Here is a 288,358-nt window from a genome sequence, read left to right on the forward strand (position 1 = left end):
CGTCAGTGATGGCTAACCTTGGCACTCCAGCGGTCACAAAACTACAAATCCCATCATGCCTCTGCCTCCTCGAGTTATGCTTAGAGCTGTCAGAGTATTGCAATGCCTCATGGGACTTTTAGTTCCACCACAGCTGGAGTGCCAAGATTAGCCATGACTGTCCTAGGTGATATTTTCAGAAATTGTAATAAATCACCAGCAAGCAAAAAAATACTTAAACTTATTTTGATAGTACCTTTGCACCTAATTTTTTGGTACTCTTTAAATTATAAAGTGCTAAAAAACATTTTAAATGCAAGATGAAAAATGTTCTCCTAGGAGAAAACCCAGGAGAAAAACTTAATTGCATATGGGCCTGGGAAGTAAAGCTTTGGCTTTCAAGTGATCTCATTAAATGGTTTATTTTTAAATGTATTTTTTTTTTTAAATCAGATAACTGGGTGTTTTTATAGACATTCTCACTCAGTGCATGTGGCACAGATGGCAATATGGATAGCTGATAACTATATGTACTCCCCTATAAACAGAACAGAGAAAAGTGTGCTCCAATGGTATATAGGTAAGTATCAGGAGAGTATGCAATATTTACAACAAGCTGCGCTTCTTCATCCAACTCTCCCAATGAGGTAGAAGGAGGATTCCCTGAAATATGAGTTAGAGATTGCACATAGTGCCAAGTAATAGTATTGCCTTAGGCTGAATAATACTATGCTCTCAGTGCTGCACTCCAGGGGGAGGTGACACCACTCCCGGGCGGTACGCTGACGCCGTTCCAGGAAGTGGGCGAACCTGGATGTGGACGTGCTGCACTTTGTTCCGCAGCCAGGGCCACCAACTCACTCTGAGGGGGGAGAGTTTTTGAGCCAATTCCTCCATGGTGGTGGCACCTCCCCCTGGAGTGCAGCACTGGGTGCATATTGTTATTCAACCTAAGGCAATACTTAGCACCATGTGAGATCTCTAACTCACACTTCAGGGCATTCTCCTTCTACCTCATTGGGAGTGTCAGATGAAGAAGCGATGCTTGTTGTGGATATTGTACATGGGCTCCCATAGTTATGAGTTTTATCATCTGTGAGGCATAATATACTGTAATAATTGCATATGATTGAGCTCACTAAAAATGTTTAACCCTCCTGGTGGTATGAAAAATTCTGCCAGGAGGCAGCGCAGCAGGGGTTTTTTTGCTTTTTTTTCTTATATCATGTAGCGAGCCCAGTGCTCGCTACATGATAGCCGCTGCTCAGCGGCATCCCCCTGCCCGCTTCGATCGCTTCCGGCAATAGGCGATCAGGAAATCCCGTTCAAAGAACGGGATTTCCTGGAGGGCTTCCCCCGTCGCCATGGCGATGGGGCGGGATGACGTCAGCGACGTCGTGACGTCATTGGGAGTCCCGATCCACCCCTCGGCGCTGCCTGGCACTGATTGGCCAGGCAGCGCACGGGGTCTGGGGGGGGGGACGCGCACCGTGCCGGATAGCGACGATCAGGCGCGGGGCGGCGGCGATCGGTGTGCTGACGCAGCTAGCAAAGTGCTAGCTGCGTCCAGCAAAAAAAAAAATTACGAAAATCCGCCGAGCAGGGCCTGAGAAAACCTCCTGCGCGGCTTACCGCCAGGAAGGTTAAGGGCTGGTTCACACTTGGGTGCTTTTCAACGCTTTGCTGATCACTGATCAGCAAAACGCTGTTGCTAATTTATCCCTATGGGATCATTCTCACTGCAGTGTTTACGATTTGCATGAATCCCAAACGTGCTGCATGCAGTGCTTTGGGGGTGATCGTAATGTGATTCTCGTTCTATTGGTCACTGACGCAGGCAGCAAAATGAACACAGGAAGCACAGATTGAGCTTGTAATCATTACACAAAATGTGCAGGGACCTCGGAGGGTAGAGCCGCGGGGTGAGGGGGTCCAGCAGTGCTCAGGGGCCAAATTTGCTGAAGGGGAGGGTGCCCCGGGTTCCCTTCGCCCTGACCTGGGGCCCTATAGGGCCTTGAACCAGCCCTGCTCACATGCTGTCAATATATAGAGACAGACAGACAGATGAATAGATAATGTATGTTTAATAACTTTTACTTTATTGAAGTAGTAATAAAAAAGAGAGATCTGATAGCAGGCTTTTACTGTGAACTATTATTTTTCTTTGATGCTTGTTTGACTAATTGAGCAATATAAATTATAGAGGCAGGCACTGAGCAGTGATTTTTTTCCCCTTCTCTTTATAGTTATTTGTGCTGTTACATTGAGCCCGGTACGCAGACTGCGTCACAAATCCATGAACACAAAATGTGAACTCAGAACTCTGGGGCTGGATAACAGGATCTCCATGGCAACATGCATTCTTAATCCTCATGAATAAAAGCTCCTAACCTTAATTTATAATCTATACAGCAAACCAGTGAATAGACACATTATACAACAACATGTTCATCCTTAAAGATGGTCCAGAATACTCATAGGAATATTGGCACAACCCATTCTTGTACCATTAATCTGTAAAATGTAGTCTATAGTAGCTGTTGAATTTACATTAGATTCAAGTAGGGAGCTATAGAATAATGTATTCAATGGCCCTCATGTATAAAAAGTGGTGTGAATGATAAATGTTTCTTTTATTCCCAAAGCAACACGTTAGATTTCAAGAACGTTACTTATCAAGTAAGGTTATGGCAGAATATGGCACTGGTCCAGCACAAATTATAATTAATAATAATAATTCCACCATTTGTGTAATGCTTTTCTCCTGTTGGACTCAAATCGCTTGAGAGGTAGCCACTAGGGTATGCAGAGGTATGCTCAGCAGGAATATTAGTGTTAGGGAGTCTTGCCCAATAACTCCTTACTGAACAGGTACTGGCTTTAAAGGAGTCAACAGGCAAACAGTGCTAGGTGAAAGACGCATATCTGCCTGTTAATCACAGTTTTTTTGTGCAGGATCGCCTTGTTGTCTGTTGTCTTCTAAAATGTCTCCTTTCTCCGCTATTCGCTCCGGTCGGGGACCCGACATCGAGGTCGGGGTCCCCCGCAGCCCGGAAGTAATTTGGCCACGCAGGTGCAGTAGTAATTTTGTCATAGTAGACATGAAGCTAGGCGGAGGCTGAAGGGAGGGTTTGGTGGGTAGTCACTGAAGCGGAGGGTTTGGCTTGTGAGCAAGGACGGCAAGCCTAAACACGCCTCCGACAGCTAAAGTATGCGTGCACAGGCGTACGGAAGCAAGCTATGCGTTCCAACTGCACCAACGTTCCCCATACAGGATATGTCTACAGCGCCTGCATGGAACCATTAACTTCCGGAGCACGGGGATATTACCGGCCCGAATAGCGGCAAAACGAGCAATTCCAGGGGGCAGCGGAGACTGCAATCCAGCTTGGCATAAACTATAGAACAGCTGGAGGTAGGAGATTGGAATGCTGCTTAACTTGCTTGATGCTTTATATAAGTAGATAAATACTACTTCTACTTACATAACAGATGTATTGTGCTATCTACGTAATGATTCCTGTGAATTGTATAAAGGAAAAGCAGAAAATCCTATTCTAGGCAATGGCCATCTTGCCAAGCTAATGCTGACAGCATATCCTCCCTGACTCTTGTTTTCCCCCTCCCTTCTCTTGCTCATTGGGTATTCATTAGCTGCCCTCCTCCCAGAGTCTTCAGACACTTCCACTGAGGTGTATACTAACAACCGCACTGTCTTTTTTTTATTTACACATCCAATCACTGAGTCACCTCAGCCTTGCTTGTAAACACAAGTAATCAGAGGGTGTTTCTGATAAGCAGCTAGGCGGGGAAATAAATGGAAGAGGAGGAATATATTATAGATAAAAAGAACTCCCAGCATTCAACGCTTTGGCACTGTTTGGCACTAGGGCCAGTGCTCCTAAAGCATGTGATAACTACAAACCATAACAGCAGAAAAAGTTTTGCAAGTTTTGAATGCAGGATTAGCATCTTTATCACTTAATACACTCATACCAGTTGCTGTTGAAATTTGATTTTTATGGTGACAATACAGCTTTAAGGACAACTGAAGTAAGAGGTATAAGGCGGCTGCCATATTTATTTCCTTTTAAACAATACTAGTTTCCTGGTAGCCCTGCTGATCTATATGGCTGCATTAGTGTCTGAATAACACCAGAAACAAGCAGGCAGCTAATCTTTTCAGATCTGGCAGTCATATCAGAAACACTTGATCTGCTGAATGCTTGTTCAGAGTCTATTGCTAAAAGTACGATAGCCAAGCAACTGGTATTGCTTAAAAGGAAATAAGTATGGCAACCACCATATCCCTCTCACTTCAGTTGAGTTCTGCTAACCTTCCCTCCATCCTATACAGAGCACTATACTTTAGATCAGGTGTTTTTGTGGCTATACTTGTTATGGGAGTGAAGATCACGATGGCCACACTTGTTTTATGAGCCTTGTGAGATGGGCCCCAAAGTCATAAAGGGCACCAAGGGGAGGAAAGGGAACATAGGGGAGGGGGGGGGGGGGGGGTGCATCAAAGTTTGACGGGGGGAGGGCATGAATTGTAGTTATGCCATTGGAGGGGTCCCTGCTTCCTTCTCTTCCTCCTTTTGACGCATGACTCATCCCCAGGGCCGGAGCTACCATAGGAAAAAATGGGCAATTGCCCCAGTGCCCCAGAGCCTGTAGGGGCAAACCAAGGTGTCCTCCTCTCATCTTAACTGTTGCTCCCCAGGGAGTCTGCAGAGTCTGTTAAGTTAGGAGGTGTTTGGGGGAAGGTCAGAAGCCAGTTCAGGGGCCCAGGAGGGAAATTTGGCTGAAACAAAGGGCCTCTAATTACGCTTTTTTGGTCGGGGGGTTGTCTGTTGGGGGGCCCCAGGCTAATTTTGCCTTAGGACCCAATTGTTACTTGAACCGGCCTATCTCATCCCTCCAGTGCAAGTGTTATCGTGGCCAAATTTGCTATGGTTGGGGGAGTCATGGTGGCTGTGCTTGTTAAATAATTTCTGGTGGGCAGGCCTTCTAGTTTAAGGGTTACCACAAAGGAAAGGTTTGTGAACTTTAGGTGAGGGGAGGCGGGATCCTAGTTTAATCCTAGTTTTGCTGAGAGACTAAATAATTTGTAGTTATGCCTTGCATGCAGACATAGATCAGCTGACGTTCTACTTCTCTTTTCTCTCCAACATTATAGAGCAAACCAAAACATTCTGGGATAGTTCTACTTTAACAATTGTCCCAAGTTTACAACTTGTTGCCTCTGATGAAGCGGGGTTACCCTGCGAAACAGCTGTCAGTCCATACATTGTGCAATGTATGTTGGTTGGTGTGACGATTAAATAAAAGGAGATGTTTTTGCAATATTGGCTGGTGCCCAGATTTCTCACTGCTGCGCTACTTGGTACCATTTACGCTGCATTCGTAGGCACAACCACCACATCTGCTCTCCTCAAACTGTTCAAATTGTGGTTTAATATATTTAGGTTATTTTAGTACATATCTTAATGTTCAGCTAGCAAATAACTCCATGATGATGAACAGGATCCTCGGTATATCAAAGCTCAATACTCCAGCATAAAGTGAAAGGACACCAATCTGTTAAAAGCCATTGACAGCTTTCAAGCTCTGTGCCTTGAGGGTCACAGGTGGCATCATTATCACCAACAGGGAGCAAGTAATAGAAGTAACAAACCATTCGCTACAGGGACAGAACCCCACTGGTACCCATTCATCACAAAGTTGTAGAGTTTTCAATTTAAAACTGACTTACTTACTACTTTAAGGACCAATATGATGCGAAAAAACCTGTAAACTGTAAAATAAATATATAAACAAATATATAAGCTGCAAAATGTTCTCAGAGCAAAATTATTTTCCCCAAGTGGAAATGACTTTTTTCCATTACCAGCAGGTATTGAACTAGTACTCTCCGGGTTCACTTTAATTTCAAAAACATCCCATGATTGGCCGTGGTGCTGTCCATTTGCAAGAATAGTGTATGGCAGGCTGGCTAGCTTCTTTGTATACATTCTTCTTCCTTTTAAAAGCATCAGGAGGAGTTAACTTGAAGGGACTACACCAGAAGTGACAGGCACCCATGTTAATCAATGGACTCATTCAACTCTAATTGCAGGAAAACAACTTACTGCAGCAGAATATCATGCCTTATCAGAGTAGCATAGTAAGCGCTACGAACCCGCAGGGGCTCAGGGCAGGACCAGTGGTGCTCGCGTCATTGCCAATTAGCAGGCATAAGTTCGCTATGCTACTCTGATAAGGCGTGGTAACTTTGATAAGGCGTGGTATCTCTGATAAGGCATGCTACTTGTCTTAGTGAATCAAGTTAGTTTTGAGGGACATAGGGCCTGTTTCCACTAGCCGCATTGCCCCGATCACCGCACCACATACACCCGCACATACTTCCGGTCGCGCTGCGATGCAGTGCGGCTCAATACAATCCCTATAGGATCCGCATGTGGACTGCAGGAAACTGCAGCATGATATCCATAATTAAACTGCACTGCACCTTATCGTAACCGGAAATTCACGTACATGGAAACAGTCCCATTGACTAGCATGGACAGCAGTTTCAATGAGGTGCAGCGATCGCACCGCGTGTAGTGAAAACGGGCCCTAAGGTACTGTATATCAAAATCATGCAAATAAAAAAATAATAAAATAAGTCAAAGTAAAATATATACCGTTGAGAATGTACCCAATCCAAGCAAGGAAAAGGAGAAGGACTGTTGGCAGTAAAATAGCGATGGGATGAAGGGAGGTAACAAGGGTGAAAGAGAGTTAAGAATAGATAAATATTTAGTGTAGATTGCAAAACTTCAAACCCAATCATGTTAAAGGACAACTGACCTGAGGGGGATACGGAGGTTGCCATATTTATTTCCTCTTAGACAATACCGGGTGCCTGGCATCCTGCTGATCCTTCATGCATCAGTAGTCTTTGAATCGCGCACATGAAACAAGCATGCAGCAAATGCAGTCAAACATAAGTCAAACATCTGACCTGCATGCTTCTTCAGGGTATATGACTAAAAGTATTAGAGGCAGAGAATATCATATTCATATCCTTCTCAGCCAGGTCAGATGTCCCTTAAAGAAAGCAGCCAGTTATCAAATATAGGCTTTAATGTTAACAATGTCCTCCCACCACTGCAAAAGAATCTAAATGACTTTAGTGTGTGTGTGTATGTGTGTGTATGGAAAACAATGATGAAATCAAAGAAGCTGCTTGACGAGGTCTTAGGCCTGGTCCACACTAGGTCCGGAAACGTATCCGTGGCTGCGTTTTTCAAACCTGATGAAAAACGAAGTCCCGGATACTCATGTTCAAAATAGCAGCCAGCCTCACCCAAGTAAAAAACGGATCCGTCTGCGTTTGCAGGGACCCGTTTTCAAAACCTGAACGGAAGGTCCGGATCTGCTGCATTTTCACGCAACGGATCAGGACCACGGATACACACAGGGGTAGTGAAAAGCAATGAGAAAACGCATCTCCAGCTCCACAGGCAAAAAACTGATGTGAAAATGGATAGCCTGAGCTTTATGATTGGCCCAAGAAAATCTTCCCACTCCTTCCTAATGATGGAGACGTTTTCTGTCAGGGAAAAACTGAACGGAAACTGATGCAAAACTGATGCACTTTCATCAGTTTGCAGTACGGTGGTACTTCCCCTAATCTTCCCCTGATCCGGCCTGCAGTGGCCGTCCTGCAACTGTGTCTAGTGTGGACCTAGCCTTACTATAATAACCCCAGGTAATCACACAGAATCACAGCAGCATGAGAGTCAATGCCTGTTCATCACTGCTATTCTTGTGGCTAGTAATGGTCAAGACTTTCTTACAGCTGATTAACTGACCTCTCCAGCTACATTTGGCACACAATTAAAGATGAAGTGGACAACGCATGACAAAATGTACATTTGATCATACAACTAGACACAGTAAAATAGCACTAAGCTAGTTTTTTTTACTATCTCCTTTACATCATCTTTTAAAATCTTAAAGTGGATCTATACTAGATTTAAGTTTCCTGTATTCAGTTTGGAGGAAGAATGATTAAGATTTTTTTTTCTTTTTTCTTTTGGATCATGTGAAAGACATTGGTAGTTTTTAAGCTTAACAATGCTTTCTGTGGCCCCACTGGGGTGATTATATTCCATTTCCTGATCCCGTGACCCCTTTAGACTACCATGACCTTAAAGGTATACCGAGGTGACATGTGACATGAATTAAACATCAGCTATGCAATAGACAGTTTCTGTCCAGTCGGGACCTGGTTGGGACCTGGTCAGACTATAGCGTAACCCTCACTGATAAGATTTCAGCTGTAAAATACTTTCCTGGTAAAAAATGGCTTCTGAGAGCAGGGGATAGATAAAAAGTTCCTAGATTTTAGCTCTGGCATACTTCAATGAATGTATTATTGAGCAGTGACAATGAAACAGTACAATTTTAAAAAGTAGAGTTAAATATAAAATAAAACTGTGGGGTATCTAAAAAAAAGGCATTTTTAGGAGAAGGAGGTTAGATACTATTGTTTATCTCAACAGTTTATTTTCACCTCTGTATTCCTTAAATGTTAACTCTGATGGTCCTATGGGCATGAAATGAGGGCCAGCGGTAAAAATGTGAAGGAGTAACTCTTCCCCACAAGAAAATGTTTTTCTTGTTGCTGCCTCTGCCCATGCTAGATGGATTTATGCACTTTTTGTCTAGACTGGGCAGTAGACAGACAGCAACAATCCACAGAATCGAAACTACAATAGAGTGGCTGGATAGTGTAATGGTTAAGGGCTCTACCTCTGACACAGGACACCTGAGTTCAGATCTTGGCTCTTCCTGCTCAGTAAGCCAGCACCTGTTGGGTAAGGAGACCTTGGGCAAGATTCTCGAACACTGCTACTGCCTATATAGAGTGTGTCCTAATGGCAGCAGTTCAAGTGCTTTGAGTCTGGCAGAAGAAAAGTCTTGTCTTGAAAAGTCACCCCATTTGTTTCCGCTGTTTCTCTCTTCCTGGCACCCATCAGGGGGGACAACTGACACTGCAGTGAGGGGCCCAGGGCTTCTGGGGGCCCTGCCCCCCCCCCCCCCAAGCGCTGGAAGGGCTACATGTGCTGGTTGTGGCTTACTAACCAGCACACCGTGCTCCAGCACTGAGAGAAGTGTGACGTCAGCGCTTGAATGTGGGGAGCAGATGAGTGAGCACGCTACAGCAGACTACCTATATCTGGCTACAGGCTACCTATACTTGGCCACCACCACTTATACTTGGCTACCTTTATTGAGGGCACCACCTGTACCTGGCTACCTATACTGGGACCCCACCTATACTTGGCTACTTATACTTGGGCGCCTATAGCTTGCTACCCATACTGGGGGCACCTGTACCTGGCTAACCTATACTGGTGCACCACCCATACCAGGCTACCTATACTAGGGCAACTATACCAGGCTACCTATACCGGGGCACCACCTATGCTATACCAGGCTACTTATACTGGGGGCATCTACACTAGGCTACCTATACTGGGGCACAACCTATAGCTGGCTACTTATACTGGGGGAACCTATACCTGGCTACCTATACTGGGGGCACCTATTCCTGGATACCTATCTGCTGGGGGCACACATGTACCTGGCTAGGGCAGGGGGACGAGCTGAGACAGAAGGGGACAAGAGGTAACACAGGGGGATAAAAGAGGCACAGGGGAAACAGAGGCGGACAAAAGAGACACAGGGAGAAAAGAGATAAGACGGGAACATGAAGTCACACAGAGGGACACAAAAGAGGCACAAACTGAGGTGAGACAGAGGGGGACAAAAGAGGCACAGGAAGAAAAGAGGGGGACAAAAGAGAACGGATAAAGGATAAGAACGGACCTCCAAGTCCCTATCTCATTTGTTAACCACGGACTACCTGTATTTTGCTAGTATTTGGCTCCACCCACAACATGCCATGGTCACGCCCACTTTTTGCCGCATCACATTGTGCAGGCTGCATTCTTCATTGTTGGACAATGCACATTTTTCGCTGCAGCTCACTTCGTGCATGGACACAGGGGTGGGGTGGCTAGTGGGTGGGCACAGCAACCAGTGGTTGGGCTCAGGGAGGGGGGGCCCCAAGCCTGATGATGTGTGAGGGGCCCCAAAATTTCTGATGGGGGCCCTGCTTCCTGGATCTGGATATCGCTTGGTAAAGATCTTGGAGTTAAATTGAGAAGCACCTATATATTTTTTTCTTTTGTTTGTAGCGTCATGCTTTGCCTTGATACAATAGATTCTGTTTACTTGGAGTCTTACATTGGGACGTAACCAAACATCTGAACGTAGACAGCTGAGATCTGCTTAATGAGCACTGTGTATTTAGGGGTTAATTTGCATATGCTTGTTAGGCTGAAGGGACCATATGTGATATATAAAGACGTTAAATCTGCATGTCAAGGGAGGGCTCTGATCCAGACCCCTCATCCTCTGCCAATCCCAGATAATTGCGGGTTGAGTTCCTCTGTTTTATAAGCAGTGCAAGGAAGTGAGGCAAGTCCTTGCTGTGACTAATTATACCTTCCAATCAGAATGTCATTAGCACAGTTTGTTGTGGCTGGATTGATAAACATGGGCTGGGGAGGAGGAGGGACAAGGTGACTGAAATTTTGTCACAGGGAGATAGAGGGGGAATGCGGTGCCCAGTGGCCACAGCCATTATTTGCCTTGCTAAAAGGCTTAGCTTGAAAAGCATGTATTGTTGCCAAAACAGACATGCACAGATCTGCAATCAGGCTTTAAAGAGCGCCTATGTTTTTGTCCATCCAATCTACATAATGCACGATGCTAAATATATCATAGTCCTGTCAGCTGTCACCACTATCATTTATATCCACAAGCTTTCTAAGACCTTGATCTCTCCTGCCTGTCGTGCTTGAATAATCACAAATAATACTAATAATAATCCTGTGCTCTCTAGAGGTGTGTTTTCCGGCAGGCAGACACAATTCATTAGGCCTGTCCCATTTTAGGCTGCACTCTGAATTTATTACAGTGGATCAATAAAGAGTCATTGACCATCCTATTGTGCTCTGTCCCGGTCTCGGTGTCCTGCGATTTACCCTTCTTCAGCTGATCAATTCATAAAATGAATGAGAATGATCTGTCCTTTAGAACCCTACTGAGCCCATTATCACGCCACTTGATTTCGCAAAGGCCACATCTTCTAAAGGAAAGTAGAAAGAATTGGGAGCATATGAGATGGACGGTTACAGGAATCAAGCTTAGGATAAAACAAAGTTAAAACAGAAAGGGGCAACATCCAGAGATGAAGCACAACAGTATTAATTAAAGAGTACTGTAAATTCAAATACATTTTACAGCAGAAAGATAACAAATCTGGAAATAAATAATTCATTGTTTTGGGATTTTTGCCAGCTGGTTGAACTAGTATGCTTTACAGCAACAACAGATTATTGTTATGAAACTGTAAAGATCCAAAGGAAACAAAACGTATAAGCACTCTTAACCCCTTTGGGACCAAAGACATTACAGTTACGTCCTGTGCTGCTGAATGGACGTAACTGTAACGTCTCTTGGTCCTGCTGTGCGCAGCTGAATGTGGAGATTCAGCTGTCATATGACAGTTGACATCTTCCCTCACTGATCAGGAGCCATGGTGATTGGCTCCTGATCATGAGATCACTACGATCAATGCCGGTGATTGTCGCTCTCCCTCTGCTCTGCTTGGCATCCAGGTTGCACTGCCTCTAGAGTTGGGTCCCGGCTTGATGACATCATCAAAACGGGACCCGGAACTTAGCGGCAGTGTGAGGGTAGATGGCGGGGAGAGATGATCCTCACTGGATCTATGAGAGGTGAGTAATTGCTGGCCACCTATACTAGGGACACTTAAGCCTTGCTGTCTATACTGGGGATACCTATTATTTTTTACCCCAGTCCTGAAGTGGTTAAAGTGAACCCGAGGTGAAAATAAACTGATGAGATAAACAATTATATTTATTCTCCTACTCCAAAAAATGACTTTTTTTAAAGTTTCCCAGGGTTTTCTTTTATATTTAAACATTTACAAAGTAGGTTGAATGTTTCACTGTCTCTAATCAGTGGCAGCCTATTAAGTGTCCCAGAGTTAGAAAAAGGCCAATCGTTCATGTATTTCATCTCTCCCTCCTTTCAAGCTATTAACAGTATGGCATTTTTGATCAATTTGACAACTGAAATATCAAATAAATATTGAACACCGACTGATGCAGGCAGTAGCAGTAGGAGCAATAGGCGATCTGCATTTCTATAGCTGTGTTCTACAGTATAAAGCTAGCAGCTACGAAGGTCAGATTGATATTAGACAAAATTTCTCATAAAACATTGGGGGATAGATATTCACCAAAATATGATAAAATCAATAATAATATTAACCTCCCTGGCAGTAATACCGATTGTAGCTCGGGCTAGCCGCCGGGAGCTCAATGCAGAGTACAGCCCGCAGCAGGCACCTTTACTCACCTCTGTAACGATAGGTGTCAGCACACAGAGAGAATCTGATTATTGGTGATCTGCAGTATCACCAAGAATACAAATATATACCTGATTATTGATGATCTGCAGAATCACCAATAATACAAGTATAACTAACCTCTGGACACCTGATAAAGTGTAAGTGTTTGGTGCAACAGTATATGAGCCTAAACCACCTGTGGAGCAGGTGACCCTAGACTGTACAAAGTCAGCAGCTCCATTCTGCTGAATGGAGCTGCTGACTTTGAGAAAAAGTCGCCCTGTGTAATACAATGTAACTATGGAAATATGGATATCATTTTAAAGCTCTCTTTCTCCTCTTTCTGACGACACATAAACCGCAGCCCTACGTCTTTTAGTTTTCTCTATTTTCGTGTTCGAATTCGCAGCTGCAGCAATTTCGATCACGAAAATAGCGAAAACTAAAAGGCGTAGGGTGGCGGTTTATATATCATTGGAAAGAGGAGAAAGAGAGCTTTAAAATGATATGCATCTTTCCATAGTTTCTGCACTGCTCGGAGTCCCTTTAACCAGTACACTATCCAGCCATGATGATTAGTTTGATTAGCAGATAGATTTGTAAGACTCCGATTCTCTTTGACCGATTTCTGCTTTTGTTCATGACCATCAGTATGTGTAACAGACGTTCTTCCTTCAGTATGTTTTCAGTAGTACTCATTCATTTCTCATTGGCTCAGAGTGATCACAGGTTCAGGAGCCAATGAAATCAGCTCCTGACCAGCTCATGGGGTTCTGCGATGGCAGAGCAGCACAAATGGCGAGAGAGATGGGTCCATGTGGCGTGACGTCAGTGAGCCCTGTTTTTCTACCCAGACTGTTTCTTGGGCAGTGCGAACAGGGCAGCCACCCTGGGCGCAGACCGGCAAGTAGAAGAAGGGGGCACAGGCAGATGGACATAAATGCTAGGGAGCTGGTGACACACGGTGCAGCCAAATGCAAGATGAAAGATTACTAGTGCGATCGCCTTCCTTAACTCCTCCTGGGCGTCCTGCGACTGCCTGCATCTGACGTCAAGTCATCATTATGTCACCACCGTGTGATGAAATCTGATGTCCTGTAGCGGTACTGCAGGCTGTCAGTGCGCGGCACCCATGGAGGAGTTGGCTGTCGGGGCTCTCTTTGCCTGTGTGCTCTTTTGGTCCCTGCTTCCTCCTGGATAAGCAGCTGGTCACCAGTAAGTAGGCAGATCTACTTATGACCTAAGGCTGTGTGACTGTCCCTAAAGAGTAAGGGTTTGCGAGTCCACAGGGGTGGGCTAGAAACTGCCCTGGTGGTTAAATCCCTTTTGAGAAATTTCCTGTAAACAGAAGGTGGCCATAAGTAAATTTGGACATTTGTACATTTAGTATTCAGTCTTATTACCTATTTGAAAACTTTTTTTTTTTTTTGTGGAACAAGGTAAACTTCAGTGATGAGCGAAAATGCCAATATTCATTTTGCATTCATTTTTGCAAAGATAATGTAAAATTGGATTTTTACGTGAAAATGCCATTGAAAAGAAGTTTTATTATTTACGTTTTGAGTGAATTTTCGCTGTGAAAATATTTATTTTTTGTGTTGTCGCAGTAAAATTGTTGGTGGTAAAAATATAGTTTTTTTGCATTTTCATGTTTCACGCTATAAAATATTTATTTTCAGACTTGAAACTATTTTTGGGAAGTTGTCCTCAAAATTGAAAATAGCTTTTTTGATATGAAAATGACTTTGGTGATAATTTGCAAGCAACACTGGTATACTTTAAGTAACAGTAGAAAAATTGCCACACATTTCCAATAAATACAATACAAGAATACCATGGGGTTGAGTCACTAAACCGTGCTATGACAAATAGCACGCCTTATCAGAGATAACACGCCTTATCAAAGTTAGCATGCCTTATCAGAGTAGTATAGTGAGTGCTACGAACCTGCAGGGGCTCAGGGCAGGACGAGTGCCATTGCCAATTAGCAGGCATACGTTTATAGCGCTTGCTATGCTACTCTGATAAGGCGTGCTATCTTTGATAAGGCGTGTTATCTCTGATAAGGCATGCTATCTCTGATAAGACATGCTATTTGTCATAGCACGGTTTAAAGAATCAACCCCCATAACTGTCTTCACTACCTCATACTCACCATACCCCATGCACTGTCTCTGACTCCACCCACCACCTTGGCACCAGGGATGTAATCCTAAAACAAGGATTATATCTTGTTGGGACTTCAAATACTCATCTGGCCCTGCATCCTTTAGAAGAAAAGAACAAAAAGCAGAAAAGTCAAGGAAGAACAGAAGCCCTTGCATTACTATTTACTTCACAAACGCGCCCATGCAAGAGTAAATATGTGAATCCAAGCTGATATGGAAATACAACATAACATGATTAATTAACATGTCGAGCTTCGTGTTAATTAAGCAATGTGACTACAGTAGGTAAATAAAATACATTTTTCCTCATGAAAATAATCAACAATGTGTGGCATCCAGTGAATTTTCATATCCAAAGCAGTCCATAGTACAGTTAAAAAACGTATAAGCATTTTACTTAAAATGTCCATTTTAAATTGTTTATTACTGAAAATAATGCCATCAAGCTTCCTCCAATGTGAGGAAAAACATCACATATTGTTATATTCAATAAAAATGGTCAACGAGGTGTGAATAATTATTATTATTTCTGAGTTATAAAATGCCAACATATTACGTGGCACTGTACAAAGTAAGAAAAACAAACATGGGGTACATTATTTGGGTCCATCTAAAAATGGCGCAGGGAGAAAAATGGCGCACCGTTCTGCCGATAAATGTATCATAAAACGCTATTTACCGAAAATACATTAAAACGGTAAATAGCGTTTTATGCTACATTTATTTCAGCACGGTACGCCAGGGGGCTGCGGGTCGCTAGTATAGGCAGCGGGGGTTGGGGGAGAGAGGCAGCGGACACTGAAGGGCATAGGCAGCGGACGAAGATGTGTGCAATATGCATACATTACCTTGTCCCGGGCCGCCGATCGCTCCTTCCCTCCGCTCCTTCACTTCCTAGTTTGTTTGCTGTAGTCCTGCAGCCGGCCAATCACCATGCGGAGAATGAAACCGCATGGTGATTGGCCGGCTGCAGGACTACAGTAAACGAATGGAGGAAGTGAAGGAGCGGAGGGAAGGAGCGATCGGCGGCCCGGGACAAGGTAATGTATGCATATTGCACACATCTTCGTCCGCTGCCTATGCCCTCCAGTGTCCGCTGCCTCTCTCTTCCCCCCGACCCCTCTGTCCTCAGAAATTTTGAAGCTTTATAACGCTATTTAGCGTTATAAGTGTAAGGCACACTGCCTGCGCCATTTTTTAACACTTATAACGCTAAATAGCGTTATATAATGCAAGTCTATGGGGCGCCCTTCTTATTCATCTGGCGCTGTGCGCCATTTTTAACTGTCCCGACATTATTTAGTAGAGACAATGGTATAAATCAAATATGGACACTGGTACAAAATACAGAGTTGGTAATTACAATGACAAATGCAACAAGATAAATAAAATGTATAACACATTGCAAGATACAAAATTAATAACAAATTTCAAGACACAAAAGTGTGAGAGAGCCCTGCCGTTGCAAGCTTACAATCTAAATGGGTTGGGGGTACAAAAGTTGGGGAAGTATGTAGGGATGGTCGTAGTCAGCCAACTTCGCTACGCTGGAACTACGCGTAGTTTTACGCAATTACGCTTCGCCCAACTACGGCTTCAAAATCAAATATTCGCTTTGTATGCATTTCGTAGACTAAGCATTAACCTCCCTGGCGGTAAGCCCGAGCTGAGCTCGGGCTATGCCGCGCAGGGGGAGATCTCAGCCCCTGGTGGGGCGATTTTTATTCTGTAAATTGCTGTGCGCGCAGCCAGCACTTTGCTAGCCGCGCGCACAGCTTGATCGCCGCCGCTCTGCGGCGATCGGCCGCACGCAGCGGCGAAAGAGGGCCCCCCCGCCAGAGCCCTGCGCTGCCCGGACCAATGAGTTCCGGGCAGCGCTATGGGCTGGATCGGAGGTGTCTGACGTCAGGACGTCGGCTGACGTCCATGACGTCATCCCGATCGTCGCCATGGCGACAGGAGAAGCCAAACAGGGGAACGCGTTGTATACGCGTTCCCCTGTTTGCTATAGATGCCGGCGACGATCGCACTAGAGGGACACATGCGCCCTCTAGTGGTGTTTCATGTAGCTACCACTCTGGTAGCTTTACATGAAACAAAAAAAAAAAATTTAAAAAAAAAAAGTTTTTTTGCCAATTTGGCAAAAAAAATTAACCGCCAGGGAGGTTAAAATACGCAATTACGCATAGTGCGAAGCGTGTTGTATGCGGATGGTTATGCCCATATGCAGAAAATTTTACGCATTACTTCCTCAGTAACTTCTTATGCTGGGTACTCTTCTATGCGTACATTCCCCTTTCCAATGCGTAAATTTGTAAGCATGCAACCGCACGTGGGAAATTAGACGCGAGTAACGCATTCGTAGTTCACTACGCAATACACATGTTAACTACGCATAGTGGGCGTAAGCTACGAGCAGCGGTACTTCGCTACGTGTAAATTCGTAAGTGTAGTTTTGAAACTTCACCTACGAACTACGATGCGTAGAGGTGAACTACGATGTGTGAATTCGCACTGGCATAGTTTCTGCTCATCCCTGGAAGTATGCAGGTTTCATACAGGCTGTGTGTTTTTAGGTTATCTAGTAATGAGTACAATTTGGCCAGAGGTCAAAAAGGGAATGGCCTAGGTTAGAGCATATGCTTGTCATGAAAAGTGAGTTTTGAGGGAGCATTTAAAGATTTCTAAAGTTGGAGAGTAATGGATGTGCTGTGAAAGGGCATTCCAGAGGAGGAGTGAAGCATGTGAGAAGTCTTGCAGAAGAAGCTCATGTGCAGATCTGATATAGCAATGTCGCAAACATAGAATTTTCTGTTTGTGAACGGCGAACGTGAACTTCCGCAAAATGTTTGCGAACAGGAGAATGTAGCGAACTGCCATAGACTTCAATGGGCAAGCGAATTTTAAAACCTACAAATACTTTTTCTGGCCACAAAATTGATGAAATAACACCTGGATAGTGGTATGCTAGAGGGGGATCCATGCCAAAATTCTCACCAAAAATTACGGAGTTGACGGAAAGTTAGGTTTTAAACCCTAATGTGCAGAAATCACATTATGCACAGCTCTGGGTGTCAGTGGGCGGTGGAGTGTCTCACACAGAGAGATACAATAATACAATCAGAATACAGTGAAATGATAATGCTTTGGAATGGTTCTGTGCCTGCCACTGAATGAGGCAAAAGCAGTAGTGTGCACACAGCTCTGGGTGTCAGTGGGCTGTGGAGTGTTGCACACAAAAAAACACAGGAGACAGATGTGTTAGCCCTCAAAAGGGCTGTTTGGAGTGCTTTCACAGCAAGTAAGGAACAAGAACACAGGCCTAGCTAATGCTTTCCCTACCTATCTGCAGCAATACCCTGACCCTGCTCTTGCTAACAATCAGCAACCAGCAGCCAGCAGAGAATTAATTGAATATTGCCACCGCAACTGCTTTTTGACAGGGGGGTGGGGGGCCCAGAAAGGGGTGCTAGCTGATTGGCTGCCATGTGTCTGCCGACTGTGAGGTAAGGGGTCCAAGTTTAGCTCAATGATGATGTAAAGGGGGCAGGTCAAACACAGCAAATGTTCGCTGCGAACAGCTGATGTTCACAGAATACTGCTCGCTGGCGAATGAATGGCCAATGAAGAGCTTGGTAGAGAGGAGCAGCAGAGGAAGAGCGAGAAGAGGGATGAATGAGACGAGCAGCCTAGTTGAGTGTAGATTGGAGCTGTGCCAGTTGGTTAGTTGGTAGTCCACAAAGCAGTAGATAGAGCTCAGCTGCACCTCGCATGCCGCACTGCGCACTAGCACAGAGCCAAATGGCAGTGTGGCAGTGCTTGTCCTCCTACAGCAGCATGGCTGCGAACTTCGTGAGGTCCTGTCGCTGGTACACTGAGGCGGAGGAGGATGGGGGAAGCCACTGAAGGATCTAGAGCCTTCCGTCTCCCGAGGTAAGTATCTCAATTTCTCTGGTTTTTTTTTATTTCATAGGTTTAACTTAAACATTTCTGTATGTGAATGCAGATCTGCTGTAATTTATGTAGTCAGTATGACGAGTACATATTACTTCGGCGCCGCTCAGTTCGGCGCGGGGAGAGCCGCATGACGTATTTCTCTGCTGCCGTTAAATTCACAGGCGGCATTAAATACTATTCCCCCTCCGAGTTGTCGCAACTCGGAGGGAGATGTAGTTCGGGGTCTCGCTGCCGCCGGAGCCCCGAATTATTGCATTGCTGCTATGACGGCGACCAGCTTCGGCGCTCGCTCTCAAAGCCGCACGCCGAAATGAACTGATCCGAGTATGACAGCATATTGGATTGTTTTACATCAGTCCGGACAATCACATAGAAAGCACTCAGCCGGGTCTATATGGAGGATGTTGTCATTGGAAGCTTCATGCATATGTTCATAAGCACAAATGGTCTTCCACATTCCTTAGACTGGAGGTCATTAGAAAGGTTAAAAAAAATTGAGGATAATGTCCATCCACAGTCCACACAGCAGGCTAACCAAGAAGCCAGGTCAAGCAGCTTGATCACACTCACATTCACTGTGGAGAGATAGTTTTTAAAATGCCTACATAGTACTGGGACATAAATATGTGGGGATGAAAAAAGCATGTGGCGCAAAAACAGGATGCAGCCGCTTCTCAACCCCCCGCTATTAGCACTGACAATGAAAATGAAAACATCAAGTACAGGCTACCCCACTGTTTGCTTATAATGTCTTATGATGTGGGGGGCTGTACAATAATTGCTTCACTGCTTTTGTGCTGCAGCACAGTGTACTCAAAGCACGGTCCTCTCTGAACTTCTGATGTGCACCACAGAATCCTGTTTTTCCTTTTCAGCACAGACTAACAATCAGAGGCTGGCTGGGTTCTTCTGACTACTGACTGCTCAGTCATCTGCTGTCTGACCAGACAGGACTTCTTTGTCATAAACTATACTAATGAAATGGAATTTTACTCCGTGGCTTGACTGAAGACACAAGGAAAGCATAAATCCCCAGTTCATGCTCATGTGCTTAGTAATGCATATTGGGCGTAACACATCGCAGTTTGCAAAGGACAAAACTGCATCGCACATGAACCATTTTTTGTCTTTCTTGTTTTTTTGTTTTTTCGTTTGCATTATTCATTTATTTTATTTTTTTTTGCTTAACTGGATGAGTTTGCAATTCTGGCTTCCTGTGTGATTTGGCTTTGCTGGACTGAAAGAGGAACTCCAGTGAAAATAATGTAATAAAAAAAGTGCTTCATGTCTACAATAATTAGTATAAATGATTTAGTCAGAATAGAAATAGATTTCTCATGTAAAAGGTGGTATCAGCTACTGATTGGGATGAAGTTCAATTCTTGGTCATGGTTTCTCTTCAACAACAGTCTGTGAACTGTCCATACCCTAGGGTGCTGCTTGGTGCAGGCAAACAATGCGGCTGCTTGGGGCACAGCAGGAGCCTCACATGCTGCAAAGGATGCCCTGTCTCTGGCATCTTGAACAGAGGGGAGAGCAGCACAGTGACCAGTACACTTATGAAGTGAAAGGGAGGTCATTGATCACTTCCTGCATTTGAAGTATGCTGCAAAGCTACTGTGTGTTGCTCTTTGGCTAACTATTATTATGGGAGAAGGGGCCTTTGACCACAAATTAAGTGCTGCTTGGGGCCACAAGAACCTTAGCAGCATCTCTCCCATGCTCCTCCTTCATATTATCCTTCAGAGGATGGTAGAGGCGTATCTGGATGACAAAACGCCTATGGCAAACTCTGAAATTGCGGCCCCCATCAGACCACCTTGTCCCATAATCTCAGCTTATTTTCTTGCAATGATAGAAGTCTCCCCAGTATAGGTTGCTAGAGTTAACCCCCAAGTAAAAGAAAACAAATGTAGCACCCTAGTATAGGTAGCCAGAGGTAGTTCACCTAGTATAAGTAGACCCATGTTTACTTTGCCCTGCCAGTATATTTAGTTAGTGGCGCTCAGCTTTGATGTTACTAGCAGATGCTTTTTTACTCCTATCTGTATTGCCTAAGGAAGCAGGTTTAACCTGCGAAACGCGTTGCACTTTATTTTGGAGTACCCAATAAACGTTTTTTGACTGAAAATCTACAATCGTGAGTTCTGCTTGGAGGAGGTAAGTCCACTACTGCCTCCTCTATTACCAAATTGTTTTTTAAGCTCATTTAGTCCCTTTTATCCTTTTGGTGCCTCTGTTATCTTATTGCTGAATTAAAACGGACCACATCTTGTCAACAACTCAAGTGAGAGTGGTAGTATAACGATTGGGGAATTATTTCCGTGGTCAGCGCACAAGATGCGCGCTGACACTGCAGAAATCCTCCACAAGCATATAAAATACAGAACCCGGCTATGGTGCTATGCACCTGTAGAGGGAAATTCCCACCGGCAGATGGAGCTGTGGAGTGCAGAGGAATAAACCCTCTGCACTGCCACAGATGCCAGGTGGGAATTGTACATTGTGAAACAATATAGGGCAAGATAGCTCTTGGAGAGAGAGAGAGAGAGCACAGAGACAGAATGTATATGTGTCCACTAATCTAGTCGCCACCCGGCGGCGGTGAACACACAACAACGAAAACGACGTGGGAACGCAATTGCAAGAATGGCGATTGCTAATAGCGACACCAGACTGAGTAATACAGAGCAAAGGAACAGAATAAAGACAGAACTGATAATAAACAGTAATCCAACACACAGGAGCAGACAGGACTAACTACAAGCGGTCACCACACGTTAGGCGCAATAGCAAAAAAGCACTTGCCACAAGAGAAGCACAATAGCGACAAAGCGTACCTACCCTGACTAACCAAAGAAGTACGAAAACAAAAGAGAACGTGTACGCTTGCTAAACGGTTACCACACCGAGACGACAGCAAGCGTTCGTTCCAGACAGACAGACACAGGAGCAGCCAGTAGCAACCGCTGCTCTGGCTACACTACCAGACAAAGTACAGAAGGAACCACCACCTCTACCGCTAGGGCGAATGCGATCCCAACAGACAGAATGATCTCTTGTCAACCGCCGCTGGCGACAAGACAATCGCAACACATAGACAGTACAAAGCAATACAGGTAACAAACAACCTGACTATGCTAACAGGAATGCTAGGGCACTCCCAAGGAACTACTCTAAGATAGCAATATTAGCAAACAGTAAGCAAAGGGTTGAGACTCCAGGTAAGTTAGCAGGAACAAACCATCATGACCAGCAAGGAATTCTGGGAGGAAATGGTTTTTATACTGCAAGCCATCAGAGGAAGCAGCTAAGCAATTTGCATGACAAGTGGATGCAAATTCCTCCCCAGAACAGCAACTCTGCAGCTTTCAGAGTGGAGACAGGTCTCTTTTCCAGGGACCTGCAGCACTCAGACCTAACAAATGGTCAAAAAGCTGTCTGCCTGTGCAGACAGCAGAGCAGATCATTACAGGTAGGATGACAGAAGAGGGGGAGAATATGTGTGAGGGCCTGTTTCCACTAGTGCGGAAACCGGTCTGAATCCGCAGAGTTTCCCCGCAGGCGAATAGCGCGGGGAAACCCTGCCATAGGAAACAATGTTGCCGCCGGCCGAATTGCTTACCTTAGCAATTCTGCCGACATTGCCACCAGTTTCCGTGTGGGAGGCTGTAAATCCCATAGCCGTGCATGGCACAGCTTCTGGGATTTGTCAGCGTTCCCGCTGAACAGGCAGTGCCACCGAGCGTCTCGCAGCAGCGCATGGTGGCTAGTGGAAATGGGCCCTCAGAAGAAAAACTTTAAAGTAAAAGAAAGATGAGAAGTGTGTTTGCTTTATCAATACAAAGAATACTTGAGTGAACATAGAGCAGTTACTCAAAGCAAACAATCACTTTTATGATTAGTTGCTCCAGGAACTGCTCGACTCGACTCTTGCGCCAGTTTTTTTTTTTTTAATGCACTGATCTTGAAATTACCAACTTTGAATTGTCTTTGCTACTAATTAAAAGGATGCACAGCATCCAGACTCTGGCAGTGCTGCTCCTCTACGGCCACTATTCATGCTGCACATAGAGCAAGAAAAGTGTTCTGTCACATTTAGCTGTCATAGGCACAGGTAGTGGGGTCAGTGCGTGTATTCCCTGTCTGTGTGACAGTTACTGTATTCTGAATAGTTATTTATTTACATAGCTGTATCTAGTGTTGGGCGAACAGTATTCGCCACTGTTTGGGTTCTGCAGAACATCACCCTGTTCGGGTGATGTTCGAGTTCGGCCGAACACCTGATGGTGTTCGGCCAAACCGTTCGGCCACATGGCCGAACTAAGAGCGCATGGCCGAACGTTCCCCGAACGTTCGGCTAGTGCTGTGATTGGCCGAACGGGTCACATGGTTCGGACCCGAACGCGCTCTGATTGGCCGAACTGTCACGTGGTTCGGGTAAATAAATACCCGAACCACGTCATATCTCCGCCATTTGTCTGTGGGTTTAGCTTTGGGTAGGCAGGCAGGGTAGTTCGCGCTCCAGCCACACTAGCCAGTCATTGTGTGTCGCTGCTGGGAACAGTAGTACACCGCTCGCTCAGCCACACTATATAGCATTGTGTTTACTGCCACTCTGTGTACCTCGCTCAGCCACACTATATAGCATTGTGTTTACTGCCACTCTGTGTCTGCTGGGAACAGTAGTACACTGCTCGCTCAGCCACACTATATAGCATTGTGTTTACTGCCACTCTGTGTACCTCGCTCAGACACACTATATAGCATTGTGTTTACTGCCACTCTGTGTCTGCTGGGAACAGTAGTACACTGCTCGCTCAGCCACACTATATAGCATTGTGTTTACTGCCACTCTGTGTCTCAAAAAGCGTGGCCTTCTCCTCCTGCGCCTCCTCCTGTTCCATCACGTTTGCTGCTGCTGCTGCTGGCCTGGGTTAGCGTTTCCGGTCCCTGTTTATTGAACCTCTCATCTGTATTACATTTATGACTGCATGGCGGCAAAAAGCATTGCTATATCCGCACGCTATTTGTCCTCATGCAAGGCCTGGGATGTTGTGTCTCAAAAAGCGTGGCCTTCTCCTTCTGCGCCTCCTCCTGTTCCTTCACGTGTTCTGCTGCTTGTGCTGGGTTAGCGTTACCGGTCCCTTTTCCTGGAACCTCTTCTCTGTATTACATTTATGACTGCATGCCGACAAAAAGCATGTTACCTGTGCAAAGAAACATGACATTTTCCACATTTAAAAGACAGTTTTTCCTTTGAAAATGTACAATCAATTTTCTCAAAAACTATAAGCTCTTTTTCAAATATTTTTTTTCCTCTTGTACCCACTCCCAAGGTGCACATACCCTGCAAATTTGGGGTATGTAGCATGTAAGGAAGCTTTACAAAGCACTAAAGTTCGGGTCCCCATTGACTTCTATTATGTTCGGAGTTCGTCGCGAACACCCGAACATCGCGGCGATGTTCGGCGAACGTTCGCGAACCCGAACATCTAGGTGTTCGCCTAACACTAGCTGTATCCTCTTCAATGGTGCTCTACGGAGTTCAATGCAAACAATAGTGGGTACAATAAATGCATACAGTCAGTGCCGTACCTAGTGTATTTGACACCCAGAGCTGATAATTTACAGACACCCACCCACCCACCACCACCATGCTAAGCGTGTTGCGGCAACATTTTTAAGTGTGGCAAAAATGGACATGGCCATGACAGAATGTGGGTGGAGCTAACTGTAATTTCAACAGTGAAACTCAAAGGCTAAGCGCCGAGTTTCTTCCCGAAACAAAGTTAAGAAAAGACCCTAAAGGTAATTACACAACATTCCTTATACAAACATATGAAAGTAGTGTTTCCCCAATGATGTGGTGGAACGAGAGATTTGCATTATGTATGTGCAGATGATAAAACTGCAGAAACCTAGCTGTATGATGCTATCATGCCAATTTGGACTGATGAATTCCAGGAAGAATTAATGCAGTTCTGAATGCAAAACAGGTTGAATCTCAATACTAGCAAGTACTACCTAATAAAGTGGCCAGCTAAATGTAGCACTTTTCCATTGTGTGCTTTTTTTTGGTTCATGTACAGCATTTAGTAATCGTGAGCCCCCACATGCCAGATGCTGCAACCATAACCCCAAGGTATCAAATGCAGCCACTATGACCATCAAATAAAAAATGCAGGAGACGTTACCTCTGAGTCCGACACATGAAAAGGAAGGAAATGTTACCTCAGACACATGCAATGCAGCAAATGTTAAATTCTGCCACATGCAACGCAGCAAATGCTGCTTCTGACACATGAAATGCAGACACAAGTCACTCCCCACACATGAACTACAGCAAAAATATGAAATTATGTCTCCTCTTGTATTAGGCATCCACCCAGTATAGCAAGATGCCCCCTTGAATTAGACAGCCCCCTTACCTGTATAGCCACATCAGGGGTGAGCCTGGGGTGCCTGGCACCTGGGTGCAAGATTTTCTCTGGCGCCTATGGGAGTGGTTAAATTAACTGCACCCAACCACATAACCACACCCATGTCCTGCCTAATCACACCCATATCCCCCATTTAGGTAGTGAGTGACAGGGAACCCCTTTAGGTAGTGAGTGACAGGGACCCCTTTAGGTAGTGAGTGACAGGGACCCCATTTAGGTAGAGAGTGACAGGGACCCCAGTTAGGTAGTGAGTGACAGGGACCCCCTTTAGGTAGTGAGTGACAGGGACCCCGTTTAGGTAGTGAGTGACAGGGACCCCCTTTAGGTAGTGAGTGACTGGGACCCCCTTTAGGTAGTGAGTGACAGTGACCCCTTTAGGTAGTGAGTGACAGGGACCCCGTTTAGGTAGTGAGTTACAGGGACCCCCTTTAGGTAGTGATTGACAGGGACCCCCTTTAGGTAGTGAGTGACGGGGACCCCGTTTAGGTAGTGAGTGACGGGGACCCCCTTTAGGTAGTGAGTGACAGGGACCCCCTTTAGGTAGTGAGTGACAGGGACCCCCTTTAGGTAGTGAGTGACAGGGACCTCGTTTAGATAGTGAATGACAGGGACCCCCTTTAGATACTGAGTGACAGGGACCCCCTTTGGGTAGTGAGTGACAGGGTCCCCCTTTAGCTAGTGAGTGACAGGGACCCCCTTTAGGTAGTGAGTGACAGGGACCCCATTTAGGTAGTGAGTGACAGGAGCTTCCCTCTAGCCGCCGCCGCTCCCCCCTCACCTTGCAGTGTCAGACCTCAGGATCAGCGGGCGACCCGACCAGTAAGAGCGGGTGCCGGACGCGCCTGCTCTATATGCGGAAGTGATATCAGTGCGGTGTGCTAGGTCCTAGCACCCGCATGATTGGTCGCCGCTTGATCAAGGTCTGACGCGGTTAGAGGGAGGGAGCGGCGGCTAGAGGGGGGTGAGCGGCGGCCGGAGGGGGTGAGCGACGGCCAGGCAGCGCCTGTCAGAGAGAGGCGCCTGGGTGCAATGCATCCACAGCACCCGCCCAGGCGCGGCCCTGAGCCAGATGTTCCCCCTTGTATTAGGCAGCCCCCTCAGTGTAGCCAGATACCCCCATAGCTAGATACCCCCATTGTATTAGACAGCCCCCCAATATAACCAGATGTTCCCCTTTGCATTAGGCAGCTCCCCCAGTATAGCCAGATATCTCCCTTGTATAAGCCAGCCTACCCCCCCCCCCCATGCAGAACAGTGTGCGCAGAGCAAGATGGTATATAGTTACCAGTTTTGGCACCATCGGGATCCGACTGTCTTCTTCACCCTGTTGCACAGTCACTGCGTCTCTTCGCTGACTCCTCACAATAGGGAAGAGACAGAGGGACTGCGCGACAGTATGAAGATAATGGATCCCGGTGGTGGCAAAACAGGCAACTATGCCAGCTCGATCTGGTCCACGCACCACACTTTGCATATCATCGGGTCGGGGAGGCACTGAGGGGGCACAGACAAGCCTCTACCTCGGCCAGCCCAGCCCTGATGGCACCCATGTCTCCCTGTTACCTGGAATGGCCCAAACCGGCCATGCCCCCATCAGTATGCCACTTCTTACAGTACATACCTCAGTCCAGTTAGCTTGGCTAACACTGGGGGCACATCTAGTTACCTATACTGGGGGGAGGTAAAACCTACCTGATGCTGAGTGCACCTCTTGCTATGTATACTGGGTTAGGGGCCTACTTGATACTGGGCACTAGTTATCTAAACTGGGGAGGGGGCAAGCTACTTAATACCAGGTGCACATTTGCTACCGATGGGGGGGGGGGCAGCACAATTTGGAAGGGGGGAAACTTTGGAATTTCTGCTACTAGTGCTGGAAAACCTTGTCCTGGCCCTGATGGAGAGATTCTAAAAGTAGTTGTGACAGCATAAAGCTGTACAGCGCACAGTTGCTATCATTGTCGCATGAAATGATCGTTGGAGATTGATTTGTGTGGTACTTTGCGTACCAGAGGTTTGCACACGCTCATCTGACAGTTTTCTGTTAAATAGCAGTATTTTGCATGCACCAAAAGTAAGAAAACTAAAATAATATTTGCTAAAATTAACTGAAAAGATTCACTGAAATGAACTTAAAAGATTGTTTATATGCTGTATATCCTTAATGTATGGGTAAGCTACAAGAATAAGGTAGGGGGTGCTTGGAGTTGTGGGGAGGGGGAGGCAATTAGTGATAGGTTAAATGTAGTGGTAGAGGAGAATCAGGAGGGGTAGTATTAGGTAATGGTCAGAAGGTTAGGGATAGTAGTTAAGTCTATAATAGGATATTGGCATTATGATACCACCCTGGTCCTGGTTCCAGGGCTATAGAATATTGGAAGACCAGTTGCAAAACACAACGTACCGTATATGCACAATGGAACAACATTATGGTCTTAAAGCAAACCTGAACAGAAAATATGAAAACGTATCAGAACATTAGTAGCATTGAACAGAGTCTCATAAGACCGAATTCTCAACAGCAGTCATGGCAGTCTGTTGTAAAATCTCCTTAACTCCCCTGCAAAACCAATTGAAGTAATGAACTTTTCAGCATCAAAATGTTATCAGCAGTGTTATTTTTCAGGGCAGCCAGCTGAATATGACTTGCTGTTTGCTGGCTCACCTGCATAAATACCAGTGCTATTTTTTTAACACTCTCAGTGCAGGAAAACAGAAGGGGACTTCAGTAAGTTATTAATAGTACTAGCACTATGCATACCTTTGCATCATGATCACACTATGCATCACACTTTTTGTAATGCATATAGTGTGGAATATATTGTAATTTGTAATGCACAAACATTTGTGCATTACAGGGTAAACATTTTCACATTATTATTTTGTGAGTTCCTGTGCCAAAGATGGATGCTGCTTGGCTGACACTGCTGCAGTCTTTTATGTGTCCACATTCTGTCCTCTGTCTTCTGAGCACAAAGCTGATCATCCAACCTCACCTACCTCCTCCCGCTGCTGCAGCTCAGCAGACTTTTATCAGTTTCCTCAGTTCCATCAGTTCTAGGAGGGGATAAATAAAATATCAGTAAGAAATGGGATCTAATTGCTGGCAGGTTCATGTGATAAAAGCTACATGTGGCTTTTATAAAAGTAAGAATGTAGGAAAAATGTAATGCTTCAATAAACACTGAGCAGGGATATACTAGAAAGAAAGATAGGACTCTGCTGAGCTGCAGTTGTAATACTGACCACAAAAAAAGTTAATGTCTCAGCAGCAGGAGGAGGAGGTTGGAGAGATCTTACTGAAGACACAGGATGTTATGCAGATGTATCACAATATGCTTACAAAGCCATTGCCTACCAGAAAAAACAGACATACCCACCTCAAAGGGACACGTACAAAAGAGATGCCGGAAAAAAATGGTGCAGGGTGATGCCCATAATGGCATCTTGCTACTTAGATTGTTTGACGTTTCACAAATGTCCTAAAACGTTAAATAACCTGACTTATAAGATGTCATTAGTGGCATCTGTGATACAAATTCCTTGGTACCGGTGATCCCGCCTCCTGACCACTTCCTGTTTAGTTTAGGGGACTGAAGCCACATGTGATTGGCTGGCTGCCGGACTCATTCAAACTAAAGCTGGCCGCTAACGGTCCAATTTCTAGCGAAAAATCGTTCGAGCGATCAGAAATTATGATCGGGCGAAAAATCGTTCACTACACCATCAACTAACCAATCATTGCTTTATCTATCACGACCACCAGGAAAATCCAAATTTTCGTTCGACGAAAATTCATTTGGGCGACATTTTTCAATCGTTCATAATCGATTGTGTCCACCAATGGAGATTATTTACAACCAATCCGATCAGAATTTCTGATCGCTCGAACGATTTTTCGCTAGAAATTGGACCGTTAGTGACCAGCTTAAGAAAAAGTAAATGAGACGCAATAGTCCAGGACCAGGTAATGTATAATTTAACCCCTGCCGCCTCTCACAGTGAAACCTATGTCTAAACCTAAGTGCTCCACCCAAACTGCCCAACCCTGGACTGCACCTCCCCCCGCTGCCTAAAACTGAACTACTCCACCCTCCCGCTGCCACCCTGCTGCTTAACGGTAACCCCCCTGCCTCTAGCTACTCCTTGCCACCAGAGCCGGCAATAGTACAAGCCGCAATTAGCAGCAAGGAGATTAAATTATGGTGCTCGAGAAATAGTGCTAAATGCCCACTATTTATCGGGTGCCATAATTTAACCACTTGATTACTACAGTGGTAAACCCCTAAAGACCATGCTAATTATTACTAAAATGGCCACTGCAGCTTTAAGGCCAAGCTGCAGGGCCGCACAACACAGTACACAAGTGATTCCCCCCCTTTTCCCCCCACCAATAGAGCTCTCTGTTGGTGGGGTCTGATCGCCCCCCAGTTGTTTTTTATCAATATTTATGTTACTTTTTTTTTATATTTCTTACTATTTCTTTAATTATTTTTTTTAAACCCCTCCCTCCCCTCACCCGGCCAATCAGGCGATCGGTTCTCTTGTCCCCATTGCAGCGCTGCTGCTGATCGCAGCGCTGCACTGTGTAAATAGACAACGATTGCGCGTCTAACAATCTCCCATAGCTGCTCGGAGACTTAAGATGGGGCGGAGCTCCGCCCCCCGAAAAGGAGATGCGCGCACATCCTGCACGCGATCTCCTTCACTAGCCGGCTCCAGGACCTGACGAATTGGCGATAGGCGGTCCTGGGGCTGACGCCGCGGCCACGCCCATTGGCGTGAAGCAGTCTTTGAGTAGTTAATCTTCTTGCCACTATTCACAGCTTGTACTATTGTCGCCTATGGCGGCGCCATTTTTATAGGCATGTGTCCTGCACCATTTTTGTCTGCCCCCATCTCAAAGACATCATAAGCTGGGGAAGCACTGTCCACTCTATAGCCAACTGCCAGTTTCCTGACAAAAATTACTGTATGACATGATTTACTTTTCTGAAGCTACATTTGTTATAATGGCTCTATCAGATATGAAAATTGTAAGTGTAGTAATGGCATAGTCCCCTATTTAACTTTACTAACAATAAAAAAAAATATAGGAGAGTGAATTAGGGCTTTCCAAATGCTTTGGGAGAATACAGTGTACTCACAAGAAGGTGTTCATGAAAATGAATATACCTTGATATAAATATCCGTTACAAGTTTGAGAGCTTACTAAGGCCACAGACATATGGTGGCTGAGGTAGTGAAAATGAGGGTTCTGCACCATCAACTGCCAAAGATGGTGTCACACAGGAAAAGAAGGTAAAATATGAGACAAGGATTCTGCTGTAGTATCTATGTATAAGGAATTGAGTAGAATAGACTGTGATCTCTATAAGTGAAAATGATTTACCTCCTGTGTCTGCCAGGTGGACAGATTCAAGATTCAAGCACTTTATTGTCCTTTCGTAACACAACAAAATTACTTTTCATGACAGCCCCCCGCCATGATCCATATAGTGATAGAAACAAGGGTAGAAATAAAGGAACTATACAGGTATGCCATGTATTACAATTTTTAAACAGTGCAAATTAACAACAGTGGTTGCTTGTAGGGTTTAATTCAGTGCCTACTGACAAAGTGGCTGATTTTATTTCTGAAATGTGGATTCTGTAGTTTAGAAAAGGAAGGGGGGAGCTTTTAACTTGGTCACAGTGACCAGCGGAACGTACAGCTTTGAAAATGTTTCTGGCATTTTTCAATGAATGATGTTTTTGCAGGCAGGAAATACTGGAGGTGATTTATCAAGAGAAGTAAAAAGGGATCCACCCAGAGGACCCAAGGAGAGTCCTTGCATCATTTATTAGCTGTGATCTGATTGTTGTTTTAGGCAGGTGATCCAGTTTTGCACCATCTTTCTTTGCTTTCCTTTTGATAAATCTGGTCCAGTACTTTTAACTTGCTTGCTTGGACGTCTCTGAAATATACTAATTCCTTATTTTGGCTCTGACATGAACTTATTCGGGGAACCCTGTAATTTTATAAGCTGATTTAAACCTACAGTTAAAGAAAAGAGTTGAGATGTAATGCTGAGTACACACGATGCTTTTTTTTTGGTCGATTTTCCGTCCAAAAGATTTACGATTCGATTTTCTGATCGATTTCCGATTTGATTTCGTTATCTTTCCTTATCTATTTCCATTCACTTCTATGAGAAATCGATCAGAAAAACAATTGAAAATAAGATCGGACGTGTCGGAAATCATCTATTGAGCCATCTATCTAACACAAAATTGAATGGTGTGTACCTAGCATAACATACAGATAAATTAATTGGCTTTCCACTAAAATTGGCCCTATACTACAATAGACATAGCACTATGGTAAGGATTAGATCTGAGGGACAGTTAGTGACATGACTATGTAGTCTGTAACAGCGCTGCAGAAGATGTCGGTACTATATAAATACTAATAACAATGAGATGTCACAGTGTTGTTTCTGGACATGAGGAAGTAGGGTGTAGGGTCAAAGCTGGATTTGTCATTTTTGTGCCCCTAAGCCTAGTATGTTGTAGCTCCCCTTTCTTGTGTAGCCGCACCCCTCCCATTCCATGTGTAGTCCCCTCTTCCATGTTATCGTGCATTTATTGTAGCCTCTCTCTTTTATGAACAGCTCCCTTGGACATCACTTTCCATTTTTCCATGTTTTGCTCCCCATTTTCAGCCTCCTCTTTCCTATGTAGGAACTCCTCTTTTATGTTCAGGTGCCCCCTTGGGCTGCTGCCACCCAAGGCCTTTGTGATCTTTCCAGAAATCTGGCCTGTTGTAGGGTATTATGCTGGAGATCAGGCCAAGACTATCTTTATGATTTACTGAATTCAGTGGTTCAGAGTGATGATGGTTTGCTCCACATCAGGCCCAAGTTTCTTAGCCTAGCCTGGGAAGGCAATGTTAAAGTCACAAAAAGATTCCCGTTTTAGCATTGCCCCTTTAACTCTGAGTTTTTGAAGTCCTACAGACACTAATGCCGCAGCTCCACCTTTTTTCTCATGCAATCTAAAAGTCCCTGTCAATGATGCAATCTTGATTGTACAACAATCTAACCATATCGATGTAGAAAAGAATAGTAAATGGAGTTAATATACTTTAGGTAGTCTCTCATGCTACACTGATAAGGTAAGATTATACAATCAAGATTGTAGAATTAATGGGCACTAGAGATGGAACGGAGAGTTCGCCTGGCCCTGGCTACCTCCGGGTCAGTGAGGACTTCAAGGAATACACAGACACTGGCTGGCATTGCACATTCTTGATTGTGCGCCTAAAGCCAGAAGCATGTGCATGACGTTGTCATAGATAGTCATGGGCATGCGCAGAGCACTCCCGGCCACGGGTGCACAATCAAGGACACCAACACGGTGTCGCCAACATGGAAGTAGCCGCAGGTACTGTTCGCTGGTGAACAGTTTATCACAGGGCCAGGCGAACTGTTCGACCTATCACTAATGGATGCCTTTTGTAATGGTAACTGCTACAATTCCTATGCTAAAGGTTTTTTTTTCTGCACTTTGATTCTCATTTGCATAGTACCCAACCCACAAAATGAACACTTGTTTTTCAGAGCTCCTTCTTTCTTTTGCTCCATTCTTCTAACAATGTATTATTTTTCTAATCCATACACTGTGCATTTTAACCGATATAATGCATGCACACAAAATGAACTCAATCCTTGTGATATAGAATGTATGCCGTCTACTCTTTGCACCCCATAATACAGTAATCTCCAGGCAAAAGATATAATATATGAGTCAAAGGTTTTTGTGAAAAGCTGATACCGTTCCATTCCATTTCTCTCACTAACGTACTTATTGTCATCACTGTTACATAACGGCAAGAGTTGAAAGCGCACAGCAAATGGTAAATCACAAGCTCCATCCAGTGGTGGCCGTCGTGAAGTGCAGCCTGTACGAGATTGGAACAGAACAATGCGGCTTGTGTAACCATTACGAGAAAAACAAGCCTCTTGTCATGGCTGTATATTGATGGAGCACCAAAATACATAATGTACCTCTGAAAAACAAAGCGAGCTGAGACATCATAATTCCGAATTGGAAATGTTTTACCAATACATCTTGTGAATCTGAATCAGCATTGTAAAGACACCCCGGCTGTGAGGAATAAAAGACAGAAGGATGTCCTCTGTGTTTTTGTTTATTTACAGAAAACATGTTCATTTTTTTCTGTGTGTTTTTGTTTTGTTGAACAATCAGCGCAGACTGTGCGTATCTTCAAAGCTGTTGGTGCCCATTCATTATGCACTTACTGGTCCTCTTCTCCGCTTGTGCCATGTTTTTGTGATTGTCTGTCTTGCATCTGTAATTTGCATTTCTTGTTATTTTGTTGTCCTGCGGTACAACCCCTTTTCTAAAAAAAAATGTTGGGATGCTATTCAAAATGTCAACAAAAAACATAATGTGACAATTTGACAAAATGTTTAATTGAAAATAGTACAAAAGCAACTTATTATCATATGTTGAATATTAGACTATTTGTTGTTTCATGGAAAATAATGACTGATTCTGAATTTGACAACAGCAGCAAATTTTTAAGAAGATGGCACAGGATCATCATCTGACTGGAAAAGGCAGTTAATACTAAAATAATAAAACAAAAAATAAATAATCTTTTGTTTAAACATTTAACATTTAATCAGGTTGATTGGCAACAGATCAATAGCAGGGTTGGAGGTAAAAAAGACTACCTTTCTTTCAATCCTTTCTATGCCCCCCACACTCCCATCCGACCACATCACAAACCACACCCTTATCTCTCGCCACCAATATCCCCCTTACTTAGACCGACAAAGATATATACTTATAACCAATTAGCCATATTTTAGCCTAAAGCCTGCACACACATTATACACTGGCAGAGTTTATCACTAAGTGCCCAAAAGATAGATACCTCTACGATCATCATCTGATCAGAGAGGTATCTATTGCTGCCACAAACTGCATATCAATTGTTAATAGATTTTTAATAGATTTCAGCATCAAATCTATTAAAAGCAAATACCACTGCTCCCCAATGTGTCTCCCCTCTTAATGCTGCTCACCCCATGCAGAATATTAGCGCATGTGCTCCCTCCTCTGTGCTGCTGTTATCTCCCAGTGCACCCAGTGACTTGTAGAGATGGCCCAAACATACCTAGTATAGCTACAGTTGCGCAGGGGAGCAGCGGTGTGTGGCGTCGGGTGCGTGGAGATGTTCAATCAACTTAATGAAGATTGGAAGATTAGAGGATATTGGCGTGGGACCTTTCTGAGGATATTGGGGTGGGAACTTTTTTTTAAAGGTACAGGTAAGTATTTCTGGTTAATTAAGAATATTAAAGGACTTTTTCATTGTTGTGATTTTATTTAATGAAACCTTTTGTGGAAATGGGTAAGGGTATTATGTACCACGATTTTATTTAATGAAACCTTTTGTGGAAATGGGTAAGGGTATTATGTACCACTATACACATTTCTCCTGGGAGGGGGGCTGGCATCTGGGGGTCCCCTTCATAAAGGGGACTCCCAGATGCCACCATGCCCCCCCCCCCCCGGGCATTGTTGTCCCCCACCTCCTCCTAGGGCACTGGAGGTGGGGAAGAGCCCCTTGTCCATGGATTGGACAAGGGCTCTGGGGGGAGGGGGAGGCTTGGCCGCTCCTCTCCCCTGGAGCCCCCTCATACCATGGACCAGCCTGCATGGACGACAAGGAGTTAAATAGGCTCAGAAGGGGTAACCCCACATCATTTTTTTTTATTTTCCACACTCTGAACATAAAAAATTGTTTAAAAAAATAGGTAAAGTCGCCAGGGATCTTTATACAGTCATATTGCGACTCTATAGCCATCCCTGGCCAAAGCGTTGCCACTTTCACGGGGTTTCCAGGAGGTCCGTACGCAAACCCCATGAAATTCATTGCTCTTTCTTTTGATATATGTAAATTTACACTACCGTTAGGTTGCTGTCATTTACCTCATTTAAATGTTGTTGTTTTTTTCCTATTGTAACTTTAAAATCAATGTTCTCAAAAACTATAAGGTTTATGGGCACCTTATCTCATACTGTTAAACTGTCCTTTAAATGTAAACATTCTTGTGTGCTAATTAGGGTTGTGGGTCTTCCAAGCAAAAAAAAATATATTAAAAAGGAAAAGGATCAACTAGCTTGTTTCAGCCTACATTCCATCCATGATGGCATTGGGGTGTATTAGAGCACATAATATGGGTAGCTTGCTCATATGGGAAAACAACACTTAGGGAGGGCTTAAAGGACCTTTGTTTTGCGAAAATCTTAAAATGTAAAATACATGTAAACATATACAAATAAGAAGTATGTTTCTTCCAGAGTAAAATGAGTCATAAATGACTTTTCTCCTATGTTGCTGTCACTTACAGTAAGTAGTAGAAATCTGACATTACCAACAGATTTTGGACTAGCCCATCTACTCATCGGGGGTTCTCAGTGTTTTCTTTATTTTTAAAAGCACTTTTTTGCCAAAAAAGTGTGCAGCAAGCAGGGAGGCTGGAAAGCCTCTTCGTATACATCTTTTTAAGGGAATGTCTTTATAAAGAATAAAGGCCATGCTGAGAATCCCCTATGGAGAGATGGACTAGCCCAAAACCTGTCGGTAATGTCAGATTTCTACTACCTACTGTAAGTGATAGCAACATAGGAGAAAAGTAATGTGTGGCCCATTTTACTCTGGAAGAAATGTACTTCTTATTTGTATGTGTTTTAAATTTTAAGATTTTCGCGACAGTTCCTCTTTAAATACACTACAAGAATACAAGAATACAAGAAGGATTTATTCGCCAAGTACGGTGGAGCCGTACTCGGAATTGCTTGTGGTACACATGGCTTAGGCAAAGTACAACAGCAACAGTTGTACATGTTACACACACGGCTACATTTACATATACTGACAGCACTTAACAATACAGTACATTTACACTACAATTAAACAGGCTGGCAGCATATACAGTACGATAACACTCGGAGTGGTATTAGTGTCAGAGTTGCAAGGAGAGGCGGAAAGTGCATAAGAGAAGGCAGAGAGTAGTGCTGAAGAAAGTAGTGCTGAAGAAAGGCAGTGTGAGTACGGATGCAGAGGAGAAGCGAAATAGACGCACCAGAGGCAGACATGCTGGTTGCAGACTAGGAGGTGGAAAGTCAAGGGTCTGTGTTGTTCAGCAACAGGACAGCCTGTGGGAAGAAGGAGTTCCTGCGCCTGGTGGTCTTGGATGGGATGGTGCGGAAGCGCCGGCCAGATCGGAGGGGCTCAAAGAAGCGGCTGCCAGGGTGGGAGGAGTCACGGGAGATCCTGGTGGCCCTCTTCTTCATCCTTGCCCTGTGAAGAAGTTCGAGCGGTGGCAGGGGCGAACCAATGATCCTTTCTGCCTCACCAATGACTCTTTGCAGTTTATGTCTGTCACTAGCTGATGCACTGGCATACCAGACGATGACTGAGGAGCAAAGTATGGATTCTGTGGTGGCGGTGTAGAAGCTGATGAGCAGCTCCCGAGGCATGCCAAATTTTTTAGAGTTGGCGCAGGAAAAATAGCCTCTGCTGTGCCTTCTACTGAATTTTGATGGTGTTCAGCTTCCATCTTAGGTCGGACGACAAGGTTGTGCCAAGGAACCGGACCGATGAAACTCTGGAGACTTCGGTCTCACCTAGGTGGACTGGCGGGCGAGTTGGAGGGTTTTTCCTGAAGTCAACGATCGGCTCGACCGTCTTTGTTGCATTTAGGACAAGGTTGTTGTTCTTGCACCAATTGCAGATTCTCTCTATCTCGCTGCGGTAGTCTTGTTCTCCGTTGCTGCCGATAAGGCCAATGATTGTAGTGTCGTCAGCAAATTTAATGACCTTGACAGAGTCCGAGGAGGAGGTGCAGTTATTCGTGTACAAGGAGAACAGAAGCGGGGACAGTACACATCCTTGAGGTGCCCCCGTGTTGGTGGTTCTCACACTAGAGGAGCAGTTGCCGAGCTTGACCTGTTGTGACCTATCCGAGAGGAAACTCTTGATCCATGCACGAAGCATGGGGTCGACGCCGAGTTGCGCCAGATTGTAGACCAGGGTGTCTGGGCAGATCGTGTTGAAGGCCGAGCTAAAGTCCAGGAACAGGACTCTGACATAGGAGTCAGGCTTGTCGAGATGCTCCATGATGTATGCCAGACTGACATTTATGGCATCCTCTATGGACCTGTTGGCCCTGTATGCGAATTGGAGTGGGTCTAGCAGTGCATCAGTGGTGCCTTTGAGGAGAGCGAGAACTAGCCGTTCGAAGACCTTCATGATGGTAGGTGTTAGGGTCACGGGTCTGAAGTTGTTGAGGTCTCTGATGCCTTTCTTTTTGGGGACCGGTATGATTGTGGACCTCTTGAGACAGGAGGAGACTTTGCCTTCCGCTAGCGACTTCCTGAACAGAGAGGTGAGCACCGGGGCCAGCTGTTCTGCACAGGTCCTTAGGCAGTTTGTTGAAACACCATCCGGGCCTGAGGCTTTCCTGGGGTTGAGCTTGCGAAGCAGCCTGAGAACTTCCACTTCCGGGACTGCAACCGGTTCAGCGATGTCTAGGTCTCTCGGTGCGGAGGGAGCTGCTGGTCTCATCATCGACCCCAGGGACCTGAGCTGCTGGGGCTGTTGCTCGAACCTGCAGTAGAACTCGTTGAGTTCCTCCGCCAGTTGAATGCTCGGGGTCACCTGTTGAGGAGGGGGTTTGAAGTTAGTGACCGCTTTGAGGCCTCGCCATACCTCCCTCGAGTTGTTTGACTGGAGTCGGAGTCCCAGCTTCTGTCCACTTTTCAGCAACACATCAACTTATACATATTGCTGAAAAGTGGACAGAAATAGAAAGAAGTGGGCTAATATGCTCAGATCCTAATGTTAAACCAGGGTTGCCTATTAGGTAGATCCCAAAGGACTTCTAGGTAGATCCCACATAGCCTGCCTGAGTGATGTATGTGCCGTACTCTGTCTCTTTGACTTGGATGAGCTTCATGCAATATGCTGTACTGATTGAAGTCATACTCAGCAGTTTAGTAGAGGTTTATGATGTAGTAAGGTGCTGATTACAATTTTGCCTAACACTGAGCATGATATTGTAAGCATGATAGTGAGACTATTTGGTAAAGCATTGTTCTATTTGGCTTACTGAGGAGCACTCTATATCTGGTTGACTGGTGGCTTGTGGTAATCACTGACAGATAGCCACTGTGCATGTGCTGAAGTTGTGCCTTGCCTCTGAAGGTAGATTCTGCCTGGTAGATCATTTTCAATTCATAATTTTCAAAGTAGTTCGCAAGCTGAAAAAGTGTGGGCACTTCTGTGCTAAAGAATATACATAAAGTTTTTATTACAGTATATGGTGCAATCCAAAATGCATCCCTTTAAGGGATTGCCTTGCTTAATTCAAGTAGAACATGCCAAATTACAATCTGCACATATTACAACAGCATTGCTTCGCAAGAAAACAGTTTAGGTGCTAACCTAGCCGGCCTGCAGTCCAGATCTGTCACTCACCCAAAAATATTTAGCTCATTATAAAAGAAAAATATGACAGAGCCCCCAAACTGTCGAGCAGCTGAAATCATACATCAGACAAGAAAGAGACAGCATTTCACTTTCAGAACTATAGCAATTGGTTTTCTCAGTTCACAAATATTTACAGAATGTTGTTAAAAAATGAGGGGATGTCACACAGTTTATTTATCTATAACACTATCGCCTTCCGTAACACTGTGCAGAGTACAATACAGATGATATTGGGTATCAGAAAAACACACAAATTGTATGCACAGTGTGGGACATCCAGTTACACAAGTACACAAACACGCTAACACACACACACACATATATTTTCATGCACAATATAATAACTTCCAGCATTACAAGTATACTGTAGGTAAGGTTCTGTAGATAAGTTGATTACTATGGAGAAATCCAGTGCACATGCACACAATATGAGGGGGGGGGGGGGGATAGGGCAAAGCAGGTCACCTGGGTACACGGACCAATAGCGCCTGATGTTCATGGGGCTATATCTGCAATGCGTGGCCGTGTATATGTAATTTGAGTTTGTATTTCCAGCACAACTTTTCAAAACTGTTTGGTCAAAGGTTTGCCCCCCCTTCCCCCCACACACACTTTCTGAGTTGCTACGATTTGGAGGCGGAATAGTATTTTTACAGTGCCGAGAATTTCAGGGCTAGCAGTGTGAGCAGTCATTCAACTCGCCCTTTGCCCAACTTCCCAGTGGCGTACTAATATGTACCAGGGGGAGGGTGGGTTGAGCGGGGAACAACGCTTCACCCAACATTTTTGAAGAGGCTTGCTGGAAATGCAGACAAAGGAAAAACTCATATTCCGTAATATACACGGAGTTTCTGTGTATTACATTGGCATTTTATAAATAAGGGATACTAATAATAATAATAATAAAAATGTTTGCTTCTCAGTAAACTGTACTTTTTTCTACTCTAAGGGCTTGATTCACAAAGCGGTGCTAACTGTTAGCACGCCTGTGAAAACCCCCTTAGCACGTCTAAACAAGCTTTTCGCGCATAAAACTTTACGCGCGCAAAACTTTATGCGCGTAAAACTTTACGCGCATACTGCACAGAGCGCAGGGTGCTCCGCGCGAAGTGCCCATTAAAGCCTATGGGACTTAGCTTAAAAAGTTAGCGCGCGATCTGATTGAGAAATCCGGTGCTAACCTACTTAGCACCCTGGTTAGCGCGTCTAAAGACTTTAGACGTGCTAAGTAGGTTAGCACCGCTTTGTGAATCAAGCCCTGAGTATTCAATAGCAGTTTGTAATTCTAAGTAGAAATGTCTGTTTGAGATCAGAACACACAGATAGATTTGGCTAGCACTTAATAAAACTGTATTAAAAGGGCCCACTAGTGGAGCATTGGAAAATGAAGCTGGTGGTAAAAGAGAATATTCTATCTAGGTACCTCAGCAGCATTCCACTCCTCAGTGTCATAATGGAAGTCTCCCAAGGCACAGGAAATCTTTGCTTCTGGTCCAGCTCTCTATCTCATGTGACAGTTGCTGTCTGTGACTGTGATAGTACCAGGGAACACAAGGTGGCATGTCCATTGTGGGCTATAGCATGGCGGGACAAGAGTCCAGCTGAATTGAAATGGTTTATTTAGGCTTTTAAGAATACTTTGGGTAATACTAACCGAACCTGTGTTACAGACTGTGTTTTAATGATGATGGATGGGGCCTAACTACTTAACTGATCCAACATCTTCAGGTAACAGGTGACAGCCCCCCCCCCCATCTCGGCAGTGCTGTCTAGTGTTGGGCGAACACCTGGATGTTCGGGTTCGCGAACGTTCGCCGAACATGGCCGCGATGTTCGGGTGTTCGCGCCGAACTCCGAACATAATGGAAGTCAATGGGGACCCAAACTTTCGTGTTTTTTAAAGCCTCCTTACAAGCTACATACCCCAAATTTACAGGGTATGTGCACCTTGGGAGTGGGTACAAGAGGGAAAATTTTTTTGCAAAAAGAGCTTATAGTTTTTGAGAAAATCGATTTTAAAGTTTCAAAGGGAAAACTGTCTTTTAAATGCGGGAAATGTCTGTTTTCTTTGCACAGGTAACATGCTTTTTGTCGGCATGCAGTCATAAATGTAATACAGATGAGAGGTTCCAGGAAAAGGGACCGGTAACGCTAACCCAGCAGCAGCACACGTGATGGAACAGGAGGAGGGCGGCGCAGGAGGAGAAGGCCACGCTTTGAGACACAACAACTCAGGCCATGCGTGCGGACAAGAAGCGTGCGGATAGCAATTTGCTTTTTGTCGCCATGCAGTCATAAATGGAATACAGATGAGAGGTTCCAGGAAAAGGGACCGGTAACGCTAACCCAGCAGCAGCACATGTGATGGAACAGGAGGAGGCGCAGGAGGAGAAGGCCACGCTTTGAGACACAACAACCCAGGCCTTGCATGAGGACAAGAAGCGTGCGGATAGCAATTTGCTTTTTGTCGGCATGCAGTCATAAATGTAATACAGATGAGAGGTTCCAGGAAAAGGGACCGGGAACGCTAACCCAGCAGCAGCACACGTGATGGAACAGGAGGAGGCGCAGGAGGAGAAGGCCACGCTTTGAGACACAACAACCCAGGCCTTGCATGAGGACAAGAAGCGTGCGGATAGCAATTTGCTTTTTGTCGGCATGCAGTCATAAATGTAATACAGATGAGAGGTTCCAGGAAAAGGGACCGGTAACGCTAACCCAGCAGCAGCACACGTGATGGAACAGGAGGAGGGCGGTGCAGAAGGAGAAGGCCACGCTTTGAGACACAACAACCCAGGCCTTGCATGCGGACAAGAAGCGTGCGGATAGCAATTTGCTTTTTGTCGGCATGCAGTCATAAATGTAATACAGATGAGAGGTTCCAGGAAAAGGGACTGGTAACGCTAACCCAGCAGCAGCACACGTGATGGAACAGGAGGAGGGCGGCGCAGGAGGAGAAGGCCACGCTTTGAGACACAACAACCCAGGCCTTGCATGAGGACAAGAAGCGTGCGGATAGCAATTTGCTTTTTGTCGGCATGCAGTCATAAATGTAAAACAGATGAGAGGTTCCAGGAAAAGGGACCGGTAACGCTAACCCAGCAGCAGCACACGTGATGGAATAGGAGGAGGCGCAGGAGGAGAAGGCCACGCTTTGAGACACAACAACCCAGGCCTTGCATGCGGACAAGAAGCGTGCGGATAGCAATTTGCTTTTTGTCGCCATGCAGTCATAAATGTAATACAGATGAGAGGTTCCAGGAAAAGGGACCGGTAACGCTAACCCAGCAGCAGCACACGTGATGGAACAGGAGGAGGGTGGCGCAGGAGGAGAAGGCAACGCTTTGAGACACAACAACCCAGGCCTTGCATGAGGACAAGAAGCGTGCGGATAGCAATTTGCTTTTTGTCGGCATGCAGTCATAAATGTAATACAGATGAGAGGTTCCAGGAAAAGGGACCGGTAACGCTAACCCAGCAGCAGCACACGTGATGGAACAGGAGGAGTGCGGCGCAGGAGGAGAAGGCCACGCTTTGAGACACAACAACCCAGGCGTTGCATGAGGACAAGAAGCGTGCGGATAGCAATTTGCTTTTTGTCGCCATGCAGTCATAAATGTAATACAGATGAGAGGTTCCAGGAAAAGGGACCGGTAACGCTAACCCAGCAGCAGCACACGTGATGGAACAGGAGGAGGGCGGCGCAGGAGGAGAAGGCCACGCTTTGAGACACAACAACCCAGGCCTTGCATGCGGACAAGAAGCGTGCGGATAGCAATTTGCTTTTTGTCGCCATGCAGTCATAAATGTAATACAGATGAGAGGTTCCAGGAAAAGGGACCGGTAACGCTAACCCAGCATCAGCACACGTGATGGAACAGGAGGAGGCGCAGGAGGAGAAGGCCACGCTTTGAGACACAACAACCCAGGCCTTGCATGAGGACAAGAAGCGTGCGGATAGCAATTTGCTTTTTTGTCAGCATGCAGTCATAAATGTAATACAGATGAGAGGTTCCAGTAAAAGGGAACGGTAACGCTAACCCAGCAGCAGCACACGTGATGGAACAGGAGAAGGCGCAGGAGGAGAAGGCCACGCTTTGAGACACAACAACCCAGGCCTTGCATACGGACAAGAAGTGTGCGGATAGCAATTTGCTTTTTGTCGGCATGCAGTCATAAATGTAATACAGATGAGAGGTTCCGTAAAATGGGACCGGCAACGCTAACCCAGCAGCAGCACACGTGATGGAACAGGAGGAGGCGCAGGAGGAGAAGGCCACGCTTTGAGACACAACAACCCAGGCCTTGCATGCGGACAAGAAGCGTGCGGATAGCAATTTGCTTTTTGTCGGCATGCAGTCATAAATGTAATACAGATAAGAGGTTCCGTAAAAAGGGACCGGCAACGCTAACCCAGCAGCAGCACACGTGATGAAACAGGAGGAGGCGCAGGAGGAGAAGGCCACGCTTTAAGACACAACAACCCAGGCCTTGCATGCCGACAAGAAGCGTGCGGATAGCAATTTGCTTTTTGTCGCCATGCAGTCATAAATGTAATACAGATGAGAGGTTCAATAAACAGGGACCGGAAACGCTAACCCATCACAGATGTTCATTGTTCATGTTACTTGGTTGGGGTCTGGGAGTGTTGCGTAGTCCTTTCCAATCCAGGATTGATTCATTTTAATTTGAGTCAGACGGTCTGCATTTTCTGTGGAGAGGCGGATACGCCGATCTGTGACGATGCCTCCGACAGCACTGAAACAGCGTTCCGACATAACGCTGGCTGCCGGGCAAGCCAGCACCTCTATTGCGTACATTGCCAGTTCGTGCCAGGTGTCTAGCTTCGATACCCAATAGTTGAAGGGTGCAGATGGATTGTTCAACACAGCTACGCCATCTGACATGAAGTCCTTGACCATCTTCTCCAGGCGATCGGTGTTGGAGGTGGATCTGCACGCTTGCTGTTCTGTGGGCTGCTGCATGGGTATCAGAAAATTTTCCCACTCCAAGGACACTGCCGATACCATTCCCTTTTGGGCACTAGCTGCGGCTTGTGTTGTTTGCTGCCCTCCTGGTCGTCCTGGGTTTGCGGAAGTCAGTCTGTCGGCGTACAACTGGCTAGAGGAGGGGGAGGATGTCAATCTCCTCTCTAAAGTCTCCACAAGGGCCTGCTGGTATTCTTCCATTTTGACCTGTCTGACTCTTTCTTCAAGAAGTTTTGGAACATTGTGTTTGTACCGTGGATCCAGAAGGGTATAAACCCAGTAATTGGTGTTGTCCAGAATGCGCACAATGCGTGGGTCGCGTTCAATGCAGTCTAGCATGAATTGAGCCATGTGTGCCAGAGTCCTGCCAGAATCCTCATCATCCTCTTGTGAGCGTTGTGATAGTTGTTGTGATGCATCATAGTCGTCACCTTCTTCCTGGTCTGCTTCTGCTGACCATTCGCGCTGAATTGTGGAAGTCCAACGTGCACTGCTCTGGCCCTCGTCAGTGGTGGCATGAAATTCCTGCTCCAACTCCAGCTGTTCCTCCTCCTCTTCTTCGTCATAGCTGCTGGGGCCAGTGTTTCCTAAAGCAGATGGCCTGATGTTGGTATCATCACGCTGATCGTTTTCTCCTTCAGATTCCCCCAGTTGCATCATGACAGCTGTTTCCTTGATTTTCAACATTGACTTCTTCAGTAAACACAGCAGTGGTATGGTAATGCTGACTGAAGAGTTGTCACTGCTCACAAGCAACGTGGATTGCTCAAAATTTTGGAGGACTTGGCAGAGGTCCAACATGTTGGCCCAATCGGATCCACAGAAGCTTGGCAGCTGTCCGGATGCGCCTCGGTACTGCGCCGTCATGTACTGGACCACTGCACTCTTCTGCTCGCAAAAGCGGGCTAGCATGTGCAGCGTAGAATTCCAGCGCGTAGGGACATCACACAGCAAGCGATGGTGGGGAAAATTGAAGCGCTCCTACATCTAGGCTAATGCCCCCGAAGCAGTACTGGAATTTCTGCAATGTTTGGCCACTCGTCGCACCTTCAACAGAAGATCGGCCACGCCTGGGTATGTCCTCAGGAACCGCTGAACTACTAGGTTCATCACGTGCGCCAGGCAAGGGATGTGTGTCAGCTTAGCCAACCTTAAAGCGCGAATGAGATTACTCCCATTATCACACACAACCATGCCCGGTTTCAGGTCCAGCGGTGCCAGACACAAATCCGTCTGTTCCTTTATTCCCCTCCAAATTTCCTCCCCTGTGTGCTGCTTATCCCCAAGGCAGATCAGCTTCAGCAACGCTTGCTGACGCATGCCAACAGCTGTGCTGCACTGCTTCCATGATCCTACTGCTGCTGGGTTAGTGTTTCCGGATGAGGTACAGCTTTGAGATGCGTTGGAGGAGAAGGAGCCAGAGAGGTAGGTGCTGCTGTTATCCAGTGGGAGGGACGGCAGTGCAGCTGTTTGCGGCGTGGGCAACACCCGCGCCGTAGCAGGTGAGGAATCGCTGCCAGGCTCCACAAGGTTCACCCAGTGCGCGGTAAGGGAGATGTATCGACCCTGGCCGAACGCACTCGTCCAGGTGTCAGTGGTGAGGTGAACCTTGCAGGCAACGGCATTCTTCAAGCTTCGGGTTATTTTGCTGACCACGTGCTCATGCAACTCAGGCACTGCAGAGCGCGCAAAGTGGTAGCGGCTGGGAACCACATAACGTGGGATGGCCACTGACATCATGCCCTTGAAGCTGTTTGTCTCCACCACTCGATATGGCAGCATTTCGCAGGCCAGAAGCTTGGCTATGCTGGCTGTTAGTGCCACGGCCCGGGGGTCATTTGCTGGCAATTTCCTCTTGCGCTCAAACATCTCCGAGACAGACAACTGAACCGTAGGGCTGCACACTGAAGGGCTGTTGGTTGTTGTGTTTGATGAAGACTGGGAGACCTCAAGAGCACTATTCCGGAAAGTGACAGTGTCAGCGTCGTCTGATATTTGTGAATGTTGTTGTGAACCACGCAATGGCTGGGCTACTGCTGCTGCTGAGGAGGGTCTGGTGGTGAGTCTGGTGACCCCAAGGGAGGCAGTGTTGCTGGTACCCTGTCCTGGCGCCCACAGAGTGGGATGTTTGGATACCATGTGGCGGGTCATGCTGGTGGTGGAGAGGTTGTTAATATTTTTCCCCCTGCTCAGGCGGGTCTTGCACACCTTGCAAATCACCATGGTACCATCCTCACTGCAGTCTTCAAAGAAAGGCCAGACTTTGGAGCACCTGCCTTGCTGGCGATTTCTGTTTGCGCCTCTTTTGCGTCTCACTTGAACTTCCACGCTTGTGGTGCCTGAAATTTCACGCCACCTACCTTGTGGCACAAGGCGAACTCGTGCAGCAGTAAGTTCTTCAACAGACTCATCTGTGCTGCTGCTACAACGGCAATGTTCTCCTTCACATACCAAATCTGGGTCTCTGTCAACATTGTCCATACCCTCCTCCTCTTCCATCTCCTCAAACTCGTCATATGTGATTGTGGGCCGCCGCCGTGGAGTAGAGCTCCCCACAACAACCTCTGCGCAGCTCACTCCAACGTCGTCTTCCAGATCTTCTCGGCCGACCTCCTGCAATTGAAACCCCTCCTGCCCAACTTGCTCTGGGATTTGGGTTTCAAAGTCACCAAAGTGGTCAATGACCTTGCCTTAGCTAAAGCTGAAGGTAAATACACCATTCTCCTCCTCCTTGACCTTTCAGCAGCTTTTGATACAGTAGATCATCCCCTACTCCTCCAGTCCCTCCAATCCATGGGCATTCACGATCTCGCCCTGACCTGGCTTTCATCCTACCTCTCCAACCGCTCCTTCACGACCTCCTTCAATGAGTCCTCGTCCACCCCCAACCACCTCTCAGTGGGAGTCCCCCAAGGCTCAGTCCTTGGCCCCCTACTGTTCTCCCTATACACATCCTCCATTGGCAATGTTATCTCCTCCATGGGTTTTAACTATCATCTGTATGCAGATGACACCCAAATCTATCTCCACACCCCTGACATATCCACCACTACCATGGACAAGGTCTCCTCCTGCCTATCTGCCATCTCCTCCTGGATGTCCGCTAGGTTCCTAAAACTAAATCTAGACAAAACGGAATTTATGATCTTCCCACCCCGGTCATCCCTGGACCTCCCAGATGTGCAGGTCACTGTTAACCACACTACTATTCACCCTACCTCTCAAGCCCGCTGTCTGGGTGTCACCCTGGACTCCGCACTCTCCTTCACTCCCCACATCCAAAACATCACAAAGTCCTGCAACTCCCACCTTCGTAACATCTGTAAGATTCGCCCTTTCCTGACCCCTGCCACCACCAAACTCCTCATCCATGCCCTCATAATTTCCCGCCTCGACTACTGCAATGCCCTTCTGTCTGGACTCCCTAAGACCCGAATAGCCCCACTGCAGTCCATCATGAATGCGGCTGCCAGAATTATGCACTCCTCCCATCGCTCCACCAGGGCGGCTCCCCTCCGTGAATCCTTGCACTGGCTTCCTATCCAGTCCAGAATCAGATTCAAGATATTGTGTCTGACCTACAAATCCATCCACAAAACCTGTCCAACCTACATTTCTGATCTTACTCAGAGATACACACCAAGCCGCTCACTCCGCTCCTCCAATGAACTTCGCCTGACCGTCCCCCGCATCACCCAGTCCCATGCATGCCTCCAAGACTTCTCAAGAGCCGCTCCGACACTATGGAACTCCCTACCTCCACCCATTAGGGCAGCCCCCTCCTTCAACACCTTCAAGAAGGCCCTCAAAACTCACCTTTTCACTCTTGCCTACCACCCCTCACAATTTCTCTAAACCCACAGCCGAACTCTGGTCCCCTACCTCTCGTGTCCCTACCTCTCCCTCTAGATTGTAAGCCTTTGGGCAGGGTCCTCACTCCTTTTGTGTCCTACCTGATCATGCACCTCTATTACTGTGCACCCATGCTATGCATTTGAGTGAACCTAACTTGCCTAACTCCATGCTCCCATCCAGTGACTGACTAAGCATTACCTTGTACTCATACTGTGCTGTGTGATCTGGTTTTCTTGTATTCCTGTATTGTCATATTGCTGTTTGTCACCCCTAAATATTGTCTGTAACCTAAATTAATGTCCAGCGCTGCGTAATATGTTGGCGCTTTATAAATACAACAAATAAATAAATAAAAATAAATAAAATAAACAAAGTCCTCGGACTCGCCTTGCATTTCAGTGCGCGGTGCATTTCCCACACTAAATGGTTGTGAATCCGGGCACAAAATTTCTGGCTGTTCCATTGACCTTTGAAAGGTGGAAGTTTGTTGGGCTGGGAATAGCTCCTGCAAATACCCCATTGTGTCCTGAGGAAATTCTTCGGACTGGTTATTTGGCAGTTGTGTGTGTGGTGTCGCTGCCGGTTGTGTCAGCTTTGTGCCCACTGGCTCCTTGTAACTGGCTGAGGACTCGGACCTCGTGCGTGATGTGCTGGTGCTGCTTAACCCACTGCTGGACGCTTGAGAGGTCATCCAATTAATTATCTGGTCCTGTTCTTTTGGATTTGTGAGGGTTGATTTCCTGGACAACATGGGCGGTATTGAGTGGGTTTTCTTCGGTGCTCCACTGTGGCCTGTACGTGAACTGTCAGGGGAAAGACCTCTTCCCTTGCCCCTCCCTCTTTCACAGGATTTCTTCTTCATTTCACTTATCCTTAAAGTACACGCTGACTGGCAGCAGTACAGTGGCAGTACAGAAATGCTATACAGTGGCGGGTGAGCGGTGTACTACTATTCCCAGCAGCGACACAGAGCACAATGCTATACAGTGGTGGATGAGCGGTGTACTACTATTCCCAGCAGCGACACAGAGTGGCAGTAAACACAATGCTATACAGTGGTGGGTGAGCGGTGTACTACTGTTCCCAGCAGAGACACAGAGTGGCAGTAAACACAATGCTATACAGTGGTGGCTGAGCGGTGTACTACTGTTCCCAGCAGCGACACAGAGCACAATGCTATACAGTGGTGGGTGAGCGGTGTACTACTGTTCCCAGCAGAGACACAGAGTGGCAGTAAACACAATGCTATACAGTGGTGGCTGAGCGGTGTACTACTGTTCCCAGCAGCGACACAGAGCACAATGGTATACAGTGGTGGGTGAGTGGTGTACTACTGTTCCCAGCAGCGATACAGAGCACAATGCTATACAGTGGTGGGTGAGCGGTGTACTACTGTTCCCAGCAGAGACACAGAGTGGCAGTAAGCACAATGCTATACAGTGGAGGCTGAGCGGTGTACTACTATTCCCAGCAGTGACACAGAGCACAATGCTATACAGTGGTGGGTGAGCGGTGTACTACTGTTCCCAGCAGAGACACAGAGTGGCAGTAAACACAATGCTATACAGTGGAGGCTGAGCGGTGTACTACTATTCCCAGCAGCGACACAGAGCACAATGCTATACAGGGTGAGCGGTGTACTACTGTTCCCAGCAGAGACACAGAGTGGCAGTAAACACAATGCTATATAGTGTGGGTGAGCGGTGTACTACTGTTCCCAGCAGCGACACGACTGGGGGGACCCTGGCTAGCCTGGCTGGAGAGAGAACTACCCTGCCTTCCTACCCAAAGCTAAACCCACAGACAAATGGCGGAGAAATGACATGGATCGGGTATTTATTTACCCGAACCACGTGACCTGTTCGGCCAATCAGAGCGCGTTCGGGTCCGAACCACGTGACCCGTTCGGCCAATCACAGCGCTAGCCGAACGTTCGGGGAACGTTCGGCTATGCGCTCTTAGTTCGGCCATATGGCCGAACAGTTTGGCCGAACACCATCAGGTGTTTGGCCGAACTCGAACATCACCCGAACAGGGTGATGTTCTGCAGAACCCGAACAGTGGCGAACACTGTTCGCCCCAACACTAGTGCTGTCGTGGCCAAGTTTCTGAAGACTGGCAAAGCATTTTGGAAAGCTCCGCCAGCTCGGCAGCCACCCAGAGCTGGGACAAGGTCCTCCCGCACCCAAGGCTGAGACACCAAAGTGCGCCCCTCTATCCCTCCCACCCCAGCCGTCACACACTGATTGCTATTAGACTGAGAGGTGCCCCAGGGCCCCAAAGCCTTAATCTCTAGTTATCTGGCTTGCAGTCACTGCCATGTATCTCCTTTTCTTATTTCCCTCTCCTTCAAACACAATAGGGGAATGATAGCCGAGTGAGTTGTGCACCCCCTCCTACACTGCCCCCTAAGGCTGGAGCCTCTCTCGTCTCTGCCTTAGCCTTGCAGCCACCAATTAGGCAGTAAAGAAAGGGACACCGAGAGCCCAATATGGTGTAGTATGTATAGGTATAGGTATAGTAGAGGAGTGTTAAGGTAAGTATAATAATACTCACAAACCAGGGTTAGCGCTTAGACAACCACTGGAGATGCAGGTGGGAAGAGCAAGCATGTTCCCACTCTAGGCTAAGAAGTCGCTCTCTGTAGATAGGATGAAAAAAGGAGCGCCAAAAAGTAAAAAAGTCATAAAAATTTTAAAACATGGAAGTGGCAGTGGTGGACTCTTACCCACTCCAAAGGACACAATGTTGGAGAGTATAAATACATTTCCTGTTAAACGTTAACACGTTTGTACTGTTGTGTCCTCTGGAGCGGGCAAGAGTCCACCACTGCCACTTCCATGCTTTAAAAATGTTATGACTTTTTACTCTTTTGGCGCCTCTGTTCACTCGTATGTAACCAATTAGGCAGTGACTGCTGAGCTGAGTATGGGCCACGGTAATGCAGATGGGAGTAGCCAGAGCCTCAGCGGTGATTTTGAAAGCAAAAATTTCCAGGGCCCCATCTCCGAGGAGGGGGGGGAGTTAGTTGCAACCACCTGCCTGGAAGGTGAAGTCAAAACAGGTACGTATTTAACTAACACCTCTCTATTCCTCTATCATTAAGACAGACCCTGTCATGACAAGCTCTGACATTTATACTTTCAAGGTTTGACAACTAAATGCATTCACAAGTATTACCCAATCACCATGCAGGGGGTAACATGGTATAAAAGAGAAAGGAACAAGATAAAATGACAATAAAAGCAAACCTGCCATGGGGAGGGGGACTAGAGTTTAGAACTTACTTTACCTCAGTATTAAGAAGCCTCTGGATGGTGCAGAGTCTGATATAACACAAGAAAGTGAAAAAACTTTCTCTGTCCACCCTCCAATACAATATTGCACTATATACATACAAAACAATTCGATTTCAGTGAAACACAATCCTCTTTCATGTGCATCCAAAAAAAAAAAAAAATAATAATAATATTAATAAGATAATATAATCTTTACCTAATAAATGTTAAACATACTAGTCCAGTATATCCACATTTACAGTTCCAATCTAAAAACAATCTTGCTTTAAGGTGCATCTCTCATTTTTATTACGCCTAATATATGTTTTGCAGCTCTCAGGCCACTTGATCAAAGGCAGTTTACATTTGTACTTTACATCACTGGCCAGTAGGGAAGGACCCTTGGTGCACATAGCACACTGGATGTGTAGGGCACATGTACAGTATGTGCTTACAGCACTGCTGCAGAAGCTTCCAGCGTCTTTGTCAAGCCCTCCGTTCTGGCACAGAACCTTCTTCTTCTGGTCATGCTCTTGGCTGTGGAGGAGCACATCCTGACTGGACATGCATGAGTAAGATTTGCGCATGCCCTGTAGGACAAAGCAGCTCATGCTGACCGTTTTTCCTCCATGCACAAGCGCTTCAATATATTGAGCTTCTGTGGACCTTACTCACACATTCCCAGTTCAGATGAGCTTATCCAGAGTGGGAATGTGGCCACAAAAACCTACATATTCAACAAGCTCAGTAAACAGAAGTGGCACAAATGATGTAACCAGATGATTACAAGGGGCCATGTCCTGTAAGCCCTCCATGCAGGGGTGTAACAATAGCCCCTGCAAGGGATGCAGCCGCAGGGGGGCCCTTATGGGGAGAAGCCTTAGGGGGGCCCCTGGCTCTGGGGTCCTCCAGGACATTTTTTAGGGGCAGGAGGGGATGCAGCACAGGAAGGGGGAGTAGCAGGAACAAACAGCAGCGGGGAAGGGAGTCCGACACCCCCCTTCCTCACCTCAGGCTACCATCAGTGGCGCTCCCTCCTCCAGCGATGACAGTGGAGGGGGGGCCACATCCAAAGTTTTGCACAGGGCCCAGCAATTTCTAGTTACGCCCATGGTTGTGTACAAGAGAAGAAGATGAAAAAGAACCAGGTGAGGAAGAAGATGGAAAACCAAGTGAGGATGACCCAGAGAAGAAGAAGAAGAAGAAGAACCAGGTGCCAGTGAAGAAGAAGATGAAGAAGATGATGGTGATGAGAAAAAAGATGGTAAAACAGAAAAAGAAGACGGTGAAGAAAAAGATGGAGAGAAGAAAAAGAAGAAGGTGAAGAAGAACAAACAAGAAATGCAGAAAAAAAGTTTTCCATCTTTTTTTTTTTTAATTACACCTATTTAATAGTGATTTCCCTTTAAAAAAGAAAATAGCTTTAAGGCCATCCGAATTCGTGATGACGAATTCAGGGTAAAACCCGAATTCAATTATCGATCACGGTCCGAACGAATTCGAATCGAATTCTACTGGTCGTGATCACGGCCCAACCCGAATTTGAACAGGACCCGAATACGAATGTACTCGAATCGCATTTGGGTACATTCAAGCATCACTGCTCTTTAACCTTCAGTATATTTAAAGGGACCCCTAGCAGTAAAAATAAATGAAATTGGTACTTACCTGGGACTCTCTTCAGCCCACCGTAGGTCGGGAGTTCCCCCGGCGTCCTCCTCGCTCGGTCCCTGCGCTGCATACCACACTGGCGACACCTGGGCCAGGTGTCGGGCTCCCACTTCCGTAACGGTGACGCTCTTCATAATCACGCCGGCTGCGGTGCATAATTATGCTGGCCGGCATGACAGTACTGCGCACGTGCGATTTTTACTGCTCGGGGTCTCTTTAAATGCTCCCTCAAAACTCTCCTTTTTTGACAAGCATACACTCTACCTTAGGCCTTTCCCACTTTGACCTCTGACCAAGTTGTACTCTTTACTAGATAAACTAAAAACACACGGACTCTTGGTATGATTATTCTATACTTGCCCACCTCTTGTTCCCCCCTATTCCTTTAGATTGTGAGCTTGGTAGGGCAGTGCTCGCTTATCATTTTGTCTCTTGGAATTTTTTACACGTTTTTGTTATCATGTTATTTTTTTTTCATTATAATTCCTAATTCTGCATTTTGAATATTGGTGTACACCGCTGTCTGTTTTATTATGTACGTAATGTTTGTTTCTTAATTCTTACTTTGTACAGCGCCATGGAATATGTTGTCGCTTGGTAAATCAATTATAACAGAACAAAAGGTCCCTATTAAGAAGGTTCTTTTTGAAATTAGTTTTCTATTTCTGTGGAAAGAATTGCATAATATAAAATTATGTTGATAAGATGATGCTACCGTCCCTTCTGTAATGCATGATGTATTAGTAGGAGCTAAGTATGTCAGTTGTGATGCAAGGTAACAAAGATAAAACAAGAGATTCTAGCCTTCCTGTATTCATAATAGGCATGTCTAATATCAACCCATGGGTAAGTCTGGATCATAAAACAGAAACAATCTCCAAGACAATTTACTTAAAATACCTTTTGGGCAAAATACAGCATGTACAGGGATCATTTTCTAGGACATGCAGACGCTTAGGAAAGAACATCATCATTATAACAATATTAGCATGACCCATAAAGTCCGTGGGTACATTTTTTCACTGATTTGATTTGCATTCCAAAATCGGAATCCTGGAATAATATCTTGTTTTATTCAAGGCTACTTGGTGTTTTGAGACATTATTCCCAAACAGCAAAATCTGTGAGATCAGAGATAACGTAACGGTAATTTACAACATTTGAATAAAGGGAATATATATATATATATATATATATATATATATATATATATATATATATATATATATATAGTTGTTGTGATCAACTTTGACCTTTAGAGCTGAGAAATTACCAAATCAGTGCCACAACTAAGGAAACTAGCACTTAGAGCATGTAGGGAAATTGTGTCTCTGGGGCCATGTCCTCAAACTTACAAAATCAGCAGGCATGTTTAACCATTTAAGCCGCCCGGACATGATCCTCACGTCCAGACAGCTGCTCTGCTGCAGTGCCGCACTTTGGCGCGCTTCTGCACGCTCCTGAATGGTTCCCGTTCACTGACCTAAGTCTCCAGCAGAAAACACGACGGTTTCTTATCAGAGGCCGCGGTCTTTCTAAAAAAAAAAAAGTTTTCCATCCTCCTTATGCTTCTGGGAAGTGAGGAGGACATTAAAAAAAAACTCAATGTGGCCATCTTGTGGCCAAATAGTAAAACTACATCTACATACATTTTTCAAGGCACTTTACATACGTTATAGCATTTAAAATTAACTGTTTATTTCCCACACCAAAAAATTACCCGAAATAAAATTTTTAATGTAAAAAAAAATTACAATAAAAAAAACAAAAAACCCATAAATAGTTACCTAAGGGTCTGAACTTTTTAAATATGCATGTGAAGGGTGTATACTATGAACATTTTTTAAATTATAAGCGTGTAAATAGTGATGCAAAAACTGAAAAAATGCACCTTAATTTCCAAATAAATTATTGGTGCCATACATTGTGATAGGGACATAATTTAAATGGTGTAATAGCCGAGACAAACAGGCAAATAAAAAACATAGGTTTTAATTACGGTACCATGTATTATTTTAAAGCTATAATGGCCAAAAACTGAGAAATAATGCATTTTTTCCATTTTTTTCTTAATATTCCTGTTAAAATGCATTTATAAAAAAACAATTCTTAGCAAAATGTACCACCCAAAGAAAGCCTAATTAGTGGTGGAAAAAACAAGATATAGATCAATAAATTGTGATAAGTAGTGATAAAGTTATTAGCGAATGAATGGGAGGTGAAAATTGCTCTGATGCATAAGGTGAAAAATCCCAGCGGGTTGAAATGGTTAATAAATAATACAATTAGTTGTCCCTCCAATAACATAGCTAGCCAGCATGTCTCCAGTGATAGAGGAGACCTCAGTTAAAGATCAGACCCTTGTGAGTGTGGTTTGCCTTCTTAAAACAGAAGGAATTTACAATAACTCAGCTTAAAATGAACAAATACAAGGGAACAAAAAGAGCACTCCGATGGTGCGTTACCACTTTAATTAATTCACACACTTTAAAATCAATGCACTTACAGTGTATGTGCAAGTAATGCACATTTAAGAAGCCACCAGCGAGTCCCCTCAGCGTCCTGTGCCTGGCCAAGGCTAACAGGGTCCGTGCAGATGGTAGGCAGGTGGAGAGGAGGACAACCGCCGGCTCATGATCCTTTCGGCAAGCCGTCTGACGTCACAACGCGTTTCGGGGCTTAGCCACGCCTTCTTCGGGTGACGCGACGGCTGGACGGCTGCCGTTTTGTAAGGGTGCTACATGAGCGTAAACCCGCCTGTTTAGGGCGGATCAGAGTGCAGGATTTGTTAAACATTTAAAAATTCATAAAGTTTTATTGAAAAATTTGTTAAAAAATATATATGGAAGAAATAAATTGAAAAAAGTTTTTTGAAAAAAATGTTAAAAGGATTATTTCATAGTTTAATAAATTTTATAATTTATAGTGAGGATTAAAAAGGGGCCTTCACTATCCCAATTGTAAACACGGAACTTCAGTGTGCAATGTTGTTGGCGCTGCGCGGGACTCGCTAGTCAGCCTCAGCCAATACATTAAAACCACAAGTATCTACATGTATTCACGTCAATAGCAAGAGATAGATAAATAAATAAAAACTTTCACGCTATATTTGTATATAAAAATGTCCTGGGCACCCCCCCTCCCGTTCCTCCTTTTCCCTTACCTCAGTGTGCATCTATTTACTTATACCGTTTTTTTTATTATTTAGTATGTTTTATTGTATTTCATACATATTTACCCCGGTGCACATATAAATGTCTGCACACCCATGTAGGATGAACAGATGGTCTTTGCACCTGTTTACCAGAATTACCAGTACAGACTGCCCATGTGGATGTATTGTTTTTAATTATTTATATACACCCTTTTTTTTATATACATATATTTTTAACATTATCAATCCTACCCATGCAGTATTAATTCCAGTGGACCTGTATTATATCAATTCATTGCATATTGGGCTCATATATGTTTAGATCAATCAATTAATGTTTCCAAATTCGGGACCTTGTAAGTTATCTACATGTATATGGAAGCGTTCCTTTTTTATATACAAGTATAATGTGAACGTTTTTATTTATTTATCTATCTCTTGCTATTGACGTAAATACATGTAGATACTTGTGGTTTTAATGTATTGGCTGAGGCTGACTAGCGAGTCCCGCACAGCGCCAGCAACATTGCACACTGAAGTTCCGTGTTTACAATGGGGATAGTGAAGGCCCCTTTTTAATCCTCACTATAAATTATAAAATTAATTAAACTATGAAATAATCCTTTTAACATTTTTTGAAAAAACTTTTTTCTATTTATTTCTTCCATATATATTTTGTAACAAATTTTTCAATAAAAAACTGTATGAATTTTTAAATGTTTAACAAATCCCGCACTCTGATCCGCCCTAAACAGGCAGGTTTACGCTCATGTAGCACCCTTACAAAACGGCAGCTGTCCAGCCGTCGCGTCACCTGAAGAAGGCGTGGCTAAGCGCTGAAACGCGTTGTGACGTCAGACGGCTTGCCGAAATGATCGTGAGCCGGCGGTTGTCCTCCTCTCCACCTGCCTACCATCTGCATGGACCCTGTTAGCCTTGGCCAGGCACAGGACGCTGAGGGGACTCGCTGGTGGCTACTTAAATGTGCATTACTTGCACATACACTGTAAGTGCATTGATTTTAAAGCGTGTGAATTAGTTAAAGTGGTAACGCACCATCGGAGCGCTCTTTTTGTTCCCTTGTATCTCCTATATCAGCATTCTGGCACCACCCAGTTTAAGGAGCAGCACCGAAGGGAAAAACTATTTAAAGGGCCATACCCAACTGTAGCCAGCGCCGGTACTAATAACTTTTAGCTTTTAAAATGAACAAATGTGGTTACCCATAATGCACCACTACTGAATATGCAAATTATCTCTTTATGCACCAGAAGCCAAGCTTGCATCCAGAAACGCTGTTGTCTAGCAAGCCTATAGCTTTACATTTTCCACAGCCATACCAATCCCACATGCAGACAACCTGTTTTAGAGTGACTTCAATGGTCCTCTTCAATGCATGGCAGGGATTGGTATGGTCTATGGGATAGGGTTTGGACTAGGGATGGGACGACGAATCCGGCGAATCCACGAATCCCTCGAATATTGGGAAATATTCGAGATTCGTGAATTCGAATCCTGACGACATTTTCAATTATACGAATCCGCCGAATCCCGACGCTGCATCGCTGCGCATCCGCCGCTCGCACTCGTCCTCCTCCGACCTCCTCCGACACCCCCCCCCCCCCGCCCGCGCCCCCTATATGTACCTACCTACTTAAAGGCACCTATACCTGCCTACCTTAAGGCCCCTATACCTACCTACCTAAAGGCCCCTATACCTACCTACCTACCTATACTTAAGGCCCTATACCCTGCTACCTATACTGAAGGTCCCTTTACCTACCTACCTAAAGGCCCCTATACCTACCTACCTAAAGGCCCCTATACCTACCTACCTACATACCTACCTATACTTAAAGGACTTACGAGGCCTGTTTTGTAAAAAACAAAAGCCCGGGTCGGGCTCTCCAGCCTTCACAAAGATGGCCGCCAGAGCTGGCAGCGGCTGCGCAGTCCGCATAGCCGCGAGTGCGGCTGCGCAGCTCTAAGGCCAACCCCCCGATCCACGCTACTGTTACGTGGATCGGGGGGTTGGCCTTAGAGCTGCACAGCCGCACTCGCGGCTATGCGGACTGCGCAGCCGCGGCCAGCTCCAGCGGCCATCTTTGTGAAGGCTGGAGAGCCCGACCCGGGCCGTGCAGTCGGGGGACGTTCGGGGGGATGTTGAGCAGCGGGGACCCGGCGGAACAGCATGAGGGCGCGGACGGCGCCCTCCGTGCCTTACAAACAGACACAGGTATCTAACTTTTTTTATTTTATTTTTTACAAAACAGGCTTCATAAGTCCTTTAAGGCCCTATACCCTGCTACCTATACTGAAGGTCCCTTTACCTACCTACCTATACTGAAGGCACATGTACCTTACTACCTATACTGAAGGCCCCTATACCTAGCTACCTACCTATACTGAAGGCACATATACCCTGCTACCTATACTGAAGGCCCCTATACCTAGTTACCTACCAATACTGAAAGCACATGTACCATGCTACCTATACTGAAGGCCCCTATACCTTGCTACCGATACTGAAGGCACATGTACCTTGCTACCGATACTGAAGGCCTCTATACCCTGCTACCTACCTATACTGAAGGCACATATACCCTGCTACCTATACTGAAGGCCCCTATACCTAGTTACCTACCAATACTGAAAGCACATGTACCGTGCTACCTATACTGAAGGCCCCTATACCTTGCTACCGATACTGAAGGCACACGTACCTTGCTACCGATACTGAAGGCACATGTACCTTGCTACCGATACTGAAGGCACATGTACCTTGCTACCGATACTGAAGGCCTCTATACCCTGCTACCTATACTGAAGGCCCATATACCCTGCTACCTATACTGAAGTCCCATATACCCTGCTACCTATACTGAAGTCCCATATACCCTGCTACCTACACTGAAGTCCCATATACCCTGCTACCTATACTGAAGTCCCATATACCCTGCTACCTATACTGAAGGCCCATATACCTTGCTACCTATACTGCAGGCCCCTATACCTTGCTACCTATACTGAAAGAAGGAATTTACAATAATTCTGCTTTAACCACTTAAAGAGACACTGTAACAATAAAATTCTGCGGCAACGCGTATTTTTGTACGTGTTGCGGCCCGCAATAGCGCTAATTACAGTCGGGAATGCGGAGAAAGCTACGCGTGGCCAGTCCTGTCGGGCCTGTCGGCAAAAATGAAACTAGTTGGCAGCGGGGGACCAGGGGATTAGTGAGTGGCTGCGAGGGCACAGGACTGCTGCAGGGGGCTGGTAGAAGCCCCAGGTGAGTAAAACTCATTTTTTTTCCTGACTTAAGGTTCACTTTAAAGAGGAGCTGTTAGGTATAAGGTCTCAGAGAAAATAAACACATATATCAGTAGCTAAATATAGGCTGTACTTACATTACATATGCATTTCACTGTCCACGTTTGGATTTCACAGAATTTTTATATAGTATATGCAGAGAATGATGCTCCTGACAGCTCATGGCAGGTTCCATGTTTGTCTGTCTCCTATGAAGCCAAATGTGCCATCATGTCCTCCCTGCTTCCTGATCACAGAAAAGCTCCTACTGAATAACACTAGTGTGCAGTGAATATTAATTAGCCATGTGGCTAGGAACAATAGCGGGCTCCTGCAGTGTACTCTGCCGGGAGATTTATCAGTGCTGTGTGCTGGACTGAGTTACATGCTATTGTTACTTGACCCTGTAACTTCTCATTAGCAGCCGAGGGGAGAGCCCCAGAATGCTTTGCAGTATGGTATGCGGCTTGTGTCTTCTTAAGAGCTTGGGAATAACAGCTTTGCTGATAAGCACACATCAAATGTAAGAGAGATTTTTATCTTCAGTAATGCCTTTTTGGCTTCCTTCTAAACTGTTTAACACAGGAGAATAGAGGTTTAAATTAGCTTTTGTAGCCTGACAGTTACTCTTTAAGGACTGCAGTCTTAAAACCCTTTAAGGACCAGACACTTTTTTTCCCATTCAGACCACTGCAGCTTTAACGGTTTATTGCTCGGTCATACAACCTACTGTCTAAATGAATTTTACCTACTTTTTTTGTCACTAATAAAGCTTTTTTGGTGCTATTTGATTGCTGCTGTGATTTTTAGTTTTTATTATATTCATCAAAAAAGACATGAATTTTGTCAAAAAAAATGATTTTTTTAACTTTCTGTGCTGACATTTTTCAAATAAAGTAAAATTTCTTATACATTTTAGTCTAAAGTTATTATGCTACATGTCTTTGATCAATAAATAGACACTTATTGGATTTGTTTTTTGTTTGGGTAAACGTTATAGCGTTTACAAACTATGGTGCAAAAAGTGAATTTCCCCAGTTTGAAGCATATCTGACTTTTCTGAGCACCTGTCATGTTTCATAAGGTGCTAGAGTTCCAGGATATTATAAATACCCCCCAAATGACCCCATTTTGGAAAGAAGACATCCCAAAGTATTCACTAAGAGGCATGGTGAGTTCATAGAAGATTTTATTTTTTTGGCACAAGTTAGCGGAAAATGACACTTTGAGACAAAAAAATAAAAATAAAAAAAATTTTCCATTTCTGCTAACTTGTGACAAACAAAAATGAAATCTGCCATGGACTGACCATGCCCCTCTCTGAAAACTTTGGGGTGTCTACTTTCCAAAATGAGGTTATTTGGGGGGGGGGGGGGGGTGTTTACTGTCCTGGCATTTTGAGGAGTGCTAAATTGTAAGCACCACTGTAAAGCCTAAAGGAGCTCATTGGACTTTGGGCCCCTTAGCGCACCTAGGCTGCAAAAAAGTGTCACACATGTAGTATCGCCGTACTACTACAAAGGATGAAAAAGTTCATTGTAGCCCCTTACACATTACTAGGAGTTCTGTTGAAATACGATAACAGAGGCGCCAAGCAGAATAAAATTAGTTAAAATTGTTAAAAAGGGGGAAGTGGGTGGACTCACCTCCCTTCTCAAAAAAATGGCCGGACAATGGACAGGTTACTTACAGTCTAAAGTAACATTTATTAGTAACTCCAAAAGTGCAACGCGTTTAACGGGTAACAGTCCCGCTTCTTCAGGCAAACGATTATTTGGAGGGTGCTGGGGAAGGGAAACAAAAGGAAAAAAAAAAAGGGGATTGCCAGAGGAACGCAAATACCAGGCACCCAAAGGTGCACCACAAGTCTACAGCAATAAAATGTGCAATATGCATTTAACAGCAAGATATGCATACAAAATAGACTGAGAACGTGTGCAAATAGCATGTATAAAGTGACAGTGCACATATCCATAATATAAAGGCAGAGTATGAGTCACTCTTAGTAAAATGATAAGACAGTAAAAAAATGAATTTAAAACAGGGAGAAACAGAGAAAGGTTTAGTTTTTAAAGGAGTGAGTGCAGCAGTATATTATGATAAGGCAAAAAAGGCATAAAAAAAAAAAAAAATATACTGCTGCACTCACTCCTTTAAAAACTAAACCTTTCTCTGTTTCTCCCTGTTTTAAATTCCTTTTTTTACTGTCTTATCATTTTACTAAGAGTGACTCATACTCTGCCTTTATATTATGGATATGTGCACTGTCACTTTATACATGCTATTTGCACACGTTCTCAGTCTATTTTGTATGCATATCTTGCTGTTAAATGCATATTGCACATTTTATTGCTGTAGACTTGTGGTGCACCTTTGGGTGCCTGGTATTTGCGTTCCTCTGGCAATCCCCTTTTTTTTTTTTTCCTTTTGTTTCCCTTCCCCAGCACCCTCCAAATAATCGTTTGCCTGAAGAAGCGGGACTGTTACCCGTGAAACGCGTTGCACTTTTGGAGTTACTAATAAATGTTACTTTAGACTGTAAGTAACCTGTCCATTGTCCGGCCATTTTTTTGAGAAGGGAGGTGAGCCCACCCACTTCCCCCTTTTTAACAATTTTAACTAATTTTATTCTGCTTGGCGCCTCTGTTATCGTATTTCAATATTATCTAGTCCACCCTTGGTGGAGGGGTGTATCCCCATTTTCTCCTATCTACAGAGAGCGACTTTTTAACCTGAGCGGGGTCAGGTTACAATTCTCCCCGCCGGCCTTTCCAGTGGTTGCCTTTGTGGCGACCCACCCTTGTGAGTATAATCATCTCATTTATTCACAACAGATCTCTCCATATTAACATACTGCACCATATTGGGCTCTCGGTTTCTCCCCCATTTTCAAGCTACTAGGAGTTCTGGTTCACCATGATTCACCATGAGCTTGCTGGGTACTCTGTAACTCTGGGTGTTTCAAGTCCTACCCCATAAAGCCACATTAATCCATGCCATGCATTTATGAGGATCAACCAATCCGAAACAGTCTGTATGCATGTTGGATTATTATGGCTCTGTAATATTAACAAGGTGACACATCATTGCATTCCAGCAGATCTGGAGGTGTGTTTACCTTGCAGGGACAACAATGGGAAATTTGCATATTTCAGCAGTAATGCACTGGGAGAAATCTCAGCGCTCACTCAAAGCTGAATTATTGCAAATACTTTCTGTATTAAGAAAGCAAACTTTTGTTTTCCATTTGCCAAAACAGAAATGGACCTATTTTTGAAAATTCAACTTTTATATATGAAAAAATACTGATGTGAGGTGTAGCCATGTTCCTTCTCTGGCTGCCAGCTTTCCATTGGCTAGACTGGATCACATGGCACTGGAAACTTGAAAAATTAGAATATCGTGCAAAAGTTCATTTATGTCAGTAAATTAACTTAAATGTGAAACTATCATTACATGCAATGACAGATATTTCAAGCGTTTGTTATAATTTTAAAGATTATGGCTTACATCTTATGAGAACCCCCAAATCAAAATCTCAGACCATTAAAATATTGTGAAAAGGTTCAATATTCTAGGCTCAAAGTGTCAGACTCTAATCAGCTAAGTAATCAAAAACACCTGCAAAGGAATCGCAATCATGGGAAATAATGCTGACCTGACAGTTGTGCAGAAAACCATCACTGACACACTTTATAAGGTAGAAAAACCTCAAAAGGTAGTTACAAAAGAAGTTGGTTGTTCCCGAAGTGCTGTATTAAAGCACATTAATAGAAAGTTATGTGGAAAAGTGAAAAGGGATGACCTCAGTCTGGAGAGGATTGTCAGGAAAAGGCCATTCAAAAATGTTGAGGCGTGTTGGGTGTGATTCTATTGCCTTCTGTTATTCAGGCAACCGTAAGTCTCAAATAAGAGGCATGTCTGAAGAATAACGAGGACTGTAGTTTTGGAGCATTGGGGGGATGGGGGGGGATTTGAAGGCATTCTAAATACCTACAGAGCCTCCAGCAATGTCTGGCAGCCCTCCCTGTACCTCCTCGCGGGCTTCTATCTGCTTTTCAGCACGGTGGACCGAAGCCGGCGTGTCACCTGACCCGATGCGGGTCAGGTGACACGCTAACTTCTGTGCACAGAGGATGCCAGAAAGCTGTTAGGAGCCCACGAGGTGGTGTGAGGAGGCTGCCAGTAGTAATGTAGCGAACATCAAGTTTTTGGTTTGCGATTGCAAATTTTCCGCAAATGTTAGCGAACAAGCAGTTTGCGATGGGCTTCATAGATTTTAATGGCAAGTGAACAACTTTCAGTGCATCTGTGCAGCAACAATTTCTTTAAATAAGGTGAGAACTAAGTGCACCAAAACCTGGGCAGTGGTATGGTGGAGGAGGATAAACTGGATACGTTTTTGCGCAAACACTTTTTAATGGTAATTTTAAAGTTTAATGGCTGCCGACTTTAGTGGTTAATAGCAAAGCCCCCCGTACGTGCTAGAAACACCACATTTGCAGGATATGTTACAGGAAACCAGGGATGCTAGGAGAGATACGTAGAGAGCACACTTCTATTGCGCAGACTGGCTGCGACTGGCAGGATTGGTGGTACCCAGTACCGGCAATACGGAAGGCTGAGGACGGTGGCGTGGGAGCAATCCGTGCGCATAGGGCTGGAGGAAGCCCCAGGTATGTGTAAAACTTTTATGTTCTAGCTTCTCTGGTACACTTTAAACCCTTGGCTTTATGATTCTTTCCGTTTTCGGGTCTAAAAGTGGTGCAATTTTTTTTTGCATGCTTTTAGATCCTAAAACCTGGAAAAAAAAATCATGCTACTAGGCAGAGCCATGACAAGGTCCTCCAGCACCCAAGGCTGAGACACCAAAATGTGCCCCTCCATCCCTCCCACTCCAGTCATCACACACTGATTGCTAATAGACTAAGAGGGTCCCCAGGGCCCCCAACCCCCCCAACACCTTAATCTCTAGTTATCTGGCTTGCAGTCACTGCCATGTATCCCGTTTTCTTATTTCTCTTTGCTTCAAACACAATAGAGGAATGATAGCTGAGCGAGTTGTGCGCCCCCTCCTACACTGCACCCTGAGGCTGGAGCCTCTCTTGCCTCTGCCTCGGCCCGGTGCTGCTGCTAGGGAGTTCTGCAGCAACCCAGCACTCATTCACCTCCCTGAGATCCAGCGATGCAGTTTTCCCTCCATCCTCTGGGTGATGCTGTAACCCTATAGTGAGATTGCCGACTGTCGTCGGCCGATGTCGACGTCGGGATCCCCCGGGAGGTGGGTTAAAATGCCCACTGCGCACATTGCTCTGCATAGACCTCACGGCATCTATCACGTCTTCAGCTCGGGGTTGCCGCTCCTGGCTTGTTTTTTCCACCTTGAGCTGAACTCGTGATTACCACTAAGGAGATTAACTACCTAACTACCGCGTCACACCGATGGGCGTGACAGTGGCTGAAGCCCCAGGACCGCCTAACGCCAATTGGCGTCAAGTCCTGGGGCCGGTTACTGCAGGAGATTGCATGCTGGCTGCGCGCGCATCTCCTGCTTGGGAGGCGGAGCTCTGCCCTGCCTTCAGTCTCCGAGCGACGATCGCTGCTCGGGAGACTGGCAGACGGCAAAACTGCCGTCTTTTTACTAAGTACAGCGCTGTGATCTGGAGCAGCGATGTACTGGTGACAGCCGTGTGACACGGCTTTCCCCCAACACACAGGAGAGCGATCGATCGGCTGTCATAGGCTGAGGCCTATGACAGCCGATCGCTTCATTGGCTGGCTGGGGGGGGGGGTGGTTTTCAGGGAAAAAGAAATAGTAAATTTTATTTAGAAAAAATTACATAAATATTTATACAAAAAAAAAAACAATGGGGTGGCGATCAGTAATATACTCAGACACACACATGCACACAATGATCCAGGAAGCGCCTCTCCTTCTGCAGGCAGCCTCAGTGAGCCCTCTGTCTCCCTCTCATCAGCAGGCATGGACAGTCAGGCTGTGTTGGTGATCTTCTTCCTTCACAGGGCCACCACATGCATAAGGGGGCAGGGCAGTGATTTAAAACACTGCCAAAGTCAGCTGGAGAGGATGCATACTGTGTCCTAGTGCCCTATCTCTCCCCACATTCACTGCTGGAACAGAGCTAGCAGCATAGCCAGGCAAGTTACACTACAGATATCCAGCCCCCCGCTTGCAAGTTAGTTTGTCTACACAGGCAAGCGGCGGCTCCTCCACCCGGGCCCCCCATGTGATCCCCTCCTTCCGGGCCCCCATGCCATTGCGTTTCCTGTAGGCCATATTGTTACACCACTGATTTGTTGAGCACTGTTGTTGAGGCGTGTAGGATGGCACAGTCAGGCTTAAAGTACCTCTGAACTATATTAAAACTGTAAAAAAAAATCTCATGGTGGGCCAGATTACCTTTTATTAACTGTGCTGCCGCTACTAGTTATCGTTGGCCCTCCCCCACCGTGTTTCCCGTCCCAGGTCCTCTCTGTCGCCACTGCTCCGCAGCTGCCTGGAAGTTCCTCAGAGAGGCGCAGAGCAATGAATAAACTTAACGCAGAGTACGGACACCAAGAGCCAAATATAGTGTAGTATGTACTGTTAGTTGAAATGAAGTATGATAGAGTAATAATAAGTTATACTCACACAGCAGGGTTACCTCAAAAGCAACCACTGTATAGGCAGGTGAGGAGATAAGACATGACCCCACTCAGGATTAAGAAGTCACTCTCCTGTAGATGAGGAAAAAGGGGGTAACACCCTCCATCAGGGGTGGACTTGATATAGCATAGTATAGAGGCACCAAAAGGATAAAAGCAAAAAAGGTATCTAAAAAGTTTCCTCCAAGCAGTCACAAAATTGCCAATGTGTTTGTCAAATAGAACAAGTTTATTTACATACGCCAGGGGACAATGCAACATGTTTTGCAGGTTCGATCCTGCTTCATCAGACAATAACAACGGAGTACTAGCATATGTGGTCAGTAAAAGAGCCAGGCACGGTGCCTGGCTCTTCTACTGACCACATATGCTATTACTCCGTTGTTATTGCTTGATGAAATACGTTTCATTGTCCACTGGAGTATGTAAATAAACATGTTCTATTTGACAAACACATTGGCAATTTTTGTGACTGATTGGAGGAGGTAAGTCCACCACTGCCTCCTTGTGTTTTAAACTTTTTAGATACTTTTATCCTTTTGGCGCCTCTGTATCCATACTACGCTAATGAATGAACTGTGCAGGCACTAGTTCAGATCTGCACCTGTGCAATGAAATAAAGTGCTCGTAAAAAAGTGCTTTGCTTTCACTGTGCTGGAGCAATTAGGAACTGCGTACAAAGCTACTTATTCGGCTGCAGCTTATTCAACATGCAGCACCTTATTCAACTGACGATGCATCCCTAGAAGAAGATAACTGCCGTAGGGGGGGGGGGGGGGCATGATGACAATGAGCTGCAGTAGTCCAATCAGTAAAAGGTAATCTAAACCAGTAGAGGCTTCATTTTACAGTTTTAATACAGTTCAGGGGTACTTTAAGTTGCCCACTAACAGTAAAATTTTAAGCGAAGAATTGCCCAAGCAATTGGAATAAAAACAACTTTGTTGAAGTACCAAATCACCTGTGAACAATTTTAAAGGTGATTACTCGATGATAATTTAGTCAATCGGAAAAACTGTTGTATAATCAAGAGGCGCCCACATTCGTTGCAGTCAGGCACTTTGTTATTGACCTGAGGAAGTGGGCCAGTAGCCATGAAACGTGTTTTTTTTTGGTGCATCATTACATTTATTTCAACCCATATGGTTTGTTTCCTGATGGAGGTAAGATCGTATTACTTCTATAATCTATAGTTTAAAGGTTAAGTTATATTCTTGGCGCCTCCTACAAGTTTTTCCTATGTAGCTGTCACTTACAGTAGATGTTATAAGCTGATGCCTCTGAAGCTCTCATGCACAGCTTTTGGACTATTCAGTCTCCGCATGGGGGATTTTCAAGGTTCCCTTTTTTTTCCCCCCGAAAAGCACCTCCTGAAAGGCAGTGACACGGTTCAACTGTCAGAATAATGGTACACAAGTAGGCAGGTCATAGTGCCCCTTTAATAACTGTTTATTTGAGTAGATAACAGTTAACCTTTTACACCACCTGCTTTTATTTCTACATACAGTCTGTATGTAGAAAAAAAATACTTGAAAAGGTTTGTAAAAGGCTTGCCAAAATTGCATTATAAATAATACGTAATCACCAGGCAGCTTTCAAGATATGTAGTCACCAGGCAAGAACTTTCAAGTGTTAAAGTAACCAAAACCTCTCCAGTTACAGTTCATTACCTCCTTTACAAAGTCAGGGAAAGAGGAATCTATACATCACTTCACAACAGTGGACAGAGCTATTCCGAACACTTCTGTGACCAGCTGTGCGTCCAGAAATGCTGTTTTATAGCATAGTTAAAACTTTAACATTATGAGCCATTGATTTAAGCTTGCGTGCATCATTTTCATGGTACTGTGCACATTACATATGTTTTGTTTGATGGCACTTTACTTAGTCCAAAAGTAAGGGCTTTTAATCTAAGGAACTTTTCTCTGCAGTTTATTACAAATCATGTATATACTGTATTTGTACAACCTTGGCTGTAGAAAAAATTGCCAGGTTTGCAAATGCCGTACATTATTTCCCAAACTTAGGAAGCCTAGTTAGCATAAGGCATGACTATAAATTGGACTGGTCTAGAAAGAAGCATCGAAACTAAAAACAAATGTTAGAAATGATAACAACACAAAATATAATCTGTAGACAGCAAGAAGAGAGAATATCCCTGCACCAGCAGTTGCATAGCAATCCACCACTTTAATTACATCCCGATCACCAACAGATACAAGGCAAAAAACAAGGCCTAACAGCCGTTTCACAACACAAGTTGCTTCCTCTGAGGAAGCAACTTGTGTTGTGAAACGGCTGTTAGGCCTTGTTTTTTGCCTTGTATCTGTTGGTGATCGGGATGTAATTAAAGTGGTGGATTGCTATGCAACTCCTGGTGCCTAGATATTCTCTCTTCTTGCTGCCTACACATTAATTCTGGTCTGGAGGCACAGTAGGATTCCATTCAACCCCCATCAGGTTTGTCGGTTCAGCATCTAGTGCCGACCCAGTACTTCTCTTCTCTTCCTAAGAATTACAAAATATAATCTACAAATATAAATTGTCAGAGCAAGAACAATGTTACAGACCCAAATTTACGAGCAAAGTAGGTCCTTGATAGCAACCTTTTTGTCAAAGTATCAAGGTGTCGCTATAGCTACTCCAAATCACTAGCCACAAAGGATACAATGTGGCAGGTACACAATTTAATTTAATTTAAGAGAATATAGAAATAATATTTTAAAAAAACATAACATTTATATAGCACTTATCTCCTGGCGGACTCAAACCAACTCAGGGGTGAAGCCCCTTAGGGTGTGCTCCACAAGCAACCAGGACTAACAAAACTCCTTATGGTTTTAGATACTAGCTTGAACCGGGGTTAAAAATCCGCGAGCAGTATGTTATCCAGAGAGTCTGAAGAAGAATCTGAGTCTGAAGAAGGCTTACTGGCCAAGAGCTTTTTCTTTTAAGTTAGCCAATAAATGGTCTCATACTGATTCCGAACTTCCTACATTTTTAAAGACAGTACTGTGGATGATTACTCAAGTATTTCTGAATCTAGAGGTCTTCATACCGAGTGCTGTAAAAACAGCGTGGGAGATTTGGGCGCAGCTGGCACCACCATACACCGTAATAGGAATTATGCCTATAGCAGAGACTGATCTGGGTGCGGTCAGAAGACGGAGCACAAATCAGTACAAGAACACTGGGATTATGCCACCAGCAACAGCTAAAAGCCGAATTACGTCTTTCCCCCACTATCCATGGCGGCCTGAAGGGGGAATAGTAATTAACGCCACCGGGACTTGTGCAGGAGCGGGGTGAGCTGTTTTACAGTTTTACCCTGTGCCCAAATCTCCCAGAGGCTGTGTTATAGGTACACCATCATACGTGTAGAAATCAAAATGCATTTACCACACTTAGAACGAATAAAGTTAACCATACACATCACAACCTGCAAAATAAATCATCCTTTTTTTTCATTGTCAGGAAACCAACAAGTGTTGTGCAAAAAAACGTGACTAATTGTTCAAATATGTTTACAACCTCCTGATCATATTACCTTGCCGACTAAATTAAATGTATCATCTCCTGGATGCCACACTTGTAACCCTTTACAATATACCATACAAAATAAATAAAAATAATAAATAATAAAATAGTAAAGGACAAACTTTCCCTACCGGTTTTCAATACTGCTGAGAAATCCCTGCTAACAGAACTGAAAAGCCAAACTATCACCCCGTATCATCTTTGCCTTTTCTATTTCTTTCTGCTAATTAGAGATGGATTTTCGGTTCGCAAAAGTTCGGTTCATGCGATCTTCCGCGAACCGCAATAGACTTCAATGGGGAGGCGAACTTTGAAAAATAGAAACACTTATGCTAGCCACAAAAGTGATGGAAAAGATGTTTCAAGGGGTCCAACACCTGGAGGGGGGCATGGCGGAGTGGGATGCACGCCAAAAGTCCCGGGGAAACATCTGGATTTGACGCAAAGCAGTGTTTTAAGGGCAGAAATCACATTGAATGCTAAATTGCAGGACTAAAGTGCTGTAAAACATCTTGCATGTGTATACATCAATCAGGGAGTGTAATTAGAGTACTGCTTCACACTGACACACCAAACTCACTGTGTAACGCACTGCAAACAGCTGTTTGTGTTGTGACGGCCATGCTGGACTGGTGTGCAGTGCACCATGCCGAGAGTGTAGGCCGTGACGGTTTTTAAGCCCATATGGCTGAGGTAGCTGAATGACAAAACAGTGACTGTCCAGCTGATTAAACAGGCATGTACACGCACCCGAAAAATTATTATAGTGACCTTACAAATTCAGGAATCCGCCTGGAGTCCTGGACCCTGTTGGTGGTGGCAGAGAAGGCAGTCAACCGGCCTGCAGGCAGAGATGCTGTGTGGGGACTGACTTAGTCTTCGGCAGGCCTGAGCGTGCTTTGCAGACCAGGCATCCGTGGTCAGATGGACCCTTGACCCAACGCTGTGTGCCAGAGATGTCACCACTTGCCTTTCAACATCACGGTACAGTTTAGGTATCGCCTTTTTTTGAGAAAAAAATTGCGGCCTGTTATCTTCCATTGCGGTATGTGACTTTGCTTTTGTGTGCTGCTTTTCCTCAGGTGGTCATCCCATTGCAGTTTGTGCTTTGTAATCATGTGCTTTCGTAAGGTAGTTGTCCCTACGCGGGTCTTGGTCTTTCCACGGCTCAATTTTTGGTGGCAGAGAGTACAGATGGCATTGTTCTCATCTGAAGCAGACAGACAAAAAAATGTCTACACCGCTAAGCCCTGGGGTGATGGCACTTTGGTGGTGGAGGCCGACTGAGTGTTAAGTGGGGTGCCAGAATCAGAGCAGGAGGAGGAAGTTATGCCACGCTTCCGTACGGAAGCTGAAAAAGATGAGGTTTCTGTGTTAAATAGTTAACTACGTCCTGACAATATTGGGGGTTGATGACACGTGCCTTCTTCTGAACACTGTACTTTGGTCGAGGGCCACACGAAATCATGACAGCGCAACTTCGAACAGACCTGCCGGGTTACCTGCCTCTGCCTTTTGTTTTGTCCATATTGGGGGGGATGAAGTGAAAGGTATGCACTGACTTGACTAATACAATGTGCAGTCACACAGGTGCAGTTAACAGGTGTGCATGGAGTGATTTATCACACAGCGTGCATTCACGTAGGTAGGTGGGTGCACTGAACACAACAGGTAGGTATATGCAGTAATAGGTATTACAATGTGCACCTGTCACACACAGACAGGTAACGGACAGGCACAGTGACACTGCGTGTGCTCACGTAGGTGGGTGCACAGTGAACAACAGGTAAGTATTTGCAGTTATGGGTAATATGCACCTGTCACACACACACAGGTAGTCACTGAATGTGCTGGGCCTGGCAGTGGCACACAGAGTATGAATTGTCAAGGCTGTCTATGCAACACAAGTGTATAGATAGTATAGTATAGTATAAATAGATCACAAGAACAAGATTAGCTCTCAAAAGAGCTGTTGTGGGGTGCTATTTTAGCAATACGAATCAGCAAGGAGCAAGCTAAGAAGCCTACAAGAGCCTAACTAATCTTTCCCTATGAGAGAGTCTGCAGCAGCTGTCCCTTCTCAATTTACTGCAGACACACGAGTGAGTAAAATGGCCGGCATTGCCTGCCATTTATAAGGGGGGGAGTGGCTCCAGGAGGGAGTGTAGCCTGATTGGCTACAATGTGCCTGCTGACTGTGATATAGAGGGTCAAAGTTGACCCTAACGGTGCACTATGGGGGTGAACTGATCTTCCGGTAAAGTTCGCGGTTCTCCGCAATCTCGATCCCCCAGAAGTTCGCCTGGAACCGTTCCCCGGCGAACCGTTCGGGCCATCTCTACTGCTAATATTGAACAAAACAATGGCTTCAATTCAATAAGTCATACTGCTATTGGTAATGCAGAAAACAGCTGATTTTACCATATAAGGCTGTTGCCACCTTGAAAAGTAACATTTCTGACTAGTGAGATAAATTATTCACGTGCAGTAAATACCTCAAATTTCAATTCACAATGTTTAGCGCATTCAGTGAAACAAGTAAAATGTTCAGTATTATAAGAGCAGCCTGGACCTGCCAGTAACTAGCAATCAACATGCGGCTAAATTGATAAAGTTAAGGAGACGGCCAATAGTAATAACCACCCCGTCTTGCTACTCATCCCATTTAATCCCATGCACTGCTGGGTGGGACATTAGAAAGAAAAAAAAAGAGCTGAAGGAGATAATTAAAGAGGATTTTCTGTATAATTTTAGACATGAAGATCTATAGACTGGTACACAGAAGAGGGCCTTCTAGTGACATGCATGCAGATCTAAAGGGATGCAGGAAGCCTTTTTCTTCAGTAAGTTGTCACAAGACTGAAGCAGGAATGGCTCATGCAGACCACTTGAAGGAGAAAAATCACAGCTTGCTGCAGAGACCTACAAAGTAAACAGTAGTCCCAGAGTAAAATGCACTATAAATTACTTTTTTTTATACAGTTCGGCCTATCTGGACGAGTTTCCTCGTCCAGATAGGCACTGCTGTTTTCCCTGCGTGGTGCGCGCGATCGGGCGCATGCCCGCGCGCGCACCCGCCGCTAGCCCCCGGATCAGTGAATGGGAATATAATTCCCATGCACTGATCTAACTTCCCCGCAGAAATACCGCCGCTTTCTCTCCAGAGAGCACGGTATTTCTGCCCCCAGGAAACTTTTCCCCAGCATTTTGGTTCCCGGATGCGAGATCGTTCGCATCCAGGACTTTTTTCACTGTGGCCATCTTGTGGCCAAATAGTAAACTGCACCCACATACATTTTTGATTAAAAAAAATATAATTTTACATTTAAAATTAGCAGTTTCCCTCCCACACCAAAAATTACCCACATACACTTTTTTTATTTAAAAAAAAAAAAAATACAATTAAAAAAAAACAAAAACAACATAAATAGTTACCCAAGGGTCTGAACTTTTTAATCATGCATGTCAAGAGAATATGTTATTATATTATTTAAAATTGTAAGCTTATAAATAGGGATGGACGCAAATTGAAAAAATGCACCTTTATTTCTAAATGAAATATCGGCACCATAAATTGTGATAGGGACATCGTTTAAACGGTGTAAGAACCGGGACATATGGGCAAATAAAATACATGCATTTTAATTACGGTAGCGTATATTTCAAACTATAATGGCCAAAAACTGAGAAATAATGAATTTTTTCCGTTTTTTTCTTATTCTTCCTGTTAAAATGCATTTACAGTAAAGTGTCTCTTAGCAAAATGTACACCCCAAAGAAAGCCTAATTGGTGGCGGAAAAAACAAGATATAGATCAATTCATTGTGATAAGTAGCAATAAAGTTATAGGCGAATGAATGGGAGGTGAACGTTGCTCGGATGCATGAGATTTTCGGCACTGCGGCGCTGAACCGGATACATATATATAACTAATACTAGATAGTACAAATTTGACAGGATTTGGATGAATCTGTCTACTCATGGTGGATTCTCCATATTTCCTTTTCTCTTTACAGAAGCACTCCCCAGAAAGGATCTACGCAAAAATGTCAGCTAGCCTACCTATTCTATATTGCCAGTTGGACTAAGCAAATACCATTCAGTAAATGGTTTTGAAAATAAAGGAAATGATGATCCCCCGAGCAGGGTACATGTTTGTTGTTTCCTTGCTTATCTGTATGTTAATTCCTTAATAAACACCCTTGAAACGAAAATAAAGGAAATATTGAGAATCCCCCTTGAGTAGATGAACCAGTCCAAATCAGATCTGTCAGATTTTTAATACCTACTGTAAGTGACAGCAACAAAGGAAAAAAAATAAAATGATTGTGCCTTTTACTATGGGATACATGCACATCTAATACACGCGTACCCTGTTTAAAATGTTATACATTTTTTGATATAGTGGTGTAATAATGAGATTAAATGAACACCTGAACATCTGAGTAAAAATGTGCCCGACCACTGCATCATGTATCTATGCCCCTGTGGAATTCACTATCACCCAAACATAGCCTAATTTGTGGTGAAATAAACAATGTACAGAACAATGCGGGGTCATAAGTGGCGATAAAGTTATTGGGGAATGGATGGGAGGAGTGTGAAATGTGAAAATAGTTCTGTTTTTTATGGGGAAATAACCTGTGGTGGAAAGTGGTTAAACACTAACAACATTTATTGATTTAAACTCAAAATCACATATTTTGAAGCATGCCTGCTTTAAAAACTTTACTAAACAACAAATTATAGACCTGGCCTCAGCATTATGGGTAACAAAGGAACTCACATTTATCAGGTTTTAGCAGTGGAAAGTTTCCTGTTTAAGAAAAGCAAAGGGAGTGAAGTATGAAATAAAGAAAAAATAGCTGTTCATGTAACTGTGTAATTTTTCCAAGGAAGATTAAGCAGCACAAATGCTGTTTGTATTTTGGCTTCAAGGACCATCCAAGACTGATGATCAGCAGCGACTACTATTACTGTGATAATACAAAGTGTACCCACTTGATGCTCCAGTCGCTTTTGCCCGATTACGCCTAGTAAGCACAAGGTGAAAAGGACGTAATGACCATGTACTGTGTATAAAGCAGTTATTGTTAATCAAGACTAATTGGTGATGATTTACATTATGTGAGAGAATTATGCATTGTCATGTGGTGAATCTTTGAGAGAGGGAGTGTCTCACGCTGTTAAATTGCATTTTGTTTCTTATGCTTTATACAAACATTTATTAATGGTCTATATTGCAGAGTGTTTGAATGAAACTATAGTGGGTTTCTAATAAGCGCCATTAGAGATTTTACTGTATAGACTTCTTTTATGCCTCTAGCAGAGTTTTTGTTCTGTTTCTTTGTTTTTGTTTGTTTGCCCCCTCCCCCTTTTTTCAAGTTAAAGGGGAAATATTTTCAGTAAACTAAAATGCAGGAGATTATTTCTTTCTGCTTTACTTTGTGTGATTTTTGCTGACATTTATTTATTTTTCTAGAACTAATATAACTAATATAAAGGTAACCTAAATCTTTTGCATCACATCTACTTAAAGTGAAACCATAACGCCATATAGAAGAATGCTGTAAATTATTCAGGAGACTCACTTTTACGTTAAATATCCTGATTTCAGCATTATATATTGCTGTATGTTGGTGTGTACCCCCCCCCTTTACTCCACTAGGCTTTTTATTATGCAGAATACCCCCCCCCCTCCCCCCAGAGCATTATAAGAGACCAGAGGTCTTTTCTACTGGTTTTAGAGCTCTCAGTAACGAACATCCTACAAAGATCACCTGCCAATACTAAAAATGTTGCGACCTATGTGGATACATTTCAGAAAGTAAATCAGATAGAGGACAGATTTTACAATAGGCAACCACGGACCACATAATTTATAGATGTATATTGTAAAAAAATATTAATTATGCTATTTTGACTACAGTTCCTCTTTAAGCTGACAAACCAAGCCTCTGTAAGCTGTGTATAGGTAAGCACCCCTTTCTGTATGTCTAAGCAGGCTATTGATGAGACATTGGCATCAACACTGTTACTAATTAATTACTAATTGATCAATAATGTTACTGATTGATCACACACAGCAATTTCTGATTACCGGTAGCTGCCATGGTCACTTTAGAAGAAGCTGAGATCTCATTAGAAAAATGGAGGAATTATGAGACATCACTGAAGAGGTCTATGTGGCTTTTGAGTGATAGATATAATACTGCCCTTCTAATCAGAATGATTGCAGTAGCTCCTTACAAGATTGCCCCTTGGCAATATTGATTGGACTCATCAGTGCTCTATATTGGAGGAAGCCGCTAATCAATGCTTCTGTTTGGTCACAGCAACTAGCCAATCATATTGTACCCTCTGAGCTCATATTAAAAGTTTCCTTCTATACAAAGGAGCTGATTAGTTCAGTCAGTGCTGCTCAGTGAGAGGGGAGATTGTTCCATGATCTAAGGGGAGAGATCACACTGATTGCTCTGTTCATAGCTGTGCCTTCAATTACACTGAGAAGAGGCTGATGTTGGGCTTTCCCAGATCCATATTCCAGTTTTTAGGAAAACATTGCAAAGGGTTAGTTAACACTGCACTTTGTTTAGTGCAAAATGTTCATGTATCCCTAATACAGTGGGCAGTACTGGTAATGGGGAATTTAATATTGCAGATGTTTTTCTACTTGGTTTTGACATTACTTTTCAGAATGAGTAAATGAAAAAGGAAAATAGAACTTTTGTTAAAAAAAAAAATCAAAATTTCCTATATATTAAAGTCCCTGTCTTGCGTCCTCCTGTGTCCCTGTGTCCGTGCAACGGGTGCAGGTGGACAAGCGGGCGAGTGCATGCGCGTTATTGGGTGCGGCGATGTGCAAGAGTCGGGGGATCACGTCCGAGGCCTAGCGCCCATTTTTCAACAACCGGACCTTTTGTCTAGTACTATATATTATTGCTCAAGGGTTTAACTACCATGGAAGCATTCCCCACAGCTGCTGGAGCCCTTGGTACTCTCTTTTCTCCCATGCCTCCAAAAATGCTTTTCCTGGTAGTTGCTTTCCACCCCCTAAAGGCAGAACAGTGCAGAGGAGCAGAGAGGCTACTTACCTGCCCCAGTTCAGGACCCATTCTCTTCTTCACTACCTGCCTGCCCACACACAACCCTGTAAAGCTCCTGATGTTCATATATGTCACGCGAGCCATTTAAAGTTATGCGCCAGTGGGCTGCTGAAGAAAGCAGTGGAGAGAAGAATGGACTTATTGCCAGCCCCTCTACTCCACTCAGCAACTCTGCAATTGGGGGAGTGGAGGGAGTACGGGAGGGTAGATGCTGAGGGTGGAAAGATTTGCTTCATTTGCTTTTTTGGTGGGAGCTCATTTCATAGGCAGAGAGGCTATTTATATACTGACCATACTTGAGGGAAGGGGAGAAGATAAGGTAGCACCACTTGTTATGGGGAGGAAGGGGGTATGTTGGTCCCACTTGTTTTAGGGGTCAGGGGGCTATAGGGGCCAGGGAGACTGGTGGCTGCTCTTGTTATGTGGAGAAAAGAGGGGGTTTAGGGGATAGGTGATTGTTGACCACACTTATTATTGAGGTAGGGATTGGTGGCTAAATTAGTCTAAATTAGTCACCACAGTTATTATGGGTGGGAAGGGCAGTTATGATGGCTGCACATGTTGAATGTTCCCAGTGGGGCAGTAGGGCTGCATCAAAGCTTTGTTGTGGGGCCTTGACTATTATTAATAAAAATCCAGTTTAGGTATAAAGATTAGGATGAATTATGTTTATAATAAATTACCAATTTTAATATATGTAATTTTTATAAAGTTTGTTTACAAATTTAAAATTCAATGTGGACCCTCATTCCAACAAAGAAAACCTTTTATATCCCCTGAGCCCCACCCTAAAGATCCAGAGATGACGTCATGCTCCCTGCTCTGTTTGGGTTTCTGTTGGCTCCTGGAAGTGGGAAGCCCCATAATTACTGAAGCTCAGCCTCCCTCAGTGACATATGGGAGCAGGCATGGTCCTCACACTTCTCAGTCTGTTAATGCCATGGACCTCCTTCCTAGTTTATTGAGCAGCAGAGGTGTGTGGTTTCAGCAATGGCTCATGCAATCTGGGAATAATACAGAGAGGTTTGGAATATGGCGTGAGAGGTTGTGGGTCAGAAGCAGTTGGGAGAGTGCTGATCAGAGCTGAAGCTGCTTGAATGTGCTTCAGCTCTATGGACTGCTCACTCTGATGGTGGGGTCACATTACCACAAAGAAGAAACCCCTCAGAAGTGAATATAGGTGGGGTTGTGAAGAGTGGGGGTGCAGTGCTAAATTAGCTGTGGAAAAAAAGAGAAATCATATATATCTATATTATATAAGGTCTTACAGCAAACAAGCAAAGTTTGTGCAACTACAAATGCACTGACCTCAGTAACCCACACTGTATAGCAATAACCAGTGCAAGAATTCCAATATTTTACCACCTAATAATAAACAATTTAAAATAATCTATTGCAGGTTTGCTGAACCACTAATAATCTCCCCACATGGCATCCCCACTGAGTATGAAAGTGTGCTTATGCAGGGGTTAAACTCACCTAGTCCATCGCCTTCTTTCCAATGCACTCCATGCCACATTCCATCCTCTGACACTTCCCCCTTCTAAACTGAATCTTCCATCCTGAAGGCAGAAGATTCATAAGATGGAATGCAGCATGGAGCGCATTGGAAGGGATGCAGTTGCCTTGGCGAGTTAACCCCACATACATAGCCCGCACCCACCACACACTCCAGGATACTCGCTCTCTCTCTCTCCCTCCTCCCTATTCAGGGGATACCTTAGTAAATTATTAAGCCTTATATATTTTCGCCTGCAAACATAAGAGCCATCCATGATGTGCCAAAATATATCATTAATAGTCAAAGGGTTAATAAAGTTTGAGTCATTAAGTACCATCCCAGACTGTGTGTGACTTTCAGGACTGCAACTATTCTGCCCTGATCTAAATATACTTTATAATAGGCAAAAGTCTTTTGCATGAGGGAGCGGCTCTGCCTAAAGGCCATTCTTATCTTGAAAACAACATATTGCGCCGTTAACTCTCCGCCGTCCTGATATTTAAAAGTGAGAAAAGGTGTCACACTCCTTAGACTATACATATTTAAAATACAAACCCGGCACAAAATCGCACTTAAAATAGATCTATTTTTTTTTTTGATGTACGTTTTACCTTTCCTCATCTCTATACATATTGTCAGCTGAATTCGAGAAAATAAGCACGGTTTAATGCCGGCATGTCAGACAAAAAGAGGTTAAAGCTTTAATAATAAAGACCTGCTATCAACATGATCTATGATTATGCTGCCAGTGAAGCCATGTGGGGGAAGGAATAGAAAGATACAGAGAGCTTGCTGAGCTTCATGCATTAAACATTAGGCATCATACGTATGCAAATGAAGCCTTGTCCAATTAGACAAACAGCAGAGAGCGCTGGGAGCAACGTCACGGGATATGCGGCTTTTGAATTACACGCCTCGGTCACATTTACAAACAGCAAAGCAGATTTAAATTGCTTTCCTGTCTTTTTTGTGTGTGTGCTCTGAGGAACAGGTGTTGGATTGTTTCAACTGGTGCCTATTTCACTCCCACCTCCTCCAAAAAAATATCGCTCTGTCTCTGCTGGCAGGGACCTCTGAGCTCACCGAAAAGACATTTCAGAGGTGGCTTGATGGGGGAAATGAAATGCTGGCTGTGAGACGGGCGACGTGCAAAGCATACTCTTGAGCTGCTCATTACTGCAAGTAGATTGCGGAAAGCTCATGATCATTAAATTCTCTGGACGTTGTTAGAATTCAGACAGCATTGCATGCAGAACAAACAGAGCCCAAGGGTTGTGTGTACTGCAAATAACACACAGAAGTATCAGGTAGCGGTGAATATGCATACTGACTAGGTTATCAGGGCATGGTCACACAGTACCGGCTGCTCTTAGAATATAAATAAGGCATGTATAAATTAATACATAAAGTCCTCCTGACACCCAAGAATATTTTTTGTGTGTAAATTAACTTGGATTAGAAAAGGCTGGGAGGGTTAGAGTTGGCATCTCAGTCACATCTTATCCATAGCTCACGTCTGTCCCACTTTTGGAGGCAAATTCCTGCATCCATCTTTCCTATTCTGTTGTTAATTCGTTTGGCCTCATGTAGAGATCTGTGTAAAAAAAATATGGTTTCCAACTAAAAAGGAGGCTACATTTTGCTAAATGTTAGTTTAATCTATTTAATATAAAGGAAGATTAGTTATGGGATGAAGGACCAGTAATCTGTAGAACATAAAGATATTTTCCTCTCATTCATGGCTTGCCTGTCTGGAGGTGTGATGAAGGCATAACTGGATGTGTGGTGGGACCTGTCTGGAGGTGTGATGAAGGCATGATGGGAGGTGTGGTGGACCTGTCTGGAGGTATGATGAAGGCATGATGGGAGGTGTGGTGGACCTGTCTGGAGGTATGATGAAGGCATGATGGGAGGTGTGGTGGACCTGTCTGGAGGTATGATGAAGGCATGGCTGAAGGTTGTGGTTTTAAGGGGCATGTATGAAGGTGTGGTGGACCTGTATGGAGGTTTGATGAAGGCATGGCTGAAGGTGTGACCTATCTAGGTGTGTAATGAAGGCATGGCTAATGGTGTGGTGAGGTCTGTCTGGGGGTATGATGAAGGTATAACTGGAGATGGTAACTGGAGGTGTGCATATTAAAGATTGACATAGCTATGTATTGATCTGGAAGGCCCCAAATGCATGGCGAGTATGATCTATTGACTTTAATGTCAGGCAAACTTCAACCTTCAGGGCATCTCTGCAGCCACAATTTCTTTTAAAAAGGTGTACAAAGTGTCCAAAAACCTGGACAGTGGCATGGAAGAGGGGAATTAATGGCAAAATAGTTGCCAATATATATTAAAAATACAAGTAAAAATACATACATGCGAAATGTCAATGTCTGCCGACTTTAGCAAAGCCCCCATACATGGTAGAATCACCAAATTTGCAGAATATGGTAAAGAGAACAGTGGCATTAAGAGGGAAATTTTTTTTAAAAAGACCTTGTAATTTAAAGTCACAATTGGAGATTTTTTTTTTAAAAAGACCCTGTAGCTAAAGTTACAACAACAACAAACAACATTTGTAAAGCGCAGATTTAAGACTCAAAGCGCATGAGCTTGTCTCAAACCAGTAATTGGTTTATTGGTAGATTTTGGTACAGAGGAAGAATCCTACAAGTCTGCAAAGCCAGGTTAAACAGGTGGCTTTTTCGTCTGGATTTGAATAACTCCAGGGATGAGGTTGTCTTTACTGAGCATGGTAGGAAATTCCAAAGGTTAGGGGCAGCAAGACAGGAAGCTCTGGCTCCAAAGGTTTTTTGAGGTGCACTCTGGGAGTGACCAAGTTTATGGATCCAGCTGATCTGAGGTTGTGAGAGGTGTGGTACCGTTTCAGCAAGTCCTTCACCTATCCAGGGCCCAAATTGTGTGGGAATTTGAGTTGCAAGAGGAAAAAAGTTACACAGTGCATAGCAACTACCTGGATCTGGCAATGCTTTGGCCAGGGATTGCTGTATAGCTGCAATAATGTTGTATAAGGATCCCTGGCAATTTAAGCTGTGATTTGGCCATTAAAAAGTTCATATAAAAAAGGGGATGTGGGGTCACCCTCCTGAGCCTCTTTAACCTCTTGTCACCCATGCAGGCTGGGATAGGAAAAATGGGAGCATGGACTGTGTAGGGCTCTGCACCCTTAGATATACTATCCTTCACAAACCATGGTAATAGGTGCCTCTGGAAACATCCTTGTCCAATCTATATTGCTCAGGAGATGCCCATGGTGCTGCTGTTCTGGGCTTGCTATACTAAGTATAGCAAGCCCCAGAGCATCTTTGAAATCCACTCTAGCACCCCTATTGGTCTTTTAACAGACCAATGGGAATCCTCATTGGTCTGTTGAAAGACCAATAGAAGGCACTGGAGGGGATTTCAAAGATGCTCTGGGGCTTGCTATACTTATTATAACAAGTCCAGGGCTGAGGATCGGTTTGAGTATGAGGCTCTGTTCATCGGTTGTCGGGTCAGGGATAAACACGTGCAGCTTTCTTCGTTGTTTGTCGGGTATTGAGAGGATATGGCATTTCTTATGGTTGCATTTTTATTCCATTTTAACTCTTTGTGGAAATTGGTAAGGGGTATGTCAAAACCCCAATACTCATTTCACCTGTGGAGGAGGTGGGCATCTCTGGGTTCCCTTCTTGAAGAAGAAGATCTTACCTTAACCACTTCAGGATTCGGCGTACGCTTAACTACGCCCCTGAATCCTGAAGTGGATTGCATGGAAACGGCCGCTCGTATGAGCGGCCGTTCCATGTCAGTTCACGGAGGGTGTCTCCGTGAACACCCTGCGAGCCGCCGATCGTGGCTCGCAGGGTAAATGTAAACACACGGGGAAGATCTTCCCCGGTGTTTACATGTATACGGCGCTGCTGCGCAGCAGCGCCGTGGCGGAGATCGGCGATCCCCGGCCTCTGTTTGGCCGGGGACCGCCGGCACCTGATAGGCTGAAGCCTATCCCATCAGGCGCAGGACGGAATTCCGTCCTGCGCCGCTCACAGGGGGAGGTAGGGGGAGGGAAGGGGAAGGCGGCCAGGAAGCGCTGCGGAGGGGGGCTTTGAAGAGAGCCCCCCCCGCAAGCGCAAGCAGCCGGCGGCGATCAGACCCCCCCAGCAGGACATCCCCCTAGTGGGGAAAAAAGGGGGGAAGTCTGATCTGCCTGGCTGCTAGCTGATCGGTGCTGCGGGCTGGAGAGCCCACGCAGCACCGATCAGCAAAACCACCCGGTATCCGGAAGTGGTTAAAGATGCCACATTCAAGATACTGATTTTTTCAATATAGACAAAATGTATTGTGCACATCAGTTAACGCGTTTCAGGGCCAAAAAAAAAAAAAGCTTCATCAGGTGAAATTCAAGTGCCTTAAAGAAAATCTAAATGACAGCTGCTCAGAAACAATACCAATCTTACATCAAATATAAAAAGCCAATAAAAATATATAAATATGCCAATAAAAAAAAGCTATCATTAATAGCTGCTACCTGCGCATACATACAATCTATATAAAAAGGAATGATCCTGTGATGTACAATAAGAACATATATATAAACTGTATATGTGTGTGTATATATATATATAACCATGGACACACAAAAAAAAAAACCTATGCGACCAAACATGTGCATATATGTACAAAGAATGAAAGAAACAGATTGCATATACATATACATATAGCCATAGCCCCACACTACAGTATGCATAAATAATGAGTATATCTCAAAATATGAGTGAATACAAAATAGGCTAGACCTTATGTTTTCCCTATAGGACTATTATAAGGAATTATTGTGGTGTGTCTTTGGGGATAGTGAAAAGATGCTGGAGCTTTAGCTGGTATATGAGTGGTATTAGGAAACATGGGTAGAAAGGCAGTAGGATTCAACCGGCGGCCTTTAGGATTTAGGTAGAACATAAAAATGTAGGACAGTTTGTTAGGAGATGTAGGTATGCAGGAGTTTCAACTTACCAAAACGATAGCAGATCGGAGTTAGCCTTGAGCGAATGTATGTCAGCGCTGCCAAGGGATGATTTAAATAATAAACATATCCTGTATACGCCCGCTGAAGGCGTCAACACGTCGGATGACGTGAGCGGAACTAAGTTTCAGCTTCGCTTCAGTCTTTTGCTGAGTGGGGGTGCTTGTTCTTACTATCTGCTGACAACAAATTAATAAAAACAAAAACCTAGGGTTAAGAAGAAGCAGTAATCTAATCAAATGATGATGTCACTTCTTGCACTTTTGAAAAATGAAAACAATGTGACATTGTTGTGGTGCTAAAACCAGACTTCAGGCAGTGGTACTACTGGAGAGACATTCCATCAACGACCAAGGTCATGTTTCCTACCAAATGGCACATAAGCATAATTTTATTATATAGTGCATTATAGTTTGCTACATCCTTTAAAGGTTTTCTGAGAAGCTCCTCACAAGTAGATGTTGAAGCATTAGACCTTTTGCTCTATGGTCTTGTTTTCTCTCTCTCTCTCTCTCTCTCTCTCTCTCTCTCTCTCTCTCTCTCTCTCTCTCTCTCTCTCTCTCTCTCTCTCTCTCTCTCTCATCTTATCAGCTGTTGCAGTGCTGATGATACAAACAAGACCAGAACCTGTGCTCAAGTCACATCAATGAAGTGTACTTTACTAGGCAGTGTCACATATGCACAGGTTAAATAACTAGTGTTTTAATTTTGTTTGACTTTCTGGGAAGTTCAGTGATGGAAGGTACATAGTACTTAAAATTATTTTGATGGCGGGTAGTTTCGGCACCAGTTGCTGATGACCTCATCGCTGAACTTCTTATTAGGTGAGGAAGTAGGGGCTTTATTTTTTACTTGTTTTTAGGGATGGTCGGAAATCTATGGAAATTCCGATATACGCCAATGCCAATTTCTGATTTTTTTTTTGTCATTTTTCGCATTCTCTGATTGGCTAAATACTTCTGAGTTGATTCAGGAAAATTGGACCCCTCAGAGAATGCAGAATTCTACCGCAGTAATTGGAATACCACAACATTTTTAGGCCAACTACAAGACTCAGGAATACACAGTAGTAATTACAGTAATCAGGGCCGGCCTTAGGTTTCACAGCGCCCTGAGCGAAACCTGATTTTTGTGCCCCCCTTTATCCTCTTCCTGCGTGCGCGCATACACACGCACACAGACACACACAGGCCCATATGCAATTCACCTTTTCTCCTGAAATATCTCCTAAGACAGTGGTTAGCAAACTTTTTGACGTCGTGACACATTACGCCAAATGCTCAGATCTCCGTCTCACGTCACATATGTATAATAAAAAAAAATACTATTAACCACTTTCCCCACCACTACAGTATATCTACGTCAGCTGTGGCACCCTCCAAGCCACAGCGACGTAGATATACTGACCTGGCTGCAGCCCTGCTGTGCAGGAACAGGTGCGCTTCAGAGCGCACCCCCCCGGCACTGTCAGCTGCAGAACTAATTGGCAAAAGGGAACATGTTCCCTTGTAGCCAATTAGTGACCCCCCCGCGGATGAACGATCACCGCTGTAGCAAACAGCGTGATCCTTCATCTCCCCCTCCTCCGTGCACAGATGGCCATAAAAATGTAAATAAAGCTGCCTCTCTCACCTTACCTCGTTCCAGCGATGAGCCTGCAGCCTAAGCATCCGATCCCAGCTCTGAACTCAGCCGCGTATTGCTGGTGACCCGGGTCCCGGCTTGATGACGTCATAAAGCCAGGACCCGGGTCACTGGCAATACGCGGCTGAGTTCAGAGCTGGGATCAGATGCTCAGGCTGCAGGCTCATCGCTGGAACGAGGTAAGGTGAGAGAGGCAGCTTTATTTACATGTTTTTGGCATCTGTGCACGGAGGGGCTGCCTGATGGGGGGGGGGGGAGGGGACATACATTTGGCTATCCACACTGGGGGGGAGGGGGGGGGTGGGGTGCCAAAACAACTGCCAGGCATCTAGGTAACTGGGGGGATGACATCTGCCAATGGGGGATCATTTGGTTACCTGGGGGGTAACCTAATACTGGGGGCACATCTGGCTATAATTGGTGGGGGGGGGGCAATTCTGGGGGCACATATGGCTGTAATGGGGGAAATTTTATCCTGGGCACACATCTGCCTATAATGAGGGGTGCCAATCCTGTCGGCGTTACTGTCTGTCTGTACTGGGGGGTGGTAGATACAAGGGACACATCTGACTATACGGGGGGTGCTGATATTGGGGTCACATCTGGCTAAACTGGGAGGGTTGGGCTGATACTCGGGGCACATCTGACGATATTAGGGGGGACATAAAACTGGTGGAATGGTTTTATCCCTGTGGCACTTTTTATTTTTAAACTGGAATTGTTAAAAACTGAGAAATAATGCATTTTTTTATTTTGTTCCCTTTTTTCAATTAAAATGCATAGAAAACAAAATTGTTCTTGGGACTAAATATCCCCCACCGAAAGCCTCGTCTGTCTTGAAAAAAATGATATATAGATCATTTAGGTGTAGTGTGTAGGGATAAAGTTATTCCTGATTGAATAGGGACATAGCTAAAATGTAAAAACTGCTCTGGTCAATAAGGGGAAAACAAGGTCTGGATGCGAAGTGGTTAATAACTAGAGTTGGGCCGAACCTCCGATTTTAGGTTCGCGAACCGGGTTCGCGAACTTTCGCGGAAGGTTCGGTTCGCGTTAAAGTTCGCGAACCGCAATAGACTTCAATGGGGATGCGAACTTTGAAAAAAAAAAAAAATTATGCTGGCCACAAAAGTGATGGAAAAGATGTTTCAAGGGGTCTAACACCTGGAGGGGGGCATGGCGGAGTGGGATACACGCCAAAAGTCACCGGGAAAAATCTGGATTTGACGCAAAGCAGCGTTTTAAGGGCAGAAATCACATTGAATGCTAAATGACAGGCCTAAAGTGCTTTAAAACATCTTGCATGTGTATACATCAATCAGGGAGTGTAATTAAGGTACTGCTTCACACTGACACACCAAACTCCACTGAACAGAACAGGTATGCAGTGGCGGGTTCACTGAACAGAACAGGTATGCAGTGGCGGGTCCACTGAACAGGTATACAGTGGCGGGTCCACTGAACAGAACAGGTATGCAGTGGCGGGTTCACTAAACAGGTATACAGTGGCGGGTCCACTGAACAGAACAGGTATGCAGTGGTGGGTTCACAGAACAGGTATGCAGTGGCAGGATCAATGAACAGGTATGCAGTGGCAGGATCACTGAACAGGTATGCAGTGGCAGGATCAATGAACAGGTATGCAGTGGCAGGATCAATGAACAGGTATGCAGTGGCAGGATCAATGAACAGGTATGCAGTGGCAGGATCAATGAACAGGTATGCAGTGGCAGGATCAATGAACAGGTATGCAGTGGCAGGATCAATGAACAGGTATGCAGTGGCAGGATCACTGAACAGGTATGCAGTGGCAGGATCACTGAACAGGTATGCAGTGGCAGGATCAATGAACAGGTATGCAGTGGCAGGATCAATGAACAGGTATGCAGTGGCAGGATCAATGAACAGGTATGCAGTGGCAGGATCAATGAACAGGTATGCAGCCAGGGACAAGCTAAGGCTAACTAATCTTTCCCTATGAGAGACTGCAGTAGCTCGCCCTACTCTAACTAATGCAGGCACACGAGTGGCCACGGCCGCCGCTGCCTGCCTATATAAGGGGGGGTGGGGCTCCAGGGGCTAGTGTAGCCTAATTGGCTACACTGGGCCTGCTGACTGTGATGTAGAGGGTCAAAGTTGACCCTCAGTGCATTATGGGGCGAACCGCAATGGGGCGAACTTTTCCGCAATAAAGTTCGCGTGCGGTACCCGCACGCGAACCACCTAGGTTCGCGCGAACCAGGTTCGCGCGAACCAGGTTCGCCGGCGAACCGTTCGGCCCAACTCTATTAATAACCACGAATGGATGGAAAGAGTGCATTATCCTGAAGGCTAGAACCTTTCAGGAATATTAATAAAAACAATCAGTGGGACAGTTAGCCGCCCCCCCCCCCCTTTTGGAACGATAGCACAGCACCGAAAATTTGCATCACACGTTATAGCCGCAGTGCGCCCCCCACAAAAAAAAACGCCCCCCCGATCTCATGTGTAGGTGCCCTTAATATAGGTTGCCAAGCATAGGTGCCCCCAGTATAGGAAGTCAGTTGAAGGTCTCCCCCTTAGGTAGCCAGGCGTAGGTGCCTCCAGTATAGGTAGCCAGGTGTTGGAGCCCTCAGTAAAGGTAGCCAGCCGTAGGTGCCCACAGTATAGGAAATCAGGTGTAGGTGCCCTCAGTATAGGTAACCAGCTATTAGGCGCCCCCTTGGAAGCCGGCGCCCTGAGCGACCGCTCTGGTCGCACAGGTCAAAGGCCGGCTATGACAGTAATCTTATTTTTGTGAAAAAATTCTGCATTCTCTGAATGGTCCGATGCTTCCCGAGTTCTTTGATTGGGCTAAAATGACAGAGTTGCGGTAAATCTGATTTCCAGTTTACTTCTTCCGATCGGAAATGTAGAAATTACAATTTCAGGGAATCTGAATGAGCATCCTCACTTGTTTTACTTGTGGGGTTAAGGTGGAGTATAGGTGCTGGGTGGGTTGCAGGAAGGCTAATATTTTACGTGGGGAGGGGGAGATATAACATTAGAATATTTTATATTTGATAGTGGCTATGGGATACTGTTTAATGCTGGAGAGATATTGTTAGACCATGCACCAAAATTGGTGCTTTTACATCAGGGGCACAATGGGGAGCAAAACTTTTTGTTAGCTTTCAATGACATTCACACTGCAATCCACTGAGCCGGCACGCCCGGCAGCTTCAATGTCAAGTCTAAGCTGTCATTGCTGAAATCAAACGCCCTTTTTAAATTTAAGATGCTTGCAATGCTTCTCTTTCATTTACTGTCCACTTTTTAAAAGCTTGTCCTTTCCTTGGCCCTTTGCTTATTGTTCCTATTTCTATTTGTTCCTTCAACTACACATGTCCCTTAACTCTCCCTAGGCTTGTTTTCTTGTAATTTGTCCTTCTGCTTACATGGCCTCTTTTAAAACTCCAGACTGTGACAAGGCTGTCTGTGACAAAAGTGATTTAAATCGGAGATGTAACATGGAACTAATGTCCATCTGTACTGATATTCTTGGTGCTGAAATGTCACCCTTAGTTTCCATACTTGAAAGAAGGACAGGAGAAAATGCATTGAATGTACTTTAACATGTTGGATTATAAGAGGATTTGGTCAAAGTAGGATGAAAATCAAATGTAATGTATAGTCTAAAAAGCATTAAACACAGCGTAAAAGTAATAGCTAAAACCATTTGACTGGTTTCCAAGGTACTGCTAAGGAGGCCACACACAATACAATAAAATGATCTGATTTTACGGCAATGTGATAAATATGATCGGATCTCTCAAAAAAAAATCAAAAGCTTTTTTTTTTATTTGACTGAAAAATATGATCGGATTTCCCGTTTTTTTTTTTTTCGATTTTTATCGAACCGGAATGCTGGAAATTTTTGTTTCATTTTTCCAAAGAAGTGTCATTATTGGAAACTGATAAAATTGCTAGGGTGTGTACATTAATAAATTTACAATCTAACACATGCCGTGTTAGATTGTAAATTTATTAATGTACACACCCTAGCAATTTTATCAGTTTCCAATAATTTTTTTTATCATAATTGGAGAAAAATTGAACGTAGGTGGGTGTTACATTGTTCATATTTTTGAAATGTTACAATTAACCAGAAAAATTGATTGCAATTCTTGAATTGAACAGATATTTCAAAATGTGTATGGTGTGTGGCCACCTTTAGGGTTAACACTAAAGCTCTTCCCTTCATTTAGCTGCTAATTGATACTAAGCTTACCTTTGTCTACTAAAATTACCAGATTGTGTTGGAAGTGTACCTATGTGTAAACAAGGCAGGGAAGCCACTAGGCAGTTGATAAATTGTTATTGGAAATTCTCTTTCAGTTCCATCTCTAAAGAAATACTGAATAGTTGAAGTTGAAGTTGATTTTCAGCTCTATGCCAAAAAACTAATAGCCTCAGAAATGGGTGACTATCCCATTTCCAAGTATCAATCCAAGATTGGCATAATGTTTACCGACACACTACTTTACTATCATAATTATGCTTCACACCGTGCCAATCCACACAGATCTCCTCCTTCAAAAAAGCAGCTCACCAAACAGCATCTACCTCAGAAATCAGGTGGGTCTAGGATTTCCCGTTCCTATCACAGGCTGACTGCAATCCATGATGAAACAAGTTTTTTATTCCAGATTCCACATAAAACAGAATATAAAAACTATCATAGCGTAAAATGATAAAAACTGATCAGCTGCCCATGCAATGTAGTGCACTCACGTATATCAGTCGTTTAAAGGCCTTTTAACATCCGCCCAGTGATGTCCTCCCTCTGCTAGTGGTTATGGCGTCCCTTCACCACCATAGTTAGCCACGCAAGTCCAATCAAAAGTAAAGCACCAGCCGGTTTCCTCCTCAATATTCTCCTCATTCTCCAGTGACGTCAGACGCACCTGGCTCCCCCTTACGCGTTTCGTCCATGCTGACTCATCGGGGGCTGTCCCATATTGAGGTTGAGAGGCTAATTGGACCTATTGCAAAATACTATGTTCACAGCTTTCTTTTTTTCTGCAGTTAACCTTAATATATTCAGGTTTAGGTATTTCTATCCCTACTATTTCTGATATGCACATCCTAAGTTATTATGTTCAATCAAAAAGTTATGTTAGAAGCCTTAAGCTCACTAAGTTGACTAAGAATTCCATGCTGTGGAGATGATATGAGCGTTGTCTGGGCTCATTCACAATACAAGAGCTTTTCTAAGCGCTTTGTGATTTTAAAAGCTCTTGCTAATGTAATCCTATGTGTGAGTTCACACTGGAGCGATGTGATTTTGCATTAGCAAGAGCTTATAAAATTCTAGCGATTAAAAAGCTCTTGAAGTGTGAACCAGCCCTCACACGGTTTAAAGAGACTCTAAAGCGAGAATAAATCTTGCTTCAGAGCTCATAGTTAGCAGGGGCATGTGTGCCCCTGCTAAACCGCCGCTATCGCGCCGCTAAACAGGGGTCCCTTCACCCCCAAACCCCCCACTGCAACACTTGGTCACAGACTTGGTCGCTCCTGGAGGCAGGGCTAACGACTGCAGCCCTGCCTCCAGTCGCGTCTATCAGCGGCGCATCGCCGCCTCTCCCCCGCCCCTCTCAGTGAAGGAAGACTGAGAGGGGCGGGGGAGAGGCTGCGGGGGTAGGGCTGCGGCGGTTAGCCCTGCCCCAACCAGGAAGCGCTCCCCCGCTGCACGAGGGGATTTGGGGGTGAAGGGACCCCCGTTTAGCGGCGCGATAGCGGCGGGTTTATCAGGGGCACACATGCCCCTGCTATCTATGAGGTCTGAAGCGAGATTTATTCTCGCTTCAGACTCTCTTTAACACTTTTGTTGGTGATTTTAGTATACGCTCTCTGGTTTGTAACTGTATGATTGTTATACTATGCAAAACTCATTTTTTATAAATATTGTAGCTCACCTTTAAATACAAACAAAAACTAATTGTAAAAAAAATGTATCAGAAAACAAGGCAGAAAAGTTTCTGCTGTATCCAGGGAGGAAACAGAGAATTTTCTTTCTTTTATTTTGCTCACATATTTCTTAATTACAAGTCTACCTGGTGATTTATCATTCAGTCCACAACGATATCAATTAGCTTTAGTGAAGTGTAAACATGCATTCAATTAACATCAGACCAGTCTTATAGTGTTTCATATTCATCGTTTACTGTGTTTAATATTATAGAGCAAAGATTATATTTTGAGTTTAATCTCACTCTATAAATTGGTGATTTTTATTATGGTCTGTGACTTTTAAGAATTTATCATATTTACACAAGGAAAACAATGACAATAAAATTTGGGGTATTCACATATTAGCCCATCAACCATTCACCGTAATGGTGGGCATCACAACACACTCACAGTGGACAATAGAGAGGGCCCGAACCTCCGATTTTAGGTTCGCGAATTGCAATAGACTTCAATGGAGAGGCAAACTTGGAAAATTAGAAAAATTATCCTGACCACAAAAGTGATGGAAAAGATGTTTCAAGGGGACTAATACCTGAAGGGAGACATGGTTAAGTGGAATAGACATCAAAAGTCCCGGAAAAAAAAACTGGATTTGACACAAAGCAGTGTTTTAAGGTCAGAAATCTCATTGAATGTTCAATTGCAGGCCTACACTGCTTTACAACATCAGGAACTGTAATCCTCCCTCCTCCCTTCACAAGACTGAGTAAAGACAGAGCGTGAACTGAGTAAGGAAGACACAGCAAATCACCACAATCTTAACGCCAAGGAAAATAACAAACGAACTAGCTAAACGCGGTCCCCGCACGATATGCGCAACAGAGACAAGCGCGTTAACCGTACGGTCAGCGCACGTTAAGCGCAACAGTGACAAAACGTACCAACCCTGACTAACATGTGAAAAACGGACAGTGAAAACAAACACATAACGCGAACGCTTGCTAATCGGTTGCCTCACCCAAACAACAGCAAGTGTTCGTTCCAGACAAGACAGACAGAAGGAGTAACCAGTAGCAACCGCAGCTAAGGTTAAACTCCAAGGTTTAGACAAGAGAGATCCACCGCCTCTAATGCTAGGGTGAATGCGATCTAGGAACAGGACAGAACGATTCACTGTCAGCCACCGCTGGCGAAAGTACAATCGCACGGACAAGACAAGACAGACAGAAGGAGTAACCAGTAGCAACCACAACTAAGGTAATACTCCAAGATTCAAACAAGAAAGGAACGCTTGCTAATCGGTTACCTCACACCAGACAAGAGCAAGCGTTCGCTCCAGACAAGACAGACAGAACGAGTAACCAGTAGCAATCGCAGCTAAGGTTATACTCCAAGGTTCAGACAAGAAAGATCCACTGCCTCTAACGCTAGGGCGAATGCGATCTAAGAACAGGACAGAAAGATTCACTATCAGCCACCGCTGGCGATAGTGCAATCGCACAGACAAGACAAGACAAGACAGAATAGGCAGTACAAATTATAACACAAACCTGACTGCACTAAATAGGAATGCAAGGAGCACTCCTCAAGAATTAACTACACTAGAATATAGTAACAAGATGCTGAGGCTCTAAGGTAAGTTTCTCTACAGGGGAACTATGTTGAGCAAGGAATTCTGGGAGGAAATGACATTTATACTTGAAACCTTCAAAGGAAGCAGATAAGCAATTTGCATGACAAGTGGATGCAAATCAGTCAGCCTTTAAAACTCACAGAAAGGTCTCTTTTCCCTGGACTGCACTATGCAAACTGCATAGGAAACAACACAGTCCAGAGAATCAAGACCAGCAGAGCAGATTCTGACAGCCTGCTGACTGTGATGTAGAGGGTCAAAGTTGACCTTAATGGAGCATTATGGGGCGAATCGAACTTCCGCAAAAGTTCACCTTCGCAAACCACCCAAAGTTCGCCTGGAACCGTTCGGGCCATCTCTAGTGGACAATAGCCTAGAAAAAATGTAACCCTCCTGTTGACAGCCTGTTAGAATCTCTCCATGTCCTGACCCAGCAGTGTACACCTTCCCTTCTGTTCCCAGAGCCCCCCTGTCACAGCTGCTGGGTGGTTCCCACCATCCGACTATGCTGCCCTCCTTCCAGGAGAATCGTGGCTGCATAAGTATAGAGGTTAGTGTGAGGTGGCAGCCAGTGGGGAGGTTAGTGTGAGGAATAGGATAGGTGCAGGTTGCACATTCTGACAGAAGATTCATTTTTTTCCACCACATTGGGGCCTCTGCAGAGGTAACCTTCCCAGTAAATCACACCATTACTATTACAGTGAAGGGTTGATGGGCTTATATGTAAGTACAGAATTTTGCAACAAAACAGTTAATACTTATCAGTTTGGAAGTCATTTCTTTTGCGTCTTGGCCAATGACATAACTACAATTTTTGGGCCCCCGCCGAGCGAAACTTTGATAGGGCCCCCTAATTTTCACACCTCTTCCCTTGCCTCCCGTTGGTGACCCTGCCGAAAGCTGGATGGTCATTCTATTGGGTTTGTAGTTTTTAAGAAAAAAAGAGTCCAGTATTACACCGAGGCAGCGAGCCTGGGGGACAGGTGTTATAAAAGTGCCATCAACAAAAATAGTGATGTCAGGCAGGGGCATTGAATTGTGAGGTGGAAAGATTACCATTTCAGTCTTGTCCATATTGAGTTTGAATTATGTCTGTTTGGGTAATTCAGTCACATCTGACTTAATGCAAATCTAAACAACTGGCAGGATTGGAGACACGCTTTTTCATTGAAAATGTGTTATTTCTGGTTTGCTGGTTTAGCGTGATCATAATTCACACCTGATAAAATTCTCCAGTACAGCTGACTCAAACGTCAGCACTTGTTACTTATGCTGACCACAACGTATATTTGGGACAACGTATGAAATATGTAAGGTGCATGCTGCAGTCAGCAAACTGCCACAAACAGCTGCCATTTGTGCAGAATCAGAAATGTTTTTATTGGCCAAGTAATGTCACTTTCAAGCATTTTAATGTAGCATTTGCTCCACCAACATATAAATTGAGATTGATGTGCTAAAACTGGAAACCCTGGAGAACCATTAATCTAGCAATAAAACAGTGGTTAAAGGACTACTAGAGCAAAAAAAATTAGGCAGTTAAAATCCGACTGAACTGAGAGGTTTTGGAATAGTCCATCTCATCATGGGAGATTCTCAGGGTTTTCTTTGTCTTAAAAAGCATTTCTTGTAGGGCAGTTTATCTACCAAAATTGTAAGATAACAGCCAGCCTACTCACTTGCACACTATTTTGGCAGTTAGATTTAGCAACTGCTGTTTAGGAGATGCTTTTGAAAAGAAAGAAAAACCTAAGGATCCCCATGAGGAGATGGACTAGGCCAGGCATAGGCAAACTTGGCCCTCCAGCGGTTAAGGAACTACAAGTTCCACAATGCATTGCAGGAGCCTGACAGCAACAGTCATGACTCATAAATGCAAATGCATTGTGGGACATGTAATTCCGTAACAGCTGGAGGGCTGAGTTTGCCCATGCCATGACTAGACCAAACCGTCTCAGTTCTTTCATATTTTAACTTCCTGCATTTTTCACTGTAGGGGTCCTTTAACAATATGTAAAGAGTAAAGGCTCACTATACACCAGTGGTTCTGGATGTGCAGCCTTGCTTTTGGGGGTGTAAAGAGATGATTTGCATATTGAGAAGCGATGCATCATGGGATACTGCAGTTGCTCACTTAAAGCTGAATTATTACAAATACCTTCTGTTTTAAGGAAAAATTACATTTAATATGTAAAGAGTAGTAATTAGATACAAATTTGGGTCAAACAATTATAGTCTAAAATTACAATGGTCAAATATGGCGCTGCCCAATAAAACATTTTAACTTCTTACCATGATCAATTGGCTCACAGAGATCCATCAGAGGTTGGGAGATCTTGTAATCCAGCCCTTTATTATAAGAAAACCGAGTGGTAAAGTCACAGTGTTAGCATGTATCAGCTGGACATAGACACTAAGAACTTTATCATGAGCAGTGAATTAATAAGAGCTTATCTGCCTTTTACTTGAGTTCCTTGTGTTGCTTTGGGGAGGCACGCTGTTTTGTGGGGAGGCACACTGACGTTTGTGACACATGGTACCTATTGTGTCTTGGCTACTCCATAGGATGCAATATAACTTTGCAGCCATGGGGTGACAGTGACCTAAAATTTCAGAATCAGGAAACCTGGATAACCTAGCTAACTCAGCTATCGTATAGTTGATCGTAAATTGGTGTGCCTGCTCGACATTGTAGCCCAGCTCATATAGCAACAATGGCGGGGTAAGGTTGGGGTTAGGAGAGGAGAAGATTAGTGGAGTGGAAAGGGGGGAGGTAACTGCCAGGAGAGAAGAAGGGAGGTTAGTGTAAACTGTGAGGAGAGGTATTATGTGAAAGATTTTACCAAAAAATAAATGTTGCCATTATGTGCAGAAAAGACACAACAATAATAGATGTACACTATTTTGTTCCCCACTCAGTCTCCAAAGAGCTTTACATAACTACAAAGTTCCCTGTAAGGCAAGGTATAAACTAGACAAACCGTAACAGAAGAGCTAAATGCAAATGATCGGTGTGGTGTTCATGGTTCTGACCTGAAGATGGCACTGTGATACTACTGTGATACTTTATAATTGCATGATATCATTCTATGCTGTTCTGTTGTTGTTGATTCCTGTCCTGCATGACTGTGTGTGCTGGATTTGGTATGACTTGATGTATAGAACTGCAGTAAGTTGTAAATAAATTTAGTTCCAGTTATTCTGCATCTGGGATTACTGATGAACACAATTGCTATCTTCCTGATATTGATCTATTCCCTTTTCTACCACCTTGTACCCTTACAGGTACACCTGTGAGAATATTGTTTACATATCACTGCATGCAGTAAGTTATGATGGCAGTTGTACACATCCTGTTTTGATATGTGAGGTTTCTCAGCAGCCCGCTAAAGGGCTACAAAGGACCTCAACTTGTTGAATAGCCCTCAAATTTAAGAATTCACGGTTGAACTTAATTTTAGCATTTTGATTCTTCATTAGCAAATATTTCATCATATACATCTCTGCTGTACTGCCCTGAATATCTTATAGGATTATTATTAATATATATATAGTATAGTTACTAAATGGGAAGTTGTAAGTATTTACAGTTATACTCACAAGAGTGGGTTGCAGATCCCTGCAACCACCATTTAAGCCAACGGGAAATTAACTGTCCTTGCTTGGTCCTGCCAGAAGCTGGATGGTGGTCACTCTATTGGGTTTGTAGTTTTAAAGCAAAAAAAAAATTATCTGGATACTCGTAAGTATGGTGGCACCCAAGTGTAAAAATATATATAAAGTTCTAATAGTTAAAATAAGAATGAGACATAATCTCTTATCTCTCGTGGCGACTAAAAAACACCAGTAGTACTGGAAAGGTATTTATGCAAAACACAAAATACACAACGCATTTCATGGGTACTAGCCTGCTCCCTCAGGTCAATACACAGTACCTTGCTGCAAGGTAATTAAGATATGATTAGATGTGCCCTAAATACCATCATTTGCAGCATTACTGTTAGTGCTAGAAGGGTTTGTGCAGCATGATGGTTTGCGATAGCTTCAAGATGTAAAACTCTGATAATCAGTGGAGGGTGCTAGGGGGGTGTGCAACCCCATGGGGTGCAAAAATAGTTTCACCTGCTGCTGTTTGACTAACAGAGGTACCCAATTCTAGTGTTGGGCGAACACCTGGATGTTCGGGTAAGTTCGCCGAACATGGCCGCAGTGTTCGGCATGTTCGGGCCGAACCCCGAACTCCCCGAACATCCCGCTTTTGGGGGCCCTATGGGGTCGCAGGCATAAGGGGGGAGCATGCCCTGATCGCGGGGGGGGGTCGGAAACCGCTGAACCGCCCGCTGCCCGGCCTCCCTTAGCGCGTCACTCTCCGGACTCCTCCTCCTCAGTCACTCACTTCACAGTGCCGCCCACTGCCAGCCACCCACTACCACCGGACCGGTACTTCCTGAAACTTTTGTATGGGGAAGCGGGCAGAGGGGGGAGCGCTAGCGGAGGGGGTGGGGGGAATTTCTGACCCCCCCCCCTCGCGATCGGGCCATGCTCCCCCCTTATGCTTGCGACCCCATAGGGGGGCAGTATTCGGCCAAACAGGGCCCTGTTCGGCCGAACAGGGGCCCTGTTCGGCGGCCAATTAGTAGTTCGGGGCGAACCCGAACTTAAAAGGCCGAACACCATCAGGTGTTCAGCCGAACTCGAACATCACCCGAACAGGGTGATGTTCTGCAGAACCCGAACAGTGGCGAACACTGTTCGCCCAACACTACGCCAATTCCTCTAAATAGCACTGAGTTGTTAAAGTAAACTGCGCATTTTGCATTTTATTCTAACAAGATGTAAAACTCTGCCTGCAAGTTTTTGCTTTGACTGCTCAGTTAAAGTGAACCTTAACTGTCAAGTAAAAAAAAAATCACTTACCTGGGGCTTCCCAAAGCCCCCTGCAGCCGTCTTGTGACCACACAGCTCCTCGAGTGCCCTCTGGTCCCCAGCCACAGCTTAGTTTCGCTTTCGGATGACTGACAGTTGGCCCCCGGCAACGCGTCCTCTTCTTCGCCTTCCCCGCCGCCAAGCGCATCATGCGCAGGCGCAAGCATACTGTCCTCTGAAGAAGAGAACGCATTGCCGGGGGCCGACTGTTAGTCAGCTGAAAATGAAACTAAACCGCGGCGGGGAACCGGAGGGCACTCGAGGAGCTGTGAGGGCACAGAATGGCTTCAGGGGGGTTGGGGACGCCCCAGGTAAGTGAAACTTTTTTTTACCCCACAGTTAAGGTTCACTTTAAAGGGTAACCCAAAAATTACACTCATTATTAGCATGGCTGTAGAAATCAGTTATTTCTATGGTGAAACAGACAAAGCTCTCAAAAGCACTCAGGTAGGCCTATCTATTGCATAAATAACTCATTAAATCCCCAGGTAACAAAAGTTCTCAGTGTCAGAAAGTTTATAGTAAATCTTTTTTTGATATTCCACTCACATTTGTGAAGCTCTCAGGTTATAACTACTCTAAGGAGAAAAAAACATACTTCATACAAAAAAAGAAGAAGAAGCCGAATTGTCATGTTGATATTATGAGGCCATTTCCCCCCCAGCTCAAATAAGATATACCGGCCTGGAGGAGATCTGCGTGCGTATGCAGTTTAATAGCTTCTCCTTAACAGTGTGAAAATATAAAAGATATCAGCCAGGATCAGCTATAAATCTATATGAAAATTAGTTTTCCTGGGAACTTGTGTGCCTTTCATCATTGAAGTTTTGTAGAAGATGTTGCCACATTATGAAGAGTATTTCAAAGGCTGTTGTGAAAGGCAAATAAATCTTAAAGGTACAGCAGTATGGTGGATATTTGCTGCGGGAAAATAATGGTGACAGTTCAAGTTCAAGAAACTCAAACAAAAACAAAAAAAAAACATTTTATTTTATTTTCCTATCCTGGAAAAGATGTTTCCTTTTGGAAGAAATTGGATTTCATACATCACAAGGCAATGTCTCTTTTTTTTAACCTACAACCTCACTAATGGCAAGACTAGCATTATGGGAAATCTGCTGTGGCGTCCGGACCTTGGCAGCATACTGGTTTCACTCTAATTTATATTTTGAGCTGTGTGTTTTCTGGTGGTGTTTTACATTCAGGGCCAGATTTCTGAAATGGCCATAAAGGTTTTGGGCACAGGAGGGCAGAGGTGATACAGAGGGACACAGTGGAGGCAGAGGTGGCACGGAGGGGGGGCACTGAGGGAACAGGGGGAGAGAGGTGACACAGTGTGGCACAGAGGGGACACTGAGGGAACAGGGGAGAGAGGTGACACAGTGTGGCACAGAGGGGACACTGAGGGAACAGGGGAGAGAGGTGACACAGTAAGGCACAGAGGGGACACTGAGGGAACATGGGAGAGAGGTGACAGAGTGTGGCACAGAGGGGACATTGAGGGAACAGGGGAGAGAGGTGACACAGTGTGGCACAGAGGGGACACTGAGGGAACAGGGGAGAGAGGTGACACAGTGTGGCACAGAGGGGACACTGAGGGAACAGGGGAGAGAGGTGACACAGTGTGGCACAGAGGGGACACTGAGGGAACAGGGGAGAGAGGTGACACAGTGTGGCACAGAGGGGACACTGAGGGAACAGGGGAGAGAGGTGACACAGTGTGGCACAGAGGGGACACTGAGGGAACAGGGGAGAGAGGTGACACAGTGTGGCACAGAGGGGACACTGAGGGAACAGGGGAGAGAGGTGACACAGTGTGGCACAGAGGGGACACTGAGGGAACAGGGGAGAGAGGTGACACAGTGTGGCACAGAGGGGACACTGAGGGAACAGGGGAGAGAGGTGACACAGTAAGGCACAGAGGGGACACTGAGGGAACATGGGAGAGAGGTGACAGAGTGTGGCACAGAGGGGACATTGAGGGAACAGGGGAGAGAGGTGACACAGTGTGGCACAGAGGGGACACTGAGGGAACAGGGGAGAGAGGTGACACAGTGTGGCACAGAGGGGACACTGAGGGAACAGGGGAGAGAGGTGACACAGAGGGGACACTGAGGGAACAGGGGAGAGAGGTGACACAGTGTGGCACAGAGGGGACACTGAGGGAACAGGGGAGAGAGGTGGCACAGAGGGGACACTGAGGGAACAGGGGAGAGAGGTGACACAGTGTGGCACAGAGGGGACACTGAGGGAACAGGGGAGAGAGGTGGCACAGTGTGGCACAGAGGGGACACAGAGGGAACAGGGGGAGAGAGGTGACACAGTGTGGCACAGAGGGGACACAGAGGGAACAGGGGAGAGAGGTGACACAGTGTGGCACAGAGGGGACACTGAGGGAACAGGGGAGAGAGGTGACACAGTGTGGCACAGAGGGGACACTGAGGGAACAGGGGAGAGAGGTGACACAGTGTGGCACAGAGGGGACACTGAGGGAACAGGGGAGAGAGGTGACACAGTGTGGCACAGAGGGGACACTGAGGGAACAGGGGAGAGAGGTGACACAGTGTGGCACAGAGGGGACACTGAGGGAACAGGGGAGAGAGGTGACACAGTAAGGCACAGAGGGGACACTGAGGGAACAGGGGAGAGAGGTGACACAGTGTGGCACAGAGGGGACACTGAGGGAACAGGGGAGAGAGGTGACACAGTGTGGCACAGAGGGGACACTGAGGGAACAGGGGAGAGAGGTGACACAGTGTGGCACAGAGGGGACACTGAGGGAACAGGGGAGAGAGGTGACACAGTGTGGCACAGAGGGGACACTGAGGGAACAGGGGAGAGAGGTGACAGAGTGTGGCACAGAGGGGACACTGAGGGAACAGGGGAGAGAGGTGACACAGTGTGGCACAGAGGGGACACTGAGGGAACAGGGGAGAGAGGTGACACAGTGTGGCACAGAGGGGACACTGAGGGAACAGGGGAGAGAGGTGACACAGTGTGGCACAGAGGGGACACTGAGGGAACAGGGGAGAGAGGTGACACAGTGTGGCACAGAGGGGACACTGAAGGAACAGGGGAGAGAGGTGACAGTGTGGCACAGAGGGGACACTGAGGGAACAGGGGAGAGAGGTGACACAGTGTGGCACAGAGGGGACACTGAGGGAACAGGGGAGAGAGGTGACACAGTGTGGCACAGAGGGGACACTGAGGGAACAGGGGAGAGAGGTGACACAGTGTGGCACAGAGGGGACACTGAGGGAACAGGGGAGAGAGGTGACACAGTGTGGCACAGAGGGGACACTGAGGGAACAGGGGAGAGAGGTGACACAGTGTGGCACAGAGGGGACACTGAAGGAACAGGGGAGAGAGGTGACAGTGTGGCACAGAGGGGACACTGAGGGAACAGGGGAGAGAGGTGACACAGTGTGGCACAGAGGGGACACTGAAGGAACAGGGGAGAGAGGTGACAGAGTGTGGCACAGAGGGGACACTGAGGGAACAGGGGAGAGAGGTGACACAGTGTGGCACAGAGGGGACACTGAGGGAACAGGGGAGAGAGGTGGCACAGAGGGGACACTGAGGGAACAGGGGAGAGAGGTGGCACAGAGGGGACACTGAGGGAACAGGGGAGAGAGGTGGCACAGTGTGGCACAGAGGGGACACTTAGGGAACAGGGGAGAGAGGTGGCACAGTGTGGCACAGAGGGGACACTTAGGGAACAGGGGAGAGAGGTGACACAGTGTGGCACAGAGGGGACACTGAGGGAACAGGGGAGAGAGGTGGCACAGAGGGGACACTGAGGGAACAGGGGAGAGAGGTGGCACAGAGGGGACACTGAGGGAACAGGGGAGAGAGGTGACACAGTGTGGCACAGAGGGGACACTAAGGGAACAGGGGAGAGAGGTGACACAGTGTGGCACAGAGGGGACACTGAGGGAACAGGGGAGAGAGGTGACACAGTGTGGCACAGAGGGGACACTGAGGGAACAGGGGAGAGAGGTGGCACAGAGGGGACACTGAGGGAACAGGGGAGAGAGGTGACGCAGTGTGGCACAGAGGGGACACTGAGGGAACAGGGGAGAGAGGTGACACAGTGTGGCACAGAGGGGACACTGAGGGAACAGGGGAGAGAGGTGACACAGTGTGGCACAGAGGGGACACTGAGGGAACAGGGGAGAGAGGTGACACAGTGTGGCACAGAGGGGACACTGAGGGAACAGGGGAGAGAGGTGGCACAGAGGGGACACTGAGGGAACAGGGGAGAGAGGTGACACAGTGTGGCACAGAGGGGACACTGAGGGAACAGGGGAGAGAGGTGGCACAGAGGGGACACTGAGGGAACAGGGGAGAGAGGTGGCACAGAGGGGACACTGAAGGAACAGGGGAGAGAGGTGACAGAGTGTGGCACAGAGGGGACACTGAGGGAACAGGGGAGAGAGGTGACACAGTGTGGCACAGAGGGGACACTGAGGGAACAGGGGAGAGAGGTGACACAGTGTGGCACAGAGGGGACACTGAAGGAACAGGGGAGAGAGGTGACAGTGTGGCACAGAGGGGACACTGAGGGAACAGGGGAGAGAGGTGACACAGTGTGGCACAGAGGGGACACTGAAGGAACAGGGGAGAGAGGTGACACAGTGTGGCACAGAGGGGACACTGAAGGAACAGGGGAGAGAGGTGACACAGTGTGGCACAGAGGGGACACTGAGGGAACAGGGGAGAGAGGTGACAGAGTGTGGCACAGAGGGGACACTGAGGGAACAGGGGAGAGAGGTGGCACAGTGTGGCACAGAGGGGACACTTAGGGAACAGGGGAGAGAGGTGGCACAGTGTGGCACAGAGGGGACACTTAGGGAACAGGGGAGAGAGGTGACACAGTGTGGCACAGAGGGGACACTGAGGGAACAGGGGAGAGAGGTGGCACAGAGGGGACACTGAGGGAACAGGGGAGAGAGGTGGCACAGAGGGGACACTGAGGGAACAGGGGAGAGAGGTGACACAGTGTGGCACAGAGGGGACACTAAGGGAACAGGGGAGAGAGGTGACACAGTGTGGCACAGAGGGGACACTGAGGGAACAGGGGAGAGAGGTGACACAGTGTGGCACAGAGGGGACACTGAGGGAACAGGGGAGAGAGGTGGCACAGAGGGGACACTGAGGGAACAGGGGAGAGAGGTGACACAGTGTGGCACAGAGGGGACACTGAGGGAAAAGGGGAGAGAGGTGACACAGTGTGGCACAGAGGGGACACTGAGGGAACAGGGGAGAGAGGTGACACAGTGTGGCACAGAGGGGACACTGAGGGAACAGGGGAGAGAGGTGACACAGTGTGGCACAGAGGGGACACTAAGGCAACAGGGGAGAGAGGTGACACAGTGTGGCACAGAGGGGACACTGAGGGAACAGGGGAGAGAGGTGACGCAGTGTGGCACAGAGGGGACACTGAGGGAACAGGGGAGAGAGGTGACACAGTGTGACACAGAGGGGACACTGAGGGAACAGGGGAGAGAGGTGACACAGTGTGGCACAGAGGGGACACTGAGGGAACAGGGGAGAGAGGTGGCACAGAGGGGACACTGAGGGAACAGGGTGAGAGAGGTGACACAGTGTGGCACAGAGGGGACACTGAGGGAAAAGGGGAGAGAGGTGACACAGTGTGGCACAGAGGGGACACTAAGGGAACAGGGGAGAGAGGTGACATAGTGTGGCACAGAGGGGACACTGAGGGAACAGGGGAGAGAGGTGACAGAGTGTGGCACAGAGAGGACACTGAGGGAAAAGGGGAGAGAGGTGACACAGTGTGGCACAGAGGGGACACTAAGGGAACAGGGGAGAGAGGTGACATAGTGTGGCACAGAGGGGACACTGAGGGAACAGGGGAGAGAGGTGGCACAGAGGGGACACTGAGGGAACAGGGGAGAGAGGTGGCACAGAGGGGACACTGAGGGAACAGGGGAGAGAGGTGGCACAGAGGGGACACTGAGGGAACAGGGGAGAGAGGTGACACAGTGTGGCACAGAGGGGACACTAAGGCAACAGGGGAGAGAGGTGACACAGTGTGGCACAGAGGGGACACTGAGGGAACAGGGGAGAGAGGTGACGCAGTGTGGCACAGAGGGGACACTGAGGGAACAGGGGAGAGAGGTGACACAGTGTGACACAGAGGGGACACTGAGGGAACAGGGGAGAGAGGTGACACAGTGTGGCACAGAGGGGACACTGAGGGAACAGGGGAGAGAGGTGACACAGTGTGGCACAGAGGGGACACTGAGGGAACAGGGGGAGAGAGGTGACACAGTGTGGCACAGAGGGGACACTAAGGGAACAGGGGAGAGAGGTGACAGAGTGTGGCACAGAGGGGACACTGAGGGAACAGGGGAGAGAGGTGACACAGTGTGGCACAGAGGGGACACTGAGGGAACAGGGGAGAGAGGTGACACAGTGTGGCACAGAGGGGACACTGAGGGAACAGGGGAGAGAGGTGACACAGTGTGGCACAGAGGGGACACTGAGGGAACAGGGGAGAGAGGTGACACAGTGTGGCACAGAGGGGACACTGAGGAAACAGGGGGAGAGAGGTGACACAGTGTGGCACAGAGGGGACACTGAGGGAACAGGGGAGAGAGGTGACACAGTGTGGCACAGAGGGGACACTGAAGGAACAGGGGAGAGAGGTGACACAGTGTGGCACAGAGGGGACACTGAGGGAACAGGGGAGAGAGGTGACACAGTGTGGCACAGAGGGGACACTGAGGGAACAGGGGAGAGAGGTGACACAATGTGGCACAGAGGGGACACTGAGGGAACAGGGGAGAGAGGTGGCACAGAGGGGACACTGAGGGAACAGGGGAGAGAGGTGACAGTGTGGCACAGAGGGGACACTGAGGGAACAGGGGAGAGAGGTGGCACAGAGGGGACACTGAGGGAACAGGGGAGAGAGGTGGCACAGAGGGGACACTGAGGGAACAGGGGAGAGAGGTGACACAATGTGGCACAGAGGGGACACTGAGGGAACAGGGGAGAGAGGTGACACAGTGTGGCACAGAGGGGACACTGAGGGAACAGGGGAGAGAGGTGACACAGTGTGGCACAGAGGGGACACTGAGGGAACAGGGGAGAGAGGTGACACAGTGTGGCACAGAGGGGACACTGAGGGAACAGGGGAGAGAGGTGACACAGTGTGGCACAGAGGGGACACTGAGGGAACAGGGGAGAGAGGTGACACAGTGTGGCACAGAGGGGACACTGAGGGAACAGGGGAGAGAGGTGACACAGTGTGGCACAGAGGGAACACTGAGGGAACAGGGGAGAGAGGTGACACAGTGTGGCACAGAGGGGACACTGAGGGAACAGGGGAGAGAGGTGACGCAGTGTGGCACAGAGGGGACACTGAGGGAACAGGGGAGAGAGGTGACACAGTAAGGCACAGAGGGGACACTGAGGGAACAGGGGAGAGAGGTGACACAGTGTGGCACAGAGGGGACACTGAGGGAACAGGGGAGAGAGGTGACACAGTGTGGCACAAAGGGGACACTGAGGGAACAGGGGGAGAGAGGTGACACAGTGTGGCACAGAGGGGACACTGAGGGAACAGGGGAGAGAGGTGACACAGTGTGGCACAGAGGGGACACTAAGGGAACAGGGGAGAGAGGTGGCACAGAGGGGACACTGAGGGAACAGGGGAGAGAGGTGGCACAGAGGGGACACTGAGGGAACAGGGGGAGAGAGGTGACACAGTGTGGCACAGAGGGGACACTGAGGGAACAGGGGAGAGAGGTGACACAGTGTGGCACAGAGGGGACACTGAGGGAACAGGGGAGAGAGGTGACACAGTGTGGCACAGAGGGAACACTGAGGGAACAGGGGAGAGAGGTGACACAGTGTGGCACAGAGGGGACACTGAGGGAACAGGGGAGAGAGGTGACACAGTGTGGCACAGAGGGAACACTGAGGGAACAGGGGAGAGAGGTGACACAGTGTGGCACAGAGGGGACACTGAGGGAACAGGGGAGAGAGGTGGCACAGAGGGGACACTGAGGGAACAGGGGAGAGAGGTGACACAGTGTGGCACAGAGGGGACACTGAAGGAACAGGGGAGAGAGGTGACACAGTGTGGCACAGAGGGAACACTGAGGGAACAGGGGAGAGAGGTGACACAGTGTGGCACAGAGGGGATACTGAGGGAACAGGGGAGAGAGGTGACACAGTGTGGCACAGAGGGAACACTGAGGGAACAGGGGAGAGAGGTGACACAGTGTGGCACAGAGGGAACACTGAGGGAACAGGGGAGAGAGGTGACACAGTGTGGCACAGAGGGGACACTGAAGGAACAGGGGAGAGAGGTGACACAGTGTGGCACAGAGGGAACACTGAGGGAACAGGGGAGAGAGGTGACACAGTGTGGCACAGAGGGGACACTGAAGGAACAGGGGAGAGAGGTGACACAGTGTGGCACAGAGGGAACACTGAGGGAACAGGGGAGAGAGGTGACACAGTGTGGCACAGAGGGGACACTGAGGGAACAGGGGAGAGAGGTGACACAGTGTGGCACAGAGGGGACACTAAGGGAACAGGGGAGAGAGGTGACACAGTGTGGCACAGAGGGGACACTGAGGGAACAGGGGAGAGAGGTGACACAGTGTGGCACAGAGGGGACACTGAGGGAACAGGGGAGAGAGGTGACACAGTGTGGCACAGAGGGGACACTGAGGGAACAGGGGAGAGAGGTGGCGCAGAGGGGACACTGAGGGAACAGGGGAGAGAGGTGACACAGTGTGGCACAGAGGGGACACTGAGGGAACAGGGGAGAGAGGTGACACAGTGTGGCACAGAGGGGACACTGAGGGAACAGGGGAGAGAGGTGGCACAGAGGGGACACTGAGGGAACAGGGGGAGAGAGGTGACAAAGTGTGGCACAGAGGGGACACTAAGGGAACAGGGGAGAGAGGTGACACAGTGTGGCACAGAGGGGACACTGAGGGAACAGGGGAGAGAGGTGACACAGTGTGGCACAGAGGGGACACTGAGGGAACAGGGGAGAGAGGTGACACAGTGTGGCACAGAGGGGACACTGAGGGAACAGGGGAGAGAGGTGACACAGTGTGGCACAGAGGGGATACTGAGGGAACAGGGGAGAGAGGTGACACAGTGTGGCACAGAGGGGACACTGAGGGAACAGGGGAGAGAGGTGACACAGTGTGGCACAGAGGGGACACTGAGGGAACAGGGGAGAGAGGTGACACAGTGTGGCACAGAGGGGACACTGAGGGAACAGGGGAGAGAGGTGACACAGTGTGGCACAGAGGGGACACTGAAGGAACAGGGGAGAGAGGTGACAGTGTGGCACAGAGGGGACACTGAGGGAACAGGGGAGAGAGGTGACAGAGTGTGGCACAGAGGGAACACTGAGGGAACAGGGGAGAGAGGTGACACAGTGTGGCACAGAGGGAACACTGAGGGAACAGGGGAGAGAGGTGACACAGTGTGGCACAGAGGGAACACTGAGGGAACAGGGGAGAGAGGTGACACAGTGTGGCACAGAGGGGACACTGAGGGAACAGGGGAGAGAGGTGACACAGTGTGGCACAGAGGGGACACTGAGGGAACAGGGGAGAGAGGTGACACAGTGTGGCACAGAGGGGACACTGAAGGAACAGGGGAGAGAGGTGACAGTGTGGCACAGAGGGGACACTGAGGGAACAGGGGAGAGAGGTGACAGAGTGTGGCACAGAGGGGACACTGAGGGAACAGGGGAGAGAGGTGACACAGTGTGGCACAGAGGGGACATTGAGGGAACAGGGGAGAGAGGTGGCACAGTGTGGCACAGAGGGGACACTGAGGGAACAGGGGAGAGAGGTGACACAGTGTGGCACAGAGGGGACACTGAGGGAACAGGGGAGAGAGGTGACACAGTGTGGCACAGAGGGGACACTGAAGGAACAGGGGAGAGAGGTGACAGTGTGGCACAGAGGGGACACTGAGGGAACAGGGGAGAGAGGTGACAGAGTGTGGCACAGAGGGGACACTGAGGGAACAGGGGAGAGAGGTGGCACAGTGTGGCACAGAGGGGACACTGAGGGAACAGGGGAGAGAGGTGACACAGTGTGGCACAGAGGGGACACTAAGGGAACAGGGGAGAGAGGTGACACAGTGTGGCACAGAGGGGACACTTAGGGAACAGGGGAGAGAGGTGGCACAGTGTGGCACAGAGGGGACACTTAGGGAACAGGGGAGAGAGGTGACACAGTGTGGCACAGAGGGGACACTGAGGGAACAGGGGAGAGAGGTGGCACAGAGGGGACACTGAGGGAACAGGGGAGAGAGGTGGCACAGAGGGGACACTGAGGGAACAGGGGAGAGAGGTGACACAGTGTGGCACAGAGGGGACACTAAGGGAACAGGGGAGAGAGGTGGCACAGTGTGGCACAGAGGGGACACTGAGGGAACAGGGGAGAGAGGTGACGCAGTGTGGCACAGAGGGGACACTGAGGGAACAGGGGAGAGAGGTGACACAGTGTGGCACAGAGGGGACACTGAGGGAACAGGGGAGAGAGGTGACACAGTGTGGCACAGAGGGGACACTGAGGGAACAGGGGAGAGAGGTGACACAGTGTGGCACAGAGGGGACACTGAGGGAACAGGGGAGAGAGGTGGCACAGAGGGGACACTGAGGGAACAGGGGAGAGAGGTGACACAGTGTGGCACAGAGGGGACACTGAGGGAACAGGGGAGAGAGGTGACACAGTGTGACACAGAGGGGACACAGAGGGAACAGGGGAGAGAGGTGACACAGTGTGGCACAGAGGGGACACTGAGGGAACAGGGGAGAGAGGTGACACAGTGTGGCACAGAGGGGACACTGAGGGAACAGGGGAGAGAGGTGACACAGTGTGACACAGAGGGGACACTGAGGGAACAGGGGAGAGAGGTGACACAGTGTGGCACAGAGGGGACACTGAAGGAACAGGGGAGAGAGGTGACAGTGTGGCACAGAGGGGACACTGAGGGAACAGGGGGAGAGAGGTGACACAGTGTGGCACAGAGGGGACACTGAGGGAACAGGGGAGAGAGGTGACACAGTGTGGCACAGAGGGGACACTGAGGGAAAAGGGGAGAGAGGTGACACAGTGTGGCACAGAGGGGACACTGAGGGAACAGGGGAGAGAGGTGACACAGTGTGACACAGAGGGGACACAGAGGGAACAGGGGAGAGAGGTGACACAGTGTGGCACAGAGGGGACACTGAGGGAACAGGGGAGAGAGGTGACACAGTGTGGCACAGAGGGGACACTGAGGGAACAGGGGAGAGAGGTGACACAGTGTGACACAGAGGGGACACTGAGGGAACAGGGGAGAGAGGTGACACAGTGTGGCACAGAGGGGACACTGAAGGAACAGGGGAGAGAGGTGACAGTGTGGCACAGAGGGGACACTGAGGGAACAGGGGGAGAGAGGTGACACAGTGTGGCACAGAGGGGACACTGAGGGAACAGGGTGAGAGAGGTGACACAGTGTGGCACAGAGGGGACACTGAGGGAAAAGGGGAGAGAGGTGACACAGTGTGGCACAGAGGGGACACTGAGGGAACAGGGGAGAGAGGTGGCACAGAGGGGACAGTGAGGGAACAGGGGAGAGAGGTGACACAGTGTGGCACCGAGGGGACACTGAGGGAAAAGGGGAGAGAGGTGACACAGTGTGGCACAGAGGGGACACTAAGGCAACAGGGGAGAGAGGTGACACAGTGTGGCACAGAGGGGACACTGAGGGAACAGGGGAGAGAGGTGACGCAGTGTGGCACAGAGGGGACACTGAGGGAACAGGGGAGAGAGGTGACACAGTGTGACACAGAGGGGACACTGAGGGAACAGGGGAGAGAGGTGACACAGTGTGGCACAGAGGGGACACTGAGGGAACAGGGGAGAGAGGTGGCACAGAGGGGACACTGAGGGAACAGGGTGAGAGAGGTGACACAGTGTGGCACAGAGGGGACACTGAGGGAAAAGGGGAGAGAGGTGACACAGTGTGGCACAGAGGGGACACTAAGGGAACAGGGGAGAGAGGTGACATAGTGTGGCACAGAGGGGACACTGAGGGAACAGGGGAGAGAGGTGGCACAGAGGGGACACTGAGGGAACAGGGGAGAGAGGTGGCACAGAGGGGACACTGAGGGAACAGGGGAGAGAGGTGGCACAGAGGGGACACTGAGGGAACAGGGGAGAGAGGTGACACAGTGTGGCACAGAGGGGACACTAAGGCAACAGGGGAGAGAGGTGACACAGTGTGGCACAGAGGGGACACTGAGGGAACAGGGGAGAGAGGTGACGCAGTGTGGCACAGAGGGGACACTGAGGGAACAGGGGAGAGAGGTGACACAGTGTGACACAGAGGGGACACTGAGGGAACAGGGGAGAGAGGTGACACAGTGTGGCACAGAGGGGACACTGAGGGAACAGGGGAGAGAGGTGACACAGTGTGGCACAGAGGGGACACTGAGGGAACAGGGGGAGAGAGGTGACACAGTGTGGCACAGAGGGGACACTGAGGGAACAGGGGAGAGAGGTGACACAGTGTGGCACAGAGGGGACACTGAGGGAACAGGGGAGAGAGGTGACACAGTGTGGCACAGAGGGGACACTGAGGAAACAGGGGGAGAGAGGTGACACAGTGTGGCACAGAGGGGACACTGAGGGAACAGGGGAGAGAGGTGACACAGTGTGGCACAGAGGGGACACTGAAGGAACAGGGGAGAGAGGTGACACAGTGTGGCACAGAGGGGACACTAAGGGAACAGGGGAGAGAGGTGACACAGTGTGGCACAGAGGGGACACTGAGGGAACAGGGGAGAGAGGTGACACAATGTGGCACAGAGGGGACACTGAGGGAACAGGGGAGAGAGGTGGCACAGAGGGGACACTGAGGGAACAGGGGAGAGAGGTGACAGTGTGGCACAGAGGGGACACTGAGGGAACAGGGGAGAGAGGTGGCACAGAGGGGACACTGAGGGAACAGGGGAGAGAGGTGGCACAGAGGGGACACTGAGGGAACAGGGGAGAGAGGTGACACAGTGTGGCACAGAGGGGACACTGAGGGAACAGGGTGAGAGAGGTGACACAGTGTGGCACAGAGGGGACACTGAGGGAAAAGGGGAGAGAGGTGACACAGTGTGGCACAGAGGGGACACTAAGGGAACAGGGGAGAGAGGTGACATAGTGTGGCACAGAGGGGACACTGAGGGAACAGGGGAGAGAGGTGGCACAGAGGGGACACTGAGGGAACAGGGGAGAGAGGTGACACAATGTGGCACAGAGGGGACACTGAGGGAACAGGGGAGAGAGGTGACACAGTGTGGCACAGAGGGGACACTAAGGCAACAGGGGAGAGAGGTGGCACAGAGAGGACACTGAGGGAACAGGGGAGAGAGGTGACACAATGTGGCACAGAGGGGACACTGAGGGAACAGGGGAGAGAGGTGACACAGTGTGGCACAGAGGGGACACTGAGGGAACAGGGGAGAGAGGTGACACAATGTGGCACAGAGGGGACACTGAGGGAACAGGGGAGAGAGGTGACACAGTAAGGCACAGAGGGGACACTGAGGGAACAGGGGAGAGAGGTGACACAGTGTGGCACAGAGGGGACACTGAGGGAACAGGGGAGAGAGGTGACACAGTGTGGCACAAAGGGGACACTGAGGGAACAGGGGGAGAGAGGTGACACAGTGTGGCACAGAGGGGACACTGAGGGAACAGGGGAGAGAGGTGACACAGTGTGGCACAGAGGGGACACTAAGGGAACAGGGGAGAGAGGTGACACAGTGTGGCACAGAGGGGACACTGAGGGAACAGGGGAGAGAGGTGACACAGTGTGGCACAGAGGGGATACTGAGGGAACAGGGGAGAGAGGTGACACAGTGTGGCACAGAGGGGACACTGAGGGAACAGGGGAGAGAGGTGACACAGAGGGGACACTGAGGGAACAGGGGAGAGAGGTGGCACAGAGGGGACACTGAGGGAACAGGGGAGAGAGGTGACGCAGTGTGGCACAGAGGGGATACTGAGGGAACAGGGGAGAGAGGTGACACAGTGTGGCACAGAGGGGACACTGAAGGAACAGGGGAGAGAGGTGACACAGTGTGGCACAGAGGGAACACTGAGGGAACAGGGGGAGAGAGGTGACACAGTGTGGCACAGAGGGGACACTAAGGGAACAGGGGAGAGAGGTGACACAGTGTGGCACAGAGGGGATACTGAGGGAACAGGGGAGAGAGGTGACACAGTGTGGCGCAGAGGGGACACTGAGGGAACAGGGGAGAGAGGTGACACAGTGTGGCACAGAGGGGACACTGAGGGAACAGGGGAGAGAGGTGGCACAGAGGGGACACTGAGGGAACAGGGGGAGAGAGGTGACACAGTGTGGCACAGAGGGGACACTGAGGGAACAGGGGAGAGAGGTGACACAGTGTGGCACAGAGGGGACACTGAGGGAACAGGGGAGAGAGGTGGCACAGAGGGGACACTGAGGGAACAGGGGAGAGAGGTGACACAGTGTGGCACAGAGGGGACACTGAGGGAACAGGGGAGAGAGGTGGCACAGAGGGGACACTGAGGGAACAGGGGAGAGAGGTGACACAGTGTGGCACAGAGGGGATACTGAGGGAACAGGGGAGAGAGGTGACACAGTGTGGCACAGAGGGGACACTGAGGGAACAGGGGAGAGAGGTGACGCAGTGTGGCACAGAGGGGACACTGAGGGAACAGGGGAGAGAGGTGGCACAGAGGGGACACTGAGGGAACAGGGGAGAGAGGTGGCACAGAGGGGACACTGAGGGAACAGGGGAGAGAGGTGGCACAGAGGGGACACTGAGGGAACAGGGGGAGAGAGGTGGCACAGAGGGGACACTGAGGGAACAGGGGAGAGAGGTGACGCAGTGTGGCACAGAGGGGATACTGAGGGAACAGGGGAGAGAGGTGACACAGTGTGGCACAGAGGGAACACTGAGGGAACAGGGGAGAGAGGTGACACAGTGTGGCACAGAGGGGACACTGAGGGAACAGGGGAGAGAGGTGGCACAGAGGGGACACTGAGGGAACAGGGGAGAGAGGTGGCACAGAGGGGACACTGAGGGAACAGGGGAGAGAGGTGGCACAGAGGGAACACTGAGGGAACAGGGGGAGAGAGGTGGCACAGAGGGGACACTGAGGGAACAGGGGAGAGAGGTGACACAGTGTGGCACAGAGGGGACACTGAAGGAACAGGGGAGAGAGGTGACAGAGTGTGGCACAGAGGGGACACTGAGGGAACAGGGGAGAGAGGTGACACAGTGTGGCACAGAGGGGACACTGAGGGAACAGGGGAGAGAGGTGACACAGTGTGGCACAGAGGGAACACTGAGGGAACAGGGGAGAGAGGTGACGCAGTGTGGCACAGAGGGGATACTGAGGGAACAGGGGAGAGAGGTGACACAGTGTGGCACAGAGGGGACACTGAGGGAACAGGGGAGAGAGGTGGCACAGAGGGGACACTGAGGGAACAGGGGAGAGAGGTGACGCAGTGTGGCACAGAGGGGATACTGAGGGAACAGGGGAGAGAGGTGACACAGTGTGGCACAGAGGGAACACTGAGGGAACAGGGGAGAGAGGTGACACAGTGTGGCACAGAGGGGATACTGAGGGAACAGGGGAGAGAGGTGACACAGTGTGGCACAGAGGGAACACTGAGGGAACAGGGGAGAGAGGTGACACAGTGTGGCACAGAGGGAACACTGAGGGAACAGGGGAGAGAGGTGACACAGTGTGGCACAGAGGGGATACTGAGGGAACAGGGGAGAGAGGTGACACAGTGTGGCACAGAGGGAACACTGAGGGAACAGGGGAGAGAGGTGACACAGTGTGGCACAGAGGGAACACTGAGGGAACAGGGGAGAGAGGTGACACAGTGTGGCACAGAGGGGACACTGAGGGAACAGGGGAGAGAGGTGACACAGTGTGGCACAGAGGGAACACTGAGGGAACAGGGGAGAGAGGTGACACAGTGTGGCACAGAGGGGACACTGAAGGAACAGGGGAGAGAGGTGACACAGTGTGGCACAGAGGGAACACTGAGGGAACAGGGGAGAGAGGTGACACAGTGTGGCACAGAGGGGACACTGAGGGAACAGGGGAGAGAGGTGACACAGTGTGGCACAGAGGGGACACTGAGGGAACAGGGGAGAGAGGTGGCGCAGAGGGGACACTGAGGGAACAGGGGAGAGAGGTGACACAGTGTGGCACAGAGGGGACACTGAGGGAACAGGGGAGAGAGGTGACACAGTGTGGCACAGAGGGGACACTGAGGGAACAGGGGAGAGAGGTGACACAGTGTGGCACAGAGGGGACACTGAGGGAACAGGGGAGAGAGGTGACACAGTGTGGCACAGAGGGGACACTGAGGGAACAGGGGAGAGAGGTGACACAGTGTGGCACAGAGGGGACACTGAGGGAACAGGGGAGAGAGGTGACACAGTGTGGCACAGAGGGGACACTGAGGGAACAGGGGAGAGAGGTGACACAGTGTGGCACAGAGGGGACACTGAGGGAACAGGGGAGAGAGGTGACACAGTGTGGCACAGAGGGGACACTGAGGGAACAGGGGAGAGAGGTGACACAGTGTGGCACAGAGGGGACACTGAGGGAACAGGGGAGAGAGGTGACACAGTGTGGCACAGAGGGGACATTGAGGGAACAGGGGAGAGAGGTGGCACAGAGAGGACACTGAGGGAACAGGGGCAGAGAGGTGACACAGTGTGGCACAGAGGGGACACTGAAGGCACAGGGGAACAGAGATGACACAGAGGGGGACACTGGGGGCGCAGAGGAGGTACAGGGGACAGAGATGGCATATTGCTCCAACTTAAGATCCGATTCAGGTTAAGAACGAACCTACAGTCCTTATCTTGTTTGTTAACTGGGGACTACCTGTATATTCTCCAGTGTTCTGCAATGTTTTCCAGTTCAGAAAAAACTTCAGTAAATTAACCCCTGTGACAAGCCATCAAAGTTGTATTTAAATTATTCATTATTAGTTGTTAGATTAGATTTAGTAGTGGAAGTCTACAGGGGCCTCTTTATACTGCAGCAATTTTTTTTAGCTTAGGGATGAAATTGTAAATTAATCACAATACTTGCAAATAAGGATGACAAAATAATATATGCTTCAATCACAACACTCCTGACAATATCCTGGCAGTAATGAAAACTCAGTACTCAGTACTTTTAGGCATTGCAACTTCTGCACCAGATACGGTAACTTTGTACAGCTATAACAGAGGTAAGAGTAAATTAAAATTCATCAAAATGTCTTCAAACACTAATGTACAGTTACACAACTACTGATGCTAACCTTAAAGTGAACCTCCGGACTAAAAATCTACTCAGCAGAACTGAAAAGGCTTGGTGTTTCTTTAACAGTTTCACAGCATCAGAACTTTGTTCTTCTTACCAAAGCATGCATTTTTAGCTAAGCTCCACCCATCAAAGAAAAAAAGCCCGGGCTTTATTTCCCTGATGCTGTACAGAGCATGATGGGATTTCCTATGTTGTTGTTCACGTTTCCTAGCAACTGGGAGAGGTGCTCAGGACACAGGACAGTTGGAACTGTGTCTCATGCTCCCTGTCACCTCCTTTCAACCAAAAAAATGGCTGCCATCATGAAATCAAACATTTGCCTGTTCTTTTAAAACAGTGTGGGTAAGAGATTATATTACCTATCTATTTTAATTAACATAACTAATGTAACTTAATGACAGTATGTTTGTTTAGGCTGGAGTTCCTCTCTAACCCTCTCCAGCAAGATTAATAGTAAGGATAGGTTCAAACTAGTGATGGGGGGAGGGGGGCTGTATAAAGGTTACCTTGGGGTTCAGAGGCGTAACTAGAAATCACTGGGCCCCCCTGCAACACTTTGGATGGGGCCGCCTGGGCGTTGTACAGAAGAGCCTGATGCACACTGAATAGGGACTGTCTACAAATCTTTGTCTACAAAAAGTTTTAGGATTCCTTATCACTGGCTGAGCAGATGCAGTCATTAGAACAATTGTGCAGAGAGCAGAAATCTTTTTCTCTCTGTGCCCAGACTCCTCAATCATCACTACCGGACACAGCACTTGTGGAGGGGTAAAAAAGCTGGGGGTAGAACAACACTGTACACAACACTCTGCTGAACACTGGATAGGGACTGTCTACAAATCTTTGTCTGAAAAACTTTGTATACTTCTTTATCAGTGGCTGAGACGATGCCGTCATTAGAACAATTGTGCAGAGAGCAGAAAGTTTTTTTCTCTCCTTGTCCTTAGTTGTCAGTGTCTCAGGACAGGGCCCCCTCTTAGTTGTCAGTGTCAGGACAGGGCCCCCTGTGCCTTCTGGGCCACCCTGCGGCTGAATCCCTTGCATGGTCTATTGTTACGCCCCTGTTGGGGTTGATGCATGAAGTGCAAGCAGCCCACAGCAATATTAATGTTACTATCTCCAGCAGTGTACCGTGCATTGCACAGCTAGTGCGAGTGTGACCCTCGATACACTGGTAAGGAAGTCATTACTACAGTAAAGCATGTTCCGCCACTTGCAGAAAACGCGTTATTGCATAACGATCACATTACCCATGTACCACAGGTCAAACTAATTGTGCGGCACATTGCTGGTGGTAGTAACGGTAATATTGTTGTGTGCTAAGTGTGCACAGCAATATTACCGTTGCTTAGTGCATCAACCCCCATGTGTCTAACTGCAATATTTTCAGTGAAATTACCATTTTGTCAGAGAGAACATCAAAGAAATGGCTAGGCAAAGGAAACAATGATGACAGTGATGTTGCTAAGGAGCTTTGGCCCTCGATGTGAGTTTTTACATTGGGCCCCCTTAAGACCTCCTCCTCCTTATTCAGTTAGTCGACTCCCACTCTTCGTGACTATATGTACTTCTGCACGCCAGATGTGTCTGTCAATCACAGCTTCTTTCAGCTGTTGCATAGGCATGTTTATAGCTTCACAAATACAGTCTATCCATCTTAGCCTCTGCCGTCCTCTTCTTTTTTCTTGCCCTCAATTTCTCCAAGCATCAAGGATTTCTCTAAAGAATGTGGCCTGCTCATTATGTGTCCAAAGTATTTAAGTTGTAATAGCATTATCAGCCCTTACCCTGACCACTCTGGCCTTTTTTCTTTAAAGGATACATGAGCAGCCAGTCTCTTGGAGTCCCCTCCGTGGCCGCCGCCGACCCAGCCTACCGCCGACTCGGCTCGCAGTCGCGCTCCCATGGCCAGGAAGATGAAATCTGTTTTCTCTTCATCTACTTGGTTGAAGTGGTTGAAGGAGGGTCCCTAGTGGGCTAAATGGCCAAAGAGCCCTGGTGCAGTCGCAACTTCTGCATCCCCTATTGCCACACTACTGTGAAATTGCTCATGTGAAACTGGCCTGACACAGGTCTTACTAATCTCTATTCAGATATCTAACTATATCATTGCTTTGTTCACAGCATATCCAAGTGCAACAGTCAGCTCTTTGTGTTTTTAAATATAGTTTTTTAACAATAATTTTTTATTTGACATTTCAAATATATGTTATATGTTACATCTTGTTGTTATTTATATTGGTGTCCAGGAGGATGATTGAATAAAATTTTTAACCCTGGTGAAAGATTAGAACCAGTTTCCAGTGAAACCCTAGCAGTTTCCGTTAAGTTAAATTTGTTGTAATCAATTATATTCTAAATTTGTTTTTGATACTCACAGGAATTGGCCAATATGAAGGAAACATGCTTTTACAGTAATATAACAATAAAATATATTCTTTTTTTTATTCATGAATTCAAAATATTCTAGTCTAGTGTGATCAATACAGTGTATACATGCATATCATTGTCTGAATACATTCATAGTTTCTTAACCACGTTATCCACCACTACAGTATATCTACATCCTCTGTGACTTCATCTAAGCCACGAGTCAGTAGATATACGTCTTGTAGCAGAAGCAGTGCTGTGCAGGATTGGGCTTGCTCCTGTGCACATTTCTGGCACTATCTGATGCAGCACTAATTGGAGAACGGGAAAAAAACTATATATATATTTCATTTCTATGTCATAAGTAGGGATAAAGTTATTTCTGATTCAATAAGGACATAGCTAAACTGTCAAAACTGCTCTGGTCCATAAGTGGGAAACAAGGTCTGGATGAGAAGTGGTTAGTGACCAAACCCAGTCACAGATATTTTGCTAAATCTGTATAGGTTCTCACATCCAGGGCTTGTCTAATCTCTCTATGAGCTACTTAGGTGAATAAATAAATAAATGACTGGTATGTATCTGGATGAGAGCCCAGACACTGGCTATATACTGCATGACAGACTGTGTATTCTAGTGCTACATGCGACAATCTTCACAGTTAGATTCAAACTGTGCCTTCCCTTAATCTAAAAAGTGAGAAGTGCACAATGCAATCCAGACCTCAGCAGCAACTACATCTGGAGGACTTAAAAACTGTAGCTGAACTCCTTGGTTCTGGTCATTTGATCAAAATAACAAGACAAGATATGTAGCTGAAGAACCCTAACCATGCATTATGGGTCCACAGCAGTGTCCTCGACATTATGGTCCCACAACAGTATCCTTGGAATTTTGGTCCCTCAGCAGTATTTCTGGAATTATGGTCCCGCATCAGTATCCTCTTAAATGTGGTCCCACATTAGTATTCTCATAATTATGGTCTCACACCAGTATTGTAATGCTGGAGGGGCATACTGTCTGACCGCCCAGCACAACAAGGCTAAGAGCTGGATAATGGAAGTGGCTACACAGGCTGCCCAGAGCAACTGCAGCTCTAGGCCTCTGATATAATGCAATGGCAGTGCAGTGCGATGTTGCGCTGCTCTTGCATTAGCAAACATTCAGACAGATACAAGACAGACTGAAATAAGGCAGCCAATCGCGACCGCATCAATGGCGTACCTCACAAGAGCAGAACTTGAGGATTTGCCACTCCTACACCAGAGATGGCGTAATCCACAAGGCAGGACAGACAGGGCAAGATAAACAGGCAATAGGTCAAACACAGATAATCACAGGTAGTATTAAACAGTATAACAAAACTAACTATTGTACAAAATCCCTGGGGTCCTGCCAGTTCAAATATACCACGGATCTGATTAAACATAAACAAGGACTTGAGACAAACAGAATGAACGCTTGCAAATCCAGTCACTGACCCAATGACAGCAAGCGTCCACACACAGACCAGCATACAAGGCAACATGAACAGGACTAGGAAGGATTCGCTACTCCTACGCAGAAGTGAGCGCAATCCACGCAAGGTAACAGGAACAGGACTAGGAAGGATTCACTACTCCTACGCAGGAGTGAGCGCAATCCACGCAAGATAACAGGAACCAGGAACAAAGGCCCAGAAGTAACAGCTAGACAGACTAAGACTGAAACTATGACGGGCGGAGTCTAAAAGGATAGGGAGACTTTTATGCCGGCATCAGCCAATGGATGCAAGCATGCAAACTCCCACACAGCTGAATGGTAATCACTCAATCCTGAGCAGTCCAGAGCGATTGCAGATGGAATGAACACTCAGTGTGAGTGCAAGCAGAACTATGCAAGCAAATGCATGTAAAGGAATCAGAACTGCTTGGCTGCAGTACCTCTGCAGCCAGCAGTACATGCTTGAGAAGCGATCATGACAAGTATCCTCTTAAATATAGTTCCACACCAGTATTCTCTGAATTATGGTCCCACACTGCTATCCTCGAAATTTTGGTCCCAAATCAGTATCCTCATTGCAGTTACTAAATAGTACGGATAAAAAGTCAGCAATAAAATTAACTTCCTGGGTATCTTTAGCAACAAACCCTATATTTTTGCCATGTTTTCCAGCAAGTTTACTAAAAAAAAAAAAAAAAGTTACAGTACTTTCTGACTGAAGCTGAAACAATATCTCCATCACAAAGGGGTATGCAGAAAACATTGGTAAAGTTGTGGTGTGCAGAGGACACACAGCAATGTTACCGTTAATTACACTAGAGAGGTAGAGCGTGTTGCGCAAATAGTGCAACCAGTTCTACCTTGGCTTAATTGGGTAAAGTACATTACTGTAACAACATTAATGTTTCCTAGGCAATGCAGGTTGAACTAATTGTGCAATGTGCTCTACCTTAGCAGTGTAATTAATGGTAAAACTGTTGTGTGCTTTTTGTGCATGGCAACTTTACCAATGTTTTGTACTACGCCCCAAAGTGACTTGCATAGTGACAATATATGTTATGCATAGCTTGTAGGAAGGTGGAGTTAGCCTTTAAAGGACCACTATTGTGAATGTCACAAAATTTTAAATACATGTAAGCACATACAAATAAGAAGTACATTTATTCTAGAGTAAAATGACCCTTTAATTACTTTTCTACATTGTTGCTGGCACTTACAATAGGTAGTAGAAACCTGACATAACTTACAGGTTTTGGATTATCCCATATTCTCATGGGGGCTTCTTTACTTTCAAAAGTACTTAGTGAATAACAGTTGTTCTGTCCAACTGCCAAAGGAGTGTGCAGCGAACAGGGAGGCAGGCCAGCATCTTTGTATAAATCCTTTTCATGTAGTGCCTTTATAAAGAATAAATGCCATGTTGAGAACCCCCCCCCCCCCCCCATGCAGAGATGGATTAGTCCAAAATATTTTGGTTGTGTCAGATTTCTACTACCTACTGTAAGTGACAGCAACATAGAAGAAAAGTAATTTATGGCTCATTTTACTCTGGAAGAAACATACTTCTTATTTCTATGTGTTTACAAATATTTTAAACTTTTCACTTTTTTGCTATAGTGGTCCTTTAATGTTTGGAGGTGCATAAGAGAATCATAATATCAACCCCTGAATTCAGTGACTCTGTACTGTAACACAATCATTCATTCTGAGATTTTAACATTTCTACAGCATATTAACTTTGGTGTTCTCAGTTTTGATCAGTGGAATAATTCTTCCTGGACCTGCCAGCGCTGCCATATAAATACTTTCAAGTGACCTGTTTTATTAAATACATTCATGCTTTGGCTGCGTTTAGTGCCAGAGAGATAGGATCCTGGGGGAGGATTCTTCAGAGGCAGAGGAAGTGGAGAGGAACTCTGGCAGCACTGTCTGATTTATAAGAGCCATTTACCTTGGGAAAGCATAATTATGTTCATCTTTATGGATTCATCAGGTGAGAGAAGAGACGGGTAATCAGAAGTGTGACATTGAAAAGGACAGAAAAGAATCAGGGGCATCAGCCCACACACAAGCTGGAGAGAGATAAAGAAGACAGATGAAATAGCTGATGGAAGGGAAAAGAGGAACAGCACAAGTATAGAGAACAATAAAACTATAAAGCCGAATTTTGTGAGTAAAATGTCATCAGCAGTACAGAACTGTACCATGTCCCATTCTTAACGATAACAGCAGTTTCAGTTTTTTTCTTCTAGCTGAGAGAAAGTAGGACGAGAGATAAAAGGTAGGAATACAGAATCAGAATTTATACACTAAAAGACAGGGAGGTTTAGTGGTCTGGTGATCGGTGGTTACTGCAAAAAGTTATTGGCCTCCAGATTCTACGAGGGAAATTGTCTGTGCAGCCCATAAAAATCAATCACAGTGGCCCTAATGCACAAAGGAATTCTCATGAGTTTTCATGCTATATCTTTTACTCTCCTTACCTCAGCAATATCTAATTTGTTTTACAGGGATAGAAGGTTAAAAAAGTACTGAAAGTAAGTTATTATGGATTACAGAAAGCTGGCTGTTATCAGTGGCATACTAAGCAGGGAGCGGGGAGGGGACGCACCGGGTGTCAGCATGGAAGGGGTGACACCTAGGTAGAACCAATCAAGGCTTCAGCCGGCAGGGCTGATTAGCACTGGGGAGTCTGGGGATGCAGAGAGGGGGCTGATATCACTCCTTCCTCCCACTCCATAATCCCCAATTGTATTCTTATGATCCCTGAGGTGGTTAATTGGACGCAGGGAGAAGCTGAGGGATGGCTGTCCCTGTGCCAGGTAATCTAGGAGAACATAATGTATATATATATTGTAGTCATCATCTGACATATATACTGGCTGCCTCAAGTCTTTTGACTAATTAAAATGGCACAGTGTTTGCAGGATACCAGAATATGCAGGATCTAATGTTATCACCCTGCTGTATCCTGCAGGAGTTGGCTCACACAAAATACTTAGCATCTCAACAGGGGTGCTGTGTATAGGTCTCCTTGTACTCCCAAGAAATGGGGGGCAGCCCAGACACCCCCGCAGAGCACCTCACTGCCTGGGAGTGCTGCAACTTCCCCGGGGGGGGGGGGGGGGGAACAAGAGAATGCAAATGGCGTACCCCCCAGATGTGGCCAACGTCTGAGGATACCATCCACTCTGCCCCCCAAGGGATAGATTACCTATCTTTGAGAATTGTACCCAGCTGCAAGTGCAAAATGTATGTCCTGGGAGCGAACACACCAATGGTGAGATGAGGGGGGAAGGCACAGCAAGCCTCCCAAGCGCTGCCACCAGTGGGGGAACCATCTGCACCCCAGAAGCAGGAAATGTGGGCGCATGAGGCAAGTAAGGGCACCGCCATTGATTCTCACATTAAATATCATTTTACGGGCACCCAACAAGAAATGTGGGCGACTGATAAATAATAATGTTTATAGTGGGTGCCCGGTGAATAATAATGTTTACAATGGGTGCCAGGTGAATAATAATGTTTACAAACATACTAACCATAGTATAATTTCTATCTACGTAAAGTTTCATAACTAAAAGGAAAATGCAAATACTCATCAAATAACTAAATATATAGATTTAAAAAATAATTAGATAAATGATATGGAAGTTTCAGGGTTAGGCACTACTCGTGGAGTTTTAAGGTTTAGGCACCACCAGGTGGGTCTTAGGATTAGGCACCACCAGTGGGGTCTTCGGGTTAGGCACCACCAGGGTGGTGTTAGGGTTAGGCACCACCAGGGTGGTGTTAGGGTTAGGCACCACCAGGGGGTCTTAGGGTTAGGCACCACCAAGGGGGTCTTAGGGTTAGGCACCACCAAGGGGGTCTTAGGGTTACGCATAGGAAAAGGGAGGGATCTGTGTGAGAGTAAGGTTAGGTTTAGTTGTAGAAAAATGTTGGTAATATTTACTAATGTTTTACTACAGTTATTACGAATGTACTTATATATTTTTTTCATTGTTATAAACATTATTTTCATATTTTATTACATGAAGAAATGATAAAAGAAGGTTATACGCAATATTATACAGTTATAACGATTATACATATATTATCATTTACAGTGGTATAAATATTTTCAGATTTTTATTACAAGAAGAAATTATAAATATGGTTATTGACTTAAGGTGCACTCCATGGGTGACCAGGGTAAGTAGGGAGCCTTGCCCAAATACTCCTTTTCTGTTTTATGTACTTGCTTTGGCCAGAATTCAAACTCTAGTGAAAGGCACAAATCCTACATCAAAGGCAACAGCTTTAACCAGTATGCTAGTGTACTGAAGTAATATTGTGCCCAGCCTAAGCTGTTGTGAGAGTTTAGCCACTGCAACTGAACGGATTTCTATGTTCCTGCCACAGCCTCCAGGTGGGATAGGTGAATACAAAGAGACGGGTAGGCTTTATGCTGGCAGTGCCACTACCATTAACCATTTGGTCACATATCTTACCCCTGTATTCATCCTCTCCTGTTCTCCAGCTCCTCCTGGTCAGGTTATGCCTCCTGCACATTCTCTGCTGGCATCAGGAAGGTCAAGTAATGTTACATCAGTTATGTAGACTTAGGGCCGGTTTCCACTCCAAAGGGATGCGAATGTGGCTATGTAGCCGCATCGCATCACTTCCGTCGCCGGCCGCATCACTTCCGCTTCTCCCGATGCGAAAATCAATGAAGGAGATGGGACGCGGCTGCAGGCGGATGCGGCCATGCGAGAGTCTGCAGCATGCCGCAGATTCTCGGATTGCTCCGCTCCGCACAACATGCACGCAGTGGAAACCCTTCCATTGCTGTGCATGTGTTCCTAGTGGAAACTGGCCCTCAGTCCCTGTTTACACTTAATCAGTTGCTCTCAGTTATTACTGAAAGAACACTGATTTTCAAAGTAATGCCCATGTTTTCCTATGGCACCTTTCACACTTAACGCGTTTTAACTGAAATCTTTTCACAATGCACTGCTATGGAAAAAACGCGTACTAACGCATACCAATGTGTAACTTCAAACACCCAGGAGCGACACCATAGGCTCAGAGGAAGTAGTGTGCTCGGACCTCACCCCGGTACCAAAGGGGTCACAACAATAATTCCAGCAAACGACCAGCACCACACGAGATATACTTATAGCTCTCTTAGTGCTTTATTAGTGCAGGCATGACAGCAACAACAGACGCTGTTTCGGCCTATTCGGGCCTTTTTCAAGTTGCTCAAAGGTCATCAAGTAATACAAAGTGTCACAGGTGTATATATAATACATATAATACCCTCCCACCAAACATATTGACCAATCAGGGCGGCCACCAAAGAGAGGACCTGATGGGAGACTGGAAGGTCAGCGAATCGCAGACAGAAGTTTCAAATTCAAAATATAGTCCCCACGCCTCCCACCAGGGAAGCAGCGAGTATACCCACCTGCAGCCAGCAGAAGCAATAGCTACCAACGGCGCATCATGTCAAAAACCACCGTCTCCCTCAACGGAAGCGGAACGGAAGCTTCTGTTAATGAGCCTCATTAAGAGAAGCAGAGGAGTTCCCCTTTACTTGCTGCGGTATGGTGAGTGGTGCGGCTTACACTTTGTCATTATGTGCGCACGCATTATTTTGTTTGCATGGCGCACATTTGGCCGCATTAACACCGCTTTCCGCATGGCCAGCACTAGTGTACGCGTTGCTACGCGACCATAATGACGCATGTGATTGGCTGACGTGGGTCAGTGGTGCGGGTCATGTGACTCAGCACATGACTATGACGTCCTTCCGTTCCGCTTCCGTTGAGGGGGACGGCGGTTTTTGACATGATGCGCCGTTGGTAGCTATTGCTTCTGCTGGCTGCAGGTGGGTATACTCGCTGCTTCCCTGGTGGGAGGCGTGGGGACTATATTTTGAATTTGAAACTTCTGTCTGCGATTCGCTGACCTTCCAGTCTCCCATCAGGTCCTCTCTTTGGTGGCCGCCCTGATTGGTCAATATGTTTGGTGGGAGGGTATTATATGTATTATATATACACCTGTGACACTTTGTATTACTTGATGACCTTTGAGCAACTTGAAAAAGGCCCGAATAGGCCGAAACAGCGTCTGTTGTTGCTGTCATGCCTGCACTAATAAAGCACTAAGAGAGCTATAAGCATACCAATGTGTACTAACGCACACCAACTGATTAAGTGTAAATGGATCAGAACACAGGTAAATAAAATCCGGGCACCAGCCAGCAACTAATGCTTCAATCACACCTTTGATTCATCCCAAGGAATTCCAAACAGTAATAAAGTGTAGGCCTTACCGCCGTTTCACAGGAGCACCTGCTTCTTCAGAGGCAACAATTACAATGACAGTATTACAGGGAAAGTTTATATACGTATACAGGTAAGAAGGAACGGGCTTACCGCACTTCCAGAGCCGCCCCACCGGCGAGCGCACGCTCAGTGTCAAGCGCCGCCCCGAGCTGCTGGTTCGCCGGCAGATTCTGACGTCACCCTCTCGGGGATGTCTCACAGGCATTGCCTGATTGGTCTGCGGGGGATAAGGTGACTAATACGTCACATCCCTTGATGCAGCCAGCAGTATTGGTGAGGAGGTGGACCAGCGTCTAGTTACCTAGGCGACCAGTCCTGAAGCGTGGAGAGCCTGTAAAACAAGAAAGAGACAAGACGGAACATATTAAAATCATTGAAGCAACCGTACATCTATAAATATACAGATAAAAACTGATCCAGTTTACTCATTACTGACCTGGCAGCATAAAAACAGAATACTACGAGGATACACTTGAGGTTAACCATGCATGTAATAGACACGAGCATTGCATTTCCCTAAGACATATTACCCTAAATGCAACCTGACGGTCCCCAGCTAGAATAAAACCCAGGAGGGGAAAGAGAGGAAGGCAGGTTGTATATGGTGGTTGCCAGTGATCAGGCCTCCAACTTTAAGAGCTGGTCAGACCATATAGTGCAGGGTGAAGCACAGCTTAAAGTAAGCCAGGCTTCACTCCTGATTAAGGTAAGGGGTGGGTTGCCGTTCTCCCTAGGGATGCAAGCAGGGCCAAGAAAGAGAAGGAATTTGAACAGGAGAGGAATTAGGTACAGATTAAGAGGGAGGAAGGAGGAGGAACAGGGGGACAGAGAGAGGCTGAGAGTATAAAGTAGGCAATAGGTCTCATTATACATTAATCATCATCAAGTATTAGTGCTTATCCAAAAAGCACCACAATTCGTTACATTCATTAAGTCTCAATCTCCCACAAGCCTCAGTTCTTGAGATAAATTTAGCTTCCTCTCTGCGTAAGTAGAGTTCACAGTTGCCACCTCTATGTGGTGTATCCACAATTTTTAGACCACAGAACCGTAGACGGTCTGCATTACCCCCATGTTCCTCTCTTACATGGGAGATTAGTCTCCCTGCCCCCTTTACTGTTTCAATTGATTTATAGTGTTCGTGAAACCTTTGTTTAATAGGTCTTGTGGTCTCCTCCACATAGAATCTTCCACAAGGGAATACCACCGCAAACTTAGAACCACAGTGTATAAAATCCTTAAATATCACCTTGTGACCCCCAAGTGTAATTGATTTCCCGGGGATGAGTTGATGGCATTAAATACAGTTCAGACAACGATAATTGCCCACAGGCCTCATTGCTGTGAGCCAGTCCATTTTTTTTTTTGTCGTTCTGAACTCACTATTGACTACCCAATCCCCAATCGTGCAGGCCGACGGAATGTGACAAGTGGACGTTCACTTAGTCCTATCCCCACGGCAGCACTACTCTTAAGATCATTCCAATGTTTGTTCACCACCTCCTAATCTTATTGGCCATAGGTGAGTAGTTAAAGATAAAGGGGACCTCCTTTCTGGTTCTATGTGGGTGGCCAGCAGGGTTTGAATTCATCTTATTTTTCTTTAAGAGGTCTCCCCTCCTTTTGTCATTTGCTTTATTAAAGGCCTCGACAAGGAGAGAGATGGGATAACCCCGGTGCAAAAATCTTTTCGCCAGCTCCCTACTCTGTTCCAGATAGTCCTCCTGTTTACTGTTATTACGTTTAAGTCTCCGAAATTGACTATATGGTATCCCATCTAACACATGACGTGGATGGTAACTGGAATAGGTCAGCAGGGAGTTGGTTGCTATAGACGTGCGATGTCCTTTAGACAACACCTTGTCTCTCTCCACATATAATGCAAGGTCCAGAAACTCCAAGTTCAGACCCCCCCACACTCCTGTAAATCTCATATTAAGATCGTTACTGTTAAGCCACTCAACAAATTCAAAGAACAATTTCTCACCGCAGTCCAGACCATGATTACATCGTCCATATACCGATGCCATAACCGAATGGCATGGTGATAGGGATTCGTGGCTGGATAGATGTAACAAGAGTCCCAGTAGGCTGACTGGTGCCCGGATTTCATTTACCTGTGTTCTGATGCATATTACCTTCTTTGCCTGGAGGCACAGCTATATACACCTGTTACCCCTTGGATCTGTCTGTCTGTGCATCTAGTGCCAACCTATCTTGCTTGCACTCCTTTCTTAAGTGTAAATGGGCCCTAAGACTCACTATAACAGTAATGACATTTATGGTTTATCAACGGTCATCATCTACCAGGAGGCACAAGTACTCCTTTTGTTAAAAAATAGTCTTAATTTTCACTCTGATGTCCATTTTCTACTCCTGTTAGCCAGCAAGATTCCAATCACTGCTTATCCTTTGAAACCCCTGGCATTGCAATTTTAAAAGTATTGAGACTGTCATCATCATCATCATTATGTGTTTATTGACATTTACTGACACAAAGAAGCACACTATTTTTTGACTGAATACAAAAAGCTTGAATTACCCTTTTTAATGGCACCAGAGGCTAGCAATGCACAACACTGTAAATCTTGCGTTTAGATCTTGCTTCATTTCCCCCCTTTGCTCCATTGATGAGATGGTCTTGAGCAATGTACAGTCATATCTAATGATTAACTATGAACCTTGGTTGACATAAATTGCATAAAAATTAGCTACTTAGAATAGCCCCATCAGCAGCCTGGGTTGGGCACCCAAAAACCAATCCAGAGGCATAACTATTGTTGTAGTTAACTATGCAGCAGTCCTAGAGCCCTACAGCTCAAGGGACCCGGTAATGTCTGGCTACAGATTGATTTGCAAAGGTAGCAGTAGCAACTGTCAAATAAGCCTGAATAACATGCATTAGGAGCTTCTATACAATTACACCGGAAGAGCTCCGCATATTGCAAAATAGCCTTTTTGGTGTTTTAGGCTCGTGCAGCTCTCACTCGAGGGATTGACCTTGAGACAGAGCTTTGTGAATCATAGATGCCCTAAAGAGTCTGGTCTGGGATTGTCTCACAAATAATTAGGCCCCTGTCTATAGGAAAGCAATTGTTTGTGAAGGATATAACTAGCCCTACTACAAGACTCCACTAAACAACTAATTGGTATTTGTTGTGTGAATACAAAACTATCCAATAAGTCAATTATTAATATGCTGGAAGAGGCAGAAAAGCTCAAAGGAGAACTCATTATGGAATATTTTAACTGACCACATAAAATTTGGAACATTGAAAACAGTAGTTCCAGCGCAGGAAGCAGATTATTATCAGTATTATTAAAACACAACTACCTCTCTCTCTGCTGTTGTAAAAACCATCTGGGGGAATGAAACTATCAGGGTTGTGTTATACAATATACAGATAATGTATATACAAGAAAAGCAAAGGCTCTCTTTGGTAAGAGAAATCATCAAATAATAATAGTGGACTTACAGTATGTGTAATAAGGCATGTTAAAAACAAGCTATAAATATAATAACTTCAGAAAGACTCAAATGTATCTATACTAGGTAAAGCACATCGACTAGGACAATGTCCGCAATGTACCCAGGCCTAATGGGACAGTTAAAAAGTACAACAATCAACAATCATACCCCTGTTAACAGAGCGCAAAGAAGTGTGTATTGCTGATAGCCTAACGATTCAACCGTAGGTGAATGGTGTCCATTCCATGCTATCAAATGAATAATATTCCAAGACACAAAAGGGTGAGAGAGCCCTGCCCTGGCGAGCTTACAATCTAAAGGAATAGGGTGGAAACAAGAGGTGGGGTAGTATACAGTATATATACAGGCAGGGCGTGATTAGGTTATTTAGTACGGAATAAAACTAGACGCGAGGTTGAAGGGTGCATGGCCTAAGATAGAGCGTATGCTTGTCGGAAAAAGATATATATATATAGGGAGTGCAGAATTATTAGGCAAATTAGTATTTTGACCACATCATCCTCTTTATGCATGTTGTCTTACTCCAAGCTGTATAGGCTCGAAAGCCTACTACCAATTAAGTATATTAGGTGATGTGCATCTCTGTAATGAGAAGGGGTGTGGTCTAATGACATCAACACCCTATATCAGGTGTGCATAATTATTAGGCAACTTCCTTTCCTTTGGCAAAATGGGTCAAAAGAAGGATTTGACAGGCTCAGAAAAGTCAAAAATAGTGAGATATCTTGCAGAGGGATGCAGCACTCTTAAAATTGCAAAGCTTCTGAAGCGTGATCATCGAACAATCAAGCGTTTCATTCAAAATAGTCAACAGGGTCGCAAGAAGCGTATGGAAAAACCAAGGCGCAAAATAACTGCCCATGAACTGAGAAAAGTCAAGCGTGCAGCTGCCAAGATGCCACTTGCCACCAGTTTGGCCATATTTCAGAGCTGCAGCATCACTGGAGTGCCCAAAAGCACAAGGTGTGCAATACTCAGAGACATGGCCAAGGTAAGAAAGGCTGAGGGCCCGTTTCCACTGTCGCGGAAACGGCCGCGAATCCGCAGTTTCCCCGCAGGCAAATCGCGATTCGGCCGGAACCCCCTACAGAATTCGCGGCAGAGGCTGCGATTCCCATAGCCGTGCATGGCACGGCTCATGGGATTCGCCTGCGATCCCGCCCACCCGCACAGTGCCGGCGTGCGTCTACGAGACGCATGCCGCACTAGTGGAAACGAGCCCTCCAAGACGACCACCACTGAACAAGACACACAAGCTGAAACATCAAGACTGGACCAAGAAATATCTCAAGACTGATTTTTCTAAGGTTTTATGGACTGATGAAATGAGAGTGAGTCTTGATGGGCCAGATGGATGGGCCCATGGCTGGATTGGTAAAGGGCAGAGAGCTCCAGTCCGACTCAGACGCCAGCAAGGTGGAGGTGGAGTACTGGTTTGGACTGGTATCATCAAAGATGAGCTTGTGGGGCCTTTTCGGGTTGAGGATGGAGTCAAGCTCAACTCCCAGTCCTACTGCCAGTTTCTGGAAGACACCTTCTTCAAGCAGTGGTACAGGAAGAAGTCAGCATCCTTCAAGAAAAACATGATTTTCATGCAGGACAATGCTCCATCACATGCGTCCAAGTACTCCACAGCATGGCTGGCAAGAAAGGGTATAAAAGAAGAAAAACTAATGACATGACCTCCTTGTTCACCTGATCTGAACCCCATTGAGTACCTGTGATCCATCATAAAATGTGAGATTTACAAGGACAGTACACCTCTCTGAACAGTGTCTGGGAGGCTGTGGGTGCTGCTGCACGCAATGTTGAACAGATCAAAACACTGACAGAATCCATGGATGGCAGGCTTTTGAGTGTCCTTGCAAAGAAAGGTATATTGGTCACTGATTTGTTTTTGTTTTGTTTTTGAATGTCAGAAATGTATATTTGTGAATGTTGCACTTCAGAGACAAAAACAAAAGACCGAGAGCCCAAATGGTGTGGTATTTCAAAGCAGGAGAGATACAATTAATTAAAATAGATTTATACTCACAAACATAGGTTGCCCCTAGGCAACCACTCCATATGCGGGTGGGGAGAATTAGGACCTGACCCCACTCAGGTATAAGATGTCGCTCTCTGTAGAAGAAATTAGGAAAAATCCTTGCCACCAACGGTGGACTGCATTCTGAGTAGGATATGGACCAGAGGCGCCAAAAAGAGTAAAAACAATACTAGGTTTAAAAGACTTGGGGGGAGCCGTACTCACCCCCTATCAACAGACCAAAAGCCAATAGAACCAACAATCTTTGGTCAAAAATTCAACAATTTATTGGTACTCCCAGGTGCTACGCGTTTCACGGGATTATCCCGCTTCCTCAGGCAATCATACAGGAGTACAAGCTACAAAGAATACAAAACAATAACATACATAAATATATAGACCCCAAATGCTTGTATTACTTAAAAACAATTACACATAATGGTTGAGGACATACAGGGTTAAATGCGAATTACAATGTAAGCCTGTAGCTTAAATTTATAATCATTGGAAATTATTTGAGCCATAGTGTAAATAAGTATTCTCAAAAGTTCCCTCCAACAAATTTCAGAATTTTAAAAAATCTTAAAAGTTATTAAAAATTATTAAAAATACGTGTCGTATCAGCCAATATGTTTAAATAACCTAAGTTGTCGGAATGGCTCATTGTACTTGTTCTACAGTGGTATTGACTAGCCTTAAACATTGGTATAGTGTGTTATCTTTATGCAGGTGATCAAATAAATAAGGGAAGAGGCAGGACTAAAAATGAAGTAATTGCCATGAAATTACTATAATCCTAAATGATGCTACATATCTCCGTATTGAGTCTGGACAAAATGTGACAAAGAGCTTACCAGTTGGGGGTCTGGAACGCAGTGCAGCGCCTCAGTGGGAAAGCGAGGCGCTCCGGGCACTATAAATAGCCCAAATGAGCGGAGAACGCCGTCTCCGCATTGTCCTGGCTGACTTCCGCTGTGCTGGGCGGAAGTGATGTATGGCGCGCATGCGCCGGAAGATGGCGGCGCCATTTTGGATTAGGGCTATTATGGGCAGCATGTGTAATGTTCATCCTGACGCTTTTTGTGCGTCCGAACCGCTGTGTATATGCGTCCAATGCTAGCGCTGTACGCGCTATAATGCCAAGGAACTGTCAGTACGTCTTTTACGTGTCCGAACCGGCGCGTGCATGCGTCCACTGCTAGCGCTATATGCGCCATAATGCCAAAGAATTGTCAATATATTATAGTGTTGGAATAGAAAGTCAACTAAAAAAGTGGTGAAAGTATATAACCAGGGGGGTAAGGGCAACACATGGATGCCGATTGGGTATATGTGGGTTTAGGGGACTTCGCTTTACTGGAATATAGCGTACAGATCCTATTTTCCTATATAGCACCAAAAACATAAGTTAGTACAGTTTTGTACAATATTAACTGATATAGCAAATTAGGCACAAATGTAATAATAAAGTTTATATGATACAATAGAGGATAATAAATGTTGGAAAAATAATAATAATAAAAAATAATAAACAACAACACAAAAAACACACAATATTGCAGAGGATTACACTATAGTCACAGAGATTATATAAACAACTAGAAACAACTATTTATATAAAACTGGAGTATATATATAAAAATTGATATAAAATACGCTTCAGTACAACTGATACCGTAATAAAAATAAATATAAAAGCTATTATTCTCTCAGTAAATCAAATTTAGATAAAAGGGAGGATAATAGATAAACGAAGTAGAGAATTTTACCCAATTCTCTACTTCGTTTATCTATTATCCTCCCTTTTATCTAAATTTGATTTACTGAGAGAATAATAGCTTTTATATTTATTTTTATTACGGTATCAGTTGTACTGAAGCGTATTTTATATCAATTTTTATATATATACTCCAGTTTTATATAAATAGTTGTTTCTAGTTGTTTATATAATCTCTGTGACTATAGTGTAATCCTCTGCAATATTGTGTGTTTTTTGTGTTGTTGTTTATTATTTTTTATTATTATTATTTTTCCAACATTTATTATCCTCTATTGTATCATATAAACTTTATTATTACATTTGTGCCTAATTTGCTATATCAGTTAATATTGTACAAAACTGTACTAACTTATGTTTTTGGTGCTATATAGGAAAATAGGATCTGTACGCTATATTCCAGTAAAGCGAAGTCCCCTAAACCCACATATACCCAATCGGCATCCATGTGTTGCCCTTACCCCCCTGGTTATATACTTTCACCACTTTTTTAGTTGACTTTCTATTCCAACACTATAATATATTGACAATTCTTTGGCATTATGGCGCATATAGCGCTAGCAGTGGACGCATGCACGCGCCGGTTCGGACACGTAAAAGACGTACTGACAGTTCCTTGGCATTATAGCGCGTACAGCGCTAGCATTGGACGCATATACACAGCGGTTCGGACGCACAAAAAGCGTCAGGATGAACATTACACATGCTGCCCATAATAGCCCTAATCCAAAATGGCGCCGCCATCTTCCGGCGCATGCGCGCCATACATCACTTCCGCCCAGCACAGCGGAAGTCAGCCAGGACAATGCGGAGACGGCGTTCTCCGCTCATTTGGGCTATTTATAGTGCCCGGAGCGCCTCGCTTTCCCACTGAGGCGCTGCACTGCGTTCCAGACCCCCAACTGGTAAGCTCTTTGTCACATTTTGTCCAGACTCAATACGGAGATATGTAGCATCATTTAGGATTATAGTAATTTCATGGCAATTACTTCATTTTTAGTCCTGCCTCTTCCCTTACTTATTTGATCACCTGCATAAAGATAACACACTATACCAATGTTTAAGGCTAGTCAATACCACTGTAGAACAAGTACAATGAGCCATTCCGACAACTTAGGTTATTTAAACATATTGGCTGATACGACACGTATTTTTAATAATTTTTAATAACTTTTAAGATTTTTTAAAATTCTGAAATTTGTTGGAGGGAACTTTTGAGAATACTTATTTACACTATGGCTCAAATAATTTCCAATGATTATAAATTTAAGCTACAGGCTTACATTGTAATTCGCATTTAACCCTGTATGTCCTCAACCATTATGTGTAATTGTTTTTAAGTAATACAAGCATTTGGGGTCTATATATTTATGTATGTTATTGTTTTGTATTCTTTGTAGCTTGTACTCCTGTATGATTGCCTGAGGAAGCGGGATAATCCCGTGAAACGCGTAGCACCTGGGAGTACCAATAAATTGTTGAATTTTTGACCAAAGATTGTTGGTTCTATTGGCTTTTGGTCTGTTGATAGGGGGTGAGTACGGCTCCCCCCAAGTCTTTTAAACCTAGTATTGTTTTTACTCTTTTTGGCGCCTCTGGTCCATATCCTACTCATTTGTGAATGTTGAGACGTTATATTGGTTTCACTGGTAAAAATAAATAATTGAAAAGGGTATATATTTGTTTTCTGTTAAGTTGCCTAATAATTATGCACAGTAATAGTCACCTGCACACACAGATATCCCCCTAAAATAGCTAAAACTAAAAACAAACTAAAAACTACTTTCAAAAATATTCAGCTTTGATATTAATGAGTTTTTTTGGGTTCATTGAGAACATGGTTGTTGTTCAATAATAAAATTATTCCTTAAAAATACAACTTGCCTAATAATTCTGCACTCCCTGTATATATATATATATATATATATATATATATATATATATATATATATATATATATATATATATATATATATATACTGTGGGTTGCAAAAGTATTCTGCCCCCTTGAAGTTTTCCACATTTTGTCACATTACTGCCACAAACATGAATCAATTTTATTGGAATTCCACGTGAAAGACCAATACAAAGTGGTGTACACGTGAGAAGTGGAACAAAAATCATACAGGATTCCAAACATTTTTTACAAATAAATAACTGCAAAGTGGTGTGTGCATAATTATTCGGCCCCCTTTGATCTGAGTGCCTATAGACATTGCCTGATGAGTGCTAATGACTAAATAGAGTGCACCTGTGTGTAATCTAATGTCAGTACAAATACAGCTGCTCTGTGAGGGGCTCAGAGGTTGTCTAAGAGAATATTGGGAGCAACAACACCACAAAGAACACACCAGACAGGTCAGGGATCAAGCTATTGAGAAATTTAAAGCAGGCTTAGGCTACAAAAAGATTTCCAAAGCCTTGAACATCCCACGGAGCACTGTTCAAGCGATCATTCAGAAATGGAAGGAGTATGGCACAACTGTAAACCTACTAAGACAAGTCCATCCACCTAAACTCACAGGCCGAACAAGGAGAGCGCTGATCAGAAATGCAGTCAAGAGGCCCATGGTGACTCTGGACGAGCTGCAGAGATCTACATCTCAGGTGGGAGACTCTGTCCATAGGACAACTATTAGACATGCACTGTACAAAGTTGGCCTTTATGGAAGAGTGGCAAGAAGAAAGCCATTGTTAACAGAAAGCATAAGAAGTCCCGTTTGCAGTTTGCCACAAGCCATGTGGGGGACACAGCAAGCATGTGGAAGAAGGTGCTCTGGTCAGATGAGACCAAAATGGAACTTTTTGGCCAAAATGCAAAACACACTGGGCTCTATTCATAAAACCTTACCGCAAGTTTTCCGCTCAAAACAGCGAATTTTCCCGTCCATTTAGCAAAGTGGGCATTCATAAAAGCTGTTCCCGCATGAAAATCTACAATCCCCCAGCAGAGCGAGAAATTTCCGCCTTCTCCAGTGTTTTTCTAGATTTATCTAGAAAAAAGTAACAAAATGGCCATTCATAAAGATTAGAGGAAGCGGTATGTGGACGGGAAATACCGCTTCCTCTGATTTTGCGGATCACATACAAGTGAATGGGACAGACCTCCCAGAGAGAGCAGTGCACGGAGGGACTCTGCCGGCTGAAGTGTTTCCGCATGTCTTCCGACAGCTTACCGCCAGCTTTCAGCGGGAGATCTCCGCTCTGCTATCTCAGCTGGCAAGATTTCTATGAATGACCACCCAGAAGTGTAAAATACCGCTGCGGTATTTTACCTCCAGGATTTTTTCCGGCTCAGAAGTTTTATGAATAGAGCCCTATGTGTGGCAGAAAACTAACACTGCACATCACTCTGAACACACCATCCCCACTGTCAAATATGGTGGCGGCAGCATCATGCTCTGGGGGTGCATCTCTTCAGCAGGGACAGGGAAGCTGATGGGAAGATGGATGGATCCAAATACAGGGCAAACTTGAAAGAAAACCTCTTGGAGACTGCAAAAGACTTGAGACTGGGGCGGAGGTTCACCTTCCAGCAGGACAACGACCCTAAACATAAAGCCAGGACAACAATGGAATGGTTTAAAACATGTCCATGTGTTAGAATGACCCAGTCAAAGTCCAGATCTAAATCCAATTGAGAATCTGTGACAAGATCTGAAAACTGCTGTTCACAAACGCTGTCCATCTAATCTGACTGAGGTGGAGCTGTTTTGCAAAGAAGAATGGGCAAGGATTTCAGTCTCTAGATGTGCAAAGCTGGTAGAGACATACCCTAAAAGACTGGCAGCTGTAATTGCAGCAAAAGGTGGTTCTACAAAGTATTGACTCAAGGGGGCCGAATAATTACGCACACCCCACTTTGCAGTTATTTATCTGTAAAAAATGTTTGGAATCAGGTATGATTTTCGTTCCACTTCTCACATGTACACCACTTTATATTGGTCTTTCACGTGGAAGTCCAATAAAATTGATGCATGTTTGTGGCAGTAATGTGACAAAATGTGGAAAACTTCAAGGGGGCCATATACTTTTGCAAGCCACTGTATATATATATATATATATATGCATACATACATATATATATATATATATATATATATATATATATATATATATATATATATACTGTATATACAGTATATATACTTGTATATTAACCTCTTGAGGACCATTGTGTCAAACCCCCCCAGTGACCAGTCCATTTTTTTTTAAATAGGCCACTGCAGCTTTAAGACCAAGCTGCAGGGCCGCACAACACAGCACACAAGTGATCCCCCCCCCCCCCCCCCTTTTCTCCCGACAGAGCTCTCTGTTGGTGGAGTCTGATCGCTCCCCCTGTGTTTTTTTTTTTTTTTTAAGAAATATTTTTCTTTTTTTTTAATAAATATTACTATTTTTTTTATTTATTTCTTTTCCCTCCCTCCCTCCCCACAGCCGGCCAATCATGTTGATCGGCTGTCATAGGCTTCTGCCTATGAGAACTGATCGCTCTCTAGTGTCACAGGGGGACAGCCGTGTCACACGGCTGTCCCCAGTACAGCGCTGCTGCAGATCGCAGCGATGTACAATGTAATTAGATGGTGGTTTTGCCGTCTAACAGTCTCCCGAGCCGCTCGGAGACTGAAGACAACAGGAGATGCGCGCCCAGCGTGCGCGCGATCTCCTGCACTGCGAGCCCCAAGAATAAGATTGGGCCAGATTTAAGACCAATCTTCCTCATTGATATAGATGTGAAAATTTGCATGAACATTTTAGCAAAAAGGTTGTAGAAATATCAAGGTTATACTGGGCCTACAACAATCAGGTTTTACAAAGAGGGATCAAGTGTATGACAATATTTACTCTGCAACAAGCTGTATTTTTCTGTGCCAAAGGGGCAGGAGAGAATGGACCATCCTAGCTGTAGATGCTGAGAAAGCATTTGAGGCTTGATAGGAACTATTTATATTATTTGCCTCAGAAAAAATAATATAAAGATTTCATTCACAAAATAAGAAGGCTTTACCATAATCAATCTGTGTGTGTTAGGGTGAATGGCAGCTTGTCATAAGAATTTAATATCACTAATGGCATGAGGCAGGGTTGTCCATCATCCCCTCTTCCATTTAATATTGGTGTCAAAGCCTTAATTCAGAAACCATACAATATGATACCAAAATTAAAGGACTTACATTAGATGGGCATGAAATTAAAATACTAGCATATGTTGATGACCTGCTCTTCACTTTGAGGGGACAGACAATCTCAATGCTCCATTTACAAAAAGTATTAATACATTTTAATCTTGACTCTGACTTCAAGGTTAATCATGAAAACGCAATTCTAAAAATTAGGATGTAGTTTAGCAACCAAAAACATTAACAGGTATCTTGATAATTATAGGGGGGAGGGGTGCTCTGTGCGTTAGCTGGGTGTGGAGCTCTGTGTTGATCTAGATAAATGATCTCAGTTAAACTTTGATTACTTACTGTCAGAAAGAAAAATAACGGAGTACTTGGGATAAACTTTTCTATATTATCTTAGGTAGAGAGGCAATAATTAAAATTATATTGCTCTTTGCTATGCAGAGCGTTCCTAGGCACATGCTGGCAAATTGAATTAAAGTGCGAGAAGAAAAAAAACTTTTTTAAGACTTTAGCTGGAGCCATAATGATCAAAGTGCTCTTACGATAAACTATCCCAATACAAAATGATAATTGATCTATGATCTATGAAAAAAAATCTAAGTTATCTATGCAAATGACCTTTTCGAACAGCTTGCCAAATTCAGTCCATTTTCTGAAAGGTAAATAGAAGCTAAAAGAGTATGTGAGAGAGTGAGTAAGGCTTCTGATAAGATTTTGGGGTGCAAAGTTCAAAGGGTCATTACTTCTGTTTTTTTAAAGAGGAACTCCAGTGAAAATAATGTAGTAAAAAAGTGCTTCATTTTTTACCATAATTATGTATAAATGATTTAGTCAGTGTTTGCTCATTGTAAAATCTTTCCTCTCCCCGATTTAAATTCTGACATTTATTACATGGTGACATTTTTACTGTGGGCAGGTTATGTAGCTGCTCCTAGCTGTTTTGGCTGTTAGAGACAGCTGTAAACAGCTTTTTCCTGTCTGTGAACATTGTTACATTGTGGCAGTTTGCCCAGAGTACCGCGGTCCCAGAGCTTCTTGTGGGAGGGATTTCAGCACAAAATCAGTCATACAGCGCCCCCTGATGGTCTGTTTGTGAAAATCATTATATTTCTCTTGTAAAAGGGGGTATCAGCTACTGATTGGGATAAAGTTCAATTCTAGGTTGGAGTTTCTCTTTAAAGGTCAAGACTACTCTTCAGAAATAAGTCTTAAAATGAAGTCCTTAAACTGAGCATAAAACTATGAGACTCAGTTGTTTGGTATATTTACTTTTAGTCAAACACATACAATTTATAAATCCATAAGTGTTTTCACTTCAGGTTTGCGTTAAGGATCCAAAAACCACAGAGTAGAGAGAGTCTTTGGGATCTTTAACACCAAGCTAAAAACTGTTGCCATAGTTTCTACTAAGTTTTCCTAGAAAAGGAGACAGCAACTGCAGGCTGAACACAATAGTAATATTTAATGGCATTCAGTTATAAAAATGATTTTTGTAGATACTGCATGATATGCTGTGTAGATTTTTCTACTAAAGTGGAATAACTCTTTAAGATTATTTTAGTTCTTCCTTTTCTGGGTTAACTGCCTTCTCCTTTTATCTAATTCTTCCCCGATGATGCAGCTGTTGTAGAACATTTGTAGGACTTTATACTGATTCCTAATGATGCTTTTTGTGGTAAGGGTGAGCTAGATGAATTAATAAACTCTGTGGTCACCAGGGATTTAAATGTCAGCATGGAATATTATTTTAACTGGACAGAATCAATTCTGAGTTCTTGGTTATTTGAAAATGACGGCATGTAGATTTTATTTTTTTACAGCAAGGCGATTTTGCAGTGGAAGTGTGTGAATAAAAATAGCTTTGTGTAAAGGTAAAATAACACTCAAGCTTTCCCACATTTCTGCAAGAAAAAAGTACTAATATTTTGTAGAAAGCAAAATACCATGTGACCACATTTTTATAGTAAAATGTAAGTGTTCAGCCATTTAAATACTGTTGCAACCAGTGCTGGGTGCATGTTATAACTGCAGCGGGCAGTTTGGCGCAGGGCGAGCCGAATGACGGTAGCTTTAAATACTATTCCCCCTCCAACTCGGAGGAAGATGTAATTCAGGGTCTGGCAACCTGGAGCCCCGAATTACCATTACACGGGGCGTGCAGCATAGCATTGCTGCTATGACACGCCCAGCTTCGATACTCCACACCGGGCACTGCTCTGACCAACGCTAGGACTATATGTCAAAGCAGGTGGTTTCAGTGGATGGCGCTCAGCACCAAGCACCATAACTAGGCTCTGCTATAGCATGCTATAGTGCGCGGGGCCCGTAAGGGTAATTCGGGGTTACGGCAATCGCTGGACCCTGAATTACATTTCCCTCCAAGCTGCTATGACTCGGAGGGGGAATAGTATTCAACGCAGCAGCAGGGTGAGGCATCATTTGGCTCTGCGCCCAGCTCGCCAGTGGCATGCTAATAAGTACGCCTACATGTTGTGGGGGCTCACAGTGTATTCTATAGTCGGCTGGAGAACAGAGCTTGGGAGATGAATGGGCACTTGAGCAGAATCCATGGCACTGGTTGCATGCTCTCAAAGAGTTGGATGGAGCTGTAAAAAAAAATTGGTATAAACGTTTTGAAATTTATTTATGCATGTGCAATTGCTAGCAATCTTTTCATTATTAAACTGTTTTATAGTATGAGGAGCTCTTTGCTTAAGTTGGGTAATTCCTTGCCCACCCGCTGCCTGACACACACACACAGAGCGCTAATAGCTGGAGGGGGAGCTCAGACAATGGGGACCTAGGTGATTGAGGGGGGTCCGACCCCCCTCCCCACCGCTGTGCCTGCTGCTCCCCCTTCCTGGCTGCTAACCCCTCCAGGCTACCTGTACTGGGGACAACTGTACTACCTATACTAGTAGTCATAATCTATTCACTGCGCTTTCAAAACCCTATAAAATCAATTAAAAACGTACATAGTGCACAGTATTGTCTAAAACAAGACTACAATTAGCACCCCGTGCTTGCGCTCCTGGGGTAGTGCCTCCACCATATGAGGGAATCTACGTCACTCTCCCTTCGTGAATGCACTTACCAGAAGCGCATCTTGAATGTCAGCATATAACAATCATCCGGTAGTCAGCCAAGGAGGACCAGATTGTAAAAGTGACATCCAGTTTTAATGTAACACTTGTGCAGGCTAACAGCGGGTACATATGCTCCGTACCATGGATATAATGGAGCCGCACGCCACCACACTGTCTTTCCTGCTCGTAGTCTCGTGACGTCAGTGCGCACGAGACTACTGACGTCACGAGACTACGAGCAGGAAAGACAGTGTGGTGGCGTGCGGCTCCATTATATCCATGGTACGGAGCATATGTACCCGCTGTTAGCCTGCACAAGTGTTACATTAAAACTGGATGTCACTTTTACAATCTGGTCCTCCTTGGCTGACTACCGGATGATTGTTATATGCTGACATTCAAGATGCGCTTCTGGTAAGTGCATTCACGAAGGGAGAGTGACGTAGATTCCCTCATATGGTGGAGGCACTACCCCAAGAGCGCAAGCACGGGGTGCTAATTGTAGTCTTGTTTTAGACAATACTGTGCACTATGTGCGTTTTTATTTGATTTTATAGGGTTTTGAAAGCGCAGTGAATCGATTGTGACTACTGGTATAAGTGAAGTGAAGTGACCTGCTATTTTTGCTGCGATCCCCTATTTTGTGTAAAGAGTGAATTTCATTGGAGCGCAGTATTTTTTTTCTGCTATTGGTATACTACCTATACTGAGGGCAATTATACTACCTATATGGGGGCAAAGCGTGAGGGCAATGACCTCACGCTTGCCAAGGCCGAAGGAAAATACACTATCCTTCTCCTCCTAGACCTCTCATCAGCATTCAACACTGTCGATCACGCCCTGCTACTCCAGTCCCTGCAATCTGTGGGTATCCAAGACCTTGCCCTAGCATGGTTCTCCTCCTACCTCTCAAATCGCTCCTTCAAGACCTCCTTCAATGGTTCCTCCTCAACCTCCATCCCACTTTCAGTTGGGGTCCCCCAAGGCTCTGTTCTTGGTCCTGTGCTGTTCTCCACTTACACCACCTCCATCGGAAAACTCATCTTCTCTCTGGGTTTCAACTATCACCTATATGCAGATGACACCCAGATTTACCTCCATACCACTGACCTCTCCACCACCACCATGGAGAAGGTATCCTCTGGCCTCTCGGCTATTTCATCCTGGATGTCTGCCAGGTTCCTAAAATTAAACCTGGATAAGACTGAACTCCTAATCTTCCCACCCCGTGCTGCCTCACCCCCCACTGACCTCTACGTCACTGTCAATGGCACAATCATTCACCCAACCACACAAGCCCGCTGCCTGGGTGTCACCCTGGACTCTGCCCTCTCCTTCACCTCCCACATCCAAGCCGTAGCTAGGGCCTGCTATTTCCACCTACGCAACATCTCCAAGATACGGCCTTTCCTGACCCCAGACACTGCCAAACTCCTTGTCCATGCCCTCATCATCTCCCGCCTGGACTACTGCAGCTCACTCCTGTCCGGCCTCCCTCAAAACCGCATAGCCCCCCTACAATCCATCATGAACGCAGCAGCCAGACTCATCTACTCCTCCCACCGCTCTGTCTCCACGACTCCCCTACGCAAATCCCTTCATTGGCTTCCAATTCACTTCAGAATTAGCTTCAAGGTCCTATGTTTGGCCTACAAATCCTTACACAAGTCCTGCCCAAGCTACATCTCTGACCTGGTCAGCAGATATACACCTGGCCGCCCACTTCGCTCATCCAACAACCTCCTCTTAACCACCCCACGCATCTCGCACTCCCATGCACGACTGCAGGACTTCACTAGAGCTGCCCCCATCCTGTGGAACTCTCTCCCACTGCCCATCAGGCTCGCTCCCACCTTCAACACCTTCAAAAAAGCACTCAAAACTCACTTCTTCAAGGAGGCCTACATCAAATCAACACTGCCCTAAGTCTTTCTGCCAATAACTTCTTGCTGCACCCCCTCCTTTTGTGTCACCAACCCCTCCCTCTAGATTGTAAGCCTTTGGCAGGGCCCTCTCCCCTTGTGTATCATACATGACTGTGTACACTTTACCCAGAATGTGGAACTTGTTACCACTACCACTCCAGTTTATGATCTGGCATTGTACTACTGTCTGCATTGTGTTGTGTATCTTTTTGCTATTACCTGTATTGTTGTATCTATTGCCTGTATTGTTCTGTCACCCCTGTTATCATTGTCTGTAACCTTATTTATTGTACAGCGATGCGTAATATGTTGGCGCTATATAAATCTAATAAATAATAATAATAATAATATGCTACCTATACTAGGGGAAATTATACTACCTATAAGGGGGGCAACTATACTACTTGCACTGGGGCAACTTTCCTAGCTACCTATACTGGAACAATTATACTACCTATACTGGAGACAATTATGCTACCTACTAGTAGACCTAAGCCCGTTTAAAAACGGGCTCTAGGTTTGTCTCTCACCGCTGCCACCGCCACATGTCAGTGTGCATGCATGTGCACCCGTCCGCCCGAGCACATGCCCACCCAGCTAACTGGCCCCGTCCTCCTGTCCCAAAGGCTGTCCGTGCTGCGCACATGAGCAGTAGCAAGAAGCACAGACCCAAGGACACAGGGACAGTAGTACGCAGGGACATTTAGGTTTTATTAGGTAGGATACGAGGGCAAGTATACTAGCTATATGGGGGCCAACTATACTACCTGTACTGGGGCAACTATACTAGCTACCTATACTGGGGCAACTATACTACCTATAGTGAGGGCAACTATAATACCTACTCTGGGGGCAACTGTACTAGCTACCTATACTGAGGGCAACTATACCAGCTAACTATACTGGGGCAACTATACTACCTATACTGGGGGCAACTATACTATGCTACCTATACTGAGGCAACTATACTAGCTACCTATTACAGGGCAACTATACCTGGCTACCCTATACAGGGGGCACCTATACCTGGCTACCTACCTATAGTGAGGGGGAACATTTTTGGGTGCTGTGCGATCGTACCAAATGGGGGGGTCCTCACAAGTTTGCCTCAGAAAGCAAAAAGTCTAAAACTGGCCCTGTCTGTCACAATTCATCCCTAACCTTGCCTCACAACATAAAGATGTATAGTTCAGCATTTTTTACTGTAGTGAAAGCAGGGGCTAGTTGTTACGCTCCTCACTGAAAAAATAACAGGTGTTCTCCTTACCTAATTTTAGTCAATTCCAAGATCAGAATTGCTCAGCAGTTATGTACCTTTACAATTCACCTTCTTTAAGACTGCTGTAGTCCTCTATGTGACAAACGTATTCACTGGTGCAGTCCTAATGCCCCAGCAGTTGCCAACTGCTCCAGTGCTCTGTGCTGATCTTCCAGGCTCCGATTCAGTTCTGATTTTTTTCTGATAATGAAATATGCAGGAGACAGAATAAGCAAGAGACATCAGTGTGTAGTGATACAATGTTACGCCCAACTTCCTGCCAGCATGTTTCCATTGTATCATGGTGTCACCTCAGAAAAAAACAGCCTGTGTCCAGTGTATTCTCTAAGCATAAATGGATGTAAGCACACATTATATCACAAGGACAGCCCATTAAATAATGTATGGATTACAAGGTCTTCACGCGGGCTGCTTAGGCTCTCGAGCTAGCTGGTGTGCGGCGTGCTTTCATGTGAGAATTATGATTCAAAATTACTTATTCTCTCATATCTGCGGCTGCTTCTTCTTCCCTATTTCACTGCTGCTCAGTTCGCATACCAATCCCATATGTAATACCCATCTTTTATTCTGTGCTTGTTGAACTCAGCTCCTGGTTTAATTATCGGCTGTCAATATTAGGTTTTAATGTAATTTCTGTCCTAACACCTTCCTGGTGTAACAGGTATTCTTCTCCTTTGATGTCGTCAGAAGGTGAGAACTTCATGGTAATTTTCCATAGATAAAACATTCCAGAGTAGAATGAGTTAATTTACTCAAACTGAATTTAATTAATTTGCTTAAAGTATATAATAAACAAAGGCAAACTCAAACCTCACTGCTCGCTCAGGGGACCAACATGAGTTTTACTTTGGTCCATAGGTCTGGGGTAGAATATGACTTTATCGTGACTGTAACATAAATATTTAGTTTTGTCCATGCTGCCACCATTGTAATGTATCTATATTGTTTGTATTAAAATATTGGATTCCACTGGGCTCCATTACAGCGGGATTGTCAGCCACAAAATCAAATTTCATTTATGCATTGGTCTGTGTTTATTAACTGGTCTACATCCTGACCCTGCATTGAAAACATTCCAATATTATCATAAATGTTTCTGCTGTAAATAATCCTATCTCAGTCAGCCTGGCTCCTTTCTGGTACATTGCTCAGGAGAGGGAAGCTTGTTATAACCCTTCCTACATTCCTGCTCCTCACTGATTGACTGAGGGCAGTTCAGTGTAACACAAGGCTGAGAAGGGATATATACCTCACCCCTCTGCAGAAGCTTCTGAAATACAATCTATGCTGTACTCACATGTGTTTACAAAGCAAGCTAGTTATGACAGTGCAGTTCCTAGGAGAACAAAAGTGTAATGGAAGAAATTACATCAGGATTGGCTTCAGTCAGAAGCAGTAAAGATGGAAAATGCCTGGAACATTTTTCTCTTTATTTACTATGTAGAATTCACTGAAATTAAAACATGGACAGTACAATGCATGTTATGTAAGTAGAACAAGTATTTATCTACTTATATATGTGTTTTTTCTTGGGATAGTATAGTAGCTGTCCCTGCTGTTTTAACAATGATGGTCCAAGGCCATCCAAAATTCATGGGCAGTTCAGGATTTGTGCAGCTTGAAAAGTTTATTCCAAAGGTTTTGAGGGCAATGGCTTGTATGTAGTCTGTTAGTCATCAACAATCTAAGAATTGTTAAAAATCACTCATTTTAAAGCACCATTGAAGCAGACATCTGCAAAGTAGGTCATTTGGGTGCACAGCTCGATCAGTAAGTTAGGCTCCGCTGTAGACCACAATGTAATTTTCAGCTATAGCAGCACCAAATGAGTAATTTAGGTGTGGGGGTGCTGCTATTATGCAGCTGAACTCCAGATACGGGCGGAGATAGCGGCAGGGTGAATTAACAGCACTCAGGTTTCCTTGGGTACCAGAGTATACAGCAAGCAGAGGTGCATGATTTGAACTAAGACCTGCATTTGCTGTATATTCCTGTCATTATTGCCTGCTGAAGCGAGGTTACACCTGTGAAATGCGTTGCACTGTATCTTGGAGTATGTAAATAAACAATATTGCTGTGCAATACAACAATATTGTGTCTACTTGGAGGAGGTAAGTCCACCCGTGCCTCCTCTAGCTTTTAACATTTTTTGCTATTTTTATTCTTTTGGTGTCTCTGTTTGTTGACATATCCCCCCCCCCCCAAAAAAAGATCTTGAAGAGCCACCGCAGCAGAGCTTCATTTTTCCTCTTTCCAGCAGCATGACAGGTCCTTCACTCCTCTTCAGTGTAGCTAAATGTAAAAGGTTTACCAAACCACTGTAGCTTAAAGAGTAGCTTAAAGAGGAACTTAAAGGGGAACTGAAGAGAGAGGTATATGGAGGCTGCCATGTTTATTTCCTTTTAAGCAATACCAGTTGCCTGGCAGCCCTGCTGATCCTCTGCCTCTAATACTATTAGCCATAGCCTCTAAACAAGCATGCAGCAGATCAGGTGTTTCAGACTTTAAAGTCAGATCTGACGAGACTAGCTGCATGCTTGTTCCCGGTGTTATTCAAATACTACTGCAGAGAAATAGACCAGCAGGGCTGCCAGGCAACTGGTATTGATTAAAAGGAAATAAATATGGTAGCCTCCTTATACCTCTTACATCAGTTCCCCTTTAAAGTGGAATGAAACCCAGCATTTCTTCTTTGCTCTAAAATATTATTTACAGCATATAATATACTAACACAATTTTTTAGTAAAACAGCATTCAACGGGTTAAATCACAGGAGGACTGACTTTTATCCGAACTAGTTATAACCTTATCTTGTGTTTACATTCTTCACTTGATACAATTATGTAAACATTCTCTGACTGTGCAGAAACTTCTGCTAATGAGTCCTGAACTGAAACACTGCTCAGAGATCATTACTGGTTGCATTTACAATAGAAATACAACAGTTATGAATAAAATGTACCAGCAGTTTTTAAAGTAAATAAACTGAACTTTGGGAACCTATAATTTCTAAATGAATAATAATACTTGTGCACAAAAGCCAAATATGATAATTGCATGTGTTATAAAAAGTAGGAAAACACATTTTTATTTAATATTTTGTCAGAGTTTAAAACCGCTTTAAGCGAAAAGATAATACATTGCAATTTGCAAAGTGAGAAGTTAAAAAAATAGAGTGATCAAAGAATAATTGATATTCACCATGTAATTTGTTCATATTGTTTGATCCACAATCAGCCTGCACATAAACATCTTTACTACTGGCAGACATGAAAAAAAACAGACAGCACCAACTGCCATAATCTATAACCACACCTCCTAACAATGCAAAATGCTAAAAGGTCACTTTTTGTATAGATATACATAGGCACAGAGATACTGGTTTCTTGGTGTAACGATCGGTGTCAGCACACAGAGAGAATCTAATTATTGGTGATCTGCAGTATCACCAAGAATACAGATATATATACCCGATTATTGATGACCTGCAGAATCACCGATAACCCAAGTATAACTAACCTCTGGACACCTATATAGTGTGAGTGTTTGGTGCAACAGTAATGACTTTGAGTAAGATCACCCGAGGAGCAGGTGGTCTTTGGCAGTATGGGCGATACTGCCTTCTGAGAAATGCAAAGACCTTCCAGCAGACTGAGACCTCCAAAGGATTGGAGTCCCAGGCTGAAGGTAGGAAGGACCTGTGAGTGAGTGACACCTGAAAGGTGGATGTCACTAGCAGGTCTGGAGACTATCTCTTAAAGGAGAGAGATAGCTCTCAAGGTCGGGCAAGCCAGGTCGGCAACACACGGGCAGACAAGGTACAGAGACAGAAGGCTGATTCGGTATCCAAAGGCAGGCAGGGTTGGCAACAGATAATCAGATATGCGTAGGTACTGAATCAGAAAGCAGAGGGATAGTCAGAAAAGCAGTAGGTCATAACAGATATAAAACAATGTCTAGTCTTGGGTGTGAGGTCCGTGGTCTCTACACCCTGGAACTAGTCTGGAGTATAATATGATGGTACACAGTATCCCTAATCTTGGGTGTGAGGTCCATGGTCTCTACACCCTGGAACTAGTCTGAAGTATAACAGAATGATAACACAAAGTCCCTAATCTTGGGTGTGAGGTCCGTGGTCTCGACACCCTGGAACTAGTCTGAAGTATAACACAATGATAACACAAAGTCCCTAATCTAGGGTGTGAGGTCCGTGGTCCCGACACCCTGGAACTAGTCTGAAGTATAACACAATGATAAACAGAAGTAATCTGGCTCAGTGTGAATTCCCAGGTCCTCCTGGTTCTAACACACTGTAGGATCTGACTAAGGTCCGAGTGCTTCCACGTAAGTGTTCGCAACGGCAGACAACCTGAGACTGACCAGCAGTAACTATATACAGGGATGCTCGGATGTGCCTCATCCACGAATTCGGCAATCCGCGTGGTTGCAAAAAAAAATCCGCATTCGGCCCCGCCGCATGCGGATTTTCGTCCGCGTCCACGCAACCATGCGGATTTTCTGCCGTGAACGGCGTAATCACGCGTGGATTCCCGTCCGGAGGCGGATTTTCTTTTAATAACAAAGCCCCCATACATGCTACAATCCCCCAAATTGCATGGATTATCGAGGTGATAAGGGGCAACATAACTTTTTTTTTTTAATGGCTTTTAAAGACAAATCACCACTGTAAATGGGGTTTTAAAAAGGGATATACGCGTTAAGCAATCAAAGAGGTGAAGGCGAGTTCCAATGGCACTTGGCGGCAAAGGTACCGCTGGAGGAGGATGAGTGGCTGACGCCAAAAAGGCCCCAGAGAGGTTTTTGTAATTTTTTTTTTTGTTTTGTTTTTTTGCAGCAATTAGCAATGACATCGCAGCAGAGTTGTCAGTGGACACGGGCAGTGTGAACGCAGAGTGCAGTGGTGGTAGCGACTGAGTCAGGAGAAGGATTATGCGGGCGGTCAGTTCAGCAGCACAGAAGGACCACGGCAACATACTGGTGGTAGTAGTAGCAGCACAGCGTCATAGTGCTGGCCAAAAAATTAAATGCACCCGGTGACCCGGGCAGTGTGAACGCAGACAGAGTACATTGGTGGAAGCGATTAAGTCAGGAGGAGGAGGACAATGTGGGCGGTCAGTTCAGCAGCACAGAACAGAAGGACCATGGCAACATACTGGTGGTAGTAGTAGCAGCACAGCGTCATAGTGCTGGCCAAAAAATTAAATGCACCCGGTGACCCAGGCAGTGTGAACGCAGACAGAGTACATTGGTGGAAGCGACTGAGTCAGGAGGAGGAGGACAATGCGGGCGGTCAGTTCAGCAGCACAGAAGGACCATGGCAACATACTGGTGGTAGTAGTAGTAGCACAGCGTCATAGTGCTGGCCAAAAAATTAAATCCACCCAGTGACCCGGGCAGTGTGAACGCAGAGTGTAGTAGCGACTGAGTCAGGAGGACAAAGCGGGCGGTCAGTTCAGCAGCTTAGAAGGAGGACCATGGCAACTTACTGGTAGTAGTACCATAACACCAAAAAATTAACCAAGGTAGGCACTAGGCAGGTAGTAACTGTCTTTATAAAGGCAGGCATAGTTAACAACAGCACATGCAGCAGCCACTTCATGTCCCCCTGTGTCCGACAATAGGGGCCAGAAACTCACCTTCCACCCAAGCCTGGTTGATTTTCAGGAAGGTGAGTTTGTCCACAGAGGCGTGGGAGAACCGAGAGCGCTTCTCTGTGACCACGCCACCGGCCGCACTAAAGCATCTCTCTGAGAGGACACTGGAAGGAGGGCAGGATAGGAGTTCTAGGGCGTACTGGGAAAGCTAGCTCCAGATGTCCAGTCTCTTGACCCAGTACTCCAAGGGAACCACGGGGCTGTCGGTGTCATTGAGCCCGCTGGATGACCCCATATAGTCAGACACCATGGTGGTCAGTCGTTGCTTGTGCTGGTTGGTGGTGGATGCTGTGGCGGGCACCTCTGTTCTGGGCTGCTGCACTGCATACAGGCTCTTGCTTAGGCTCTTCAGGTCTCCGGGGCGCCAGTTGCTGCTGCTGGTGCTGGTGGTTGTTGTTGTGCTGCTAGTGGCAATGGCAGGCACCTCTTGCAGGCTTGGCAGAGCAGTTACAGTGGGGGTGGAAGGCTGGGGGAATGCTTCCAGTAGTCTGCGCACAAGGGCCTCCTTCAACTCCCTTGTGCGTTGCTCGGTGGTGGATGGCGTCATTAAGTCTCCCAGCTTCCCCTTCAGACCGGGATCAAGCATCAAGGTAATCCAGATGTCCTCCATTGAACGCATCTGGATCACCCGGGGGTCCCTGCGAAGGCAGCGCAACATGTGCACAGCCTAGTGTTGGGCGAACACCTGGATGTTTTGGGTTCGGGAAAGTTCGCCGAACATGGCCGCAATGTTCGGCATGTTCGGGCCGAACCCCGAACTCCCCGAACATCCCGCTTTTGGGGGCCCTATGGGGTCGCAGGCATAAGGGGGGAGCATGCCCCGATCGCGGGGGGGGGTCGGAAATTCCCCCCACCCCCTCCGCTAGCGCTCCCCCCTCTGCCCGCTTCCCCATTCAAAAGTTAGGAAGTGAAACTGTACCTGTGCGGTAGTGGGTGGCTGGCAGTGGGCGGCACTATGGAGTGACTGAGGAGGAGGAGGAGTCCGGAGAGTGACGCGTTGAGGGAGGCCGGGCAGTGGGCGGATCAGCAGTAGTACGGTACTACTGCTGATCCGCCCGCTGCCCGGCCTCCCTCAACGCGTCACTCTCCGGACTCCTCCTCCTCCTCAGTCACTCCATAGTGCCGCCCACTGCCAGCCACCCACTACCGCACAGGTACAGTTTCACTTCCTAACTTTTGAATGGGGAAGCGGGCAGAGGGGGGAGCGCTAGCGGAGGGGGTGGGGGGAATTTCCGACCCCCCCCGCGATCGGGGCATGCTCCCCCCTTATGCCTGCGACCCCATAGGGGGGCAGTATTCGGGCGAACAGGGCCCTGTTCGTGCCGAACAGGGGCCCTGTTCGGCCAGGCAATGAGCCGTTCGGGCGAACCCGAACAGTTTGGCCGAACACCACCAGGTGTTCGGCCGAACGCGAACATCACCCGAACAGGGTGATGTTCTGCAGAACCCGAACAGTGGCGAACACTGTTCGCCCAACACTAGCACAGCCATGGGAAACAAGTGGGCCCTGCCAGCAAGATCTTCCTCGTCCTCGCCATTGTCCCATAACGCATGCCTGTCCTCTTCCTGTGCCATGTCGTTGTCCTCCTCAAACCGCCATCCACGTACAACGCCTGCTGCACTCTGCTCCTCCTCCTCATTCAGGTTAGGGACCTCCAACTCTTCCGCTACCTGCTGTGAGCCCTCCTCTGAGCTGGACTGTGCTGCCATCTGCTCCTGTTCTTCCAACTGCCTCAGGGCTTCATCCCCACGCTCAATTAAATTGTCCATTGCCTGCTCCAGTAGACAAACCAAGGGCACCCACTGGCACACAGAGGCCCGCTCCTCACTGACCATCTTGGTTGCCTCCAGGAAGGGACTCAGCACCAGGCATACTTGCTGCATCAGTGTCCACTGAGTGGCAGTAATCATGGGGACTTGCTGGTTGCTGGGGACACTTGGGTCTAGCATGTAGGCCCTAAGAGCCAGCCTGTGCTGACACAGCCGCTCCAACATGGCCAGAGTCGAATTCCAGCGAACTGGCATGTCGATGATCATCCGGTGTTGTGGCCTTCCATACTGCTGCTGTAAGGTGGACAAGAGTGCAGAGGCAGTGGCAGACAGGTGGAAAAAGCGTACCACCGCCCGGGCATCCTGCAGCAGCTCGCTCATCCCCTGGTAGGTGCGCAAGAAGCGCTGCACCACAAGATTGAGCACGTGGGCCAAGCAGGGGATGTGCTGGAGGTTTCCCTGCTGCACTCCTGCCACCAGGTTGGCCCCGTTATCGGCTGCCACATACCCCACTTCCAGGCCTCTGGGGGTCAGCCACCTCCGCTCTTGCTTCCTGAGGGCGGCCAGGACGTTGGTGGCCGTAAGCCTCTCCTTCCCCAGGGTCACCAATTTTAAAAGGGCTTGGCAGTGCCGAGGCTTGGCGCTGCTGCTGCCGAGGCGGGCTTGCTTTCCGGGTGCAGAGGGAGTGTCGTGACAGGACCCTTCTGCATCCCCCCTGATCCCGCGTGGTGGCACCACTAGCTGGGCTGATGCGCTCTTGTCCTCCCTCCCTTCCATCAGTGTCACCCAGTGGGCCGTAAAGGACAGGTAGCGACCTGTCCCAAATCTGCTACTCCACGAGTCCATGGTCACGTGGACCCGCTTGCCCACAGAGTAGTCCAGGGAACGGGCCACGTTTTCCACCGCAAACTTGTGGAGTGCTGGGATCGCGCTCCTGCTGAAATAGTGGCGACTGGGGACTTGCCACTCGGGGATGCCAAATTGGAGCAGCGTCCGCATGGCGCTCCCCTCCTGCACCAGGGAGTAGGGAAGCAGCTGTGATGCCATGGCCCGGGCCAGCAAGCCATTTAGTTTGCGGATCCGCCTGTGGCTTGGAGGCAGAGGCTTGGTCAGACCCTGAAAGGTGTCGCTCAGCAGGGTCTGACGACGCTGGGATGCAGGGGAGACAGAGGAGAGAGACGAACACTGGCTGCCAGCCTCAATGTCTGTGTCCTGAGTAGCCGAGGTGGAAGAGCGCTTGCGTGCTACTACTGCTGCTGCTGTGGGGGATTCACGACCCTGAGGGAGGGATGATGCTGCTGCGCTGGTGGGCCTTCTGCTCTCAGGAACCCCTGCCAGCAGTGCCTGCTTCCTCTTAAACTCCGCATACTCGCGGCAGTGGCGGCTTCTCAGGTGGCCCTGGAGGGATGAGGTACCCATCTTGCTCAGACTTTTCCCACGGCTCAATCTTTTGCTGCATAACCTGCACACCGCATACCTTTTGTCATCAGTACATTCATCAAAGCAATCCCACACTGGTGACTTTAATGTACTGCGGCCCCCACTAGCAGAGGGTGCAGCGGAACAATGTGTGGTAGTAGTTGCCGGGGGTTGCATGGTGGTGGTGGCGGCTGAAGCAGTGTCCTGTCTACTTCCTCCACGCCCACTGCTGCCGATGCCCCTGCCCCTGCCTGACATATGGCGATATCCTTGCCTAGGCCGAGGTGACTTGTCATCCTGCTCTGCCTCTGACCATTCTTCCACGGACTCAGCAGGCTGCACATAGTTAGGGTCCACAACGTCGTCATCATCAGCAGCATCATCATAATCCAGCTCTTCCTCTGACTCCCCCGCCTCCTCTTCTGTCCCTACATCCCCAGACACAGACCCCTCTTCTTCATCACCAGAACTCAACAACGCTTGTGATTGTGGCCCGATCTCAATCTCTGCCACATCAGTCCCCAGTAAGTCCTGAGCTTCTTGCATCAGCAGGTTCCCAGATGCCGGACTGAGGGACAGAACGCTGTCATCCTGGGAGGGCTGCTGACCAGTGGGTGCTGGGGTGGATGTCACCACAAGCGTGGGACGTTGGCTGCTGCTGCTGCTTGGAGTGGTGCTCACAGTAGAGGTCTGGGAGGAAGTCATGATGTCCATGAGTACGTCAGGTTCCATTTGCTCAACCACCACACGGGGACCAGAAACTTTAAAATATTTGGACAATGGCATCCGCTGACTCGGCCCAGGCTTTGCTGCCCCCCTTTCTGTTGCATCACGACCACGTACAGCTGGGCGTCCTCTCCCTGGACGTGGAGCAGCCCCAGAAGTGGCTGAGGCAATTGAACTCCCTTTCCTCTCACCCCGCGAAACCCTGCCAGACATGTTGCTAGTAATGAATCACTGGATGCAGTGGGCACAGTACAAGGTCACTGAAGGATGCACCAGGCACAGTACAACGGCACTGAAGGATGCAGTGGGCACAGTACAAGGTCACTGAAGGATGCAGTGGGCACAGCAGTGGGCACTGGATATACAACTAGGTCACTGAAGGATGCAGTGGGCACAGTACAAGGTCACTGAAGGATGCAGTGGGCACAGCAGTGGGCACTGGATATACAACTAGGTCACTGAAGGATGCAGTGGGCACAGCAGTGGGCACTGGATATACAACTAGGTCACTGAAGAATGCAGTGGGCACAGTACAAGGTCACTGAAGGATGCAGTGGGAACAGCAGTGGGCACTGGATATACAACTAGGTCACTGAAGGATGCAGTGGGCACAGTACAAGGTCACTGAAGGATGCAGTGGGCACAGCAGTGGGCACTGAAAATACAACTAGGTCACTGAAGGATGCAGTGGGCACAGTACAAGGTCACTGAAGGATGCAGTGGGCACAGCAGTGGGCACTGGATATACAACTAGGTCACTGAAGGATGCAGTGGGCACAGTACAAGGTCACTGAAGGATGCAGTGGGCACTGGATATACAACTAGGTCACTGAAGGATGCAGTGGGCACAGTACAAGGTCACTGAAGGATGCAGTGGGCACAGCAGTGGGCACTGGATATACAACTAGGTCACTGAAGGATGCAGTGGGCACAGTACAAGGTCACTGAAGGATGCAGTGGGCACAGCAGTGGGCACTGGATATACAACTAGGTCACTGAAGGATGCAGTGGGCACAGTACAAGGTCACTGAAGGATGCAGTGGGCACAGCAGTGGGCACTGGATATACAACTAGGTCACTGAAGGATGCAGTGGGCACAGCAGTGGGCACTGGATATACAACTAGGTCACTGAAGGATGCAGTGGGCACAGTACAAGGTCACTGAAGGATGCAGTGGGCACAGCAGTGGGTACTGGATATACAACTAGGTCACTGAAGGATGCAGTGGGCACAGCAGTGGGCACTGGATATACAACTAGGTCACTGAAGGATGCAGTGGGCACAGTACAAGGTCACTGAAGGATGCAGTGGGCACAGCAGTGGGCACTGGATATACAACTAGGTCACTGAAGGATGCAGTGGGCACAAAAGGATGTCACACTGTGTAATGAGATGCTTATATGCCAGCGAGCGAGCAGTGGGCACTGGGCACGGCACAAGGTCACTGACAGGATGAATGAACAGCGCTGGCAGAGAGTGGCGGTGCCGGCGGTGTGACTGGCTGCCTGCAAATAGTACAAGTGAAGTGTATAACTGTCACTGAAATAATATACAAGTGTGTAATGAGATGCTTATATGCAAGCGAGCGAGCAGTGGGCACTGGACACGGCACAAGGTCACTGACAGAATGAATGAACAGCGCTGGCAGAGAGTGGCGGCGCCGGCGGTGTGACTGGCTGCCTGCAAATAGTACAAGTGTATAACTGTCACTGGAATATACAAGTGAACACTGCAGCTGCACTAACCTGCCTGCCTGCACTACACACAGATAATCCCCACTCCCACTACACTGACTACACTGCAGCACTGAACCTGCCTGCACTACACACAGTTAAATAATCACTAGACTCCCACACTCCCACTACACTACACTGACTACAACTAACTACAGCAATCACTCACTGACTAGCTAACTGTGTACAGTATAAGAGCAGTGTTAGCAAAAAAAAGCTTTGTTTTTAACACAATAAATGCACTTGCTCAAACAACAATGGCCTGGAGATAATCCTCTCAGCACCACAGTCTAGCAAGGACAGAGCTTTTCCATCATGGCCGCCGCTTTATATTCAGGAGGGGAGGGCATAGCTCCCCTCCTGTGATTGGTTGCTAGGGCCTGGCTGGGGCCCTCTGATTGGTCTGCATTGTGTCACTTCCGCATAGTTTGACGCATTTCCGCCAACCACGACTTCAGCGCCGGGTTTCACGAGCGTGAATGCGGATTTCTGTCCGCATTCACGCGAAGCCGAAGCAGATTTTCGTGGTTGAAAATCTGTTCACGGCTTAGCGTGTCCGAGGCGGAATGCGTCAAAATGGTCGTGAATCTACGCGTAAGCGTAATCACGACCTGGCGGTGAGCACCACTGACTATATATAGAGCAGCGCTCTCCGGCGCCACCCATCAGTGATTGACCAATAGTCACTTGCTCTGAGGTCAGCTGACCAACCTGGTCAGCTGATCCCTCCTCGGCTGTCATAAAGGTTCTGCCTCTCAGCGTATTTCTCAATCTGTGTGAACTAACAGACCCAGCCACACCAGACGCACGCTGCTGCGTGCAAACCGCCGTGCTGGATGCGGAATCAGCCACCTTGCTGTCAGTACACTTGGCAATTGGAAACAGTTGTTAATTACCACAATGCAACAAGGCCTACAGACAGAAAGCTGTCAGGACCATGATTATGACATCACACTGTGGAAGGGGTTTCACCACAATATCAGCCATACAAATGAGCCCCCGATGATCTATTCAAGAAAAGGCAAAGCTTCCTCATGGGAAAGGGGGTATCAGCTACTGATTGGGATGAAGTTGAATTCTTGGTTACAGTTCCTATTCAACTTTGCTGCTTGATGCCCAAACCAATAGTGCCAAATCCCAACGTACTCTCAGAGGAAATCCTTTGAGTCCAACCACTAGAAAGAATCTTTAGCATATTAATGGGACATTAAACTAAGATCTTACTCTTGTTTATCTATTTCTTAAAAATGAAATAAAAAGACTATAATTTTGCATTAACACATTGATAGTTATAAATGGTAACATGTATCGCAATGTGCAGACTGATTATATTTGTTGTAATTGGTTATGTTCCTCCAGCACCTTCAATATCCAAAATAAATCAGTTTGAATTTGAGCACAGGCTTTTTATTACCATCCTAAATGGTATCTGCTAACAATATTATGATAATTTTATTCTAAGAAACTAATTATCAGTGTTGTTTCAATGCTGTGTTTTGTAATATTGCAATAAATATATTTAATGACCAAATGATCCCAGAAAAGCTGGATGTAGCTCAAAATAATGATTTCCTCTGTCACAAAAAAGTCATGTCTTTTCAAACGTATTTTTTATTTGTTTTCAAGGATTATCTTAGGCCCTGTTTAATGCACCATTAAAGTTGACCCCTTGGGGTTTGTAACTTCTGTAAGCGGCCAATGCTATTTACAATGGATGCATAGCTATATTCATGACTCTGATCTAGTAAACATAAAAACTTAAACATCTAATTTGTTCAAAAGACTCTGATTTGGTCTGCAATGGCCAAAATAAACTTACTTTTATGATTCTTCATAACTATATTCTGCCTCAGCAATCACCTACAAATTTAATAAAAAAAAAGACCCCAGATGCCTATAATTTAAATAGGTAAAAAGTAATTTCTGACTACCTACCTATTTACTGTAAAAAAAAAAAAAGCCAGCACCGGGACCACCATTCGCTTGTTGACTGCCTGCAAATGGATTTCATGGAGATGTGTTACAAGATCTAATGAGAAACTCAGGAAAAAAACGTTAATGGCCTACAGTATGTCCTCACTCTTTCATTCGGCAGAAAAAAAAATCCAAGATGATTTTTTTCAAGACTAATCATGTGACCTCTTGAGCTCCAGAGCTCAGTCACTTACTTTAGAAGTGAACGTCACAAGGTTGAAACTTAGCTCATTATTGGTTTCCAGGTGTCAGGGCTTCTGAAGAACAGATAATTGTGCCTAAGGCTACTTTCACACTGGGGAGATGTGTTGCATCCAGGATCACAATGCCACGAAGAGGAAAAGTCGCATTGCGCAAGATGCATGAGGTGCAACATAAACAGTGAAGCATACAGTACATAGAAAGCATGCTTCCCTGCAACTGTTAATGCACATGTTATGCTCACTGTTATCCACACTGCATGCATTGTGCAATGCCCATGAATCTGTTCCACTGCACTGCTAAAGGTACCAATTAACATTACATTCTCCTGAACAATTTGCAGTAAGATCATTTGTATCAGGTGCTGTTAATAGAGACAAATGACAAAGAGCATTTGTTATATCAATTATTTTGTCAATCCAAATTTCAAAACAATTAATTTGGTCTGATCGGACTGTGGGCCAATCAAAGTGCGGGGATAATGTCCTTTAACCACTTGCCGACCGCGCACTCATAACGCGCGTCAGCATAGTGGTAGCTGCAGCACAGGCTAATTAATCAGAAAACAGCCGCTCGCGCGAGCGGCTGCTTCCTGTCAATTCACGGCGGGGGGCTCCGTGAATAGCCTGAGGGCCGCCGATTGCGGCTCGCAGGCTAAATGTAAACACAAGCGGAAATAATCCGCTTTGTTTACATTTGTACAACGCTGCTAACAGTAGCAGCGTTGTACCAGATCAGCGATTCCCGGCCAATCAGCGGCCGGGGATCGCTGTCACTTGACAGGCAGGAGCCTGTTAGAGGCTGCACAGGACAGACCCGTTCCTCTGCAGCCTCCGATCTCCGGGGAAGGGAGGGAGGAGAGGGAAAGGGGGAATCCTGCGGTGGAGGTGGCTTTGAGGTGCCCCCCCGCCAGCCACACGCAGGCAGGAGCGATCAGACTCCCCCCAGCACATCATCCCCTAGTGGGGAAAAAAGGGGGGCGATCTGGTCGCTCTGCCTAATGTTTGATCTGTGCTGGGGGCTGTAGAGCCCACCCAGCACAGATCTCTGTAATAAGCGCTGGTCCTTAAGGGGGGGTAAAGGCTGGGTCCTCAAGTGGTTAAAGTGATTGGACCCGCAGGGGCTCAGGGCAGGACGAGTGGAGCTCTTGTCACTGCCAATTAGCAGGCATAAGTTTGTAGCGCTCACTATGCTACTCTGATAAGGCATGTTACCTCTGATAAGGTGTGCTAACGCTGATAAGGCATGTTAGCTCTGATAAGGCACACTATTTGTTATAGTGCATCAACCCCAAGGTGTGTATGTTGCCTCTAGGGGGATCTGAATAATAATCCCCTTTTTTGTATAGCACTTTTCTCCTGTCGGACTCAAAACGCTTGTGAGGCAGCCACTAGAGCACACTCAGTAGGCAGTGTTAGGAAGTCTCGCCCAAAGAACTCCTACTGAATAGGTGCTGGCTTACTGAACAGGCAGAGCCAAGATTCAAACCCAGGTCTCCTGTGTCAGAGACAGAGCCCTTAACCATTACACTATCCAGCCACTAGCTCTATTGGTAGTCATTCAGATGCAACCTGATCTTAAGATGCGTTGCCATTTCTCCCCTGTTCTCTATAAAAAAAATGATTTGATTGTCCAACACAACACACAAGTGTGAAAGTAGCCTTATTGAACCTAACTCTTCCACAATCTAGCCTCCAAGTTTCGCTACCGCAATGTATTCACACATTAAAGCCATACAGGAGACAAGGGAGGTTTAAATGCAACACTTCTAAATGAAACCTAAACTATCCATCCTTTCAAGTACTTACATCCTCCACCTCTAAATCTCCACGCTATTAATAAATGACCTATGTGCTTTTATTTAATAGAGGTTACATTGAGAGCAAAGAGAAATGCCTTGGCTAACTCGGCCTAAAACAACCTTCTCAAAATGTATCTGCAAAGAGCATCATATGAAATTCTCTCTAATGAACTAATACCAGTGCTGTTTCAATTCTGTGTTTCTCTGATGTTGCAATAAATATTTTTAATGACTAAATGATTCCAGAAAATCTGGATGTAGCTCCAAATAATGATTTCTGTTGTCACTAAATAAGGAATGTAATCCTTCTTGTTGAAATACCATTTTTCAGTAGCTGCATGAGTGATGGGGGTAATTATGCTCATGCACCTGGGATTCCAATCCGATTGGAGCGGCCAGCTCTCTGTTTGCAGGGCTGTCAAACTGACTCATGGCTTTTCTTCTTATCAGGCAGGAGGCATGGAGACGCTAATATGGGAAACAGGAAAGTTCCACATAGGTCGTCATGTTATGCATGCCAGTGATTACGATGTGTATGTGGGGCATGGGAGGGGGCTTCCTCAGGAAAAAGTCTTATTACTGACAAGGAAAGATGCATATGGATGGAATATATTTAAAATGCAACAGGAGCCATTTATTTGTGGCTTCCAGCAGTCAAGTTGGCCAGGGTTGTTGTCAGAGTCATTAAAACAGCCGGACACGCCTCACAGCGAAGCTACTACATTCATAGTGCTCCACTGTGATTAGCCAATAGTGGCCTCGATTCATAAGCATTCCCGCATTCGGAAATGCAAAAAAACGCTCACTTTACCGACCACACACCAAAATATGCATTCATAAAGGCTTTTTCCGCATGAAAAGCCGACATTTGCGAGCAGAGTGATCAATCACCGCCTTGCGCGGTGATTATCACAGCAACAGTAACAAATGTCAATTCATAAAGATTAGAGGTAGCGGTATGCGGACGGGTATTACCGCTACCTCTGATGTGGCGAGAAGCGTGCGGAATCCGTTGCAGTGAATGGGACAGACCTCCCAAGCAGCTGCAGAGAGAACACCGCACGGAGGGATTCCGCCTGCTTCCCCTGTTTCCGCACGTCTCCCGACAGCCTAACGCCTGCCTACAGCGGAGTATCTCCGCACGTATATCACAAGTAGCTAAATTTTTATGAATTACCACCCTGAAGGCGGAAATACCGACAGCGGTGTTTCCCCGCTCGACTTTCCCCGCTCGCAGGCAGTTTTATGAATCGAGGCCAGTGTGTTGCAAATAAATCATCAGACAAGTTTCATCAGTGATACCAAGAGATAAGTGGGAAAATTTGCTCTGGGGGATCCGAGATAAACTTTTACTCATTGCATAATTGTGTTCCTTTCATATAGGTTATAGGGCATTCCTCAAGCCAAATACTTTTTTTGTTTTGTTTTAATACTCTTATTCCCTAAAAACTAAACAAGCCACGCCCACAGCTTTTCAGAGAGCCTTGGAACTCAGTCCCAGGTAGTAGGGGCTTATGGGAGCTCAGTCTGGGCAGGAGGAGGAGGTTACTAGCCATTGATTTCAGAGGGGAGGAGGGAGGAGTAGAGAGGACTGAATTTACACACAGGCAAGCTGATAGCATCTCCAGCCCTCAGCCTGTGACAATGTGACAAACAGAACATGGCTGCCCTCACTGTATCACAGCAATAAATAATCATAAACTTTTAAAGCTGTTTGCAGCTAGATTTGCTGTGTAAACTATCTAAACTTTAAATAAGATATATAGACAAGTTATTTGTTATATTTACTTTTTCATTTCGGTTCCGCTTTAAAGCATGAATTCCAGTGAAGATTGTAATCAGCTAATTGTGATGATGCAAAATTTTGTGTATATTTTTGCAATTACACCTATACATAAATACAAATTGTTAATTCAATTGATTTTGTATAATAATTTGTAATTACGCATTAATTTACACGTAATTTAAGCATCATTTTGTGACGACTTTGGCGGTGAATAGCAAAGCCCCCATATCGATTTTAAAAATGCAAAGGAAAAATGGTTTTTAAACTCAGAAAGATGACAGTTTAAAAAAAATGTCTTTGTATTTTTAAAATCGATTTTCTCAAACACTACAAGGTCTTTTGTCAGGCCTGTCAGAATATCCACTCACAAATCAGCCCCAATGCCCCAATCTAACTCCACACGCTTCACCCTATGTGGCGCGTCCCCCCTTGAACAGAAGGTGAGGAGACAACACCTACCCGACTTCGGTTACATCCACGCCCTAAGTGTGCAAAGTATTGAGGCTGAATGCAGGGTGAGCGAATATTCCTCCAGGCCAAATAAGGATACAAAGTAACACAGTCCAGTAACAATCCGAGGTCATACACGTAAGATCAGAAGTATCGAGGTACACAGGGAGCAAGCGATATTAGAGTCAGATTCCAGGCAGAGGTCAGTACAGGCGGCGGTCAGACAGCAGTAATTTTCCAGGCAAGGTTCGGGTCAGGCGGCAAGCAAGGAGAGTAGCCCTTATCCAGGCAAAATCGGTACACAGAAAATCCACAATAATATCAGCACCCAGCAAGCAAAACGCTAAAGCTATCACGGGCAATGTGCTAGTGAGAAAGCAGTGTTCAAATACTTTCACACACCCAATCAGTGGCCGGCCACTTTCACAGCAACCAATCAGCACACAGCAATATTCCCTGCCTAAGTGTCAGCTGTATTCTTCAGCTGCCACAACCAATAGTGGCCCCTTTTGAATGGCAGCTGACTGCCAATGTCAGCTGACACTACAAAGTATGCTTTCTGAGCGTATAGGACGGGCGCTTGAATCTATGCGTCAGTCCCCGCTCACTTCCAGGATGCGCACGCACACCCCCCCGTTACCATGGACGCCGCGGACCCGGAAGTGCCAGAGTACGCCTGACTCCCGGTGGACATGGCTGCATCGCGGGACCCCAGAGGTAAGTTCCTGACACTTTTTTTTGAAATTTTTGTTTTTCACTTGTACCCACTATTCTTCTTAACATATGTAGCAATTTTGGTAGCAATAGCATGTATGGGGGCTTTGCTATTCACCGACAAAGTCGGCACAAAATTACACGTAAATTCATGCATAATCACAAATGCTTACAATTACATACGAAATGAATTATGCTTTTCCCAAAAAATGTGCATTATGATGCGTAAATGTGAATTATGATGTGTAATTACGCATAGGGGTAATCTCTGCTCATCACTAATGACGTTTTTTCATGGCTATCCTGGATTTATTAAAAAGAAACATTCATTGGTATATAATTTACTTAACTTTTGCACCACAGCCTCCATCCAAAATCAAAGATGGCCACATAAGATGGTTTTGGGGGATTCCAGGAGAATGGTACTAGTCAGATTGCATTGTGTGCCAAGTGTGAAGTTTGGTGGAGGGGTATAATAGTGTATGGTTGCTTTCCAGGGGTTGGGCTTAGCCCAGGCATGGGCAAACTCGGCCCTCCAGCTGTTACGGTACTACAAGTCCCACAATGCATTTGCCTTTATGAGTCATGACTGTAACTGTCAGACTCCTGCAATGCATTGTGGGACTTGTAGTTCCTTAACAGCTGGAGGGCCAAGTTTGCCCATGCCTGGCTTAGCCCCATAGTTCCAATGTTAATAGTTAATAGTTCCCCATAGTTCCTTTAAATCCTTTAGGATGCAAAGCCATTTTGAACAAATTTATGCTCCCAACTTTTTAGGCTGGTCCCTTTTTGTTCTAATATGACAAAACACTAGTGCACAAATCAAGGTCCATAAAGTGAATTTGGTGTGGAGAAACTCCACTGACATGCACAAAATCCTAAGCTCAACAGGATGAATTAGAGCGGAGACTGCAAGCCAGACTTTATCATCCAACCTCAGTGCATGGCAAATGTTCTTATGGAAGAATGGTTCAATATTCCCATAAACCTTTTCTTAAAGAAAACCAGAGCTGACCTAAAACAAATATTTTATACTCACCCGTAGCTTCCTCCTGCAGCATAAACCCATCTGAATACCACGCCGTGCTCCCTCAGTCTGCCATTCAGCCGCGATCAGCCCCAGTAATAGGCTCAGTCGGGTCCAGTCTGGGTCTTCTGCGCATGTGCGGATCTCCCGTGCAGTAGACCCCGGACTGACGCGACTGAGCCTATTACCAGGGCTGATGTTGGCTGAATGGCAGATTCTATTTAGAATAATTTTTCAGCATCTTGCAGTTGAAAAAGTACCAAAAAGTACTTTCAGAACTATTTTAAGTATTTTTTTGCTTGCAGGTAATTTAATAGGTATTTTAATAACAAGTTTGCAAATATCACTTAGGAGAAAACTCAGGAGAAAAAGTTAGTTGCATATGGGCCGCTGTCTGCTAGGCTATCAAAGATTCTGGTTTTAAGGCTTGCATATTCATGATCCACTGGAATCATATTCACCATTACCACTTCTATGACTCTCAGTCACTCTAGCTCTAACTATGATTTCCTTTTTTTCCTGTCCTACCTCTCCTCCTTCTCAAACATGTAGCCAAGGTAATAGTGATGATGCCCCTCCCCCCCCCCTCCTACCACTCATCCATTTGCACAGCATAGGTGAATTATCAGTAACTGGAAATATTCAGTCATGGTATGGCTCACTGCAGAATCTAATGGAAGTCACATTCCACTAATCTATATTGCTGCAACTACAAACATCAGTATTTTAGCCAAGTTAAAGTATACCTGTAAGGAGAAAAAGAACCCCTAGGGGTATTTATCTTGGGAGGGAGAAGACCCTGGATCCTACTGAGGCTTCCCACATCTTCTTCAGCTTTGGGGATCCAGCACTGGCTTCCCCCGAAAATCTGCCAACAAGCTTGTCGGCAGTGCATGCAGTAGGGCTGCAGCCGGTACCAATATTTACAGTACAATATGTGCTCTTGCATAGGCACAGTTCAAGCTTCCCCTCAGGCTCCAGCCAAAATTGCTGTGCCCGATTAGGACCGCTCTACTGAGTGAGCAGGCGCAAGTTGCCTGTGCAGTAGAGCGCACCTGATCGGGCTATGGTTTTTTTCTACAGAGGGAAAGCTTATACTGTGCCTCTGCAGGAGGGAACATAGTAAATATTGGTGTGTGTGTGCTGTTCGGGAGCTGCCAGCACTTAATCCCTGTGGCTGGAGGACGGGGGAGGCCTCATTAGGATCCAGAGGTTTCCCCCTCCCCAAGGCTAGTACCCTCCAGGGGCTCTTTTTCTCCCTGCAGGTTTACTTTAACATCCATGCAGCAGGCAGGTGGACAAGTGAATGCAAACTCTTCTTGTCATCCATATGCTCCATGATAGAGAATATATGAAATAAATTAAAAGGAGAAGAAAGAGGAAGTCTGGGTTGCTGGTGTTGTACTTGGCAACTTTGAGTCTTCGATTTATATGAGCAAAATGTTCACCAGAAGCAAAGTATTGTACTTTCTGATTCAAATGCCCTAAATGTAAATAGACCAATAGGTCCTGGTAAATAATATTAACCAATAAAGTCACATAGGTATGTCCCTTTTAGCCCTCATAAGATGCTAATCTTGATATGGGCAAATGTAACGGTTGGATGTTATAACTCAGACGTCTGATTATATGGTGATCTGCAGAATCACCAATAATACAGACACTATACCAGATTATTAGGTGATCTGCAGAATCACCAATAATGCCAGTATAGCTAACACAGACTGTGTGAGTAGTGATTGGTGCAACCATAACTCAATAGTTTGGCGAGACCTCACCAGAGGGGCTGGTGAGGTACAATCGGTACACTGACTGTATAATAGCGTACAAGCCCCAGCAAGCTGGAGATACTGATACTGAAGAGATAGAATCTCCCGCGGAGCGGGTGATTCAGACTGTACTGCAGCCTAGTGGACACCTGAGGAGCAGGTGATACAAACAATACTGCAACTAACGATCACCTGAGGAGCAGGTGATTAAGACTGTACTGCAGGCTATACTATACTAAGAATCTCTCACCAGAGGCTAGGCCCACTGGTGAGGGCAGAGTGGTCAGACAGGCTAAGTTCGGCAACAGAGAGGTAAGTATCGGTACAGAATCGAGAGGCTAACGGGTAAACAGGCAGAGGTTTAGCAACAAGTCAGATAGGCAGAAGTACAGAATCAGAGAGCAATTGCAAGGTCAGAGTATAGCCAGAATTATACACAGATAATCAAATAACAATATCCTAGTCTAGGTGTGAAGTCCTTGGATTCAACACCTGGGGTCTAGTCTAAGGTCTCAGCGCTAACACAAAAGTATTCACGACAGCAGACGAGGAAGGACTGAAGCCCGAAGGCTTAAGAAGCAGAGGAGAACTCACAGGCACGCCCCCCGCAATCAGCCAATCCGGGGCGCCGTGAGTCTCCTCTGATGTCAGCCGACCAGCAGGTCAGCTGACGCCTCTCCTCCTAGCATAAAGGTCCTGTCTGTGAGTGCGCCCGCGCGAGACAGCGACCTTATGGTAAGAAAGCCCCGTCCTCGGCGTCCTAGACCCCGGAGGGGAGGGCAGGAGCACAGGGGTTGTTCGCCGCAGCTGTCGCCCCCCAGGTTACGTCCGTCCTCGGCGACCCAGATGCCGGAGGGACGGGCGGAGACACGGAGGCAGCTGCTGCGGCGGTGCTGTTCGCCGCAGCTGCCACTATATTTGTTACAGCAAATAGGGCTTTTGGGGACAACCAAGTTCTCAATGTATTCAGAGATATAGAGATACGTTTTGAGTCAGATCATCTAATAATTAAAACATATATTTTATTATAAACACATAAAATATATTTTAGAAAATTTGCATATAGCTAGAACAGACACAAGCTGATATAGCCATCATAGCAATCAGTGTTACATACAATAACTCGTCATACAGTTTTTCGATTGCTCCCCTGTATGGGGGGCTTTTGAACGGAATTTGTTCCCAAGTAGTGACCCCTACTAGATAAACTAAAGTGGGGTCACACTGAGATCAGAGTGTCTATATATACTCTAATAGCAATAGATATACAATGATCGAGATATACTCGATGTCTCGACGCATTTCATGAATAAACGGTTGTATAATTCACTTCTTCATGAGTAGCGCATTATTCTCAGCTTAAAGACACAAATATACACGGTGGGCTGGTATCCCATGGTTGCAAAGGTAGATCTCATTTTGTATGTCTTTCATTTATATTGAAAGCTTCCAGGTGTCAAAATCATCACAATTGGAAGCAAAGACCGTGCTACTTGTCTGTAGGTTGTAAGTCAAGGAAAACCAGCAGTTCCTGTCTGAGCAGTAATCTGACAAAACCACCTGGAGAATGGAGATTTCAGCGTGTGCGTCGCCAAAGTATTGTACTTTCTTAGCATCAATTTTTACACTACTTTCACATTACCATCTTTATATGTTATGTTTACAGCTCCAGACATACAAAGATGCATTACTAAAAAATAACTCACAAGCAAATTTCAACAAGGGTGTAACTATAAAATACTCCGATAGTGCAGGGGGTACAGGGACCATTAGTCACAAGCACGTGCTTGCAACTAATTTTCCCTGAACCCCCGTACTTTTGTTTTGTTTCATTGTACAAGTTAAAGACTCCTAATACTTTAATTTGACTATTATGGCATATGAATAAAAATGAGACAATAGGGAAGACACCGTCACACTGGAACTACTATTACTTTAGAGATTCACTATCATCGCTGTAGAAAAGCTTCTGCAGTGAATAGTGCAGAACATCATCCTATTGTTGTCCAGCTTTGTCAACCAAGACTCCATGACTACAAAACAATGCAGAGTTAAGTTGGAAGCATGGATGGACTTCATGTCGTCTCAGGTTGTCATAGCAATCCTTTGAGTAGGCCCAACGTAAGTAAATCCTGGAAAAGCAATGTCAAGAGGTGTGTGGAAGCTCACAGCCCTACGAAATAGTGTAATGGTAATGGAGGCACAGATTTTGAGAGAATCGTTACAGGGGAATTAATTGGAGAGCATCATTGTGCTCAAAATAACAAGATGTGAAGAAAAAAATAATGAGATGTGAGTTTGTGAGCTACCTGCCTGTTAACACCATGCAGGAGACTTTGGCTTCTTTTCACAGTGAGAGATATCATGATTCATAAGGCATAAGTTGAACATGCCCACGGGAGTATTGTGCCTCCGGCTTCTAATATTATCTTGTCTGTGAAGATGATCCAACACTTCCCTATTAAGGTTCTTTGAGAGCTGGTCCCGTTGAATCCTGAGTAACAGAAAAATATCAAGATTACCTTGAGTGGGCAAGACCACAATCTTATTGATGAATCTTCATTATATTTTTATGGCTTTTTCTGGACTCCTTACAGGAAAATTTGTAATTCAAAATGTCCAGTGTAGTAAAAGGTGCTAGCCATTAATAAGGCCGAATTTATATTACGCCGAACACTAGGCCAACTTTATTGTGATTCCCTTTTGATGTGTAGAAGGACCTCTCCAATTCCATGTGAAGCCTTATTTCCATGTATAATATTCATGTACAGCAGCCTCTCTTTCATGTACAGCTTCCATGGAGAGCAGCTTCTCTTCTATATGTTCATCAATTTTGCATGGAAGGTTTTGAATGTATTACTAGGGCCACCTACCATATGGCAAGCACTGTCATAGTGGATCAATACAATAGTAAGAAATTGACACTTAGAATAAATGGTGCAGACTGGATGTTGTGGAGGGCTTGATGCATTAAAAACACTGCTAAGTATTATAATTAATTAACTGATCAAAGAAAGGGGCCCATCCCAAGATTTTATTTTAACAAGCCATTCCTGCCCACCGAACTACACTTCAGCTCCAGAGCAATTTTCACATATCAGCACTGCTCCCATTTATTCACAAATAACTTTACTACTTATTATCACACCTAAATGATCTATATATTTTTTTTTTCAGGACAAACAAGGCTTTTAGTGGGTGATATTTTTGTTTAGTAATTACCTTACTCTTTATGCATTTTAAAGGGAAAACATGGGAAAAAATTGAAAAAAAACACACTATTTTTCTCCACTCACATCCATTATAGCTTTACAATTAACAGTGCTAACTATAAGTTAAACCCACACATTTTATTTGCTTATCCATCCTAGTTATTACAACGTTTAGATTATGTTCCTAGTACAATGTATGGTGACAATATTGTATATTTTGTGTTTTTTGCTTCTTCATTGTACACTATCGATGATTACAAGATCATATTTGCAAAAATAATAGTAATATACCCTCATGGCATACATATTTTAAAAGCCAAGTTCCGAAGGTAACAATATATGTATTTATGCATTTTCTTTCATATTCTGTCACTTTGTTTTCATTTTACTAGTCTTTTATTTTAGTACAGAATATGCAAACATGGTATTGCTTTTGATTACGTTTGTCTCTAAAAGAATACACAAGACATAGGCTTCAACCCTAAAACACTCTAAAATCTATTCTACTACCGTACTTATCACGTGTTATCTCATATGTCTTGAGTAGTTTTGCTAAAACTTTCCTAAGTTTGATCATAATCTTAAAAATGACTTTTTATGTTTTGATTGAGTTTGTCCCTACCTATTATTTATGTGACGTGGGTCCAAGCTTTAACACACCAAAATGTATTCTGCAACTCGTCACAGTTAAAATGATACCACATGTGCCTCATTTAGTAACAAACTAAATGGTGGTGCACTCTCCACAGCTACACTGGACATAGATATACATCATATTTGCATTAAGTGGTTAAACTCATCCCAGAAAACCCTATGTAATTGCACTGCATCATTTCACTTTAGTCACACACCCCAAATCACTTTTCAAAATGGAAGTCTTTAGTTTAGTGACTGCAACAGTCTTATTCCCCCACAGTTGACAGTGAAGGAAGGGGATGATTGATTGGTATGTCCACAAGATCCCCTCTCTAAAAAGATTGTAGGAAACCATGCCTTGCAATGACATGGCGGCCCTCCTTCAGAAAGAAATGGGACCCCAGTCAAAGTCCAAAGTTCTTAGACTGACATAATTTCTGTAATATCAGCGGGGCTTGTTTATCAATCAAGGAGAAAGAAAATCGGTGTGTGCAGGTGTCCTGCACAAAAAGGGGCAAAATAAAAGTAGTGAAGATTAATATGTTTTAATTGTTAATTTTGTTATACTTAACCTCTAAAACATACCTAAAGTAAGAGGAAAATGGAGGTTGACATTTAATAATTTAATTTAAATGCAAATGTCCTGTCTTTGCTGCTGATCATCTGCCTCTAATGCTTTTAGCCATAGACCCTGGACAAGCATGCAGATTAGTTGCTCTGACTAGTGATGCTCGGATACCCCTTTTCAAAATCTGGATCCGATTCGGATCCGGATACCCAGATATCCGATCCGGGTCGGATATCCGAGTTCAAAATTTTCCGATCCGAATGCAAATCGGATATCCAACCACAGTATCCGGGCTATCCGGGCAAATTCGGATATCCGGATAGAAAAACCGGAAGTGGCCTTTAAATTGCTTTAAAGAGACTCTGTAACAACAAAAACCTCCCCTGGGGGGTACTCACCTCGGGTGGGGGAAGCCTCCGGATCCTAATGAGGCTTCCCACGCCGTCCTCTGTCCCACGGGGGTCTCGCCGCAGCCCTCCGAACAGCCGGCGACTGTGCCGACTGTCAGTTCAATATTTACCTTTGCTGGCTCCAGCGGGGGCGCTGTGGCGACTTTCGGCACGGAAATAGACGGAAATACCCGATCTCCGTCGGGTCCGCTCTACTGCGCAGGCGCCGGAAACTTGCGCCTGCGCAGTAGAGCAGACCCGACGGCGATCGGGTATTTCCGCCTACTTCGGCGCCGAGAGGCATCAGAGCGCCTGCGCAGGAGCCAGGAAGGTAAATAATGACGTCACCGCTGCCCGGACTGCACGGAGGGCTATAGCGAGACCCCCGAGGGACGCAGGACGGTGTGGGAAGCCTCATTAGGATCCTGAGGCTTCCCCCACCCGAGGTGAGTACCCCCCAGGGGCCGTTTTGGCGTTACAGTTCCTCTTTAAAAAACGTTTTTAGGGTATATGAGGCATGTAGCATCATTATTTTGTAAAGGGGAACACTAATTGAGGATGTGGGGACTTAAAATCCCCCCCCCAAAAAAATAGCTGTAAATTAACATCAGGCCTAGGTTCCAGACAGCAGTCGTGCAGCCCACATTGTGTCCAAAGTCCAACCGCACAACTGGGACATGACAGTTTTCACCCCAGACACCTCCAACAAATTACGCAGCAATTGTGTTTTGGGTTAAATATAGGTGGTATCAGTGGCCTGTGGCACCCTGGCGGGGGAGCTGCACAGGCAGCAGGAGCAGGGCAATGCAGCAGCAGCAGCAGGTGTAACGTGTGCCAGGAGCATGCCGGATGTGGCACGTGCCAAGTGCCAGTCAGACAGCAGAGGAGAAGACACTAGTGCACACTAACTGTCACACTGGCACTGCTCACAGCACAGCAGTTCTGTAGAAAGTTAACACAGTAGTACTACTACTCTAACATCTACTAGCACTGACTGCAGTACTACAGTACTAACTAAATAATAGAAGAATCTAGCTAAACAATAGAACAGGTGTGACTAGATTACAGAGAGCAGAATATGTCTTCTACCTGCATGAGACATTTCGTGAGATTCAGACGTTGCTTTTGGCCATGGCTGCGATTTATGTACGTCAGAATTGCCACCATTGAAATAAACAGGTTTTTGTGACCCTACGCTATGACCTCTTCGGCCTAGGGGCCCGAAACTCGCCAGTTATGATCCCCCTAACAGTTCGAAAATTTGCCACTGCTGAGCAATTGCCCTTTGAAAAGATGTGAGATTTTGGAAAGTGAAATAGGGAGCCAATGAAAGCCTATGGGGGATTTTACTACTTTTGCACCCCTGTAACTCTGGTTTGAAGAGATGTATGGAACCCATCTTTGGAGTCCAAGTCTAACAATATGTCTTCTACCTGCATGAGACATTTCGTGAGATTCAGACGTTGCTAACGGCCATGGCTGCGATTTATGTACGTCAGAATTGCCACCATTGAAATTGCCCAAATAAACAGGTTTTTGTGACCCTAGGCTATGACCTCTTCGGCCTAGGGGCCCGAAACTCACCAGTCATGATCCCCCTAAGGGTCCCTACAATGGTAGAAAATTTGCCACTGCTGAGCCATTGCCCTTTGAAATGGTGTGAGATTTTGGAACTGTAAATAGCAGGCCCAATGAAAGCCTATGGGGGATTTTACCAATTTTGGACCCCTGTAACTCTGGTTTGCAGAGATGTAGGGAACCCATCTTTGGAGTCCAAGTCTAACAATATGTTTTCTACCTGCATGAGACATTTCGTGAGATTCAGACGTTGCTAACGGCCATGGCTGCGATTTATGTACGTCAGAATTGCCACCATTGAAATTGCCCAAATAAACAGGATTTTGTGACCCTAGGCTATGACCTCTTCAACCTAGGGGCCCGAAACTCACGAGTCATGATCCCCCTAACACTTCCTACAATGCTCGAAAATTTGCCACTGCTGAGCAATTGCCCTTTGAAAAGATGTGAGATTTTGGAAAGTGAAATAGGGAGTCAATGAAAGCCTATGGGGGATTTTACTACTTTTGCACCCCTGTAACTCTGGTTTGCAGAGATGTATGGAACCCATCTTTGGAGTCCAAGTCTAACAAAATGTCTTCTACCTGCATGAGACATTTCGTGAGATTCAGACGTTGCTAACGGCCATGGCTGCGATTTATGTACGCCAGAATTGCCACCATTGAAATTGCCCAAATAAACAGGTTTTTGTGACCCTAGGCTATGACCTCTTCGGCCTAGGGGCCCGAAACTCACCAGTCATGATCCCCCTAACAGTTCCTACAATGCTCGAAAATTTGCCACTGCTGAGCAATTGCCCTTTGAAAAGATGTGAGATTTTGGAAAGTGAAATAGGGAGCCAATGAAAGCCTATGGGGGATTTTACTACTTTTGCACCCCTGTAACTCTGGTTTGAAGAGATGTATGGAACCCATCTTTGGAGTCCAAGTCTAACAATATGTCTTCTACCTGCATGAGACATTTCGTGAGATTCAGACGTTGCTAACGGCCATGGCTGCGATTTATGTACGTCAGAATTGCCACCATTGAAATTGCCCAAATAAACAGGTTTTTGTGACCCTAGGCTATGACCTCTTCGGCCTAGGGGCCCGAAACTCACCAGTCATGATCCCCCTGAGGGTCCCTACAATGGTAGAAAATTTGCCACTGCTGAGCCATTGCCCTTTGAAATGGTGTGAGATTTTGGAACTGTAAATAGCAGGCCCAATGAAAGCCTATGGGGGATTTTACCAATTTTGGACCCCTGTAACTCTGGTTTGCAGAGATGTAGGGAACCCATCTTTGGAGTCCAAGTCTAACAATATGTCTTCTACCTGCATGAGACATTTTGTGAGATTCAGACGTTGCTAACGGCCATGGCTGCGATTTATGTACGTCAGAATTGCCACCATTGAAATTGCCCAAATAAACAGGTTTTTTTTACCCTAGGCTATGACCTCTTTGGCCTAGGGGCCCGAAACTCACCAGCCATGATCCCCCTAAGGGTCTCTACAATGGTAGAAAATTTGCCACTGCTGAGCCATTGCCCTTTGAAATGGTGTGAGATTTTGGAACTGTAAATAGGAGGCCCAATGAAAGCCTATGGGGGATTTTACCAATTTTGGACCCCTGTAACTCTGGTTTGCAGAGATGTATGGAACCCATCTTTGGAGTGCAAGTCTAACAATATGTCTTCTACCTGCATGAGACATTTCGTGAGATTCAGACGTTGCTAACGGCCATGGCTGCGATTTATGCTTGTCAGAATTGCCACCATTGAAATTGCCCAAATAAACAGGTTTTTGTGACCCTAGGCTATGACCTCTTCGGCCTAGGGGCCCAAAACTCACCAGTTATGATCCCCCTAACAGTTCCTACAATGCTAGAAAATTTGCCACTGCTGAGCAATTGCCCTTTGAAAAGATTTGAGATTTTGGAAAGTGAAATAGGGAGCCTAATGGAAGCCTATGGCAGAATTCAGCACTTTTGCACCCCTATCATTCTGGTTGGTTATCATCACCCGCCGACTTTAGCAGTTAATAGCAAAGGCCCCTTACATCCTAGCAACACCAAATTTGCAGGATATGTTAAAAACATAGCAGGAAACAATATTTAACCTCCCTGGCATTAAGCCCGTGCTGAGCATGGGCTATGCCCCGGAAGGCACCGCTCAGGCCCCCCTGGGCCGATTTGCATAATTTTTTTTTTTGCTACACACAGCTAGCACTTTGCTAGCTGCATGTGCAATCCGATCGCCGCCGCTACCCACCGATCCGCCGCTATCCGTCGCGCCGCAGCCCCCCCAGACCCCGTGCGCTGCCTGGCCAATCAGTGCCAGGCAGCACTGTGGGGTGGATCGGAGTCCCTTTTGACGTCACGACGTCGATGAAGTCGATGACGTCAGTGACGTCATCCCGGCCGTTCCCATGGCGATGGGGAAGCCCTCCAGGAGATCCCGTTCTTTGAACGCGATCTCCTGATCTCCGATCGCCGGAGGCGATCGGAGGGGCTGGGGGGATACCGCTGAGCAGCGGCTATCATGTAGTGAGACATCTTCTGCAAGTTTGGGGTTTCTAGCTTTTAAAGCGGCTTTGCTATTAACTGCTAAAGTTGGCGGGCGCTTAATTTTCCCACGTTCAGAAGGAGTTACTTTAAAATTGATTTTCTCAAAAACTATAAGGTATTTTAGAATCCCCCCCCCCCCCCCCCTCTTGTAGTCACTGAAAGATCTCAGGTGTTAGACACCTTGAAAAATCTTTTCCATCACTTTTGTGGCCAGCATAATTTTTTCTATTTTTCAAAGTTTGCATCCCCATTGAAGTCTATTGTGGTTCGCGAACTTTTCCGCGAACCGAACCTTCCACGAAGGTTCGCGAATCGTGTTCGCGAACTGAAAATCGAAGGTTTGCGACATCTCTATACAATCTATCTACAATACAAAGCAATACAGGTGAATATCAAGTGTTGGAGTGTAAAAACGCTAGGTGTATTGAACAATAGATGCACTTGCACAGACAAAAAGCACTGGAGCAGTCTCTCAGTACAGTCAGTCAGTAATTCGCAAGCAGGACGAGTGAGGCAACATGGCGCCCGCTATTTATAGAGTGGGGCTTGACCAGGCTCCCCCTCTGTGATTGGCTGCAGTCAGAGGGCTGGGAGCTCTCTGATTCACTTGTGAGGACTCGAGGTGACGTGACGCTATCCGAGCGGATGACGCTATCCGAGCTCAGATAGCTAGGATATCTCCGGATAGCTGATTGCTATCCGAGTGCGCTCGGATAGCACAGCCCGGATAGCTAATACTATTCAAGTTCAGTATTCGAGTTCGGATAGTGAAAAAAGAGCTAGGATATCCGAGTATCTCAGATATCTGAGCTCGGATGAGCATCACTAGCTCTGACTGAAGCCTGACTAGATTAGCCACATGCTTGTTTCAGGTGGGTGATTCAGAAACTACTGCAACCAAAGAGATCAGCAGGATTTCCAGGCAACTGCTATTCTTTAAAGAGAATCTGTACTGTGAAAATCTTACGTAAATAAACGTACCAGCCTGTTTGTTGTCTTCTCCTAGCCCCCTCTGTGACATTTTCGCTGCAACCCGCTGCTTTCTTGGTGATAAAATCACTGTTTTATTCACTGTTGTTGTAAACAATGAAGATGGCCGCCAAACAGGAAATACATCATCAGAGCAGGTGCCTGTTTGCAGTGGCACCCCTCAAGAATGACTTGACTGCTGGAATGTTACTTCCACCTGTTGCCTTAGCTGTTTGTCTGGGCTTTGCACTGATCTTTCTGCACTCACAGCTGTTCACAAGGTCACAGCTCCGTGAGCCTCGCAGAGAAGCTGGCTGTGAGCAGAGACCTTGCCTGTGACTCATACACACAGCACACACACAGAGCCTGGAGGGGGCATGCAGGGGGCGTGTATAACGTCTCCCTATCACAGCAGAGGCAGCACATTACTCCCTGGGTCGACAAAGCTTGACAAAGAAAAGAAGATTAGATATATTACAGAGACAGTGCAACTAGAAAAGGTTGCAGTAATCCAGAGCACATTAGAACAGGTATAGGAATGTATTGGGTAGAAGAAATAAGGCTGAAAATGTTGTTACAGAGTCTCTTTAAATCGAAATAAATATGTCAGCCACTATATGCCTCTCACTTTAGTATCCCTTTAAGGTCTGAAATCTGCAAAACTTAATCTTGCACATACCCAGGCCTAGCAACGAAGTTGACATAATAAAGAACCACATTAGTTGTCAGGAGATTTATGGAATAATAAGGGTGACCTTGAGATATTGCATTAGTTAGCTTTACCTCATCACTGTTAATGATTTTTGCAGCTAGCCAAGAGTTGCAAATTATTCTGATGCATGACTGCAGCCAAAATACCACTCCTATGCTTTCATCTTATTACGATCACAACTAACTGCACACAGAATACAGTAGCTAGGATTTCTGGACTCAAGTGGAAAGCAAAACTTTTCCAAAGTTAAGAAAGGAACTTGGGTTACAGAGATTATTAATATCTCTGAGACGCGGTCATGTTGAAGTCCGACTCTAGTCAAAACTTTTTTTTGTTTTTAGGTTTGGACATAATGGGTGAAAGATAAAACAAATGGCTCTTTGTTATTGCTGTCTGTATTTTCATTTCAGATGTTTACTCTCACTGTGTCCTTGTTGACACCTATGAGAGGGACCTGTCATGAGTGAAAAACCTGACAGATGTTTTAATCTCTCCTCACTGCAAAAGAAATCAAAATGAAAAAAAAAACCTTTGTGCTGCATTGATTTTAGTTAAGGAGGTTTTTCTCACTTGTTCTGTGTAAAAGAAATGGGAAGTTTAATAGCCTACCCAGAATACACCTGGGTAGCAATGAAAACTTTTAGGTCTGTTTTATACTTATTTTTTGCGTTGCAGTGGGGATATGATGCTGCTGCAACACAACATATAACAAACATATGTCCCTGCAGCACAGTGCGCCGACAGCGTCATTTGCATAGCACCGCCCCCCACTGAGTGACGTACTCCCTGCTGGGCAGGAAGTATGACACTGAGATTTGTGCAGATGGTGTCTTTCATGCTGTCCCCGATAAAAAAAACTTTAAGGGGAATGAGCTGTACTGGGTGGCCACGCTACTAGACCCTCGGTATAGGCACAAAGTGGCGGAGATGTTTCCAAATCACCAGAAGGCAGAAAGGATGCAGCACTTGCAGAATAGGCTGGCAACTATGCTTTACAATGCGTTAAGCGTGATGTCACAGCACAACGGAATAAAGGTACCACTGCCAGTAATCCTCCTCCTCCCATGCCCACGCAGGCAAGGACAGGACACTCTAGCGATCTCATGGTGATGTCGGACATGTGGATATTCTTTAGTCCAATGTCTCGCCTTAGCCCTTCTGGATCCACCCTCCACCAACGCCTCGACCGGCAGGTAGCCGACTACCTGGCCTTAAGTGTGGATGTAGACACTGTGAGCAGCGATGAACCCTTGGACTACTGGGTGCGCAGGCTTGACCTGTGGCCAGAGCTGTCACAATTTGCCATCCAACTTCTGCCTTGCCCTGCCTCAAGCATCCTATCAGAAAGGACCTTCAGCGTAGCTTGAGGCATTGTCACTGAGAAGAGAAGTCACCTAGGTCACAAAAGTGTTCAGTACCTCACCTTTATCAAAATGAATGAGGCATGGATCCCGGAGGGCTACTGCCCGCCCGAAGACTAAGTCAGTCCCCACACACAGCGTCTCTGCCTGCGCGCCATGTGACTGCCTGCCCCATGACTAAGTTGCTCCCCACACAGCATCTCTGCCTGCAGGCCGCTTGACTGCCTTCTCCGCCACCACCAACAGGGTCCAGGACTCCAGGCGGATACCTGAATTTTTAAGGCTGCTGCTCGCAGCGGCCGCTATAATAATTTTCTGGTGCGTGTACATGCCTGCCTAATTTTTCTGGCTGCACTGCAGCTGCAACAACAAAACAAAAGGCATGTATATGTGTCAATTCCCCTTCGTGATCGTTACCTTGCCACGGTGAAGAGGCTTGCGTATCACAATGAAGCAATGACTGCCAGCCATATGAGTGTCTCAGGGGGGGCACACCCAAGATAATAAGGTCGTTTCTTCATTGTGGACAGACCAAATAAGCTGGACAGTCACTGTTGTTCTATCATTGAGCTACCTCAGCCTGGCGACCATATGGGCTTGAAAACCGCCATGGCCTGCATTCTGGCCATGGTGCGCTCCAGTCCAGCACGGCCGTCACTACACAAACAGCTGTTTGCGGTGCGTTATACAGTGAGTTTGGTCTGTCAGTGTGAAGCAGTACTCTAATTACACTACCTGATTGATGTATACACATGCAAGATGTTTTAAAGCACTTTAGGCCTCCAATTTAGCATGCAATTTGATTTCTGCCCTTAAAACGCTGCTGTGTGTCAAATCCAGATTTTTCCCCGGGACTTTTGGGGAAAATTTAAAAACCTGGAAACATCTTTTCCATCACTTTTGTGGCCAGCATAAATGTTTCTAGTTTTCAAAGTTCGCATCCCCATTGAAGTCTGTTGCGGTTCGCTAAAGTTCACGCGAACCAAACTTTTTGCGGAGGTTCGTGTTCGATGGTTCGCGAACCGAAAATCGGAGGCTCGATTCATCTCTACTAGTGTTGGGCGAACACCTGGATGTTCGGGTTCGCGAACGTTCGCCGAACATGGCCGCGATGTTCGGGTGTTCGCGCCGAACTCCGAACATAATGGAAGTCAATTGGGACCCGAACTTTCGTGCTTTGTAAAGCTTCCTTACATGCTACATACCCAAAATTTGCAGGGTATGTGCACCTTGGGAGTGGGTACAAGAGGAAAAAAAATATTTGAAAAAGAGATTATAGTTTTTGAGAAAATTGATTGTAAAGTTTCAACGGAAAAAATGTCTTTTAAATGCGGAAAATGTCATTTTTCTTTGCACAGGTAACATGCTTTTTGTCGCCATGCAGTCATAAATGTAATACAGATAAGAGGTTCCAGGAAAAGGGACCGGTAACGCTAACCCAGCAGCAGCACACGTGATGGAACAGGAGGAGGGCGGCGCAGGAGGAGAAGGCCACGCTTTGAGACACAACAACCCAGGCCTTGCATGAGGACAAGAAGCGTGCAGATAGCAATGCATTTTGTCGCCATGCAGTCATAAATGTAATACAGATGAGAGGTTCAATAAACAGGGATCGGAAACGCTAACCCATCACAGATGTTCATTGTTCATGTTACTTGGTTGGGGTCCGGGAGTGTTGCGTAGTCGTTTCCAATCCAGGATTGATTCATTTTAATTTGAGTCAGACGGTCTGCATTTTCTGTGGAGAGGCGAATACGCCGATCTGTGACGATGCCTCCGGCAGCACTGAAACAGCGTTCCGACATAACGCTGGCTGCCGGGCAAGCCAGCACCTCTATTGCGTACATTGCCAGTTCGTGCCAGGTGTCTAGCTTCGATACCCAATAGTTGAAGGGTGCAGATGGATTGTTCAACACAGCTACGCCATCTGACATGTAGTCCTTGACCATCTTTTCCAGGCGATCGGTGTTGGAGGTGGATCTGCACGCTTGCTGTTCTGTGGGCTGCTGCATGGGTGTCAGAAAATTTTCCCACTCCAAGGACACTGCTGATACCATTCCCTTTTGGGCACTAGCTGCGGCTTGTGTTGTTTGCTGCCCTCCTGGTCGTCCTGGGTTTGCGGAAGTCAGTCTGTCGGCATACAACTGGCTAGAGGAGGGGGAGGATGTCAATCTCCTCTCTAAAGTCTCCACAAGGGCCTGCTGGTATTCTTCCATTTTGACCTGTCTGACTCTTTCTTCAAGCAGTTTTGGAACATTTAGTTTGTACCGTGGATCCAGAAGGGTATAAACCCAGTAATTGGTGTTGTCCAGAATGCGCACAATGCGTGGGTCGCGTTCAATGCAGTCTAGCATGAATTGAGCCATGTGTGCCAGAGTCCTGCCAGAATCCTCATCATCCTCTTGTGAGCGTTGTGATAGTTGTGATGCATCATAGTCGTCACCTTCTTCCTGGTCTGCTTCTGCTGACCATTCGCGCTGAATTGTGGAAGTCCAACGTGCACCCCTCTGGCCCTCGTCAGTGGTGGCATGAAATTCCTGCTCCAACTCCAGCTGTTCCTCCTCCTCTTCTTCGTCATAGCTGCTGGGGCCAGCGTTTCCTGAGGCAGATGGCCTGATGTTGGTATCATCACGCTGATCGTTTTCTCCTTCAGATTCCCCCAGTTGCATCATGACAGCTGTTTCCTTGATTTTCAACATTGACTTCTTCAGTAAACACAGCAGTGGTATGGTAATGCTGACTGAAGAGTTGTCACTGCTCACAAGCAACGTGGATTGCTCAAAATTTTGGAGGACTTGGCAGAGGTCCAACATGTTGGCCCAATCGGATCCACAGAAGCTTGGCAGCTGTCCGGATGCGCCTCGGTACTGCGCCGTCATGTACTGGACCACTGCACTCTTCTGCTCGCAAAAGCGGGCTAGCATGTGCAGCGTAGAATTCCAGCGCGTAGGGACATCACACAGCAAGCGATGGTGGGGGAGATTGAAGCGCTCCTGCATCTTGACGAGTGCCCCCGACGCAGTACTGGAATTTCTACAATGTTTGGCCACTCGTCGCACCTTCAACAGAAGATCGGCCACGCCTGGGTATGTCCTCAGGAACCGCTGAACTACTAGGTTCATCACGTGCGCCAGGCAAGGGATGTCTGTCAGCTTAGCCAACCTTAAAGCGCGAATGAGATTACTCCCATTATCACACACAACCATGCCCGGTTTCAGGTCCAGCGGTGCCAGCCACAAATCCGTCTGTTCCTTTATTCCCCTCCAAATTTCCTCCCCTGTGTGCTGCTTATCCCCAAGGCAGATCAGCTTCAGCAACACTTGCTGACGCATGCCAACAGCTGTGCTGCACTGCTTCCACAATCCTACTGCTGCTGGCTTAGCGTAGGTAGGTGCTGCTGTTGTTATCCAGTGGGAGGGACGGCGGTGCAGCTGTTTGCGGCGTGGGCAACACACGCGCCGTAGCAGGTGAGGAATCGCTGCCAGGCTCCACAAGGTTCACCCAGTGCGCGGTAAGGGAGATGTATCGACCCTGGCCGAACGCACTCGTCCAGGTGTCAGTGGTGAGGTGAACCTTGCAGGCAACGGCATTCTTCAAGCTTCGGGTTATTTTGCTGACCACGTGCTCATGCAACTCAGGCACTGCAGAGCGCGCAAAGTGGTAGCGGCTGGGAACCACGTAACGTGGGATGGCCACTGACTTCATGCCCTTGAAGCTGTTTGTCTCCGCCACTCGATATGGCAGCATTTCGCAGGCCAGAAGCTTGGCTATGCTGGCTGTTAGTGCCACGGCCCGGGGGTCATTTGCTGGCAATTTCCTCTTGCGCTCAAGCATCTCCAAGACAGACAACTGAACCGTAGGGCTGCACACTGAACAGCTGTTGGTTGTTGTGTTTGATGAAGACTGGGAGACCTCAAGAGCACTATTCCGGAAAGTGACAGTGTCAGCGTCGTCTGATGTTTGTGAATGTTGTTGTGAACCACGCAATGGCTGGGCTACTGCTGCTGCTGAGGAGGGTCTGGTGGTTAGTCTGGTGACCCCAAGGGAGGCAGTGTTGCTGGTACCCTGTCCTGCCCACAGAGTGGGATGTTTGGATACCATGTGGCGGGTCATGCTGGTGGTGGAGAGGTTGTTAATATTTTTCCCCCTGCTCAGGCGGGTCTTGCACACCTTGCAAATCACCATGGTACCATCCTCACTGCAGTCTTCAAAGAAAGGCCAGACTTTGGAGCACCTGCCTTGCTGGCGATTTCTGTTTGCGCCTCTTTTGCGTCTCACTTGAACTTCCACGCTTGTGGTGCCTGAAATTTCGCGCCGCCTACCTTGTGGCACAAGGCGAACTCGTGCAGCAGTGGGTTCTTCAACAGACTCATCTGTGCTGCTACGACGGCGATGTTCTCCTTTACATACAAAATCTGGGTCTGTGTCCACATTGTCCATACCCTCCTCCTCTTCCATCTCCTCAAACTCGTCATATGTGATTGTGGGCCGCCGCCGTGGAGTAGAGCTCCCCAGAACAACCTCTGCGCAGCTTACTCCAACGTCGTCTTCCAGATCTTCTCGGCCGACCTCCTGCAATTGAAACCCCTCCTGCCCAACTTGCTCTGGGATTTGGGTTTCAAAGTCCTCGGACTCGCCTTGCATTTCAGTGCGCGGTGCATTTCCCACAGTAAATGGTTGTGAATCCGGGCACAACATTTCTGGCTGTTCCATAGACCTTTGAAAGGTGGAAGTTTGTTGGGCTGGGAATAGCTCCTGCGAATACCCCATTGTGTCCTGAGGAAATTCTTCGGACTGGTTATTTGGCAGTTGTGTGCGTGGTGTCGCTGCCGGTTGTGTCAGCTTTGTGCCCACTAGCTCCTTGTAACTGGCTGAGGACTCGGACCTCGTGCGTGATGTGCTGGTGCTGCTTAACCCACTGCTGGACGCTTGCGAGGTCATCCAATTAATTATCTGGTCCTGTTCTTTTGGATTTGTGAGGGTTGATTTCCTGGACAACATGGGCGGTATTGAGTGGGTTTTCTTCGGTGCTCCACTGTGGCCTGTACGTGAACCGTCAGGGGAAACACCTCTTCCCTTGCCCCTCCCTCTTTCACAAGATTTCTTCTTCATTTCACTTATCCTTAAAGTACACGCTGACTGGCAGCAGTACAGTGGCAGTACAGAAATGCTGTACAGTGGTGGGTGAGCGGTGTACTACTATTCCCAGCAGCGACACAGAGCACAATGCCATACAGTGGTGGGCGAGCGGTGTACTACTATTCCCAGCAGCGACACAGAGCACAATGCTATACAGTGGTGGGTGAGCGGTGTACTACTATTCCCAGCAGCGACACAGAGCATAATGCTATACAGTGGTGGGTGAGCGGTGTACTACTGTTCCCAGCAGCGACACAGAGCACAATGCTATACAGTGGTGGGTGAGCGGTGTACTACTATTCCCAGCAGCGACACAGAGCACAATGCTATACAGTGGTGGGTGAGCGGTGTACTACTATTCCCAGCAGCGACACAGAGCACAATGCTATACAGTGGTGGGTGAGCGGTGTACTACTATTCCCAGCAGCGACACAGAGCACAATGCTATACAGTGGTGGGTGAGCGGTGTACTACTGTTCCCAGCAGCGACACAGAGCACAATGCTATACAGTGGTGGGTGAGCGGTGTACTACTATTCCCAGCAGCGACACAGAGCACAATGCTATACAGTGGTGGGTGAGCGGTGTACTACTATTCCCAGCAGTGACACAGAGCACAATGCTATACAGTGGTGGGTGAGCGGTGTACTACTATTCCCAGCAGCGACACAGAGCACAATGCTATACAGTGGTGGGTGAGCGGTGTACTACTATTCCCAGCAGCGACACAGAGCACAATGCTATACAGTGGTGGGTGAGCGGTGTACTACTATTCCCAGCAGCGACACAGAGCACAATGCTATACAGTGGTGGGTGAGCGGTGTACTACTGTTCCCAGCAGCGACACAGAGCACAATGCTATACAGTGGTGGGTGAGCGGTGTACTACTATTCCCAGCAGCGACACAGAGCACAATGCTATACAGTGGTGGGTGAGCGGTGTACTACTATTCCCAGCAGTGACACAGAGCACAATGCTATACAGTGGTGGGTGAGCGGTGTACTACTATTCCCAGCAGCGACACAGAGCACAATGCTATACAGTGGTGGGTGAGCAGTGTACTACTATTCCCAGCAGCGACACAGAGCACAATGCTATACAGTGGTGGGTGAGCGGTGTACTACTATTCCCAGCAGCGACACAGAGCACAATGCTATACAGTGGTGGGTGAGCGGTGTACTACTATTCCCAGCAGCGACACAGAGCACAATGCTATACAGTGGTGGGTGAGCGGTGTACTACTGTTCCCAGCAGCGACACAGAGCACAATGCTATACAGTGGTGGGTGAGCGGTGTACTACTATTCCCAGCTGCGACACAGAGCACAATGCTATACAGTGGCGGGTGAGCGGTGTACTACTGTTCCCAGCAGAGACACAGAGTGGCAGTAAACACAATGCTATACAGTGGTGGGTGAGCGGTGTACACAGAGTGGCAGTAAACACAATGCTATATAGTGTGGGTGAGCGGTGTACTACTGTTCCCAGCAGCGACACAATGACTGGGGGGACCCTGGCTAGCCTGGCTGGAGAGAGAACTACCCTGCCTGCCTACCCAAAGCTAAACCCACAGACAAATGGTGGAGAAATGACGTGGATCGGGTATTTATTTACCCAAACCACGTGACCCGTTCGGCCAGTCAGAGCGCGTTCGGGTCCGAACCACGTGACCCGTTCGGCCAATCACAGCGCTAGCCGAACGTTCGGGGAACGTTCGGCCATGTGCTCTTAGTTCGGCCATAGGGCCGAACGGTTTGGCTGAACACCATCAGGTGTTCGGTCGAACTCGAACATCACACGAACAGGGTGATGTTCTGCAGAACCCGAACAGTGGCAAACACTGTTCGCCCAACACTAATCTCTACATCTTGTCTAAATGTTATCTTATGGCTTTACACTAATTACCATATGCTATTTAGTAGTTCATATTGTCTACCTGTTATATGAGGGCATCACACTGTCTTATTATGTTGTTTGGGGTTACAGATTATGAAATTGTTATGTGAGGGATACACATTGCCTAATTATGTTTTCGGGGGATGTGCATCTTCATTATGCTGTTTGGGAGGAAGGCATTATTCCTAATTATGTTGCTTGGCGGGGGGGGGTGAGGACATACTGCGTATTTATGCTTGGAGGTATGCTGCCTAATTATTTTTGTGGGAAACCATTGCCTTGTTATGTTGTGTGGAGGCACACACTGTCTACCTAGTATACATATTGCCTAAGTATTTTGTTTGAAGTGACATGCTTTGTAATTATGTTGTTTGGGGCAAAACTACCCATTTGTGGTGTTTGGGGTACACATTCCCTTAAAATGTCATTTGGGAGGTCATGATGCCAAAATGTTGCTTGGGGATATGGCTAAATAATAACCATTTTTGCTACTACATCTCATATGGCGGTTTATAGGGTAGTCAGGGCTTATTTTTATTCTTTGGGTGGAAGGGGGGAGGCTTCTTCCAGAGTTTTGCAAGGAAGGAGGTGGGAGCACCACTGATTACACACCAGCTAGGTTCACATACATTATTTGGCCAAATTAAAATCTGTTAAGACCACCACTCATGAACTTCGGCCCCTTATCCACTAGCAATCACTAGCGCTTATTTTTTTTCCACGATTGCAATTTAGTAAAAATCAAATCGCAGTAGTAGAATATACCTACCGCGATGCCTATGTTATTTAGCAAACCCTAGCGATTTAAAAAATTGCTAGCGATTTGCAATTAAGCATCGCAAACGCTCACAGTGGAAAAGGGCCGAAGAGTATGCAGACCTTTGCTTTGGATTTATCGCCACTGGAGGTAGTACCAGCCTACTGGGGCCAACCCACCTCACACTATAGGCTGTGCAATTCCATACTCATGACTGCATATGCATTACTGGATGTGTCTGTGCCACTCTTACTGCTGCAGTTAGGACCCTGTGCCACCCAATCAGCCTATGCTGAGTAAGACAAAGAGCCACAAATCTTGTCTATAACAGTCTCCACTACAGTCTCACATTTGGCTTGGACATATGCGACCTACCCTGCACAGTTCTAAGGTCCGTATTGGTAGACAAGGGATCTGTGCAAATGATCAGAAGATAGCAAGCAGTTGGTTTTCACAGAGAGACGAAATAAGGCACTCCATGGGCTCACCAGTCACACTGTCTGGAACACAGTTGGTCAGAGATAGTGGAGAGGCGGGTGGACCAGGGGCACAGCAAGCAAAGTAAAACCCAGCTAAGCTAAGCAGAAGATTCGGTTAAGTCCCAGGACCTTAAATAGGATGTTAACAAGCATCTGCTTAATCAACTCATACCTACAAAAGGGCACCTGCTGGTGTTTAGTAGAACAACATGATACTCCAGGAAAATAATGCCATCTACAGGTGAAGCAGGGAGATGCAGGTGCCCAACTGTCCTCAAAGCTTGCAGACAGCCACCTGGTAAGGCAGAGCTTAGCAGTACTAATAATACATTAACTCTCATCTGCTGAATGGCCAAGGTGGCACAAACCACAAGCAATTTAAAATTGTAAATTTTTTCTGCTCTGTTTATATTATGTACTTACATTTTTTTTTTACATTTTAGATGATTGTGGTGCCTCTTTTTTTTTAGCTTACAGATATCAGGTAAGCTACATGGTCCTGATGTTCATCCCTGATCTCAATAGGCACCCTTGATACTGATACCAAGAGAGTACTTACTGCAAAGCAAGATAATATAATGGTAGCTTTTTATGATGATAAAAATATAAATCACTCCAGAGTCCAGTACAAAAAAATCAAACAATGAGCTTGAGATGACTAAGCCGAATAATATGATCAAACAAATGCTTTAGCTTGATATGTAAGGCCAATGGACCTTTTATAATGCTCAAGGACACACCAAGTGGACATTTTAACACTGTATTATAAATCAAGCATACTTGAGCCCAAACAAAAAATATCATTATGGTACACACTGTTATTAATATATTGCAGTTAAACAATATGCTACAATGAGTTATACTACTACTACGCATAGATAAACACATCTTTAATGACTATAACATACAGGGCAATGATATAAACTATAGATACTGTCACTGCTTAATTAATCATCAGCAAGCACACTTCTTTGTAATATACTGTAGATCTAATATTAGTTTAGAGAGTCTCCTATGGTATGAGCGTCCTTGGTTAGAGATCCCCGTGTCCCTAATCAGACTATTACATTGTGTTTCTTTAAGAGCCTACAAAATGTAGTTTGAATCCAGAGAACCTAAGCCCTAAAATATGCAGCACATTAAAAGGTGGTATTTTGTAATGTAATGTTTGTAAAGTAGCCCGTAAGCCTGCCATCCGCATGTGTGGGCTGCTCCAGTTGACCATTTTAGTACCAGGACACAATTTGATAAACAAAACTGAATCACTGAAAGGTGGTTTAAACTCTCTATATAAAGAATTAGAAAAACATATATTTGGTATCCTCATAATAAATATACTGTACCTGTAACAACTTTTCATGTGTCTGAAGCCTGGCACCATGGCAAATATATTTATTTTCCTTATATTCATCCTAGGTCAACATCCAATTCAGTGTGACCTCACTTCTGCCCTTTATTTTTATTTCCAGTAAAATACTGGAACCTACTCTGTATATTTCAGTAAAAATCACATACAAATCACAAGCGTAGAAAAATGTACTTCCTACTTATCGGCATCAGTCATTATGGGACTGCAGAATCAATCAGGTACATACTCCAGAAGGTGCAATTATTATTTTAGTAGTTCTTCTTGGGTGGGAGGGGTAAATGGGGGTAATATATAAACATTTTAATTAAAGTTAGGCAACACAGTCTCAAAAGAAGAGCATACTGGCACAAAATGGCCATTAGGCTCGCCACTGTGCTACATACCTACCACTGACTGACTAACCTCATCATCCCTTGGGAATGACTTCTTATGGGCATGTCATGCTGAATAAAAATGTATTACTTTTTTGTTTGCTACAGCAGAGCCAGGTATTTTTTGCTCTCCAAAATACATTTTAAAGAGACTCTGTAACAAAAATGCCATCCTTTTTTCTACCATCCTACAAGTTCCTAAACCTATTCTAATGTGCTCTGACTTACTGCAGCACTTTCTACTATCACCGTCTCTGTAATAAATCAATGTATCTTTCCCCTGTCGGACTTGTCGCCCTGTGTCTGGAAGGCTGCCAACTCTTCCGTGCTGATCTGTTATGCACACCCCTCTCCAGGCCTCTCTATGCACACTCCCGTGTGTGTGTTATTTACATAAGCAAGCAGCGTCTCTGCTCTCTTATCAGTAAGAGAAGAGAGCTGGATAAAAATCCTCCTCTGTTAGGCTGTGAAAGGAGCTGGCTGACATGTACTGAGGAATTACAGACAAGGAAGAGCTGTCTGCAGGAAGAAATGATCAGCCTGTCACTAGTATTCAGTGGATGAGAGCTGCAGGGGGACAAAAGGGAAACACACAAATTATCAATTGAGATTCAAAAGGAAGGCTGTATACAGCCTGCTTGTGTATGGATGTATTTTCTATATGTGGACATACTGTACATCAACCTACTTCCTGTTTTGATGGCCATTTTGTTTGTTTATAAACAAACTTTTTATAACTGTGTTTGACTACTTTTAATGCGGCGGGGAGCGGCGAAATTGTGACAGAGGGTAATAGGAAATGTCCCCTAACGCACTGGTATGTTTTCTTTTGTGCAATTTTAACAATACAGATTCTCTTTAAAAAAGAGGTGTATGCCTACAAAATGTACAAGCAATGTATACTCATTTAAAGTGAAACACATATAGTACTTACTATTTTATATTTCCCTAAATAATCTTAAACTAAGAGTGCAAAACAAAAATAAAATAAAAGTAGCAGTAATTCTCAGGATTTATCCCTTAATGTTGCTTTGTTTAGTACCAAGAAAATAAGATTTGCCATAACTTTTAAACTTTATAAACTAGTTTGGTCTATGTTTGTGGAGAAAGAAAGAAATAATTTACTTATTTTTTTTTTAGTGATACTCTTCATCCCATAATGTTATTGTTTTTATTTACAGATAGGCATGGGTGACATTGCTTGCTAACTCTCACCTGAATTTTGGTGGAAATTTTCCAAGTTCTGCCATAAAGTTTGCTTTAAAAAGAACCCGAGGTGGGATTTAATTATGTTACTGGGGCACAGAGGCTGGTTGTGCACACTAAGACCAGCCTCCGTTGCCCCATGGTGTGCCTCCAGGACCCTCCTGCGCGCCGCTATACCCCCCGCAGTGCTGGCTACACGCAGCGTGTCGCCAGCACAATGTTTACCTATGCGCTGTCTGTCAGCGCTGCTCCCCCGCCTCCTCTGCATCGGTGCTACCCGCCCATGTCCCTTCCCTCCCAGCACTGCGGGGGGTATAGCAGCACGCAGGGGGGACATGGAGGCACACCATGGGGCAACGGAGGCTGGTCTTAGTGTGCACAACCAGCCTCTGTGCCCCAGTAACATAATTAAATCCCACCTCGGGTTCTCTTTAAGAAATTTAAATCCTGGGAAGTGATAGGGAAAATCAAAATCTCTTATTCAAAAAGCACCAATTTGCAGATAACCAAACCTTAGGGTAGATCCACAAAGTTCCTAGCACTAGTGAATCTTTTCAAATAGAGTGATTTTTCTATTTTATTTTTCTGGGTCAGTGAGATACAGGACTTTTCTGAGACAGATTGCCTTATAATGGTTTTTCAAGGCTGAAGGCTGTTGGAAAACAAAAGTGATGTTAACAAGCTGGTCTGCATACTTTTCTGAAGGTTTCTTTTTATTAAGGCCTTGATATACCAGTATATACAGTAAGGTTTGTGTGTTGAGGTCAAGAAGAGGTTTTGTCACTGTCTACCACAAGCAACTACGTTTTTTTCATTCTTATCCAGATATAGTGGCACTGAATGAAAATATTTTATTCTAATATCCCTACCATCAGTCATATAATAGGGTGACAAAAAAAGTCTGGCACTATGGTTTATTCTGTGCAGCAAAAAACAACAGGATGGTGTATAGTGCCTTCAACTTGCAACAAGCATAGCTTGAACAAACATCAAGGAAAACGATACACGGTGTTTAAGCGTGCACACCTCAGATGAAGCTCGGCAACCGCCTAGCGAAACGATCGTAAGGACCGTGCACCTTCTTGGCGCCCACACCTGCTACCTCTCTCACATCCAGGTACAGCTTAAACACTGTGTATCATTTTCCTTGATGTTTGTTCAAGCTATGCTTGTTGCAAGTTGAAGGCACTATACACCATCCTGTTGTTTTTTGCTGCACAGAATAAACCATAGTGCCAGACTTTTCTTGTCCTCCTGTTTGCCTGCATCGATTCCTGCTTTTTGTCTTGAGCACATGGTTTGCTGGGTGTTTTGAGCCAGCTAAAGACAGCTTTCCCCGAGTGCCTGCCAGCTCTCCCACAAGAAATATAATAGGGTGCCCAATTGGCACTAAGGGGCCTAAAGTGTGCCAAGAAAACATCCCCCACACCATTACACCACCACCACCACCACCACCAACAAGACATGATGGATCCATGTTTTCATTCTGTTTACGCCAAATTCTGACTCTATCGAGACTCATCAGACCAGGCAACATTTTTCTAGTCTTCAACTGTCCAATTTTGGTGAGCTTGTGCAAATTGTAGCCTCTTTTTCCTATTTGTAGTGGAGATGAGTGGTACCTGGTGGGGTTTTCTGCTGTACTAGCCCATCCGCCTCAAGGTTGTGCGTGTTGTAGCTTCACAAATGCTTTGCTGCATACCTCGGTTGTAACAAATAATTATTTCAGTCAACGTTGCTCTTCTATCAGCTTGAATCAGTCGGCCCATTCTCCTCTGACCACTAGCATCAACAAAGGATTTTCGCCCACAGGACTGCCGCATACTGGATGTTTTTCTCTTTTCACACCATACTTTGTAAACCCTAGAAATGGTTGTGTGTGAAAATCCCAGTAACTGAGCAGATTGTGAAATACTCAGACCGGCCCGTCTGGCACCAACAACCATGCCACGCTCAAAATTGCTTAAATCACCTTTCTTTCCCATTGTGACATTCAGTTTGGCATTCAGGAGATTGTCTTGACCAGGACCACACCCCTAAATGCATTGAAGCAACTGCCATGTAATTGGTTGATTAGGTAACTGCATTAATGAGAAATTGAACAGGTGTTCCTAATAATCCTTTAGGTGAGTGTAGTTTTCAGTTGGGTGTGAAAGAAAATGGAAGAAGAACTGATGTGTTTACCTGGCCTAGATACATGCCCCGTTGTCCATTCAAAAATACATGCAGCGCACATACAAAGTAATCAACTTACCTAATCGCACTCTCCAGCGCCTATCTCCATGGCAGCTGTGGCATCATGTGACCTGCTATCAGTACAACAGCGTGTCACACAACACCACCGTCGCCATAGAGATCGTCGCTGGAAAGTGAAATTGGGTGAATTATCACCCGATCTCTCCCCATGTTAGCTTTTTCCAGAGGGAGGGAGGACGGGAGGGAGGGAGTGTGACACTCTAGCTGCAGGCTGTATTGTTGCAGCCAGAAAAGTTTGCCTATGCCTGCTTTAGATTGTAAGCTCGCAAGGGCAGGGACTTCGTCCTAGTGTTTCTTATTCTGCTGTAATTTATCATATGAGCATATACCAGTATTGGTGATATTTCAAACCACTCATCAACTATATATGTATTTGTATGTATTGTATTGCTGAATGTCCTGACTAATGGAATGTCTAATGTATCTATGGTCCCCACTATTTTATTTTTGTACTGTGTGCAGTGCTCGTAGCGGAAGATGTTGGCGCTATATGAATAATAATTCATAATTATTAAATAAGAATAAAGAATAATTATTTATAGTAATAATATTCTCCTGTGTTCCCCTCTGTTCAGCTCTACTCACTCCTGCTTACAAGACTTTTCCCAATCTTCTCCCCCCGGTCTTCTGGAACACCCTCCCTCCACTCACCCACACTTACCCTTTTTAGGCTTAATTTGAAAACTTCAGGAAAGCATGGCAAGCATACTCTTCTACCTAGGACACTTCAGCCACTGACCACCATTTCTACCATCTCATACAAAACTTCCCTTCACCAACTGTCTTATCCCTTAAACCTTTAACTACTTGCCGACCACGTCACGCCGATGGGCGTGGCAGGACCGCCTAATGCTGATCGGTGTAAGGTCCTGCGGGCCTGTTTTGCAGGAGATCTCCGCTTGGTAGGCGGGGCTTTATCCCGCCTTCAGTGTCCCAGCGGCGATCGTTGCTAGGAGGTTGTTAGACGGCGAAACCTCTGTCTAATTTTCCCGTACAGCGATATGATCTAAGGCAGCGCTGTACTGGGGATAGCTGTGTTACACGGCTGTCCACTCTGTAGCTGAGGAAGTGATCCGCTGACATAGGCTGAGCCTATGACAGCCAATCATGCTTTTTGGCTGGCGGGGGGAGGGAGGGAGGAGGGAGTAAAAAAAAAAAATAGTAAAATTTATTCAAAAAATAATAACAAATATTTGTAAAAAAAGTAAATAAATAAACATCTAGGGGAGCGATCAAACCCCACCAACAGAAAGCTCTGTTGGAGGGGAGAAAAGGGGGTGGGGTCACTTGTGTACTTAGTTGGATGGCCCTGCAGCGAGGCCTTAAAGCTGCAGTGGCCTATTTGTTAAAGAATGGCCAGGTCTTAAGGGGGGTTTAACATTGCAGTCCTCAAGTGGTTAAACTGTAAGGCCATTTTGGCCAGGGCTCTCTTCCCCTTTTGTCTCACAATGCTGTGTAATGTGTGTCCACACCTCCCACCCTTGTGTAAAAATATTTAGTTGATTTGTTAACTGCATTAGCGGTAATCCACTATTGTCTTGTATTATTAACTGTTGTATTGTTTATTTTGTATTGTTATACCCTGTATGGTGTTGTACAGCGCCACGGAAGATGCTGGTGCTATATAAAGCAATAATAATAGAAATCCTGCTTAGTTTGCCATATTGGAGAGCAAAGTTATTCGGAAGATGTATTCATTGTGGCAATAAGACAGTTAAAGGTCGATGTTTCCATATTGCAAGAAAGTGGTGGAGCGATTCTAATATACCCAGAGCCATCCTGGCGCATGGATCACTGCATTCATTTTTTAAAGGTTTGCTTTCTGGTTTTCAGTATTGTTCTGAGGATTACATTGTGTGAGCACAAAGCACCTTCACCAGCATAATTATTTTGTAAAAGTATCTAAGGATATAATTGAGAATGCAGCTTTCATTCACCCTACGTGCCCAACATGCAGCATTATTTGCAAGTATTTGATAAGGGTAACAAAATGATGCATTATGACAAAGCAATAAATGGTAAGATTTCAGGGAATGTTAATCTGGAAAAGGTTTATTGCAGCAGAGATGTTAAACAAACTACTATTTTGCTTACGGAAATGACCAAGACCCTAAATCCTCTGTATGTAGCTGCCAGCGAGAAAAACTAATTTCACAGTTGCCATGGTAACCTTGAGGAAATGGTACCCACCTGAAAACTGACAGAGCTATAACACTGATTGAAAAAGCTGATGACACAGAAATATTTACTTAATCCTTTCGCTACCAGAGGGACCAGGGACAAAACTCTTTGCAATGCAAAGTGGACCTTCTGAAACTGAAGAACAAAACTTAATTCCCCTGATAAGGTTGTATAATCCTATAACCTCTGCTAAGGAGAATCTGACACTACAACAGGGCTCTTATGTTTATAAATATAGCAAAAAGATAAAAGTTCTTGGGTAATTGCATGGTTCACAAATCAATTATGTGCAGACCAAGCCCAAAGCAACCAATAATACATTATGGGGCTGAACATAACTGACATATATGTATCCCTTCTGCTTCCGTTTTACACTTAAAGCAGACCTGAACAATGTTAGTAGCAAAGAAAAGGTTATCATATTGTTTTCCAGTCCAGGAAGAGTTAAAAAAAACTTTACTTGCTATCTGTGCTAAAGAGCTTCTCTGAGCTATTGGATCCACTGGGTCCAATACAGCCCTATTTTCTGAAGCATTTAAACATCCAAGATACACTGAGAGACAGCTTGAGATAATGTTTTACTGCAGGAAAGTACAAAGGGTCAATAGTTCTGCTTTGTTTTATAGCTTAAAGGTGCACTGTAGGTGGCTAGGGGGAAAAAAGAGTTGAACTTACCTGGGGCTTCTAATGGTCCCCTGTAGATGTCCTCTGCTGGCACAGCCAGTCATCGATGCTCCAAGCCCCGCCGCCGGTTCACTTCCAGAATTTGCAACTTTAAAGTCACAAAACTACTGTGCCTGTGCGGCCTTGCTACCGCTGACGTCACCGGGAGTGTACTGCGCAGGCACAGTACGGTCTGCACCTGCGCAGTACGCTCCCAGTGACATTAGTAGGAGAGAGGACGTGGCCGCTCAGGCGCAGAGGTTTTGCGACTCTTAAGCCGCTAATTCCGGAAATGAACTGGTGGCAGGGACCGGAGCATCGGCGAGTGGCTGCGTGGGCACAGGACGTCTGTGGGGGACCATTATAAGTCCCGTCTTTTTCCCCCTAGGCCCCTACAGTACTCCTTTAAAAGTGTGGTTTTAAAACTGTGCCTGTCACAGTATAATGCAATGTTATTTTTTTAAAAAAAGCTATATAACTGAAAATAAAAATATGAGACTCTTTTCTTTGCCACAAACGTTCTATTTATTATCTATACTGCACATACAATTAATTATATCATGCGGTGTTTTTTTTTTTGCTTCAGGTTTGCTTTAAGCTACCTATGTACTTTAAATTTTCCTTTTTGTTTTCTTGTTTGTCACTGGCTTAGCCAAAAATCTCAATTGTGTATGTCCCCAGTATTATTCAACAATCACTTTACAATTATTTGTATTTTATCACCCACAGCAGCGTGTTGTATGCACGCCCTTACACAGAACACAATACTTTGCTTGACCAGGAATCAAGCAGCATATCCACACAATGCTCGTTCCAAAGCTATGACTGTCATTTTGGGGAGTTATTAAACCTTTTCATGTAGCTTACTAATAAACTAAATTGTGAGTTTATGCGTCATGTAAGCTTTCCTTTTTCACAAACAAGCAAGACTGATTTGGCAGAAAGTAATCTAATCTTTTGCTAGCCAAAGCTGTTTACACAAATACGAGGAACGTGGTGCGGCACGAATCTGAACTTGATCCCTTCGGCAACAGTATGGGGCCAAGGCTGTACAGACACATCGCTAGCCTGTGCTCTGTTGCTATGGAGAGGAGGGCCGAGGAAGCGGTGCATGCAGGGCTGGGCTGAGGCAGAGGCGAGAGAGGCTCCAGCCTCAGGACACAGTGTAGGAGGGGGCACACAACTCATTCAGCTACTGTTCCCCTATTGTGTTTGAAGCAAAGAGAAATAAGAAAAGGGGATACATGGCAGTGAGTGCAAGCTGTTATATATCACCTTTTTGCTTCGACACCAGCAAACTCATCAGCAAGAGTTGCAAACACGACTCTTAGGCATCTTCAAAGTTTGATGGAGTTTATTCAGGAAACAAATATACAGATACAGTTCGACATATCCTAGCCAAGCAGATTCTTGCCTTGCGTTACAGCTGCGTGATTACCTTCCTGCTGAAGATAATCAGGTCTTCTTATGTCTATTCTAAGTTACATCTTCTAGACTACCTATGTACAGCATACATTATATCAGATTACATAAGGAAAGGAAATAATTGGGTGGTCCAGTCAGCATATAGAGAGCATGAAAGGAATCAGAGTGCGCTCCATTGGCCCCTCCGGCTCTTTAATACTGACTAGGAAAGAGTTAAATGTGACCTCATCTTAGCCATCCCCCAGACCCGGCTATTGGCTTTGACACCTCGTGGTGTTATAATACACACCTACTCGATTAATATTCAATATTCAATATTTTGTAAATATGGCCTATGTTGATTGTTCTCGTAGTCCATATATCTGGGGCAGTGTAGGCCTGTGGCCTTCCTTCAGGAACATGTTCTCAGTATCTGCTTGTATTATCTGCTTTAAGCAAACACTGAGATGCTTCTGCCTGCATCACAAGAAACTCTATTTTAAAAAGGATACTCTGCGAACAAGCCTTTTACCTAAAACTCAGGCCAAATAACTGAGGCCTACTTAAATTATCACAATCCTCCCTAAAATGGCTTGATCCGCAGATCCCAGCTTCTGAACCCAACAGTACCTGGTTTCTTTTCTTTATGTTTCACTTTTCGATGTTCGTGCTCACACAACTTCTCTGCTCTAGGCGGTTATCCCTGGAAGAGAGGGCAAGACCTCTTGGTCTTCCTGTAACCAGGCTCTCTGGGGATGCCCTACTTCTAAGTCCATCTGTACCACATTTTCTGCATTTGTGTCACTTGCGTATCACTCCCAAACGTGCATGATCACAGAAAAGTGAAACTCGTTTGTTACACAATGGAGCAGTGCCAGGTGCCTTCTAAAAGATCTCCTTTATACAATCAGCTCCATCCCAGGTACTACTACACCTATACCCGTAACCCTGTATGTCCCTTAATTCGGAAATATTGGTTCATGAGATTGTTTATGAGGCACCAATCTCTTGACCAGGTTAATTTGTTTTGCGTAATTTAACACCCAACCTCACCTGGATAATGATGCCCAAAGTTGTCATCCCCGTCACTACGACCAGTGGGTGTAGGAAGAAATTTTGAACTGCAGAGGCCCCGTCCGAGTGTCCCTGGAACATTGCCGGAAACCTTTTCCACCAGGTCAGACTGGAACTCACCTGCTTATATTTGTGTTCTACCTCGTGAAGATCACCTGAATCATGGTGAAATCTTACCTCTAACTTAGTGTTCTGTTTGTTTAACCGTTGTAACAAAGTGTGGTCGTCTTGGGTCAAAACCTGTTCCCATTTGTCCCATGTCATGTTATCTTTCAGGATGGGAACTCCCCCTGAAGGTTTGAACTTTAGAGATCTCTTAACAATTGGAGGAATGACGTCATCAAACTTGGATGACTTGATCCATATGGGATCTCCGCTCATACAATAAGCTCCCCTTGAAAAATCTACCCGATCGGAACAATTATGAAAATGTACCTTAAATGTGTCATTAGACGCTATGTTTAAAAAACAAACCTTTCCTTCAGCCACCAGAAATTTTGGTTTGGCTTCAGGGCGGATCTTTTGAATGGTAGCCTCGCATTCTGTGTTATTGAGCCAGCAGGCTTCTTCACTAACTTTGACTTGCCCCGACAAACACAGGTACCTCTGTGAGAATTACCCGTATGAGGGCAACTCAACTTGTTTCACCTCCCCGTCTAGCACCAAAAAATGTTGACCTCTCAGGTCATGGTGTAAGACATGGTTTGAGGTGGGAACTAAGGAAGTAGCGGTGCGTAAAGAAGTGTTGCACCCTTTCCATTTGTTCACCCAAACATCTCAATCACAACCCCCCTTCTGTACATACGCCTGGTCCATATGTCTGGGGCAGTGTAGGCCTGTGGCCTTCCTTCAGGAACATGTTCTCAGTATCTGCTTGTATCATCTGCTTCAAGCAGACACTGAGATGCTTCTGCCTGCATCACAAGAAACTCTATTTTAGAAAGGATACTCTGCGAACAAGCCTTTTACCTAAACCTCAGGCCAAATAACTGAGGCCTACTTAAATTATAACACAAGCAAGTAACTACAGATGAAGGTGTTGGGGGCCCTGGGGCACCTCTTAGTCTAATAGCAATCAGTGTGTGATGGCTGGGGTGAGAGGGATGGAGGCTTGCACTTTGGTGTCTCAGCTCGGGTGCTGGAGGACCTTGTCCCGGCTCTTGGTGCATGATGGATCAGATAGGGCAAGGTAGAGAACAATGCTTTCATACAAGGTTCGACCTAGTCAATCCACCAAAAGACATTTACTGGTGTCTGCTGACACATTGAGAAGGGTTGGGGCAGCTATAGACATGCTATAATCTTAGCAGAGACAGCCCCTGCTGGTCACCTTGGCCAAGAATCTTTGAAGCTTAGAAGTCTTCTTTGGCACGACACAAACACACCTTTTTATAACTGCGAACCTGAAACCAGTCTTTGTTCATTTCCCTGTTTGGATCACTTTAAAAGCAACAAAAAGCTGCCAAAACTGGTTTAAACCTGGCAACACAAGGACTTCTTAATAATCACCACAGCAGAAGCTTCTTCATATCACCTCAGGACCACAAACACCTCTGCTGTCCCAATACTATTGTGTGCTAACCACCTCAGTATAGCAAAGGGGAGCCAAGAGTACTGTACTTACCTCTTGTACCACTGCAGAGATGTGGATTGCTTCCCTTTCGTGATTTAGATGCATTTAGATTTTGTTACACATAACTGAAAAGTTTATGAAGCCCCTTAATTCTGGTGAACAACTAGAGCCAATATTAATTTCTGATCTAACAATCAATCCGATCAAACAACTGATACCTGTTTTTTTTTTTTTTTTTTTTTAAGAGCTTGGAAGTGGCAGTAAATATATGTATCCATTGTGCAAATATCATGTGGTGTGTGTGTATGTGCAGACGATTGATCAATGTAATATGACCAGAACAGGCAGAGCAGGATCATCCACCAGGCAACCTAGGCAGGTGCTTTGGGTCTAATAGGTGTAAAGGGATCCACCTGTCACCTCTCTCCACTTCAGCTCGCCAAAAGAACCACAAGGAGCCCCAAATCTACAACCTTGTCTAGGCCCCCATTACATCTTAATCCATCTCTGAGAGCAGGAAACCACATGAGTTCGGCTGTGAGCAAAAGGTCAGAAGGAAAAGCCATGATATACGTGTACATTGATCTGGCATTCCTATTTGATTATTTAGGTAATCGATCAAAATGACTGATTGCCCGAAAGGCTGATCTCAAATCTACCTGTGTATACTAAGCCATAGGCTGTGTTCATAGTGGTGCATTGCAATGCGGGATAACGGCCCCAATTGGAAAGCAGCTTTCCGCACAGCAGTGCATCACATCTTAACGTACCGCATTCAGTGCTGTACCACAACACAGGTGCATTAACAGTGACAGTGAACCATGCTTTTCCTTTACTGTGCACTTCATTGATTACATGCGGCGTAACTTGCATTGCTTTCCTGCTTGTACAGGGAACACAACGCCCACTGTGAACCAAGTCTCACTGATTTAATATATTGCCTTCTAACCAAGCTTGTGAGGTCAGCATGAATACACAGCTCCTCTCTACGAGGCTGTTGGGATTTCCTTAATTGCAATCAGAAACTTAATTACTACTGACAGTCATATACCGGTAAGCCTCAGCAAAAAATATAACTTTTATCAGAATACCTTAATAGTTCCAGTAACCATACTGGTGCTCAGGAAAAACTTATATATATATATATATATATATATATATATATATACAGTATATAGATAGATAGATAGATAGATAGATAGATAGATAGATAGATAGATAGATAGATAGATAGAGTCAAAAGATCACTTTAACCTCCTTGGCGGTAACCCCGAGCTATGGTCAGGGTATAAAACCACAGCTCTGAGCGGTAACCTGCAATCGCTGTAGCTGCTGGATGCTCTATGTGCAGAGCAACGCGCGCATCGGGCGTTTGAAATCATCTCCTGGGGGATCCTGATGTCGGCCCGCTACTCTGAAGGCTCTGCTTCCCCCTGGTGAGATCGCCGTCTGTCATCATGACGACAGACGGCAATCTCACTTTAGGGTTGCAGCGCCACCTGGAGGACAGAGGGAAAACTGTAGCGCAGGAGCCAGGGAGGTGAGTGATTGCTGGGGCTGCTGTAGATCTCCTTAGCAGCATGATTTTTTCCAGGTTTTAGGGTCTGAAAGCATGCAAAAAACTGCACCGCTTTTAGACCCTAAAATCCGGAAAGAATTATAATGCCAAGGGGGTTAAAGTTTGGTAAAACCACCATCCAATCTGACCAAACTTAGAACTGTCATTTTTTCAGCGTGGTCCAACATTCCTCAGCAACGGTATCAGCATCTTGTTGAGTCCATGCCAAGAAGAATATTAGCTGTGATCAAAGCTAAAGGTGGACCAACTCATTTTCAGAGGTTGTCTCTAATTTTTTGGCTACTCAAATATATATATATATACACACACACACACACACACACGCACACGCACACACACACGTGTGTGTGCTCACATGCCTATGTGCTATTTACAGTGATCTTTCAATACACAACAGATTGAATTAATCATATCAAGTAAAGGTGAATATACTCAAATGAAGTGGCTGTTTAGTATACATAGGCTGGATTCAAAGTACTTGTAATAATCACAGCAATGTTTGATGGAGTATACTCAGAAGTTAATATAGGTAGTGGTTAATAAATACAAATGAGATAGAAAGTGCTTGTTGCAATACTAGTAATACATCCTGGAATGTAAACATAGACTGGATTCAAAGTGCTTGTTATAATCACAGTAATGTATGCTGAAGTGTACTCAAAAGTAGATATAGGTGGCTGTTTAGTAAACATAAACTGGATAGAAAGTGCTTGTTTTAATCAAAGTAATATATTCTAAAATGTAAACATAGACTTGCAGATTTGTAGGTGCTTTTCAAGTTACATTTTTACTGATGGGGCCTTATGGAGTTGAGTTTGTCATTTTCCCCTGTACAGCATTTATGTTCATGTCTTAGACCCTGGACCCACAAGAGCAGTGTTTCTGGTTTTAGAAATAACAGAAATGTACAGAATCTTCATGTACCACGATTTTCCCAGAGCGATGATGATTTTGGCCATAACTGCCTTGAATGTGATCGCACTGGGAAAATTGCAAAATGCTGTGTGATTTGGGTCATTGTAATCGCTCCTGTGGGTTCACCACCATGAACTTTCATTAGCCTAGTGCTTTTGGAATTGCTGGAGATTCCAAAGCGTGGCTGAAAATGCTCCTGTGCGTCCCAGCTCTTAGAGCCTGAATTTCTTAACCACTCTGCGACCGCCTAACGCAGCATGGCAGCCGCAGAGTGGTTTCCTCGTTTCTCCAGGATGCACTGGTGCATCGTCTCGCAATGCGCGAGATTAGCAGGGAGCGCAAGCTTCTCTAAATAAACACTGCGGTGCTCTGTAACCAGCCTGCCAGCTGCTGGCAGGCTGTTAGAAAAGTAAAAAAAACTATTTACTGTTGTACAACGTTGCGATCTAGTGCAACGCTGTACAGGGGATAGCTGTGTCACTTAGCTGTCCCCCAAGTGTCTCACAAACTGATCCCTCTCATAGGCTGATGCCTATAAGAGGTGATCAAGGTGATTGCATCTCGAGGAGAAGGGAGAGGAGGTGGGAGGGAAATTATAAAAAAAGAGATATTTTTAATAAAAAAAAATAGAATAGCGATAAAATTAATTTAAAGAAAAAATTGCAGCAGCAATCAGATCCCACCAACAGAAAGCTCTGTTGGTGGGCAGAAAAGGAAGCAAGATTCATTTGGGTGCTAAGTTGTATGGCCGAGTAATAAACTGTTAAAGCTGCAGAGTGCTAAATTGTAAAAAATGGCCTGGCCTGGTGTAAGCCTGTGGTCCTCAAGATGTTAAAGAGGAACTGTAAGGGGGAAATTAACTTACCACCAGTGTGAAGCTGATGACAGGTCGGTCAGGGATTTGTCAAGAGACTAATGGTACCCACATACGGTACAGTAAAAATCGTGACAGTTAATAATGGCGCACAGCGCCAGGGGAATAAAAAGGGCGCCCCATAGACTTACATTATATAACGCTATTTAGCGTTATAAGTGTTAAAAAATGGCGCAGGCAGTGTGCCTTACACTTATAACGCTAAATAGCATTATAATTGTTCAAGAATGCAGCGGGGGTCGGGGGAGGAGAGAGTCAGCGGACACTGGAGGGCATAGGCAGCGGGGAGGATGTGTGCAGAAGCATACGTTACCTTGTCCCGGCCGCCGATCGCTCCTTCCCTCCGCTCCTGCACTTCTTCCATTCGTTTACTGTAGTCCTGCAGCCGGCCAATCACCATGTGGCTTCAGTCTCCGCATGCTGATTGGCCGGCTGCGGGACTACAGCAAACGAATGGAAGGAGCGGAGGGAAGGAGCGATCACTGGCCCAGGATAAGGTAACGTATGCTTCTGCATACATCCGCTGCCTATGCCCTCTAGTCTCCTGCTGCCTCTCTCCCCCAGCCCTGCATGTTTATCATGGCGCACCGCTCTGCAATCAATGTAGCATAAAACGAAATTTACCGTTTTATTGTATTTACATTAAAACGGTAAATAGCGTTTTATGATACATTTATCGGCAGAACGGTGCGCCATTTTTCTCCCTGCGCCATTTTCGGATGGACCCAGTAAAAATGTTTGATTTTCCCGTTTATTCAACCAAAATGATCTAATCGAATGAAAGTAGCAAATAATCTTTTTTTTTTTTCGATCAAGAAAAACAAATGATTATCCCATTTTTTCTATAAAAATCGGATTGAACATATTGGAAAAATCTACATATTCGATCTAATGGAATAATTGAACGAAATTATCTAATCGAAAAAAATGAAAAAATTGTACCATGTATGGGCACCTTAAAGAGAACCGGAGGTGGGGTTCTAACAATGATATCTGCACACAGAAGCTGGGTCTGCTTATATTGCCCAGCCTCTGTTGCTATCTCAATCCCCCCTAAGTTCCCCCTGCGCTCTGCTATGCCCCCATAAATCACAGCCGCGCTATCGACACGCAGCGTGTCGCAGCGAGCTGTGTTTACCTATGTAGTGTCACTCTCGCCGCTCCACCGCCTCCTGCATAGCTCCGGTCCCCACCCGCGTCCCTTCCCTCCCTGCTGATTGGAGGGAAGGGACGCGGGCGGGGACCGGAGCTATGCAGGAGGCAGGGGGAGCGGCGAGAGTGACAGTACAGCAGTAAACACAGCCCGCTGCGTGTCAACAGCGCGGCTGTGATTTATGAGGGCAAAGCAGAGCGCATTAGGAACTTAGGGGGATTGAGATAGCAACAGAGGCTGGGCAATATAAGCAGACCCAGCCTCTGTGTGCAGATATCATTGTTAGAACCCCACCTCGGATTCTCTTTAAGGCTTCAATTCACTAAACATTACCGCATTCGGTAATGCAGAAAACAGCTGATTTTACCAATCACCTTGCTTAATTTCAATTCACTAAACCTATTACCGCACAGAAAAGTAAAATTATCAAATATAGTGAGGTAAATTACTGATTTGTGCGGTAAATACCTCAACACATGTCAGGAAATGTCAATTCACAAACATGAAAATTAAAACATTTGGTTAATCAAGTAAAAGTGTTTAGTATTTATCTCCAGTTTTGACCAGTTGGTATGTTACAATCTCCATGCAGTGAAGCTGACAAATGTAGCAGACAGCCAATAGGGAGAGCCACACAGCCAATAGGGAGAACCAAACAGCCAATAGACAAGGCCACACACCCCTGCTTCTCACCCCCATCTGATCTGATGCACTGGTGGTTGGGAGTTCAGAATGACAGAGCAGAAAATACAGTTTATTTGCTCTGAAAGCTGCCATTGCATTTTACTGCATAGCTGCTATATCTATATATTATAATGTTTTTTTTTTAGATTCTTTATTTTATATTTTTATAATAGATACAGGATGAATATATATACAGTGGGTTGCAAAAGTATTCAGCTCCCTTGAAGTTTTCCACATTTTGTCATATTACTGCCACAAACATGAATCAATTTTATTGGAATTCCACATGAAAGACCAACACAAAGTAGTGTACACGTGAGAAGTGGAATGAAAATCATACATGATTCCAAACATTTTTTACAAATAAATAACTGCAAAGTGGTGTGTGCATAATTATTCGGCCCCCTTTGATCTGAGTGCAGTCAGTTGCCTATAGATATTGCCTGATGAGTGCTAATGACTAAATAGAGTGCACCTGTGTGTAATCTAATGTCAGTACAAATACAGCTGCTCTGTGAGGGCCTCAGAGGTTGTCTAAGAGAATATTGGGAGCAACAACACCGTGAAGTCCAAAGAACACACAAGACAGGTCAAGGATCAAGTTATTAAGACATTTATAGCAGGCTTAGGCTACAAAAAGATTTCCAAAGCCTTGAACATCCCACGGAGCACTGTTCAAGCGATCATTCAGAAATGGAAGGAGTATGGCACAACTGTACACCTACCAAGACAAGGCCATCCACCTAAACTCACAGGCCGAACAAGGAGAGCACTGATCAGAAATGCAGTCAAGAGGCCCATGGTGACTCTGGACGAGCTGCAGAGATCTACAGCTCAGGTGGGAGACTCTGTCCATAGGACAACTATTAGTCATGCACTGTACAAAGTTGGCCTTTATGAAAGAGTGGCAAGAAGAAAGGCATTGTTAACAGGAAGCATAAGAATTCCCGTTTGCAGTTTGCTACAAGCCATGTGGGGGACACAGCAACCATGTGGAAGAAGGTGCTCTGGTCAGATGAGACCAAAATGGAACTTTTTGGCCAAAATGCAAAACGCTATGTGTGGCGGAAAACTAACACTGCATATCACTCTGAACACACCATCCCCACTGTCAAATATGGTGGTGGCAGCATCATGCTCGGGGGTGCATCTCTTCAGCAGGGACAGGGAAGCTGGTCAGAGTTGATGGAAAGATGGATGGAGCCAAATACAGGGCAAACTTGGAAGAAAACCTCTTGGAGACTGCAAAAGACTTGAGACGGGGGCGGAGGTTCACCTTCCAGCAGGACAATGACCCTAAACATAAAGCCAGGGCAACAATGGAAAGGTTTAAAACAAAACATATCTATGTGTTAGAATGGCCCAGTCAAAGTCCAGATCTAAATACAATTGAGAATCTGTGGCAAGATCTGAAAACTGCTGTTCACAAACGCTGTCCATCTAATCTGACTGAGCTGGAGCTGTTTTGCAAAGAAGAATTGGCAAGGATTTCAGTCTCTAGATGTTCAAAGCTGGTAGAGACATACCCTAAAACCTAGGTTCTCAACGTGTGGTACGCGTACCCCGGGGGGTACTTCTAATGGTTCCAGGGGGTACTCGGGCTTGATATACTTAACCAAGAATAACAAATTTAGAGATTTAGAAAATGATAAATCTTATTTAAACAACACCAAGTTAACATTCTAGCTAAAAGCAATAGTAAATGCTTGGAAATTGTTTAGAACCAATTATCATGTACTACAATCAAATATATATTTGTCAAGGGGTACTTGTGATAATTTTTACTATGCTAGGGGGTACTTGGTGATCACTGGGTTTTAAAAGGGGTACATACCAATAAAATGTTGAGAAACACTGCCCTAAAAGACTGGCAGCTGTAACTGCAGCAAAAGGTGGTTCTACAAAGTATTGACTCAGGGGGCCGAATAATTACGCACACCCCACTTTGCAGTTATTTATTTATAAAAAGTGTTTGGAATCATGTATGATTTTCGATCCACTTCTCATGTGTACACCACTTTGTATTGGTCTTTCACGTGGAATTCCAATAAAATTGATGCATGTTTGTGGCAGTAATGTGACAAAATGTGGAAAACTTCAAGGGGGCCGAATACTTTTGCAACCCACTGTATAATAGGACATTGAGATATATTAATAATGTTTCAAGTCATTTTCAACCGTAATCAAGAATCCATTAGCTAATTTTACGACATAGAAACAATTGTGATCTTAATGCGGTAAATCAACAGGGATTCCAGTATATTGTATCCAGTAATCACTTCTCAAGTCTCTCTGCTTCTACAATGTGTGGAGCTCAGTTTCAACAGCTGGTGTCTGTATTCTAATTGTAGCTGACAAAGGAATGTAAACAAAAGATAATTTTATTCCCTCTTTAAATGCAACAGGAAGATTTCCACTGAAAAAGAAAGTGTTGTGTTTAACTATTTGAAAGCTGTTCTGGTAACATTTTGTGCTAGTGTGTTTTTTGCAGTAAATCATTTACGGTGAAAAAGAAATGCTGAGTTACATACCGAATTCGGTATTTTACTAACCTACATTTTTTTTTACCAAACTACCCTTGATGAATTGAAGTCTTTAAGAGCCTTGATACAGCTAAACATAGCTAGACATGGATACTGGCTTTATACAGCATGATCTGCTCTATGGGACACTATAGAAATTAGGTGGTTGGGATTGTTATGACAGCTGTAATAGGTGCACATTATGAGTATTTTTTCATGCAAGTAATGCAGCTTATGGATTCTGCAACACAATCTGGTAATTATATAGGTTTACACATGGTAAACTGAGGATTAATTAGGTTCCATAAAAGGAAATCCCACTATTGTTGAGAAAACTCCAGCGCAACTCTGGATACCACAATCATTAATGATGAATAGAAAACATTTTTCAGCTTGTTTATATTGTTTTTATGTGCATATAAAACAACACAGCCATTCTAACAAAAAATGGCAGGTTGAATCGGTAAAGTGTGTATGTACCGGAAATGTTTAACAATAGCTGTTTCTCTGCTGTGCAGCTAATTCCACAACAGCAAAATGGGCAAGAGTACTGTTGTCATGGTTGTAAAAAGTACAGTCTGAGTAAAGGTACCCACACACTATTACATTCGTGGCAGATCAGGTAAACAATATTCCCAGCATATCAATCGTTTTTCTGTTCTATCACTTTCCACTATTAGATATTGAACACAATCAGCAGAAATCTTGTTTAATATTTATGTGAATGCTGCAGCTGTTGCCTTTTTATTTTGCAATGCACTAGAAAGCTGTCCAAAATCTTGTCTGCGCATTGATGCAGCCTGTGCATCCCCACCCCCCATTTTGCTGTTTTGCAACACGGTACTGATCACAAAGAGAGACACCATTTTTCCAGGGAATGCCAGTTTCGATACATTTGTATTAGTCTCTCTCTTTATATTGAATCTAATGTCTGGTCTTCTGAAAAATAAAAAGAAAAAAATCTGTTAACCTCCTGAGTGTTACGCCGCTCAGGAGGTTTTGCAGCCTCAGGAGTCCCCCAGTATAAAACTTATAGATCGCATGCCTACAAGAGGTTTAGCTAGCTAGCAAGTATTGGTGGCCAGCACCCCCCGATCGCTTCTGATCCCCCCCGATCCAGACGCTTATACATTACCCAGCCTGGCTCCAGCGATCGGCGCAGCCTCCCTACACAGCTCCGGTCTTCACAATGGGGAGGATTGTACATGACGTCATGCGCAGACTTGATCCTCCCCATAGAAAGACTGGAGCTGTGCGGGGAGGCTGCGCCGATCGCTGGAGCCAGGCTGGGTATTGTATAAGCGGCTGGATCGGGGGGATCAGAAGCGATCGGGGGGTTGCTGGTCACCAATACTAGCTAGTCTAGTGCTAGCTAAACCTTTTGCAGGCATGCGATCTATTAGTTTTAAACTGGGGGACTCCTGAGGCTAGCGAGCGGCATGACGACACAGTGTTGGGCGTACCCCTAAGGAGGTTAAGGTGCCCATTAATGGTACAATATTTTCCTCAGATGCGACCCTTCAATCAGATTTTTAGAATTGAATTGTACAGAAAACCACATTGTGTGGAGAAAATTAATGTAAAATCATTGTACGGTCTATTGGAATAGGATATTTTGTCGATCAGAAAGTTGGATTTTGTGATCATATCTGAAAAATATGGTTTATGCGTACAATCGAAAATCACCTTCCGATTACTTTTGATCCTGCAAATCTAATCGAATGATTGCATGTGATGAAAATATCGCATCATTAATGGGCACCTTTAGTTTTGGAAATTGGCAGTGTCAACGGAATTACTTTAAACTGCAGTATAATAAAGCAACCACAAGATGTCACTGTTTTGTAGAATGATGTGAAGTTCTCTATGGTATTGTAATTTCCTATATTCTCTCTGTGTTCCTCTCTGTTCTAAGTAATCTGGATGACCTGATAGTGGTGTATGATATAGATACATGTAGATGATGTAGATGGCGCCTCAATTGGCAGCCATGGCCACAGGATTCTGACTTTTTCTTGTTTTTCTTCCCTTTTCCTTACCAATTCACCTTGTTTCCCCCCCTGAAGGTGTGCAGTGTGGCCCGGTGTAGCCTGGGAAGCTGGTGCGGGTCGTGGGGCATCCGGGACCTGGAGGTTTATGCACATTGCCGTTGCCTGGGTCCGTTGTCTGTGCAGATACAGGCCTTGTGGAGTCCACCGCTGCTACCACTGAGGAAGGACACTACACTGATTGGGAAACCTTTGGTGTTGCTGGATGCCTGCTCCATCCATCCCATGAAATAAATGATTCTGATTCTGATATATCTTTGCATGTTTTTCTTCAGTTAAGAGTTCTAACTTGTTCTGCTCCATCACTACCACTGTCTATAGATTGATTGAAGCAATGCTGATGAAAATTCATTGTAATGGACTTTCCGCTGTTTTTTAGGTTAGGATAAATGTTTCCCTGGAGGGTATGGGCTTTAGAGTCCACACAAGTTAAAGGATTTTCTTAAATTGTTAGAAACAGATGGGCTCACCAGGCAGTTTGTGGAGATTAGAGGATTGTACAGATTGTAAATGAAATGTTTTTATAGCCAGTGTACCTACCTACACTTGCAGAAGCACATGCCAAAATGCTTTGCAAACAGACATCAGCATGGGATATAGAGATTCCCTTTAGGCTGCTAACTACTCAAGGTCAAAGCAAAACAACTGAGGGGAGCAATAAGTCATGTTCTTCAGATTTTTTTTTTAATTTCAGCCTTTTTTGGTTGGTAATGATATTGGAGGGAACAATACGAAGCACCATGCCTATTGCCAAAAACAAACGGGTGATATGATTGGTGAGGAGTCAAATAGATGAATATTGTTTTACTCATTTCGCTATGATTTTCCTATTCACAAAATTAATTGTGAAAAATCCCCTTTAGCAATTCGCTAGAATCGCTAATCCCCTTTATCTTACCTGGAAATGGAAGCCATGACAACAACAGCTTCTGCTTTAAAAGCATGAAAAACGCTGTCATTTTAATGAAGCTGAATGTTCTGTTCAAATGCGACCACACACGGATCCATTAGACTCCTTATGGATAAATGACTGTGTTGCGGCTTAGAGGAGGCTACACCAGAGGTCACCCTTCAGAGCTTCCTCAGTCACTTGCTGCTCTTTATTTTGACGGAAACAGGCAAAGACCATTTACAAAACATGGAATTAGACCTTTTGCCATAGAGCCAGTGCCTGTTAGCAGGTCGATGGTGCCATACATATACCGGTAATATGGACTATCAGGTACAAAGTTGAAATTACCATAGACTCTGCATTCAGGCCAGCTATCATATAGCTGAACACAGTGTTCAATTTACAGTTTGTAGTTGACTGTACAATAGCTGAGTGTGGCACCCAAATCATACAGTTTTAAGAAATAAATACATTTTTGAAGTGTCAATTGAGGGAGTTGGTACTAGGGATTAAAGTAGAGGGTGTTTAGAATTGTTGAGTGCTGTTAGGAGGTTAGGATGAGGCATTAGGAAATAGTTTACATCCTATACAATAAAATGCAAGTGTCCCTGCATCCGTCCGTGTGTCAGTGCTTTTTAGCACTGCGCATGTTCAGGGACAGACGCAGAGAAACTCTCGAGAGCAGGGGGAGGACGTGGCCAGAAGGGGCCGGCATGTGTGCGCACGGCATGCATGCGGGCGTGCGCGTCCGTGTGCGTGGCTGGCGGGCTTGCGCATCACGCTCACGCACGTGACGGGCGTCAAAGTAAAAACATACTGAGCCCGTTTTTAAAAGGGCTAAGGTCAGTAGTTAGGATATAAATCTGTTTCTGGGCATGGGCAGACCAAGCAAAGGGCTGGGGTGCCCTTTAGCAAGCAAAGAGGAATACTGCAAGCTCTTTGCGCATGCAATTTTGGTTTAAAGCAGTCTGCAGGGCACAACATAGTGTTTTCCAGTTTTCCAGTGTATCCACAATGTATCCCAACTTTTCAGGAACCTCTGAGGGGTATTCCAGCATTCCAGTGTCTCCTGTACTGTATTGAAGGCTGTTGCTATTTTAACTCCCAGAATCAGGAATATCCTGTCTGGCCTACTTCCTTTCTGCCCCATAGAGTGTCCATGGAGAAGGGGATGTAGCTTGTATCTTGCTTAAGGCACAGACTAGGTCACAAAACGTGTGTGTGTGTGTGTGTGTGTGTGTGTGTGTGTGTGTGTGTGTGTGTGTGTGTTTGTGTGGGGGGGGGAGGGGGGGGAGGGGGAAGTACAGAGTTAGGAATCAGGAATAACCTTATGTTAGGGGAGGTTAGAGTTAGTCATAAGGAAGCAGAAATTAATTGTCTCCTGATAGTATTTTTATAATTATTTAGTAATTTTTTAGTATTGATTTAGCGCCAACATATTCCAGAGCGTTGTACAGAGTATATACTGTAGTCTTGTAATCAGGGGCATTTTTAGGCATAGGCATACCAGGCCATTGTCTGGAGTGCCATTGGTCCCAGGGGGCGCCATGCAACTGGATTAAGTCACACCTCCTGAACAAAGCCCCACCCCATGGGTGTTTTGTTACCTGCTTCTGCTGCGTGTGTAAAGCAGCAGGAAGTTCTGTGTCCTGAGGAGCAGCAGCTGTGCAGGTCCCTGGTGAGCAGACATCACAAGGTCCAGATGGTGTAAGTTGCAGGCAGCCGCCACTATATCCCTCTGTGGACCTCTCCCCGCCCCCCCATGTATCCTTCTGCCCCCCTTTGTGCCTCCCTCTGTCCTTCTTTGTGCCTCCTTCTGCCCCCTTTGTGCCTCCTTCTGTCCCCCTTTGTGCTTCCTTTTGTATCCCTGTGTGCCTCCTTCTGTCCATCTCTCTCCCCTGTGTCTTCTTGTAACTCCTTATATCCCCCGTGCCTCCTTCTGTCTCCATGTGCCTTCTTCAGTCCCCCTGCTCCATCTCTATTCCCCTGTGCCACCTCTTTCCCCCTATGCCTCCTTCTGTGCCTCTTTGTGCCTCCTTCAGTCCCCCTCTGCCATCTTCTGTCCTCCTGTGACTCCTGCTGTCCCCCTTTGTGCTTTCTTTTGTATCCCTGTGCCTCCTTCTGTCCCCTTGCTTTGTATCTCGGGGACTCCTTGTATTAAGCATCCACCTTATACACCACATGGTTCATATTTTCTTTGGTGTGTGCATGGCTTATTTCTTTGGGGGAAGGAGGGTCGGGCGGCATGAGATGGGACTTCTTGCCTGGAGTGGCAAAAAGGCTAGAAATGGTCCTGCTTTTCACTTAACTGCCCCTCAGTCATATGTCCATCACATTCTAGGGCCAATTTTAGGGGAAAGCCAATTAATGTAACTGGTTTTTTTTTGCATTATGAGAACAGGCACAGAAAGTGTAATAAATATTTGTTGGTTGCTATGGGCAACAGCACCATACCTCTGTTCGGCATCATATCACAGAACCTGTGATAACTTGACATTTGTCACAGCAGCAGAAAAGGAGATAGAATTGATAGACATGTTCACACATTAAGGAGTTTATTTGGCCAAAATAGTTATACAGCAGAAATGCAGATCATATGTCTTTAAAGGTAACTCCACAAAGCAGGAATCTGAAGTTCATCATAAAGCGGACCCAAACCAAACAATTTTTTAATTCAAAATATTTAGTTGCACCACTCTGACACATAAGAAGTTAAATAAACACTCCTTCAAGCCTATGAGCATTTCAGTGCATGCTTTTCACTCTTCTTTTTTCATAACTAGAGTTATACAGGTGGCAGCCATTAGCAAATCCTCCATTACTGGACACCTTCTATTCCACCAGTTTGCCGGATTCTGTCCCGGCAATATGAAAGGAAGGGAGGGGTTCCTTCAATAAACGTAAAATATTTTATATTTGTCATCATGCAGCTGAAAAAAGGCTGCTATTTATTAATATAATTTAGAAAATAGATTTTATTTCTGAAATCTTGTATTTTTAATTTGGGTCCACTTCAAGCGTTTCATGGCATCTTAAAGCAACAGCTGTATCATCCTTGGGGCATATCTGGCTATGGAGAGAAGGAATGACTTGTACTGGGGGCACATCTGGCTACTGTGGAGGGGGCTATACTAGGGAGGAGGCTTATACACGAGTCAATCACTTTTTCCTGGTTCCTGGGGAGAAAATGGGTACCACGGCTTAAACGCGAGTCGGCTTATATGCGAGTATATACAGTAGTACTCTTTTGAATGTACAGCTCCCCTATAAAAGATGCCCTCAATCTTTATCCCCTCTTCTTCTTCTGCTGAAAAAGAGATTATTCAAAGACTTCTCAGTTTAGGAATGGATATACTGTCTGCATCCAACAAGGTTATCTGCACCAAATTACATTCAAAGCCCACAGGCAGACATGTGGCCAAAGACAGGTGCCCCCTCAAGAAACAAACAAAAAAAAAACAACCCAAAAAAAAACAGCCCTTAATATTAATGGGAGCATGGGCTTTCGTCACTAGTCATTACAAGGAGAAGAGACAGAAGCTGGACTCTCCAGTACCCTGCACTTCTGTCTACAAACATTAGGTACAACCCCTATGAAGATTCACTTGACACTTAGAAATAGGCATTAGTGAGGGGACATTATAGTTAAATGCCAAGAAGAAGTTACTGTTAGGGAGGAAGTTAGGATCAGTTATCAGAACGTGTTAACATGGAGGAAAGGGGTAGGTTAGAGTTAAATGCCAAGAAGAAGTTAATGTTACGGAGAAGGTTAGAGTTAGCTTTTAAAAAAGGGGTTAACACTATGGCCAGGTTAGGGCAAAGCATTAAGAAGGTGTTAACAGGGGGGAAAGGTTAGAGTTGGGTGTCAGAGAAAGGGATTAAAATAAGTTCCTGATGCCTACATCAGTCATCAGGAAAGGATAAATGTTGGAGGGAGGTTAGCAATAGAGATCAGGAAGTGGTTAATTTGAGAGCAGGTTGCGTGTTAGGAAGGATATTTACCTGAATCAGTCAGGTCTAGCCAGTTGATGGGGCGGTAAAGCCGAAACGGAGAGCGGTGATACACCAGAGTATTGAGAATGCTATTCCTGACAATTCTACCAGTGTCAAAATGAAATATGCCCATGGGAGACACCGAGGAGGGCCTCGTGACTTGTCAAGCAAAATTGGAGAATTGTAATACAGTGTCTTCTTCTGGTTTACCAATCTGCTGAATTTTATTTCTTGTAGCAGATGCCAGAAATTGAAATAAATAACCTCAAATTGCATATTTACCGAGCCTTACCTGCCAAGTGGGTGGGAAAAAATATAACCGAACCATTTACGAGACATTTTAATGCCTGCAAAGAAAAAATAACATAACTATTACCTAAATTCTCTACTTCTGCTATATCACTCGGAATAGAATGCAGTACTTAAAGAAAAGAGATTGCTCATAGCATGTACTAGAGATCTATAAATATTTGTCAGACGTAGGACCTTGCTTGTCTTGTGTTCCAGTGACATGTCAGCTATGCACATACAGGCAGCCAGGCTGCAAATCTCTGAGATGGATGCCTGACACTGCGTCACTAGCTCAAGGTGACTGTTCACATTAATGTGCAGCTAATAGAGGAGGAGGAGGGAGGCTGAGGTGGGAGACATACGTCACTGATGTCTGTGCTTCAGAGAGTCAAGCCAGCTAAAGTGTGATTAACAGACAGTGAATTTGGTAGAAATGGAGGCATGTTCTGGGTTCATTCGGCAGTCAGCACCTGCCTCAATCGGGGTCAGGATCTGCATGAAAGAAAGCACGATGGCTTAAGGCTTCTGCTTCGGATTTAATTATTCAAGTGATGGGAGGTTTTTTTGCTTTTGCAGATATTCCTAGGTTTGATGTACAGTCTTTTAATACGACCATACATTCTTTTTTTCAGGTTACAAATGCTTGGGTGATTGTAAGGTCAATGTTTTGCTACACCATTGCAAAACCAGCATTGTGCAGGGTTTCATGTTTAATGTCTGCTGAAAACAGGCATGGCGTGCAAAGAAATGGGTGTTTTAAGACAAATTATATATTTTTTTTATTTTAGTTTTTGGTAGTGTGGATGGGGATTCAAGTCTTTTTGGGGTTTCTGTTGCTGTCTGAGTCCCAGTATGAGAACATGTCCTTCACTTGTATTGCACATATACAGGGAGTGCAGAATTATTAGGCAAGTGGTATTTTTGAGGAATAATTTTATTATTGAACAACAACCATGTTCTCAGTGAACCCAAAAAACTCATTAATATCAAAGCTGAATATTTTTGAAAGTTTGTTTTTAGTTTTAGCTATTTTAGGGGGATATCTGTGTGTGCAGGTGACTATTACTGTGCATAATTATTAGGCAACTTAACAAAAACAAATATATACCCATTTCAATTATTTATTTTTACCAGTGAAACCAATATAACATCTCAACATTCACAAATATACATTTCTGACATTCAAAAACAAAACATAAACAAATCAGTGACCAATATAGCCACCTTTCTTTGCAATATGTAAAAAGAGAAACCGAGAGCCCAATAGTGTAATATGTTAAAACAAGTGAAGTATGAAAAGAGTATAAATTTATACTCACAAACCAGGGTTACCTCCAGGCAACCACTGTATAGGCAGGTGAGGAGATTTTCCTGTCCTCACTCAGGATTTAAGAAGTCGCTTTCTGTAGACAGTAGGAAAAAGGGGGTATCCCCCTCCACCAAGGGTGGATATATATGATCAAATATGTATAAAACAGAGGCGCCAAAAGTATAAAAACAAAATCTTAAAAATTTAAAAAAGCTTTGGAGGCAGTGGTGGACTTACCTCCTGTAAGCAGACCCAAGAGGCTGTATTTATTCAACAAAGTATTTATTGGGTATACTCCAGGGGGATTTCGCAACGCGTTTCACAGGCTTTGCACCCGCTTCCTCAGGCGCCAAGCGTGTCCCGGATCAATTGCTGATGTATGCTCCTATTGTGTATTGCCTGAGGAAGCGGGTGCAAAGCCTGTGAAACGCGTTGCGAAATCCCCCTGGAGTATACCCAATAAATACTTTGTTGAATAAATACAGCCTCTTGGGTCTGCTTACAGGAGGTAAGTCCACCACTGCCTCCAAAGCTTTTTTAAATTTTTAAGATTTTGTTTTTATACTTTTGGCGCCTCTGTTTTATACATATTTGACCTTTCTTTGCAAGTACACTCAAAAGCCTACCATCCATGGATTCTGTCAGTGTTTGATCTGTTCACCATTAACATTGCGTGCAGCAGCAACCACGCGTACGTACAAAAAGGGCGCCCGGACAAAAAGGGTGCGGGGTGTAAACTCTAAATAATAATTAATCATTAATAGGGTTTATAAAAATAGTGTGCTATATTTCGTTTACAAATAATGTTTAACAAAATTATAAATCATTAAATAATGTTTATGAAATCGGAAATTGTGAAAACGTTAATCTTCCCTGTTTCTAAAGTTAAACGTATAATTATGTTTATTAAAAAAAAATAATATATGTTTAATTGTTAGAATTCTATATTATTGTGAATAACCTTCATTTACGGTTTGTTCTTAAAATAAAATCTGAAAATATTCTTTATAACGATGATATAAATATAACTACGTTCGTAATAAGTGTTGTAAAACATTAGTAATTATTACTAAAATTTTACTAAAACTATACCTAAGCCTACTCTTACACAGAACCCTCCCTGTACCTATCCCTAACCCCTAGACCCCCCTGTTGGTGCCTAAACCTAAGACCCCCTGGTGGTGCCTAAGTAACCCTCCCTGTACCTACCCCTAACCCCTAGACCCCCCTGTTGGTGCCTAAACCTAAGACCCCCCTGTTGGTGCCTAAACCTAAGACCCCCCCTGTTGGTGCCTAAGTAACCCTCCCTGTACCTACCCCTAACCCCTAGACCCCCCTGTTGGTGCCTAAACTTAAGACCCCCCTGTTGGTGCCTAAACCTAAGACCCCCCCTGTTGGTGCCTAAACCTAAGACCCCCCTGTTGGTGTCTAAACCTAAGACCCCCCTGTTGGTGCCTAAACCTAAGACCCCCCGGTTGGTGCCTAAACCTAAGACCCCCCTGTTGGTGCCTAAACCTAAGACCCCCCTGTCGGTGCCTAAACCTAAGACCCCCCTGTTGGTGCCTAAACCTAAGACCCCCCTGTTGGTGCCTAAACCTAAGACCCCCCTGTTGGTGCCTAAACCTAAGACCCCCCTGTTGGTGCCTAAACCTAAGACCCCCCTGGTGGTGCCTAAACCTAAGACCCCCCTTTATTATGTGGATAATAATGTTTTACTGATTGTGGATGCAAAAAATATTTTGCAATTTACGTTACGTACTGATCGCTTTATTTTGTGAATAATAATGTTTTACAAACAGTAAGGGATAAAACTTTAAATAATGTTTTAATTAGTTAAATAAGATAAATATGTTTAGTATTTTTATAAACGTTATTCGGCACGGGTGCATTTTATAAACGTAAATCACCACAAGCACACTTATAAATCATTAAAAATCTCCTGGCGCCGTTTGTAAACGTCCTGCGCCCTTTTTTCCTGCTCGGCGCCCATTAAACGTTATTTATTATGAGAATGAATGGCGGCGCCCTTTTTGTCCACTAGCGGCCTGCACCCTTTTTTCCCGCTTCCGCAACCACAGCCTCCCAGACACTGTTCAGAGAGGTGTACTGTTTTCCCTCCTTGTAAATCTCACATTTTATGATGGACCACAGGTTCTCAATGGGGTTCAGATCAGGTGAACATGGAGGCCATGTCATTAGTTATTCTTCTTTTATACCCTTTCTTGCCAGCCACGCTGTGGAGTACTTGGACACGTGTGATGAAGCATTGTCCTGCATGAAAATCATGTTTTTCTTGAAGGATGCAGACTTCTTCCTGTACCACTGCTTGAAGAAGGTGTCTTCCAGAAACTGGCAGTAGGACTGGGAGTTGAGCTTGACTCCATCCTCAACCCGAAAAGGCCCCACAAGCTCATCTTTGATGATACTAGCTCAAACCAGTACTCCACCTGCACCTTGCTGGCGTCTGAGTCGGACTGGAGCTCTCTGCCCTTTACCAATCCAGCCACGGGCCCATCAATCTGGCCCATCAATACTCACTCTCATTTCATCAGTCCATAAAACCTTAAAAAAATCAGTCTTGAGATATGTCTTGGCCCAGTCTTGACGTTTCAGCTTGTGTGTCTTGTTCAGTGGTGGTCGTCGTTCAGCCTTTCTTACCTTGGCCATGTCTCTGAGTATTGCACACCTTGTGCTTTTGGGCACTCCAGTGATGTTGCAGCTCTGAAATATGGCCAAACTGATGGCAAGTGGCATCTTGGCAGCTGCACGTTTGACTTTGCTCAGTTCATGGGCAGTTATTTTGCGCCTTGGTTTTTCCACACGCTTCTTGCGACTCTGTTGACTATTTTGAATGAAACGCTTGATTGTTCGATGATCACGCTTCAGAAGCTTTGCAGTTTTAAGAGTGCTGCATCCCTCTGCAAGATATCTCACTATTTTTTACTTTTCTGAGCCTGTCAAGTTCTTCTTTTGACCCATTTTACCAAAGGAAAGGAAGTTGCCTAATAATTATGCACACCTGATATAGGGTGTTGATGTCATTAGACCACACCCCTTCTCATTACAGAGATGCACATCACCTAATATGCTTAATTGGTAGTAGGCTTTCGAGCCTATACAGCTTGGAGTAAGACAACATGCATAAAGAGGATGATGTGGTCAAAATACTAATTTGCCTAATAATTCTGCACTCCCTGTATATCCAACAGTGACAGCGCCAAATAAAATACATGTTTGTAGTGTAGGCAATAGTCAAAGCCCCTTTTGATTACTTGTTGCTGCCCCTTATTTACTATCTCCAAAACCACCAGCATCCATTTTAACTCTTTTGAATCCAATTACTAAATCATCACCCATATCCCCCAACACTTACTTTTTTCCATTGTGTGTGTGTGGGGAGGGGGCACACATGGGCGATCCAGAGAATGGGGCAGAGGTGCGGATCCACAGGGCCGCAGAGGCTACCCAGCCACAGGAGTAGATGGTGGGGCTGGCTCACGCACTGTAGCCACGCCCACTTGTAAGGGCATCAGTGTCAATTTGTAATTAAGCGGCGCAGCATTGTGTTGTAGAAGATCAAAGTGTCAAACTTTGCCCAGCATTTTTATCTACATAGGGTAACACCATCCTGGACTAAATCTTAGTGATTAGCCCAAACATGCCCACATAATATTTACATTACAGCTCAGTGGAGGAGGATGGGGCCAGCGAAGATAAAAGTGTTGTATTTAGTCTGACAGTTTGATCTTAAAGGACCACTATCGCTAAAAAAGTAGACAGTTAAAAAATGTGACAAATGACAGGTTTTGGGCCAGTCCATCTTTTTAAGGGGGATTCTCAGGGCTTTCTTTGTTTTCAACAGCATTTCCTGAACAACAGTTGCAAAATCTAACTGACATAATAGTGTGCAAGTGATTAGGGAGGCCGGCTGGTATCTTGCTATTTTGGCAGTTAAACTGCTGTTCAGGAAATGCTGTTGAAAACAAAGAAAGCCCTGAGAATCCCCCTTAAAAAGATGGACTGGCCCAAAACCTGTCATCTGTCACATTTTTTAACTGCCTACTTTTTTCGCGATAGTGGTCCTTTAAGGGGCTGATGCTGTTCCGGTTTTTATCAACAGCACTATTTTTTCTGTATCTGACATTAAACCTACGCTGGAATAGCCTAGCATTAGCACATTACTACCTCTAAACAGTAGAAAGACTTACACTACTGATCTCTCATTGGCATGACAGTCCATAGTGAGAATAGTGCATACTTCATCTTCATTGTGTGCTGAAGTAAAAACTGCGCAATGGTGATAAGCAGGGAGGGCACACACATCCTTTACATCTTGAGACAAGGAAAGGAACATGTTAGAATAAGATTTTTTTTAAACAGTAATCATCGCACTCTAGTTAGTTTACAGGCGTACATTTCAAATTGTTGCATGCTTATATGGTCAAGAGTTATTGATGATAGTGGAATATCAGTAATGTCACAAATATTCTACTATCACCTATTATTGATAGTAGAATACTGGTGGTGTTCCCAATATTCAAGTATTGGCCTATCTGATCCTGTTCTCACACTAACCTTCGCAGCATCTATGCTTAAAACGAACCTACCGATGACACTATCCTGTCTCATCTATACCTAACACAAACCCACCCTATCTACACCTAACACTAACCTACACCATACCTACAACTCACACTAACTCTGTTCAATACACACACCGACACTACCAATAATCAGGTCAGAATCCCTTGACCTGAGTGCCGGTGCACGTCCCCTGCAGGTACACCACTCCTGCACTTTACCAGACTGAAGAACAAAACTAGAGCCCACACTCAGAAGGCTTATTCAAAACTGTATTGTCAGTTATCAGAGCACGACAGGGGCACACGACATGTTTCGGAAGTGGCCCTTCCTCAGGTGTGGAAAGGCCACGCCCGGAACATGTCGTGTGCCTCTGTCGTGCTCTGATAACTGACAATACAGTTTTGAATAAGCCTTCTGAGTGTGGGCTCTAGTTTTGTTCTTCAACTTACACTAACCCCACTGCTACGACACTAAGTAGTGTCCCCGCTGCTACCATCACTGCTACTGACTTTTGCTTCAAAGTAGCAGAACTCCACTGCTATCATTGTGCTGTCCCTGCCACTGTCTTCACCACTATAGAATTCCACTATAAAATTCACCACTGCTGTTCTGCTGTCCTCACCGATACTAGGGTCAGGGGCTTCCAGTGCCCAAAGTACAAGCTGTAGTAACTCTTTAATATAACATGGGCATCTATGGCAGCGTCCAATTTATGGGCTATGAATCACACCCAAATTACGTGCTTCAAGTTTACAATCAGTACAGGAACAGAGTAACACCTTGTATTATACATACTAGAGATAACATGTCAGTATTATAAAATTAAGATAAAACCATTCACCCAAGCACACTGCATGACTGGCAAGGCCCTAACTACCTAAATGAACTTGGCATCTTTAGCAGTGGTCATGTGTTTTACTGCTTGCTTGCCCAGCCTGACCCAGGCTAGACCATGCTGGAGATTCCCTGCACATAGCACACTCCATGTATAGATCTAGCACCAGCCTGCATCCTTTTATCCAGGAAGGGGGTCAGAGCTGAAAGCTGGACCATGAGAGCTGGAGTCTTGTTAGCCAAAATGCATTGGCTACCTAGCTAACAGCTAATCCTGACATTTCGCAAATTCACTGCCAAAAATGCGAGCAGGGATAGTCCTGTAAGGGATACACATTTTGTCAGACATAAGAGTTTGTATACGTATTCATTGTAGCACCATTCTCAGCCCACAAGGTGGCAGCAATGTGCTAACATCTAAAATAATATGCATCTTAGCTCACAGATCTGTAAAAGTGCAAGAAAACGCGTCTTTTTGTCCAAAATATTTCCTTCACCATATAATATTAGGCTGGTCTGAATTGGGTTCAAAAGCAGGAGGGCTACGCTTTGGCCTCTTTTGCACTATACACGGAGAAACTAATGCGTTTTAACTTTCCATAGCACTGAATTGTGAAAAAGCTTTCAGTTAAAACGCATATAGTGGAAACTGAGCTATAGGAAAACATCTGCAATACTTTGAAAATCAGTTATCTTTCAGTTATAACTGAGAGCAAGTGATTAAAGAGGAACTGTCGCGAAAATCTTAAAATTTAAAACACATGCAAATTAAAAGTACATTTCTTCCAGAGTAAAATGAGCCATAAATTACTTCTCTCCTATGTTGCTGTCACTTACAGTAGGTAGTAGAAATCTGACATTACCAACAGATTTTGGGCTAGTACATCTCTTTATGGGGGATTCTCAGCATGGCCTTTATTCTTTAAAAAAGACATTCCCTGAAAATGAATACAAAGATGCTGGCCAGCCTCCCTGCTCGCTGCACACTATTTTGGCAGTTGGACGGAGCAACTGCCATTCACTAAGTGCTTTTAAAAATAAAGAAAACACTGAGAACCCCCCTATGAGAAGATGGGCTAGTCCAAAATCTGTCGGTAATATCAGATTTCTACTACTTAAGGGGCCCATACACCTAACGATTTTCCCACCGATATACAGCCGTTTCGATCACAGTGATCAAAACGGCTGTGAAATCGCCATGCACACCGCTGACAGAACGATCAATTTCTGTCTGAAATCGATTGTTCCCGTCGATTCCCATCGACCCATCCGTGCAGAAGATTTTTCTCGGTCGCCGGCGGGTCGGGAGTGCGTCGATAGCGGCGTTCGAATGCCCGACGACCAATGCAATACAGCGGGTATACATTACCTGTTCCGGCCGGCGCGAGTCCCCGCTGTCACCACTGTCTTCTTCTCCGCTCCGCTCCAGACCGTTCCTGCAGCTACACAGTAGTTTAAACAGTAGAGCGGCCTTTACTGTTTAAACTTCCCCTGGACAAGAAGTTCAGTAGCTGCAGGTAACAGTCTGGAGCGGAGTGGAGAAGAAGACAGCGGTGACAGCGGGGACTCGCGCCGGCCGGAACAGGTAATGTATGCAGGGGGGGTGGAGCAGCAGCAGCGGCAGCTCCACAGATTGTAATCGGTTTCAGGCTGAAATCGATTCACAATCTGTTTGCAGTTAAGGTGGCCATACGAGCCCTCTCTGATCAGATTCGATCAGAGAGGAATCTATCTGTTGGTCGAATCTGATGGCAAATTGACCAGTGTATGGCCACCTTTACTGTAAGTGACAGCAACATAGGAGAAAAGTCATGTATGGCTAATTTTACTCGTGGAGAAATGTGCTTCTTATTTGTATGTGTTTTAAATTTTAACATTTTCGTGACAGTTCCTCTTTAAGTGTAAAAGGACTCTAATACTTAATCAGTTGCTCTCAGTTATAGCTGAAAGGACAACTGAGTTCCAAAGTAATGTCCATGGTTTCCTATGGCTCAGTTCCCACTATATACATTTTATCTGAAAGCTTTTTAACAATGCACTACTATGGAAAGTTAAAACACTTCAGTTTTTCAGCATATAGAGTAAACGAGGCCTTAGGGTTAATATGAGGATGTGTTGAGTGTTGTGTTGATTTGCCATTAGATCGACCAGCTGACAGATCCCTAACTGATCGAATCGGATCAGAGAGGGATCGTATAGCTACCTTTACTGCAAACAGATTGTGAATCGATTTCAGCCTGAAACCGATCACAATCTGTGGAGCCGCCGCTGCCGCCTGTCCCCCCCCCCCCCCCCCCCCGATCATACATTACCTGACGCTGGCTCCCGGGCATCTTCTCCGCATCTTCTCCACGCTGCACCCGCTCCATCCCAGCGTACACTGTGTCACTCCGTGACCAGGAAGTTCAAATAGAGCGCCCTCTATTTGAACTTCCTGGTCACTGCAGTGACAGGAAGCGCCGGGATGGAGCGGGTGCAGCGCGGAGAAGATGCGGAGAAGATGCGGAGAAGACGCCTGGGAGCCAGCGTCAGGTAATGTATACTTGATCGGATCGGCCGCCGCTAGCGACGCGCTCCCTACCCGTGGGCGATCGAGGGTAATTTCCCGCACGGCGCGATCGACGGACCGATCCGATTTCGGGAGGAAATCGGATCGGCGGGTGCGTTTAGCGCGAACGATTGGCAGCAGATTTGATCCCAGGATCGAATCTGCTGTCGAAACGGCCGCAAATCGGGCCAGTGTATGGCCACCTTTAGCCACCTTGCGAGTGGATGACATGGGTGTTTATGAGTTAGAGTATGTAAGTAATATTTATCCTAGTGCAGGCTTTCTGCAGCATTGTACACATTCTTTCTAAACTGATATCCTGTACATGGTATTGTCCTGCTGAAACTGTAACAACAAGTGGTGTAAAAAGGTTAGAGAAGCTCTAAACTGAGGAATGTGAAGATGCTATTACTAACCTCCCTTTAAAAGCACGTGTGTGAAGTCAATGTAATAGGGACTGTGTATAGCAGCAAAGCTTCAGATATGCAGTTGCTCTTTGTCTCTTAAATAAATCTGAGAATAGTGGTAATAGGAGAGGCACATAGTGGTGATAGGAGAGGTAAGATCAGCAACAAAATACTTTCACCTCTCCTGGGGCTTGATTCACAAAGCGGTGCTAACTGTTAGCACGCCTGTGAAAACCCCCTTAGCACGTCTAAATGATTTTTTCGCGCATAAAACTTTATGCGCATAAAACTTTATGCGCGTAAAACTTTACGCGCACACTGCACAGAGCACAGGGCGCACCGCGCGTAGTGCCCATTAAAGCCTATGGGACTTAGCGCGCATAAAACTTTGCGCGCGTAAAACTTTGCGCGCGCAAAGTTAGCGCGCGATCTAATTGAGAAATCCGGTGCTAACCTACTTAGCACCCTGGTTAGCACGTCTAAAGACTTTAGACGTGCTAAGTAGGTTAGCACCACTTTGTGAATCAAGCCCCTGGTCAGCTGTGTGAGCGTTATGGAAGTGCAGTGCTCCGTATAACTTCTGGAATTATTCTTGTATTGAAAGGAAGGGAAAAAAGGGTGCCACCCAAGCAAGTGATGGGTTTAAAGATAAGACACAATCAGCAGGAAGAACACATTATTACACGTAACAAAGGGCTTGAAGCAGGGGTGTAACTAGGCCCCACCGGGCCCCCTTGCAGAATTCCTGAGTGCCCCCCCCCCAGGGCCCGCTCGGGGGCCGTTTTGTGGGCGTTGGAGGGAACACAGCATGAGGGGAAAGCAATGGCCGCATTCGGCGGGGAGGGGGGACGTTGCCCCCCCTCACCTCGGGGCTCTCCCCTCTGTGCTCCCCTCCAGCTTAAATTAGAGTCCGGGCAGCGGCAGACAGCAGCAAGGTACATACCTTCCGTGCGCTCCAGCGTGCGTTCCTCTCTCTAGTCTCTGACGCGACTTCCTGTTATACAGGAAGTCGCGTTAGAGACTAGCGAGAAGTTGCGTCAGAGACTAGCGAGAGGAACGCATGTTGGAGCGCATGGAAGGTATGTATCTGTCCGCTGCCCGCCGCTGCCAGGACTCTAATTTAAAGTGGAGGGGAGCACAGAGGGGAGAGCCCCGAGGTGAGGGAGGGGGGGAACGTCCCCCCTCCCCGCCGAATGTGGCCATGGCTTTCCCCTCATGCTTTGTCCCCTCCAACCCCCACAAAACGACCCCAAGTGGGAGCGGGGGCTGCAGGCCCTATTGTTGTTACGCCAGTAGCTTGAAGCATGAAAGACCAGTAACTTTGCCATGTGCAGATAGAACATGGCAAGTTTACTGATCCTGAAACCAGGGTAGTATGGCCCATTACTGTTAGCAACACGCGCGTTACTGGGGTAATGCTCACATTGCTATGGTAAGAGTCATGCATTAGGGCCTAAGGGCCCGATACAATTCAATTTTTCTCTTAAGTTTTCTCCTAGGTGATATCTTCACATTATGGATAAAATGCCTTGTAAACCACCAGAAAGCAAAAAAAAAAAAAAAAAACTGTTGACAGTACCTTTTCACCTGCTTTTTGGCACTTTTTCAATTGCCGATTGCAAAAGTTATTTTAAACAGTAGATGAAAAATAATTTCCTAGCGGATTACAGGAAAAAACGTTAATTGCATATGAGCCAAAGGGCCCGATCCAATTCACTTTTTCTCCTAAGTTTAAGCCAGTAGCAAGCAATAAAACACTCTGAATAATTTTGACAGTACTTTTTCACCTGCCCTTTGGTACTTTTTAAATTGTAGAATGCTGAAGAAATATCTCCTAGGAGAAAACTTAAGGGGAAAAGTGGATTGGATCAGGCCCAAAGTGTCTGAGAATGCTAAATAGATTTTGTGTTTGGCCCACTTTTTGTGGCCTTGCACTCAACGATTTATCTCCCTCTTCTGGCATTGATGGACTGTTAGGTAGTATATGCTAGCTATACTCGTTGCTGATTGTGTCATATCTACAAAGAGATCACTTAATAGGATGGTGCCTGATCTATTTTTAATTTTGATACAATTGTGTCTTAAATCTGCAATGCAGCGCTTTGTTTAACCCTAACAAATCTTCCAACCCTTTGTTTATCTTTTCATTTCTAAGGAAAACTCTCATTCCTGCTACCTAAACCTAACTTGATCTCTGTTTCCCAACAAAACTCCCCTTACTGATGCCCATTGGTAAGATAATCTTACCATCCCCAATGCCAGAATTCTTTTCATTTCTAGTGCTGGTAGATGGGTTTTAAATGCCACAATTCTTTTTAGCCTATAACAAATATTGTATGTACTCTGCCTAAGTACTTTTGAACGATGTTTTTTACAATGTCTCATCACCCATAGTCTGTGGTGTGTGATGTTTTAGCAAACAAGTGGTCTTATCTATTTGTCATAAATTAGCTAGCATCTCTGTGAGATCTTCCTGATGTGGTAACTATTGCATCTAATGACATGTATTTATGTTTTTAAAAGAATGCTTCTCCTTCTAATGTCCAGCGTATATAAGCTGTGTGTTCTAACATCTTGTCAAAATAAAGGAGCAAAGTCTAAAGAAAGTTTATTATCGGAAAGCTTACTCCTTTACTTCTAATTTACCCAATAAATGGTCACATCCTGATTCAAATATCCAGCTCTTAATTCATCACTGACATTTTTTTCAGTGGATGGGGAAGAGAGAAATGTGTGTACAGTACTGGCACTTTCAGTCCATAAGATACCAGTGGGGGTGATTAGATAAGATGCTTTGTTCTGAGCAGCATGCTAGTCTCCCCTGATGTGTAGCAGCATGCTCTGCATATGAAGTACAAGTTTTGACTGCGGCAGGACAAAGGAGACAAGGTATCCAGCACTGCTGTCTACTCTTGTTTATTTGTGTGACATTCAAAGTGCAATGTGCATCATGTGGCAGGAAAATGCAATTGCCATATTCAAGTCTTACTGTACATCTGGTGAGAGAGGGACACAGCGGGTGCTGAGTACTGTGCAGGAGCCTGGTGGCCATTTTGCACGCCTGTGCTGCTTCCGAGGCTGTTTCTGCCCAGTGCCCAGCACCCACTGTGTCCCTCTCTCACCAGATGTACATTAAGACTTGAATATGGCAATTGCATTTTTCCTGCCGCATGATGCACATTGCACTTTGAATGTCACACAAATAAACAAGAGTAGACAGCAGTGCTGGATACCTTGTCTCCTTCGTCATGATACTTTTTTTCAAGTGAGTAACTCCCAACCCCCTTCCATAAAATGATGCCCGCCCCGAACCACATATGTATTATTGAAGATGGTGGTGTAAACCAAGCATCAGTGTCCAATCTAGCTGTGCCCTTTTTGAAATTGTTACTTGCCTGACTGATTCCCTAACTATAGTGCTTTCTGGATCCCTTAAAGGATACCCGAACTGACATGTGACATGATGAGATGGACATGTGTATGTACAGTGCCTAACACACAAATAACTATGCTGTGTTCCTTTTTTTTTCTCTGCCTGAAAGAGTTAAATATCAGGTATGTAAGTGGCTGACTCAGTCCTGACTCAGACAGGAAGTGACTACAGTGTGACCTTCACTGATGAGAAATCCCCCCTTTTTACCTCTTTCTTGCTCTCAGAAGCCATTTTATGCTAGGAAAGTGTTTTATAGTTGGAATTTCTTATCAGTGAGGGTCACACTGTAGTCACTTCCTGAGTCAGCCACTTGCATACCTGATATTTAACTCTTTCAGGCAGAGAAAGAAAAAAGGAACACAGCATAGTTATTTGTGTGCTAGGCACTGTACATACACATGTCTTTCTCATCATGTCACATGTCAGTTCGGGTAGCCTTTAAACTGAACAAGAATGCACATTATCTGTATTGACTCCACTGAGACTCAACTAAAAGCACATTTCTTACAGGTGTTGGTTCTGATAAAATACTGAGGCCCACAGATCAGCATGACAGCAAGGCATCTGACACTTTTTAAAAGAAAATAGAAAAGGCAAACTCCGTGTTTCCCGCATTTTAGGATCCTTTATCATCTGAAGAGACCTTTTTGATGCTTTAGTTCAAAACACAGATCATGGAATTTCATAGGTTCATAAGGACTTTTTATTTAGTTTTTTTTAACCACCATGATGTTTAATACATGAGCAATGTGCGATAACCCTAGAACAGTAGTTAGCTGAATATTACTTTGTCACCATTCGAGCTCAAGACATATAAAGTATCTATAAACTGCAAATGAAAAAAGAATTAACGCTACAGAGCAAGGTAATTCTGTGTGTGTTGTTGCTAGGTAACCCCATGGACCAGTGTCACTGGAGACAGGCTCAGACTGGCATGTTTGGCTTTCTTTGAACTGGGTGAAAAATTAGAGCTGTATTTGAAATTATGCACTCAGCAAGAGATAATAGATAGTATTGTGTGCCAATGTTAATGTAACAGTGGTTACTGTGCAGATGCAATACCTATATAAATAGAAAAATACTGATAACCATGCAAATCCATGTTTTCCAGTGAGGAATTACAGTGGGATGCGAAAGATTGGGCAATCTTGTTAATCGTCATGATTTTCCTGTATAAATCGTTGGTTGTTACAATAAAAAATGTCAGTTAAATATATCATATAGGAGGCACACACAGTGATATTTGAGAAGTGAAATGAAGTTTATTGGATTTACAGAAAGTGTGCAATAATTGTTTAAACAAAATTAGGCAGGTGCATTAATTTGGGCACTGTTGTCATTTTATTGATTCCAAAACCTTTAGAACGAATTATTGGAACTCAAATTGGCTTGGTAAGCTCAGTGACCCCTAACCTACATACATAGGTAAATCCAATTATGAGAAAGAGTATTTAAGGGGGGGTCAATTGTAAGTTTACCTCCTCATTTAATTTTTTCTGAAGAGTAGCAACATGGGGGTCTCAAAACTACTCTCAAATGACCTGAAGACAAAGATTGTTCATCATCATGGTTTAGGGGAAGGATACAGAAAGCTGTTTCAGAGATTTCAGCTGTCTGTTTCCACAGTTAGGAACATATTGAGGAAATGGAAGACCACAGGCTCAGTTCAAGTTAAGGCTTGAAGTGGTAGACCAAGAAAAATCTCGGCTAGACAGAAGCGACGAATGGTGAGAACAGTCAGAGTCAACCCACAGACCAGCATTAAAGACCTACAACATCCTCTTGCTGCAGATGGAGTCACTGTACATCGTTCAACCATTCGTGCACTTTACACAAGGAGATGCTGTATGCGAGAGTGATGCAAAGGAAGCCTTTTCTCCGCCCACAGCACAAACAGGGCCGCTTGAGGTGTGCTAAAGCACATTTGGACAAGCCAGCTTCATTTTGGAATAAGGTGCTGTGGACTGATGAAACTAAAATTGAGTTATTTGGGTATAACAAGGGGCGTTATGCATGGAGAAAAAAACAACACAGCATTCCAAGAAAAACACATGCTACCTACAGTAAAATATGGTAGTGGTTCCATCATGCTGTGGAGCTGTGTGGCCATGCAGGGACAGGGAATCTTGTCAAAGTTGAAGGACGCATGGATTCCACTCAGTATCAGCAGATTCTGGAGACCAATGTACAGGAATCAGTGACAAAGCTGAAACTGTGCCGGGGCTGGATCTTTCAACAAGACAACGACCCTAAACACTGCTCAATATCCACTAAGACATTCATGCAGAGGAACAAGTACAAAGTTCTGGAATGGCCATCTCAGTCCCCAGACCTGAATATAATTGAAAATCTGTGGTGTGAGTTAAAGAGAGCTGTCCATGCTTGGAAGCCATCAAACCGAATGAACTAGATATGTTTTGTAAAGAGGAATGGTCCAAAATACCTTCAAACAGAATCCAGACTCTCAATGGAACCTACAGGCAGCGTTTAGAGGCTGTAATTTCTGCAAAAGGAGGATCTACTAAATATTGATTTCATTTCTTTTTTGTGGTTCCCAAATTTATGCACCTGCCTAATTTTGCTTAAACAATTATTGCACACTTTCTGTAAATCCAATAAACTTAATTTCACTTCTCAAATATTACTGTGTGTGTCTCCTATATGATATATTTAACTGACATTTTTTATTGTAACAACCAACGATTTATACAGGAAAATCATGATGATTAACAAGGTTGCCCAAACTTTCGCATCCCACTGTATATCATGTTGTTCGCCATAAACAAACATGCTGTTCCCCCAAGTAATCAGGAGTCAGAATGCTCAACCCAGTTTTGATCAGAGTACCCCAAAAGAGTGATGGGCCACCACTCTCACCAATGGCAGGGAGAACAGGTGACATCACGGTGTAGAGGAGGCCTTAAGATGAAAATCTGCATTAATAAACATGGCAGATGACAGGCAGGCAAGTCAGTTCATAGGCAAAGGTCAGGGCGGGTTGATAAAATATAATTATGGTATAACAGACCAAGAGATGGCAGTAGAGAGATGTAAACAAAGTCACAAGTCCCCATCCCCATAGCCTCTTACTTCTTTTTCCTTCACTCTTTCCCTTGCGATTTGCCTGATAAAGTAGGTGTCCTTGTGATCATGTTCTCCCTGTATTTTGGCAGCTTTCTCTCCTCTCACAGCCCAAAAATATACTAGTAAATGAACTGGATTCCCATAAAATTGTCCAAAGTTAGATTGTGAGTAATGTTGGTGTTCAAATGCAGCATAGTGAGTTTGAAACACCTGAATACTCCCGACCGCCGCTTTTCAGCACCTGAACAAGCAGACATGGTCTGGAGGAATTTTCTGCCTTGTGTGTCACACTGCGCTTCACATTACTCTGATACTTCCTCCTTCCAAATAGAAAGTAGGAGGTACCATGGTCACATGAAACACAATGTGACACACATGGCAGTGAATGCCTCGACAGTGTCCACTTGTTTGGGTGCTGAACAATGGCAGTCGAGAGTATTTAGGTGTTTGTATTCACCATGCCATATTTGAACACCAACACTAATTGTGAGCTCCTCTAAAAGTCATTGATAGCGCAAAGTGCTGTGGAAGATGTCAGCGCTATAATAATAACCCTACTTTTTCACTCAAGGGCCCTTATTCAATTCACTTTTTCTCCTACATTTCCTCCTAGTCCTAGGAGATAATTTTTTTTTTATCTTGTGCTTAAAATAACTTTTCACCACTCTGTAATTTGTAAAGTAATAAAAAGTGGGTGAAAAAGTACTGTCAAAATTATTTGGATGTCTTGCTTGCTGGTGGCGTAAAAGGCATTTTATTGATAAGGTGTAAAAATATCACTTAGGAGAAAACTTGGGAGAAAAAGTGAATTGCATATATCTCATGGAATTTTGTGTATTACGGAAGAATCCAAGCAAATGTCCAATTCTTTACAGAAGTATGTTGTTGCAATATATCGCTTTAATATTCGAACTCCATCTTTCATTCAGAGTTGCATCATTTCTACCTCAATTTAAACGGCTAAGATATCTAGATCGGTGTACACAGTGCAACATAACCATTTCTGGGTCACCGTACAAAACAAAGACAGAAGCAGAACAATAGCAATAGTATTTTTATTTCTGTTGTTGTCGTTCCACTTCTACTGTGATAATGGCTTATGAAGATTATTATAGGAACAGTTTATTCTCAGACACAGGAAAGTGTCACATTCAGACACAAAAATATTTCATAGATGATTATCTCCCTATGACGCTGAAACGCCTTGGCAGGTGAAAGCAGATTATTGCAATGCAAAGATATAAATGCCATTGTGAGCCTCAACAATGTGGAAGTAGGTGTTTATAATAAAGACAAGTGGATAAAAAAGGATATAAAACCTATATGACACAAAGCCTCTGAGAGCTGTGTCTGGCAGAGAAAAATGCAGGGTACCCAAATGGATTAGTACATATTAAAAATAGTGCTGCTATTTGGGTTAATGTAAAACTTGGCCAAAAAATAACAGATTGAAGTTTGAAATTTTACTTAGAAGTAAACATTTGCGATGTTCACAGGGCTGAAGGGCAAATCCATATTTCACCAAGCCCCATAGCCAAATGGTGAGCTGCGGCAAGTAGGGCCCCCGGCCCTACATGGTGAGAAATAAGCCTCAAAGAGGAAAGATACATAGAAATATAACTGGACCGCTGGGAATATTCCCCTTTATTCCATTATGTAACAATCATAACAGCCAGTGGAACAAGCAGGGCAAGCAACCTTTTGTCAGGTGCTCCGACTTAGGGATGGACAGGAAAAATTTGCAAACGTAATTTTGCTGCAAATCTGGGTGATGTTTTCTTAGCAAAAATGTCACAACATTGATGCCCAAAATTCACCATTTTTCTCACATTTGCATTGAAGTCTTTACGTAAGAATTTTGTTGTTTATTGCTAAATCCCCATACATACAGTGGTTTGCAAAAGTATTCAGCCCCCTTGAAGTTTTCCACATGTTGTCACATTACTGCCACAAACATGAATCAATTTTATTGGATTTTATTGGAATTCCACGTGAAAGACCAATACAAAGTGGTGTACATGTGAGAAGTGGAACAAAAATCATACAAGATTCCAAACATTTTTACAAATCAATAACTGCAAAGTGGAGTGTGCGTAATTATTCAGCCCCTCGAGTCAATACTTTGTAGAACCACCTTTTGCTGCAATTACAGCTGCCAGTCTTTTAGGTTATGTCTCTACCAGCTTTGCACATCTATTGACTGAAATCCTTGCCCATTCTTGTTTGCAAAACAGCTCCAGCTCCAATAAATGCAAAGTGGGGTGTCCGTAATTATTCAGCCCCCTTTGGTCTGAGTGCAGTCAGTTGCCCATAGACATTGCATGATGAGTGCTAATGACTAAATAGAGTGACCTGTATGTAATCTAATGTCAGTACAAATACAGATGCTCTGTGACAACCTCAGAGGTTGTCTAAGAGAATCTTGGGAGCAACAACACCATGAAGTCCAAAGAACACACCAGACAGGTCAGGGATAAAGTTATTGAGAAATTTAAAGCAGGCTTAGGCTACAAAGAGATTTCCAAAGCCTTGATCATCCCACGGAGCACTGTTCAAGCGATTATTCAAAAATGGAAGGAGTATGGCACAACTGTAAACCTACCAAGACAAGGCCGTCAACCTAAACTCACAGGCCGAACAAGGAGAGCGCTGATCAGAAATGCAGTCAAGAGGCCCTTGGTGACTCTGGACGAGCTGCAGAGATCTACAGCTCAGGTGGGGGAATCTGTCCATAGGACAACTATTACCTGTGCACTGCACGAAGTTGGCCTTTATGAAAGAGTGGCAAGAAGAAAGCCAATGTTAACAGAAAAGCATAAGAAGTTGCAGTTTGCCACAAGCCATGTGGGGGACACAGCAAATGTGGAAGAAGGTGCTCTGGTCAGATGAGACCAAAATGGAACTTTTTGGCCAAAATGCAAAACGCTATGTGTGGCGGAAAACTAACACTGCACATCACTCTGAACACACCATCCCCACTGTCAAATATGGTGGTGGCAACTATCTGTTGTCGAAATGTGTCAGACTTCTCTATTTCCGACTTGATACATGGGTTTAATTAGCAGTCACAAAGTCAGAAGATTTGGCTTATGTATGTGAGGATCCGCTGGGCTGCCTGCGCAGGCAGGCAGCCTTTTGACCACTGTTCAGGTCTGCATTCTGCAGGTCTCTGGAAGAGAGACCTTTTGTCAGTATTGCAGCTTGCTGCTGAAGAATTTGCATACGTTTGTCATGCAAATTGCCTAGCCACATCCCTTGTAGGCCTGCTCTATATATACCATGTGATATCACAGACCTTAGCTGGTCATAAGGATTCCTTCCTGTGAAACACTCCTGGAGGAGTGTCAGCCATGCTCTTTGTTTGAAGATCAGCTTAGAGTAATCCCTGGAAACTGCGCTAGGCAGGTTCCCCTAGTGCAGTTAGGATTGCTTATCTGTTTTGTTTGTCTGTTGCGATTGTCCTGTCCCAGCGGTGGTCGACAGGAAATCGTTCTGATCTCTGTTCTTGGAGTATAGCTGGTGCAGCGGTTGCTACCAGCTATCTCTTCTGATCTGTCTCACTTGGATCGCACTAGCATCTTGCGCTAGCGGTGTGGATCCTTCTGTTCTGTCCCCTTGGATCGCACTAGCATCCTGCGCTAGTGCTGTGGATCCTTCTGTTCTGCTACTTTGTACCTGGATCGCACTAGCATCCTGCGCTAGTGCTGTGGATCCTTCTGTTCTGCTACTATGTCTGCCTGGATCGCACTCGCCTAGCGCTAGTGCTGTGGATCCTTCTGCTCTGCTACTCTGTACCTGGATCGCGCTAGCATCCTGCGCTAGTGCTGTGGATCCTTCTGTTCTGTCTTCCTGGATCACGCTAGCCACTTTCGCTAGTGCTGTGGATCCTATCTCTCGATTGTCCCTGTTTTCGTGTGTCTGTCTTGTCTGCTACGAACGCTTGCTGGAGGCTCGGTGAGGTAACCGTTGAGCAAGCGTTCGCGTCCTCTGTTTCATGTTTGTCTGTTGATGGTTAGTTAGGCGTGCTTGTCTCTATTGTGCTTATCACATGGAGACCGCGCATAAACGCGTGCACTGTTGCAAACGAGTGCGGTGTTCGCATTTAGCTAGCGTTTGTAATTTTCCGTATCTCCTCATAGTATGATTTGCTGTGCCTTTGCTACTCTCGTGCTCTGCCTTGCTATAACCTTGTGTCACGTCTGGCGATCGCACCTCTCGCGATCGCGTTCCTACTTCATATCTGCTGTGGTGTGTGCACCGTCACGGGTTGGCGACTAGTTTGGTGCACACACATACAATCTGTCTCTGTGCTCATTCTCAATCGCCTCTCTTGCGATTGCATTCCGTGCCTTCGTGCAATTCCTGTCTGGCGTGTGTGGTAGGGCAGATGAGCTGTTCCTCTGCACTCCACAGCTCCCCCTGTCGAAAGGAATTTTCCCTCTGCAGGTGCATTGCACCTTCTGCTGGGTTTCCGCAAATTATACGTTTGTGGAGGATTTCCGCAGTGTCAGCACACACGTCTTGTGCGCTGATCACGGAGAGAATTCCACAATCGTTACAATGTAATACAAGATTTGTTTACTGTAGCACTAGAGTGACACTTTCTGCTATCAAAAAAACAAACCAAAAACGTGCCATTGAAACCAATAGAGGGTGCCAACTTTGTAATATTTCATCTCATTGTATTGTTTATATTATTTCATCTATATAGCATCATTCTCTCTAAATCCTGTCTTCTTTACCATATAAGACTTTAGGATTTTAGTTTAGATATTTTACTCTTACAATAACTGCAGGCAACTTCTTATCTGTAAAATATTATTGTGCAGTTGCTTGGAATCCATGCAGGTGATCAAGTGTGGCATTCAAAGTGCACCTGCCGTCTTCACCTAACAAGACTGGCAATGATTGGCTGCTGACCTCTCTCGCAGAAGTAGATAATCCCCTTGGCTAAGACTGACAGTTATAGATATACAATTTGTCATCAGGCTCTCACCAACTACCTACTGCTTATCTGTCATTATAATGTACCATAAGGTAGATTGTTTGACTTTGAGTTTTCTGAGCAAAATCCCTAGTTGTTATCTATCAAGACACTGCTAGCGTAGCTTTACAGCACTACAGGAGCTTTAAATGTCATGAAATGTGAATTATTAGCATTTACTTATACATACAAGACTTCTTAAATTTAACCCATAAAGTGGGCATCGGGGCTTTTCTATATAACAGCATTAAGATTTGATGGACATTAGAACATGCACCTATGTTCCATCTCAAAAATGCCTTTATTAGTGGTTTCAGGCATAAATATAAATTATAGAGATTATATATCACCAGCAAAGGCATATCTTAGTAGAAAGGATATCGAATAAGAGTTTGTACCATGATCTCTTGGGAAATGTTAGGTTTTGCCCTGGCAGTATGAGGGCTAATAGCTTCTTAGGGCCCCAATAAGAATAGGGTAACAGAGAGAGTGATGCACAAAAAACTATTAGGCCCCGTTCACACTGCACGCGTTTCCAGCCGCGTTTTGGAAACGCGTGCAGATGTCCGACACACACAACATCAGACAGTGCATAGAGTGCACTGTCTGATGTTCACACTGCATGCGTTCTGTACCTGTGCGGTCCGGAAACGCATGCTGCACGCATTTTTTGCCAAAACGCGTGGCTGTCCCATTCACTTTTCAGTGATGGGATCAGCCACGCAACGCATACAAACGCGGATGGCGTGCGTTCGTATGCGTTGCATTCCGCGTGCATGCCCGTCTGCGTTTGTAATGTGAACGGGGCCTTAGTGTACACAGGCCTGGAATTACCTCACTTGAGCCTATAGGCACAGTTGTCTTGGCACCCTAGACTTCGCCCTCCATGAACCTACAAATCCCACCAGTGCAAGTGTACTGGCTACCCCAGCTGTCACTTCTCCCTTAGTACCCTTGCCCATCAACATAGGTAGCTACAGGTGTCCGTTAGCATTAGGTAGTCAAAGGTACCCTCAGTATTAAGCGGCTAGTGGTGCCTCAGACTGAAGGGAGATTTCATCAGTGGAATGCTGAGAGGCAGGAAACCTCTCACTGACACTCTGCTCCAGGCTCTGCATAGGGAAGGAGGGAGGGAGGCACTAGGGGAGGGGAGAGCCACCTTTCCCTCATCAGGCGCCTGTAGGCATGTGCCTACAATGCCTTATGGTAAATCCTGCCAGGAAGTGTAGTATGATGGTAGGGTTGATTTTACAGGTAGTAAGAGCAAGGTTGCTAAACTTTAATGTTTGCTGCACAGATGGATACAACCATAGCACTAACCAAACACGATGGAATTTTTACGTTTGCTGATTATGAGGGGTGGCTTCACAGTGGTTATTAAACAGCAACAATAAAAAAAAATCTTGAACGTTTCTTTTATATGAGGAGTGTATATTTTTGTTTTGTATCCTTTTGTTTTGTATCCTTTATAATACATCATTGCCCTTTTGAAAAATGCAAAAGTAAAGAAGAAATGTCATATCATACCTTTTCTATGGAATAGTGCCAAAAGCTATATATATATATATATATATATATATATATATATATATATATATATATATATATATATATATATATATATGTATATATATATATATATATATATACTGTATATATATATATATATATATATATATATATATATATATGTATATATATATATATATATATATATATATATATATATATATATATATATATATATATATATACTATATATATATATATATATATATATATATATATATATATATATAGTCCAGGAGTCACGCCAGGGGCGAGGTGAAACTTAAAGTGGTCTGAAAGTCAGCCTTTCTACTTTGCTCTAAAAGATTCCTCACAGCTTGAAAGCTAATATCCCAGAATTTTTTTTAGCAGAACATCACTGAAATGGTTAAACAAAAGCATTGTCCTGCTATTCAGCTTCAAATCCGCATCCAAATGGGAGATAACAGTATCTTTGTTTGCATTCCAATGTTGTTACAATGTGTGTAAACACAGTGTAACAGGTGAAAAGGAGCTCGCTGTGAAGCTCTCTGTGCTTCACACACACACACACACACACACACACACACACACACACACACACACACACACACACACATATATACACACACACACACACACACACACACACACACGCACACACACACACACACAGTTCAGAATAGCTCATTAGAAGATGTTAATATATAATAAAGAAAAAGTTTGAATAAAATGCAATGACAGCTTTTAGGGCACAATAAATTACACTTTGGAAACTTGTAATTTGTAGACAGACAACATTACTTATGCACAAAAGCAAATATGATAACTGTATGAGCAATAAAAAGTAGGAAAACACGTTTTTATTGAATATTATATAGAAGTTTCAGACCACTTTTAACCACTTCACCACTGAGGGGTTTTACCCCTTGAACACCAGAGCAATTTTCACGATTCAGCGCTCCTTCCATTCAATCGTCTATAACTTTATTATTACTTATCACAATGAAATGAACTATATCTTGTTTTGTTCGCCACCAATTAGGCTTTCTTTAGGTGGGACATTATGCCAACAATTATTTTATTCTAAATGTGTTTTAATGGGAAAATAGGAAAAAATGTGTGAAAAAAGTATTATTTTTCAGTTTTCGTCCGTTATAGTTTTTAAATAATGCATGCTACTGTAATTAAAACCCATGAAATGTATTTGCCCATTTTTCCCGCTTTTAAAACCATTTAAATTATGTCCCTATCACAATGTTTGGCTCCAATATTTTATTTGGAAATAAAGGTGCATTTTTTTCAGTTTTGCATCCATCCCTAATTACAAGCCCGTAGTTTATAAAGTAACAGTGTTATACCCTCTTGACATAAATATTCAAAAAGTTCAGTCCCTAAGGTAACTATTTATGTTTTTTTTTTTAATTGTATTTTTTTTTTTATTATTTGTATATGTAAAATGCTTTAGGGTGTAGTTTTACTATTTGGCCACAAGATGGCCACAGTGAGTTTGTTTACATGCGACCTGTAAGCGTCCAGAAGGACGCTTACAGGAAGCACTACGAGGCTGGGAAAATCACAATGATCGCGCTGTTTCTCAAAGAAGCAGCAGATCATTGCGGGGGCTTAGATCAACGAACGGGAATGGATTTTCCCAACCATTGATCTCCGGGCGAGCAGGCGGTGGAGTGCACGAGCAGCAGGAGCGCGCGCACGAGCGGCGGGAGCGTGGACAGTAGCGGTAGCGCGGAAGGTACGGATTTCCCTTGTTTTTTTAGGGTGGAAAAAAGGGTCGGAGAAATCCGTACCGCAGGGGGTAAAGTGGTTAAAACACTGCACACAGGCACGGGGGCACCCTTTACACTTAGCGGGACGCTATATTAAATGGTGTTACCTCTGCGCACCCGATCGAGCATTTGCGAAAAAGATTTTCCAGCATGTTTGACAAAACCTTATGTTATATTTGGCCCAAAATATCAATTGGGCGGACATTTTGTGGCACCGATTTCTGCCTATTAAAGAAAATTATCAAATTAAAAGGTGGATCAGCCTGCAAAATCGCCTGATGTATGGCCATCTTTACTGTGCCTTTTTAACCCAACACAATGATCTTCTTAAAGAGATTCTGAAGCAAAAAAAAAAATATGATATAATGATTTGTATGGGTAGTACAGCTAAGAAAAAAAACATTAGGAGCAGAGACATAAGTCTAATATTGTTTCCAGTACAGGAAGAGTTAAACTGAAACTCTAGTTGTAATCTATGCAAAAGAGCCATTGAGCTCCGAAAGTCGCAGAGAGCTCTGTCTTCTGAAGCTTGTTATCTCAACTGTCAGTCACTGTATTTTCTTTTTCTCTCCAGAGGACAGGTCAACCATACCATTTTGCAGTGGGGAAGCAAAGGACAGACAAGCAGTGTGAGTTTAGGGTTATACATCTACTTTATCTGAAGTGTTTCTGAGGTGTTCAAAAAGGGAATGACAGAAATGCGTTGGATGAAACAGTGTGATAGTGAATGAAATATTGCTTTGTGTTTTGGGAAACAATATAAATGATGGATGTCTCGTCGGAAACAGAAGGGGGCCTGCACCAAACTTTTGACATACAAGTAAAGAACACATTTGGGAAAATATCAAGGGCATATCCAAGTTTTCAGAAGATTCAAAATGCAAAGGTAGAGATTTGTAGTTACAGTGCTGAGAGAAAAAGCTAACTATTTACTTCCAAGGTTTGTTTTCAAAGCCAGGTGTTTGGCTAAAGGATGTTTACTTTAAACTTTTGTAGGTGAAAAAAATTCTGAAGGACTACTATACATATTGCAGTGACTTCAGCAAACGTCACTATTTTCTGTTATCTGTGTATGTTGTGAAGGGAGGCCACTGCTGTGCAAAACAGGTGATCTGCTTAACCACTTAAAGGAGTACTGTAGGGGGGCCGGGGGAAAAGGAGTTGAACTTATCCGGGGCTTCTAACGGTTCCCTGCAGACATCCTGCACCTGTGCAGCCACTCACCGATGCTCCGGCCCCGCCTCCAGCTCAAATCTGGAATTTGTGACTTTAAAGTCTGTAAACCACTGCGCCTGCGTTGCCGTGTCCTCGCTCCTGCTGACGTCACCAGGAGCGTACTGAGCAGACACAGACCATACTGGGCCTGCGCAGTACGCTCCTGGTGACATCAGCGGGAGCGAGGACACGGCAACGCAGGCGCAGTGGTTTTCAGACTTTAAAGTCTGAAATTTTAGAAGTGAACCAGAGGCGGGTCCGGTGCATCGGTGAGTGGCTGCGCGGGCACAGGATGTCTGCGTTGGACCGTTAGAAGCCCTGGGTAAGTTGAACTCATTTCCCACCGACCCCTCTACAGTATTCCTTTAAAGAGGAACTGTCACGAAAATCTTAAAATTTAAAACACATACAAATAAGAAGTACATTTCTTCCAGAGTAAAATGAGCCATGACTTTTCTCCTATGTTGCTATCACTTACAGTAGGTAGTAGAAATCTGACATTACCAACAGGTTTTGGGTTAGTCCATCTCTTCATGGGGGATTCTCAGCATGGCCTTTATTCTTTATAAAGAAATTCCCTGGAAAAAAAATTATGCAATTATGCTGGCCAGCCTCCCTGCTCACTTTTTTGGCATTTGGACGGAGCAACTGCCATTCACTAAGTGCTTTTATAAATAAAGAAAACCCTAAGAACTCCCTATGATAAGATGGGCTAGTCCAAAGTCGGTAATGTCAGATTTCTACTACTTACTGTAAGTGACAGCAACATAGGAGAAAAATAATTTATGGCTCAGTTAACTTCTGATTTGTAAATGTTAACATGTATTTTAAAATTTAAGATTTTTGCGAAAGAGGTCCCCCCCCCCCCCCCCCCCGACCAGGCTATGTTTTACAAATTAGGCCAATACAGCTTTAAGGCCGCGATGCAGGTCCGTACAACCTAGCACACAAGTGACCCCCACTTCCCCCCTTTCTGCCTACCAACAGAGATTTCTGTTGATTGGCTCTGGTCATTACCACAATGTTTGTTTGTTTGTTTGTTTTTTATAAATTTGCCCTTTTTACAATTATTTTTATATCCTTCCCTCCCTCCCCTTGCCAGCCAATCACAGCAGTGGGCTGACATAGGCATCAGCCGACCTGGATGAGACCTCGCTGGCAGGGCCTTTATTCTGTGGTGATTGATGCACATAGCATAAACCTAACGGTCGGTCACCTGCGTTAAGTCATTCAGTTCCCTAAATATTTTTTTTTTCCAAAACAAAAAGTTTTTCAAAAATATATGTACCAATTTGCCAAAGTCTCCTAGTCTCTGTCAGTGGATACAAAATAATAATTTTTGAAATGTTTCTGTTATCTATCCAGTATTGTCCTGTAAAGACCTCACTAGCAGGGCCTTCTTTTGGGTGCTCGTTGCACATTCCATAAGGGCCTTTTTCCACTAGCCTGCGATTTGCGATTTGCTTCTGATCGCAAATCGCAAGGTACACTAAACTAATGGAAACTGCAGCAGCAATTTCCATTAGTGCGATCCGATTGTGATGCGATTTTGGTCAACGTGCAATCGTTGTCCTGCCGCGTTTTGTATGTGATTGAGCTGGACTATAATGAGTATAGTAGCTCAATCGCAATCGCATGGTGGAAATTGAAACGCGTTTGCGATCGCGATTGCAATCGCGACAGCATTTCATAGTGGAAAAGAGCCCTAAATCTGACTGTCACTTGAGTTAGGTGTCATTCAGTTCCCTAAATCAAAAATATGTATGCCAATTTGCCAAATACTTCTGGCTTCTCCTACAGCGGCTGCAACAAAACATAATTTTTCAAATGTATATGCCACAGGCTGGGAAACTACGATAGCGTGCACTCCCGCGAACGTGCACAAAAGCACAGCGACCGTCATCACTACACAAATATTTCTGCCCTTTAGAGATTATAACTCACCTCTGTATTTGTGTGAAATTTTTGCCATCCATCCCTCTCCGGCATGCCACCGTTAGGACCCTTAAAACAAATTTTACATCAGTTTTGTGGCCAGACATAGTCCCTATAGGTGTTAGAATTTGCCAGCCAATTGAAGTCTATAGTAGTTTGCAGCATTCGCCAGTTCACAAACGGTTGCGATATTGTTCTCGGACCGTTCATGAAACAATTGTCGAAAACTTCGTCCATCACTGGCAGCCCTGCTGATCTACTTGGCTGCAGAAGTGTCTGAATAATACCAGAAACAAGCATGCAGCTAATCTTATCAGATCTCACAATAATGTCAGAAACACCTGATCTGCTGCATGCTTGTTCAGGGTCTATGACTAAAAGTATTAGAGACAAAAGGTCAGCAGGATAGCCAGGCAACTGGTATTGCTTAAAACTAAATAAATATGTCAGCCTCCATATACCTCTTGCTTCAGTTCTCCTTGACATAATTTCTGATGGAATGACTTTCTCATCTATTGGACTCTTTGCGGTACCGCCCTCCATCCATTGGTAAAGGCATCCACGTACTGTAGATCTGCATACCTCCCAACTTTTTGAGATAAGAAAGAGGGACACTTAAAGGAGTTATCAGGCAATTATTACTAAAATAAATGCTACTTACCCGGGGCTTCGTCCAGCCCCAAGCTCCCAGCATGTCCCTCGTCGCAGCTCTCCCCACAGCCGTTCGTCGCCTCTGCCTCCCGGCCGGCGCTGATGATGTCACATCAGGCCGACCTGTCAATCACCGCCACGTGGACCGGAGCGTACTGCGCAGGCGCAGAGCTACTGCACCTTCGCAGTACGCTCCAGTCCACGGGTCGGCCTGACGTCATCAGCGCGGACCGGGAGGCAGAGGCGACGAACAGCTGTGAGGAGAGCTGCGGCGAGGGACATGCTGGGAGCTTGGGGCTCGACGAAGCCCCAGGTAAGTAGCACTTATTTTAGCAATAATTTCCTGATAACTCCTTTAAGCTACACCCCTGCCACACACCCCACACATGCCCCTGACACACCAATAATCACGCATGCCATAAAGATTTCATTGGAAAAATATGTTGTTCTATAATTCAACCCACTGGTCCTTTCTATCCTGGTTCATGATCCTTCATATTAACATTTGAAAATAAGAAATGTATCAATTTAAAGGATGGGAATAAAGTTTAGAGTCAATTAAACACATTTTTAGTAGCAAACTACATACAGTATATTCTGGCGGATAAGACCACTTTTTAATCCTTGAAAATCATGTGAAAAGTCGGGGGTCATCTTATACGCCGGGTGTCATTGATGCCGGGTGATACGCCCTATCCTGTCACCGCCTCTCAGATATCACTGCTGAGGACTGCAGTGAAGCGGTGCAGGCGCACATGTACGAGATCTGAGAGGCAGAGAAGGTGGTAAATAGGATACAAGGGTGGGTGAGAAGGGTGAAAAAGGCATGTTTTATGGGCACAGCGCGATCTATTCTTCCATACTGGTCTGATAAACAACAGGTAGACAAGAGAGATGACCAATCCAAGCAGTCAATCGCCTATATACTGTTATATACTGGGTACCACATACAGTACAGCACCAGTACCTGTTCATACATAGCACCAGTATATGATGTTTTTTTTTATTTTTATTTGGCGCACGTTGGAAGAGGGGTAGTCTTCTACGGCGAGTATATCCCAAACTCTGTACTGTAACTGGAAAAGTTGGGGGGGGTTGTCTTATACACCCAGTCGTCTTATACTCCGGAATATATGGTATATTTAAATAGATCTGTACATCAGTCCTGAAAGAGACAAATGAGGAGGAAAGAGGGACAGGGTAACCAAAAAGGGACTGTCCCTCCAAAAGAGGGACAGTTGGGTACTCTGGGATCCTTTCACATTGAAGGCATTCAGCTCCTCAAACCATTCTTAAACTTGAATGTGCCTCTCATGGCTTTGTCAGGGTTTTAACAGTTAATTGGGGCTGCCCTTGACTAGACTAGAATCACAGCTGGATCTAAGTCACTGCATCTTAGCGCTGAAATGGCAACATTTCCTAGAGAGGGCAGAATCTAATTTTCATGTGAAATAAGAAGACATTTATCACCCTGACAAGGGAAGAAGGAGTGCTGGACACAGTTCTTAATAGCCAAAGAGCTGTATGTAGCCTGTACACGAGCACAGATTGCTGGTTACTGGAGAACTGTGACGCATTGTAAAAGGTTAATGCAAACCTAACAATTTTCACAGCCTTGTAATTGAAATAAAAGCAGTTTCCTGGGGTATCAAGTAAAACATGAGTCACTGTACTACCAGAAAAAAAAATTAGCCCATAATATGTGGCAGGAAATCTTTAGGTCATTGAGACATAAAGCTGCTTCAAATGCATGGGGGATGATGGAAGTATTTCACTTGAACAAAATAGCAGGAAATGGAAATCATAGCAATTTGTATGCAACCTACTCTATCTGTGTCTTACAAAAAAACCTGTGTCCTGCAATCAGTAATGCTCTACTGCTCTCTTGTGGCCTTACTGTATATTACAGGCTATGAGTGAACAGAAAGCAGAATTAGGTTGGCATGCTTAGGTGTGTGTACCCAGTGCAAATACAGTGAGTGCCCACAGACATTCCCTTTGTTCAGCCTTAATTAGTGAGTTTGCCATTTATATAATCTTCAAACTGAATGTCTATGTGTTTGCCATATAAAGTTATGACTGTGTGATAGCCAGCTGTACCAGGTTCAAAATAAAAAAATATTTAATATTGTATTGTTTTTACAGAGCAATAATTTTCAATATGATCATCATGTTCAAAGCAGTAATATTTAATAGTATTCATGCAAATTTTCAGGATCTCAGAGGAACCCATTTATCAAGGCAAAATACAATAATGGTCCTCTAGTCAATAATATTGTACAACCACTCCATAGCAATAGGTACTGCTGTCCAGAGCTGTGCAACTATTGTTTGGATAATGATTAATGTGTCATTGCCTTGATGAAGGAGACCTGTGTGATCTTGAAACACTGCAAGGGCAATGAGTTAAATACCATTGCTTGAAAGGAGTGTTGTGCTTGCCATGTGGCTTCCTTCCAGTCTGCTTGTATCAGTGATGTTTTTCTGCAGGCTAAACAGGAGAGAGCAATAAAAGAAATCAAACAACAAATAGTAGATTATAAAATGCAAATCTTGTAAAAAACAAAACAAAGATTAAAAAAACAGATAGACTGCTTAAAATAAGATGGCCTGATTAAGTGATGGATTATTCCCCCTAGACATAAACCCTTTCCTGATACATATCTTAAACTCAGTCATTCAGATTCATCTCTTGCAGATGCCTAACACAGAACATTTATATTGTGCTTTTCGCATGGCAGACTCAAAGCGCCAGAGCTGCAGCCACCTAGGGCACACCACTTAGGGCTTACTGTTTTACGTACTGGCTTGAGTCAAGATTTGAATCTTGGTCAATGGCTTAAATTCCACACCAAAGGCAACAGCCTTACCAGTAGCTGTTTTGAGGGCTTTACCCACTTCCTTAGGTCAGTTACACCAGTGAGGATCATCACAAACTCGAGCAGAGTCGGAAATTCCTCCACATGCCACATTGGTTGGTGCACTTAACTGCAACCAGGAAAGAGAGAATTTACTCTACTCTAACTAAATCCCGATACTTTGACATGTTGCACTATTGGATCCTGTGTTTTCTCCTTTTTTGTTTTCTTGGCCTTTGGATTCTCTGGGCCCATCCTTCTTTAAATCTAACCTTAATGTTGTCCTTGAGATTAACCTCTGCCTGATGCTTAGCTTTAACCAATACCATTACCCACATTCTGAAATCTAACCGTAACATCCCCCTTAAAGAGACTCCGTAACAAAAATTGCATCCTGTTTTTTATCATCCTACGAGTTCCAAAAGCTATTCTAATGTGTTCTGGCTTACTGCAGCACGTTCTACTATCACCATCTCTGTAATAAATCAACTTATCTCTATCTTGTCAGACTTGTCAGCCTGTGTCTGGAAGGCTGCCAAGTTCTTCACTGTTGTGGTTCTGTGATGCATCTCCCCGCTCCAGGCCCCTCTCTGCACACTACCTGTGTATTATTTAGATTAGGGAAGCTTCTCTCTTATCTTTTACAAGCTGGATAAATCCTACTCTGACCTGGCTGGGCTTTCACATACTGAGAAATTACATACAGGCAGAGCTGTCTGCACTCTGCAGGAAGAAACAGCCTGACACTTCAGTGGAAGATAGCTGCAGGGGGAAAGAAACACACAAATGATCTCTTGAGATTCAAAAGGAAGGCTGTATACAGCCTGCTTGTGTATGGATGTATTTTCTATGTGTGGACATACTGTACATCAACCTACTTCCTGTTTTGGTGGCCATTTTGTTTGTTTATAAACAAACTTTTTAAAACTGTTTTTAACCACTTTTAATGCGGCGAGGAGCGGCGAAATTGTGACAGAGGGTAATAGGAGATGTCCCCTAACGCACTGGTATGTTTACTTTTGTGCGATTTTAACAATACAGATTCTCTTTAACATTAATTTCTTGATGGCTAAATTAAACCTTATAATGCTAACAACTAAAGCTATACTCCCCCTATACTATAACTCCTACTTTCTTTATGTAAGCCTTACTCTAGCTGATAACCCTGAGTAATACTCATCTTTTACCATCTGTTTTGACTTCAGCCATCAGTGGCCAGTTTTTCCTCTTTCCACCCAAATCTTATCTTGGTGTGTGGAGTGTGCAGCCTACCTTGGCTGGCCCAATCATGAACACTCACCTAAGCCAGTTCACATCCCAGGATTAAGCTGATTATCCCAGGATTTCTGACTTTGGCTGAGCTTATTGCAATCAAGGAACCTGTCCAGTTCTCAAAATGGCCAGTCAATTTCCACTGTGGTCATATATACAGTATGTATTACCTCTGGCCAGGTTATTAGGTACACCTTGCTAGTATCAAGGTGTAGACCTTTTTCCTGAACTGCCTTATTTCTGAAGCACATTCATCAAGATGTTGGAATATTCCTCTGAGATTTTGGTCCATTTTGAGCATTCTGTGTTGACAGCAGTGGTGATCAGCAAGATTTTGGATATCCAAACTACTCAGATAATCCAAACTTTTTCCACTATCCGAACTTTGAATAGCAAGTCGGATATATTTTTTAAAATCCGAATAGACTATCCGAGCAAACTATCTAAAATCTAAAAAATCTATCCGAGCAAACTATCCGAGCAAACCATCTAAAATCTGAAATCCGAAATCCGGGCGAATAGTTCCCTCAGATATCCGAGCAGAGAGAGATAGAGAGAGAGAGAGAGAGAGAGAGAGAGAGAGAGAGAGAGAGAGAGAGAGAGTTATCCAGGATATTGGGTTCGGATATCCGAGTTTACTCGGATAACAAAAAGTTTGGATTCGAATATCTGATTCGGATCCAGATATCTGGGTATCCGGATCCGAATCAATTCAGATTTTAAAAAGGGGTATCCGAGCACCCCTTGTTGACACAAGACAGGATGGGCCCATGCTTTTATGTTGTTTATGCCAAATTCTCACTCTACCATCTGAATGCCATAGCAGTGTAAATTTTCTTGTTGTCTTATTAAAATAATTCAACACACAGCCTAAGTGGGTACACCTCTAAGTGAAGAATGTCAAAATTCTGCCCTATTAGACATTTCCCCTCCCCGAGATCATGTTACCCCGTTAGTGTTAAAAAGTCACAAAACTTTAAAAAAAATCAAAACTGTAAAAATAGGGGACCAGACTATATGTACATAATACATAATATACCCCACCCCCACCCCACCCTCCATGTGTGGTATATTTTGAAACAGGGAAATGCACAGAGGGCAACATCACAATCAGGGCAGTAGAAACTTGATTCCTTTATGACTTTTTTCAAAGTAGGCACGCCACTGCACTACTAACTTACTCACACTCCTCCCAAAACTAACAGCTGCTCCAATTGTCCCACTCTGGACCCTGTCAGGTCCAGTGACTTTGTAGAACGAGATCCCTGCACTTTGATTAGGTCACTTGACAGGCAGTCTATTGCGCCAAAGTGCAGGGATCTCGTCCTACAAAGTGAATCAACCCCACAAGTCAGCTAGTTAATTGTACAAGCTGTTAGTCAGTATTTCTCCTGTCTGGCTCTCGGGGAAATTGCTGATGTTGCTGAAACCCAAGAGAAGGTAAAGAAGTGTCTGACACTTCCGCTGCCCGGTGGATAAACTGTATACACATCACCATGGCAACAGGGCTGTGAGCCCTACTGTCCCAGTTTTAAACATAATGTATGGCTCTCATGGAATTACATTTTAAAATATGTGGCGTTTATGGCTCTCTCAGCCACAAAGGTTCCTGACCCCTGTTTTAGACCAATCACAGGTTTTTCTGATTTCCATTTCTTTCTTTCCAATTTTTATTGTCATTTTATTTTTGCATTCTCTGATGCAGAAAATTATACATAAAATACTCTCGGAAATCAGAAATTGGAAACAGAAAAATTGGAAAAACAGAAGATCGGAAATTTATGCGGAATTAAAAATGTGCATTTCCAATCATCCCTAATCAGTTGAAAAGGGCCCCTGAGCCATCTGTGTAAAAAGGGTGCTGTCATAGACTTCAATGTTATTTGCTGCAAATCTTGGCTATACGGTAGTGAAAAGGGCACCCAAGTTTTTCTTCCACTATAAAAGAGCACTGGATATAGCCAAGGTTTTTGGGGGGCTATAAAAGGGTGTTGGATATAGTGAGATTATTTTTTCGGCTATAAAAGGGCACTAGATATAGATGAGATTCTTGGGGGCTAAAAAAAGGGTGCCGGACATAGCCGAGATTTTCTTTTTAACTGATATAACCACCTTTATTCACCTACTGATATAACCGATCTTGTAGCCGCATTTATTTAGCCATAAAAAATCTTGGCGCCCTTTTGTAGCCGAGATTTTTTTTTACAGCAGTATTAATGCAGCTACAGATGCAGCTACATATATGCTTGATATGAAATATGGTGAAGACTGAGCACCACCATGGGGGATTAAGATTAGGCACCACCAGGGGGGTTAGGTTTAGGCATCACAAGGGGAGTCTTAGGGTTAGGCACCGCTGGATGGGGTCTTAGGGTTAGGGTTAGGCACCACCGGCAGGGTCTTAGGGTTAGGCACCACCTGGGGGGTCTGAGTGGTTAGGCACCAAATGGGGAAGGTTCTGTGTGAGATTAGGGAAAAGTTACTTTTCTCAGCTATATCACTTTTCTTTGCAATATACAGTGCCATTTTATTACCCCCCCCCATAAAAACTTGGCTATATTTGGCACCCTTTTATAGCCCCAAAAAAATCTTGGCTATATCCAGCAACCTTTTATAGCCTAAAAAATCTCAGCTAGATCCAGGACCCTTTTAAAGCTGAAAAAAAAATCTCAGCTATATCCTGCTCCCTTTATATTGTAGCCCAAAAATATCTCTGAAATAGCTAGCTGTCAGGAACCGGCCCCGCAGCACGCCTGCAGATACGGTTCCCGACTGCGGGTTTGACCAGATCGAGAGGGGAAGCAGCCTTAGTCGAGCTGACACAAGGCTTTGACCCCTCAGAACACTTCTCACTGCCACCACTAGCTGCCGCTAGACACTTCCACTCTGCTGTTGAGTAATCTGCACACAATCCGCGTTTCCGTATTCGGGCCAGCTTTGCGCTTTAGGCCGATTACGAGAACGCCACGCACACACACACAGTACAATAGTACAGTAGCACGGCACAATCGGGCACTGACTCTAGTAACGCAAGTTACACTGCAGTTTCTTCTAGGCTATGAGTGTTAGCTCAGTACAGCAGAAGTCACACTTATTAAATAACGATTTAATATTCCAGAAAAAAGTGGAACAATGCAGAAAATAATATATATGTTACGGCCAGTACCCGAAGTGTGGCCACTTCGCGTTCTGGCCGGCCACTTCGGGTTGTGGCCGGCCAATGTGCGAAGTGGCCGCAGTGCAGCGGGCAATGTTAGAAATGTAATGCTTACACTAAGCTCAATGTATTTTATGGCCGTCTTGCTGCGGCCAAATGTATTACAACTTGGTTAATTTAATTAAATGTAGCCGGCGGCAATGTAATAGATGAAGCCACCGACTTTCGCACTGCCTCCTCTCCTCCTCCCCCTGATCCCCCCCCCCCCCCCCGCCTTTCTCTTCTCCCTGCCTCCTATACAATACGGAGCAGCCGGGGACATGCCTGTCCCCGAGAGTTGTTCGCCGGCTACATTTAATTAAATTAACCAAGTTGTAATACATTTGGCCGCAGCGAGACGGCCGTAAAATACATTGAGCTTAGTGTAATCATTACATTTCTAACATTGGCCGCTGCGCTGCGGCCACTTCGCACATTGGCCGGCCAGAACGCGAAGTGGCCACACTTCGGGTTCTGGCCGTAACATATAAAAAGATTTACAAAAAAACAAAGTAAAAAGTTACAAAATAAAAGTTACAAAGATACACAACAAGACAAGTTGGAAAAATAAAAGGGAAATAATTTTTTTTTATCAGCGTAAGTTAGAACGTGGTTGGCGGGAGAACGCCGTTTTCGATTCGCTTGGGACCATCCCTAGCTATGCGCTACCTCCAAGAGAAGATGATCTGTGACTGTGCCAGGCTGAGTTTTATAGTCCGCTTGGTGGCCTGGGGCATTTAACGTTCCGTCCCCAAAACTAACGCAATTTCCCAGATTGTGACATCACGTTGACTTTGCAGACTTCAAAGCAATTCAAACACTTCATCTTTCCAGACTGAGTCTGATTGTAGATTTGGTCATATCCTTTCTGTGATAGGCAACTTCAAAGCTTTCCTGTCTCAGCTTTTAAAGTTTGCAGAGATTTCAAAACCACTTCCAGCAGGCTGTGATATGTAAATTCCTGGCTCAGGCTGGTGTGGTCTGCAGCCAGTCTAGGTGACACATTTGAGACAGTATTTCACAGCAGATCACAGCAGATCAAAGGTGGGGACTTGACTGCTCTTGGCATAATAAGCCATTTCCTGGTCAGAGGCTAGTTAGCCAATTAGCAGTTCCTGCTCCTATTCACAATCATTCCTCTTCAGATGCAAATGTAGTTGTCATTGACATACAGACAATCCAAGCTTCCCCCAAAGCCAGACTGGGTTTTAGCAGACATACACATGTGACACAGGCAGAAAAATTAAAGAATATGTTCCTGTATTATCCTTAACATCATAACTAGCTGCTATCATGACACTAGCGCCCCTTTATAGTCGAAAAAAAAATCTTGGCTATATTCCTTGTCCTTTTTTCTAGGTGCCCTTTTTAACCACTTGAGGACCGCAGTGTTAAACCCTCCTAAAGACCAGGTCATTTCTCACTTAATTGGCCACTGCAGTTTTAAGGCCTCGCTGCAGGGCCGTCCAACTCAGCAAACAAGTGATTCACCCCCCCCCCTTTTATCCCCACCAACAGAGGTTTATGTTGGTGGGGTCTGACCACCCCCCAGATGTTTAATTATTTTTTTATAAATATTTATTGTATTATTTTTTAAATAAATATGGCTATTTTTATTTTGCTTTTTATGCAAACCCCCTCCTCCCTCCCCCTGAAAACCTCTGGAGCGCATGTCAACAATATATGACTTATTGTAAAAGGCTTTCTCAAATTTAATTGTCTATTACTGGCATTGGTTAAGAATCCTGCACAAGAAGTACAATTTCACACATTGTCATGTCTTGCAGACATCTTTCAGTGAAATGTGTGCTAATCCATACAGGATTTATCCTGTGTTAGAATGAGGTAGGACAGCGCCACCTATTGACCACTGTATTACATTGTTCACAGTTAAGTTCAGCCTTCCTGTTACTCCTCCACCTCTGTGACCTCATGTATCAGACAAGAAGGGAGTAGTCTTGCTAGAAGCTGCCATTTTCACATGCTCTCTGCTGAGGAATCGTATCCATACTTCCACTAAAGGCTGCATAGCCTTCTTTCTAACTGTTTCCTATGAATCTGCATGACTAGTACTAGCTGTAGGCATTTATTGTGTGTATTTCCGTGTAAGCAGTTAGTTAGTTGTTTTCTGTATAGTGAGTAGTGAGGCCTAGTCAGCTAACCATGCAGCCATGTTGCTGTATGTACTAGAATACCTATTGTATGCTGATATGTGATATGTATATTTGCAGTTCATGTACTTATTGCATCCTTTCTGTTATTTGTTCACAGTTTCACACCAATTTACTTCAGCTTGAAACTTTACTTTATTAAAGCTACAGATCATTACCTGGTCTCAATTTATTGAGTAGTAGGAGGGTTTTTATCTGACTGCTAAGCTCCATACACGCCCCAGGGGTACACATGGTAGTGAGGACAGGACACACATTATTTTTAACCCTTGGAGTTGTTAAAATTTTACTGCAATGGCTCACTATCAATTCTCATTTCAACGACAGAAATCAGTAATACTAAAAAACAATACATGCAAAACTCAAGAGCAATACTAGCTCCAGAGCAATACTAGATGTAAGTACATCCAGAGCAGATGTACTTTCATCTGCAACGGCGCCACCTACACCCCATACCTAAATCTACAACTGCACCACCTCAACCCTGTACTTACATGATCTACAGCTGTGCCATCTCTACCCAATATCTACATCTACAACTGCACCACCTCAACCCTGTACTTACATCTACAGCTGTGCCATCTCTACTCAATACCTACATCTACAACTGCACCACCTCAACTCTGTACTTACATCTACAGCTGTGCCATCTCTACCCAATACCTACATCTACAGCTGTGCCATCTCTACCCAATACCTACATCTACAACTGCACCACCTCAACTCTGTACTTACATCTACAGCTGTGCCATCTCTCTACCCTATACCTACATCTACAGCTGTGCCACCTCTACCCTATACCTACAACTATGCCACCTCAACCTTGTACTTACATCTGCAACTGCACCACCTCCACCCTATACCTACATCTACAACTGCATCACCTCAACCCTGTACTTACATCTACAGCTGTGCCATCTCTACTCAATACCTACATCTACAACTGCACCACCTCAACTCTGTACTTACATCTACAGCTGTGCCATCTCTACCCAATACCTACATCTACAGCTGTGCCATCTCTACCCAATACCTACATCTACAACTGCACCACCTCAACTCTGTACTTACATCTACAGCTGTGCCATCTCTACCCTATACCTACATCTACAGCTGTGCCACCTCTACCCTATACCTACAACTATGCTACCTCAACCTTGTACTTACATCTGCAACTGCACCACCTCCACCCTATACCTACATCTACAACTGCACTACCTCAACCCTGTACTTACATCTACAGCTGTGCATCTCTACCCTGTACTTACATCTACAGCTGTGCCACCTCTACAGCTGTGCCACTTCTACCCTATACCTACATCTACAGCTGTGCCACCTCTACCGTATACCTATAACTATACCACCTCAACCTTGTACTAACATCTGCAACTGCACCACCTCCACCCTATACCTACATCTACAACTGCATAACCTCAACCCTGTACTTAAATCTACAGCTGTGCCACCTCTACCCTATACCTACATCTACAGCTGTGCCACCTCTACCGTATACCTATAACTATACCACCTCAACCTTGTACTAACATCTGCAACTGCACCACCTCCACCCTATACCTACATCTACAACTGCATAACCTCAACCCTGTACTTAAATCTACAGCTGTGCCACCTCTACCCTATACCTACATCTACAGCTGTGCCACCTCTACCGTATACCTATAACTATACCACCTCAACCTTGTACTAACATCTGCAACTGCACCACCTCCACCCTATACCTATATCTACAACTGCATCACCTCAACCCTGTACTTACATCTTCAGCTGTGCCACCTCTACCGTATACCTACAACTATATCACCTCAACCCTGTACTTACATCTGCAGCTGTGCCACCTCTACTCTATACCTACATCTACAATGGCACCACCTCAACCCTGTACTTACATCTACAGCTGTGCCATCTCTACCCTATACCTACATCTACAACTGCACCACCTCAACTCTGTACTTACATCTACAGCTGTGCCATCTTTACCCTATACCTACATATACAACTGCACCACCAACTATATACTACAGCTATACCACCTTAACCCTGTACTTACATCTACAGCTGTGCCACTTCTACCCTATACTTACAACTATACCACCTCAACCCTGTACTTACATCTACAGCTGTGCCACCTCTACTGTATACCTATAACTATACCACCTCAATCCTGTACTTACATCTACAACTGTGCCATCTCTACCATATACCTACAACTATACCACCTCAACCCTGTACTTACATCTGCAGCTGTGCCACCTCTACTCTATACCTACATCTACAACTGCACCACCTCAACCCTGTACTTCCATCTACAGCTGTGCCACCTCTACCCTATACCTACAACAATACCACCTCAACCCTGTAATTACATTTACAGCTGTGCCATCTCTACCCTATACCTACATCTACAACTGCACCATCTCAAACCTGTAATTCCATTTACACCTGTGTCACCTCTACCCTATGCATAAATCTACAGCAGAACCCTATACTTTCATCTGCAACTGCACCACCTCCACCTTATACCTACATCTATAACTTTACCACCTCAACCCTTTACTTACATCTACAACTATACTAACTCCACCCTGTACTTACATGTACAACTGCACATCAGGCCTGTACTTACCTCTAAAAGTTTACCACCTCAATCATGTACTTACATCTACAGCTGTGCCTCCTCCACCCTATATCTACAGTTCATCTATAGCTGCACCACCTCAACCCTGTACTAACATCTGCAACTGCGCAACCTCCATCCTATACCTACATCTATAACTGCACCACCTCAACCTTATACTTACATCTACAGATTCTCCTCCTCCACCCTATGCCTACATCTAAAATTGCACCACCTCAACCCTCTACTTACATATACAGCTGTGCCTCCCCATCCTATACCTACATCTACAGCTTCACCACCTCAACCTTATACTTACATCTACAGATTTGCCTCCTCCACCCTATGCCTACATCTAAAATTGTACCACTTCATCCGTGAACTTCAGAATCAGAATCGTTTATTTTGCCAAGCATGACTGGGTCATGCCCGGAATTATTTTGGCACAATACATATAGCTCAGGGAGAGACATAGATGGAAAGAGACATAAATAGATAGCAGAGACAGCAAAGGCATCAAGTTCACATTACATTACATTACAACATTCCAATATATGCATCACAGTCCCCAGTGTGACCTGAGGTGCCTGGCAGTCAGTCTTTTGGGCTGGTTGGTTCGGTCAACTGATCAGCCATAGCGCAGCTGGCCCTGCAGTCCGTCGGGGCTTGAATTGATGGTAGTATGTGGAGAGAATTTAGGAGGTTGCCTGCTGAGGGGAAGAAAGAATTCCTATGTCTCTCGGTCTTTGTGGTGATGGCCCGTAGCCTCCGGCCCAGTGGCAGCAGGCTGAAGTAGCAGTGGCCTGGGTGTGAGGGATCATTGGCGATCCTCAGCGCCCTGGATTTCAGCCTTGTGTTGTGTAGTAGGGCAAGTGAAGGGAGGGGGCACCCAATGATCCTCTCAGCTGACCTAATGACCCTCTGTAGTATGTCCTTGTCGCTGGTGGTGGCGCCGGCATACCAGACCAAGATGGAAGAGCAGAGGATCGACTCGATGGTGGCGGAGTAGAAGTTGGTTAGAATTACTTTAGTCGTGCCGAACTTTCTCAGCTGACAGATGAAGTAAAGTCTCTACTGGGCTTTCCGTTGGGTGGCAGTGATGTTAGGCTTCTAACTTAGGTCACTGGAGATGGTAGTACCCAGGAGCCGGGCACAGGGCACCCTGGCTACCTCAGTGCCATCAATATAAATTGGAGGTGGGGTGTGGCAGACTTCCTGAAGTCAATGATTACTTCGACTGTTTTTGCAGTGTTAAGCACCAGCCTGTTCTCCTTGCTCCAGTTGCAGATTCTCTCCACCTGCTGATGGTACTCCCAGGGCCGGCCCTAGACTTTTTGCCGCCTGAGGCAAGTTTAGGAGAAGATTGCTGCCAACCCCCCCCCCCCCCCCGTGCGTGCGGGGGGGGGGGGGGCGGCCGCCGAGCCGGAGGGGTAGCGGGCAGGTCGGGGGTATTGGGCCTAGCGGTGGGCGGCGATGCAGGAAGTGACGTCAGTGGGAGCGCTCGCTGGAACGTGGAAAAGGTGAATTCTCCCCGCCCATTGCCTCTTACGATCTGCAAGCGGCTGCTTCCTAATTACAGCTGGAGGGGAGCGCAGATCGGGGGACCCAGGCGAGGGGGGGGGGGTCCGACCCCCCTCCCCACCGCTAGGCCCAATACCCCCGACCTGCCCGCTACCCCTCCGGCTCGGCGGCCGCCCCCCCCTAAAAGTATAACTGTACCACATTCATCCTGTATGTACATCTACAACTGTATCACCTCAATCCTGCATTGTTCTCTGTGCCATACTTCAGCTATCACCTTTTTCTACAGCATACCACCAATAGAGCACAATGCTAAGATTTTTCATGGTGCACTGTGGGAATTTAAAGGCAGCCCAGGTTATGGTCACAGCTGAACCTTAATTTAAATATTTGCTGTGGTGGATCAGAAAAAAAGACATGACAATCCAACTATTGAATTCACCTACAGTATGTAAAATTTATTTAAAATGGTAAAATTACAGTAATGTTTATTAATGTTATTACAGTGCCTTAGCTAAATGCTTGCCTACTTTTGTGACCTTAGATCTCTTATACAGCATTACCATGAGAAGAAGCACATCTAATATCCTTATACAGAAGTTACATCAAGAAGCAAATGTTTAATTTTGCAGTAGCAGGTTGCAGAAACTGTATTGGAGGACATCCATTTACATAAATTACAATAATTAAAAGTACCCGCTGTGCCACCACCTGTTACACCAAGCATTATTTTTGGCAACACATAAACACTGATAATTTGTCTCGCACAGGTAAGAGGAAGCCAGCTGAGACGTGTTATATACAGGTATATTAGCTAGCAGAGAAGAAATTGTCAACTCAAAATATCCAGTAAAATAAAGTTATCGTTATCCAGTACAATATTACAAGCAAAGAATTGCCCTCTTTGAATAGAAGACAGTATAAGGCCAATGCCTCCAGTGCATGTCCAAATAACAAGAACATATTAGGTTAATTTAGGATGGTGGGTGGGGCCAGGTAAAACGTATTATTATTTTTGTTGTCCTTGAAGTTAAACAACTTTATATAAGTTGTAATTCAGCACAGTCATTCTTTCCAGCCTTAGCTTGCATACAGCTGTTTCTAGGCAGTTAACTTTCATCAGTGCAACGCATGCATCTTATGACTTTACACAAAATGATACAGGGCATTAAATTATACAATGCATATCTCAACTTTCCGGAGAAGAGAACAATACTGTAGCCCTTTTCCCATTAATGTTGGTGTTTATATAGTCTCATAGAACCATACTCCCCCATTTCCAGGCACCAGAGGTGGAAATACATTTCTTGTGTGTTAAACAGGGCCGGTTCTAATTACAATAGAGCCAGATAAAATTAACCTGGGTGCCCCCTTGACAGCCCCCAAAAGACACCCCCAAGGGCATTAGGGGCCCCTTAGTTCTTGGCCAGGCCCCCACCAGCCCCCAGCTGCCACCTGCCTGCCACCTGCCTCCCCCCTCCCCGGTGTTCCCCAAATGTATATCTCCTGCAAGGTTTTCGGCAGTGTAGTTACTCACTTGTCCTGGCTGGTGTGTTCCTCCATTAAATTAAAACTGGAACTCCTGCGCACTCAGCTACATGAAGCTTTATTGCAATCTTAAAACATTCAATTGATGTATAAAATTAAATGCAACAGTCATTCAATATCCCCACAATCAATTACCAGCATCACACGTACACATTCAACAGTTTCAGCACCAATCTGCACCCTGCACTCCACAAAACACAAGATCTTGCCTCAATCTGGTTGATGGTCAGTGACCCTGAGATATCTCAATCCTGGTTTCAACAAATGGCCATATATTGCATACTAAAAGTCTCTGTGTAATAGATAGCGGAGAGGCCGCCACGGCGGTGAGCGGCATGGCGGCCGTCTTCGCGTCTCAGCCGGCGGCCTCCGCCGCGCAGTTACATGTTGGAGTTTTGCCTGGTCCCTCAGTTGCACATAGACTGAGTGCTACGCGCGCGCGCGCCTGGCGACAGGACCTACCATGCAAGTAGAAGGGGAGTCAGCTGATCAGCCGGTCAGCTGACTCCAGTAGTGCTCCGGATTGGCTGAGTGGTTGGGGCGGCGCTGTGGAGCGCTTTGAGTATATATAGGAATTGTCTGTCAGTTGCTCTTCGTCTGCTGTTGAAAATGCTACGTGTTAGCACTCAGACCTTAGTCTGATCCGAAAGTGTGATAGAACCAGCAGGAACTGGGGATCCACACTTAGCCAGATTCTGTTGATAGCTTAAAGTACTAATTGAATTGTATTATTTGTTATGACCCTCTGCTAGCCTCGACTACTCTTCAGTCTTCTGATTCTGTGCCTATGGCTATCTGATCTTGTTGCCGACTTAGCTTATACCTCACTCTGATTCAGTCTTCTGTCTTTGTACTGTATCTGTCCGTTTGTTGCCTATCCTGCTTGTCTGACTCTTCTACCCTCCCCAGGGAGCTTAGTTCTGGTGAGGGATTCTCAGTGTAGTATCACCTGCTCCTCAGGGAGATAGCTGCAGTACAGTCTTAATCACCTGCTCCTCAGGTTGATAGCTGCAGTACAGTCTTAATCACATGCTCTTTAGGTTGATAGCTGCAGTACAGTCTTAATCACCTGCTCCTCAGGTTGATAGCTGCAGTACAGTCTTAATCACCTGCTCCTCCAGTTGATAGCTGCAGTACAGTCTTAATCACCTGCTCCTCAGGTGATCAGAAGCTGCAGTATAGTCTTGATCTTCTGCCCCTCAGGTGATCACCAGCTGTAGTACAGTCTGAATCACCCGCTCCACGAGTGATCAGTATACGTTATCTTACTGTGTATCACCTGCTCCTCAGTTGAACCTATCTTATTCACCTGTGTCTCCAGCCTGCTGGGGTACTGATTCCAGTGTTCTATAGAGATACCTCCCTCTACCAGCTCCTCTGGGATAGTGGGTATCTCTATCTATATTTACTGTTGCACCAAACACTTATCATACACCTGGGTGTCCTGTGTCTTGCAATACTTGCATTATTGGTGATTCTGCAGATCACCACATGATCAGGTATAACATCTGTATTATTGGTGATACTGCAGATCACCAATAATAAGAAAATCTGTTCTTGCTGACACCAATCGTTACACTCTGCAAATAAAAAATATAAAATATGTAAAATATATATTCGCCACAGTCCAGAAAAACACTTTCAGTTACAAAGATCTTCCACCTTTAGGTGAGCTTTCGAAACAACATTGTAATGAATAGCGGAGATGCCGCCGCGCGGTCTAGCGGCAGGGCGGCTATCTCTGCGTTCAGGCCGGCGGTTTCCGTGCAGCAACATGTGTCTAGTTTGCCTGGGCCTTCTAGTGCACACAGATGGAGAGCGCCAGAAGACAGGACCTTTATGCCAGCAGGAGGAGTATCAGCTGATCAGGCAGATCAGCTGATCCCGGCTGGACTTCTGATTGGCTGAGTGGCTGGGGCGGCGCTACGGAGCGCCGTGAGTATATATAGTACTTGGTTGGCAGTTGCTGGTGGTCTGCCGTTGCGAATACTTACGTGTGAGCACTCAGACCTCAGTCAGATCCTACAGTGTGTTAGAACCAGTTGGAACTGGGAATTCACACTTAGCCAGATACCGCTCTTGAAGTTTACTGTGTTATACTTTAGACCAGTTCCCGGGTGTTGAGACCAAGGACCTCACACCCTAGTATAGGATTACTGTGTCATTACTGTGTTATACTTTAGACCAGTTCCGGGGTGTTGAGACCAAGGACCTCACACCCAAGTATAGGATACTGTGTTATACTTTAGACTAGTTCCCGGATGTCGAGACCAAGGACCTCACACCTCAGACTAGGATTGTGCTTATTGATATTTGTTATGACCTCTTGCTCTGTTGACCTCTCTCTTGCTTTTTGATTCAGTACCTCCACCCATCTGTCTACCAGTTGCCAACCTTGCCTGTACCCGGTTACCGAATCAGCCTTCTGTCTCTGTACCTTATCTGCTCGTGTGTTGCCGACCTGGCCTGTCTGACCCTTCTGGCAGTCACTCATCCCTTGAGTGATCAGTCTTACTGTACTACTCGTGACACTAACACTCCAGGTGTCAATTAGCTGCAAGGGCTACCTGCTCCTCAGGAAGTCCTTCTTGCAGTTTAGTCAGGGGGCTCTACCCCATAGGAGTCCACTGGCTGCAGTACAGTCTGATTCCCAATCCATCTGGGAATCCTTGGCTGCAGTACAGTCTGATTCCCAATCCATCAAGGAATCCTTGGCTGCAGTACAGTCTGTCTCTCCTCCACTTCAGGAGGTCAGCTTAAGTACAGCCAGTGGCCACTTGCACCTCAGGGGTCCACTGGCTGCAGTAGAGTCTGTATCTCCCACTCCTCGGGAGATAACCTTTCTTACTGTTGCACCAAACACTTTACCACATTAGGTGTCCTGTGTGAAGCTATACTGGTATTATTGGTGATTCTGCAGATCACACATAATCGGGTATAGCATCTGTATTATTGGTGATACTGCAGATCACCAATAATCAGAAATCCTCTGTGTGCTGACACCAATCATTACAAACATGAAATCTTCTTCAATAGAGTCTCATGCTTGATTTTAGTAGAACAGTCCAGCATCCTCACTTATCTCCCTGCAGCCCATTTTCATTTTCTAGAGAAGGAGCGCTATAATCAATCACAGATTCTTTGTATACCTGTTCCTCTATTAGTCCGTGGCTGTGTACGTTCAAACCTTCATCCTTGCAGGGTCACCTTTCCTCTATGACCCACCACATGTTATTACGTAATATGCTACTAGGTCACTGAGAAGCCATGGTGGTAAAAACAGGAATGCACAGAGAAATGTACTAATGGAGGAGTGCACCAATCAGGAGTCACTACATTGCCAAAAACTTGGCAGAGGCCCCGGGGTCATCAAAAAAGTTGGGGGAAACCTGGGGGGATGGAAGCTTGCTCGGTGCTCTGGGGCGCATGCCCAGTTTGCCCCTATGGATTGAAGCACCGGCCCTGGTGTAAACATTAGGACAAGAGGGTTTGGAAATCGAGCAGGAAAGAGTATTCTTCTACATAATTCACTGAAGCTGTGATTCTGTTATTGAGCTCATTCACTTTAGAGAGTAATGGTAGAAAAAATATATGAACATGTTCAAAAATATGAACATGAACGTGTATGAGCATGCTCATGTGCACTGGGGGGATTTTGATCATTATACTAACAGGTATCAATCCTATGTACAGCCACCCGCTGGAGACTTCACCTTCATGCTGTATGCGCATATATGCGTGCATACATGTGGGCACATGTATAAACACCCCCCCCCCCCCCTTTTTTTTCTACAGCTAATAGATATTGCACTGAGGAACATTATTAATAGAGTAATTGATTTATGGATATTTCCAAGGTTGGGCCCTTGTTTGCTTTTCTGGACTTTTGATAAATGTCAGGTCGTTTTTATAATTGCAAGCCTCTGCAACTTTTGATGCCTTGTCGTTTTAACCTGTATTGTGTCGCATTTGTCTTTTATCTTTTGATTATTGTTTATTTTATTATGTTTATGTTTCAGTTACTCCTGCTCTTTATTTTTGCCTGAGGAAGCGGGTTTTGGACCCGCGAAACGTGTTGCATATGGTGTTTGTTGGGAGTACTTATTAAATTTGTTTATACCATACAAAATTGGTTGTGTAAATTGTTGGGTTGGCAAGTCCACCCTTGCCAACCACGTTTTTATTTGGTTTTAAATTTGTGGTTCTTTTTTATTCTGCTGGCGCCTCTGTACTCCTCTAATACTCAGAATAACTTTGACAACACTTGTTCACCTACTTTTTGGTTATTTTTCATTTGCAGAGTGCAGAAGTTATTTTAAACAGAAGATGAAAAACTTTTTCCTAGGAGAAAACTTAAATGTGAATTGGATTGGGCCCATTGAGTCTAAAGCCTCATCTACACGGGTAGATGAGGCTGCGATCCGGCGGCTCGATTAGCCGCCGGATCGCCTCTTCCGCGTCCCCCCGCCGTGTCCCCACTCACCGCGCGTGCGCGTCATTCGATTCCCCGCTCGTCCCCGCTCGTCCCCGCCGGCGCCGCTTATCTTCAGCTCGATTCCCTGTCATTGTCCCCTCGCAGGGAGCGAGCAGGAAATCGGCAGAAGCAAGATCCGTCCTGTCGGATCTTATCAATCGAGCCGCATCAGCAGCTCGATTGATAAGGAACATTGCGGCCGCATCTACGCGTGTAAATGCGGCTTAAGGAGACCCTCAGTCTTTGCCATAGCAGCCTGCCAGGAATGATATGCAAACAATCTTAATCCTCTGCAATCAAACACTCACAACAAATTGGAACTCTTGTAATGATAGAATCAACATGAATGGAAGCTGCATTTGGTTGCACTAAATGGAGAATAGTCTCTTCCAAAATGGCTTGCATGCAAAAGAATTCCATACTAAACCCTTTCACCAGCGTTGAGGTTCCCTCCAAGTTCAAAAGGGTCCCTAATCTACCCATACCAGTCAGCAAGCAAGCAGACATTTCATGCTCTCAAACCTGAGATTTATGCTGAGACTTGCAAGGGTCAATCATTCCAGGGAACACATGCATGCATATAAATCAGTCTAAAATATCCATGTTGCTTCCCGCCACTGGCACTTACAATACTAAAGTACACTTCCGCCGGACGCGGCCAGTTTATGCTTCCACAGGGATTCCCTCCTTCTCGCCGGCGCCTGCTTTACGCAAGCGCCTGCGCAGTACTGAGGGAGCACACTGCGCTTGCGTCGACTGGCCGAAGCGACGGGACCCAGTAACGGCGATATAGGCGACGGAGGACAGCGGCGGGGGAGCGATCCATGCGGATGGGACTGGAGGAAGCCCAAGTATGTATAAATCTATTTATAATTTCATCTCTGAGTCTCTTTAAATGTGCTGCCTGAGCTCCATCCCTGAAAAGGATTTTCATTGGTCTGTTAAGAGACCAACAGGAAGCCCCGGCAGCACATTTAAAGATGCTTAATACCAGGGCTTGCTATACAGTAGTCTATTGTCCACTCTTATGTACTCACTCAATCCACCTCCAATGGCCTCCACCTCTCTGTTTTAGGGCATCCCCTGCAATCCACAAGATGACTCCTAAGGTCAGATAACATTGCCATTCTCTGCCTCTCTCCCCTCAGAAATGTTGTCACTATTCCTCCCATTACAGCTACGGCAACTTTAACCCCCTCTTCCCCAGAACATAATTTCCCCTGTCATTATGGCTCTCCCTCCCCGCCCCCCCCCCCTCCCCCCATTTCTCCACTTGAAAGAGTGGCATTCCTCATTTGACACTCCTCCTCCTCCAGACAAGTGTGGCTTCTTCACCCACAAAAATATACATTATATAGTGTAAATGTATATAAGTGTAAATTAACCAACTCCATGACAGGGTTCATTCCTCTTTACTGCATCCACTCACCATCACTCAACATCATGAGACTCCTATAGTTATGTGAATTAGTAAAGTGAGGGGAAAAGCAACCACCCTTCCCCCCATGTGTGTGTATGTGACTGGTCTGCTCCTGCCACTGCATGTATTCATGGTTAGCATGCACTTAAATTCATTTTAATAAGACTGAAGCTGTAAAATTTAAACAGTATTAGTAAGCTCAACACTTATGCAATGACCAGGCCTATGATTCTATGAAAATTAGAAATTTAAGGAGAATCTGTACTCTAAAATTCTCACAATAAAAAGCATATCATTCTATTCATTATGTTCTTCTTGGCCCCTCTGTGCTGGTTCTGCCACTCCCTGCTGCAATCCTGGCTTGTAATTGCCAGTTTTAGGCAGTGTTTACAAACAAAAGACATGGCTGCTAAACAGAGTGTGATAGGCTGAGAGGAGAGCTTGGAGAGGGTGTGTAAAGCTTCTGCCTATCACAAGCCGTGCTGCACATTCCACACATTCCAGCCTGAGCCCGACAGAGCCGACAGAGAAAAGAAGATAAGATTTATTACAGATACAGTGCAACTAGAAAAGGCTGCAGTATGCCAGAGCACATTAGAACAGGTATAGGAACTTATAGGATAGAAGAAATAAGGCTCAACATTTTGTTACAGAGTCTCTTTAAGGCAATTACAACATGATTTTCCATAGTGAACTTTGCTGTGCAATGTTCAGTGATATTTCTCTGTTGGTTAGTAGGGGGTCAAATTATGTTTTTAAAAAAGGATATAATTGAAGGCCGGCCCCCTACATGTGACATAAATGGAATTAAATCTCCATTTTGCAGTTGTTAAAGCATTTATGGAAAAAAACATGTCATGTGACAGTATCAAAATGTCAGGTCTTTACAGGTAGCAATCTGTGATCCGCACCAATCTTCGTAGAACACCAGATTTATAGAAAAAAAGATTAAAATCATCAAAGCTGCCTGACAGCATTTATGATTTAAATCTTTTTTCAAGAAATCTGAAGTTTTAGGAAGATTGGTGCGGATCACAGACTGCTTTCAATAGCAAGGACCCTGTCGGTACTCGGGGTGGATTCTGCGCATTCTTCCTCATTGCCATTCCACCCACTCTACTGATAGGTCTTGACAGATTGGCTGTTGTGACATTTTTTAATAACATTTTACATCTTTAGTACACTAGTATAATATATACCTAAAAGCACATTTATTATTATTATTATTATTATTATTATTACTATTATCTCCTTTATTTTGAATAATCTGTTAAATGCTAAGGGCTTGATGCACTAAAAGACAGTAATATTTGCTGCCTTTACGTAATGTGCATTACCACAGCAAAGGTCACGTTACCTTATGTACTGTGGGCTGCACTAATTGCGTAACGTGCGACACTCTTTTGTCAGTACCGGTCAGTAACAGTCAGTACCGGCAAAGTGATGTCTACAAATACTAATATTACTGGCTTTTAGTAAATCAAGCCCTAAATATCTTGTCTTTTGAAATAATACACTTTCATTTAGAAAATTATTTTGCCTAAGATTTACTTAGCCATAAGTACCTTGTGTATAACATCCATTATGCCATTTGCACAAAGCACATTACACAATTTGCATAGCTCTCTTGTAACTTTACATGCATCGTAAGCCCAAGTAAGTTTATGGGGTTGTTTCTATTTTATTTTTTTATGTTTGGGAATACATACTCCATTATACCCAAAGTAATGGAGATCCTTACCACCTAATAGCCGATGACTTTTAGAATTGTAGGATCACTTATATTCCCAGATGTTTACCAAACTTGCAAATTGTGCCACATGTATGCAACCTTTATCACAGTGAAAGAAGTTTTGTATCTTAACAATCAGGAAAGAAGCTGAAGCAGTTAAGCTAGCCATACACTGGCCCGATTTGCCGCCGTTTCGACAGCAGATTCGATCACTGGGATCGAATCTGCTGCCAATCGTTCACGCTACACGCCGAATTTCAATCCATTCCGTCCGATCCCGTCGATCGCGCCGTGCGGAAAATAACCGATCGCCTACGGGTAAAGAGCACATCGCTAGCGGCGTTCGAGTGCCCGACGACCGACGCAATAGAGCCGCATACATTACCTGCTCCGCCAGCGCGACTCCCATGTCTCCGCTCTTCTTCTCCGTCTCCGCTCTGGTCTCCGGCATGCTTCCCTTCTTCCTGTCCCGGCAGGAAGTTTAAACAGTAGAGGGCGCTCTACTGTTTAAACTTCCCCCTGACAGGAAGAAGGGAAGCATGCCGGAGACCAGTGCAGACCAGAGCGGAGACGGAGAAGAAGAGCGGAGACCCGGGAGTCGTGCCGGCGGAGCAGGTAATGTATGTGGGATGGGGGGAAGCGGCGGCAGCACCACCACCACCACAGATTGTGAACGGTTTCAGGCTGAAATCGGTTCACAATCTGTTTTCAGTAAATGTAGCCATACGATCCCTCTCTGATCAGATTCGATCAGATAGGGATCTGTCTGTTGGTCGAATCTGATGGCAAATCGACCAGTGTATGGCTACCTTTAGTATACAAGCAAAAGAAAAACACAATAGCAAAGTGCAATTGCCCACAGAAACATTTCACTAAAGGTGGCCATACATTCGTTAGATTAGCAGCAGATAGATCATCAGATAGATTTCTGATCTATCTGGTGTGTTTAGGAGCATTTTTTACTGGGAACAGATTTCCAATCGATTTCAGTATGAAATCTGTTGACAATCGATCTGATGGCATTTTTTTGCCATCAGATTTCCATTAGATCCAATGCAAAATGATAAGCAATCTCAACAGATCGACCTAGATTTTCCAGCATCTCAGATCGATTGAAATCGACCGCAAATCGATTGGCCGGTCAATCGATTTGCGATCGATCGATTTTGATCGATCCATTGGCCGCTAATCGGCTCAGTGTATGGGACCCTTAACAGGGAAGAACAAAAGGGGGTAAGTGGCACCCAAGGATATATAAAACTAAGTTAAAAACCACTAAAATGAAAAAGGAGAGGTGACTTACCTCAATAATGACAACCTCATATAACAATGAACTTTATTGTGCACTTGGCAAGGCGTTTCGTGGGTCTGAGTCCGCTTCTTCAAGCCAAATAGAGTGCCAATGTAAAAGTTCAGCCGGACAAAAGGTGCCTCTTTGGCGCATTGACTGATGATGAGGGCTGTTTACCAAAATCAGCATTTGCGATCTGATTCCAATCACTAGGTAGTACTAGACTCGTGGAAATCAGGCAGGAATGTTTCCAGTACTATGATGTAATTGCGAGTTGATTTTACCTAATTGCAAACGTCGACCCTGCTGCTTTTTTTTTTGTCTGTTTCCGATCAATTTTAACCTCCTGTGAACAGTATTGAGGTATATACTCTCCTGCACTGTATACTAGACCCTTGTTTGACACATTTTGGCAAGTAACAGGTAAAAAGTTAGTTATGAATATTAATTAGATCACTTTTTGCACAGAAATCCTGGGGAAACTGAACGCCATAGGGGGGGGGGGGGGGGGTGTCTTGTAGTGCCGTGTGTGGTGTGGCTGGGACTTGTAGTGCTGGGTGTGTGGTGTGGCTGGGACTTGTAGTGCTGTGTGTGTGGTATGTCTGGGACTTGTAGTGCTGTGTGTGTGGTGTGTCTGGGACTTGTAGTGCTGTGTGTGTGGTGTGTCTGGGACTTGTAGTGCTGTGTTTGTGTGTGGTGTAGCTGGGCTGGGACTCTTAGTGCTGTGTGCGGTGTGGCTGGGACTTGTAGTGCTGTGTGTGCGGTGTGTCTGGGACTTGTAGTTCTGCGTGTGCGGTGTGGCTGGGACTTGTAGTGCTGCGTGTGCGGTGTGGCTGGGACTTGTAGTGCTGTGTGTGCGGTGTGTCTGGGACTTGTAGTGCTGTGTGTGCGGTGTGGCTGGGACTTGTAGTGCTGTGTGTGCGGTGTGTCTGGGACTTGTAGTGCTGTGTGTGGTGTGTCTGGGACTTGTAGTGCTGCGTGTGCGGTGTGGCTGGGACTTGTAGTGCTGTGTGCGGTGTGTCTGGGACTTGTAGTGCTGTGTGTGCGGTGTGTCTGGGACTTGTAGTGCTGTGTGTGCGGTGTGTCTGGGACTTGTAGTGCTCCGTGGGCGGTGTGGCTGGGACTTGTAGTGCTGCATGTGCGGTGTGGCTGGGACTTGTAGTGCTGTGTGTGCGGTGTGTCTGGGACTTGTAGTGCTGTGTGTGCGGTGTGTCTGGGACTTGTAGTGCTGTGTGTGCGGTGTGGCTGGGACTTGTAGTGCTGTGTGTGTGGTGTGGCTGGGTCTTGTAGTGCTGTGTGTGGTGTGTCTGGGACTTGTAGTGCTGTGTGTGCGGTGTGGCTGGGACTTGTAGTGCTGTGTGTGCGGTGTGGCTGGGACTTGTAGTGCTGTGTGTGGTGTGGCTGGGACTTGTAGTGCTGTGTGTGCGGTGTGTCTGGGACTTGTAGTGCTGTGTGTGCGGTGTGGCTGGGACTTGTAGTGCTGTGTGTGCGGTGTGGCTGGGACTTGTAGTGCTGTGTGTGCGGTGTGGCTGGGACTTGTAGTGCTGTGTGTGGTGTGGCTGGGACTTGTAGTGCTGTGTGTGCGGTGTGTCTGGGACTTGTAGTGCTGTGTGTGTGGTGTGGCTGGGACTTGTAGTGCTGCGTGTGCGGTGTGGCTGGGACTTGTAGTGCTGTGTGTGCGGTGTGTCTGGGACTTGTAGTGCTGTGTGTGCGGTGTGTCTGGGACTTGTAGTGCTGTGTGTGTGGTGTGGCTGGGACTTGTAGTGCTGCGTGTGCGGTGTGTCTGGGACTTGTAGTGCTGTGTGTGCGGTGTGTCTGGGACTTGTAGTGCTGTGTGTGCGGTGTGGCTGGGACTTGTAGTGCTGTGTGTGCGGTGTGTCTGGGACTTGTAGTGCCGTGTGTGGTGTGTCTGGGACTTGTAGTGCTGCGTGTGCGGTGTGTCTGGGACTTGTAGTGCTGTGTGTGCGGTGTGTCTGGGACTTGTAGTGCTGTGTGTGCGGTGTGGCTGGGACTTGTAGTGCTGCGTGTGCGGTGTGTCTGGGACTTGTAGTGCTGTGTGTGCGGTGTGGCTGGGACTTGTAGTGCTGCGTGTGCGGTGTGGCTGGGACTTGTAGTGCTGTGTGTGCGGTGTGTCTGGGACTTGTAGTGCTGTGTGTGCGGTGTGGCTGGGACTTGTAGTGCTGTGTGTGTGGTGTGGCTGGGACTTGTAGTGCCGTGTGTGGTGTGGCTGGGACTTGTAGTGCCGTGTGTGGTGTGGCTGGGACTTGTAGTGCTGTGTGTGCGGTGTGTCTGGGACTTGTAGTGCTGTGTGTGTGGTGTGTCTGGGACTTGTAGTGCTGCGTGTGCGGTGTGGCTGGGACTTGTAGTGCTGTGTGTGGTGTGGCTGGGACTTGTAGTGCTGTGTTTGTGTGTGGTGTAGCTGGGCTGGGACTCTTAGTGCTGTGTGTGCGGTGTGGCTGGGACTTGTAGTGCTGCGTGTGCGGTGTGGCTGGGACTTGTAGTGCTGCGTGTGCGGTGTGGCTGGGACTTGTAGTGCTGTGTGTGGTGTGTCTGGGACTTGTAGTGCTGTGTTTGTGTGTGGTGTAGCTGGGCTGGGACTCTTAGTGCTGTGTGCGGTGTGGCTGGGACTTGTAGTGCTGTGTGTGCGGTGTGGCTGGGACTTGTAGTGCTGCGTGTGCGGTGTGGCTGGGACTTGTAGTGCTGTGTGTGCGGTGTGTCTGGGACTTGTAGTGCTGTGTGTGCGGTGTGGCTGGGACTTGTAGTGCTGCGTGTGCGGTGTGGCTGGGACTTGTAGTGCTGTGTGTGCGGTATGTCTGGGACTTGTAGTGCTGCGTGTGTGGTGTGTCTGGGACTTGTAGTGCTGTGTGTGCGGTGTGTCTGGGACTTGTAGTGCTGTGTGTGCGGTGTGGCTGGGACTTGTAGTGCTGCGTGTGTGGTGTGTCTGGGACTTGTAGTGCTGTGTGCGGTGTGTCTGGGACTTGTAGTGCTGTGTGTGCGGTGTGGCTGGGACTTGTAGTGCTGTGTGTGCGGTGTGTCTGGGACTTGTAGTGCTGCGTGTGCGGTGTGGCTGGGACTTGTAGTGCTGTGTGTGCGGTGTGGCTGGGACTTGTAGTGCTGCATGTGTGGTGTGGCTGGGACTTGTAGTGCTGCGTGTGCGGTGTGGCTGGGACTTGTAGTGCTGTGTGTGGTGTAGCTGGGCTGGGACTCTTAGTGCTGTGTGCGGTGTGGCTGGGACTTGTAGTGCTGTGTGTGCGGTGTGTCTGGGACTTGTAGTGCTGCGTGTGCGGTGTGGCTGGGACTTGTAGTGCTGCGTGTGCGGTGTGTCTGGGACTTGTAGTGCTGTGTGTGCGGTGTGGCTGGGACTTGTAGTGCTGTGTGTGCGGTGTGGCTGGGACTTGTAGTGCTGTGTGTGCGGTGTGTCTGGGACTTGTAGTGCTGCGTGTGCGGTGTGGCTGGGACTTGTAGTGCTGTGTGTGCGGTGTGGCTGGGACTTGTAGTGCTGCATGTGTGGTGTGGCTGGGACTTGTAGTGCTGCGTGTGCGGTGTGGCTGGGACTTGTAGTGCTGTGTGTGGTGTAGCTGGGCTGGGACTCTTAGTGCTGTGTGCGGTGTGGCTGGGACTTGTAGTGCTGTGTGTGCGGTGTGTCTGGGACTTGTAGTGCTGCGTGTGCGGTGTGGCTGGGACTTGTAGTGCTGCGTGTGCGGTGTGTCTGGGACTTGTAGTGCTGTGTGTGCGGTGTGGCTGGGACTTGTAGTGCTGTGTGTGCGGTGTGGCTGGGACTTGTAGTGCTGTGTGTGCGGTGTGTCTGGGACTTGTAGTGCTGCGTGTGCGGTGTGGCTGGGACTTGTAGTGCTGTGTGTGTGGTGTGTCTGGGACTTGTAGTGCTGTGTTTGTGTGTGGTGTAGCTGGGCTGGGACTCTTAGTGCTGTGTGTGCGGTGTGGCTGGGACTTGTAGTGCTGCGTGTGCGGTGTGGCTGGGACTTGTAGTGCTGCGTGTGCGGTGTGGCTGGGACTTGTAGTGCTGCGTGTGTGGTGTGTCTGGGATCTGAAGTGCTGTGTTTGGGATCTGAAGTGCTGTGTGTGGTTTTCATTTGTCACTTGGGGGGGGGGGGAGGCCTCACACTACCTGCAATTGTCACTTGGGGAAGCTGCTGGGAGGCCTCACATTAGCTGCATTTATCACTTGAGGGCCTCAGTCAGGCCATGCACACCCTGCCCACTCCCACAGCCCCTGCCCCCAATGAAAAATAACTTCCGAGTTAATGACTCCACCCGTCTGTAAAAAAATTGTCTACGTTTTTTAACCTTTTGTCCAGGAAAAATTGCATCAAACCCCCGCCGCCCCCCCCCCATTCCCAAAAGGGGCGCAATTTAATTGCTTGCCATGGGCGCCGTCATCCCTAGATACGCCTCTGCGCCAGGGAGGTTAACAGAAATCATTGCATGACAAACAACAAATTGAGCTGTAATTAGATGCACATACACAATAGCAGTGCGATTCCTGCTCGCAATTCCTAGTGGAAAACAGCACTAACTTCTATTGTGCTTTTTTCGTATTAAAGAAAATCCAGGTAACTGCGTGCATTCAGATTTCCTTCCACTTGTAATATCCAGAAATCACCACTAGATGACAGGAGATTAAAGCACAGCAGCTGATAGCAATGCATCATTGCATATATTATCTCCAAAGGAAATGTCACACTGATGCTTATATTTTGTGGGTTTTTATGTCATTTGTCTTGAAGATGACTAAGGAGGGAAAGGTTATCTGAGGTCCTCCTATTTTTTTTTTTTACCAGGCAACTGCATCAGATAATAAGAAATCCGATCTCTGTTCAATATGCGTTAGCTAAGGATTCCAAGTGCAAAAGCTTCAGTTCTAATTAAGCATTTGTATACTGTGCAGGAGAATTGATTAAGAAAGGCTGGACAACAAGCCCGGTGATTCAAGGTAACACTATGCTCAAGCTTAAAGGACCACCATACACATGAGGACCATGTATACATTCATCTAAGATGTACAGTTCTTACCTTTTTCCCTATGCTTCTGTCACTTACAGTAGGTAAAAAAGTCTGAAAGATCTGACAGGCTCAACAAACCTTCTCCTGGGGTCCTCGCTGGTACCCACTCCCTGAGTTCCTGTGGCACGGCTGCCAGCAAACTAGGCTCCCGCTGCACCACACCACTGCCGCTGGTCTCCAAAAGCTCCCCTTAGCAGAGGCAGGTGAGCCCATGCGCTATCGTGGACATCCATTCCTGGCCGACCGCTAGCCACAACTGCCGTCAAGCTCCAGCTATCCCAAGGTCGCCGTCCTCCGCCGTGGTACCTGAGAGGTCCTCCTCCACCACCAGACTGCTCGAACCGCCAACCATCGTCAGCCCATCCAAGTGGCTCCGTCCTCTGCTGCGGCCCTCCTCCAATGGATTGTGCCAGCCGCTGCCGCTATCCGCCAAAACAGGGCACTGAAATCAGCTGCGTCAGCAGCCGGCTGAGTCAGGCCCTCACACATGACCCTCCATCAGCCACAGGTTTCCAGGCCCGCACACATGTTCCTGCCCTCGTCATCACTGCAGCACATGGTCTCTGGTTCCACCACCGCTTCACACACAGGGAACCACAGGCCCAAGGAGATGGGCTCTACCTCCTGACCCAGACACAGGTAATCATAACTCTGTTCCTGCTAGCTGCTGTACTGGGGAACTTTAACTGCTGTGCTTGAACTTCTTTAATGCCAGGCACACCCTGCCCTCTGAACTATGGGGGCTATCTGATCTGATGTTCTGCTGTGCTGTTCTAAATGCTGCACCCCTAACTTGTTGGTCTGGGGAGGAATATCTATCTGTTGTACTGCGGATGCAGTACTTCCAATGCCGCACACCCTGCTTGACGAACTGCAGAAGCAATCTGATATACTGTGGGGGGCTGGGGGCAAAATGATATCTGCACTGCTTGCTCGTCTGCAGAGGCGATCTGATACTAGCCAGAGGTGGACATAAGCCCGTGCAGGCCGTGCAGCCACACAGGGACCCCATGCCCTCTAGGGCCCATGCAGCTGCACCACAGTTAGGGCATGATTATTCTTTGGGCTCTTTCTTCTCTGTTAATTTTTCTTTGTAAACCATGAAGGATAGTGATATTTGCTTGTGGACCAGTCATACCAGTGGCGTAGCTAGAGATCGTAGGGCCCCATAGCAAAATGGTCATGGGACCCTTAGATGTAGGTACTCTTAAGCAATGCCACCTGCCCCTAAACTACGGAAATGACTCTATTGGGCAATTTACATTCTCATGCAATCAACACTGCACATAGTTCATGGACACTGAGACAAAGTTAGAGGGTGGAGAAAGACAAGAAAGTTAATTGTGAATATATTAAGTACACACTGGGCCCCCTATGATCCAGGGCCCCATAGCAGGTGCTATGGCTGCTATGACTATTGCTACGCCCTTGAGTCATACACAAGTATGAGGCTGGTTTCACACAGTGTTTACAGAAGTGCATGGAAGCATATTGTAACAATACGATTCCGCACATGCGCACCGTGACATTGCAACACTAACTTTTTTTTTTTTAAACTGTGTCACTATAGACTAACATGACTTACGGGCCAACGCAGATCGCATCGCCGCTAGAGGCGCACGGTAATGTAGTTCTGCGCTAGCGTTAGATAGGGCACTTCCGGCGCAGCGTACTGCAAGGTGGAAGTATGAACTTCACCATAGGGTTACATTAGGCTGCGGTGCACCAGTGTGAAAGGGCCCTGTAATGTGTGCTACATTAACAAAGTGCCTTCCGAATGTAACCTAGATTCATGTACTTTTATGTTATCGACATTATTTGGGTCCAACCGTCATTTGATATGATTATGGCTACTCACATGGGGCCCCTTCATTTATTCTGCACAGGGGCCCACTGTTGGCTTTGTCCGCCACTGATACTAGCACTGATTGATGGACTGTGGGGGTGATCTGGTATTGTACTGCTTGATGGACTGTAGGGACGATCTGATACTTGCAATGATTGATAGACTGTGAGGGTGATCTGATATCGTACTGCGAGATGGGCTGTGTTGGGGCGATCTGATATCTGCACTGCTTGATGGACTGTGTGGGTGATCTGATATTTGCATGGATGTGGGACTGGGGGGGGGGGTGATCCGATATTTGCACTGCTGATGGACTGTGAGGGCGATCTGATATTTGCACTGCTTGATGAGCTGCGGAGATGATCTGGTGTTGCAGATGTGCTGTATGCAAAGGCATGAACCTTTTATGCGCCATGCACATTAACTTTTTCCTTGCACAACCATGCCTTCCTTGCCACCCCTCCCCCCACGCACCACTTTCTCCAGGGCACAGCTCCTCGAATAGGATCGTAGCACAGCACAGCCCCCCCGAGGGCAGACTCCTATATGACTCTGTCTGGAGCCACATCCAGGAACTCATTACCCCAGTGCCTGTGCTTCACAATGACCCGAGGAAAAGAGGCTGTCGAGCGGGTGCCAAAGTGAGGCTGAGAAGGAAGGGCTTGTGGTCAGCCATCCCCAAGGTCTTCCTAGCAAATGTTCGCTCCTTCCCCAACAAGTTGGATGAACTAAGGCTTCTCAGTAACATGAGGGAACTTGTCAGCAACACTCCTGTCTTCTGCTTCACAGAAACGCGACACCACCCTCTCTGGGAAAAGGAAAGGAGGTGGCATCTGTTTTTACATCAGCTCTGCTTGGTGCCCAAATACCTCTATACTTGCCAAGAAATGCTCCCCGGATCTCGAAATCATCCTGGTAAACTGCAGGCCAATTTATTCACCCAGGGAGTTCTCCTCCTATGTCCTCGTCAGTGTGTATATCCCACCAGATGCTGAGGCTAAGACCGCCATACGTGATCTCAGCAACACAATTTAATTTGCATATATTCAGCAGTGGTGCCTGGGAGACATCTCAAGCTCACTCCAACCTGAATTATCGCAAATTCTTTCTGTTTTAGGAAAGCAAACTTTTGTTTTACAATCACGCAGTGGGAGACAGTTCTCCCAGACTCGCTGTTCATCATGACGGGGGACTTCAACAAGGAAAACCTCTGCCAGGAGATGCCACGCTACCATCAGCATGTCACCTGCCCCACCAGGAACACCAACACACTAGACCAGGGATGGGCAAACTACGGCCCGCGGGCATCCTCAATCCGGCCCCCCGAAGCCCGCCAAAGCCTGCAGCTTGTTTATTTTGCAACACGCACGCACTCCACCCAATCAGACGGGGCGGCCGGTCGTGGCGTGCCCTGGTGCGTGGCTCCGTCATGCTGCTTGACTCCGCCCCCGCCTGGAGCCATTGCCGCAAGCCCGCTCTGCACTGCCCGCCTGTTGGAGCGAGAGAGAGAGCAAGCCGAGCGTTCTGGGCCTGGGGGACCTGCCACCTGTCTGGGGCTGTGGCTGCCTGGGCTGCATCTGACTGGCTGACACGTGGAGCGGACTCCTTGCTGGGAATCGGAGACATCACGCCAAGTGCCTGGCTGCTGCTGCGGAGGAGTAAGACCGGAGAGGAGGTCGGGTCCAGGTCGGAAGGTAATCTTACTTTGCCTGCCATTTGGCAAAATGTGCTGCCAATCTCATAGCATTTGTGGGAAAATGTGCTGCCAATCTCATAGCATTTGTGAGAAAATGTACTGCCAATCTCATAGCATTTGTGGGAAAATGTACTGTGAATCTCATAGCATTTGTGGAAAAATGTACTGTCAAGTAGAGATGTCGCGAACCTCCGATTTTCGGTTTGCGAACCCTGTTCGCGAACCTCCGCGGAAAGTTCGGGTCGCGAAAAAGTTTGAGAACCGCAATAGACTTCAATGGGGATGCGAACTTTAAAATTTTCAAAAATTTCTACTGGCTGGAATAATGTTAGAAAACATGTTTCAAGTGTTCTAATACCTGGCCCACCCTCCTCCCTCCTACCGGAGGGACTCATCTGCCAGGGAATTCCAGTATTTCAAAAGCCAGCTAACATACCGTGGCTGGGGATTGAACCCCGGTATCGGTGTATGGTAGGTAACTAACATATCCATTATATCACCAACACTTCTACCTGAAGCTAGCTGCAGCTAGCCTAGCATGTACAATTTATGCTCAGTCCAAAAGAAAGATAACATTTATATCATGCTTTTCTCCTGGCAGACTCAAAACACCAGAGCTGGGGATTGAACCCAGGTATCAGTGTATGGTAGGTAACTAACATATCCATTATACCACCAACACTTCTAGCTGAAGCTAGCTGCAGCTAGCCTAGCATGTACAATTTATGCTCAGTCCAAAAGAAAAATAACATTTATATCATGCTTTTCTCCTGGCAGACTCAAAGCACCAGAGCTGGGGATTGAACCCAGGTATCAGTGTATGGTAGGTAACTAACATATCCATTATACCACCAACACTTCTAGCTGCAGCTAGCCTAGCATGTACAATTTATGCTCAGTCCAAAAGAAAAATAACATTTATATCATGCTTTTCTCCTGGCAGACTCAAAGCACCAGATCTGGGGATTGAACCCAGGTATCAGTGTTTGGTAGGTTTGGTATAAGGACCTTGCTTGGAGGAGGGAGGGTGGACCTCCAGCAGTGTGTTTGGCAATAATGTGCCTGCTGACTGTGATGTAGAGGGTCAAAGTTTTGCTCAATTTGTGGGTAGATCTGCTGCCAATCTCATTGCATGGGACCGGTTTCAAAACTCAATGTGGCCCTTGACTTAAAAAGTTTGCCCACCCCTGCACTAGACCATTGCTATACAGTCCTGAAAGATGCGTACAAGGCGACCCCATGGGCAGCACTAGGCTCATCTCATCACTGCCTCATACACTTGATACCCACGTACAAGAGACGCCTGGAAACTGCAAAACCGGTCCTGAAGTCCACCAATGTATGGTCAGAAGATGCCAAACTATAACTTCAAGCCGAACCTAGACGAGTGGGCGGACAACGTGTCCTCGTACATCAGCTTCTGCGAGGATCACTGTATACCAACGAAAACCCTCAGACTCTACCCGAACGACAAACCTTGGTTCTCCAATAAACTACAACAACTGCGAAGGTGCAAGGAAAAAGCGCATAAGTCCAGTAACCAGGAGGAATACAGGAGAGCAAAAAACACCCTGAACAGGGGTCTGAGAGTGGCCAAAAGGAGCTATGCAGAAAAACTGCAGAAGAACCTCTCCTCAAACGACTCTCAAGCCGTTTGGAAGGGGCTTAAGGCTGCCACTAACTACAAGCCCCCCCCCCCCCCCCCCCCCCGCGTGCAACTCCCAGCACTGAGCTTGCCGAGAGCCTCAGTGACTTCTACTGCAGATTTGAGAACCAGAGCCACCTGCCCCCTCCTCTGCCTCAGATATCTGTTATCCAAATCTACCCCCTCTGGAGGTGAATGAGGATGATTTTTTGCGGCACCTGCTGTGCATAAGCGCTTGCAAAGCCCGGGTCCTATTACTTGACTTTAGTTTGCCGTTCAACACCATCAGTCCCCAAATACTTCAGAAAAACCTGGCCATGCTAGAGGTCCATCCTACCCTGCACCTGTGGATCACGGACTTCCTCAGTAACAGATCCCAGGCTGTTAAACTAAGCGCTATCCTCTCAAAACCAAGGATCACTGACACGGGGGCCCCTCAGGGATGTGTACTGTCGACTTTTTTATTCTCCCTGTATACGAACAACTGCAGATCCATGTCAGACTCTGTCAAAGTGATCAAGTTTGCTGACGACCCCACCATAGTGGGCCTCATTACCAAAAATGAAGAGTAGGAGTACCGCCACCAGATTGAGAGAATCGGCCACTGGTGCAGGGAAAATGGCCTGGTCCTAAAACACCGCAAAAACCGTTGAGGTGGTTGTTGACTTTAGGAAATGCGACTTTAGGAAATGCAATCTGCATCGACAGCTTGAAAGTTGAAATAGTCCCCTGTGCACGTCTCTTGGACACAACCATCTCCAAGGACTTAACCTGGAAATCCAACAACACACAGAGAAAGGCCCAGCAGAGGCTTTTTTTCCTCCACCAACTGAAGAAGTTTGGTATGTCCCAGAAACCTCCTGACGAGTTTCTATTCTGCCACGATCAAATTCGTACTCTGCTCCTCCATCCTGGTCTGGTATGCTGGTTCTTCCGCCAGCAACAGACACAGACTACAGAGGGTGATAAGATCAGCGGAGAGGATAATCAGGAAACCACTCAAGGCACAGGAACAGCTTCTTCCCCTCTGCTGTCAACTCTCTGAACTCTCTTCACAAACGGCCTACACACACTGATAGTCTTTCCTCGCAAGCATGTTTGGACAGAACCCGATTGTATTGATGCACCTTATGCAATATGTAGAAAACCTGGGGTTGATAATGCGAAATCATTCATGATGATGATTTATTGCAGAGCAAAGGTAAAACATTGTATTGCAGTGGCGAAATTGTGTTTGGAATTGTATTTCTATTGTATTGTGTTTGTATTACATTTATATTGTGTATTATGTTTTTTTTCAGCCCTGTATGCCAAGCCCATTTCCGGGCACGACCCAGTCGTGCTTGGCGAAATGAATTATTCTGATTCTGTCACTTATCTACAAATCAATTATCTGTCACTTACCTGTCTACCATTTATCAGCCTGTCACCTACTGTGTATAACTAGAATCTGCCCACCACTAGAGCCTACCCATAACTGGAACCCGATAATCACTAGAATCTGCCTGTCACAGGATAAAAGGCCTGTCACGAGGTACCACTTACTGGGGAATCTGCCTGTAACTGGATAAAAGGTCTGTTACTAGGTACCTGTTACTGGGGACTCTGCCTGTAACTGGAATATAACATTGTCTGTTGATATCTACTTGTTGCTAGTGGTAATATCTACATGTCTTTGAAATCTTCCTGTCACTCTTAAAGAGAAACTCCGACCAAGAATTTAACTTTATCCCAATCAGTAGCTGATACCCCCTTTTACATGAGAAATATAATGATTTTCACAAACAGACCATCAGGGGGCGCTGTATGACTGATTTTGTGCTGAAACCCCTCCCACAAGAGGCTCTGGTACCTTACGGTACTCTGGGCAAACTGCCACAATGTAACAAGGTTCACAGACAGGAAATGGCTGTTTATAGCTGTCTGCAACAGCCAAAACAGCTAGGAGCAGCTATATAACCTGCCCACAGTAAAAATGTCACCATGTAATACATGTCAGAATGTGAATCTGGGAGAGGAAAGATTTTACAATGAGCAAACACTGCCTAAATCATTTATACATAATTATGGTAAAAATGAAGCACTTTTTTTATTACATTATTTTCACTGGAGTTCCTCTTTAAGCTCTACATATCATTGATATCTGCCTGCTGATGGCACTGTTAAGTCATTGATATTTGCCTTTCATTGGTAATATCTGTATGTCACTGATATCTACATGTGCTAAATAATATTTGCCATTCATTGTCATCTGCCTGTTGTTGGTAATATTTGTAAGTTATTGGCAATATCTACATTTGAGTAAGGCTCCCGTGCCCTGCACTCACCCACCTTGTCTGGATTGCTGCCACCGGTATGTGCATATTTTGTGATCCATGTTATTTGCACCATCTATGATTAAATTGCACCTAAGCAGTGCAGATCTCTCTCTTCCTTTATTGCTACATTGTGCTAGGTACACCTGATACAATTTTCTGGCAGATTTACCTGCCAGATCGGCTATTTCCAACATGTCTGATGTGATTTCTGATCGATTTTCCGTTCACTTCATGGAAAATCGCTTGGAAAATCAATCAGAAATTAGATCGGACACTTGGAAATAATTGATCTGGCAGGTAAATTTGCCAGAAAATTGTATCCTGTGCCTAGCATTGGTATTTGCCTAGCGCTAACTAGATAAGCTTCTGTCAGTGATTTGGGAGACATGCAGCATTTCAAGAGTCACAGGTGGCTCCCATTATCAGATCTCAAGTCTTCATTATTCCACCCAACCTATGTCAGCGGTCAGTGATGAGTGATGTAAATGGTTAAATTGAAGAAGCCCAGCAGAATAAGTGAACAGATTCCCACTCTATAAACTCACTGTTTGTCACTCTGGTCTCTGCCTCTGAAAGTCTGTGCTGGTCCTCAGCAGTGGCCAGTGATTGGATTTCTGACTGAACACCTTCAAAATTTTTATAGTGTAATTGTAACAGAGAAATGCCCTAAATAGGTACTTACCTTGGTCTCCCTCCACCTCGCCATTCCATCACTGAGATCCTCCGAAGTCTGTTGACAACGGCTTATCGACAGAGCTCAGCCGCACTGCACAGGCACAGATGGCTCGCATCTGTGCACTAGAGTGGAGCAAGCCCATGAAGCAACTCTGCACAGATGCAAGCTGTCCTGTCATTCTTGCTACAGCACTGGCACTGCAGGGTGAAGGGAGATGGGGGCAGCCTCCGGAGGATCCAGAGGCTTATGTTTACTGAGGTAAGTATCTGATTTTTTTCTCCACAAAAACTCACAGGTTTACTTCAAAAAGAAACTGTAATATCCTAAATAAATAATATAATGATGTGTCAGGGGTCCTTTGGAAAACATACCTGTGGCATTGGCCCTTTTATATGAGGAGGTGAGGCGTAAGCCCTTTCTTTTGCCAAATGTGCAGAGGAGTGTGTGAGATCGTGACGTGCGATCCCCTCCTTTCTGCTACCGGTCGTGCCAGCAATCGACCGGAGCCTGATCACATTCATGAAGGGGAGGTGACATTACTGAGGTGTAGGGATGGCCAGAAATGCTTATTTCCAATGCCGTGGAAATTCTGATTTCTGCCGATGTTCATTACTGATTCCGCAGATTTCCGATTTATGTTTTCTGATTTCCAGTGAATCTTTTTGTGGCCATTTCTTGCATTCTCTGATTGGCCAAATACTCCTGAGTTGACTCTGCATTCTCTGATTGGTCCAATGCTCCAGAGTTCTGTGATTGGGCTAGAATTACAGAGTTGAAGTATTGCGGTATTTCCAGGGAAATCTGGTTTCTGTTTTCCGAAAAGTCTTATTTTTGGTAATCGTTTGCATTGTCTGACTGGCCAAATACCGAGTTGACTCTGCATTCTCCGATTGGTCCGATGCTTTCAAGTTCTTCTGTGATGGGGCAAAAATTACCAAGTTGAGGTAATGCGGTATATCCACGGAAATCTGATTTCCGTTTTCCAACTTCCAAGTTTCGATCAGAAATTAAGATTTCCAATCAGAAATATGGAAATTTCAACTCCAGGAAATCGAAAAATGAGCATTCCTCTTGAGGTGTACATGGAGATTTGAAGAAGTGAGGCAAGATGGTGACACTGATTAAAAAAACACTCTATTTCTGTGTTTTTTGGACCATAAGACGCACCTAGGTTTTTTTGGACAAAAATCAGGGGGAAAAAAAATATAAACAAAAGATTGTCTGCCGCACTATCCACTATCAAACGTGCATTGACCACTACACTACACTGCACTACACTACATACTAGACTATACACTACACTGCACTGCACTACACTACATATTAGACTATGCACTACACTACATTAACCCCTCGTGCCCTCCCAACTAAGCTACACTAACATCACTGAACAGATCACCTCTCGCCTGATCCTGGTGCCGCGCTCCTCCCACCAGCTTGTCTAGGCATCCCTCTTCTCATCCGGCATCTTCTTAGGTTTTACTCTTCTCCTCCGTCATGGATGGCATCTTCTGACATTGCTGTACACTTCGGCTGCCTGCCGCTGAACAGCGACGGGTCCCTTGTCCGCATGGCTTTCTTTTTTCTATAGGCATGTGCCAGAAGATGCCTATAGAAAGAAGAAGGAGGCCACGTGGATGGGGATCCAGAGCTGTACAGCGGCACGCGGCCGCTGTGTACAGCATTGTCAGAAGATACCACCCACGCCGGAGAAGAGGGACGCCTAGGAAGATGCCCAAAGAGAACAGAGATGCGTGGACAAGCAGGACAGAGAGAGGAGCTGGATGGGTAACAGTCGCTGCGCATCTCTCCACTTTTTTTTAACCTTCGGACCATAAGTTGCATCCACTTTTCCCCCAAGAATTGGGGGAAGAAAAAGTGTGTCTTCTGATCTGAAAAATTCGGTAATTTGTCTTTCTCCAAGACATAGGTAAGTACAAAAGATGTCACCGATTTTGAGTGGAATTCTGTGTACACAAGAGAAAGGCTATCTCTTAATATTTTGATATAATAATAATTTGGATAAAAGTACAATTTAATGTGGCATAAGCTAATAAACGGGGTCAGCTACATAAGAACAGAAAATTAACATTTGCACTTCATATGAAAATGTTTTATTAACCGGTTATTTAATATAAATTGATTTATATGTAGATTTTATGCTGGAGTAAAGGTCACAGAATAAAAAATATTGACAGGTCCGGTTCCCGTCTGCCTTGCTTCCTCCACTTTAGCAACTGTTTTCTAAATGACATTGCGCTATAGAGACAGATGTACACACATTTTCTCATCAAGGCATAAACACATTTTATTCCCATATTTTTTTTTTATTTTAAATTGGCAACATTTGTACCACAAGATGAAAAGTATTTAATGCTGAATGAAATAGGAATATTTTAAAAGAATTCAGATCACCCATTCAGATCTCAAACTATTCATTTACAAACGCTGTCGTTGCTTTGGAAAAAATATATTTTCCACTAGCATTTCTGCAAATAGATCTGGAATTGGCAATGTGCAACAGAACATCAGATATCATTCAGAAAAGGCAAATGAAACGTTTGTAAATTAAACCCATAATAAAAACAGTAATAGCTCTAGTAATAGCTCTTTCTGCAGTAACAAAGACCTAGAAGTTGGCTTTGGCGAGAATCCCATGGCAGATAAGAGGAATGCCAATGGAAAGCCAGGGCAGACTGGGACAATTAAACACGTAAACAGTTCATGAAATTAGATCTTTTTATCTGTGAGCGGCACAAAGAGTATCTGTAGAGAGCATTCCAAGCTTTCAGGATGTGTACGGAGTAAAATATATTTAAAACTACACTAGCTGCTACACAAAAGCATCCAAAAGGTGGCTGGATCTATTTGCACAGAAAAATGTAAAGTTCCAGTTGTCGAGTTAAGGGAAATAAATGTTAAACAAACTGGGGTATAAGTCTAAATTCTATGTTCAGAGATGCTAGTAGGGCATATAATACATTAAAAGCGGGTTAAAAAGAGGCAACAGTGGACTTACCTCCAAAAACATAATCACATAATGTGCAATGATTATTCAAGGACAATGACACTCAAACAGATTGTTTGAGTATCATTGTCCTTGAATAAAAGAATTGAGTGAAAGAATTGAATTAGCACAAATACCTCTTCAGTTTTAAAGGGAACCTTAACCAAAGTAAAAAAAATGAGTTTAACTTACCTGGGGCTTCTACCAGCCCCCTGCAGCCGCCCTGTGCCCATGCCGTCATCTGCGGCTGCAGGGGGCTGGTACATTGGCAGTGGCCGTGGACTCGCCGAGTCACCCAGCCCCCGCAGTGCCCCTCTTGAGGCTGGGTGACTCGGCGAGTCCACGGCCACTGCCAATGTGCGGCACTTGCCATTCTGGCATTCGCAGTAGAGTTTTCACAGGTGCACAGATCAGGGTCGTGCATCCAGAAGAAAGAAGGGTGCTGCGGGGGACAAGAGGATCGTTTAGTGATGGCACGGGCACAGGGGGCTGCATGGGGCTGGTAGAAGCTCCAGGTAAGTTAGTTAAACTCGTTTTTTATTTTATTTTTTGTCTACAATTTAGGTTCACTTTAAGAAGGTAAAATTACATTTAGCATTGCTTTTAAATAGAAAGCTTTTGGTCTCTTATAGCCCTTCATATTTTTCTAGTTGTACTGAGTCACAATGAGCTCTATGGGTATTCCAATCCTTCGTACTGTTACAAGCCCTATATCATAGAACCATATCAATCTATGCACTGAGGACAACCAGAAATTCTGAAACAGGCTGTATATATGTTGGATTGATGTGGCTCTGTAAAATGTATTAGCTGTATGTTCACTATACATAAAAAGGTGATTTGCGTATGTAGGAGTCATGCATCATGGGAAACCACAGTTGCTCACTTAAAATTGAATTATCACAAAAACTGCCTTTTTTAAGATGGCAAAATGACATTTAGCATTGCTTTTTAATACATGGTTTTTGTTTTCTCTTAGCCCTTTAGGGCATGTTTCCACTTGCACGGAAACCGGGCCGAATCCGCAGAGTTTCCCCGCAGGCAAATCGCGCGGGGAAACTCTGCCATGGGGAATAATGGAGCCGCCGGCCGAATCGCTTGCGCTAGTGATTCGGTCGGCTTTTCCATCCGAATCTGTGGGAATCCCATAGGCTCATGGGATTCGTCAGCATAACCGCAGATCTGGAAGTGCCGCCACGTGTCTCGCAGATGTGTGCGGCTGCATTGGAAGCGGGCCCTCATACTTTCTTAGTGGTTCTGGATCTTCATGAGCCTACTTGGTATTCCTTATTCATCATCAAATAGTTAACATTTTTAAAAAGGTTATACAAAACAAAATTAGACAGCTTTAAACATCTCTACTCCTTCTTCTCTGATTTACTACTGACAAGGAATAGTTTTTGGCACAGACAGCTCAGAGATGAACATATGTTGGTCCTGATTAGTGTTGGGCGAACACCTGGATGTTCGGGTTCGGGAAAGTTTGCCGAACATGGCCGCGATGTTCGGCATGTTCGGGCCGAACCCCTGAACATCCCGCTTTTGGGGGCCCTATGGGGTCGCAGGCATAAGGGGGGAGCATGCCATAGTGGGTGGCTGGCAGTGGGCGGCACTGTGAAGTGAGTGACTGAGGAGGAGGAGTCCGGAGAGTGACGCGTTGAGGGAGGCCGGGCAGCGGGCGGTTCAGCAGTAGTATCGTACTACCACCGGTACTGTTTTATTTCCTTAAACTTTTGTATGGGGAAGCGGGCAGAGGGGGGAGCGCTAGCGGAGGGGGTGGGGGGAATTTCCGACCCCCCCCCCCCCCGCGATCGGGGCATGCTCCCCCCTTATGCCTGCGACCCCATAGGGCCCCCAAAAGCGGGATGTTCGGGGAGTTCTTATGCCTGCGACCCCATAGGGGGGCAGTATTCGGCCGAACAGGGCCCTGTTCGGCCGAACAGGGGCCCTGTTCGGCCCTGTTCGGCTGGCCATTCAGCAGTTCGGGCGAACCCGAACAGTTTGGCCGAACACCACCAGGTGTTCGGCCGAACTCGAACATCACCCGAACAGGGTGATGTTCTGCAGAACCCGAACAGTGGCGAACACTGTTTGCCCAACACTAGTCCTGATGGTAGTCTTGTCCCCCACTCTTGTCCATGAGGTCTATGATGGTGGTGTCATCTGCAAACTTGATCACCTTGAGTCGTTCTTAGTGGTGCAGAAGTTTGTGTATAGGGAGAACAAGATAGGACACACCCTTGAGGAGCACCTGTGTTGATGGTTTGCACTCACCAGGTGCAGGTGTCAAGCTTCACCGGTTGGGTCCTGTTTGTAAGGAAGTCCTTTAGTCACACACTGAAAGAGGGGTGCACATTGAGTTGTACCAGCTTATCGTGGGAGATGTTGAGACTGATAGCGTTAGAAGAATCTTGTCATAGGTATCTGATTTGTCTAGATGGGGCAGGATGTACTCCAGGTTAATGTTTATGGCACAGTCTTATTGACCTGCTTGTTTTATAGGCGATCTGGAGAGGGTCAGTCAGGTCCTTGGAGGTAAATTTCAGGTGGGACAGCACCAGGTTTTCAAAGATCTGTATGACATTTGATATTAGTGTAGTGGTGCTCAAATACCCCTTTTCAAAATTCGAGTTAGGTCGAATTCGAATAGTAAATTATTCGAGGTCAGTCGAATATTCGAGTCGAATAATTTTTACTATTCGATTCGACCTCGGAATTCGAGCTCACTATTCGAGTCGGTATTCGAGCTCATTATTCAAGCTGACTATTCGAAATGGCCTTAAATAGCTTCCAACACTTGTTTTGAGGGTGAATGATGCAAGAAACCTCTTTTTTTCCAAGTAACAACAGCAAGTGATTATGTGGGGATGTTCCTTTAAAAAAAAAAAGTTGAAAAGAAAAGTTGTGTCCAGAAATTTGTTCAGTACTGTATATACTTCTTCTTCTTCTTCTTTATCTTCTATATCTTCTTCTTCTTCTTCTTCTATATCTTCTTCTTCTATATCTTCTTCTTCTATATCTTCTTCTTCTATATCTTCTTCTATATCTTCTTCTTCTTTTATATTGTCTTCTTCTTCTTCTTCATCATCTTCTTCATCTTCTTCATCATCATCTTCTTCTTCTTCATCTTCTTTTTCTTCATCTTCTTCATCTTCTTCTTCATCTTCTTCATCTTCATCTTCATCTTCTTCATCTTCTTCTTCTTCATCTTCTTCATCTTCTTCATCTTCATCTTCTTCATCTTCTTCATCTTCTTCTTCATCTTCTTCATCTTCTTCATCTTCTTCTTCTTCTTCATCTTCTTCTTCATCTTCTTCTTCATCTTCTTCTTCATCTTCTTCTTCTTCTTCATCTTCTTCTTCTTCATCTTCTTCTTCTTCTTCATCTTCTTCTTCTTCATCATCTTCTTCTTCTTCTTCATCTTCTTCATCTTCTTCATCTTCTTCTATATCGTCTTCTTCTTCTATATCGTCTTCTTCTTCACTTATTTCTCTTTTCAAATTTTTTTTTTTAAAGAAATGCAGCTATTTTTGAGCGTAACAAATAGCTGGTGGCGCACGCATGTTGGAAGCGCCATTGTATGTGCTCCCTGGCAGTGGAAACACACAGACAGCAGGAGGTAAATTCAGCAGCAGGAGGAGAAGGATGAGTGTGTGGCAGCAGGCAGTCAATGAGGCAGGCAGCGTGACATAATAGCCCTGGTACCTAGCGGTGATACCAGGGCTGTAAATAAACACAGCAGGCAGGAGGTCCCAGACAGCGGTCGTGCAGCCCACATTGTGTCCAATACACAACTGGGACAACACAGTTTTCAACCCGGGCACCTCAGAAAAATTAAACCTTTTTTTTTTTTTGGGTTGTTTTTGTTTTGTTTTTACAACAAATTACACAGATATAGCTATTTTTTGACGTAATAGCTGGTGGCAGAGTGGCAGCAGAAGGTAAATCTGTGTACCCTGGCAGTGGGAAACACAGACAGACAGCAGCAGCAGCAGGAGGAATGGAGGAGTAATTATGTGTGCAGCTATTGTTTGACGTAATAGCTGGTGGCAGAGTGGCAGCAGAAGGTAAATCTGTGTACCCTGGCAGTGGGAAACACAGACAGACAGCAGCAGCAGCAGGAGGAATGGAGGAGTAATGTGAGCAGCTATTGTTTGACGTAATAGCTGGTGGCAGAGTGGCAGCAGAAGCTAATTCTGTGTACCCTGGCAGTGGGAAACACAGACAGACAGCAGCATCAGCAGGAGGAATGGAGGAGTAGTGTGAGTGTGGCAGCAGGTAGGCAGCGTGACATAATAGCCCTGGTACCTAGCGGTGATACCAGGCCGTAAATGAACACAACAGGAGGTCCCAGACAGCGGTCGTGCAGCCCACATCGTGTCCAATACACAACTGGGACAACACAGTTTTCAACCCGGGCACCTCAGAATAATTAAACCTTTTTTTTTGTAATGGTTTTGTAGTTTTGGTTTTACAACCAATGACACAGATATAGCTATTTTTTGACGTAATAGCTGGTGGCAGAGTGGCAGCAGAAGGTAAATCTGTGTACCCTGGCGTTGGGAAACACAGACAGACAGCAGCAGCAGCAGGAGGAATGGAGGAGTAATTATGTGTGCAGCTATTGTTTGACGTAATAGCTGGTGGCAGACTGGCAGCAGAAGGTAATTCTGTGTACCCTGGCAGTGGGAAACACAGACAGACAGCAGCATCAGCAGGAGGAATGGAGGAGTAGTGTGAGTGTGGCAGCAGGTAGGCAGCGTGACATAATAGCCCTGGTACCTAGCGGTGATACCAGGCCGTAAATGAACACAACAGGAGGTCCCAGACAGCGGTCGTGCAGCCCACATCGTGTTCAATACACAACTGGGACAACACAGTTTTCAACCCGGGCACCTCAGAAAAATTAAACCTTTTTTTTTTTTAATGGTTTTTTGGTTTTGTTTGTAAAACAAATTACACAGATATATAGCTATTGTTTGACGTAATAGCTGGTGGCAGAGTGGCAGCAGAAGGTAAATCTGTGTACCCTGGCAGTGGGAAACACAGACAGACAGCAGAAGGGCAGTACACAGCAGCCCACTGTAGGTGTAAAATGTGTGGCTGCAGGCGACGTAATAGTCAAAGTGAACCAGGCTGGCTTAGTGAGCAGGAGCCAGGAGGTGGTAAAGGGTGGTAAGGCACATTAACGATGGTTCTTAGCCAGTTCATGTCCCCCTCTCGCCGACAACAGGGGCCAGGAACTCGCATTCCACCCACGCCTGGTTCATCTTGAGAAACGTCAGTCTGTCCACAGACTTGTGAGACAGACGTGAGCGTTTCTCGGTGACCACACCACCAGCTGCACTGAAGCAGCGCTCGGACAGCACGCTGGAAGGGGGGCAGGACAGCACTTCCAGGGCGTACTGCGCCAGCTCGCTCCAGATCTCCAGGCGCTTGACCCAATACTCCATGGGATCAACAGGGGCATCGCTGTCAAGCCCGCTGTAGGACCCCATGTAGTCAGCCACCATGCGGGTCAGGCGCTGGCTGTGACCGGTGGAGGATGCTGCTGCATGCACCTCCTCTCTAGTCACTGCTGCCGGAGCCTCTACAGTCCTGTAGAGCTCGTGGCTGAGAGACAGCAGGTCTGTGGGGCGCTTGCTGCTGGATGCAGGCACCTGCTGCTGCCTCTGTGCTGGCTGCTGGACAGTGGGGGTGGAAGGCTGGGGGAAGGCTTCCTCCAAGCGCTCAACAAGGGCCTGCTGCAAGCTCCTTATTTGTTGCGCTGGGTCTCCTCCTGCAGGCGGCAGGAACTGGCTCAACTTCCCCTTGAGGCGTGGGTCCAACATCATGCTGATCCAGATGTCCTCCCTCTGCTTCATCTGGATCACCCTGGGGTCTCTGCGCAGGCACGTCAGCATGTGCGCTGCCATTGGGAAGAGGCGGGCCACGTCTGCTGGCACATCGACGGCAGTGCTGCTGTCCTCATCCTCCTCCTCTGCCTCGTCAGCCTCATCCTCTCTCCACCCCCGCACCAACTCAGCTGCACTGTGCTGCTCCCCCTCATCAGCAGCAAGGTCAGGGACCTCCACCAAGTCCTCCTCCTCCTCCCCCTCAGAGGTGGACTGTGCAGCTGCTTGCCGCTCCTGCTGGTCCAAGGCTGCCGCTCGCTGTTCCAGCAAAGCATCGAGGGCCCTGTTCAGCAGACAAACCAGGGGCACCCACTCGCAGACCATAGCATGGTCCCTGCTCACCATGTTAGTGGCCTGCAGAAAGGGAGCCAGCACTAAGCACACCTGCTGCATGTGCCTCCAGTCATCATCGGGGACGATGGACGGGATGTTGCTGGTCTTGTCCCTTCTCTGAGCGGCGGAAACAGTGGCCAGGGCAAGGTACTGTTTGACAGCGCGCTTCTGTTCAACCAGACGCTCCAACATCGCCAGGGTGGAGTTCCAGCGAGTCGGAACGTCAAGGATCAGCCGATGGCGTGGCAGATCCAGCTCCTTTTGCACGTCTTCCAGGCTCGCACAGGCTGCAGCCGAGCGCCGGAAGTGACGCACAACGTTCCTTGCCGTTTCCAGCAGTTCGCCCATCCCCTGGTAGGTGCGCAAGAACTTCTGCACCACCAGGTTCAGCACGTGGGCAAGACAGGGGATGTGGGTCAGGTTTCCCCTGTCTATTGCGGCAACCAGATTGGCCCCATTGTCGGCCACCACCTCTCCGACTCTGAGGCCTCTGGGGGTCAGCCAAATCCTCTCCTGCTCCTGGAGTTTGGCCAACACATGGGTTGCCGTCAGCTTGGTCTTCCCAAGGCTGACCAAGTGCAGCAGCGCTTGGCAGTGGCGGGCCTTCACGCTGCTGCTGAGGCGGGGGGTTTGGCCAGGTGTGCCGGAGGATGGCAGAGGATCGGAGGAACCTGCTGCAGTTCCCCTGACCCTGCGGGGTGGCACCACCCACTGTGTTGCTGCTGCTGCTGTGCCCGCTGCTGCTCTCCCATCCTCACCCCCTTCCACCAAGCTGACCCAGTGGACAGTGAAGGACAGGTAGCGGCCTGTCCCGAAGCGGCTGCTCCAGGAGTCCATGGTGACGTGGACCCTTTCACCAACCGCGTGCTCCAGCCCTCGCTCCACATTGGCCATCACAAAGCGGTGCAGTGCAGGAATGGCCTTGGGGGCAAAGAAGTGTCTGCTGGGGAGCTGCCAGTCTGGGGCTGCGCAAGCAAGCAGCGCACGAATGTCGCTCCCCTCCTGCACGAGCGTGTACGGCAGGAGTTGGGAGCACATGGCCCGTGCCACCAAGCCGTTCAGCTGCCGCACGCGACGGCTGCTGGGAGGCAGAGCCCTAACCACCCCCTGGAAGGACTCGCTCAAAAGGCTCTGGCGTGGCCTTTTGCTGGCACGGGAATCAGCAGACACAGCGGAGGAGGCCACTGAGGACTGGCTGCCAGAACAGGCCTCAGTGTCGGCGGCAGGAGTTGCAGAGGGGGGAGGAGCAGTGCGTTTCCGCACTCCTGCTGGTGCTGCTGGAGGAGCAGGAGGGCGGGTGGCTGCTGTTGCTGCTGCTGCTGAAGGCTGTGCAGTGATGGGTGTGGTGCCACTGCCAGCACCAGATGCCTTCAGCCTCTGGAACTCCTCATGCTGGTGGAAATGTTTCGCAGCAAGGTGGTTGATGTGCGAGCTAGTGCTGAACTTTAAGGGGTCTGCACCTCTGCTCAACTTCCGCTGACAGTGGTTGCAAGTGGCGTACTTGCTGTACACAGTGGGCATGGTGAAATATCGCCAGATTGGTGACAGAAACATCCCCCTACGGCATGGAAGCGCTGCTGCCTGTCTCCCTGTGGTGGTTGGGGGGGGGGGGCTTGGGTGCGGCTGGTGGTGGTACTGGCAGATGCTGCTGCTGCTGCTGCTGAGCCTGAGACACCAGCAGGCTGTGGGACCTGCCTACTGCTGCCAATGCTTGCAATGATGCGCCTCCTTGCAAGGCCCACAAGCGCATCCTCCTCCTCCTCCTCAGAGCTGCTGAGGACGACATCCCCTGGAGGTGGTGGCACCCAGTCTCTGTCTGTCACCGGGTCATCATCATCCTCCCCCTCCTGAAACATGTCCTGCTGGGATGATGACCCCCCAAACTCCTCTCCTGATGCATGGATGGGCTGCTTGACTGTCGCCACAGTCTTGCTGTCCAATCCCTCATCCCCCTAAAGTGCCCATCAGCATCTCCTCCTCCAAATCGCCAACAACAGCAGACAATACCCTGATGGTGCCTGGGGTAAAAATACTGCTGAGTGACAGGTCACCAACTTGTGACGGT

General features: G+C 45.5%; 2 long non-coding RNA genes across 3 annotated transcripts; one reads left to right on the plus strand and one right to left on the minus strand.

The window, feature by feature from the left end:
- Positions 1 to 33,261: 33,261 nt before the first annotated feature.
- On the minus strand, positions 33,262 to 94,247 carry LOC137531829 (uncharacterized). Of its 2 annotated transcripts, none has more exons than XR_011023779.1 (4): positions 94,199 to 94,247; positions 89,095 to 89,345; positions 82,689 to 82,874; positions 33,262 to 33,450 (listed from the first exon to the last, which is right to left on the minus strand). It is a non-coding gene; the product is annotated as an uncharacterized lncRNA (long non-coding RNA). The 2 variants fall into 2 exon arrangements; XR_011023780.1 differs by lacking the exon at positions 33,262 to 33,450 and adding an exon at positions 66,833 to 66,907.
- Positions 94,248 to 95,015: 768 nt separating this feature from the next.
- On the plus strand, positions 95,016 to 206,428 carry LOC137531830 (uncharacterized). Its single transcript, XR_011023781.1, has 3 exons — positions 95,016 to 95,075; positions 120,059 to 120,234; positions 206,283 to 206,428. It is a non-coding gene; the product is annotated as an uncharacterized lncRNA (long non-coding RNA).
- The last annotated feature ends 81,930 nt before the right edge of the window (positions 206,429 to 288,358 follow it).

This window comes from Hyperolius riggenbachi, chromosome 9 (genome assembly GCF_040937935.1).
Source record: "Hyperolius riggenbachi isolate aHypRig1 chromosome 9, aHypRig1.pri, whole genome shotgun sequence".
Lineage (NCBI taxonomy): Eukaryota > Metazoa > Chordata > Amphibia > Anura > Hyperoliidae > Hyperolius > Hyperolius riggenbachi.